This window comes from Chiloscyllium plagiosum, unplaced genomic scaffold, assembly GCF_037043375.1.
Source record: "Chiloscyllium plagiosum isolate Xiang-an unplaced genomic scaffold, Cpla_swu_hap1 HiC_scaffold_16, whole genome shotgun sequence".
Lineage (NCBI taxonomy): Eukaryota > Metazoa > Chordata > Chondrichthyes > Orectolobiformes > Hemiscylliidae > Chiloscyllium > Chiloscyllium plagiosum.
Genome location: NW_028270154.1, coordinates 75,060,708 through 75,349,065, shown reverse-complemented (window position 1 = coordinate 75,349,065; position 288,358 = coordinate 75,060,708). Strand labels below are relative to the sequence as shown.

At 43.2% G+C, this 288,358-nt stretch overlaps 1 protein-coding gene across 4 annotated transcripts; it reads right to left on the bottom strand.

Moving 5' to 3' along the window:
* Window positions 1-80,645: 80,645 nt before the first annotated feature.
* Window positions 80,646-258,154, bottom strand: LOC122556778 (F-box/WD repeat-containing protein 11). 4 transcript variants are annotated; one of them, XM_043703930.2, is made up of 14 exons: window positions 258,055-258,117; window positions 214,625-214,726; window positions 161,158-161,220; window positions 154,044-154,266; window positions 128,917-129,103; window positions 127,023-127,113; window positions 112,206-112,343; window positions 110,649-110,767; window positions 108,078-108,327; window positions 105,873-105,991; window positions 102,460-102,570; window positions 100,897-100,975; window positions 96,964-97,153; window positions 80,646-82,683 (listed from the first exon to the last, which is right to left on the bottom strand). In XM_043703930.2, the coding sequence occupies exons 1-13, from the start codon at window positions 258,097-258,099 to the stop codon at window positions 96,992-96,994; spliced, it is 1,689 nt and encodes a 562-aa protein (XP_043559865.1). In that variant the 5' UTR covers window positions 258,100-258,117; the 3' UTR covers window positions 80,646-82,683; window positions 96,964-96,991. The 4 variants fall into 4 exon arrangements, with proteins under 4 accessions (XP_043559865.1, XP_043559867.1, XP_087851592.1 ...); XM_043703932.2 differs by lacking the exon at window positions 214,625-214,726 and having other exon boundaries at window positions 258,055-258,154; XM_087995466.1 differs by lacking the exons at window positions 214,625-214,726; window positions 258,055-258,117 and adding an exon at window positions 249,815-249,871.
* Between the last annotated feature and the right edge of the window lie 30,204 nt (window positions 258,155-288,358).

Sequence of the window (288,358 nt, the reverse complement as noted above, 5' to 3'; positions counted from 1 at the left end):
TCAGTAAGGGTATTGTTTTATCTTAGTCTCCTATATCCACATCATGTCCTGTTACTATCAGTTCTGGTGTATCTCTGTGGATTTCCTTATATTACCTAACCTTGCCAGGTCATCCTGTTGTCCTACCTTTAAATATGAGTACACAGCATATCACTGTCCCAGTATCATTGCCTAGTCAAACTGTAATGATGTGGAAGTGCTGGTGTTGGACTGAGGTGGACAAAGTCAGAGGTCTTATGATTTCAAATAAACCTGTTGGACTATAATCTGGTGTTTTGCAACTTCTGACAGTCAAATTGCAGGCAACTTGCTTTAAGAATTAAATAACTCTCCTCCCTCTACTGTCTCCATCATCTTCCACTTCTCTCATCACCTGATGCACTTGTTCAGCTTTAACCTCTTCCCAAAGATGACATCTTTTCAGCATGTTCATGTGACATAACTGATTCTTATTCCTATGATCAGAAGTGTTTATCAGATAAGTCACTTTACTAAACTTCTAACTACTTTCTATGAACCACAGAATTTCACTTTCAGAGGTTCACCTTATAAGAACATCAATTTCAATAATGTATCTCCTGCACAAAATGTTCTAATCACAGAATATATGTCCATTCTTTCATGTTTGCTTGTGATGGTTCTAAGTGATTTTGAATTCCTTTATGTACCTCTGTGAGTCTCTACAAACATTGAGACATAACCTAACATTGAGGATTCGACATCCTGATTAAATAACTACTATTTAATCAATTTTATTGGCCCTCATATCTCGCAGCAATAGAGAAATTTGAATGACCCAATCCCAGTGGATTCATTTGGGGAGTCTCTGACAGGAAATAATAAGAAATGAAATCCTTTACCACAATCCTGCAGGTATTTGTGGCAGCACACTTGAATTATGTTTCTGAGAGTTTGATGGTATCTCTGCAGAGCTCCCTATCTTTTGGAATAATGTGCTATTGACTTCAATTATTTTATAGCCAAACTGCTAATTATGTCCTGGAAAACTTCTTATACAAAGTTATAAGTTTGGTCAAGGCATATCACAATTAGTGAGCCATAGAAAGTAAAAGAATTGAGTGACTTTTCCACTGCTATTATAGATGTAATTGTCTTTTGAGGAGTAACATTGGAAGTCTCATTGTCTTATCAATAATTATAATGATACACTAGTGACCTGCTTTTGCTTTAGGTAATGGTCTTGCACAATGTATTAATACTCGATAGGATCATTCCCCAAAAACTGGCCAATCTGATTACATACTGAGGTCTAATTACTGTTTTTTTATTCACTTGTGAGATGTGGTCATCACTAGCCATTGATTGTTCTTATCTACTGTTGAGAAGGTGGGGGCGACTGCCTTCTTGAAACAGTGCAGTCCATGTGCTGTAGGTTGACCCACAATTCCCTTAGAGAGGGAATTCCAAGATTCTGACCCAGTGACAGAATGGTGATATATTTCCATGTCAAAATGCTAAGTGGCTTGGAGGGAAACTTGCTTTTGGTGGCATTCCCATGCACCTGCAACCCTTGTCCTTCTAGATGAAAGTGGTCATGGATTTGGAAGGTGCTGTCTAAGGACCTTTCTGCAGTGCATCATGTAGATGGTACACACTGCTGCCACTGAGCATCGGTGGTGAAGGAAATGGATGTTTGTGGATGTGGTGCCAGTCAAGTGGGCTGCTTTGTCCTGGATAGTGTCAAGCTTCTTGAGTGTTGTTGGAGCTGCACCCATCTGTTACTAGCTGCAGTATACCCTAGCCTCTGACCTGCTCTTGTTGCCACTGTGTTTATGTGGTGAGTGCAGTTGAGTTTCTTGTCAATACTAACACCCAGAAAGTTGATAACTGGGGGATTCCCTGATGGTAACAGGACAGTGTTTAGATTGACACTTATTGGAGAAGATCATTGCCTGGCCATTTTTTTGGCATGAATGTTACTTTGCATTTGCTAACCCCAGCTTGGATGTTGTCCAGATCTTGTTGCATTTAGAGTTGTAGCGTCGTGGAGATGTACAGCACAGAAACAGACCCTTCGGTCCCACTCATCCATGCCGATCAGATATCCTAACCTAATCCAGAGCCACCTGCCAGCACTTGGCCCATATTCCTCCAAACCCTTCCTATTTATATACCCATCCAGATGCCTTTTAAATGTTGTAATTGTACCAGCCTCCACCACTTCCTCTGGCAGCTCATTCCATACACGCATCACCCACTGCACGAAAAAGTTGCCCCTTAGTTCCCTTTTAAAACTTTCTCCTCTCACCATAAACCTATGCCATTTGGTTTTGGACTCTGCTACCCTGGGGAAAAGGCCTCGGATATTTCACCTTATCTATGACCCTCATGATTTTATAAACCTCTATAAGGTCACTCCTCAGCCTCCGATGCTCTGGGAGAACAGCTCCAGTCGATTCAACCTCTCCCTATAGCTCAAATCCTCCAACCCTGGCAACATCCTTGTAAATCTTTTCTGAACCCTTTCAAGTTTCACAACATACTTTCTATAGCAGGGAGACCAGAATTGAATGTAGTATGCCATATGTGGCCTAACCAATGTCCTATACAGCCACAACATGACCTCCCAAATCTAATACTCAGTGCTTTGACCAATAAAGGAAAACATACCAAACGCCTTCTTCACTATGCTAACTACCTGCAACTCTACTTTCACGGAGTTATGAACCTGCACTCCAAGATCTCTTTGTTCAGCAACACCTCCCAAGATCTTACCAATCAGTCCCCTGATTTGTCTTTTCAAAAAGCAGCACCTCACATTTATCTGAATTAAACTCCATCTGCCACTCCTCAGCCCACTAGCCCATCTGGTCAAGGTCATTTTGTACTCTGAGGTAACCTTCTTTGCTGTCCACTACACCTCCAATTTTGGTATCATCTGCAAACTTACTAACCATACCTCTTATGTTCTCAAACAAATCATTTATATAAATGATGAAAAGCAGTGGACCCAGCACTGATCCCTGTGGCACACCACTGGTCACAGGTCTCCAGTCTGAGAAGCAACTTTCTGCCACCACCTTCTGTCTCCTACTTTCCAGCCAGTTCTGTAATGTAAATGGCTAGTTCGCCCTCTATTCCATGCGATCTAACCTTGCTAACCAGTCTACCATGAGGAACCTTGTCGAATACATTTGAACATGGACTGCTTCAGCATCTGAGGAGTTGTGAGTAGTGCTGAATGGTAGCTCTGTGGTTAGCACTGTTGACTCACAGCACCAGGGACCCAGGTTCAATTCCAGCCTTGGGCAGCAGTCTGTGTGGAGTTTGCATATTTGCCCTGTGTCTGTGCAGGTTTGCCTCTGGGTGCTCTGGTTTCCCCCCCAATCCAAAGATGTACAGGTTGGTTGAAGTGGCCATGCTAATTGCCCATAGTGTTCAGGGATGTGTAGATTAGGTGCATTGGTTGGGGGAAATTAGAATTAGAATCCCTACAGTGTGGAAACAGGCCCTTTAGCTGAACAAGTCCACACCGGCCCTGCAAAGAGTAACCTCACCCAGACCCATTCCCCCACCCTATATCTACCCCTGACTAATGCACATGCCTGAACATTGTGCACAATTCAGTCTGGTCAATTCAACCTAACCTGCACATCTTTGGATTGTGGGAGGAAACCGGAGCACCCGGAGGAAACCCACGCAGACATGGGGAGAATGTGCAAACTCCACACAGACAGTTGCCTGAGGCTGGAATCAAACCTGGGTCTCTGGCACTGTGAGGCAGCAGCGCTAACCACTGAGCCACTGTACCACCCTCTGTGTTGAGTAATAGAGTAGGGGAATGGGTTTGGGTGGGATACTCTTCAGAGGGTCAGTGTGGACTTGTTAGGCCAAATGGCCTGTTTCCACACTGTAGGATTCTACGATGTATAATTGTGCAATCATCAGCAAATATCCATCTTATAATGGATGGATGAGTATTTGAAGATGATTGGCCCTAGGACACTATCCTAAGGGACTCCTGCAGGGATGTCCTGGAATGGAAACGGCAGACCTCCAACAACCAAGACCACCTTCCTTTGTGCCAGGTATGACTCCAACCAGTGGAGAGTTTGTCCCCTGACACCCATTAACTCCAGTTTTGCTAGGGTTCCTTGATGAAGGAGGGGGAGGGATCTCATAGAGACTTATAAAATTCTAACAGGACTAGATGGGGTAGATGCAGGGAGGATGTTCCAGTGGTAGTTTGGATTGGATCATTTAGGACAAAGATGAGGAGACATTTCTTCACCCAAAGAGTGGTGAGCCTATGGAAGTCATTACCACAGGAAGGAGTTGATGCCAAAACATTGAATGTATTCAGGAGGCAGCTAGATATAGCACTTGGGGAGAATGGGATCAGAGGTTATGGGGAGAAAGTAGGATTAGGTTATTGAGTTGGATGATCAGCCATGATCATGATGAAAGGTGGAGCAGGTTTGAAGGGCCGAGTGGCCTCCTTCTGCTCCCAGCTTCTATGTTTCTATTACCACTGGAAGAGGCTGAGAAAGATCATCTACTCGGCACTTCTGGCTGAAGATTGCTGTGAATGCTTCAGCCTTACTTCCACATTGCTGTGTTAGGCTCTTTCATCAGAAGATGGGGATATTTGTGGAGCATCGTCCTCTGTTTAATTGTGCACCACCGTTGACGACTGGACATGTTTGTGAGATTGCTTAGCTTTTTCTATCATGTGCTACTTATGCTGTTTGGCACACAGGTAGTCCTGTTTGGTAGCTTCACCAGGAATGACATGCTGAGCCCTAATTACATGAGAAGGTTTACCTACCTCCAAACATGTATGACATGTACAGAACTGCACTCTATCCTTATAATCTGCTTTTGTGTTGTTGATTAAGGGATAAGTGTTCTTCAGGAGAATTCATCACCTCTTCCGTGAAGCAGCGCCTTGGGATCTAATACATCCACCTGGGAGGGCAGATGGAGCCTTGCATTGATGTGTCATGAGGACGTTGGCACCTCAGACAGTGTGGCACTCCCTCAGCACCGCACGGGACTGTCAGCCCTGGTTTTTGTAGTCAAATCCCTGATGTGAATCTTGAACCAATGACCTTACTTGGAGGTGACTGTGCTACAACTGAGCCGTAATGGAACACAATTAAATTTAATAGTGAAAACCAGCACCGTAAGCCCACTATCACTAATGAAAACCAATTAGGTATGATTAACACAATTGCAAACATATTTCTTTATATTCCTCTGTTCTGTAACTTATCTCAATCCACTCAGCTCCATGACTCCTTGGTAAGAAGCCCAAACCTCCAAATAGCACCCTTTCAGGCTGTGCTTATGAAAAGACTCCCTGATTTCACTCCTACGCAGGGAGAAAGTGTGGACTGTGGATGCTGCCTGACCTGCTGTACTGTCCCAGCAACACAATCTCGTCTCTTCACTCCTACACAGCCCAGCTGTAATTTGATGTTTTGAGATGGGCCTGTTGTTGGGATGTTATGCTTTGTCTCACGGTTCAGGTCTCTGGTTGTCTGCTCCATATTCCCAGGTTGTTCTATGTGATTGGGTGTACCTGGACTGCTCCCAACCCTGGACTCTTCCTGTCCACCACTCTTTTGACAAATGATTCCCAGGATCGGTCATAAAGCAACAGTGACGACAAACCCCAGCTACAGTCTTCACCTTGGTTCACTATGGTAACATGACCAAACTACATTTGTCACCTTGGACACACTGTTCCACACCAGGGGGCAACATAATGTAGCTACAATCATCAGCATGATAATGTAATCTAAGCTAATGTACCTCAGGTATAGTTGTCACCATGATAATATAGTCCAGATACAGTAATCAGCATGGTAATGTGCCTCAGTACAGTTATCACCATGATAATATACTCCAGATACAGTAATCAGCATGGTAATGTGCCCCAGTACAGTTATCATCATGATAATATACTCCAGAAAAAGTAATCAGCATGGTAATGTGCCCCAGTACAGTTATCACCATGATAATATACTCCAGATACAGTAATCAGCATGGTAATATGCCCCAGTACAGTAATCACCATGGGTAGTGGATCCTGGGTATGCACTCCCACCAACAGGAAAAAAAGGAATCAATTACACCGAAAATGAGTGTTTTTCAGAAAGCAGTGAAGTCCATCTGAGTAATTCCAGGTGCTGAACCATGGTGAGAAACACAGGCTCTGAACTTGATGTCAGCCTGTGATCCCAATGTCACCATCAGTCCCAGAGAAACAAAAAGGTTCAGTGTCACTCAAAACCACTTCACATTCTCTAAAAAGACAGGCCCAAGGCTAGTCCTGTCCAAGGTCAACAGCCAACAGTGAAGCAATGGCCAAGAGTAATAGACTGATTCCAAAGTCAAACTGCCTGTGAGAATATTAAAAAGAGCCAAGGTTTATTTTATCATAAAAACATTCACACTTCAGGTTGGAGTACACTTCACATTGTACCACTTGCACTGTTATGGTTTATTCTGAATACCCCTTTGTACTTTTGTCACCGTGGTGTATGGTTTTAATTTTTGTTCCTCTCTTTTTCATTTGTACTAGGCAGTTAAATAAATATTTAACCCATATCCTATAGTCCCCAGTAATGCTTGTTAAAACAGTTCAATGTTTCCTAATTTAAAATAATTTGTCATGGTATTCCCCTTGTTTGTGTTGATACATTAAGTATTTAGCCCGATTCAATTTGTACAAGTGTTTATGAGATTAATCATTCAGTTGAATTTGCGCCAAAAGAGCAGGAGTTATATTGCCAAGTTCAGCTTTTTCTTTCGGAGGTTAACAGAGGCTACCTACACATATTTTATTATGTGTGTGCTATCCCATACAATCCATGACATGAATTGGGTGTTTCTCTATTGATCTGTGGTGCACTCATCACTGAGTGGGAAACCAATCCATTCCAAAGTAGGGTTAGGTGAGGAGAATCCTCTCTTATACAGTAAGTTGTTGTGATCTAGGATGTTGGGCTGCCTGTGGAAACAGATTCGGTCATAACCTTAGGGCAGGTATTTGAAATTGAGAAGCTTGTAGGCCTATAGGGAAAGACAACTCTCTTTCAAAGAGCCAGCACACATGGCTGACTGACCTATATGATGCTCTGAAAACATTTATACAGTATCTTTCACAACTTAAAGATGGCCCAAAATATTTTGCAACTACTGAGGTTCTACTGCAATGTACATTGTAAAGAGTGTACACAAAGGTCTGCATGCATTATAGGGGTATATACAAGCGTGCATTACGAAGCATGTCTGTATGGTTGTATACATCACCGAGTACGAAGGATATATAGAATGGTGCATATGATCCATGAGTATAAACATGGGTGTGTAGTTGATTGATATACAGAGTTACAGAGGTACCTCAATTATCCAGCATTCGATTATCTGAATTTCGGATTATCCGAACAAGATCACAAGGTCCCGATGCTTGACTAAACTGTGTTATCCGCATTCACTTATCCAAACATTCGATTATCCGAACAAAATATACCCTGCTCGTGTCAGTCGGATAATCAAGATTCCTCTGTATACCCTCTGAAAATCCTCTGTAATATACATATCCTTACATATACCTTTGAAACATGCCTCCTTGGCTGACAGACCAGAACATCCATTAGGCAATGGAAACAGGTAGACCCCAGGGAAAATCTTACTTAAGCCATTGCTCTGTCTCTCTCTAATCTCTTCCTGAAATTACACCATGCCAATTGACACAACATAAAGAGGGTTCAACTGTTTCCATTTTCTGTTAATGACACTTAAAAGAGTCTGTACGGCTGACACTTTTAGTAACCAGTTGTAAAGAGAGTGAAAAGTGATGAATAAATTAATGTTTTTGTTAAAAGGTTTAATAACACCTCCTACTTTATCTCTATAAGAATCATTGGATCTACATAGAGTGTACAATGGGTGTGAATGGACATGGATACACCATGGTGTGGCATGGATAGCCTAAGGGCTCATGGGGACTGGATGGAGGGAACGAGGTGGAGGGGTCATGGGGAGTTTGTGGTTGCTGAGAGCATGCCAAGAGTGAGGATCTTTTTCATTAAGAATGGGACAAAGTCCCATAGCATGAGACAGGCCTTCCAACCAGCTCACCTCTGGCTATATCTGAACTATTCCCTGGGTCAGCTGGATTGCCTGCAGTTCCCATCACATACAGACCACAATGCAAATCCCCTGGAGGCAGGCTTGGCAACTTCCCTGCCTTCAGCTACCTACCACAAGGATGAACGTAATGCTACTCTGTTCAGATCTGGGCACCATTAAGGATGTGAAAGCATTTGAGAGGATGTAAGTAAAATTCATGAGGATGGTTCTAGGCATGAGTGCAGGGTCATAGTTCCTTGAAAGTGGAGTCGCAGGAAGTTAGAATAGCAGAGAAGGCGTTTGGTAAGCTCTCCTTGATTAAGTACGTAAGTTAGCTCGCTGAGCTAGAAGGTTTATTTTCATCACCATGACTAGGTAACATCATCAGTGAGAGTCTCCAGTGAAGCGCTTAATAAATAGAGAGGCAGGACATACCACTAGTGCTTCACCGGAGGCTCTCACTGACGATGTCACCTTATCACGGTAATGAAGCGTCTGAAACCAAACTTTCCAGCTCAGCAAGCTAACTTACATACTTTGCATCAAAATTGAGCTACAATCTTCTCAAAAATCACTTTCCTTTATTGGTCAGAGCATTGAGTCTCCGGGTTGGGAGGTCATGTTGTGGCTGTACAGGACGTTGGTTAGGCCACTTTTGGAATATTGTGTGCAATTCTGGTCTCCCTCCTATCGGAAGGATGTTATGAAACTTGAAAGGGTTCAGAAAAGATTTACAAGGATGTTGTCAGGGTTGGAGGATTTGAACTATAGGTAGAGGCTGAATAGGCTGAGGCAGTTTTCCCTGGAGCATCAGAGACGGAGGGGTGACCTTATAGAGGTTTATAAAATCATGAGGGGCATGGATAGGGTATATAGACAAAGTCTTTTCCCTGGGGTGGGGGAGTCCAGTACTAAAGGGCATAGGTTTAGGGTGAGAGGGGAAAGATATAAAAGAGACCTAAGGGGCAACGATTTCATGCAAAGGGTGGTGCATGTATGGAATAAGCTGCCAGAGGAAGTGATGGAGGCTAGTACAATTCAAACATTTAATGGATGGATAAATGAATAGGAAGGGTTTAGAGGGATATGGATCAAGTGCTGGCAAATGGGACCAGATTAGATTAGATATCTGGTCGGCATGGATAAGTTAGACTGTAGGGTCTGTTTCCGTGCTGTGCACCTCTATGACTGCATGAGGAACGTATGAAAATAAGAAAACTGACATTACTGGAGAAACTCAGTATGCATGGGGAGAGAAGCAGAGTTAACGTTTCCAGTCTGGAATGACCCTTCTTCAGAACTCACATGAAGATAGACTGGAAAAACTGCTCTCCTTCAACAAGAGATAGTTGACGAGAGGTTTGTTAGAGGTTTTCAAAATTATAAAAAAGCACGTTAAATAGGGGAAAATGTTGCTGGAAGGATCAAGAACTGAAGATAAATGATTTAAGGTAATGGGGGCAAGAGAAGCAATGATAACAAGAGGATAAACCCCACACAATGAGTGGTTAGGGTCTGGAATGTATTGTCTGCGAGTGTGGTTGAGGCAGGTTCACTCGAGTGGTTAAGGTCTGGCATGTGCTGTTTGAGTAGAGTGTTCCAGCTGTACCTCAACCAACATCACATAAGTAATACCGATTATCTGGCTGTCATCAGTTTGTGGGCACTTGCTGTGCATAAATGAGGTTTTTTTAATGTTGCTTGAACACCTATACTTCAGAGGATCCTCAGCATCTGAAAGGTACTTTCGCAGCATACAGAGGTCGGGTGAGGACTACAGCCTGTGAATGGGTTTGTTGTGGTCAAGCCACTTTCCCATTTTCTGTCATCACCCGCAGTCCTAGATTAGATTAGATTAGATTAGATTACTTTACAGTGTGGAAACAGGCCCTTCGGCCCAACAAGTCCACACCGCCCCGCCGAAGCGCAAACCACCCATATCCCTCCATTTACCCCTTACCTAACACTACGGGCAATTTAGCATGGCCAATTCACCTGACCTGCACATCTTTGGACTGTGGGAGGAAACCAGAGCACCCGGAGGAAACCCACGCAGACACGGGGAGAATGTGCAAACTCCACACAGTCAGTCGCCTGAGGCGGGAATTGAACCCGGGTCTCTGGCGCTGTGAGGCAGCAGTGCTAACCACTGTGCCACCGTGCCGTCCTGACCCCTGCCCTGTTCCCTCTCTCACCCATATCCTCGTACCCCTTTTCACCAAATTACAACCAGACCTAACACCTGAAAATGAAACAATTCCATCAGGAGAGCATTCTAGAAAATGTGGAACTGGAACTGAAACCACCGCCAAAGGAAGGAGATTTGAGAAGAGCTTTGAAGAATGGAAGAAGGGAGAGGGAGAGAGATGGAGCTTCCTGCGGGACTATAATTCCGGTCAGGTATGCAGTCGTCTCTGTGGGAAGTAGGAGTTTTGCTGGTTTTTTGAAACACCACAGTTTTGAAGCTCCTCGATAATCTTCTGTTCCTACAGCAGCCAATCTTGCCCACTGTTTCCACCACCCTCCCCTCTTCCAGTCATTCTCCAAATTCTTACCATCCTTCTACTAAAAACAACTCCCTAAAGTATTGTTAAACTTCCTCTAAACCATTTGTAGAATGATAGATTGGAAAAAGAGGCTATTTAGCCCATCATATCAATGCCAGCTCTGGGAAAGAGATATCCAATTTGCCCTCTCATCTGGAACCCTGTGAATCGCTCCTTTCCCAATGCACACCCAATTCTGTTGGGAGCGTTCCTGATCAATCTGCTTTCCCTTTCCAACAGCGTGTTCCAGTTTACAACAATCCATGAAAAAGAAAGGGCTCCCTGTCCACGAAGCTGATAAAGATGGCCGTCGGGAGCCATTTGCTTGTAGGGACCCAGTTAACGTGGGTCTCCCACACCCAGAATCTCAGCTGCTAGTCTGTGCCTGTGCATGTACAGGTGATGTCACATGGTCAAAAATGACCCTGAGATTCATATCCATCATCTAACAGGAATGCTGGGAAGGACTGAATCACAGATAAATCAGTCTCAAACATGGAGTCAGGTCTCAGGTCACACAATGGCCCAGCTTGTAGCCTCCCAGCCCTGCATTGACTGCACAGGAAGGCTGAGGATTTACCATTTCAAACTTAAGCTGAATTAAATCAACACTTTATTAAGGCACGTGGGGCATTAATGGCTGAGAAAGAACCAAGTTCCATTGAGCCATGCTGGTTGTTGCCAAGATGTAACAGTGGGATTGTCAACTAATCCCAAGTATCAGCTTTGAAAGTGTCATTTCCTGAAGCAATCACAACATTCACGGCTCTAGGGCTCTAATGTCACTCCCTGGAAAACTTCAACCCTTGTGATCAGAATATGTAATGTCACTCTGGAGCATCTGCACTGACAATGTGTGGGCAGCATCATCTTTATTCTTGACCGATGTTAATCTGCTTCTCCTCATTGCCCATAGTAGATGGTTCGATACCCACTGAAAAATGCCCACAATCTATTCAATCATGGCTCATCCTTCTCTATAACTCCCTCATGGTGAATTTTACATGGTGGCATATTGCTTGTGGTTCCGTCCCCCGGTCAGAGAAAGGCTGCCCACGAAACAATTGTAAAGCAGCTGAATCCAAGACCAGTCAAAGCAACTGCTGCTCCCCAGGAACCATTAGCCTCTCTGACTGGCTCTGCATATTCCAGCCACATCAGAACTTGCTTTTGAGAAGGCAAGAGAGCCACCAGGTCACCAGTAAGTTCAGGATCATTGAACGTGGAGGGATGGGGCACTCTTGAAAAGGGTCAGGAGAGGTGGGGAGTTGGTACTGGGGCTTTGGAGGCTGGGTGGAGGCACAAATAGGAGGACCATCCTGGGGCAGTGGGCACATACCCCAGATTAATGCAAAGCATTCCCTCAAATGTGATATCCCCCGTCCTGGAATTGGTGTGAAAGTGAAAAGCCCTCCTCTTGCCCATCGTCTGTTGCAATGGAGATACAATGGAGCCATGGTTGCCCCTTCATTGGGCAGTTATGAGCCCCAAACGGGCTGACGTAGGTTGAGTTACTCACTGTCTGCTCCTTTTATCATACCTTTCCACCAGCTGAACACTTCAATCAAACCTTCAAATTCAAAAGGAGAGTCAAGTAAAGCGACATGTCCCCATGACTTAACCCTTTCAGCTCTGTTCGCATTCTGACGAACCTGTGATTGAATATGGTGGCTGGGATGACAGCCCAGAGCAGAATGCAGTGTTCCAGCTAGGGTTGGAGCACAGTTACAGATGGATAGATGTATTGAAATCCCTTCACTCAGCCACTGCTCCTGCTTTATCTTGCAGAAAATAACCCAACTGGTCTTTTCTGGATCCAAAGTCTCATACCTCCCCAGATAACCATTTGCAAAATTCATTTGATCTCCCAATATTGCTCTGTACGTTCCTGCTCATACCATCATTACCTACTGTGGGGTAAATAGCTGTCTGTGCCTTCACATAATCCATTGGTAAATATTGAAAATGCTGGGGCTGTAGTACAAATCTCTAGAAGACAATGAACACAGAATTGATGTGGTGCAGAAGGAGGCCATTGGGTTCCATTGCCCTTCAAGTGAGTGCTGTTCCATAACATCAATCTCCTGCCTTTTCCCCATATTACTGCAAACTGTTTTGATCCAAATAATTATACAAGGTGCTCCTGAATGCCTCAAAATAGACAAGGTCTTTTCCCTGGGATGGGGGAGTTCAGAACTAGAGGGCATCGGTTTAGGGTGAGAAGGGAAAATTTAAAAGGAACCCAAAGGACAACTTGTTCACACAGAGGGTGGTTCATGAATCGAATGAGTTGCCAGATGAAGTAGTGGAGGCTGGTACAATTTCAACATTTAAAAGGTATCTGGATGGGTATATGAACAGGAAGGGTTTGGAGGGTAATGGACCACATGCAGGCAAATGGGACTAGGTTACGTTAGGATATCTGGTCGGCAGGGACAAGTTGAACCTAAGGGTCTGTTTCCGTGCCGTAAATTCAGATAAGAAAATTGGAAAAAGATGACAACAAAGCTATCATTGATTTTCATAAAAATACAACTGCTCACTAATATCCCTTCAGGATGGAAATCTGCCATCCTCATCTGGTCTGGCCTAATGTGACTCCAGTAATGTGGGAGACTCCGAAATGCCTTCTGAAATGGCCCACAAGCCAGTCAGCTGAAGGGAAACCAGGGATGGGCAATAAATAATGTCCTTGCCCATTCCTGTGAAAGAATTCTTTCAAAAACCCTGTCAATTTGAGTACATGCTCATGATTCCTGTTGTCAGATTGCTCCTTATCAACTAACTTCCGACCTGCAGCATGAAACTGTATCCAATGAGACAAACACAGAATGCTGGAGAAATTCAGCAGGAAATTCTTCAGAACAGTCACCATGGGCTTAGAAAGTTAACTCTGTTTCTCTCTCCACAGAGGCTGACGGATCTGATGAGTTTCTCCAGCATTCTCTACATTGGTTTCGCATTTCTAGCATCTGCAGTGTTTTGTTTTTATATCAATTCTATGAACTCACAGCCTTGTGAATAATTCTCTGTGTAAAACATTACCGAGTGTTTTCCATAAGTCTGCGTACACACATCTATACCCATCATATCGGTGACCTCCTGAACTGTTCAGTTTAATCAGAAGTGCCTTATCCAAGCTTGGATTAGCTTGAAATCACTCATTTACACGGATCCTAAGTTAAAAATTCACACAACACCAGGTTATAGTCCAGCAGGTTTATTTGGAAGCACCAGCTTTCAGAGTACTGCCCCTTCATCAGGTGGTTATCTTCACCAGGTAGCAGATCCTTAGCACTGCTTTCCCATAACAGTTATTAAACTGGAAATTCCCTGGTTCCCCTTTCCCATTTTTCTTTAAAAAATGGGGAAAAATGGGCAACCTTCCAATTCAGTCGTGAAATTCAACACAAAGTTTCAGATGATTATAACTGGTCTTTCTGCATTGACCTTGCACACTTGTAATTTTCTTGTGAAAAAGATAATGTCCTGGAGATTTATTTTCCTTCAGACTCATTACTTTCTCCACCACCAGTCTGAAACTTTTGAACTTAAATCCAACCAATTCCTCAGCTCATGGTATTTTTAGTTTCTCTCTGCTCATTGGTATTTTGTTCACTTCTTTGACTGTGAAAATGAATACAAACTACTCAAATATCATGTCTGTCATTTTCTTTTGATCACTGTGTCTGCTTAATGAGTCACATTTCCCTTAGCCACGCTCCTCCTCACAGTAGATTCAGAACACTTTTTACTGTTAGTCTGAAGTCTCCTGCAAAAACTATTTTGCCTAGCTGTTTTGCTCCTCAGAGTATTTTCTGGAGATCATTTGGTTATATTTCATTTGCCCTTGGATTCCCCGTTGTCTTTGGATTTTGTGAGTCTTTGCTTTTAACTTTTCCAACTCAATTGTTTTTGCTCAGAGTCCTTAATTAATGGAGGTTCAGGACAAATAAATCAGACAATTGCACAGATTAATACTGCACATTGTTAACGAGTTAAAATTAAATGTCAGAAAGACATTGGCAATAGGCAGTGATCCCAAGGGCGAAAGGTTCTGAGATGGTGTAAAAGAGAGCAGAGGACAGGAAGATAAAGATGGAAGAGGAGAGGGTGAGGGGGTGGAATTAATATATGCCAAGAGACAGACACCAGGCAGAGAAGGAGGGAGGATAAATCAGGGGCAGAGACAATGAAGGGAAAAGTACAAAGGGAGGAATGAGGGAGAGATGGGGTGGTGGGGTAGAGAGGAGGATAAAGAAGGGGGCTATATGAGAGACAGGGAAGATAGTGGCATTGGGATGAGAGAGGTGGGTGTGGGATATAGAGGGGCAGAATAGAGAGAGGGTTTGACAGCTGGAGGAGGAGAGAGGCATGAGGGACAATGACAGAGGGAAATAGAGACAGAAGAGAGGGATAAAGATGGCATCCAAAGACAACTGGGAGCATATTTAAATATCACATCAATGACGTCAGCGATTGTCATTCCAAGGTGAAGAAAGATGAGTGAACAGTGACAGGGATGAGGACTGGCAATTTAAGATTTTTGTTTTACTTTTCTCTGTCCAAGCCAAATTCAGCGAAATCTTTCCCAATATTAATTATTCCTAGTGCATGAATCGGGTGGGGAGGTGGGGAGGGGATTAAAACTTTCCCCACTTTGTTGGTGTCTTCACAACAACGCACAGGATTTGAGCAGGAGGCCATTCAGCCCTTCATGTTTATCCTCTCATTCTATCAGCCAGTGGTTGATCTATCCTTTGCCTCTAATTTGTCTAGGATGCAGGTCCCAAAGTGATAGACAAAAGCCGACGGATCTCGATTTTGGAATTTCCCGCCAGCTGTGAGGTGAGGGACTGAGTTGCAGGTTTCAGTTCTCCCTGTGTTTCAGCTCTACCCCACAGTAAAACAGGAAGTCCCGAATCTTTACACAGTGCCCTCTTCGCCCCTTCATCACAACAAATGTAAAATTGATTAGAAGAACCAAACACCCCCAATGAATCCATTGGTCTGTAAATGGTCACACGGCGATTTGAGTTTGCAGCGGATTGTATCAGAGCTGAGTGTCGATGTTGGTCAGCGCCAGGGACCCAAGTTCGATTCCAGCCTCAGGCAACTGTCTATGTGGAGTTTGCACATTCTCCAGGTGCTCCAGTTTCCTCCCACAATGCAAAGATGTGCAGGTTAGGTGAATTGGCCATGCTGAATTCCCATAGTGTTCAGGGATTTTTTAGGTTAAGTGCATTCGTCAGAGGAAATGTGCAGTAATAGAGTAGAGAAATGGATCTGGGTGGGATACTCTTAAGGACATAGATTCATAGAGAAATACAGCACAAAAACAGACCCTTTGGTCCAACTTGTCCATGCTGATCAGATATCCTACAAAAATATAGTACCATTTACTAGCATTTCCCCCATATCCCTCTTTGGGCCGAATGGCCTACTTCCACACTGTAGGGTTCTATGAAAGATTCAGGTAGAATAGGGAAAGCAGTAAAGGGAGCCTGTGTGAGTTTGATGTTGATGCAGTAGAGACGACCTTTATGCTTAGGCTCAACATGTTCACTCTGAAACACTTCTGAACACCAAACAGACTGAACTCACCATTCCTGAAATAGGGTCAAGATTAGCGTAGTGCTGGAAAAGCACAGCAGGTCAGGCAGCAACTGAGGAGCAGGAAAATCCGCATTTCAGGCCAAAGCCCTTCATCAGGATTTGGCCTGAAACATCGACACTCCTGCTCCTTGGATGCTGTCTGACCTGCTGTGCTTTTCCAGCACTACGCTAATCTTGACTCTAATCTCCAGCCTCTGCAGTACCCACTTTTGCCATTCCTGAAATAGGGAGTGGTCAATTGGAAGTCCTTTTCCTTAAATATAAGCATCAGCAAGTTTATTAGCAAGCGTGGGATCAAAATCTGTCAGAGGCTGCTTTCCATCCCTTTAAAAGACTCGGGTCTGGTGACGTGAACAGAATCAGCAGCAGATTGTATTAATTTCCCTTTTCAGGAGGGGGTGCGGCTGGGGGAGGGCTGAAATAACCTTCCATTCTCGACATCATGTGTCCTACACAGAGTATAACTTTCCATCCTTTTGTCAGTCGGTTAGCAGCCGATCACTCAATTGGACAGAGTTCAAATTCGATCTGTTTACCGAGGTCACGCGCACTGATAGTCCCACCTGTTCCTTTCAAACCCTGAAACTCCCGGTGGAATACTGCGAGGTTCACAACAAGTTAAACACATTCCAGACGCAGAGATTGAGGTCCACTAATGGGGGAGAGTCCATGATACTGACCCCGAGTTGCACAGACAGTGTAAAACCTAAAATGCAACAGGTACAGTAGAAACATAATAAATAGGAGAGTAGGCTATTCGGCCCATTGGGCGTACTCAAACATTCAATATGATCATCCAACTCAGTACCCTGCTTTCTCCCCATCCCCTTTAGCTCTGAGAAAGATATCTAACTCCTACTTGAAAACATTCAATGTTTTTACCTCAACTGGCAGAGAATTCCACAGGCTCACCACTCTCTGAGTGAAGCCATTTCTCCTCATCGCAGACCTAAATGGTCTACCCCTGTATCCTTTTGTGCAGTCTAAGGAGTATCCATAGTCTGTCGCCCTCTGGTTCTGGAATAGAAATCTGGTGAAACATAACGTGTTCCACAATGCACCCCTCCTCCCCTGAGCAGCTCGCTATTGGAGTGGGTCTTTGCTGCATTTACTGCTGCTTCCCCAGATCAGACACTCCCGGAGAGTGGGACTCCAAAGATCCCACTCAAAGCCCTGCTCGTATTGAGCAGGATACGTGCATCTTGTGAGCGTGGATGCTCATCCTCTCCCCTCATCCGCTCCACCATCAGCACATTGCCCATCCTCCCACTCCCCCGCTGCCTCCCCCCACTGGCTGTGCTCATTTCTGAAGGGCTTGACCACGTTAACAGCTGGTGTAAAGATGGTCACCGCTGTCAGATGAGACTCCACGTTGAGGTCTTTCCGGATGTTTCTCAGCCTGCAAACCACTCCAATTCTCCAGCACAAAAGGCAAAGATGTGAGAGACAGCCTGGGCGACCAGCAGCCCACATCCTCCCCAGGGGACGTGAACACGATAAAGGGCACCTTTCTGGGCCACCTCTTCCTCTCAAGGTCTTATTCCAGAAAGTCTGAAGCCCAGTCACATTTTAGGGTGGGCACGAAAGCAGTTAATACACCTCACACAGAATGCAACTCAAGCGTGGCATGTTCTTGTCTGGTGACTGTTGTTCCTCAGTTGCTCCCATCCTGGTGCCAACTGTCACCGAACCAATGATCTTCTGGGTCCACTGACTCTTTCAAGGGCAACTGTGCGATCTGCACATTCTGCAGAACCCTTTGGATCTCCAGAACCAGAGGAATCGCAGGAACATTCGCTCCGGTTGGATTTGGGGCTTCCTGGTTTGGCTGCGAGATTCAGGAGCTACCACCAAATTGTGTCCACTAGTGGCACCATTGGCATTGGCTTCAGATTGGACTCTTGCCCCACAGAGGCTGCATTCTACCTGCCACAGTCTGGAGCAGGCAGCTCGCCCATTTGTTGTCTCCAGGCCCGCTCTGGCCTCCAGCCTGGTCAGCACACCTACTCCTCGGCATCACAGCAAGTGTGACCCCAGTAGACAGTGGACAAAACGGGGTGGGGTGGGGCAAGGGTAGTGGGTCACAGATAAAGACCTAGCCCCTACTGCTGCAATCTACTTCCAGGACCTGAGTACAGCCTTAAGGAGATGGTGGGGTGTTGGGAATAGGACTGCACTTGCACCCCAGATTCTGGTTCATTTATACCCTCTGGGAAGGACTCCAGACCAACGCAACTCACTCTTAACTGCCCCCTGCAAAGGCTTAATGAGCCACGCAGTTCAAGGGGCAATTAGGGATAGAATCATAGAATCCCTACAGTGCAGAAAGAGGCCATTCAGCTCATTGAGAAGCATCCCATCCAGACCCAATCCCTGTAACCCCGTATTTGCCATCTTCCGGATGGGAACTACACCCACATTCCATGAAAGATTCTGTTTTAAAAATTACCTAAACCATCTAACCATTCAGGGGGTGCCTATTTATAATATCACTAGGTCTCTACCTTTAAAACCAATAGAAGAGGCAGTTTCAAAAGATCATAAAGCACTGAGACAGCCCCTTCAACCCATGTGACTGTACTATCCAATCAGAAGTGCTCTCCAATTAGTTCCACAGCCTTGTATTTGTTCCCTTCATTATCCTGCAACTTATTTCCTTTCCTAGTATTTATCCGGATGTGATTCGGAAGCTGCTGTTAAATCTGCTTCCACCGCCTTCTCAGTTAAACATCACACACCACCAGGTTATAGTCCAACAGGTTTATTTGGAAGCACACTAGCTTTCGGAGCGACGCTCCTTCATCAGGTAACAGTGTCCAGCCCAAGTCCAACACTAGTTCCTCCACAGCATGACCACCCTCTCAGGCAGTGCACTCCATGTCACACAGATTGATAAATATTTGATCTCGCAAAGAATTAAGGGATACCAGGAGAGTGCGGTTAAGTGGAGTTGAAATGGCCACCAGCCATGATTAAATGGCGGAGTGGACACGATGGGCCAAATGGCCTTACTTCCACTCCTATGTCTTACGTGTTACGATCTTAACCCTGCCCTGCTTCCTCACTGAGGGGAGTTTGAAATATCGAGTGGGGAGAGAAGGTAGACTTTGCCAAAACAACCTGATGTGCCAAGTCCAATACTGTAGCGAGAGTGTGGGGCGGGGGTGGTGGAGAGCTCAGCAGGATCGAAATACGACAGTGAGCACCAAGCCAGAGGCCAGGGCAGCCTTTCCGCGTGCCACACAGACTGCCTCACTCTACTAGGCTGGCATTTTCGAACCAAACTGGGCAGAGGGGGAGGCTGAGACAGCAATCCTCTGCTTGCTGACTTTGGGGAGGGGGGGACACGGGACAGTCACTTCTTTGGGACGTGGTGAATGGGGTTCAACGAACTCTCCGGGACATCTCTCTCTCCCTCCCCAATTGTGCCTGCTACAGCTTTGCCGGATTACCTTCACCCCGGAGCTGAAGCTCTGGAATTCCCTCTCTCTACCCCCGCCCCTCCCTTAAAGCACTTCCTAAAACCCCCCTCTTCGACCCAAACTTTGACCTTGTATGTGGTTTGGTATCCAATTTGGTTCGATGGCAGTGCTGCCTGGGATGCTTAATTGCGGCAAGGCAGCTACATAAATGCAAGGTGTTACTGTCAGCCCTTCTCTCAGAGGGAGAGATCGTAGAATCCCTACAGTGCGGAAACAGGTCATTTGGCCCAAGTCCACACCCACCCTCCGAACAGTATCCCACCCAGACACCCTCGCTTGCATTTCCTCTGACTAATGCACCCAGCCTACACATCCCTGAACTCTATAGGCAATTTCCCATGGCCAATTCACCTAACCTGCACATCTTTGGACTGTGGGAGTAAACCAGAGCACCTCGAGGAAACCCATGCAGACATGGGGAGAATGTCTGTGTGGAGTTTGCACAGTCACCTGAGGCTGGAATCAAACCCGGGTCCCTGGCGCTGTGAGGTAGCAGTGCTAACCACTGAGACACTGTGCAACCCCAATCAAGGTTGATATTTTGAGTGAAGTGGTGGAGGGAGCAGGAAGAGAAAGCCAGGTCCATTTCAGAAACAACTAAGTTCAGCAATGATGGGCAGAGGACAACAGATTGCCACGTTGAATGGAGAATGAAGATGGGCCTGAGGAGCTCCTGGATCTGACCCAGCAACCAGTCCAGGAGTTACGTGATCGAGCTGTCTTGACTCACTGGCCTTTTGTGTGGATACAGCAGCAGCACCTGGTGAAAGCTGGAGACAGTCTTGGCTGCTGCACTGAGGACAGACCCTTCACCAGGAAGGCACTGAAACCCTGCTCAGGCATTTCCAGGGTTATGTGTTTGCCTGGCGTTGTACACACTGCTGGGCTGCTTCAGAAATGGCTCCCACCTGAAGATGACGTTCTGACAGAGTTCAGAAGCAAGGAACAAGGGCCCAGAATAACAGGACCTGAGACAAGGCCCGAGGTCAGCATCACCGTAAGAAACAAACACATTCTCGTCTTCTCACCCTCAGCTGGGACCTTTAGCAGCTCCAAACGTTTCTCTGCTCTGTGAACGCGAGGACCGCGACTCCAATCCAATCCAATATACACACACACACACACACTCCCGCAGACAGGTTCACACACGCACATACACACACTACTGCAGACAGGTACATACACTCTCACACAGACACACACACAAACACACACACAAACACACACTCCCCAGACATGTACACACTCTCACACACACACACTCCCACAGACATGTACACACACTCACACACTCACACACAGACACACCCGCAGACATGTACACACACTGTCTCACAGACACACATACTCCCCCAGATATGTAAACACACACAAATACACACACACATACTCCCCCAGACACGTAATACATATACACAAACACACTCCCCCAGATATGTACACGTACATACATACACCCCCCCAGATGTCTACATACAAACACACACCCCCAGACACACACACATTCATTCCCCCAGACACGTACACACACTCACATACACATACTCTCCAATACACGTACATATTTACACAAACTTGCATACATCCAGACACGCAAACACACATATATGTATGTACGTATATATCATTTTTGGAAAAACACACATACACACATACACACACACAAACACAAACACACACTCCCCCAGACATGTACACACTCTCTCTCGCTCTCTCTCTCTCTCTCTCTCACATATATACAAACTCCCTCAGACAGGTATACACATTCTCTCTCACTCTCTCTCACACACTCTCTCACACACAGACACACACATACATATACAGACACACATACAGACACACAGACACACACACAGACACACACACAGACACACACACTCCCCAGATATGTACACACACACTCACTCTCTCTCACACACACATACACACACACTCCCCAAACATGTTCACACTCTCACACACACACTCCCCCAAACATGTACACACACTCACACACACTCCCCCAGACATGTACACACACTTTCACACACACACACTCCCGCAGACATGTACACACTCCCTCGCACACTCTCTCACACACAGGCACACATACACAGACACACACAGACACACACACACTCCCCCAGGTATGTATACAATCACACACACTCTCTCACACACACAAACACACTCCCCAGACATGTACACACTCACACACACACACACACTCTCTCACACACCCACTCCCCCAGACATGTACACACACTTTCATACACACAAACTCCTGCAGACATGCACACACACTCTCATACACTCTCACACACAGACACACATACGCACACATAGACACACATACAGACACACAATCCCGCAGACATGTATATACTCTCTCACACACCCTCTCACACACAGACACACATGCATAGACACACAGACACACACACACTCCCCCAGACATGTACACACAATCTCACACACACACACTCCCCCAGACATGTACACACACTTTCACACACACAGACACTCACACACACACCCACAGACACACATACACTCCCCCAGCTCTGTAAACACACACACTTACACACGCACATACTCCCCCAGACACGTACATACATATACACACACTCCCCCAGATACGTACACATACACTCACACATATACTCCCCAATACACGTACATACATATACACACACCCCCAGACATATACATGCAAACACACACCCCCAGACACACACACATTCACTCCCCCAGACACATACACACACTCACATACATATACTCCCCAATACTCGTATATATATACACACACAAACTTACATACATCCAGGCACGCAAACACACATATACATATGTATGTATGTATCATTGTTGGAAAAACACATCTGCTTCAATAACGTTCTTCAGGGAGGGACATCAACCATCCTCACCTGTTCTGGCCTCCTTGTGACTCCAGACACACAGCAATGTGGTTGATTCTCAACTGCCCTCTGAAATGACCTAGTAAGCCAATCAGTTGTAGCAATAAACTCTCAAAGAAATGAAACTAGATGGATCACCTGGCATCGATCTGCACACTGGAAAAGACAACAGCAGAAAAACAGCCCTGTTGACCCTGCAAAGTCCTCCTCACTAACATCTGGGGGTTAATGTCAAAATTGGGAGAGCTGTCTCACAGAGTAGTCAAGCAACAGCCTGACATTCCTGATGAAGGGCTTATGCCCGAAACGTCGATTTTCCTGCTCCTCGGATGCTGACTGACCTGCTGCGCTTTTCCAGCACCATACTTTTCAACTCTGGTCTCCAGCATCTGCAGTTCTCACTTTCTCCTAACAGCCTGACATAGTCATACTCACAAAATCATACCTTACAGACAATGTCTCAGACAACACGATCACCATCCCTGGATATGTCCTGCCTCACTGGCAGGACAGACCAGCAGAGGTGACAGCACACTGGGCTACAGTTGGGAGGGGGTTGCCCTGGGAATCTTCAACATTGACTCTGCACCCCATGCAGTCTCATTGCTTCAGGTTAAACATGGGCAAGGAAACCTCCTGCTGATTACCATGTACTGTCCTCCCCTAGCTGACGAATCAGTACTCCTCCATGTTGAACAACACTTAGAGGAAGGACTGAGGATGGTAAGGTCACAAGATGTACACTGGGTGACTCGGCAGCAGCATTACTGATCAAGCTGGTTTGGTCTAAAAGGACATAGCTGCTAGACTGGGTCAGTGGCAGAGGGTGAGGAAATCAACAAGAGGCAAAAATACACAAAACCTCATCCTTACCAATCTGTCAGCTGCAAATGTACCTGTCTATGACAGTATCAGTAGGAGTGACAGTCCTTGTAGAGGCAAAGTCCCGCCTTCACATTGAAAATAACCTCCCTCATGCTGTGTGGCACTATCACTGTACCACATGGGACAGATTTCACACAGGTCTAACAACTCAAGACTGGGCATCCATGAGGTGCTGTGGGCCATCAACAGCAGCAGAACTGTACTCCAACACAATCGGTACGGGATGGGACCATTCGCCACAGCAGGTTTGCCGTCGCCGATTAGCCACTGCCCTTTCACCGCCGAGGACGCTTAGCCACCGCCCATTGGCTACTGAAGACAATTCGTCACCGCAAGTGTTTGTAACTCATTTTTATATATAAACCAATAAAATAATATTTATTTTACCTTTTTTTTATCAATATGTAGTATGTGGTTGTATAAATTAAAGGGACTGAGAAGTATGAAAGAACAGGCGGGAAGGAAAACAATCAGTACATATATATATTTCCAGTGGCGAGTAGTCTCCAGAGGTCAAACGACCCCAGTGGAGAAACGCTGGTGGCAAACCGGCAGTGGCCAATCGGCGGCGGCGAATGTGCCGTGGTGAATCAACACCAACCCCAATCTGTAACCCCATGGCCTGGCATATCCCTCAATCAACCGTTACCATCAAGCCAGAAGATCAACCCTCGTTCAATGGAGCGTGCAGGAGGGCATGCTAGGAGACGTATCAGGCACACCTGAAGCTGAGGTGTCAACCTGGTGAAGCTACCAAACGGTACTACTTGCATACCAAACAGCACAAGCAGCAAGTGACAGACAGTGCTTAGCGATCCCAAACCAATGGATCAGATCTAAGCTCTGCAGTCTTGCCACATCCAGTTGTGAATGGTGGTGGACAATTAAAACAACTCACTGGAGGAAGAGGTTCCACAAATATTCCCGTCCTCAATGACGGAGGAGCCCAACACATCAGTGCGAAAGATAAGGCTGAAGCGTTCACAGCAATCTTCAACCAGAAGTGGCAAGTGGATGATCCATCTCAGCCTCCTCCAGTTGTCCCCAGCATCGCAGATACCAGTCTTCAGCCAATTCAATTCACTCCACTTGATATCAAGAAACAGTTGGGGACACTGGATACTGCAAGGGTAAGGGGCCCTGACAACATTCCGGCAATAGTACTGAATATTTGTGCTCCAGAACTTGCCGCTCCACTAGCCAAGCTGTTCCAGTGCAGTTACAACACTGGTATCCATCCAACGATGTGGAAACTTGCCCAGATAATCCTGTACACAAAAACTAGGACAAATCCAACCTGGCCAATTACCACCCAATCAGTCTACTCTCGATCATCAGTAACGTGATGGAAGGTGTCATGAACAGTGCTATCAAGCAGCACCTGCTCAGCAATAACCTGCTCAGTGACACTCAGTTTGGGTTCTGCCAGGGCCACTCAGCTCCTGATCTCATTACAGCCCTCATTCAAACCTGGACAAAAGAGCTGAATTCCAGAGGGGAGGTGACAGTGATAGCCCTTGACATCAAGGCTGCATTCGACCAAGTGTAGCATCTCAGAGCCCTAGCAAAACTGGAATCAATAGATATCAGGGGGCAAACTTTCCACTGGTTAGAGCCATACCTGACAGGAAAATGGTTGCGGTTGTTGGAGGTCAGTCATCTCAGTTCCAGGACTTCTCTGCAGGAGTTCCTCAGGGTAGTGTCCTAGGCCCAACCATCTTCAGCTGCTTCATCAATGAACATCCCTCCATCATAAGATCAGAAGTGAAGATGTTCACTGATGATTGCACAATGTTCAGCAACATTCGTGACTCCTCAGACACTGAAGCAGTTCGTGTTTAAATCCAAAAAGATCTAGACAATATCCAGGCTTGGGTTGACAAGTAGATAAAATGTGGTACTGGAAAATGCACAACAGGTCAGGCTGCATCCGCAGAACAGGAGAGTTGATGTTTTGGGCAGGGCCCGTCATCAGGACACAGCATCTACAGTTCTCACTATCTCCTTGGGCTGAGAAGTGGCAAGTAATATTCGTGCCACACAAATGCCAGGCTATGACCATCACCAATAAGAGACAATCTAACCACCACCCCTTGACATTCAATGGTGTTACCATCACTGAATTCCCCAGTATCATCATCCTGGGAGTTATCATTGATCAGAAACACAAATGGACTCACCACATAAACACTGTGGCTACAAGAGCAGCTCAGAGGTTAGGAATACTGCAGCGAGTAACTCACCTCCTGACTCCTCAAAGCCCACCCACCATCTACAAGGAGCAAGTCAGGAGTGTGATGTAATATTGCCCACTTGCCTGGATGAGTGCATCCCCAACAACACTCAAGATGCTTGGCACCATCCAGGACAAAGCAGCCTGCCTGCCTGGTACATCCACAAGCATCCTCTCCCTCCACTACCAAAGCTCAGTAGCAGCAGTGTGTACAATCTACAAGGTGCACCGCAGAAATTCACCAAAGATCCTCTGACAGCACCTTCCAAACCCACAACCACTTCCATCGAGAAAGTCAAGGGCAGCAGATACATGGGAACACTACCACCTGCAAGTTCCCCTCCAAGCCACTCACCATCCTGACTTGGAAATATATTGTTGTTCCTTCACTGTTGCTGAGTCAAAATCCTGGAATTCCCTCCCTAAGGACATTATGGGTCAATGGCAGGTGGACTGCAGTGGTTCAAGAAGGCAGCTCACCACCACCTTCTCAAGGGCAGCTAGGGACAGGCAATAAATGCTGGCCCAGCCAGCGATCCCACATCCCATGAAATGATAAATTTCACTTATCAGACCATAGGGTGGCTCTCTCATTAGAGAGAGAGAGAGACGACTGGTGGGGATTTAACCTGAGGGTCACCACACATCAGGCGAGGGGTGAGGTTGAGTAGGAAAGTCCTTCATGCTGGTGTATAAATATATAAAACACATATGCTGGGGGACAAGACGATTAAGTGACAGGCTAGACACTGACTAGGAGGCTGAGAATTGAGGATTTTTTTTTTGTTTTATTCATGCCAAGATTGTGGCCTTCGGCCCGATGTGAGGAGCTGCTGGTATTGGTGCTGGGTGTGGTGTAGTACAGACAGCGTGGTTAAGGTACTTGGTCTGACCCTGAGGGCTGAACAGAAGCACTACAGCAATGCAGTTACTGGCCAAGCGGCTGGGAGAGTCTGTAGAGTTACATGAATTCTTCACAAACCACAAAACTGCTTCACACGCTTCCTTTATCCAGTGGAGTCGAGTTGTGAAATATTTATATTTTTTGGAAATTTGACTTCCCGTGTGATTGCGCCAACCCTCACCACATCCACACCCTCCGAGTGAGCCAGACGGCGGGGTTGGGGGGGGTTCTACCAACAGAGAACCATTTCAATTTTTTCAAGAGAAAGATACCATCCAGACTTAATGACCATCCTGGACTAGACTAGACGACAGGAGTGGACAGGCCATCTGGAATGATAAATCCTTTTCGACCAGTCGGAATCCTGTATGAAATGGATCAACCTAATGGATTTACAAGGATGTTGCGAGGATTGGAGTGTTTGAGCTATAGGGAGAGGCTGAACAGGCTGGGGCTGTTTTCCCTAAACCGTCAGAGGCTGAGGGGTGACCTTATAGAGGTTTATAAAATCATGAGGGGCATGGATAGGATAAATGGACAAAGTCTTTTCCCTGGGGTGGGGCAGTCCAGAACTAAAGGGCATAGGTTTAGGGTGAGAGGGGAAAGGTATAAAAGGGACATAAGGGGCAACTTCTTCACACAGAGGGTGGGACGTGTATGGAATGAGCTGCCAGAGGAAGTGGTGGAGGCTGGTACAATTGCAACATTTAAAAGGCATCTGGTTGGGTATATGAATAGGAAGGGTTTGGAGGGATATGGGCCGGGTGCTGGCAGGTGGGACTAGATTGGTTTGGAATATCTGGTCAGCATGGATGCGTTATTCTGAAGAGTCTGTTTCCATGCTGTACATCTCTATAACTCTATGGTGGTCTGGTCAGATCTAAATTTGTACTTTTGGGGGATGTGATGTCAAAAACTATTTGTTTTGTTGGTCAGGAATCTGGCATCAGTAGTTTCCATAGGAATTGAAACATCTTACCTTATCTCGTTCTGTGTGCCCTAATATAAAATCCATACACGTTCCATGTTTATTATCACATGGTGTTACAGTTTGCGACCCCGGACTGGGAGCGTACTCCCCACTCAACTGGCCAATACAGAGTGCTGTGATCTGTACACCAACTCTAGACTCAGTGTCGATGTAAGTGACAGACATGAGCCCTGTATCTCCAGCATCAATCAGACAGTCTCATCCGGGACCTCACACCCATCAAGCAGTTTCCCAAAATCTTCTGCTGATGCTGCTGCACAGAGCCATTCCCACGGTCCAAATACAGGTCACCTTTCCGTTCCCACCATCATTCATTGCTCCTGTTCTCCACAATTCCCTGTCTGCACACAACCTGCCAAGCAACCCCCAACCGATTCCCAAACACCTCACTCCACCATCCAGCCCTCTCACAGCTCCACTCTCATTGGGAGCAAAGTCAAGCCAGCACTGGACAGATTCCTGATAACCCTCAACATGACGATTCTGATCATTCTCACTGACTTGCTGCATGTGAGAGAGTATGTGTATGTGAGTAAGTGTGTGTGTGTGTTTGTGTACATGTGTGTTCACCGGGGTAATCCAAAATCTTTCCTTTTTAGAACACAGATGCAGGTATAGGCCATAAAATATTTCTCCCCATCTCAGTCCTAAATGGCCTATCTTGTACCCTAAAGGATTGGCACGGTGGTTCAGTGGTTAGCACTGCTGCCTCACAGCACCTAGGATCTGGGTTTAATTACAGCCTTGGGTGATTGTCTGTGTGGAGTTTGCACATTCTCCCCAAGTCTGCATGAGTTTCTTCTGGGTGCTCTGGTTTCTTCCCACAGTCCAAAGATGTGCAAGTTAGGTGAATTGCCTATAGTGTTCAGGGATATGTTGGTTAGGTGCATTAGTCAGGGGTAAGTGTAGGCGGGTTACCCTTCAGAGGGTCAGTGTGGATTTGTTGGGCCAAATGGCCTTTTTTCCACACTGTAGGGATTCTATGACACACCAAAGCTGTGACCCTTGATTCTGGACATCCAAGTCATTGGGAACATCCTTCCTTCATTTACCCAATCCAGTCATATTAGAATTTTATAGGTTTCTATGAGATCTATCCTCGTTCTTCTAAAGTCCAGTGAATATAGCCCTAAATCAGCCTTGCCATCCCATGAATCAGTCTGGGAAACATTTATTACACCTGCACGCGTAGCCAGAACATTCTTCCTCAGATAAGGAGACTAAAACTTCAGACAGCAGTCCAAGTGTGGTCTCACCAAAGCTCTATACAAATTCAGCAAGGCATCCCTTTTCCTGCACTCAAATCTCCTCACTATGAAGGCCAACATATTATCTGCCTCCCTCACCAAATACTGCAACTGCATGCTAACTTTCACTGACTAGTATACAAAAATATCTGAGTCTCACTGTACCTCCCCCGTTTTTTTATATTTATCCCCATTCAGATAACCATTTGCCTTCCTGTTTTTGCCACCAAAGTGGAAAACTTCAGATTTATCTTGCATGCATTTGCCCATTCACTCAACTTGTCCAAATCACACTGAAGCATCTCTGTGTACTCCTCACAGTTCACTCTCTCACCCAGATTTGTGTCATCTGCAAACCTAGAGATACTACATCTAGCTCTTCCATCTAAATAATTAATATATAGCTGTGGTCCAAGCAATGATCCCTGTGGTAAAACATGGGTCATTGCATATCGCTCAGAAAATGACACCATTATTCCTGCTTTTTGTTTCCTGTTTGCCGAACAGTTCTCTATCCATGTCAGTACACTACCCCAGTTCCATTCACTTTAGGTTTACATGCTAATCTCTAATGTAAGAGCTTATCAATAGCCTTCTGAAAATCCAAGTAAACCATCCACCGGCTCACTGTATACCCAGTGATTCCCCCTATGGTTCCCCCTTGTCAAACCTATTGCTTACATCCTTGAAAAATATTCCACTGGATTTGTCAAGCAGGATTTCTCATTTGTAAATCCATGCTGACTCTGTCTAATCCTGTCAACTTTGGCACGGTCCTTCATGGTCAAGAAGGTAAGAGCCCATGGGATCTAAAGCAAGATCCCGTATTGGATCTAAGATCACTGACAGACAGGAAGCAGAGGGTGACAGTAGAGGGATGTTTCTGTGACAGGAAGTCTGTTTCAGTGGAGGTCCTCGGATGCTGCCTGACTGGCTGTGCTTTTCCAGCACCACTCTAATCTAGACCCCGAAGATCAAAGGGCAGCAGTGTTCATATCCACAGAAACCTGAAGGTAGCAGGGCAGGTCGATAAGGTAATTAAGAAAGCATATGGGATACCTGCTTTTATTTGCCAAAGCATAGAATACAAGAGCAGAGAGTTTATGCTGGAACTGTATAAAATGCTGGCTAGGCCACAACTAGACTATTATGTGCAGTTCTGTAAAGCACATTTGAGGAAGGATGTGATTAATTCAAGAGGGTGCAGAGGAGATTTATCAGGATGCTGTTGGGTTGGAGGTTCTGCTGCTATGATGCAAGATTGGATAGGCTGGGATGTTCTCCTTGGAACAATAGTGATTGAGAGGATTCTTGATAGAGGTGTGTACAATTATAAGGGCATAATTGAGTAGATAGGAAGGCACAGCTTCCATTAGAAGATGGATCAGTAACCATGGGGTGTAGACTTATGGTAAGAGGTAGAAGGCTAAGAGGAGAGTTGAGGAGTAGATTTTTCACTCAGTGATTGATGGGAGTCTGAAAGAGTGATTGCATCAGAAACTCTCATAGCATTTGAGTAACATTTCTCAGTCAGCTCCATTGACTAGACAGTTAGCTTATGATGCTAACAGCGTGGGTTCAATTCCTGCACAGGTCAAAATTATGATGCAGAACTCTCTTTCTCAATCTCCTCCCTTGTCTGAGGCATGGTGACCTTTCAGTTAAAGCATCGCCAGTTGTCTCTCTTAAATGAGACAGTAGCCCTATGGTCCTGATGAAGGGCTTATGCTTAAACTATTGATTTTCCTGCACCTCCGATGCTGCACGGCCTGCTGTGCTTTTCCAGCACCACACTCCCTCCTCAATGTTAATGTTTCCAAGGCTATGAGCCAAGAGCTGTATAATGGGACATGTGTGCTCAGATCCTGGTTGAGCAGCATGAACATGACAGGCCAAATTATCTCTTTTAATGTTGTAAATATCCAAGGAGTCTTTCTCCTGACTGAGTGAGTGTTCAGAATGAGGGCACAGAGTGACTGAGCTGAAAATGTGTTGCTGGAAAAGCGCAGCAGGTCAGGCAGCATCCAGGGAACAGGAGAATCGACGTTTCGGGCATAAGCCCTTCCTCAGGCTTATGCCCGAAACGTCGATTCTCCTGTTCCCTGGATGCTGCCTGACCTGCTGCGCTTTTCCAGCAACACATTTTCAGCTCTGATCTCCAGCATCTGCAGACCTCACTTACTCCACAGAGTGACTGTCGTGGCCTGTCTCCTAGTGGTGTGGTTTTTAATTGCCTCTTGTCAGCCCAGAGCCAGATGTTGTTCTGGGTGTAATGGAGTCAACCTGTTCCTTCAGCACCACAGTCTGTACCCTGCACAACTCCCTCCCCAGCAGCAAAGGACAGGACATGCAAGTCCTGGGCCTCCTCCACGGCCAAATCCAAGCCATCCAATACCTGGAGGAAGAACACCTCATCTTCCACCTTGGGACCCTGCAACCAAAAGGGATCAACATCGATGCCACCAGTATCCTAATCTCCCCTCCCCCACTTCATCCCAGATCCAACCCTCCAACTCAGCACCGCCCTCTTGGTCTGTCCTAACTGTCCATCTTCCTTCCCACCTATCTGCTCCACCCTTAGCTCTGACCTATCAACTTCACCTCCATCTTCATCTACCAATCGCATTCCCCCCCAGCCCTACCCCCTCCTCTTTATCTCTCAGCCCCTTTGGGCCACCCCCTCATTCTTGATGAAGAGTTTATGCCCAAAGCATTGATTCTGCTGCTCCTCGGATGCTGCCTGACCTGCTGTGCTTTTCCAGCACCACACTTTTTGACTCTGATCTCCAGCATCTGCAGTCCTCACTTTCTCCCAAGCAACAGGTTCAGCACATGGACTGCGTTGAAACGAGGAAATGGTCTATTTTCATCTTCTCAAGAGGAACATCCCCACTGCCCTTACTCCAATCCCCCATACCCCAGTGATGCCATTGTGGGAGGACGCGGTGGGGGTTATAAACGATTACGGGGATGATCAAGTGAAGTACAACAGCTGTAAGAAATATTTTGCTGCGATAAAGATCACCTTTGAAATGACCTATAAATAGTCAAAGTCTCCAGTCATGTTGGAAGCTCAGAATTACAATGAGCTCCCCATTTTGTTCTGATTATATGTCTCCCTCTAGTGATCTTCTGCCTCAAATTCTTGTAATTCCTTCTGTCTGTTGCTGTGTTAAAGGGTGATTTGTCTCAACGCTCAATGTTTTATCCTTTTCCCCGACTTGACAGACATTACAGCAGACACTGGTTTCTGCACCTGTTTTTAACACTGACCCTTTCTCTTTGCTTGGAAAAGGTTGGAATTAGTCAATTCGACAGTCCACAACATTCCTTCAGCATTTGTAACACATTACCTGCTTTAATTTTGAGACAGACGTTTACTGCCACCTTCAGAGAGAGATCAAGCATATATTTTGTCATCAGGCAAAGCAAGACACAGCCCTATAAAGATAGTTCATTCCTGATGAAGAACTTATGCCCAAAACGTTGATTATCCTGCTCCTCAGATGCTGCCTGACCCGCTGTGCTTTTCCAGCACTACTCTCTCGACTATACACGATAGAAGCTGATTAATGGTGAGTAACATTTACCACAACACACGAGGGAAATTGAGTTGAACCAGCTCCCCTGAACAATCAATAACATTACCATCTCTGACACCCCTCTGTCAAACCCTTGGATCTCTGACTGAAATTGACTAGCCATATAAATGTCTCAATGGCCAACAGAGAAGGTCAGAGGCTGGGAATTCAGAAGCAAGCGACTCACCTCCTATTTTCCCAGTGCCTCCCTGCCATATTCAATGTGTAACGTTCTCCAAGTCCCTGGATGAGCGCAACTCCAATAACCCTTAAAAAGTCCAACACAACCCCCGACAAAATAGCCCACACAGTTTCTGACTTCTATCGAGATTGAGATTTTCAGTGATTGAGTTGCTGAAGCTTCCTTTGACCATTGGCCTGCATGATGGCTCAGTGGTCAGGACTCCTGCCTCATGTGGCTAAGGTCTTAGGTTCAATTCCAGCCTTGGGTGACTGTGTGGAGTTTCCTTCGGGTGCTCTGGTTTCTTCCCACAGTCCAAAGATGTGCAGGTTGGGTAGAATGGGAAATGGGATAGGATAGGGGGGTGGATATGAATGGCACGTGCTTTGGAGGATTGCTGTGGACTTGATGGGTTAAAGAGCCTGCTCCCACACTATAGGGATTCTCCCAAGTCAGTGAATCCTTGTGCCAAGGGTTAAGCCTGTTTTATGGAGTCAGAAGCTTTTTTAACAGGGCATTTAAGATGTGCTGGCAACTTCAAATGTCATAATTAGGTGGTTTATGAATGGTTTAAATGAATTTTCCAAGCAAGTGATTGAGGAAAGGGAACAGCCTGTAAGATGTAATTTCTCGTGTAATACTCTGCTCTTCAGCACAGTCTGATCCTCTCCCACATTGAGGCCACTGACATTTACAAATATGGTGCAATTTATGAGAATCAAATGGCTTTTTTCCCAAACTTCACTCAACAAATCACCAGCTCAAATCAATCTCTCAAAGTACCAATGGCCAGTTGTAAGGAAAATCCAATATCCCAGAAAATGGTGTTCTGGTTGTAGACTAACTACCATAACTCTCTTTCTTAAAATACTGTTGTCTTTGAGGAAAGGAAACTGCCTTCCTCGCCTGGTCTGGCTTACAAGTGACTCCAGACCCACAGCAAAGTGGGTGACTCTGAATAGCCAACCGAGCCACTCAGTTGTTCAATCACTACAATGTCTCAAAAAAGAAATGAAACCAGTCAGACCACCTGGCATCAACCTAGGCACTTGAAAAAGAATAGCAGAAACAGCCCTGTCAACCATGCAAAGTCCTCCTCACTAACATCTAGGGGCTGTTGCTAAATCTGGGAGAGCTGTCTCACAGACTAGTCAAGCAACAGCCCAATATAGTCACACTCACAAAATCATACTTTACACACAATGTCCCAGACACCATCATCCCATCCCTGGGTTTGTCCTGTCCCAATACCAGGACATACCCAGCAGCTGAGGTGGCAGTACAGGGGGTATACAGTCGGAGGGAGTTGCCTGAGAATCTTCAACATTGACAATGGACCCCATGAAGTCTCATGACTTCAGGTTGAAATGGGCAAGGAAACCTCCTGCTGATTACCAAATACTGGCCTTGCTCGACTGATGAATCGGTTCTCCTCCATGTTGATAAACACTTGGAGGAAGCACTGAGGATGGCAATGGCACAAACTCTGGGCGGGGGATTTCAATGTCCACCATCAACAGTGACTCGGCAGCTGTACTACTGATTGAGCTGGCTGGGTCCTAAAGGACATCGCTGCGAGACTGGGTCTGCGGCAGGTGGCGAGGGAACCAACAAGAGAGAAAAACAGACTTGACTATCGGTCAGAGTAACCACCACATAGTCCTTGTAGAGATGGAGCCCCTCCTTCACATTGAGAATACCCTTCATCCATGCTAAATGGGACAGACTACGAACATATCTAGCAACCCAAGACTGGGCATCCATGAGGTGCTTGTGGGTCATCAACAGCAGCAGCATTGTACTCCAACACAATCTGTAACCACATGTCCCAGCATAACCCCCATTCAACCATTCCCACCAAGCCAGGGGATAAACCCGGATTTGATGGAGCGTGCAGGAGGGCATACCAGGAGAAGCACCAGGCACACCTGAAGCTGAGGTGTCAACCTGGTGAAGCGACCAAACGGTACTACTTGCATACCAAACAGCACAAGCACAAGTGACAGACAGTGCTTAGCGATTCCACAATCAATTAATCAGATCTGAGCTTTGCAGTCTTGCCACATCCAGTTGTGAATGGTGGTGGAAAACTAAACAACTCATTGGAGGAGGCGGCTCCACAAATAAACCTGTTCTCAATGATGGAGGAGCCCAACACATCAGTGCAAAAGATCAGGCTGATGGATCTGCAGCGATCTTCAGCCAGAAGTACAGAGTGGGTGATCCATCTCGGCCTCCTCCATTGGTCTCCAGCTTCACAGATACCAGTTGTCAGTCAATTCGATTCACTCCACATGATATCAATAATGTTTGTTGGCACTGGCTACTGAAAAGACTATGGGCTTGGACAACATTCCAGCAAAAGTATTGGAGATTGTTCTCCAGACGTTGCCGCTCCTCTAACCAAGCTGTTCCAGTACAGTTACAACCTGGCATCCAGCTGACAATGTGGAAAGTTGCCCAGGTATGTTCTTGAACAAAAAGCAGGACAAATCCAAGTGATGGAAGGTGTCATCAGCAGCACTATCTTGCAGCATCTGCTCAGCAATAAGCTGCTCAGTGATGCCCAGTTTGGGTTCCGCCAGGGCCACTCAGCTCCTGACCTTATCACAGCCTTGGTTCAAGCATACAGCGGAATTCCAGGGGTAAGAGCCCTTGACATCAAGGCCAGATTTGACCATGGGAACCCTAGCAAAAGTGGAGTCAAGCATCTCTCGGTCGTGCACTGTAAGTCCAGCCCATAATATTCACTCAGGAACAGGAAACCACGGTCTTCTGGTTCAGACGTAGGTGTAAAAGTGAAAAGATGAACAAAGATAAATTACTCTGCCAACTAAATTATTGTGTCTTTATCTTTAATTAAAACAACAAAAGACATTTGATCAAAACAATTTGAAAGCTGCCCAACAAAAACATGACATTTTAAAACACAACAACAAAACTTGCTTTGGCACAAAAAGACTGAATTAAAAATCCAACAATGTATTTTGTTGTATAAACATTGTGTTTCTCACCGACGATTGAAGATTTGTGATCTGATTGAGGTGTTGGAATGTTAAACGCTTTAATAAATGGCATCAAAAGAACAACAAAGAGGCAACTTATCACCACCTTTTCAAAACCAGTCAGGAAAAGGCAATAAATGCTGGCATAATTAGGGACACCCATATTCCCTGAATTAATTTTTAAAAACTCTATTCACACACACAGTATTGGTGTAGATTCAGTATCTAACCCTGTGCTGTACCTGTCCGGGAAGGGTTTAATGGGGACAGTGTAGAGGTAGCTTCATTCTGTATCTAATTCTTGTGCTGTCCCTGTCCAGGGAGTGTTTGATGGGGATAGTGTAGAGAGAACTTTATTCTGTATCTAACCCTGTGCTGCCCCTGTCCTGGGAGTGTTTGATGGGGACAGTGTAGCGGGAGATTTGCTCTGTAATGAGTCACTGTCCACCTGCTATTGTCAGTGCTAGTTAGTAACACTGGGTACCCTGTTGGTAAAGGCTTCCATTCCTCAGAACAAGCTTTCAAACAATTTGTTTTCGTTCTAAAACAGAGAATGGTGTTTGGGAGAGAGTGCAGTGGTGAAAGGAGGTTGGCGGAAAGAGTGAGAGCAGCTTGCACTGGGAAGCTGCCAAACTGCTGGAACACTGTGATACAGATAGATGTCTTTATGGGAGCTCTCCTATTTGCTTTGGGTTGACTTTCTGTGCCTGAGTCCCTGGTGGCAGGAGCATCGTGAGTAAAGGTCGGCCTGGCGTGTTCTACAGGTAACTACGAATGATATCATACCCAATGTAACATTTGCAAGCCTTGTAAAGCTGTCTTCTGAGATCGCTTAATGGGATTACAGCACTCGTTCGGAACTCACTGGGCCCCAGTGTCAGACCACAGCCAAGTGCAGGCCTCTCGAGGCTGACTGTCCTGAGAATACCCTGCTCTAGATTCATTGCTTCCTACTCAGTAGAGGATGAAGCAGAGACTGCTGGGGATCGAATTACTAGCAAATGTTCCAATCACACTGAATGCCTGCAATCCAACAAGCAAACATGCTGCTGAGGGAAGCAACAATTTTAGACAAGATAGCTCTGAGGCACATAGAGATTGCAGGAGAATAGCCCTAGACACCAAATGATTAACATCACTCAGCATCCACCTTGGATTGGAATGAATAACCAGTTTCAGCAGCATCACTGAGCTTGGCAGGGGGCTCTGAGGACAGGGAGGGGATTGTTCGGTGAGTCTTTGGAGAGATGGGAGATGAGGTTGAGGACTGCAGGAAGTTGGGAGTTAGGGAGACTTTGGGACAGAACATTTGTTGAAGGGATGCGGGAGTGAGGGAGCGGTGGGAGCGAGGGGGTGAAGGAGTGAGGTGGCAGTGAGAGTGTGGGGATGGTGAGAGTGAGAGTGAGAGGGTGGTGGGAGAGATGAGGTGTGGGAGTGAGGGACTGTGGGGGAGTCGGGGGTATGAGAGTGAGGGGATTTGGGAGTAAGGGGCTGCAGGTGTAGGTTGTAACATAGTTCTTGTGGGAATCTTCTTTCATTCCCTATCCTCATGACAGTGGCACAAACTCTGGGCGGGGGAGTCGAAGGGTCAATGGAGTCGAGGATGGAGTGAAGGTGCATGGCAGTGAAGGGGGGCATGAGAGTGAGGGGCTGGGGGTGTGAGGGGGGTATGAGAGTGAGGGGCTGTCGGAGTGAGGGGCTGTGGGACTTTAACTGTCATCTATCTGACTTGGAAATGTGAGAGTGACTGGGAAACCGGGGTCTTCTTCCACTGATGAGCTTAGCAGCAGGAGTTTGGATAGACTGTGGTCTTTCCTTATCACTCACTGGCTGGCTGGGACGAGACTGTCTGGGACTATGGTTAAGAACATCAGAAACAGGAACAGGAGTAGGCCATCGGGCCCCTTGAGGCTGCTCTGCCATTCAATAAGATCATGGCTAATCTGTTCATGGCCTCAGCTCCACTTACCTGCTCTCTCACCATTACCCTCACGTCTGGGACTGTCTGTGGCTGCCCGCGGCTGGGGCTGTGTGTGACTGTCTGGGACTGGGTCTGCTGGGGCTAGTCTGTGCTGTGAGAGGTCTTTGTAACTTTGTGATGGTCCTGTGCAGAATCATACAGATCATTCTGTAATTTCACATACACTCATTTCATCCCAAACAATATAGACAGTCAAGAGGGAGGAATTCACTCAGAGAAATCACATCGCAAGTGGAGATGTGAGAATTCCACGGTCCAGCATTTCAAAGGATGTGAAAGGTTTCTTAGGAAATGCAAATACTGTCAGGGTGATAATCCTCACTGCACACTTCTCAATTTACAGTCATGAGGATAGGGAATGAAAGAAGATTCCCACAAGAACTATGTTACAACCTACACCTGCAGTGACTGCTCCACTGCTTAAAATCATAGAATCCTTACAGTGTGGAAACAGGCCACTCAGCCCATCATGTCCACATTGACCCTCCAAAGACCACCCCACCCAGACCCACTCTAAAACCCTGCATTTCCCAATTACCCAGCCTGCAATCTTCTGGATAGCTTGGACAATTTAGCATGGCCAATTCAGCCAGCCTGCACATCTTTGGACTCTGAGAGGAAACTCACGCAGACACAAGGAGAATGTGCAAGCTCCACACAGACAGTCAGCTGAGGGTGGAATTTAACCCAGTTCCCATGCACTGTGAGACAGCAGTGGTAACCACTGAGCCACCTTGCCACCCATGTGCTTATGGACTGATGTTTAAAAGCAAAATATTGTAAATGTTGAAATAAAATGAAGCCTGACTGTATCAGTAGAGAAAGATACTGAGGAAATAACTCAAGTCAAGTTGCGGTTTTGGAGGGGGAAGATGACAAAGGGATGCTGCAAGGTAAAAGGAGATGACAAAGAAACACATACGGATACAAAGAGAAATCCCAAGGAATTGGGGGAGGCAATGACAGTGTCAGATTACCATTGGGGTCATCATCCTGAGGCCCAGGGTAATGATCTGATGCCACACTGGTGGAATTTAAATTCTATTCATTAATCTGAAATTGAAAACCAGTCTTAGGAGTGGTGACTCTAACTAACACTAATCGCGGTGAAAGCTCATCAGGTTGATGAACAATTTTTGGGGAAGGAAATCTGCCGGCCTTACCTGGTCTGGCCTACATGGGATACCAGTCCCACAGCAGTGTGGTTCCCTTTATACTGCCATCTGAATTAGCCCAGCAAACAATTCAGTTCAATGGTAATGGAGATGGACAACAAATGCTGACCTTACCAGTGACACCCACATGTACAGAATCAAGAGAAATATGGCAAATGGTGAGAGGACAAGTGGAGGAAGATGTGAATGCTCTCCACTTTCCTTATCACTCTCATGGGATGTGGGCATCACTGACTGGGCCAACATTTATTGCTTGTCCCTAGTTGCCTTTGAGAAGGTGATGGTGTTGAACTGCTTTCTTGAACTGCCGCAGTCTATGTGCTGTAGGTAGGTGGACTCAATGCCATTAGGGAGGAGTTCCAGGATTTTGATCCAACGATGAGTCTGCATGTGACTGTCCCACAATATTTGGACACATGAGGTAGGACGTCCCCCAAGCAAATGGAATTGGGAATGCAGGATTTCCTTTCTTTTATTTCCTTTCTGCTAATGCCCTCCCTCATCATGAAAGCTTTTGGATTCTGAACGCACTGCAGCTTGACAGACAAGTCATCATCCTTTCGGACAATTGGTAGCACACTCCCTCTGGCCATTAAAGTCAATGTTGCCTCATCTCATGGGGGTTTTCCAAGTGTTTTTGTAGCTTTTCTTCCTCCTTCCCTGGAATGTTGGCCATTTACGAGTTGAGGGAATAGGGGTAGACACCTTTCAGCCATCGGGACAATGTCCAATCCATCATTGTTGGTTTTCCAGAAATACGGCCAGATTTCTCATTTCAGGAACTGAAGGACATGAGCATTTGATCGAGAGTCCCTCTGATTGAACTCCCAGAATGGAGGGGAGGGAATTCCTGCAGTGCTCAGTTGTGTATCATTGATACACAGCCCCAGTCTCACACAGGCCTGTGGTGATAATTGCTCTTTATACGAGAACTTCTGTTGACTTGTTGTTGAAAACTCCCTCACTTCTCTGGTTTGCAGAAGGCTGAGCTGATCGCCTGCCATTTCATTGTCAATGGTGCCCTTTGAGAGATCTGGCTGCCAAGGTCAGGGGAAAGATCAACTCTTGCCAGAATCTCTCCTTCAACATACATGGGAGCTGGACTACATGAGCGACTAGCTCTCAGTTGAATTGAGAGTTTTGTTTTAGATTCATTGAAGGACAGACTGAATCTCTTGCAAGCAGAATTGAAGACATGAAACTCTGGTGCAGAGTGGTCAATGACACTGCAGCCATCCACGCTCTGTAGGCCATGTCTATCTCTGGTGATCACTTTAGACAAGGAGGCAACTAAGGTTAAAGAGATTTCCATCCAAGCTGACACAACAGGGCAGTTAGTCTTTGATGAGGTAAATAATCACTATCCTAATAGATTGTAAATAGGATGGGGACCACCACACAGCCTTGCTTGACACCAGTCCTGATTTTGAAAGTGTTTTTTGAGATCAGAAATTGGTTTAGCTCAGTTGGCTGAACCATTAGTTTGCAGAGCAATGTGATGCCAACAGTGTGGGTTCGGTTCCTTGGTTTGAGGTTGCCATGAAGGACTCTCTTTCCCAACCTCTTCCCTTACCTGAGATCTGGTGGCCCTCAGGTTAAGTCACCACCAGTTGCTTCTCTCTGCTATGGTCTGGTAAGTCTATGTCAACACAACAACAGTCTTTCTTCAGATGACTCACTCATGACTGTCCTCTAAAGGGGAGGCTAGCAATCCATTCAGATTGCGAGAATGAGGCATCTGATTTTAAGAATTTTATTCAGTCATCTTTCTGCAGTCAGCCGTGGGAACAGTGCAGCCTTGAACAACTCTCCCCAAGAACATTCAGAGAATGGATTAAAACTCCGTAATGTTGAAGAGTGAGGCCACACCTGGGATTACAGCAGTTACAATAGCTTCATCTCCAATTACCATTCAGGGAAATCCATTCCCCCTTACCCCAGAACAGAACGAGGTAATGACACACAGCACAGGAAATGGCACTGAGTGCAACTTACCCAAAGGAATGATCTGAGTTTACACTAGGTAATGTGATTTCCTCAGGAAACTAACCTTCCTTTTTGGGGAAAGAATTGTGTATGATCTGATTGATAAATAATTTCGGTACATATTTTAATCTGCTTATATACGAAGAACTACTTGAATATTGCATGTAGTTTTGGTCTTTTTATCTGAGAAAGGAAATGCTGTTTATGAAGGGACTGCAACAAAGGTTTCCCAGACTGATTCCTGGGATGACAGGACTGATACATGAAGGGAGACTGAATCAATTAGGACTATATTTACTGGAGTTTAGAAGATCGAAAGAGCATCTCATAGATACCTGTAAAATTCTAACACAATTGACAAGGTGAATGCAGAATGTTCCTGATGGGTCCAGAGCCAGCAGCCACATTCTAAAGACATGGGGTAGGCCATTTAGGACTGAGATAAGAAGAAAACTCTTTGCCCAGCCAGTGGTGAGCCCGTGGAATTCTTTGCCCCAGGAAGCAGCTGAGGCCTGAACATTACATGTTTTCAAGGAGAAGTTAGATGGCTAAAGGGATGAAAGTATACAAAGTAGCAAGTGGGAAAAGGGTCCTGTGTTCCATGATCAGCCATGATCGTGTTGAATGGCAAAACGAGCTCAAAGGGCTGATTTGTTGACTCCTGCTCCTACTTTCTATGTTTCTAAGTTTAATGTCCTACAATCACTGTCAAAATAATGCTAAAGGATAGGAATTCCAGGGAAGAGGCAAGTTGTGAAGCCTCTATAAAGCTACAACAAATCACAGAGAAAGCCAAAGTAAACCCAATACTCCCCTCCAGGGCAAGGAGCTGGATTACCTGGATGATCTGTCACGCTGCTGTAGGCTTTCCCTCCAGCAGGGTGTTTGTGCTTGATGATGGAAGTCTTGTGTTGGCTCCTGTAGCATAAAAACACGATGTGGGTAAAGTGGTATTGAAAGTTGCAACAGACGTTTATTACAGCTTCATACAGTCAGAGGCACTTCAGTATCTGGGTTATTCAGTTACAAACAGAGGCACACCCGCCAGAACGTAAAGTTTCAAATGGACCTGGTTAAGATGGATTCTGAGATCTTTATACCCTCAGGACATCTGCCACGATAAGATGATGGCATGTGTGTCTCTTAAAGATGCACTGCCTGCTAGCTGTGAGACATAGCACAACATTGGATGATTGCAAGCTCACTATCACAGAAGCGTTATGGCACAGGAGGCCATTCGGACCATTATGTCTGTGCCTGCTTTCCGAAAAAGCACCATGACATAGTTTGATTTCCCTATATTTTCCCGTTAATCCTGCACATTGTTTCAGGCGAATTGCCAAAGTCTTTACCCCAGGGTGGGGAGACCAAAACTAGAGGGCATAGATTTAAGGTGAGACAAGAAAGATTTTAAAAAGGACCTAAGGGGCAATGTTTTCAGGCAGACAGTGGTGCATGTATGAAACGAGCTGCCAGAGGAAGTGGTGTAGGCTGGTACAATTACAACATTTAAAAGGCATCTGGATGGGTATATGAATAGGAGGTCTTTAGAAGGATATGGGCTGAGTGCTGGCAAATGGGACTAGATTAGGTTAGGATATCTAGTCGACATGGATGAGTTGGACCGAAGGGTCTGTTTCCGTGCTGTACATCTCTATGAATCTATACTCATCCTGAATGCCTCCACCACATTTCCAGGCAGTGCATTCCATACTCTAACCACCTGCTGTTTGTTACATTAGCTTTGCTTCTTTTGCAGGACTCTTTAAATCTGTGCCCACTCGTTCTTGTTTCATTTCCCAAGCAGGGACGGTTTCTCCCTGTCTGCTCAATCTAGCCCATTCGTGATTTTGTAAAGCTTAATCAGATCTCCTCTCAATCTTCTTGTCAAGGGTAACAGTCCCAACTTTTTTCACCTATCCTCAGAGCTGAAGTTTCTGATTCCTGGAACCATTCTTGTAAAATACTTCTGCACTCTCTCCAACGCATTCACATTTTTCCTATAATGTAGTGCCCACAACTGTACGCAATACTCTGGCTGAGATTGAACAGCTGTCTTATGTCAGTTCAACATGGCCTTCTTGCTCTTGTACTCTATGCCTCCATGAATAAGTTCAAGGACACTGTATACTTTATTAACTGCTCTCTCCACTTGTTCTGCCACCTTCAATAATCTATGCACACATACACCTAGGTCCCTCTGCTCCATCAGAAATGTATCCTCCATCTTTCAGTGTTCTTCTAACTAAAATACATCAACCTCTCACTTCCCTGCATTGACCCTCATTTGCCACCTACCTGCCCACTCCGCCAACTTGTCAATGTCCTTTTGCTATTCCACACAGTCCTCCTCTCAGTTTCCAATTCTTTCAAGTTCTCTATTAGCAGCAATTGTGATTCCTGTATCCCTAAGTCCATCCCTCAACACAAGGAATTTTGGTATCTCCATTGAAAACTAACACCATTCCTACAAATTGGGCCTCCCGTAGCCATTCATATTTTCTTGCCCCAAAGGACTGTGTCTGCATTACTTGTAAAACCTCCCAGGTCTTGAGGAATTGGATCCCCTGTGCCTTTTTAACCCTTGCAGTGTGGCCTCTGCAAGTCTGTCAAGGTCAGGCTCCATATACACTTTGTTATCATGCAACATCCATGAAAAATGATACAAATTTACAATACGGAGGAAGGTCATTCAGCCTATCGTGCTTTTTCCAGCCATGAGAAAGAGCCATCCAGCCTAACATCACTTCCCAGTTCTTCCTTTGTAGCCATTTCAGTTGCAAAATTTCAAGTGAATATCCAAGTCTGTAAACATAGTGACAATTTCTGCCTCTAATGCCTCCCTGACACTACACTCCCCCACCCCACTTCTTTTGAGCAGTGAGCTCAAATCCTCAGCATCCTCTGAGTCACAACAGAACTCCTCAATTCCCCTGTAATCCTTCTACCAATTACTTTAAATCATCTCTGGAAACTTCCACTCTATCCTCTTTAGTACAATCACATCCTTCCTGCAATATAATGGTCAGGAGGCAACGCAGCTCTCCAGCTTTCAACTAACCAGAGTGCCATACAGCTCTAAGACATCTTCTCTGTTCTCATGTACCATTACAAAGGCAAGTATGCAATATATCTTTATACACCCCTTATCCTGCTACCTTCAGGGATCTGTGGACGTATATTCCACAAGCTCTCTGTTCCTCTGCCCATCTCAGTAATTTGCCTTGCCTCGTTCGCTGTCCCTGAAAGCATTACCTCCCATTTCTCTGGACTAGAATCCATCAGTCACTTATCTGTCCATGTGAATAGTCCACTGAAGACTTCCTGCAATTTACAGCTTCCTTCCTCATGATCAACCACCTGCAAGCTTTCAACTCAGACTCAACGTTCAATCATTGATATATATCACAATAGGTGATGGACCTGGTACTGAGCCATGTGGAACCCCACTAGAAACAGTCTTCCAGACACACACAAACAAAACACCCTTTCACCATTGTCCTTTACTTCCTGTCTTTGAGCCAATTTTGGATCCAGCTTGTCACTTTCTCATGGAAGTCATGGCCTTTTACATTTCTAACCAGTCTGCTAGACAGGACCTTGTGAGAAGCCTTGGTAAAATTCATACAGACTGCAGGAAATGCGCCAGCCCCAGAGCTTCCTCACCACCTCCAAACCAATCAAGTTAATCAGACATGACCTTCAAGTTACTAATCCACCCTGACCACCTTTGATGAATCTATATCTTCAGATCCATCCCATCTTTCAGAAAGCTTTCTAATGTTCTTCCCACAAAGAAGGTATTATTTGGTCTATCCATTTTTAAACAACACACACTCATTGCCATCTTCCTATACTTGCAATGAATTGAAAAATCATGGTCAATATCCTACTATTTCTTCCTTTGCTTTTCTTAACAAACCTTTCCCTAGTTCTGAGGATCTACATACTTTCAAAGCTAAACACTCCAGACTTCATCTTTTGCCAGTGTTATGATCACAGCTGTTGCTATTATCCAGATTCCTGATGAAAGGCTTATGCCTGAAATGCTCCTGCTCCTTGGATGCTGCCTGACCTGCTGTGCTTTTCCAGCACTACACTCTTGACTCTGATCCCCAGCATCTGCAGTCCTCACTTTCTCCCTGTTGTTACTATCTGACAAGTTCGATCCCAGAATAAAATCTGGCTTGATGGATCATGTTTTGTTCTTCACTAGTTTAACATGGTGGTCTCTCACTACACACTTTCACACACAAGGCTGCAGATTTGGTTTTAACAATAAAACAGAAGGTGATTGCACAAAATACAGCAAACCAGGCTATCTAAATTTAACAGAGTTTGGATCATTTCAAAACAAAATCTCATCTTAACCTAACCCTTAATTAAATCCAGGGATAATCCATACCTGTCAATTGCTTCTTTTCCATTCCAGTCCCATGAGTTGTGAGGTTTTTCCCTTGACCACTCACACTACTAACAGCTTGAATTTTGTAATAGCGTATAAAGTTCTAACCAAACACTACTGGTCTGGAAGTTCCATAAAATACACCTTTTTACAAGATTAATTTATCTCCTTTACTGCACTCAAAAGTTTTCTAGAAGACTCTACATTTCCTTAAGACTTTAGTCTGGTCTTCATTGAGCTTGTCTAAAAGTTCTTGAACTAATTTTCAAAAAAACATGTTCTTCCTAAATTCTGCTGCAACCAATGGCTTAATGATTACTTTTTTCGGTTATAATTCCCCTGAATACAAACATCCATTAACAGTCCCAAGCCATGTTCCCTGTCACACACACACGTCTAAAATCGTGATTCTGAAGAAACCGGCCGTGTTCAGTTTTAAACCTCTTCCCAAAATTAAACTGACACCCATATGCCACTAGTTAGAAATTCAAACTCTGAAAAAAGCGATATTAATATAATAAAGCACACCCCTTTAATCATAATATTATCCCATTTCACATTCCTCCTCCTCAACTATAATTTCGCATCATTCCCTTCTTTTATGAAGACAGGCATAATTTATTCAATTGAGACAATTTCCACATCTTCTACCTCTATGCGCAGGTTAATTTCTTGTTCTCAAATAGGCCCGACTCTCACGTTGCTATCACACTTCTCTTGATAGATTTATTGAACATATTTAAGCCTTACTCAATTTTACTTATCAATTTTTATTTTCACCTTTCCTTTGAATTCCTAATTTCCTTTTGAATTTCATCCCAGCACATTCTAAACTCCCAAGATTTACGACAGTACCAAGTGCTCCCTAACAGATGTAAACTTTGCCTTTTGACCCAATCCTACCCTGTCCTCCTGTTAACTGAAAGGGTTCATGCTTTTCTGGTTTTAGATGTTCCACAGTTTCTCTTTGTGGGGTCATATTTGTTCACAGCCCTTTCAATTGAGTCTGTGAATACCCCTGACTGCTCTGACACTGAAACACATGTTCTTGATTTTGTTTTTAATTAAGGCCAATTTCCCATGCTTCTCCTGGATGTTTCCTGGACATGAGCAAAATAGCAATTGAGATATCCTTCTGCAACAAGCTCTATCTGTGTGCAGTTGACTTAAATTACCTCTCAACTGGCACAATCTGTCCATACTCGATCATTTGGACCAACAATGTGATCTGGTAGAAGTGCTGTCCTTGATGGTACATTGCTTCAGTCGGAGTACCTCATTTGACCATAAATGGGGGTCACAGAAACCCCAGCCCCCACTCTTGTGTACATGTGATGCTGTATGACACATCTTCACTCAGACAGAATGAGACCTTTCTGTTCCATGTTGAAACTATTACACACGCTCACCACAACATACTTTCCAGCTCTTGACTTTCACCCCATTTTCCAACTCAGCAGCTGTGAATCCACTTGACCAAAATTCCCACATCAATTCAGGAATGATTACTTTACGCGTAAAATAACAGAGTTCTGATGATTTACAAATTTGTTTAACCTGATTGCCCATGACAAGTCCTAAAGAGGCTCACAAAATGTTCCCTAAATCATTATCACAAACTTGCTTTGACTTGCCTTTCCCAGTAGGATTGGCGGCTGGGCTCCTCCGAAAACATGGAGAGCCGATGGATTGCTGTGTGTGGAGTCATGCAGGGGAATCGGGAATTTTACACACCTGACCTATCCATGATGGAATTTTTACTACACAAAAGAAGGCCATTTGACCCATCATGTCCATATTGACTCCCAAAAGAGCTCCCCAGCTGGTTCCACTCTCCAATCCTATCTCCATCGCCCTCTAAGTTTGTCTCTTACAAATATATATTCTCTTTTGACACCACCTGTGGAATCTTCTTCCATCATTCTCCCAGGCAGTGTATTCCAAATCCTAACAACTCTGAGTAAAGGAGTTTGTCTTCATCTCACTCCAAACTCTCTTGCTGATAATCTTGAATATTGTGACCCTTAGTTACTGATATACCATCTTGCAGAAATGGATTATTCTTCCTTATCCTGTCAAAAGTGTTTATAATCTTTACAGGTCAATAAGATCACCTCTTAATCTTCTCTGCTTCCAATCTCTCTCATTTTTCCTTGTGTGTAAAAAACTTCACTCTAGGTATCATTGTGGTAAATCTCCTTTGAAGTCTATCCAGGGTTTTAACATCCATCCTTAAATAAAGTGCCCAGACCACAATACTCCAAATGTGGTCTGACTTATGATTTGTAGAGGTATAGTGTCAGTTCCTTGCCTTTATACTTTACGTGTCTATTTATAAATACAAGGATATTATAAGCTGTTACAACAACTGTCCCAATTAGCTTGGCCATCTTTCACACAATTATGCAGGTGAACCCCATGGTCCCTCTGCTCCTATAATCCTCTCAGAGTTGCACCATTGAGCCTGTATTGTCTCTCTGTATTTCTTCGACCAAACTGCATTACCTGGCATTCGTCCGCACTGAAATGCATCATCCAGGTGTCTGTCCATTGGCCATCGTGTCAGGGTCCCTCTGCAGTCATTCAGCATCATCCTCACAATCCACTATTCTCCCCAGCTAAGTATTATCTGCAAAAGCTTTTCTGACTGTACCTGGTATTTCCAGGCGGTCCCCCATTCAAGTATTGGCCAGGTCTGAGTCTGCCTAGCTTCTGAGATCAGACAAAATCAGGCATTTTTTTCTTCAGACTAGCATGACTGTAGGCTGGTGTCCTGGGAGAATTCTACAGTAATACTGGTGAGGAACACTGGAGAATGGGATGCTAATTGTATCCAGTGTCAGTAATAAGCACGCCCAAGTCAGGTTCAGCACAGTGTATCCCAGACCCAGAGCCAGAAGAATACTGACTCATCTTCCACTTCTCACATCGGTCATGGCCTTTCTGAATGAGATCACTAACTAGATGCCAATCGAGTCAATGCTTCACGCTCAGTAATGCCTCAAAAGTATTATCCTCATTCTCCTTGTTGAGTATCAAGACTCCCAATCTGTGTTCCCTCCTTCATTCTGAGAAGATTACATCCCTTCAGTGCTGTCCCCTCTCGCTCAGCCTACTATCTCCCTCACCCTACCAATAATCATTGTGCTCTCAACTGCATCAACCTTCAGTTTAGAAAATTCCTCCCCAAATCACTTTGCATCTTAATGTCACTCTCCTCCTTTAAATACTGCTTAAAAGTAACCTCTCTGCTCAAATCTCTGCTATCATGTTCAATTATAACTCAGTGATTTACCACCTCCGTTCAGAGATGACCACGTTGATGTGGCAAGGAGGTCACCTTTAGGCCAGTCTGGATAGGCACTGCAGATTCCTGCCTGTAGATTATGTCAATGTACAGTTTTTATTCATTCATTCATGGGATGTGGGTATCACTGGCTGGCCAGCATTTATTGCCGGTCACAAGTTGCCCTTGAGAAGGTGGTGGTGAGCTGCCTTCTTACATGGTTATAGCCTATACACTATAGTAAACCCACATTGGCCTTAAAGCAGGGAATTCTAAGATTTTGACCCCAGCGACACTGAAGGAACGGCAGTATATTTCCAGGTCAGGGTTGTGAGTGGCGTGAAAGGGAACTTGCAGATGGTGATGTTCCCAAACTCATTCGCCTGGTTGAGTGCCACCATTCCCAATTTCTGTTATCTGCTTCGTTCACAAAAGACTGCATCTCTTTAATGGCTGCCCTCTTGTTCAGCCCTCTATCTCTGTCATGCTCCTCCCGTTGGTGATGTGCGTATCTTTGCTGCCACCATCTTCTCCTTCGGTGATCTTCGGGGATGAAGTCTCTTTGAACTTCAGGTTTCTGAATTTTCTCCCCATTTAGAAAATAGTCTAAACCTCTATTCTACTGGAGTGCATGACCTCACACTTGCCCACATTGTATTCCATTTGCCACTTCTTTGCACAACTCCTAAACTGTCTAAACCTTTCTGCAGCCTCCCCAACTCCTCAATATTACTGACCCTCCACCTATCTCTGTATTATCTGCAAATTTAGTCAGGAGGCCCTCAGTTTCTTCTTCCAGATCATTAATGTTGGATAAGAAATCCTCAACACTGCTCACCATGTTGGATAAGGAACCCACAACACTGCTCACCATGTTGGATAAGGAACCCACAACACTGCTCACCATGTTGGATAAGGAACCCACAACACTGCTCACCATGTTGGATAAGGAATCCTCAACACTGCTCACCAAGTTGGATAAGGAATCCTCAGTGCTGCTCACCAAGTTGTAGAAGGAATCCTCAGTGCTGCTCACCAAGTTGTAGAAGGAATCCTCAACACTGCTCACCATGTTGTAGAAAGAATCCTCAATGCTGCTCACCATGTTGGATAAGGAAACCTCAACGCTGCTCACCAAGTTGTAGAAGGAATCCTCAACACTGCTCACCATGTTGTAGAAAGAATCCTCAATGCTGCTCACCATGTTGGATAAGGAAACCTCAACGCTGCTCACCATGTTTGATAAGGAATCCTCAACGCTGCTCACTATGTTTGATAAGGAATCCTCAATGCTGCTCACCATGTTGGATAAGGAATCCTCAATGCTGCTCACCATGTTGGGTAAGGAATCCTCAACACTGCTCACCATGTTGGATAAGGAATCCTCAACGCTGCTCACCATGTTGTAGAAGGAATTCTCAACGCTGCTCACCATGTTGGATACGGAATCCTCAACATTGCTCATCATGTTGTAGATGGAATCCTCAACACTGCTCACCATGTTATAGAAGGAATCCTCAATGCTGCTCATCATGTTGGATACGGAATCTTCAACACTGCTCACCATGTTATAGAAGGAATCATCAACACTGCTCACCATGTTGTATAATGAATCCAAAGAAGCCAAGCGAGTCCAAAGGTTAGTCAGAAGAAAGATTCACAACGAGAGAGGGAGGGAGAGAGAAAGAGAAACAATTGCAGAATTTGGAGCCAAAGAAGAATCTCTAGTCTCAAAGCAATTAAAATCAGGGGTGTTGAAGTCAGTTGAATGACTGGAGTTTACCCTTACCCTCGGAGAGTCCTTGGAGCGGCTTACAGAGTTAGGGAGGAACAAGGCAAAGAAGGCATTTCAAACCTGACAATGTTAAAATCTGGAAGTTGTTTGATGCAGAGATTATGTCGATCAACAAACCCATGGGGAAATTAATGAACAGATCCACTGCAAATAAAGATGCAGACAGCATTAAATTGGATGAACCCAAGTGTACACAGGGTAAAAGGTGGGAGAAAGTCAGGAGTGTGAGGCAACACAGGCATGAATGTGAGGATTTCAGCAATGGATCAGCTGAAACAGGGGCAGAGTCTGGCAATGATATGGAGCTGGAAATGGGTGGTCATTGTCATGGCTAGAGTATATTGTCTGAAACACATCTCAGGGTTAAGTAGAACATCCAGGTTACAAATAGACTGGTCTAATCTTGGAGTGCTGCCAATTGAGCGAGAGAAAGAGAGTGCAGATAGCTAGGGATCAGCAAATGATGACAAGGACTGCATAATATGATTTCAGTTTCCCAATATATAATCAGATTAAATGTCTGTTCATCCAATACTGGACATCAGTGAAATATTCTAATATACTGGACTGAGTAGAGGAATGGAGAGAGATGATGTTAAGGTAAAGGTGGGTATTGCAGTATATGTGTAGAGAGTGACACTGTGTTTTTGAGTGGTGCTGCCAAAGCGGTTACATGTCAGTGAGAAACTGGGGAGAGACAAGGAGGGATCTTCAGGGGAACAGGGCCAGAGCAGCAAGAGGAATCATCATTGCAAGGGAACCTCTGGTTCTCTGGAAAGATGAGAGTGGAACGAGGTGAGAGCAGTTACACCCAGTGTTTGGGAGAGTATTGAGCTGTGTTGAAAGTCATAGACAGGTTTGGTCAGAGAGTTATAAGGCTGGAAGAGGTTCAAGGGATGAGAGAGCTAAAGCCATCTAAAAGCAAGGATGAAAATATAAATTTTAATATCGATGTAAAATTACACAATAGCATCAGTGAACTAGAAAATTGCAAAGACCCAGGCAGAGGTGAGAATATTCAATAGCCTCTTAACATTTGCCATTTGAATTTCTTTGAGGTTTTAGCAGACATTGACCACAGAAAATTCAGGATATAACTTAAGGAGCAAGCTGACATGTATCTTTTTTGAAGCCTGAGCCTGTGTACCTTGAGCTTGATTTCCTAGAATAATTTAACACAACGCTTGGGAATATAAAGTGCCAGACAAACATCCCACCAGTATTTAATCTGATTCACTACCACGCAACTGTGCTGTATCTTTCAGGGTGGACATTGCTATAGAAGGTCGTCAGGCAGCACCAGCTGATATCTGGATTTAAATAAACAACATATAACATAATTGCTCTAAATGTGCACTACATTAGGGTTCTTGTAGTGCAGTGGTAGTGTCCCTACCTCTGAGCCAGGAAACCTGGGTTCAAGGAGAAAGTGAGGTCTGCAGATGCTGGAGATCAGAGCTGAAAATGTGTTGCTGGAAAAGCGCAGCAGGTCAGGCAGCATCCAGGGAACAGGAGAATCGACGTTTCGGGCATAAGCCTGAAGAAGGGCTTATGCCCGAAACGTCGATTCTCCTGTTCCTTGGATGCTGCCTGACCTGCTGCGCTTTTCCAGCAACACATTTTCAGCTCAACCTGGGTTCAAGGACCACCTGCTCCAGAGGTGTATGCTAGCACCTTAATTGCCTTATTATAGGATACTGAGGTACTTAGCTGAAAATGTGTTGCTGGAAAAGCGCAGCAGGTCAGGCAGCATCCAAGGAACAGGAGAATCGACGTTTCGGGCATAAGCTCTTCTTCCTGAAGAAGGGCTTATGCCCGAAACGTCGATTCTCCTGTTCCCTGGATGCTGCCTGACCTGCTGCGCTTTTCCAGCAACACATTTTCAGCTCTGATCTCCAGCATCTGCAGTCCTCACTTTCTCCTACTGAGGTACTTAGAAAGTTCACGGGGTAGATCATGCAGTGGAATGGATTAGTGTTACCAAAACTGTGATAAAGTTGTGCTGGCTGACCAGATCATGGGATAGGAAGCAAAGATGCAATAACGGTGACGAGGCACATGTCAGCCATGTTGGGATCGAATGGTGGGAAATACACTGTTACCCTCCATTCCACATGTCCTCACCCTCCCTCTTTCCACACACTCTGCCGCACGCCCTCACCCTGCCTCCCCGCGCCTTCACCCTCCCTCCGTCCCTCCCTCCACACGCCTTCACCATCCCACTCTCCCTCCACATGCCCTCACCCTCCCTTCCTCCCTCCCTCCCTCCACATGCCCAGCTGTGAAATCTCTTATTTTAAGCTGTGCTTCCTCGTTCCAGTCTCTTCCACACAAGGAGATATCTTCTCAGCTCCCATCCTGTCAGATCCCCTCAGAATTGCTTCAGTCAGATCACTCTCATTCTTCTAGACTGTAAGAGGTGGAAACTAACCTACTGAACCTTTCTTTGTGAGATGATCCCTTCGAACCTGGAATCATTTAGGTGACCCTTCCCTGAACTGCTTGCACTTCTCTCCTTCCACAAGTAACGAGACCAAACCAGTACACAGTACTCTAGATGAAGTCTAAGATGCTGTACAGCTGCAGCGAACTTCCCTAACGATACTCTTTGTGATAAGCACCAACATTTCATTTGCCTTCAACAACTTGCTGTAACTGTGCACTAACTTTTCTTTCAGTCATCTTCTAGACAAATACAGTGATTCCTCTCAATTTAAGTCAGATGCTGCTTTTCACTTTTTCCTGCCAAATTGGACATGTTCACTTTCTCCCATATTATATTCCACCTCCCAAACATCTGCCCACTCACTTAAACCGACCTACATTCCTTGGTAAGGTCCTTCATGTCCTGTTCACAATTTACTTCCCTACCGAGCATAGTGTCATCAGCAAATTTAGCAACTAATCATTTCATCCAAATCACTCTCCAGCTTTGTAAAAAGTAGATGCCCCAGCATAGATCCCTTTCTAACTCCATTAGTTACAGCTTGCCAACCAGGGAAAGAAAAAGATTATTTTAGCCCTACGCTGTGCTTCCTGATAGTTAATCAAGCCTTTACTTGCATCAATATTTTTAAAGCATAACTGGATAGATTCTGCACAAGCAAGAGGCTAAAGATTATTGGGGATGTATATGAATGAGGACTTGGGGTTGCAGTCAGATCAGCCAGGAACTTATTACATAGCACAGCAGGCTTGAACAGCCTGCAGTTGCTCCTTACTCATATGTAATAGATTACACCCAATGCCATCAGCTCTTATTTATATCATAAGCTCCGAGATGGCATCTTATTAAATGTCTTTTGGTAATTCAAGTACACCACATCGATAAATTCCCCTTTATCCACCTTATTACTTCCTGACAAAAAATTCTGATATCCTAGTCAAACACAATTTCTCTTTTTCTAAACCACACTGACTCTAATTATAATATCATTTATGAATGCCCTGCTATTTACCTCATTCATTTATAAATGACTTGGATGAGGATGTTATGGGGTGGTTAGTAAATTTGCAGATGACACTAAGGTTGGAGGTGTCACCGATAGTATAGAGGGCTACTGCAGGCTGCAGCATGACATAGACAGGATGTAGAGCTGGGCTGAGAAATGGCAGATGGAGTTCAATCTGGATAAATGCGAAGTGATGCATTTTGGAAGGTCAAACCTGAATGCTGAATATAGGATTAAAGACAGGATTCTTGGCAGTGTGGAGGAACAGAGGGCAAGTACATAGATCCCTCAAAGTTGCCACCCAAGTGGATAGGATCATTAAGAAAGCAGATGGTGTTTTGGCTTTCATTAACAGGGGGATCGAGTTTAAGAGCCGCGACGTTTTGCTGCAGCTCTACAAGTCCCTGGTGAGACCACACTTGGAATATTGTGTCCAGTTTTGGTTGCCCTCCTATGGGAAAGATACAGAGTCTTTGGAGAGGGTGCAAAGAAGGTTCACCAGGATGCTGCCTGGACTGGAGGTCTTACCTTATGAAGAAAGGTTGAATAAGCTTTTCTCTCGGGAGAGAAGGAGGAAGAGAGGAGACCTGATTGAGGTGTACAAAATAATGAGAGAAATAGATAGAGTCAATAGCCAAAGACTTTTCCCCAGGACAGAACTGACTGGCACGAGAAGTCATAGTTTGAAGATACTAGGAGGAAGGTCAGAGGTAGGTTCTTTACACAGAGAGTTGTGAATGCATGGAATGCGTTGCTAGTGGTGGTGGTGGAAGCAGAGTCATTGGGGACATTTAAGTGACTGCTGGACATGCACATGGATAGCAGTGAGTTGAGGAGTGCATAGGTTAAGTTACTATATTTGATATTAAGATTAAATCTTGGCACAACATCGTGGGCCAAAGGGCCAGTTCTGTGCTGTACTTTTCTGTGTTCTATAGTGGATTCTGGCATTTTCCAAAGGAAAGATATTAATTCAACTTGCCTATAGTTGCTTCCTTTCTGTATCCCTCCTTTCTTGAACACAGGTGCCACATTTACAACGTTCCAATCTGCTCACTCCTTCGCAGAATCTATGGAATTTTGGAAGCTTACAACCAATGCAGCCACTTCCTTTAAGACCCAGGATGCGGGCTAGGGGAAATGTGTACCAGATAAACATAGAATCACAAAGTATAAAGGAGGCCCTTCAGCCCATCAAGTCAGCACCACCTTGCTTTCATTGTTGCTTTAAGTTCCTCTCTCCCTCCTCCTTTTTGCTTTTTGATTTTCATGTCTCCTTGGCTGGTTTGTGTGCCTTCCACAAAATACCTGTTCAGTTCTTCTGCCAGGAGAATTGTTTCCTTGTTTCCTATTATTAATTCTCCATTCTCTCCCTGTAAGGGACTAACCCTTGCTTTAGTAACTTTTCTTCTTTTTAAATATTTGCAAAGAATTTTTTTTTAATATTGAAAGCCATAGAGTCATAGTTTTCTCTTGTACCCTAAATTTTTTCTCTTTTTTTAGTTATTCTTGGACAGTTTCTAAAATCTGCCCAATCTTCTGGCCTACCACTAACATTTGTTCCAAATACGCTCTATGAACTCATCTTGCAGGCTATCTTTCCCAATCTGATTCTCCTAGTCTAAATGACGATCTGAACTCACCTGTGGTCATTGCAGAATCTTTCCTACAAGCCCTCATTGTTTCTTCCTGTGTACTCTGTCCTACAGTTAAACTACTGTTAGGGGGCTATAGACTACTCTCAAAAATGACTTCTGATCTTGGCTACTGCAGTAAGGTAGCTCAGTGGTTAGCATTGCTGCCTCAGAGCACAAGAGACCCAGGGACCCAAGTATACACATTCTCCCTATGTCAGTGTGAATTTCCTCCAACAATCCAAAGATGTGCAGGTTAGGTGGATTAGCCATGCAGTGTGCAGGCTAGGTGGATATTGGGTAGGGTGCTCTTCAGAGGTCAGTGTAAACTTGATTGACTGAATGGCCTGCTTCAACAGTGTAGGGATTTCTATAATATCTTTACCCAAATAATTTTCCAATGGTCTCTCATTAGAGATGATTTAGTTTGCTGTCCTTCTAAAATGTCAAATATTGATGAATATTTAGATCCATCATTGGTCATCTTGCAACTATGTTTCTGAAATAGCTATCAGGTCATACATAAATATTCCTACTGAGGCTAGTGATTCAACTTTTTTGTTACGAATGCAGTGCACAGATACGGAGCCATTTTTTTGTATCATTCTTGCATCCCTCATGCTATTTGCTGATATGCCCTTGTGTTGTCATGCACTGTTCCATTCTGTCACACTCCGGTTGTTGTAACTGGTACCACAACCCTCTGCACTATTGCCTTGTCCTCTCCCTTGAACTTTCTTAATCTCCCATCGCTGTGAACCCTTCCCCTCTCACAATTTAAGATCTCCTCACCAGACTGGTCATCTGACTTGCTGGAACATTGGCCCCAGCATGGCTGAGATGAACCATTGCCAATTCACAGTTCCCACCTTTGCCAGTACTGGTACAGAGCAAAACCTATTTCTCTCACACTCCCCTTTGAGCAACGTACTCAACTCTCTTATCTTAGTGATCCAGCATCAATTTGCTTACAATAATTCTGAGATTATGACCATTGAGGTTATGGTTTCCAATTTAGTGCCCAATTGCTTGTAGTCCCTCTGCAGAACCTCTTTCCTTGTCTTATCTATGTTAATGACACCAGCATGCTATACTGTCCCCAACTACCATTACATTCCTATTTACTCCCTTGACTTGAATGGCTCTTTGCACCGTGGTACCATTGTCAGTTGTCTCATCCTCCCTGAATCCCCCGACTCCATCCCTACTCTCACCCACACAAGCTCCAAGAGTCTCAAACCTTTTGGACAATTACAAAACAGGAGGTTCCTCCACCACTACTTCCTTAATCCCCATTCCACCTTGACTCGCCTGTTCCTGTGGACCAAATCAGGTGACCCAATCATAAGGGGTATGACTGCTTCTGGAACAAAGTCTCCAGATCACTTACTCCCTCTCACTTGTCTGAAGCTTGAACTCACTATTCGGAGCCAAAGTTCCTCAAGCAGCAGGCCCTGCAGATGTGATTGCTGTTGATTAAGCTGGTGTTCAGGAGCTCTCTCACGTGCATGGCTTTAGAATTGAAATCCCTAGTGTGGAAACAGGTCCTTTGGCCAACAAGTCCACACCGACCCTCCAAAGAGTAACCCATCCAGAACCATTCCCTTACATTTCATCCCTGACTAACGCACCCAAGCTATGCATCCCTGAACACTATGGCCAATTCACCTGACCTGCAGATCTGTGGATTGTGGGAGGAAACTGAAGCACCCGGAGGAAATCCACACAGACACAGGGAGAATGTGCAAACTCCACACAGACAGTCACCTGAGGCTGGGATCGAACCCAGATCCCTGGTGCTGTGAGGCAGCAGCGCTAACCTCTGAGACACTGAGCCACCGTGCCACCCTCTGTTTGTGATCAGTAATTTGCTGGTTCCATAGATCCCTGGTTCTGATACTGGTGGGTCTAAACACTTCTGCCAACTCCAACCCGACCCCATCACCCAGCACATCTTCGCTTCCCCACCCCTCTGCCTTCCACAATGACCGTTCCCTTCGACAGTTCTTGGTTTGTGCCACTCTCCCCACCGAACACTACCCCCCTCACCCTGAAACTCTAGGTACCTTCCCCTGCAACCGGAAAAGATGCAAAACCTGCCAGTACACCAACCCCCCCCCACCTCCATCCATGGCCCTAAACAGTCCTTCCAGGTGAGACAGAAGTTCACCTGCCTCTCCTCCAACCTTGTGCTCCAGATGTGGTCTTCTCTACATTGGGGAGACCAAACGTAAACTCAGGGCACGTTTCGCCAAGCTTCTCAGCTTGGCCCACAAGGACCAACCTGATCTCCCAGTCACAGCCCCTTTCAATTCCATTCCCACTCCCTCTCCGACATGACCATCCTGAGCCTCCTGCATTGCCACAGTGGATCGGACTGTAAATTAGATGAACAACAATGTAGACAAGCAGGAGGCTGGAAGAACACAGCATGTTAGGCAGTATCAGGTGGCAAACAAACCAACGTTTCAAGTCTTAAGGAATGGAGGTGGGTGTAAGGGGAAGCATAGTGACTCAGTAGTTAGCACTGCTGCCTCATAGCACCAGGGACCCAGGTTCGATTCCAGCCTCAGGCAACTGTCTGTGTGGAGTTTGCACATTCTCTTTGTTCCTGCGTGGATTTGCTCCGGGTTCTCCAGTTACCTCCCACGGTGCAAAGATGTGAAGGTGAGGTGAATTGGCCATGCTAAATTACCCAGAGTGTTCAGGGAGGTGTAGGCTAGGTGCATTAGTCAGGGGAAATGTAAACATAATAGGGTGGGGGAATGGGGGGGTCTGGGTAGGATACTGTTCAGAGGGTTGGGCCAAATGGCCTGTATCCACACTGTAAGAATTCTATGAACACCTCATCTTCCACCTGGGCAGCCTACAGCCAGGAGGAGTCAATATTGAGTTCTCCAATTTCAAATAACCTCCCTTTCCAGCCCCTCCCCCTCCTTTCCATTTCTCTGACCAACCCTTCTGTACAGCTTGCAACCAGATTCATTCCTCCCATCAACCAACCAGGCCATACCCTCTATCTGTGTTCACCTATCCCTTCCTCACCACTCTGCCCCTCTTCTCCCCCTTTACCTACAAGCTCCCCTCACACTCAGCCCCTGTCCTGAAGAAGGATTGCTGCCTGGCTTGCTGTCTTCTTCCAGCCTCCTGCCTGTCTAGTTTGGATTCCATCATCTGTAGTTTTTTTTTATCTCTTACTAATTGTGTTTCTGGTGTTCCCTTTTGAGGTGAATTGGCTTCCTGACAGTTAAGAGTAGGTGTGAATGTATTTTGATTAAGTGGAATGTCTACTATCTCTGTGCATGAATATTGGTGGAGGTTGATCTGCTGAGACCCTGTTCAGACTGGGTTGAATGGGTTTGAGCCTGGCTGATTAGTCTTTCAGAGAGAATGTGGGATTTCAATTTTTGGGCTAAACAATTGTCCCAGGCAGCTATCTTTGTGTCTATGTCATTTTCCTAGAAGCTGCCTCTCTTGTTCTTTTACTTTTAGAAGTTATTTGAAAAGTCCAGGATTTTGGTTGAGTATTTCAGAATATGGGGATTTTTGCTCAATCCCACTCGTCACCTGCTCTGCCTTCTTTTAAATCATTGTGCTCCATTTAAATCATTAGGTTTATAAATAGGACTCAATGATTACCTGTAGATGTAGTAAGTTGATTAAATAGTTGTACTATAAACTTAATCACATATGTAGATCTCCCCAGCACCAGTTTAAATTATTGAACACATTCACAGAGGAAGCACTGAAAACTCACCAATCACTCACCTATTTATTCACCAAATCAATGCTTCCTGATTTCAGCTGTCAAGTCTTTCCGCTGGTCTTTCATTCCCTTTCTTAACCCACTCCTTTTCTTTAGAAGGCAAAAACAGTATCCTGCCTCTCACTGCTCCAAAATGGCTCACTCACCAAATTCCCAAACACACACATACAGTCTTGAGCTGCACTCAGTCATGAGCTGCTTATCTCAGGGCTTTTTTATTAAGAATTAGAACACCTACAGTGCGAAAACAGGCCCTTTGGCCCAGCAAGTCCACACCGACCCTCTGAAAAATATCCTACCCAGACCCATTCCCCTAGTATTCCACATTTACCCCGACTACTGCATGTCCCTGAACACTTTGGGCAATTTAGCACAGCCAATTCATCTAATCTGCACATCTTTTGGACTGTGGGAGGAAACCAGAGCACTCAGAGGAAACCCATGCAAACACGGGGAGAATGTGTAAACTCCACACAGTCGCCCGAGGCTGGAATCGAACCTTGGGTCCGAGGCAGCAGTGCTAACCATTGAATCTACATGAGTGTGTTAAACCAAATGAATAGAATAATACCTGGTCCCCTTAACTCACAGCAATGTAATTGTGAAGGGAAAGTGTAAATGTGCGCACATTTAATGATATCTGTACAAAGGGTTGCTGTATGATGAGGCATATTATCCTGTATTGATCGACATGAGCTGACAATATACCTCCCATCTGTGATCAGCTGCTCACTCACTGGAAAGACTGAGTGGAGGCCAGCTCCTCTCACATTCTGCACAGAAAATAGCCACTGAAAGGGTTGAATTATTGTCAGTTATTTAAAGGTTAAACTTTAATAGTAAAAGCAAACAGGAACAGATGTGTGAAGGCGGGCTCAGAGTGCAGGAGTTGCACCATCAGCAAAATCAAACGGGCCTTGAATGGAATATGGACAGTTCCTGTGAGAACTGTGTGCAAAGAGTTGATAATGTAAGACACCCAGAGAGGAAAGTGTAGGAATTGTAATGTGTACGCTGAAATATTTTGTATACAGCTTGGAGATGTGTATAAGGCAGCAGAGTTGGTTTTATACTTCAGTGATGAGACTAGCTCTCCTTAGATACGCAAGATATAAAATATTGTTCAATGGGATTTTCCTGAGTCCTCTAATCAATTTGTCCCGTGCTCTGACAAGACTTTGATTCTCATCTGTCTGACCTCTTGGCCACTAAGCATCAAGCAAGACTGAGCTCTGGTGAAGAACGTCCAAGCCCTTAGTTTCTCCATGTCCTATTTTCCAGCCACTGTGGCTCATGCACAGTTTAGAGTGACTGCTTGTCCAGCTTGGCTGAGCTGCAGGGTGACCCAATATTCCCAGCTGCAATGTTTGCTTTACTTTGGTGAGAGGCACGTTGGTTAGCCTGATGTCTCAGATCGGCTACAAAACATTCTGAAGGTGGATGGTGAACAACCAGCTGTCGTGGTGCATATAGGCATAAATGATATAGGTAAAAAACAGGATGAGGTCCAACAAGCAGAATTTAGGGAGTTAGAAGCCAAGTTAAAAGGTTGGTCCTCAGAGGTAGTAATCTCAGGATCGTTACCAGTGCCACATATTCGTCAGAGTAGAAATGAAAGAATAGCCAGGATGAATGAGTGACTTGAGAGTTTGTGCAGGAGGGAGGGATTTAGATTTTTGAGACATTGGGGTCGGTTCTGGGGGACGTGGGAATATTCGGATAGTCTACACCTGGGCAGGACTGGAACCAATATCCTAGGGGATGCTTTTGCTAACGCTGATAGAGAGGGTTTAAACTAATGTAGCAGGGGAATGGGAACCAAATAAGGAAGTTAGTGGACAGTAAGAAGGTAGTAACGAAAGCCTGTGAGGAACTAGATCATGAAGTCAGCATGACTAAGGGAAGAGTAGGCAGGGAGCAGATGATGAATGCAAAGTGACAGGTGGCCTGAGGTGCAATTATTTTAATGCGAGAAGTATAATAGGTAAGCCTGATGAATTTAGGGCTTGGATTAGTACCTGGGAAAATGATGTTATTGCTATTACTGAGAGCTGGTTGAGGGAAGGGCATGATTGTCAATTAAATATTCCAGGATATCAATGCTTCAGGCAGGATAGAAAGGGAGGTAAAAGTGGTGGAGTTGTATTACTGGTCAGAGAGGATATCAACTGTGCTGAAGGAGGGCACTATGGAGGACTCGAGCAGTGAGGCAGTATGGGAAAGGGTGCAGTAACAATGTTAGGGCTGCATACTGGCCTCCCAACAATGAGTGTGAGATAGCGGTACAAATATGTAAACAGATTATGGAAAGATGTTGGAGCAACAGGGTGGTGGTGATAGCAGATTTTAATTTTAGAAACCCTACAGTTTGGAAATAGACCCTTCAGCCCAACAAGTCAACACCAACCCTCGGAAGAGTAACCCACCCAGACCCATTCCCCTACCCCATTATCCTATATTTACCCCTGACTAATGCACCTAACCTACACATGCATGAACACTATGTGCAATTTAGCACGGCCAATTCACCCGTACCTGCACATCTTTGGACTGCGGGAGGAAAACGGAGCACCTGGAGCAAAACCACACAGACACAGGGAGAATGTGCAAACTCCACACAGACAGTTGCTGGAGGCTGGAATCAATCCCAGGTCCCTGGCGCCGTGAGGCAGCAGTGCTAACTGCTGAGCCACCATGTAATTTTCCCAACATTGACGGAGATTCAGTTCGTGTTAGAGGTCTAGATGGCACAGAATGTGTAAGGAGCATCCAGGAAGATTTTATAGAGCAGTATGTAAATAGTCCAACTTGGGATAGGTCCATACTGGACCTGATGTTGGAGAATGAGCCCAGCCAGGTGGTTGAAGCTTTTGTCGGGGATTATTTTGAGAACAGTGATCACAATTCCATAAGTTTTAGAATACTCATGGACAAAGACGAGAGTGGTCCTAAAGGAAGAGTGTTAAACTGGGGAAAGACCAGCTATAGCAAAATTCGGCAGGAGCTGGGGAACTTGGATTGGGAGCAGCTGTTTGAAGGTAAATACACAGTTGATATGTGAGAGACGTTTTAAAGACGGTTAATTAGAGTGCACGACAGACATGTCCCTGTGAAAATGAGGGATAAAAATTGCAGGATTAGGGAAGCATGGATGACAGGTGAAATTGTGAAAAAGGAAACATACATAAGGGTTAGGCAACTGAAAACAGAAGAAGCTTTGGAAGAGTATCGGGAAAGTAGGACCAAGCTGAAATGAGGAATTAAGAGGGCTAAAAGGAGTCATGAAATATCTTTAGCAAACAGGGTTAAGGAAATCTCAAAGCCTTTTATTCATATATAAGGAGCACAAGGGTAACTAGAGAAAGGGTTGGCCCAATCAAGGACAAAGAAGGAAAGTTATGTGTGAGGTCAAAGAAAATGGATGAGATTCTTATTGAGTACTTTGCATTGGTATTCACCGAGGGAAGGGATACGATGGTCATTGAGGTTAGGGTAGATGTTTGACTACTCTAGGTCAAGTCAGCATAAGGAGAGAGGAAGTGTTGGGTTTTCTAAAAGGCATTAAGGTAGACAACCCCAGGTCTGGATGGGATCTATCCCAGGTTACTGAGTGAAATGAGAGAGGAAATAGCTTAACAGATATCTTCACAGCATCCTTGAACACGGGTGAGGTCCTGGAGAACTGGAGAATTGCTAATGTTGTCCCTTTGTTTAAGAAGGGTAGCAGGGATAATCCAGGTAATTTAAACCAGCCTGACGTCAGTGATAAGGAAGTTGCTGGAGAAGATGCTGAGTGATATGGGCTTATCAGTGATAGGCAACATGGTTTTGTGCAGGGAAGGTCACGTCTTACCAATTTAATAGAATTCTTTGAGGAAGTGGCAAAGTTGATTGATGAGGGAAGAGCTGTAGTTGTCATATTCATGGACTTCAGTAAGGCGTTTGGTAAGGTTTCCCTTGGTAGGCTGATGGAGAAAGTGAAGTCGCATGGGGTCCAGGATGTACTAGTTGGATGGATAGAGAACTGGCTGGGCAGCAGCAGACAGAAAGTAGTAGTGGCAGGGAGTTTCTCAAGATGGAGAAATGTGACCAGTGGTGTTCCATAGGGATCAGTGTTGGGGCCACTGTTGTTTGTGATATACATAAATGATCTGGAGGAATGTGTAGGTGGTCTGATTAGCAAGTTTGCAGGTGACACTAAGATTGGTGGAATAGCAGATAGTGAAGCAGACTGTCAGAGAATGCAGCAGAATATAGGTAGGTTGGAGAGTTGGGTGGAGAAATGACAGGTGGAGTTCAATCCAGGCAAATATGAGGTGATGCATTTTGAAAGATCCAATTCAAGAGCAAACTATATGATAAATGGTAAAGCCCTGGGGAAAATTGATGTACAGAGACATCTGGGTGTTCAGGTCCATTGCACCCTGAAGGTGGCAACTCAAGTCAATAGAGTGGTCAAGAATGTATACAGCATGCTTTCCTTCATCGGATGGGGTATTGAGTACAAGGGTTGGCAGGTCATGTTACAGTTGTATAAGACTTTGGTTCAGACACATTTGGAATACTGCATTCAGTTCTGGTTGCCACATTACCAAAGGAGGTGGATGCTTTGGAGAGGGTGCAGGCGAGGTTCACCAGGATGTTGCCTGGTATGGAGGGTGTTAACGATGAGGAGAAGTTGAATAGATGAGGATTATTTTCATTAGAAAGATGGAGGTTGAGGGGAGACCTGATTGAGGTCTACAAAATCATGACAGGTATAGACAAGATGGATAGCAAGAAACCTTTTTCCCACTGGGGGGTTCAATTACTAAGGGTCATGAGTTCAAAGTGAGAGGGGAAAAGTTTAAGGGAGCCATGCGTGGGAAGTTCTTTACTTAGAGGGTGGTGGGTGCCGGAACACATTGCCAGCGGAGGTAGTAGAGGCGGGCACGATATCGTTATTTAAGATGTACCTAGACAGATACGTGAATGTGCAAAGAGCAGAGGGATACAGATCCTTAGAAAATAGGCGACAGGTTTAGGTAGAGGATCTGAATTGGCACAGACTTGGAAGGCTGAAGGGCCTGTTCCTGTGCTGTAATTTTCTTTGTTCTTCTTTCTACTGCTTCATAGCACCAAGGTTCTGGGTTCAATTCCAGCCTTGGGTGACTGGCTGAGTGGAGTTTGCACATTCTCCGTGTTTGCGTGGGATTCTGGTTTGCTAAATTGCCCTGTAGCATCAAGGGATGTGCAGACTTGGTGGATTAGCCAGGTTAAATATTGTTATGGGGTTGTTGTACAGAGGGTTGGTGCAGACTCAATAGGTCAAATGGCGTATATCTATACTTTGTAATTCTAGGACATTTCCCAGTTATGTAGCATTGCTTTGTGTGAAAGGATAGCCCCCAGAACAAATGGAATTACAGTCGCAGAGATCAAACTTTCAACTGCTAAGGAATGTGATCAATGTACTGAGAGAGGTCAGCCAGTCTGATGTTTCAGTTTACTTATCCACTTCTCAATGATTGTAATCTTTAAACTGGGGGCATTTCCATCCTGGCTGACAGTCCGTTACCATTGACTGAAGCCAGCCCAGCTTTGTCCCTCCACAGAGCCTGACTGTGTGGGTATGTGGTGAGCAGGGCTGCCTGCACCCCTTTCTCTGACAGACTTACACTGTCCTAACACCCTGACCTTTTAAAGGTTCCTATCCCTGTCTGCTTCACACTGACCCTTGTGAGAACGGGGAGAAAGTGAGGACTGCAGCTGCTGGAGATCAGAGTCAAAAAGTGTGCTGCTGGAAAAGCACAGCAGGTCAGGCAGCATCCAAGAAGCAGGAGAGATGACGGTCAGGAATGAAGAGCTTATGCTCAAAACATTGAATCTCCTGCTCCTCAGATGCTGTCTGACAGGCTGTGCTTTTCCAGCACCACACTTTTTGACAATGATGTCCAGTTGCCATGGCTGCAGGGCATGTGGGAGATTCTGAGTTTAAACCATTCAGTATCCAACCAGAGAGTTGGCTCTCTCTGCAGTCACCCAGTTCCTGTCCATTTGGGGATAGGGTCTGAAAAGGCACGGTATGCATGATGGGCTGATTGGCCTCCAGGATTACTCAAAGAGGAAGTCTTTTTTTTTGGTTCCCTGTGATAGTTATCGATTCAGAAGGTGGGGATGGGAGAAAAAAACAGCATTCTCAAATAGTTCATTAGCTGATTGTGCTACCTGTTGTTTTATAAAGCGAATGCACAGGGCTGATTTAGAGATCGGTTTGGAGATGTTAACTCAGAAACCCAATGCACAATCTGCAGATTCTGCCCCATGAGGGGGCAAGTGGTGCTCAGAGGGTGAGGCAGTGATTCCAGGTTTATGCAGTTCCTGCAGTGCTTCAACCTCAATGTGTCCCTGACAAAGTTTCTACATGTAATCAGTCCCTCTCCTGAATGACCCTTCTCGGCTCTGGTTGCTCACAAGACAGGTTCTCCCATAAGTCATCAGGCATTATTTGACCTCTTCAGGCAAGTTTTGAGGACATCCCTGAAGTATTCCCTACTGTCATCCTGTGAACCTCCTGATGAGACTCAGTTCAAAGTCAAGGAGTCTGGTGTTGGGGACACAACTACAGTTCCCACCGAGCAGGGGAGGTGGGTTAATATCTCGATGATGGGCATGTTGTTTTGGAAGGGGCCATAGCTGCCTTTTGTGCCTCTGGGTTCGGAAGATCTTAGGAAGTCACTGCCGGTGATGCTCTTCCAGTGTACTGAGGTGCCTGCTGATGGTTAATCACAGTTAGGAACACAGGGATCACTACTGCCCAGTAAACCGTGAACTTAGTCTCAGGTTGGAGATTCTTGTCCTTAAATAATCTCTTTCTCAGTTGGACAAAGACTGAGCTGGCATCATCTAACTCCCCAAAGCCTGTTCATCATCTAAAGGCACAAGTCAGGAGTGTGATGGAATACTCCCCACTTGCAGCTCCAATAACACTCAGAAAGCCTGCCACCATCCAGGACAAAGCAGCCTGCTTGTTTGGCACCACACCCACTTCCTGAACCACTGACACTCAGTAGCAGCAGTGTGTACCATCTACAAGATGCAATGTAGAAATTCACCAAACATCCTTGGACAGTACCTTCCAACCCCAGAACTACTTGCATCTAGAAGGATAAGGACAACAGTTATACGGAAACAGCACCAGCTGCACGATCCCCTCCAAGGTACTCACCATCCTGACTCTAAAAATATCACTATTCCTTCATTGTCGTGGGCCAAAAATCCTGGAATTCCCTCCTGCATGGCATTGTGGATATAACCTAGCAAATGGACTGGAGCAGTTCAAGAAGACAGCTCACCATCACCTTCTCAAGAGGAACAAGGGACAGGCATGGCGAGTGGTTCCCCATATCACATGAATTAATGAAAGCACGTTCAACTTATAGAAAACTCAACAGGAGCACTTTGCCAAATCTGGACACTACTCTTCAAATTGTGTGGCATTTGGAGGTGGTAGATTTACAAATAAGTTTTTTTTTTAAAAAGAGATCATTGTAGTTACATGGAGAGATTGCAGCCATAGATTTCAGGGAAGGGTCAGAAGGTTTGCACCCACAGGGTGTTAGGCGTAGTGAGGTGTTTCTGCAAGGCGAGTCCAGCCAGAAACCCTCATAACATTAAAGAATTATTTGGATGTGCACTGGTAATGGAAAATGGGATTAGAATAGTTAGGTTGTTGCTTTTCACCAGTGCAAACATGATGGGCCAAAAGATCTTTATCTGTGCTATAGATTTCTATGATTCTTAAGCTGTTGGTGGGACAGATCAGCCGAGTGTCCCATCAACACCACATCGACAGGATCTCCAACATTCATGTCTCATTGAAACATTTGGCCAATCAAAACCCAGCACTGTTCTCCAATTAGCTCATGAATGTGTCCATTATTGAATACCATTTCCTGTGTTTAACAAGTCAGAATCACACCCAGCAGCAGTTGCACTTTTGATTTAATCCAGTTAAACCCTGATAACTCAGGCTGACACCCAGTTCTACCACAGCAACCACAATCTAGAGGAACTGCGAAGGATAAAGTTCCAAGTGGGCTTCCCTGCCTATCCATTGCCCAGCCAAGGCAAAACATACCTGGGGACACGATGGTAGCCATGGTTGTGTCAGTAGTACTGCAGCCTCAGAGTGAGGTGGTTGTGGGTTCAAATCCTACTCATAGACATAATCCTCGGTGACAGAGGGAGTGTCGCACTGTCCTTTTCGATTATATATTAAACCGAGGGCAAGACCAGCCCTTTCAAAGTGGACAGAGAAGTCCATTGCTCAACTTGAATAATAGGAGAGTTACCCCTGATGTCCTCACCAATCGACAACTCCTCATCAACATTATTGAACCAGATCTTCTGGTCATTATCTAAATGTTGCTTGTGAGGTCTTGCTGTGTGTAAATTAACAACTGCATTCCTTCCATTACGTGAGGAGAAGGAACAGGAGTAGGGCATTCAGCACCTTGAGATATGCCATTTAATAAATCATATCTGATCTCATCATAGGCTCACCTCCACTTCAGACGTTCAGGTTACACTTCAGAAGTATCTCATTTTGCTGTAAAGTATATAGAGTTGCTTTGTCTAAATACAAGTTGCTCTTTCTTTGGCACTATGTAATAAACTGGGACTTGAGTTATAACTTGCTGGTCACAATTGCAATTCTTATGCCCTTATATAATTGTTTGCTCAGCTCAATTGATAATGCTGAATTGACTTTATTGATGAAGGGCTTATGCCTGAAACATCGACTCTCCTGCTCCTCAGATACTGCCTGACCTATCGTGCTTTTTCAGCACCACACAATTGATAATGCTCTGATCTCTGAGTCCAAGAGCAAGACCTCAACTCCTTCATGATCAGGCAGATGGAAAAGGGAGAGGATGATGAAGGACAAGAGGTGGAGTTAGCTATTAGTGGAACAGTCAACTCTGTTTATTTAATTAATATCTGTTCACTATTACACAGGTACCACTGTCAAATTTTTATTTGTTCGTTCACAGGGTGTGGGCAGTGTCTAGGCCAGCATTGATTGCTAATCTCTAATTGCCTAGAGGGCAGTTCAAGAGTCACATGCTCACTTTTTAAAAATAACAATCACCTGTACAGTTTCCAATCTAAAGGAACCTGTTCACCTACTTTCTTCGAGTCCTCGAAATGGAAACCAATGGGTTTATGGAGTTTGTCACTCCTTAGTGCCTTTCATTCCTCAACTGCTGATATTTCATTTACATTAGATTTGTCCAATCCTTGATTCAGTATCAGTCCCCTTAGAATTTCAGCACATTGTATGCAGTAATTACAGATCAATTAGCCTTTTCCAGAGTGCCATTTGCAATGTCACTTTTCTCGATTGCTCCTGATCTCTCACTTTTTCTGAGCATCATTGTGGAAATGTTTACGTTGATCCTGATATTCTTTGCAAGTTTCTTTTTGCAGCCTTTACTGCTTTGTTACTTTTTGCACTTCTGATTTGTCAAGGTTGTTGCAACTTTCATTTGTAAATGGTTCCCTCACCCCACACCCACCAGTTTACTGTTTCTCACCTCACTTATTATACAACGTTCTCTTCTCTGGCAAATAAAACTCTTTGCTCAACAGGGCTCCAAATCACCGTTTTTTTTTAATACTCCCTGCTGACGTTCTGTTGTTTTATTCACGAACATATTTGTCCTATTTACTGGAGATGACTCACTTAAATCTCAAATAGCTTTCACAGTATAATCTTAATTATCTGAACATCTATTTTGTAAACTGTTGAATACTGGCCTTTCACTCTTCAACTGTCCCACACTAAGTTCTAGCTTAACCTGACTTTCATTATGAATACGGCAGGAAACTCCAGAATAATCTGATGGCCCAGAGATGGACACCAACTAATACAGAAAGTAACCAAAAGGTGGTGAAAGGAATGCTGTCTTTGTATCAGAGAGAGAGAGGATGGGGTGGAACGTGTTAGGAAATCCTGATTTGATCCTGCCCCATCAAGTCAGATTCACCAGAACGATAAATCAAGGAACCGTAGATGCTAAAGAACTGAACCAAAAACAGAAATTACTGGTGAAACTCAGCCGTCTAGTAGCAGGAAGAGCAAAATTTACATTATGTATGGTGACTTATCAGAACTGTTAGCAGCTGGGAAAAAGTAGTATTGACGTTGAAAGTAGGTGAGGGTGGGAGAGGGGGGTGCACAGCGGGGGAAGTAAGTGGACACAAACTGCCCATGCTGGACTCTCAGACCCAGGACAGACCTTTGACAGATCCATGAGGGCACTGACCTGACCTGTGACTCTGCAGTGACCTGAGCACGACCCGAAATGGAATCGGCCCTGACACCTACTCGACTCAGGGAAGGTCCAACCAACTGATCAGAGATTGGCAGCACCACAACCCTAAGAAGGCTGAACAGGCCAAGGCCCGGCCCCCAGACCCTGTGGAGGCCCAGTCCGACCGATCCTGACTCACTAGCCTGTAGGAAAAGATGATTTGCTCCACCAACCCCTGGGACTGTCGAAGAACAGAAATTCCACCACTGCAACATGCCCATGAGGAGACCAGCCCAGGCCCGACCTACAACCTCGTGACCTTCTGTCCTGGGGGAGGCCTGACTCACTTAACTCAGAGCAGCAGACTCACACCGCCAACTCCTGGGACTGTCCAGATGCAGGAAATTTACAAGGAAATGGGGAAACGTTGAAGATGAAATTGATACAATGTGATTTCAATTCCCCTCCCTCTCCCTCTCCAGGATTCTCCTCACAAATGCCCAACATCAAAAACAAAATGGATGAAATTAGATCTAGACTTAACTACCAGAGGGAATGAAAAATCTGTTGTCTGCTCCATTCATCTGTGCCATTCATGTATGCACCCTACAAGCTGACGGGTTCTCCATACAATGCATGGTCCGCACGGCATCCTCGGGTAAGGCAAAGGGCAGTGTAGTTTGCTGGCAGCACGGTGGCACAGTGGTTAGCACTGCTGCCTCACAGCGCTAGAGACTCAGGTTCAATTCCTGCCTCAGGCAACTGTCTGCGTGGAGTTTGCACATTCTCCTGTGTCTGCATGGGTTTCCTCTGGGTGCTCCGGTTTCTTCCCACAGTCCAAAAATGTGCAGGTTAGGTGAATTGGCTATGCTAAATTGCCCATAGTGTTAGGTGAAGGGGTAAATGTAGGGGAATGGGTTTGGGTGGGTTGTTCTTCGGAGGGTCCGTGTGGATTTGTTAAGCTGAAGGGCCTGTTTCCACACTGTAAGCAATCTAACCTAATCTAATCTAAAAACATGGAGACAGAGCTGAGAAAGACAGTGGGGAGAGTGATATGTATGAAAGGGGCAGGTCAGGACAGAAGAAAAGCTGAATAAGTGTTAATAAGAGCTAATAATAGAAAAGAATGGGTGAGCTGTACTGAGGGCAATTCATATCATGTGATAAAATGCCTAGGAACAGGTGAGAATGAGTGACAGTGCTAAAAGCAGCCGCTGTCATAACATGATCGGATATAGGGTGAGTAACAACACATGGAAGAACGGAATCAGGCTCTGAAGTTATTGAATGCAATGTTGATTCCTAGAGGTTGCAGGGTCCCAATTGGAAAATGAGTTGTTTGTCTTTGAGCTTGCACTGAGGTTCACTGGAATACTGCAACAGGCCTATAAACAGACATGTTGGTGTGGGAACATGGTGGGGTTTGAAGCAGCAGACAACTGGAAGCTCGGGGTCACTTTTGCGGACAAAGCATTTAGTCTCCCCCAACATTGAGAAGACCCAGATTGTGAGCAGTGAATATAGTAGACTATATTGAGTAAACAGTGAGTAAACAGTGGGGGGAGGGGAAATGAGGAAACTGGAGAAATCTGAGTTCATCCCTTGTGGTTGGAGGGTTCCTAGGCGGAAGATGAGGCGCTCTTCCTCCAACCGTCATGTTGCTATGGTCTGGCGATGGAGGAGTCCAAGGACCTGCATGTCTTTGGTGGAGTGGGAGGGGGAGTTGAAGTGTTGAGCCACGGGGTGGTTGGGTTGGTTGGTCCGGGTGTCCCAGAGGTGTTCTCTGAAACGTTCCACAAGTAGGCGGCCTGTCTCCCCAATATAGAGGAGGCCACATCGGGTGCAGCGGATGCAGTAAATGATGTGTGTGGAGGTGCAGGCGAATTTGTGGCGGATATGGAAGCATCCCTTGGGGCCTTGGAGGGAAGTAAGGGGGGAGGTGTGGGCGCAAGTTTTGCATTTGTTGCGGTTGCAGGGGAAGGTGCCGGGAGTGGAGGTTGGATTGGTGGGGGGGTGTGGAACTGACGAGGGAGTCACGGAGGGAGTGGTCTTTTCGGAACGCTGATAGGTGAGGGGATGGAAATATATCCCTGGTGGTAGGGTCCGTTTGGAGGTGGCGGATGATACGCTGTACATGGAGGTTGGTGGGGTGGTAGGTGAGGACCAGTGGGGTTCTGTCCTGGTGGCAGTTGGAGGGGTGGGGCTCAAGGGCGGAGGAGCGTGAAGTGGAGGAGATGCGGTGGAGGGCATCGTCGACCACGTCTGGGGGGAAATTGCGGTCTTTGAAGAAGGAGGCCATCTGGGTTGTACGGTTTTGGAACTGGTCCTCCTGAGAGCAGATGCGGCGGAGATGAAGGAATTGGGAATATGGGATGGCGTTTTTACAGGGGGCAGGGTGGGAGGAGGTGTAGTCTAGGTAGCTGTGGGAGTCGGTCGGTTTATCGTAAATGTCCGTGTTGATTCGGTCGCCCGAGATAGCAATGGAAAGGTCTAGGAAGGGGAGGGAGGAGTCTGAGACGGTCCAGGTGAATTTGAGGTCGGAGTGGAAGGTGTTGGTAAAGTGGATGAATTGTTCAACCTCCTTGTGGGAGCACGAGGCAGCGCTGATACAGTCGTCGATGTACAAGAACACTCAGATCTTTCTGTACTGACCCTTTACCTAAATTGATTCAATTTAGGTAGTAATCTGCCTTCCTGTTCTTGCCACCAAAGTGGATAACCATACATTTATCCACATTAAACTGCATCTGCCATGCATCTGACCACTCACCTAACTTGTCCAGGTCACCCTGTAATCTCCTAACATCCTCATCACATTTCACCCTGTCACCCAGCTTAGTATCATCAGCAAATTTGCTAATGTTATTACTAATACCATCTTCTATATCATTAACATACTGCGGTACCCCACTGGTCTCTGCCTACCATTCCGAAACGGAGCCGTTTATCACTACTCTTTGTTTCCTATCAGCCAACCAACTTTCAATCCAAGTTAGTACTTTACCCCCAATACCATGCGCCCTAAGTTTGCTCACTAACCTCCTGTGTGGGACTTTACCAAAAGCTTTCTGAAAGTCCAGGTACACTACATCTACTGGATCTCCCTCGTCCATCTTCAGAGTTACATCCTCAAAAAATTCCAGAAGATTAGTCAAGCATGATTTCCCCTTCATAAATCCATGCTGACTCTGACCTATCCTGTTATTACTATTCAGATGTGTCGTAATTTCATCCTTTATAATAGACTCCAGCATCTTTCCCACCACTGAGGTCAGACGAACTGGTCTATAATTTCCTGCTTTCTCTCTTCCACCTTTCTTAAAAAGTGGTACATTAGCCACCCTCCAATCCGCAGGAACTGATCCCGAATCTATCGAACTCTGGAAAATAATCACCAACGCATCCACGATTTCTCGAGCCACCTCCTTCAGTACCCTGGATGTAGACCATCAGGCCCCGGGTACTTATCAACCTTCAGACCTAACAGTCTCTCCAACACCAATTCCTGGCAAATATAAATTCCCTTCAGTTTAGGTCCTTCAGCCACTGTCACCTCAGGGAGATTGCTTGTGTCTTCCCCAGTGAACACAGATCTGAAGTACCAATTCAATTCTTCTGCCATTTCTTTGTTCCCCGTAATATAGTCCCCTGTTTCTGTCTTCAAGGGCCCAATTTTAGTCTTAACCATTTTTTTGCCTTTCACATACCTAAAAAAAACTTTTACTATCCTCCTTTATATTATTGGCCAGTTTACCTCATTTTTTCTCTGCGTATTTCCTTCTTAGTAATCCTCTGTTGTTCTTTAAAAGCTTCCCAGTCCTCCGTTTTCCCAATTATCTTTGCTATGTTATACTTTTTCTTTTTTAACTTTATATGTTTCTTAACTTCCCTCGTCAGCCACGGCCGTCCATGCCTCCTCCTAGGATCTTTCTTCCTTTTTGGAATGAATGATCCTGCAACTTCTGCATTACACACAGAAATGTCCGTCATTGTTCCTCCACTGTCATCCCTTCTAAGGTATTGCACCATTGAACTTTGGCCAGCTCCTCTCTCATAGCTCCATAGTTCCCTTTATTCAACTGAAAAATTGTCACTTCCGATTGTACCCTCTCCCTCTCAAATTGCAGATTGAAGCTTATTGTATTATGGTCACTACTTCCCAATGGCTCCTTCACTTCGAGGTCCCTGACCAATTCTGGTTCATTGCACAATCCCAGATCCAGAATTGCCTTCTCCCTGGTCGGCTTCAGCATCAGCTGTTCTAAGAATCCATCTCAGAGGCACTCTACAAAGTCTCTTTCTTGAGTTCCAATACCATTCGGATTCTCCCAGTCTACCTGCATGTTGAAATCCCCCATAACAACCGTACTAACATCTTTGCGACAGGCCAATTTCAGCTCCTGATTTTACTTACATCCGACATCCAGACTACTGTTTGGGGGCCTGTAGATAACTCCCAAGAGGGTCTTTTTACCCTTAATATTTCTCAGTTCTATCCACACTGACTTTACATCCCCTGATTCTAGGTCCCCCCGCGCAAGGTACTGAATATCATCCCTTACCAGCATGGTCACCCCACCCCCTCTGCCCGTCAGTCTGTCCTTACGATAGCACGTGTAGCCTTGAATATTCATTTCCCAGGCCATGTCCACTTGAAGCCACGTCTCAGTTATCCCCACAATATCGTATCTGCCAATTTCCAAAAGAGCCTCAAGCTCATCCATCTTATTTCTAATGCTTCGTGCATTCAAGTATAGTATTTTTAATTTGTTACTGCCCTCACCCTTCCCATCAACTCCTATTTCACTCAACCTTACAGCATGGTCCCTTTCTGAGTTTTCTGCCTCATTGATACAGTTGTCTTTCTTGACTTCCCTTGTTCTAACTTTCCCTCCAATTTCCTTCTTAAACATCCAGTTTGTCCCCTCCCCCCCGCTACTTAGTTTAAACGTAGCTGTGTTGCAGTAGCAAACCTGCCTGCCAGAATGCTGGTCCCTAACCTATTAAGGTGCAAACCGTCTCTCTTATATAATTTATTCTTACCACAAAACATACCCCAGTGATCCAAGAATTTAAATCCTTGCTTCCTGCACCAGTTCCCCAGCCACACATTCAAGTCCATTATCTCCCTGTTTCTGGCCACACCAGCCCGAGGAACTGGAAGCAAACCGGAGATAACCACCTTGGACGCCCTGCTTTTCAGCCTTCTTCCTAGTTCTCCGAAGTCCCACTGTAGTATGTTCCTCCTCTTCTTCCCGACATCATTTGTGCCGACATGTTACCACCACCTCTGGCTCTTCACCTTCGTCCTTGAGGATTTCCTGCACTCTGTCTGTGATGTCTTTAACCCTGGCACCAGGAAGGTAACACACCATCCTTCAGTCCCGTCTACTGCCACAAAAACCCCGGTCAGTTCCTCTCACTATGGAGTCCCCTATTACCACGGCTCTGTGCGGTGTCCGACTCTTCCGCTCTGTCTCCACGCCAACTTTTGATTGACAGACCTGGCCGCCTCGCGGACTAGCAGTGTCATCTGTCTCTACTGTTTCCAAAAGGTGCCATGGGGGTGTGAGGAGATATTGGGAATGGACGAGGAGCGGACCAAAGTACCCCACAGAGAATGGTCTTTGCGGACTACTGACAAGGGAAGGGAGAGGACTGTGTGTAGAGTTGTGGCATCCCATTGAACGAAATGGAAATAACAGCTTATAATCCCTTGGATGCAGAGGCTTGTGGTTTGATGAGGACCAGAGAGACTGTATCATTGTTAAACCTGCTGAGTTTTGCAGTAACTCCTGTTTTTGATTCACCAGAATGATACCTGGATACCAAAGCATTAACGCCAGGGACAGGTTACACAAACTAGCATTGTACTGCATGGACATTTTAAAGTTAAGGGCCAATTTGATCAATGGTTTCAAGGCATAAAGAAGAATAGAAGAGTAGATAAACAGAAACCATGCCCCTAATTTGAGGAATCACTAAATTGGTGGGAGCATACATTTTTGTCATCTCAGGGCATTAACCCCTTCCCCAGATACTTTTTTTTGGAGAAAACGTTTCATTTTCAGACGAGTTTTTTAATTGCTTTTTTTAAATAGTATTTTTAATGCTGGTTATGGAAATAACTTATCAGACGAGCTTGCACTCTCATCTGAGGAATTCAAACTTCTAATAGAAGGTACATACTTCATTGTCATCTTCTGATCTCGACATCTGGGCATAATTTGTAAAAAAAAAAAACCGAAAAAACCGAATGACAGTGTGTGCCCAAAAGCGTTGAGTCGACGCTTCTTGCAATGCCTGAGGTGGAAGAGACACAGCTACCAGACGTAAGAATCACTGAATATACTCGTTTCGAGCTGAGAAGGGCCCAGAAATGCCGAGAATTGACGCATAAACACGTCTGTGGCTGTTTTTGAAATTATATATTTTGGACGAGTTTACTCGTCGCACTCTGAAAAAGATAAATTGTGTGAAGACGAGTTAACTCGTCTTTGCCGGGTAAGGGGTTAAGGTGGAGTAAAAGTGGGTAATTGTATATCAGCCATGATTATGCTGAATGACAGGTTTGGGGGGCTGATTGGCCATTCCAATCCCCAATGAAAAATGAGTTGATCCACAAACATTGGCAATAGGAGACAATACTTGGCTTATCCGGTTATTTCAGAACTGAGGGAGGAGTTAGGTAGAAAAATGGCTGCCAAGAATAGTACACGACTCAGCACTAGATATCAGCACTGTCATCTGTGTATCTCATGGGAACTTGCTGCTCTCCATATCATCCTAGTCCATTTTCACTGGAATGTGTACAGTATCTGGCTGAGACAGGACAGGATGGGGAGAGATGATAATCTGATTATTCAATAAAAGCCCAGTTGGCTGAATATTCATTACTTACTGACAGGCACGTTTTCCCTGAATGTATTGCACTGGGGTTGTGTGTTGGTGAGATGTGAACATTATCATGCGTCTCCTCTAGCAGAAGGAAATACTGTATTCTGTGTATCACAAAGAAGGTAGAGAGGGCTTTCAAGGAGGAAATTGCAGTGTGCTTAGTGCTCAGGCAGCTGAAGAGAGTGTCTCCAGTAGTGGAGCACTGATGCTCAGGGATCAGAAAACTTGATTTTGGAGGGATGCAGCACTGGCAGATCACTGTGGAGATTGAAAGGGGAAAAGCAATTGGAGAAGTCGTAGAGTAATACAGCATGGAAACAGGCCCTTTGGCCTGAACTGCTCAAGGCTGATTATCGTGCCCAGTCAGCTAGTTCCAATTGCCCGCAGGCTTATGCCCAAAACATAGACTCTCCTGCTCCTTGGATGCTGCCTGACCACTTTTTGAATCTGCCAAAGAAATTGGTTGGGACAGGTACAATAGCAACATTTAAAAGACATTTGGAGAGACAGATGGATGGGAAGGATTTTGAGGGATACAAACCAAATGCAGACACAATAGTCAGCCTCGAGCAGTTCAGGCGAAAGGGCATGTTTTTAACCCCAATTGGTTCAGGACAGGTTTAAGCTTCTATTAAAAATGGACTCATGGCATTGGTTCTGGATGACCCTGAAGTTTGTGAAGCGAAGCAATGGAGTTGGAATTTCTCACAGCTGCTGAAGACTGTGAAATGGACCCAGTGGGAGCTATTGATTGGTCCTCCTGACCCTCTGTCAGGCTGCTGAATTCTGAGAGTGTCTGATGAATCTGCAGAGTTGTTGGCCTCTAACTGCTGATAGATCAAGGTCCAACTCATCAGCCCATTACCCCCCGGACCAGATTCCCTAGCCAAATGAAGCTCACACTACAGCCAAGACCAGCTGAGTATGGATAGCAGCTTTTGGAACTGGCCGAATGCTGGGCCCCGCCACATTCCAACTTTCCAACTCAGCCTGGATTAACCGGAGTCCTTAAAAAATCTCAAAAACTCAAAGATATTTTAATAGACTGATGTTTTCACACAGGTAAACTGAAAAATTGTCAATGCCAATGACTGAAATTTAAAAGAAAGGGAAGTTGGAAATCTCAGTCAGCACCTAAAAGTGTCGAAATAAATTCAGTCAGGCTTGGACGAATCTAACTGCTGAAATGTTAACCTCTTTCATCCCATTCCTATTAGTTAGACAGCCACTTAGAAATGGATCAGATAATGAGGGAACAAGTTAATTGTTGTTTTAGGACCGTGAACTAGCTTACAGAGTATGAAATGTTTCTACTGAAACAATCAGCATGAACTCTCCACCACCCCCAGATCAGGTACAGCACAAGGTTAGTTACAGGTTTGTTTTTATTCAATCAGGGGATGCAGGAGCCATTGGTTGGGGCCAGATCATGCTTTCAGTTTAGCAAGACTTCCCTATTTTTAAACACCATGCCCTTTGAAATGAAAGCTAACAGTCCATTTATCTTCCAGACTACCCACTGAACTTGGATGCATTTTGCGATTCAATCATGCACAAGGATCCCCAAATCCCTTTGTGCAGTCTATTCCCACATAAATAATATTCTATTCCTTTATTCTTCCTGCCAAAAGTGCACAAACTCACATTTTCCTACCCTATATTCCACCTGCAAAGTTTTTGCCCATTAACTGAGTCTGCAGAAGAATATAGACAGGTTATCACACTCACTACTTACCTTACCACCTATTTTTGTGTCATCCACAAACTTGCTGCTAGTACATTCACTTCCTTCATCCAAGTCAGTAATACAGATTATAAATAATTGCGGCCCAATTCCTGTAGCACACCACTAGTTATAGGTTGCCATTATGAAAATGGCCCCCTTATACCAACTTACAGGGTTAGTTAGCTAACCTTGTAACCATGCCAATGTATTGCTCCCAACACCACAGGCTCTGTTAATAGCCTTGTGTAGTAATTTACTGAATGCCTACACGCTTCATTTACTGGTTCTCTTATCTATCCTGCTTGTTAGCTACTTCTTGAATGGCTGTAGCCCATTTGGTGAAGGCAAACCAAAAGCTCCCTCTGACAGTCCCAAAACATAATGACATCGCAATCTCAGGAAAGTGCTTAGATCAGCTCAAGATCTTCCATCTGGACTGTTTTAAGAAATGGACAAAACTCACCACTGTTCTCTACCCTCGAGTTCATTATTACTAGGGGAGTTTTACTCATTAACAGGAGAGCTGCCTCATTTGGCAGCTGAATCAATTCATTCCAATCACCAACGAAACATTACAGTGGAGGACCGCATAGGAATGGGGAAGATCAATTAGTCTCAAGTTCAAAAAGTCAGTTCACCACCACCTTCAAGAACGAAGGACGGGCAATAAATTGACGTCCACGTTCGATGAGTAAATAAAAGATACATATGCTCAAATTTTATTATAATTAACTTACCCGCACACATTTGTTTCGCAGAGGCAAGATTTTCCCGTTTGACAAACTCCTTTCATCATCATAAACACCTTCATAAAATCATCCTGTAACCACTGTCACACAAGGGAATCCAAATCAGATTTTTATGTATTATATTTTCTCTGTATTGCTGATAACTAAATGGAACACAATGAATAATTTATTTATTGTCACTTGTATTTTAGCAAATAATAGTGGATTGGCACAGTGGCTTAGCACTGCTGCCTCACAGCACCAGGATCCCAGGTTCGATTCCAGCCTTGGGGAACTGTGTGGGAGTTTGTACATTCTCCCCATGGATTTCCTCTGGATGTTCCGGTTACCCCCACAGTCCAAAGATGTGCAGGTCAGGTGAATTGGCCATGCTAAATTGCCCATTGTGCTAGGTGCATTAGTCAGAGGGAAATGGGTCTGGGTGGGTTACTCTTCAGAGGGTCAGTGTGGACGGTTGGGCCAGAAGGCCTGTTTTCATATTGTAGGGCATCTAATCTAATAAAGTAAAATACAATGAAAAGATTCAACAGATGCCACAATCTGGTGCCATTTTGAATAGTTTCTGAGGGGTGACCTTATAGAGGTTTATAAAATCATGAAGGGCATGGGTAGGATAAATAGACAAAGTCTTTTCCCTGGGATAGGGGAAGACAGAATTAGAGGGCATAGGTTTAGGGTGAGAGGGGAAAGAATATAAGAGAGACCTAAGGGGCAACGTTTTCACACAGAGGGTGGTGCATGAATGGAATGAGTTGCCAGAGGAGGCTGGTACAATTGCAACAATTAAAAGGCATCTGGACGGGTATATGAATAGGAACGGTTTGGAGGGATATGTGCCAGGTGTGACTAGATTAGGTTAGGATATCTGGTCTGCATGGATGAGTTGGACCAAAGGATCTGTTTCCGTGCTGTACATCTCTATGACTCTATAACAATAAGGATAAAAGATATAATTGAAAGAGTTCCGAACTCTGAGCTGGCTTAGTAACATCATTGGTGTTTCCAACTCTCCTCAACCTGCTGCCAGACCCACCAACATAGGAGTTGCAACTCGTTAGGTGCCATCTCTTCGCCACTGGAGTCACTGTGCCGCTACTGATGTCAGAACCTACACAGGCCCCACAACCAGGAGACGGCAGCAGAGCCGGGGACTCTTTTACACCAGGATTCCCTGCTCCAAGGCATACCATGCTGCCACCACAGCGGCTGCCTTGCCAACATCAGGAGTCCCGGTTCTGAGCCTACTGCAACCAGGAATCCCTAGCTCCCTGGCAGACCAAGCACTGCTACTGTCTTTCAAGAGTCCCACTCTGGCTGCAGTCCTCGGAGATGTTGCCTTGCTGGTGCTACCATCTTGAAAAGTCCACTGCCACCAATTGCTGGAGGGGCTTTGCTGCCGCCAGCCACAAATACAGGGAAGGTGGCCTTGCTGCCATTGCCACCTCCAGCCACCGTGAGGAGCCACATCCACCAATCCCCCTGAGCGCCAGGAGTTGCCATCAATCCAGGCATGGTCCACTATATTTACCACACTGACTAATCCACAGCAAAAGGCTCCAAAGAAAAGAAATTGAAAGAAATAAAAAAAGAATCAAATGGAAAGGCAAAAAAGAAATTAAAACAAGAAAGCATATGGAAGTGGAGGAGTTCCAGACAAGAGACTGCACGCAGTCCTGCTATTCTGCTGCCATGTTGAATCTGCGACAATACCTCAGAAGAGTTGCTTGCTTCTTCCTCAATGACACACACCATTTCTGTGCCCACGTTTGTCACCATGTGAGCCGAGTCTATGGTTTGAGAGAAGATCTGCAATAGGCTTCATATTTTGTAACTGAAGTAATTTATTAAGCACATTCCACGTTAAAAGCTTGAACTGATAAACAATTTTCTGTACATTTATAACAGTCTTTATGAACTGTCAAGACACACATACTTATTTCCACTGGAAAGTAGGCAGGGTTCAGAGGTTGCAAACATAATTACATGATATAATCATCGCATCCCAGCGCTTCCAGAGCATCAGTCGTACGGTCTCATAACAGGGTCCACAGCTGTGAGCAGTAAACATACTCGCAGAGTACAGCCAATGTCAAAACAGCTCCTTAATCCTCAGATCCTCGCATTCCTGCTACATGGTTCTGCAGCTGACAACTGAAAAAATTCCTTTGCAGTGACATACTGGGCACAGGACTTCAAAACAGGTCTTTAAATTAAAGCATTACAAAATATACACCTAAACATAAACAAGACACTATCTCTGTGTGACTGCACACCTTGTGTCTCAACCAGATAAAACACAAGCAGCTGCTCCTCTTTCTCAAAGGGAGAGATAGAGGAAATAAAACAGTACAGAATCTCAGCTTTGGCCATGACAATGTTATATCCTAGTTGCCAGTTTTCGATATACACAAACCATTGAGGCAATACTTACAGGTAACTGCTTGTGCAAAGATAATTACGTTAGTTGAGATGTCTTAAAACAAAGCTTTCACTTTTACAAAATGTGTGCTCCAGTAAATCATAACGTATGTTATTTTGAGGGCAATGGGAAAGAGGAGGAAATATTTTTAAATAATCTGAAGCTCGTCTTGCAGATGGGTTAAAATACAAGGAAGGATATGGAATATATACAAAAAGAAATTTAACAAATACTTGGGCTAAGAACTGCACCTTGGACTACTTGGAAAAGCAGGAGATGGGAAGAGAGAAACAAGAACAACTGGTTATTAAATAATTTTGAATTCAAAATTGACTTTTGAGTCACAAATTAAAATTTCAACAGGCCTATTACACTTTTAAAAAAGGGGAAATCTTTTAAAGAAGCAGAGTGGCAATGTTAATGAACTGGAAATAAAATGCATTTTACTTTAAATCACAGTCATGGCGTTGGTTCAAAAAGGGACTGGGACAGGGGCACAGCAATCTATGCATAAATACAAGCCTTTCACAGTTAGTGCAATATAGCCCTCCATTAGTTCAAGAACATTTGGGAAAAGGAAACAAAAATCCCATGAGAAGATTCAAATAGGTTACTATACAATCAACACACAATGTTATGTACAACTAGCTACATTCGACACAGCTCGAATTGCATGTAATCTTCATATATAAGCAGCTAACACTATTTACTGTTAGTTTATATATATATATATATATATATATATATATATAATATATTATTATATATATATGTAAAAAAGAAGCCCCCCTTTTCAAAAAGCTTACATTTTAGGAATTCATTTGATGCACTGTTTCCTTGTCAAGAACGTGCATCCATTTGTAATCCGAATGAGAGAGACAGAAAGACAACCAATGAGAGGCCTCTTCCGAAATTTTGACAAAACGATGCTTCCTAATACATATCGAAGCTTTGAGAAATTCAGCTCGTTGTCCTACAACAATATGGCACCAAAACAAAGAAACGAACGCCCAACAAATGACTTCTTCATCCCTTTTCCTCAGGGTAAAAGTGCAAAGCGATACTGAATGAGCCAAATCCTTTCCTCTCCAAGATTTGGCAGCATTGCCCATTTAGAAGAATCCATTTCTGAAACACTTAGCTTTGGGAACCAGAGACTGCTCTTCACTGTACAGGGCATTGCAGGTGGCCAGGCTCCTTAAATGCAAGTTCTACTGTAAATGTCATTTCAGAGTTCTCTGAGGAAAGGAAGTACAGGAACAAGGGGGAAAATAGTAAAGAAAGACAGAAGAGGGGAAGGTATGATGTACTATACGGATAGCTTGCTGGCTCTGATCTGTCCACGCCCACAGAAACCAGGTCACCACAACTAAACATGGCTCTTTGAGCATAGTCATCTTCAGGCTCTATGTCGCCAATATCCAGTAGTAATTCCAGCCCCTGTTGAGTAAAACAGAAATGCAGATTGTAAGAATTTGGGTTTGATTAGCCATCTCCTCTCTCAAAGCTTACTTCCCTTCCTCCGCAAAGGATAAAATCAAATTTGATATTCTAACACAACATTGAGCGAATGCAGCACTATCAGAGATGCCGTCACTCAGCTAAGTCAAGAAGTTGAGGTCCTGTCACCCTTTCAGGGGAAGTAGGGGTCTCCTGGCAGTATTGTGCAGTCCAGCAAGTGAGTTCTGATGCCCTGTTATATCAATCAGTCAGTGATGTATAGAAGTTATCTGGTTACTTTCACACTGCTGTTTGTTAGAGCTTGCATTGAACAAACCCCTTGTTTTTGCTACACTGCAACAATGACTATTCTTCAGAAAGTAATTTATTGGTTAGTAAACATTTTATAATGCCTTGAAGTTACTCTGCCATTTTACAACATTGCGGCTGCTCAATCTTAACTCTACATTCCCATGATATGCTTTCACCATCCATTTTTTTTTGCCAAGTATCTATCCACCTCTGCCTTCTAAATATTCAAGGACACTGCTGCCAGCACATTTTCATAATGAGTACTGCTCTCCTCCCCTTTTTAGGATCATAAAATCCCCACAATGTGTTAAGAGGCCATTCGGCCCATCAAGTCCGCAGCAACCCTTTGAAGAGCATCCCATTAGCCTACATTTATCCTGGCTAACTAACCTCACATGCACACCCCTGGACACTATGGGCAATTTAGCATGGCCAGCCCACCTAACCTGCACATCTTCAGGCTGTGGGAGGAAACCGAAGCATCTGGCAGAAGCCCCAGCAGACATGGGGAGAATGTGCAAATTCCACACAGCTGGCCAAGACTGGAATCCAATCTGGTTTTTATAATCGTCATCTCCTCAAAAATCCCACCCTTGATCCTACTGACCTCTATCACCAATCTCATCTTCCTTTCCAAAGTTGTCTGGGTGGGATGCTCTTCCCACAGCTCACAGGAAGATCAGAAAGGGAAAAAGGACAAAAACTACAAGAGGAGAGTCTCTGGTTGGGTGTGAGGGGAGATCAGAGAAGAAATAAAGTAAATTGCAGTGTCGGGAACTAGGGCAGAGGTGCCTACAGACAGCTATTGTGTAGTACAGAGGAACCTCAATTATCCAGCATTCGATTATCCAAATATTGGATTATCCAGCAAGGTCGCAAGGTGCCGATGCTTGGCTAAACTACGTTATCCGGCAATTGATTAACCGAATGGAATACTGCCCACCCGTGTCCTTCGGATAATCGAGGTTCAAAGTTTGTGAGAAGATTTGTAGCTCGGGTGCTCGTTGTTGTGGTTCTGTTCGCCGAGCTGGGAATTTGTGCTGCAGACGTTTCGTCCCCTGTCTAGGTGACATCCTCAGTGCTTAGGAGCCTCCTGTGAAGCGCTTCTGTGATCTTTCCTCCAGCATTTATAGTGGTTTGTCTCTGCCGCTTCCGGTTGTCAGTTCCAGCTGTCCGTTGCAGTGGTCGGTATATTGGGTCCAGGTCGATGTGCTTATTGATTGAATCGGTGGATGAGTGCCATGCCTCTAGGAATTCCTTGGCTGTTCTCTGTTTGGCTTGTCCTATAATAGTAGTACAAAATCCCATGCAAGGACTGCACAAAACACTACATAGGACAAACAGGAAGACAGCTAACAATCTGCATCCACGAACACCAACTAGCCACGAAATGACCCGACCAGCTATCCTTAGCAGATGACAAGCAACATGAGTTCGACTGGGACAACACTACTATTATAGGACATGCCAAACAGAGAACAGCCAGGGAATTCCTAGAGGCATGGCATCATCCACAGATTCAATCAATAAGCACATCGACCTGGACCCAATATACTGACCACTGCAACGGACAGCTGGAACTGACAACCAGAAGCGGCAGAGACAAACCACTATAAATGCCGGAGGAAACATCATAGAAGCGCTTCCCAGGAGGCTCCCAAGCACTGAGGATGTCACCTAGACAGGGGACGAAACATCTGCAACACAAATTCCCAGCTCGGCGAACAGAACCACAACAATCGAGGTTCCTCTGCATCGAGATAGAGGTGGTTTCAGCTTTATACAGAATGAAGCTTTGTGCTGATAGTCCTTTCAGACCATCAGCTTCATACTTTTGACTTACATTGTATAATCCAGAATCAATGTCTCATGTTTAAAGTTGGCATCTTTGCTTTCAAAGCCCTCCACAGCCTTGGCCACTGCCAATTCTAATCTCCAGTCAAACAACCCTGTTATCCCAGTGCTCCTAAAATCTGGTCCCCATTATTCTGATTTTAATTGCTTCCTCTTTTACTGATGGAACCACTACCATCCAAGCAACTGGACAGTATTCAATCATACTACTGACTTATGCATTGTAGGTAGTGCTCAGGCTTTATTGCAAAATTCCTTGTTTCTGACCTCATCTTGTAGCCACGGCATTTATATGGCTGAGTTCATCTTCTCCATCCCTACCAAAGGCTGGAAATGGTGGTTTCAGTGATGGTAATTCTATTGAATGTTGAAGGGAAATGGTGATGTTCTTTCTTGTTAGTGGTAGTTACAGCTTGCCCACTCTAGTAGCAAGAAACATGTGTGCCACACATCAGCCCGAGTGTTGCTGGGGTCTTAATGCATCTTGAATATTGTGCAATCAGTAAACTGATCTTATGATGGAGGGAAAGTCATTGATGAAGCAGCTGAAAATGGTTGGACCTCTGGCACTACCCTGGAACTCCTGCAGAAATACCGTGGAGTGAGATGACTAACCTCCGACAGCGACCACCGTCTTATGTGCCAGGTATGACTCCAACCAGCAGACAGTTCACCCCCTTGATTTGCCAAGACATTTTGATGCCATACTCTGTCAAATAGGGCCCTGATGTTAAGGGCTGTCACTCATACCATCCCACCCTCTCCCCACCCCCAGAATTCACACTATGCACCCAGCTGCTTCAAATAGTCACTATTAATGCATGAAGTTCATAAATGAGGCGTTCTCTTTGCAAGAGCCAAGATTTCTTTTTCAGGTCTCCTAATATGTCAGAAATGCCATTTTCCAAAATGCTGGCTTCCTAATTGATAACTTTGATGTTTAGGCCTTTTAACAGTTTCTGACCCAAATGGATGAGTATTAGTCTGACTGGGACCATTGAAACAGGAGCAAATGATACTTGTATGAGAATATCAAACTGCTCTCAAGGTTTTCTTTTAAAAAAAAATCATCTCAGAACTGAGTGAACAAAGAGCCTTTCTGTGAGCTGACAAATGAAACCCTGTGTAGTTTTACACCTTCACCATTCTCAAATACAGCTGCCACCAACACCGACATCCCTCATTCACAGCACTGGAAACTGTGCACAATACAAAACCACAAAATGTTACATCCTCTCCTCCAGGTGTATCTCTTTATAAATTCATGGTTTGAGAACTCCCTATTAGTTCAGCTGGCAAGTGTCTGACCTGGTAATGAACTGCAGAGAGTTAAAAAGACCCCCAAGCCCTTTTGCAGGACCACAGCCAGGACAGCAGTGGGGATGTCTCAGCCTGTTTGCTCATACTAGGAACACATGGGAAAAATGTAGAATTCGACCAAGTGTTCAGACATTCAGGAACTCCTGAAAATAGACAAACAGGATACCTCAATATTGTAAAACTTACACACATTCAGAATATCAGCTTCCATTCATAAGCATTAGCCCAACAACAAAGGGTGATAATAATTACATGCCAAAGTTCCAGCACCATACCAACAAATGCCCACTCGAAGCTTCAGTGCCCAATCCATGCTGACACTCCAGTGCAGCACAGAAGGAATGCTGCACAGTCACCAATACAGTCTTTCAGTGGAGATGATGAACAGAGGTTCTGACTGCATCCTCAGGTAAATGAGAAAGATCTGATTAAACTTTGTGGCCTCTTTGGCCAATGCTGTGGAAACAAATGATCCTGTCATTATCTTAATGCTTCTTATGAAAGCTTACAACTTGCCATATGGTTTCCACACTTCCTACATTATAATAGTGACTACAGTTCCAAAGTACTCCATTTGCTTTAATGCACTTTACGTTTGAAGAAACATTTGATTTTACGTCATGCTTTTCATGATGTCAGGACAACATAAAGCACATTAAAAGCTGTTAAATACTTATAAAGGGCAGTCATTGTTTTAGTGCAAGAAATAAATCAACTAACCTGTAAACATCAAGATCCCCAAGACTGCAGTTATGCTGACAAAGTTATTTTAGTGGATGTTGGCTGAAGGATAAATATCAGGCGGAACACTGGGGAATAACTCCCCCCTTCCTCCCTCTAGCTGTGTCATTGGAATCTCTTCTCTGCACCCGAGAAGCCAAATGGGGTCTTGGTTTATTTCCTCTTCCACACACAGCATGTCCTGACAGTGCGGCATACCCTCAGTTCTGTGCTGGAGTGTCATCTTAGATCATGTAGTCAAGTCTGTAAAGGGGATCTTGAGCCCACAATGCTCTGCCTCAGAGGGGAGTGTGCTACCACTAACTCTCACTTAGCAGTAGATGAAAAGACATCAAGATAAAATAAAGATTAAGTGGCTTCTTTGCTACCTTTCACCTACACAGTAGGGATGCCATTTTTTTGATCCAGTGATATTGCAAATCATCTAATATTCTGAACAGAGACTTCACTGCTATTTTCTGAAGCAAACCTGTGTAGATTCAGCTTCAGTTAACTGCCCTTGTCTCAAAAACTAAGATAGAGCCAACTGCACTCATTAACATGGCTCCAAGTGCAACTTTTGAGAGAAGAGGGCTTTGCAAAATCATGAAATCAGACAGAAATTATCCCCCCAGTAGAATTAACAAGTCTGTGGTAACACCGCAGACACAGCATGTACTATCTGCACACTGTTAGCAGACAAGCCCAACCCTCTCCTTCCCCACTAATGAATGCAACCGTTAAGTTTATGCCATAATGGCCAGACTGGCATTAGATCAGCTTTGAAGATGATGTGATGGAAAATGGAGTCATTTATTGCTGGCTATGAAATTCTACACTAAAAGATCAAAGTTAAGATGCAAGGTGGGATAAGAACTACATTTCTGTAGGCCTGTGATAAAATAATGCCGTTTACTATTATTTTTATTGGCCATGCTCTATTCTTTGAACTTATTTTTGGCTGGTAATTAATTGGGCAAGAATCCATCCCAACAGTCTGTACTCAAAAGGAAAGAAAATACTGTCCCAGTGTTTCAGCATAGACTTCAAAATAAATTGAAATTGATAAGGGATCAGATGAGTAACGTCTTCATTCCTGAAAATTGAACTACCCACTAAAACACCACAGGAATGGACTGAATCAGTCAGTATTGTGTTCCAAGGGATAATTCGCTGCAAAGAACGATCTTGTTTTAAACAGCACTGTGCTGTTTACTTGAACACAGCAGAAGATGTCATGCGGAGTTCATTTACATCCAGAAATCCACATTAAAAGAAAACACACTCCCTAGCAATGACAGGATGGCATGCCTCAGGTCAATGTGAATGGTAAATCTTCCTTAATCTTTGCACTTGCCACAAGCAGAAGATGGCTCAATTAGAGAACTTGTGTGGCTCAAATCTTTATATGAATGATTCAAAAGTTTCATTTCTTACAGACGTATGTTAATTTTGGAAGCGTAGCCAGATGAAGCCCCCCCCTTAAACAAGAAGGCTTACATTGTCTACATTGTGAGAGAAACTGTTATACCATCTTTCCAAAAATAGATAGGATGAATTTGAAATTGATTGCCCTGCTTGAAGCTTGGGTTTGGTGTGTCAGGAACATTCACATTTCATAAGTTGTGGTCGTCGGTTTCCAACTTGCCCCACAAGCACCAAACATGAAGCAACAGACAAAAAACCAACTTGCTACTGCAGACAGATGACCTGAAGACCATTAAATATCTCAAGTCATTGGCTTAGATCTTGAACTGAGGCTTATTATAAAGCAAAGGGAGCACATGGAAAACAGTAGTTAAGAAAAGTAATTTTAAAAGTAGTGAGAATGCAGTAGTTGGTTACAATGCAGGGCATCTCTGAAACCTTACAATGGATGGAGGTTCCATAACCAACTGCTGCTATCCAGCTATCTTCTCTGGGTAGCAAAAACTCCAGATGGGAGAAAATTACTGGAGGGTAGTGCCTTATCAGATGGCTTTACAAAAGATGATCTACAAAATTTTGCATTAGGCTTCAGGTTAGATTTCTGCATTGCCAAGCTCACTCCATGATAATGTGATGCGACTGGATCATCATCAGGCAGCATCTAGGGAACAGGAGAATCGACGTTTCGGGCATAAGCCCTTCTTCAGGAATCAGGAGGATTCAGGAGGAAAACCAGAAGAGAACACAAACAAGGAGAGTGAAACTTTGACCTAAGCAGTGACTCCATGAATGTGAGCTGGAGATGTGCTGCACAAGGCTGTCCCCTGTAACTTGAATGAATTGAAGTAATGTAGCCAACTTGAACTTATCATCTTTGACGAGTCTACTGGAGAATCTGATAACTACCTAGGAGATCCCACTAAACATTCTGGGGCTACAAATTAGAACATAGAGAATTTCTGTCAACCTCTTCCAGTTCCATAACCTGAGATCCTCGCATTTATCCAACATGAGCATTTTAGGCATCCCAGGAAGACTTGGGTTCAGCTGCCTCGGCACTAAGCTCTGATATTGCTACCCTAAACCTCTTCATCCTCAAAAGATAAAACCTAGCTCTTGAACTCACATTTGAGGCAATCTGCCACAATATCTCCTTATGTGGCTCAATATCCAATTTTAATTTGGTAACACTCCCATGAAGCACTCTGGGCAGGTTTACCATGTTTCAGGCGTTACAAAAGTGGAAGTAATCCTGTCACTGCAAAAGACAGACAGCCAACTGAAAACGCAATAGGTGTGCATGACCCTGCCCTCTTAATAGAACATGCAGTCTGCAGGAGTAAATTACTGTAGATGCTGGAATTTGTACTCAAAACATGAGCTTGCTCTCTCTCCATGGATGCTGTCTGACCTGCTGTGATCTTCAGTATTTGTTGTTTTCAGAACATGCAGTCTGCCTGAAATACTGTTGCAAAATATGCTGACATTTGGAATGAAGACCAAGTTGCTTGTGGGTTGAGTCTGTTACCATTAGAAATAGGCTCAGATGCCAGGTTGAAATTGATACTACAACACACTGCACTTGGAGAAACGAGTGAAGTTTGATTTGGTGTAGTTTTGAAGCTCAAGAATGTTTTGCTGCTCATTTTGCCCATGAAATGACAAGTGGGACAAATCTTCAGTGGAAGCAGTAACATTCCCAAACAATGGCAATGATAATGTGGTGCTTCAATGTCTATAATCCACTGCAAAGTTGGGAGGACTCATACTGATGACATCAGAGCAAATTAAAATATCAAAGGGAAAGGTCAGATACTGGAGAACAGCTTGTCCTTTTCCCTGATTTGCAGAATGTTGAATCAGCTTTGTCTAATGCCAGTGTGCAGGACATCAAGAATGAATAAAAGTAATTTTTTTCATTAAAAGGCACAATATGTTCTTGTACGGTCCTATGTCTACAGTGTATTGTTTTCATTGGAGGCACCACAAAATAAGAGTGTGATGATTTTGAACACGTACTGTACAAACAACTGCAAATGAGCAAAGCATCTGCAATAAAGATGTATTCTGCACTGAATGGTGTTGAATTGAACATCCACTACAGGCATGCAACCATATTTGCCCTCTATGACAGAGAAAAGCACAACCATATATCAATCTCCAAAACTCATCACAACCAATGGCTCTTCAATTTAGTCAGTGCAGTGTTCAAAACTACAATTTGGAGCATCAAATGAGCTAATGAACTTCATTAAATTCTGATCAATTACATTTCCTGAGGTTCATTGGTTTATTAACCAATTTAGTAGAAAAACAACTTGTAGTTGGAGAGATCAAAAGTCAAGACCCTTTATATCCTGCAAATCAGCCACACCTGTCTTCCCACATCATCTACACACATAAGTCAGATTCCATTCCTCTCCATATGTCTGCATGAGTGCAACTGCAAAAACACACACTGACACTATCCAGGATAAAGCTTGATTAGCACAACATCCACATTTACTCTCCTGACCTCAGTATCAGCAGCATGCACCATTTATAAGATGCACTGCAGAAAATCTCCAAACATCCTTCAACCGCACCTTCCTAATATATAACCACTTCCATCCAAAAGGATAAGGGCAGCAGACATGTGAATACCACAACCTGCAAGCTCCCCTCCAAGGCACACTCTATCCTGTCTTGGAAATATATTGCCATTCTGTAAGTGTCATTAGGTAAAAATCCTGAAATTCCTCCCTAATGGCATTGTGGGTCTACCTACAGCACATGGACTGCAGTGGTTCAACAGGCAGCTCACCACCATTTGCAGGGGTAAGTGGGACAGAGAGTAAATGCTCCCTCATCCAGCAAACTCACATCCTATGAATGAATTTAAAAAAGTGTTTTCCACGTTAAAGCACAGTTTAGGAGTGCCAGAGTAAAAGGTTAAAACAGCCAGGTTATCATATGGGAACAATTTTAATCAGGTTACAGCAATGAAAATGAATTCAACAGTAAAGAATGAAGAATTTGTTCCAGGCCAAAAGCTGTCAAAAATTATATTCCAAACTACATATTACTTTCTTTGACGGCTAAAGGCGAGCAGCAAATGCAGTCAGTAGTGCTGAGCTGTGACTGCTAAAATTGAAGTTTCACTTTCTATGAAAACGTTTTTTGACTGCAACCATAGCCCATATCAGTTTCTGCTGGAATGCAATGCACTGTACATATTACCACCCATATCTTTACCCAGATCAAGACTCATCTGACCAAAGAAAAAGCCATCAGTTCAACTTGCTCCACTGGAAGCATACATTTGACAGCTCATTTAGTAAGAGTGGCCTTGAAGTACAGAGCAAATTGAAGTATGTTGGATGTTAGTCAAGTGGGGAGCAATCAACCAGATTCCATTCCTCATCATTATCCAGCTAATGCTTCCTGGAAGTATCTGCAAGGAAACCAGACTCACCTACCCATTAACTTTCACAGTTTGCGCTCACAAAGAATGGTCAACTTTGACAGGCTCGCCAGGGCTTTTGGATCTGTATGCTAGCACTGATAATAGGAAGACTGACAAGCTTACATGCAAGATGGACAAGGAAACTTAGTGGATATATTATGTGGTCCTATGAAATGTGCTTGGCAAACTCCATGGCAGTTTACATATGAGCAACTACAAAAGTCTTTTGTGGAACAGTTCTAAATTCTATGATTGTAACTTTTGATTTCAAATCTGTTTTTAGTTTTGTCAATCACATAGAGGTACTACATTATAGCCAGGATTTAGGGACATGTTTGTCATCTAAAACAAGAGAGAAATTTTAAAATATCCTTTACACCAAAATTCAGCTTGATTTGTGGAGATAAGTGTTGACTTCTTTAAATGCTCATGTCCAATTAAACTGAAGTTGTTTTGATGTATTAATTTACAGGAGAAAGTGAGGACTGCAGATGCTGGAGATCAGAGCTGAAAATGTGTTGCTGGAAAAGCGCAGCGGGTCAGGCAGCATCCAAGGAACAGGAGAATCGACGTTGCGGGCATAAGAAGGCTTATGCCCGAAACGTCGATTCTCCTGTTCCTTGGATGCTGCCTGACCTGCTGCGCTTTTCCAGCAACACATTTTCAGCTATTAATTTACATCCCTTTACAATGCTGTATATGAACAGGTTTGTGGCAATATCTTGGAAAGTGGCTAGTGCTTTGCATGGAGATGTACTGGATTCAGTTGGCTTTAATAGTTATAGACAATAGACAATAGGTGCAGGAGTAGGCCATTCAGCCCTTCGAGCCTGCACCGCCATTCAATATAATCATGGCTGATCATTCCTAATCAGTATCCTGTTCCTGCCTTATCTCCATAACCCTTGATTCCACTATCTTTGAGAGCTCTATCCAACTCCTCCTTAAATGAATCCAGAGAGTGGGCCTCCACTGCCCTCTGGGGCAGAGCATTCCACACAGCCACCACTCTCTGGGTGAAGAAGTTTCTCCTGAGCTCTGTCCTAAATGGTCTACCCCGTATTTTTAAGCTGTGTCCTCTGGTTCGGCACTCACCCATCAGTGGAAATATGTTTCCTACTGCCAGAGTGTCCAATCCTTTCATAATCTTATACGTCTCAATCAGATCCCCTCTCAATCTTCGAAACTCAAGGGTATACAAGCCCAGTCGCTTCAGTCTTTCAGTATAAGGTAATCCTGCCATTCCAGGAATTGACCTCGTGAACCTACGCTGCAATCCCTCAATAGCCAGAATGTCTTTTCTCAAATTTGGAGACCAGAACTGCACACAGTACTCCAGGTGTGGTCTCACCAGGGCCCTGAACAGCTGCAGAAGCACCTCTTTGCTTCGATACTCAATTCCTCTTGTTATGAAGGCCAGCATGCTATTAGCCTTCTTCACTACCTGCTGTACCTGCATGCTTGCCTTCATTGACTGGTGTACAAGAACACCCAGATCTCTCTGTACTGCCCCTTTACATAAATTGATTCCATTGAGGTAGTAATCCACTAAAGTGGATAACCATACATTTATCCACATTAAACTGCATCTGCCATGCATCTGCCCACTCACCTAACTTGTCCAGGTCACCCTGTAATCTCCTAACATCCTCATCACTTTTCACCCTGCCACCCAGCTTTGTATCATCAGCAAATTTGCTAATGTTATTGCTGATACCATCTTCTATATCATTAACATATATTGTAAAAAGCTGTGGTTCCAGCACGGATCCCTGCGGTACCCCACTGGTCACTGCCTGCCATTCCGAAATGGAGCCGTTTATCACTACCCTTTGTTTCCTATTAGCCAACCAATTTTCAATCCAATCTAGTACTTTGCCCCCAATACCATGCACCCTAATTTTACTCACTAACCTCCTGTGTGGGATTTTATCAAAAGCTTTCTGAAAGTCCAGGTACACTACATCTACTGGATTTCCCTCGTCCAACTTCATAGTTACATCCTCAAAAAATTCCAGAAGATTAGTCAAGCATGATTTCCCCTTCATAAATGGAAATGTGTTGCTGGAGAAGCGCAGCAGGTCAGGCAGCATCTAGGGAACAGGAGAATCGACGTTTCGGGCATTAGCCCTTCTTCAGGCTAATGCCCGAAACGTCGATTCTCCTGTTCCCTAGATGCTGCCTGACCTGCTGCGCTTCTCCAGCAACACATTTCCATCTCTGATCTCCACCATCTGCAGACCTCATTTTCTCTTCCCCTTCATAAATCCATGCTGACTCTGTCCTATCCTGTTACTACTATCCAGATGTGCAGTAATTTCATCCTTTATAATAGACTCCAGCATCTTTCCCACCACTGAGGTCAGACTAACTGGTCTATAATTACCTGCTTTCTCTCGCCCACCTTTCTTAAAAAGTGGTATAACATTAGCCACCCTCCAATCCTCAGGAACCGACCCCGAATCTATTGAACTCTGGAAAAGTTCTTATATCCCATGTGAATAGAGAATGTTCCACAAACCCTTGGTCAAGTTGCAGTAGTATCCTTTCATTGCCAGGTCTTGCATTCACTTCCAGTGTGTGCCCCTACAGGATTGTAAGGCTATATTGAGAGGTCTGGTATGTACATCTATATACACTAAAACACAAGTCATTTCAGGCTGCTTATATTCCAGGCTGTTTCGGGCTTTTTCATAAGTTATTATTTTCAATACAGAAATCTGTAGAGGGGAGAGAAGGGACAAAATTCAGAGTGCCACTATTTGAAGTTTGGAGTTAGTAGACAAAGCAGTAACTGAGTAGACTGGCATGTTCTAAAGAAACAAAAAGTGAAAGAACACAACAGAAAGACACCGGACACATGAGCTGATACGAGGAACAGATTACTGAACTACAGCTAGGATATGTATCTTACTGTAAGAAAGTGTCTTAATTGCTAATCTGTAATAGAGGTCTCTGATCTCTGAGAATAAGGTTAACACATGTCATGGTGGCCTTCATGTGAATTTGAGAGATATCTGTCTAGTGAAGGTGTGGATGAAGACACAACCAGGACAATATAGCGTTCATCCGCTTTGGACCTGGACTGCCGGTCACCAGCATCGATGCAGATAGCACTCAAGAGCACGGGCAGGCCAGATCTGAGATTCAAGACCCAGAAGGTTCATTTGGTAGAACAGGAGCAGGGGGAGCGCTGTCAGAATGTGGTGTAGAAGGAGGAAGATCAGGTGATACAGGTACAGTTCTTTAGGGATGGTTTCACATTTACTTTGAAAATACAGCAAATTCTGGAGGAAAGAGCATACTGTTGGCTTGAGCACGTGACATTCGGTTTCACTTGGGCTGGAGAAATATTAATATTTTATGGTGACCCATTTCCCAAAACAGCTCTCTCCTGATAAAAGATTTTAAAGAAAGAAATAAAGCGCCAGCCTGGAAATACCAAATCATGTCAGGCATATAAGCAACAAGAAATACATTACCACTCGAGAACTATGCTCCATACGCTAAACTCCATCAATAAACACACCGACTTACATTCTATCTATCTTCCCTTGAAAAAAAGGACTGGAAATGACATCACCTACCTTAAGAAACCAAGACCTATAAATAGAGAGGCGGGACATACCACCAGCGCTTCACCAGAGACTGTCTCTGATGATGTTACCTAGTATGGTGACGAAACATCTGAAAACAAACCTTCAAGCGCAGCGAATTAACTTACAGACTTAACACTAAAACAGACTAAAAGGATAAAAATCCAATACAAAATGAACTTCGATTGTTTTCAAGGGCCGCCTCTCCATTTGACATTGAATTGACATCTCTTTCAGGAGGAGAGGACTGGCTGGCACAGAAAGAGGAAACGTTACAGTAATGTATAAGATTTTTATTTTTGCAGACTGGAGTTGAAGTGTGCTGTTGGGCAGAATAAAGAGCACCCACAATGAATCTGAGCCATGCTGCATTGACTAGATCCTGAAGTAGCTCCTAAAGTGTTTTGTTTAGTCTTGATTGGGCACAAAATATCATCTGAAATAAGTCACTAAAAGTCAGGATCTTTCTGCAGCACAGAGCTCATCAAAAACCCCAAAGGTGAAAATTTGGTTTCTGTCCTAGAATTATCTTATTTCAGCAATTCTGCATTTAAGTCATACCAGTAATTCATTAGGAACATGTACTTATGGTGTACAGCAGCCAAGCTCACCGGGAATGCAGCTGAACAACTTAGCCAAGCTGCGAGACCTTCTGCAGCTTCTGCTAATATGGGTGAGTTGATTTCAGGTCTCTGAAGAGGAGTTACACAGGTAGTCAATCATCCCTCAAAACTCAAGCAATGTATACTACTGGTTCATACTGCTTTGGGAACTTAGGGAAAGCTTATAGAATGCACTGCCTTCACTGGACAGTAAATGTAACCAAGACAGCTTCCTTTTTGGAACTCCAGGGCCTTTATTGAAACCTTAAAAGCTTTCTGACAAGATATATAGCAAACATGCTTGTAAAATCAGTGAGATCCAGAACACTCTAATTTCACTTGTATTGCTTGTCAGCATTTCTGTTTAAAGTTACTCTGCTGCAAGAAAAGCTCCAAGTTGTAATTGCACAAAGATCACAAGAGGCAGGAAGTAGAGATTTACTGCTGTGGATACACTCTTAGGGCAACTTCAAGCAGCAAGTATCCTGTACCATCCATCACTCTAATCACACAAGCTTACAATTGGTTAATCAACATCTCTCAACTGACGTTAATCTACTCATTCACACAGTAAACTAACCCCCATGTTACTCACTGTAATTCTATCAATGTTAATGAAAATTCTCTCACACCTATTGATCCATGCCTGCATTAACTCCTCTCCTATAGCACCCTATGTTACTGACTGTATGCTTACTGATGTGATTCCAACTCCCTCACTGTCACTGGGTAACTCCTTTTCCTCAGCAGCACCTTACCGACTGTACCTCTACCTGATGTAATTCCAGATCTCCCACTGTCATTTAGGAACTCCTCTAGCACTCAGCACTCTTACTAATATCGGCCAACTCCCTCACAGTGTTGCTCAGCAATCACTCTCCACGGTAGCCCGTACACAAACAGTGTCCGGTTACAGAGCAGTACTTGATGAAGTTGGGTTCTGGTCAGCAAAAAGAGGATGTTTGGTTAACATGGATTGGTTAAAATGTGAACTCAGCAGCACCTGCTCCAGGTAGTGGCCACGTATCCCGTTATCTGGAGATGTAAGTGTACGTCCTCGATGGAGAGCGTGTTTCATTCTGGTTACTTGATGGCACATTCAGGAAATCCCAGATCAGAATGGTATCATCATGGGAACTACTGATGATCTGAAACTCATCGAACTGTAGTCGAAATACCCGGCCAGAGTGCTCCTGCAAATCAAACATTGGGACAAAGACATGTGAACGTACAGTCGCTTTCACTATTGGAATCTAAAGAGATTTCTCTCATGCAGTATGTGCCTACTTAGGGATATTGTACTGGAACAAGACTATCTTCTACTTAACATGCAACTGATATTTTGCACTTGCTACAATATGGTTGACACTTAACTGTTGTCAAGGAATATGGAACAACTTTGTCAGTGAAATCCACACCTCATGAACAAATTAACAAACAAGAAACCTTTCAAAACATTTTTATGGTGAGAACATATAGCTGAAAACATGTATTGTTGATAAAAGGCACGTTTTGTCAAAGCATTTTCTCTTGAACTCATCGGGACATTAAATTTAAACTAAACCCAGCAGTTAACTGTCATCTGCATGAATGGATATGCTCTCCATGGCACGTCTCTTCCAGAGCTCACTTGCCAACCGAGCAAGCATTCTTCTCTCATACAATATAAATGTTGGTTTTCCCCTTAAATTGGTATTTCTTCAGAAAAGTACTGATGAAAGCAAGATGAAAACTTTGGAATTTTTTTTCAGCATACTCTAGGTCTGTACTACAGAATCACTATTTGATAATGTTATTTGATAATGTAATTTGATAACAATTATGTTGCCCACATGACCTGTTTAAGGGATATAGCCTGCAAGCCTCTGGAATTTTAAATCTTACTGCACAGAAGGTGACAATGCAGATACCTGAGCTTATCTAGTTTTGCCCCTCTCTCCTGTTCTTTCCCTATCACATTGCAAATTTTCCAACTTCAACTATCTATCCAATGCCCTTTTCAAGTTACTGCTCCATTACCCTTTCAAATGATGCACTCCAGATTATAACATCACTGTTCTAACAACACTCTGCACCAGATTCTTTTGCCCATCGCCACAAACTTGTTTCCTGTGATTATCAGATTAGCAATGACCTCACTGAATGGCAGAGCATGGGCTGAATGGTCTACTTCAGCTCCAAAAGCTTATGGTCTTATGATTAGTGAGAAGGGTGCAAACCAGTTTGAGGTTTCTGACAGACATAGTTCTCCTAATAGGCAAAAGTGATTACTGCAGATGCTGGAGATCAGAGTCAAGATTAGAGTGGTGCTGGAAAAGGTCCGATGAAGGGCTTTTGCCTGAAAGGTCGATTTTCCTGTTCCTCGGATGCTGCCTGACCTGCTGTGCTGTTCCAGCACCACTCTAATCTTGACATAGTTCTCCGAATGACAACCCCAAGCCTGATGTCTCCTCTGGATGGGTAAGTGGATGGGTAAGTGAATGGGCAATAGTTTAAAGGTCGAGGGGATTGGAGTCCTGATAAAAGGGCAGACAAAGTGACACAGTGGAGTAATATGTGAAACCTCTCTGCTCAAGCATACTTGCTCAAATAATGACATGCAGCCACAGCAACCCATGTTGTAGGCAAAAAAACAGTAAGCTTCAAAACTTCCTGCTGTGCTTTTCTTGAGTAATGATGGGTTATCTACATCTTTCCAAAGCTATAGAGACTTTGGCACAAAGCAGACTGCTGGCTGGAAGATGACAATCAATTTACTTAGAATGTTCCAACACTCAAGCAAGGGTTAGTCTTTAACCTGTCAACGTAGTTATAACATTGAGAAAAAAGCAATCATAACTTTCAGCAACTCTATTTTACAAAAAGATCATTGAAAACTGTAAGCTTTTGTTTACAACTCTGAACTGCACATCCACAAAAATAAATTATCTTGACGAGTGGTGGAAGAATGGACCACGGTTAAATGGTTACTAGACATTTCCCTTTTGCTGCTGGGTTTTGAGACTTAAATTGAGCCTACACTTAAGGAATGGAAACTGCTTTGCTCAGCATTGTGTGACAGCCTTGCATGACATAGGTAGTCAGTCAAAGCCGCGATAGACATGTATCTATCAGCTGAATTTATCTCTAATTCACACATTAAACAAACAATTTTGCTCTGAACTAATAGGATGGCTATAGATGCAGAGTCAAGTAGTATGGAGCTGAAAAAGACCTGATGAAGAGCTTATTCTCAAAACGACAACTCTTCTGCTCCTCAGATGCTGTCTGACCAGCTGTGCTTTTCCAGTACCACACTTTTTGACTCTGATCTCCAGCATCTGCAGTCCTCACTTTCTCCCAGCCAGAGATGCACCAAACTTGGTGCATTGGGGTACTAATCTATAACTGGATGGAGAGATATTGCTGGAGTAATGGAGAAGGACCTTTACACACATGTAACTTTATGATAACTTATTTGGATCAAGAATGGAGACACAAATGAACATGCAAAACTGTGGATTACTTATTATTTCTGTGACTTCCTTAACAACACAGCAAATTTAGAACACATAACAATACAGCGCAATACAGGCCCTTCGGCCTTCGATGTTATGCAGACTTGCAAAACTGATCTGAAGCCCATCTAACCAACTCTATTCCATTATCATATATTTAACCAATTACCACTTAAATGTTCTTAAAGTTGGTGAGTCTAATACTGCTGTAGACAGGGTATTCCACATTCTTACTACTCGGCGTAAATTTATACAGTGAATCCATAGAATTGCTACAGTGTGGAAACAGGCCCTTTGGCCCAACAATTCCACAATGACCCTCAGAAGAGTAACCCACCCGAGCCCATTCCCCTACCCTACTACTCTAAATTTTACCCCGACCAATGCACCTAACCTACACATCCCTGAACATTATGGGCAATGTGGTTTGGCTAATTCACCTATCCTGCACATCTTTGGATTGTGGAAGGAAACCGGGGCACCCGGAGGGAACCCACAGTCAGGCAGTAAAACATTAAAGTACAGCCAATCCTTGCATACCCTTGTAGACATTTGTTAGCAAAGATGGGCATTAGAAATGTGCATCTCCTAACATAAACAGAGTTTTAGTCTGCTCCTAGTCATAGGGGTGCAATTAACCCCCAGTTATTATCCAACACTTGTAGACAATGAATATGAATTAACAAGATAGACTTGAGTGTCCTCTTGTAGTGCACTGGTAGTGTCCCTGCCCTGGACCAGGGAGGCCCAGGTTTAACTTCCACCTGCTTAAGAGGTGTGTAATGACATTTCTGAATAGGTTGATTCGAGAAACAGGTTAATTAAAAAAAACTTGGAAAGTTCCAGGTTGTGCTCTCATTTCTGTGGTAATGACATTAAGATCACATAAGGTCAATACATTTAGATAAATTTATCTGGCAGCTTATTGGTCTCTTGCACTGCTTTTTGTTTTTGTTTGTAAACAGAATTCAAGTTTTCAAACAGCCTCACAGTGGTGGGGTTCAAACTCCAAATTCTCTGCTCCAGGTCTCTGGATTACGAGTTCAACATCATAAAGTACTGAACTACCTTATGTATAACTACACTGCAGAATTCTGCAGTTCTTGTTCACTGCCATTGAACAGGACACCAGTCAGCCCCTTTGTGCCAGACCAATTCATGAATCATCGATCCCAATGCCTCACTCTTTCCCGAAAGCCATGAAAATCTTTCTTTACCAAGTGTCTACTAACCCCTTTTTGAAAATTATTGTTGAAGTTGCTTCCATCACCCTTTTAGGCAGTGCATTCCAGATCACTATTTACTAAATCAAACAGACACAGTTCAATCACTCTATTAAAAATTACTTTCCATTTATGAGTCAACATAGACAGTTCAGTACACCCTTTCCCACTGAAGAAATACTGTTAGACTAGCAACACTGAAGTGCAGATACATACCACCAAAGTACGTAGACATAGTGTACTTGCAGGGGCTCGAGGATCAAGAGCAGCTTGCAAGTCCCATACTTTGATTTTGCTGGAGGGAGAAAGGAAGACAAACATATACATTTTCACGTAAAATTATTATTCAGCCTGGAAAACATTGAGCTATGAAGGGTAAATTTAAACCACAATGCACTGTGGATGGCAACATTTTAATCCAGAAAACTGTGCAGGCGCATACCTACTCTTTGTACACACATCACTGGTTAAATTTTACACAGTAGCAGGGCCTGTGTGTGATGAATGTTTGCCATTATTGTAGCACAACATTAAATGTCAGCCATGGTCCCATGAGTCAAAAGGTCACAGGTCGAATACTACTCCAGAAAATCTAGGCCGATGCTTTCAGAGGCATCAGAACTTGAAAGGAACAAGATCACAACACCCCTCTTAGGTGAGTGCAAAAGATCTCATTGCACCACTACATGAGCATCAGAGCAGTTCTCCTCAGACTTCTGGACAACATTTATCCCACAATCCATGGCACCAAAACAGGTTAGCTCATCATATAGATCACTGCAATCTGTATACAATTTCAACATGAAAGATGCTAAATAAAATTTTAAGTTCTTGTTTAAGAGTTTGGTTCTGGGAAGCTTCAAGGCATACGTTACAATGCAGAAGTCCTGAAAAAGATTATATAATAGTGGGTAAGGGTTTTAAAGGGCTGTGGAAACAGGGTCCACACATAAGGATTAGTTAATTGGTATACCTCTTCTGCACAATGTGGAGAGAATATTTTGAGATTTATGTGCAATTCATGTAAAAGTGATTCTCAGAGAAATAGAGAGTTATAAAACTCCATCATAAATCCTGTCTGCTTAACTCTTTGCCATCTTTTTGAGTATTTGAAATAGATAGTTAAAACTATACCAAACATGATACCAAATAATTAGGTTAGAAGTTAGGAAGAATTCCTTTTGCAAGGCAGTTAAACCCAATGACTTCAAACCCTGAATTAAAAGATTTCTTATTGGCATTGCAAATACAATTCCATATCATTTTTCAGAACTGCACAGATTTTATAGAAGAGGAGAGTAAGCCATGGATTAGAAGGAATTTGATTATATAAGCGGCAATGGAGGGCAATTTGCTAAAGTCTGCCCTTTGGTCTTTTTTGCCTTTCTCAACAGATTGAGACACCTGGGGAGAGAAGAGGAATGGTACACAAGCCTTCACTGTATCATAGCTTCCAGTTATCCTTCCTTGGGTCACTGCAGGCTGCCAATATCAGCAGATTGAGACCTTCATCTTTGGCTTTTATTCACAGAGACTGCAGCACTCTGTAGCTCCTGGCTCACATAATTCAAACATGTTAAGCCAGCAAAAAAACAGAAAGCCAAAGTTTGCAGAGGTGTTGTAGAGCAGGTAGGCAGGACCTGCATGGGTTTCCTGAGCCATTTTCCAATATTACAATATTTTAAGGTGGAGCCAGTACTGTAAGAGTTTTAGACATCCCAAAATAATGAGACACAATATAAATGCAAATCTTCAAATACTGTTCAGAGTTATACGCACCCATCGTAAGCTCCACTCACAATCCTCTTGTTGTCAAATCGAATGCATCGTACTAATTCCTCGTGGCCTTCTAAAACCCTCAGACAGGCACCACATTCTATGTCCCACAACCTGTAAGGAGGAGTGCCAACATGATAGACATTTGCTATATTCAGTTGATGCTTCAATTATATCAGTAAATGGATGTGCTCCTCTAAATACTAGTGTCATCGTAAGGTGAGAGGCGTCAGTCGTGGTGAAGAGAATTCTTCCCTGTTTGGGAATCACCTGTCCTCAGTACCTACCTCTCACCGAGTGATCTACAGGATATGTTCCCAACATCATATGACCCTCTCCACAATCATTAGTCTAGGCAGCCAGCTCATAGCAAGCATGACTTCCTACAGAGTCTGCTCAGTGATACCAGGACAGCAGCCAAGCTGTGAAAGACTCAAGCCATTTCACAAAAATAAAACTGGCATTTGTACAAGGTCAAACCTAATGGTAACCTTTCACATGAAAAAGTAAAGAACAGGATGAACAAATGAACCGTAAGTTCTCTTACTTACAGGTATCCATTTGTAGAGTTCTCTCTCATTTGGTGTAAATTTATGCCCATTAGGAACAAGAGGATTACCAGATTGGAAACAAAAGATCAAAGTCCATCTCATTCTCCTTTCACAATCTGACTAACTGCATGAGTCAGAGATGTACAGCATGGAAACAGACCCTACGGTCCAACCTGTCCATGCCAACCAGATATCCCAACCCAATCTAGTCCCACCGGCCAGCACCCAGCCCATTTCCCTCCAAACCCTTGCTATTCATATACCCACCCAAATGCCTCCTAAATGTTGCAAATGTACCAGCCTCCACCACATCCTCTGGCAGCTCATTCCATACATGTATCACCCTCTGCGTGAAACAGTTGCCCCTTAAGTCTCTTTTATATCTTTCCCCTCTCACCCTAAGCCTATGCCCTCTAGTTCTGGACTCCCCGATCCCAGGGAAAAGACTTTGTCTATTTATCCTATACATGCCCCTCAATTTTGTAAACTTCTATAAGGTCACCCCTCAGCCTCAGACACTCCAGAGAAAACAGCCCCACCCTGTTCAGCCTCTCCCTATAGCTCAAATCCTCCAACCCTGGCAGCATCCTTGTAAACCTTTTCTGAACCCTTTCAAGTTTCACAACATCTTTCTGATAGGAAGGAGACAAGAATTGCACGCAATATTCCAACAGTGGCCTAACCAATGTCCTGTACAGCCACAACATGACCTCCCAACTCCTGTACTCAATACTCTGACCAATAAAGGAAAGCATACCAAATGCCTTCTTCTACCTGCGACTCCACTTTCAAGGAGCTATGAACCTGCACTCCAAGGTCTCTTTGTTCAGCAACACTCCCTAGGACCTTACCATTAAGTGTGTAAGTCCTGCTAAGATTTGCTTTCCCAAACTGCAGCACCTCGCACTTATCTGAATTAAACTCCATCTGCCACTTCTCAGCCCATTGGCCCATCTGGTCCAGATCCTGTTGTAATCTGAGGTAACTCTCTTGGCTGTCCACTACACCTCCAATTTTGGTGTCATCTGCAAACTTACTAACTATACCTCTTATGCTTGCATCCAAATCATTTATGTAAATGACAAAAAGTGGAGCACCCAGCACCAATCCTCGTGGCACTCCAGTGGTCACAGGCCTCCAGTCTGAAAAACAACCCTCCACCACCACCATCTGTCTTCTACCTTTGAGCCAGTTCTGTATCCAAGTGGTTAGTTCTCCCTGTATTCCATGAGATCTAACCTTGCTAATCAGTCTTCCATGGGGAACCTTGTTGAACGCCTTACTGAAGTCCATATAATTAATTAGCCTGCGATCACTTGAACAGGATGTGAGGAAAACTTTAATGATGGGAAGTTTCAGGAATAGGAGGTCCAAAGACAATTGTTCTTCCCAATTACATTATACCTAACCACATCCCATTTTAAACTACTCAGTAAACAAAATGTTATTTTCTGAAAGAAATTTAATATGCATTGATTCATTCAGCTTTCACCATCTTCTTAGGGAATTGATTTTCAATTGAAAACTCATTTACTGAAATAACTTCTCTGCAAATTCAAATTACCTCTCAAAATCCAACCAAGGTCCTAGGAGATGGTGATTTGGTGATAATACCACTGGATTAGGAATCCGGAACTTTAGGCTAATATTTTGTGGACATGGGTCCAAGTTTCATCATGGCATTTAGTGAAAGTCGAATTCAGTAAAAAATAAAATACCAGGATTAAAGGCTATTCTAAAACCACATAACCACTGTTGAATGTCATTAAAGCCCATCTGGTTCACTAATGTCCGACAGAAGAGGAAATGTGTAATCCAGACCTGGTCTGATCTACATGCAACTTCACACCCACAGTAATGCAGCTGACGCTTAAATGGCCCAGCTAGATTAGTTGAAAAGCAATTAGGAATGCAATAATGCCTACATCTCATGAATAAATAAAATGTATATTTCTAATGTCTTAGATAAGCTGGGGCAAATCAACATAATCTACATTATTTTACTATGTTCAAAATTGCAATAAATTCTCGATGTGCTTTTTAAAACTATTTTCAAGCAACCTATTCAGACATGTATGATACACCCATCTGTCTTTAAGGTCTGGCTCAGATGGAGGGAAACTATCATCATGCCACGAAAACCTCTTATTTAAACTTCTCTCTGCTTTGGCATGCCCAATTTACAGAATCACACATGATCAAATCACTTGTCCTTCAAGCACAGTAATTCTCCAAGAACCCATTGAATATTCTCCACTGCTCTTGCTCACCATCCCTTGAGCACAGCTGTCACACTGGATTGTGCATGCTGAGTCAAAGTGGAACAGATTGAACAGAGGTTAAGGCTCTTGACGATTAACCAACAAACTGGTGTAGATGCCAGGGAGGGGACAGCAGTTGGCTTACCAATAACACCATTGTCAAAATTAACAGGCTGTCGACACTCAGTTTCTATGCTTGCAAATAAAACATGATCACTTCTAATAAGGCACCAGGGAATACAATGTAATCGCAGTACTAATTTCAGTGGACAGAAAGGATAGGCAGACTGAATTAGGTTCTTAAGTACTTGTTTTAACACAGTGCAGACCTACAAGAAACATAACATAATGGTAAATTAGTGTTATGGATGTTAGATCAAGTCTGTCTGAATAGAGTGGCAAGCACATTTGGTGCACGATAAATGGCTATATCTTCTGCAGTATAGTGACACATAGCAAGAGGATGCATTGTGGCCCACTTTGCCTCTGCCACCTCTTTAGGGGTTATCTAATTGGTTCCACAGCTCTGCTGCGTGCCTCAAGCCTTGTAATTGGTTAATCATTGCATATACACAGTCAGAGATTCAGCAGGTCAAGACTCTACCTGATGGTATTGTCAGAGGAACCACTGACAACCAGTCGGTCCCGATACTGAAGGCATGCTATTCCTCGCTTATGGCCATTCAGGGTACGCACAAATTCACAAGTGCTTGTGCTCCACACCTGCAAGGATAAACACAAAAGATGCATCATGCCCTGATAAAGGCAATGAAAAACAAAAAACAATCTCCACTTTCAGCCACAACCTCATAGGGACTCAAAACAATCTCCAGCTTCTGAAGATGAAGACAAATGGAGAAAACATATCACTATTCAGAAAAACAGCTTGCAAAAAGCACTGGCGAGGGCGAGCAAGCAAGCAAGAACGAACGCCCAGCAGAGGCCTCCAGTCCTCATCACAATCCAGTGACTCCTACTGGAAAGGTCTGGAGATTGCCAGTGACATCCTATACCATAAGACAATCTGCCAATACACTGCGCTATTTGTCAAAGTATAACCATTTGGGCACATGACAAAAGGCCAGTCACACAAAGTCATTTTATCAGAATCGTTATGGTGGAGGAGGGAGGCCATTCAGCCCCTATATCTGCACTGGCTCTGAGTACTAACTTGGTGTCAATCTCCTGTCTTCTTCCCTTAAATAATCATCCAAGTTCAGAGTTAAATAGAAAGAAACAACACCAATTAAACCTGCCTCAATCACACTTTCAGGAGGTGGAGAAATTGACTTTTTGAACGTAACCCTTCTTCAGTCCTGAAGAAAGCTTACACCTGAAATGTCAACTTCTCCACCACTTGATGCTGCCTGGCTTGCTGTGGTCTTCCAGCCTCTTGCCTGTCTATTTCAGATTCCAGCATCTGCACATTTTTGTGTCTCCATCATACTTCCAGGCAGTGTAGTCAGGACCCTGGCCACTAGCTGAGTGAAAATGCATGTTCTACCTCACATTTGCAGAGAATATCAGAACACTTGGGCAAAAGGGAAAGGAACACAGAAAACTAGAGAACTATGTCACAAAACCATGGAAAACTGGGGAGCTCACAGCATTAAGTATATAATGAATACTGAACACGTGATCAGAATCTAAATATCTTGCCACTTTAGAGCTCAAACATGAGAGATTAAGGAAAAACTGAAAACACAAAAATGATGATGCTGGAAGTTACCAACAGCTCATCAAGAATTAAAAAGGAAATATTTCAAGGAGAAAATTTTTTTTATTGCATCTTCGATTGAATGTTCACTACCTCCAGCACTTCAGTGCCTGGTCAGTGGCAGCAGTTGTGCACCATTGACAAGACATTGAAACCACTCACCAAATACATTCCAAGCCTGTGACCTCTGTCTCCCAAGTAACTTCTGACTGTTGCTGGCTCAAAACTTGAACTCTCTCCTAAACAACACTGTGGGTATACCTACACCATAAGGACTACAACAATTCAAGATGACACCTCACTGCCACCTTCTCAAGGGCAATTCAGGGTGGGCAACAATGACTGGTTTGGACAGCACTACTCACACCCTGTGAAAGAATAGTAGAAAGAAACAACTTGCTGCAGCAAATTGATCCAGTTGAGAAGTCTAAACTGCTAAATGGGTTTCCAGGGCAGGAAAGGATAGATTCAAGCGTCATGCGGCTCGGCCCCTGATCAGAGTTTGATTGATCAGGCAAGCATCAGACACATTGCTGTACAACCTAGAGTGGGTCGGAAGATTCAAATCTTGTCTTGCTAAATTAATGTCGACAAGGGCAATTTCAGAAGTCCTGGCAGCGTTTATGCGCACCAGGTCTGACAGTCCAAGAGAGAATATAATCAAAGAGAAACTTTGGGATAAAAATATAACATTATAAAATTATGATGATCCAGTCTTCCTTTCATGAAAGACTGCAGCTATTTAAAACATTAACATTAGTCATGCAGTTCCTTATACACAAAAGCAGTGATGCAGCAAACATGATATAGGAAACAAAAGCAAAAACTGCAGATGTTGGAAATTTGAAACAAGATCAAAAGGTGTGGAAACACAGGAAGTCAGGCCGAATTGCTGGAGGAAACAGTTGATGTAAAGGGTGTAGATCCTCTGCCTGTGCTAGAAAAAAAGAAGCCCATAAATTCTCCAAGCTGCCAGGGAATGGTGGAAACAGAGACAACAGAGCAGAGACTCTCATTCAGGAGAGATACAGGCACACAAGCGAGAATGAAATTGAGACAGGGTGGGGAGGATAAGAGAACATTTAAACTCACTTTAATAGTCCGGTCCCCTGATGCTGACACAATGTATTTGTCATCAAAGTCTACCACATTGACCGCTGCCCGATGGCCAACTAACACCCTCCTCAGAGTGATGTCAGTCGGCGAGGCCATGTCCCATACAGCTATAGATCTGTCCTTGGAACATGTGACCATCAGTCCATTACTGAAACGAAGATGCAACACTGCCTCATTGTGATGAATTAGTGTGTTCAAGACCTCTGCTGTATTAACATCCCAGACCCTAGGAAAGAAACAAATTCCGTTCGGTTACTGTCTCCAAATAATTTTACAATGGGCATATCCCATAACATTACTCTGGATGAAGAAAAGTCTAACTGCAAAAAATAAACATGAGAGGGCTTTTTCCTCTGCCCTGTAGAAAGTCCCTTCTGTTACAGTAGTGCAATGTTGCACGAAGAGAACCTGATCTGTTACACTGTTCATATCAATGGCTGGTTTTCATGTAGTAATCAAGTCCATAAGCATCCACAGTATGGTCTACCATAGAAGAGGCAGAGTCATCATATGTCGCAGTACATTTGCTCTAATTATTATTATTGATGGGGAATTGAACCGTGTGCACCAACTATTTCAATACCCTAGTCATAGGACCCTTGCTGTGGTTCAAATCCCACTCCAGGACTCTAGTTGCTCACTTTGGTGAATATCCTAGTGAAGTACTAGAGAAATGTTGCAGGGTTTGCCATCATTTGGATGAGATGCCAATTGCAAGAGCTCGGATGGACATAAAGCCTTTGCAAAGAAAAGGAGGAAGTTCTCCTGGCAGACTGGCTAACAGCAATTCTTGAACAAAAAACCCCAGAAATCAGAACCAGCAACAGAAATTGCCAGAAAGAAATTCAGCAGGTTAAGCAGTATAGTTAACCCTTCAGGTCCAGTGACCCTTCTTCAGAAATTCTGAAGGATCACTGGACTCAAAACATTAACTCTGCTTTCTCCCCACGGATGATACCAAACCTGCAGAGTTTTCCAAGCAGTTTGTTTTTGGCACGACTTCAACCTTCAGTTACAACAGTGCATCAACTGGTCATTCATTTCATTTGTTGCCTGGGAATCTTGGTGGGCAGAAGGAGGACACTACTCTTCATCTCACTCAGCTACGATCCTGGGGAGAGCTAAATGGCCACTTATAAAAGAGATGATAGTCAACCTGTGCTTCAGCAGGAACAAAGGGCTAAGGCACCCACCCTGAGGTGGTTGTAACAGTTCTCAAGGTGCTTTGGGAAAAAAAAGCAGCAGGGTTCAGGCTCTCAACCAACATGATGCAAACAAATTATTTGATTATTTATTTCAATCAACCATGATTATATATCTAAACTATGGGAAGATGGTGATGCAGCAGTAATGTTCCTAGACTAATACAGGGGACCTTGGCTAATTATTACTAGGGGGTTATGTGTTCAAATCCCACCAGGACAGCTGGTAGAATTTAAAGTCAATAAATAATCTGGCATTGAATGCCAGTCTCAGAAATGCCATCCATGAAACTCCGTAATTGTTATAAAAACCCATCCGGCTCATTACTGCTCTTCAGAGAAAAGAATTTGCCATCCTTATCCAGTTTGGCCTACAAGTAACTCAACACTCAAAGTAACATGGGTGATTCTTAATTGCTGTCTAAAATGGATGAGCAAACCATGAGCTTTAGGGCAATTAGAGACAGGTAACAAATGCCAGACATGCTAGTGACAAAAACATCCCTAGAAAAGAGATTTTTTAAAAATCGATCACAAAACATTTTGGAATACCCTGAAGTCATGCCTGGTCCAACAGGAGATAAATTCTGCCTCTCTCTTTTACAATTAAATAGTTTGTTGGGCGATGGCGAGAATGGGATAATAAAGGAGAAGCATTCACCGTTCGTGGACAGAACAACCTTTATTATCGGAATGAGACGGGCAGAGAGTATTTTGTTCACGTAACAGAGTTCGGATAATGGATCGTTCAGATAATGGATAGCGTTTTTACAGGACCTTGAGATCTTGTTCGGATAATCCAAAATTTGGATAATTGATGTTCGGATAATCGAGATTGTTCTGTAATCTCCTGATAGTTGATAAATCACCTCAGCATGTACAGGGAGCAAATATCGAAGTCAAATAGAGTCATAGAGATGTACAGCATGGAAACAGACCTTTCGGTCCAACCCTATTCATATACCCATCCAAATGCCTCTTAAATGTTACAATTGTACCAGTCTCCACCACATCCTCTGGCAGCTCATTCCAAACACGTATCACCCTCTGCGTGAAAAAGTTGCCCCTTAGGTCACTTTTATATCTTTCCCCTCTCACCCTAAACCTATGCCCTCTACCGCTGGACTCCCTGACCCCAGGAAAAAGACTGTGTCTATTTACCCTACCCATGTCCCTCATAATTTTGTAAACCTCTATAAAGTCACCCCTCAGCCTCTGACGATCCAGGGAAAACAGCCCCAGCCTGTTCAGCCTCCCCCTGTAGCTCAAATCCTCCAACCTTGGCAATATATTGCTAAATCCAGATAGTGCAGCCCTAATAGGCTGGTGTACTGCTGCACCTCACCTTACTGTAGAGTCTGAAGACCCAGTAACAATGACATGCTCATCATATTGAAGACACAGCACAGAGCCTGTGTGTCCAGTCAGTATCTTCAAACACTCCAGTGATTGTTTGTCCCAAATCTGTAGCAAATAAAACCAGACAAATCAAAACAGATCCTGGTTTCGATGTAAAAACCGTAAGAACTGTAGCTGAAGTTCTGAAGGGTCACCAGACCCGAAACATTAACTGATTTCTCTCCACAGATGCTGCCAGACCTGAAATGTTCCAGCAATTTCTGTTTTTGTTTCGGTTTTTGATTTTTTCTTTTCCCAATCCTTCTTGCCTTAACAGCAGCACAGAAACTGTTTCTATAGTCACTACTATGGGGAGAGAAAAATAATTATTGATCAAAATGTTTTAATGAAGCCATCTAAAATTGCATCAAACTGATCGTATCGGAGGTGAATCAGAGTTTAATATTGTCCTCATAATCCATCAGCTCCTCTGCTGACTGAAAGAATTGATTCCTGATTTAACTAATCCAAGCTAGGTTGCTGTAGTGTATTTCACAAGGGAAAGATTGACTATGGCCTGCTGTTCCTGATCACTGTCGAGCAACCCTTAAGCGTAGATTTGGGTTCCTCCTTGGTTTCCAGAGTCTCCCAGGAAGAAAAGCTAATCCTCTGGGAACTCTTGTGGGCAATCAGGGAGAAATATCACGGGGACATTTCAACCTGAACTGCTCTAAACAGTAGGTCCACACAAACCCAGGAGTCCCACACATAAGTTTAAAGATAAAGCTGAGGGCTGATGCACTTTGTGAACAAAGCATAAGAATCAGCATGTCATGAAATCAACAGCAGGATCGATTCAGCAGGTCTTGAAATGAAACTTTTCAAATTTGATAGAGTTGGAGATTGCAACTATTCTTTGGCATATATTTGTCAGCATAGCTCTATCTAGCATTCTTGTAAAGCTCCAAGTTAGAAGCTAACTTGTCCATCATAAAGCTGCTAATCCCTTCATAATAGAGCATATATCCCTCAATCCCATTCTAGAGACTCCTGCCTTGGTATAAAAGTTAACTTGGTAGAAGTGGGTACTGCAGAGGGTGGAGATTAGAGTCAAGATTAGAGTGGTGCTGGAAAAGCACAGCAGGTCAGGCAGCAGAGGAGCAGGAAAATTGACGTTTTAGGCAAAAGCCCTTCATCAGGAATGATTCAGTCAGTCAATTTTACAGTTCATATCAATTGGACTGATAATAAACGCAAATTCAACTACCTTGACAAAGCAGGCAGCTGAACATGGAGTGAGCAACTCAAGCGAGATTAAAATACTAGAAAAGGCTGAGTATTCATAGCAGTATTTTGCAGGGGAAATAAAAACATACTGAATATTAATATTTATACATAAAGTGCTGGAAAGACTCAGCAGGTCAGGCAGCATCTGCTAAGAAAGAAACAAGGCTACCGTTTCCAGTTCAACATAATTTTTCAGAACTGGCAATGTATGTGCTAGTTTTATTTGTAGAAGTTGCCATTTTGCCAGACAACAGAACACATTGATGAAAATACTCACTTTGATAGAGTTATCTCTCAGACCACTGATTATTTTCTCATCATCGTACTGCAGACAGTAAACTCCTTTGCTATTTTCTGACCGACACTGGATTCTCTGTAGGTTGTGCCTCCCACACCTCCAGTTCGATTCTATGGTCTGTGGGAAGACAAAGTGTGAACAAAGTCAGCACAAAGTGCCATGGACACATATTGTAAAAGCACTGGCTATCATGACAAAACTGGAGAAAACAGTGGCTGTCATGATTTATAATAGTTGGCAAGTTGGATTTAAAACAATCCATTCTTAGGTCTGGATAAATTAATTGCTTCACTGTCAATAATAACCTTACATACAACTGGACACATAATTACATTGGCAATTGAAGATATGCTCAAATCAGATATTCACCATTTGTGCCGATGCTGCTTCAGAAGTTCATTTTTTAAAGATCAAGACTAGCCGCTTGAAATGAGAAAGTGTGCTTAACAGATTGGAGAATAATTATTCTGGCTGCTTATCTATGGAAGTGAAAATTGGCAGGAAAAAGGCAGCGCCAAGATATTAACGCCCAACTTCACAAGTTGCAGGTTTCAAAAGCACAATCACACACATAAAAGTAATCCCATGGCACATCATAAACCTTGTTATTCCAGTTCAGACTTGTTTGGAGATCCGAAGTCTGAACCTGAAATTTGTACCACCCATCTTAATTTTATACCAAGGAGGTCTGAAAAAGTTTGCTTGATGCAATAGTTCGGTCTAACTTGTGCAAGAAATAAATATGTCCCCAAAAGGAGTTGTCTTTAAATCTTTGGTACATTCCTTCCTTCAATTATTACATTTTCAGCATCTTCTATCATCTTGCTCTTGAGAAGAAATCCATTAAATTTAGTCAGAATATTTTGGTCCAAAGGTGTGGAGGTTTATTCCTTTTAGAACAGACAATGAGAACCTTGCCTGAACTTCTTAATGCTTAACACCATAATGGGTTGGCAAGTATCATTTGGCTGCTATGTATACCCAATACCAAGAAAACAAGATCCTGCTCATGGGAGAAACAGCTTCATTGTGGAGAAGGATTATATTTTGCCACAAACAGAACAAGACAGATCAGAAGTGCCAAACTTTAATATCTGCATGTAGCTGAAGTTCTATGGATGGTGGCATTCTGTCACCTCAACTCACAACCACATTGTACCTGCAACTCAAAATTGCAGAGTTTTCAATAACGGCTGCATCTCTGATTGCATTGCTAAGCATTGCTCTTAGGAAAGCAATTCCCCACTCCCACCATATATTTCAGCAATGTTTCAACATGCCCCAATCATCAATTCCTCAACATCACAGGCAGTGGTAAGCAATTTGGGTTATCATGGTTTTAATTAGCACTAATCCAAAGTCCCCATTGTGGCCAGCTTCAACTTTGAAAGAGACAGAAAACAGATTGAAAGTGGGGCAGCTGGATGCTACTGACATGCTAGGCTTATTGGTTCATGGAAGCAGAACGATCCACACTGCACCCACCAAACAAATCACAACATGTCCATTGTAAGGGCCACAGTCTGCAGCAGTTTATGGAACAACTTGGCATTAATTTACCTTTGCCTTGAAGCTTAATATGACCCAGCTACCCAACACTACACATGCCAAAAATCTCAAAATCCAACATTAGATGTAATTTTATGAATAATTCTATACTTATTCCTATGCGAGTATTGCCAGCTGGACAGAAATTGTGCATGTAGGGTGAAACCACGACTATCAGGTGATGGAAAGAAAGCCAACTATGCCAAACTTTGTTTATGTTTGAAGTAAAATTAAATTCTACCCATTTTTGGCATCGAGTCAGGTCCCTCTTTTCCTGTTAAGTTGGACAGTGCCTCCCTTCTGACGCTTTCACTGGGAAAAGGGAGTATCTGTTCCTGGAGTGAGGGTCAGTACCGCACTGTCTCTATACACTGGGGACTGCGAGCGCCTGGCCCTGTGTGTCGGTCAGTACCACACTGTCTCTAACACTGGGGTCACTGATCACCTGGTCCTGGAGTAAGGGTCAGTACTACACTGTCTCTATACACTGGGGTCAGTGAGCACCTGGACCGATTGTGTCGGTCAGTGCCACACTGTCTCTATACACTGGAGACAGTGAGCGCCTGGTCCTGGAGTGGGGCTCAGTACTACACGGTCTCTACACAATGGGGACAGTGAGTGCCTGGTCCTGATGTGTCAGTCAAAACCACAATGTTTCTTATACACTGGGGACAGTGAGCGCCTGGTCCTGGGGTGACGCTCAGTACCACACAGTCTCTATACATTGGGGACAGTGAGGCTCAGTACTACACTGCCTCTATACACTGGGAACTGCGAGCGCCTGGCCCTGGAGTGAGGGTCAGTACCACACTGTCTCTATACACTGAGGTCATTGAGCACCTGGACCTATTCTGTCGGTCAGTACCATACTGCCTCTATACACTGGAGACAGTGAGCGCCTGGCCCTGGAGTGAGGCTCAGTACCACACGGTCTCTATACATTGGGGACAGTGAGGCTCAGTACTACACTGCCTCTATACGCTGGGGACAGTGAGCGCCTAGTCCTGATGTGTCAGTCAATACCACAATGTTCTCTACACACTGGGGACAGTGAGCACCTGGTTCTGGTCTATCAGCCAGCACCATAATGTTTCTATACACTGGGGAAAGGGAACATCTGGTCTTCGTATGTCAGCCAGTACACACTATTCATTGTGGGGAAAGGGAGTACCTGGTCTGTGTGTCATGACCACATCATATGGTCTATGTGCACTGAGTCATTAGCCAAATCTATGCAGTTAAAGTCTGGCCTCCTATAATTATTCCATGAAGCTCTGCCCCATAAACTGCATGTACAGTTGAGAAGTCAGTGTGCAAAGGTCTGTGCAAATCTAGCTTTGTTGTTGATCAAAACAAGAATATCATAAATAGGAGTAGACAATTTGACCCAGTGATTCTGTCCTACCATTCAATTGATCGACGTTTGAGTTTGGGCTTCAACCCTACTTTCCTGCTCTTTCCCATATCCCATGATGCTCAGAAACCAACAATTGGTCTTTCCTAGCCTCCCAGGTATTCAATGATGAGGCATGCAAAGCCCTCTGGCACAGAGATTTCCAGAGACTCGATCATCTGAGTGAAGAAATTTCTCTTCGTCCTAGTCTTAAATTTTAGACATTTGATCATGAAACTATGCCCCTGGTCCCAGGTTCCACAGGATGAGGAACCACAATCTTCAAGTTTGGTGCTGATGTGAGGAGGCTTTGAGGAATCAGTCAAGGTTGAAAATTTTTTAAGTCCACTCTTCCAATTCTAGGAGTACTGTGGCCACCTCTGCTGGTTCAGTCCGCCTGTGGGAGAGAACATATCTCGTGTTGTTGACAGAAGAGTCCAGGACATTTGTTGTAAGATGAATACAACTTTGTGCTTGAACAGTTTATATGACAGTTCTCCCACTTTCGGCTCAAACCCCTCAATGTTAGGATCCCCTCCCATTTATTCAACAAGTCCTTCGAGTCACAGAATCAATCGATCTTGTGGCCACTACTTTGGTGCCATACTACAGACAGCAGATTCTAGTGTCGAGCTTGATGCCGAACCATAGTATCCCTACAATGTGGAAGCAAGTCATTCAATCCATCAAATCTGCACCAACCCTCCAAAAAGCATCTTATGTAAACCCATCATTCTACCCCATTCCCATAACCCTGCATTTCCAATGATTAATCCACCAAGCCTGGACAGCCCTGGACACCATGGACAATTTTAGCAAGGTCAATCCACCTGCCCTGCACATATCTCCACTGTGGGAGGAGACCCATTAATACACAGAGACAATGTCTGTGTGGAGTCTGTACTGTCGCCAGAGGCTGGAATCGAACCCAGGTCCCTTGCGCGATGAGGCAACAATGCTAACTAATGAGCCACTGCCAGCCATTGGATGATTTGGTCAGTTGTCTGAACTGACTTTTTTTGTGGCAGTTTAATACAACTGAGTAGCTTGCCAGACCTTCTCCAAAGTCAGTTGTGAGCCAGTCATACTGGAGTCACATATTAGCCAGATTGGGCAAGGATGGTAGATTATCCTCCCTGAACTGAGCCCAATGGATTTATATAACAATTCAGTAGTTTCACAACCATCTTCAATAAGATCAGTTTTTCATGCGTAAAGTAATTGAATTCAAACACGCTCAGCCGCTATGGTGGGATTTAAAGTCTTGTCTCTGGAGTACCAGCCACTAAAGCTACCAATATAATAGCCCAATACTACTAATTTCCCTGAATGGGAAAGCAGCAAGAATGGACGGAGTGTAGAGCTAGTTAAAGAACCCGGAGAGGCAAGGTGATTTAAGGGTCTAAACAAAGATGAGAGCGTTTAAAACCAAACAAGAATTGATTTGGTGCAAACTCATACTGGAAGTAGTATTTTGAATGCAAGTTTATGGAAGACAATGGAAGGCTGGTAACAAGCAAACAATGAACATAGGGATGAGGGATAAGACGCCCAAAAGGAATACTAGTTCCTTACCCACTACAACACATTCCAAGGATTGAGACTGTTGAGTCTAATTATAGAATTTTACAGTAGAAGGCAGCCATTTGATCCATGATATTTCTACCGGCTGCTGAAAGAGCTACCCAGCTAATCTCCATAGCCTCCTAACTTCATCACTTTCAAACATATATACAGCTTTCCTTTGGAAGCGCATTCCAAATCCTAACAACTGAGTAAAAATATTTGTCCTCATCCCCCTCTTGCTGACAATCCTGAAATTGTTGGTATGTCAGTAACTAGGAGAATCAAGTGGAAACAGAACATCCTTCTTTACCTTGTCAAAATTGTTTATAATTTTGAACACCTCAGTAAGGTCACCTCAATCTTCTCTGATGTCACATACCGTGCAGAGTACAAAACACACTCATTCTCAAGAGATACATAATTAGCACATGATTACTGTTTGACAGAGGGATAATCTTCGCAGTTGCTACTTCCATTGTTAGTGAACCTAAAATCAAATTTCTGGACAGTAGACAGACCAACCATAAACCAGATAGTCCAGTGAAATCAGACAAATGACTACCCTTCCCCTCCCATTTATTCAACAAGTCCTTCGAGTCACAGAATCAATCGATCTTGTGGCCACTACTTTGGTGCCATACTACAGACAGCAGTATGTGATTGACTATTCTCCACTGGAAAATGAGCTTGGCACAGCCAAGATATTTTACAGTCTTACTGAAACAAAGCAAGATCTTCAAGGTGAGTTTGAATTAAGGACTGGTTCTTGGGCCAGTCAAATCATTTGCGATTTGGAATTGCAAGGAGAACAGCACGATCTAAAATGTACTGGGGATGGTAAATCAGTGAATGGAACTCAGTTCTCTGGGGTCCATGATATAAAATTGACTGCTCCAAGTAGCCATGGGTAGGCCATCACAAAGTCCCAGACTTAATTTCTGATCTAGATTCCAACGCCAGGACAGGAGCTCATATACAATGATTCAGTCTCATTTTAGAGTGCAGAAATGGGGAGAAAACGAGCAAAAAGCAAAACCAGCCAGGACTTTGTCATACTCCAGTCTATGACACTGAACAAGCTGATGGTCAAACTGATCAAGAATTGTAGTGATCAAATAGCTGATTCACAGTCACTGTCCATGTCTAGTTAGGAAGATACCTGAGGGTTGCTGCCTTCAAGCTTTGGCAAAGTCCAAATTTTCATATCAATGGGGGTGATCATTGGAAGAGTGTGAAAAACATTACTACAGACAAAAGAACAAAGAAAGAGAGAATGCAAACTGTAAATGTGAGGTGCATTAAAGGGACTGAGACCAGGGACAGCTCTTATCAAGGTGGAGGCGTTGCAAGCTCCTGACACATTTTACATTGTTCTGGCTGTAATCAACATGATGGTAATTCTGTGACAATGTAGTTTGCTTCTAGATTAACCCATGTTTAATTGGCATACATCAGTCAGGAATCTAAACATTTTATAATAAGCAATAATGTTGTTATTACGTATGATGCAATAACCTTCACTACAGATTAAAAAGGTGTGTGAAGTAGTCATGTGTTAAAAATGGTTGCGTGCTATAATTTGGTCAAAAATCATTTTGTTTACCAATTGCATACTCAAAGTGATGTACTGCAGATGTGAAACAAAGGCCATAGATAACATTGCAACTTTGAAGGGGTGCCCCATCCTGGCGATTTCTCAGGAAAAAAATTAGGAATTTGGGAAGCAGAATCAGTCAAGAACTTCCAATTGATGGCTCTTGAGATATCAGAAGAGTGAGCTATCAAATGTGATTGATGTAAAAGCCTTTGTAAATAAACAAAGAACAGTCAGATTATTAATCAAGAAAACTTTGTAAAATCATTAAACCTATCAGCTAATAACTCAATATACGTACAATCATGTTTTACAGGCTGCATTTACCTGCAAAGCTGTCAGGCACAGCACATCTAATGTAAGCCACCTCATTAAAGTGAGACAACTGCCCAACACACACACACACACAAAGGTATGAAAAAGACACTATGTAAACAATGAGGAAAAGGGCTTCAATTTCAACACTAATGCCACCCTCCCTGAACTCTTATCAACACCTTGTGACAGGTCAATGCAAAATACAATACTGTGGTTGCTGACGACCTGAAAGAAAAACAGTGGCGGAGAAACTCAGCAACTCTGGCATCTATGGAAAGTGAAACAGGTAACATTTTGAAGTCCTCTTTCAGATTCATTTTATTTTGTATGCTGTTACTAGAATAAATTGACTGAGAAAAACCTGCATCAGAACAAGAGCAAGTGGTCTAAGCGACCTTTAGCTCATCCCCACGTCATGAGCTGATATAACTATACCAGCAACCTTTTCTGAAAAATATCATAGTCCAAGCTGTCGGTTTGCTAGCTGTTCAGAGATTCAGACTGACAGTCTCTGACTGAGCCCCAGAGGCAGTTAAGAGTCTACATTTCACTTGAGTGTGGGGAAATCAATTTTACTATATTCAGCATGTTATTGATTGTGCTGTGCAGTAAAACGAAAAAAAAACAAAAACTTGCGTAAGTATCTGGTTTAGCAAATAGGTTTTTGTATCCCCATTTTCCTCATGCACCCAAAGCAGGCTGTTCCAAATACCACTGACTGTTCTTTGACCCCCCCCCCAATACACCTATTTTAAAAGAACTTGACAATAATAGCTTATTGAATGAATAACTTAGTTCCTGAACATAGGAGCTGATTTATCAGCAAACAGGGAGACGCAGGTGCACATTTCAATCTCATGACTGGATGTAATTCTATTTAGCCATCATTTGGTCTCAAGCATTGTAGGAAATTGCATAAAGTTTTGCGCAACCAAAAAAATCTCTCTGCACTGTAAATTAACAGTAATGGGAAGAAAGCCCGCATTTCACAAAGGAGGAGAGGCATTTTTTTCGTCAAGCTGAATTTAGATTGGCAAAGGAGAGAACACAGATGTTACAACAAAGAAATAACATTAGTTTAGGTTAAACGAATCAATCCTGGGTGGGCAGGATTGAAAGGGATGGATCAAAACCACTAAAACCTCAGACATCTTTCAAGATTCAGTTTTTTTTTTGCAACAAGTTTATTGCATACCCAAGGACTCAAAAGGTACAAAACATGCCTTGCAATATAGGCCCTGAACTCTTCCATTATTTAATCGTTCAGGAAGAGGAAACAAATACCTTTATTATCCTATCGTGCATAAACTATCCACAAACACTCACCATAAATACAAAGATTATAGACGTTTACCAATAATTTCATGTATTTAACAAAACCTTCAGCTCAATAAACTGGTGGTAAAAGCAGTTGTTACACTTCGCAGGACAGGAACTGTACATGAACAAGGTGCAAGAGTACAGCATTCATCCGCCCAGGACTGCTCCGCTATTCAATAAGTTCCTGGTTGATCTGACTGTAATCTCAATCTTACCTAAACTGGATCATCTTTCACTCCCTTGCTTGACAAGTTTCTATCCTCCTCTGCCTTGAAAATACTCAAAGGCTCTGCTTTCACCACTGTTTCAGGAAGAGAGCTTCAAAGACTTATGACCCTCAGAGGAAACAGATATGCTTCATCCCTGTTTTAAAAGGGCAATTCCTGATTTTTAAACAGTGACCTCCAGTTCTAAACTTTCCCAAAAGAGGAAACATCTTCTCCACATCTACCTCATCAAGACCCTTCAGGATCTTATCTTTCAATCAAATCACATCTCACTCTTTGAAATTCCAGCAAGTTTACCTAGCCTGCCTAACTTTCCCTTAATTCACAATTCCAGGTATTAGTAAACATTTAAGTAGGAAAACTAGTGACCACTTTTACAGACTCAAGTCAGATGTACAGCACGTGAAACATCTGAACATCAGCACATCTGAAACAGACCCTTCCAGTCTAACTTGTTTATACCAACCAGATATCCTAAATCAATCTAGTCTCATTTGCCAGCATGTGTTTCATATCCCTCGAAACCACCCCCCCCCCCCCCCCCCCATTCATATACCCATCTGGGTGCCTTCTAAATATTGTAATTGTATCAGCCTCCACCATTTCCTCTGGCGGCTCACTCCATACATGCACCACCCTGTGGGAAAAGGTTCCCCCTTAAATCCCTTTTAAATCGTTCCCCTCTCATTCTAATCCTATGGCCTCTAGTTTTGGACTCCCCCATCCCAAGGAAAAGACCTTGTCTATTTATTCTATCCATGTCCTCATGATTTCATAAACCTCTAAGTTCACCCCTTAGCCTCCGACACTCCAGGGAAAACAGCCCCAGCCTATTCAGCCTCTCCCTATAGCTCAATCCCTCCAACCCTGGCAACATTTTTGTAAATTTAGGGTGTAGGTTTGCTCGATGAGCTGTAGGTTTGATATCCAGATCTTTCATTACCTGGCTAGGCGACCTCCAAGTGAAGCGAAGCTGTAGTCTCCTGCTTTCTATTTACAGGTTTGTCCTGGATGGGGTTCCTGGGGTTTGTGGTGATGTCATTTCCTGTTCGTTTTCTGAGGGGTTGATAGATGGTATCTAGATCTGTGTGTTTGTTTATGGCATTGTGGTTGGAGTGCCAGGCCTCTAGGAATTCTCTGGCATGTCTTTGCTCAGCCTGTCCCAGGATAGATGTTTTGTCCCAGTCAAAATGGTGGTTTTTTTCATCTGTGTGTAAGGCTACGAGGGAGAGACGGTCGTGTCTTTTTGTGGCTAGCTGGTGTTCGTGTATCCTGGTGGCTAACTTTCTTCCCGTTTGTCCTACGTAGTGTTTGTGGCAGTCCTTGCATGGAATTTTGTAGATGACGTTGGTTTTGTCCATGGGTTGTACTGGGTCTTTTAAGTTTGTTAGTCTTTGTTTGAATGTGTTGGTGGGTTTGTGTGCTACTAGGATTCCAATGGGTCTTAGTAGTCTGGCTGTCATTTCTGAAACTTCTTTGATGTATGGTAAGGTGGTTAGGGTTTCTGGCTGTGTTTCGTCTGCTTGTTGTGGTTTGTTCTTGAGGAATCTGCGGACTGCATTTTTTGAGTATCCGTTCTTCTTGAATACGTTGTATAGGTGGTTCTCCTCTGTTTTCCAAAGTTCATCTGTGCTGCAGTGTGTGGTGGCTCGTTGGAATAGTGTTCTGATGCAGCTTTGTTTGTGTGTGTTGGGATGGTTGCTGGTGTAGTTAAGTATTTGGTCAGTGTTTGTTGGTTTTCATTACCTAGCCAGGTAATGAAAGATCTGGATATCAAACCTACAGCTCAGTGAGCAAACCTACACCCTAAACCTCAACCTGAGCTATAAACCTTCACAAACCTTGCAAAAATCTTTGTAAATCTTTTCTGAACCCTTTCAAGTTTCACAACATCCTTCCTATAACAAGGAGACCAGAATTAAATGCAGTATTCTAAAAGTAGCTTAACCAATATCCTGTAAAGCTAAAACATGACCTGCCAACTCCTATACTCAATGCACTGACCAATAAAAGCAAGGGTACAAAATGTCTTCCTCACTATCCTATCTACCTGCAACTCCACTGTCAAGGAACTATAAACCTGCATTCCAAGGTCTTTGTTCGGCAACACTCCTCAAGACCTTACCATTAAATACATTAGTCCTGCCCTAATTTGCCCTACCAAAATGTAGCACCTCACATTTATCTAAATTAAACCCCATTTGTCACTCCTTGGCCCACTGGCCCATCTGATCAAAATCCTGTTGTACTCGAGGTAACCTTTTTCACTGTCTACACCTTTTTTTTTATTATGTGCAAACCTACTAACCTTATCTCCTATATTCACATCCAAATCATTTGTAGGAGATAAAAATCAGTGGACCCAGCACCAATCCTTGCAGCACACCACTGGTCTCAAGCCTCCAGTCCAAAAAGCTACCCTTTACGACCACCTTCTCTCTTTTACATGGAGATACTGATTCCAAAGTGAAAAGTTTATACGCCTTAGCCTTCTGATAGGGTGCAACACTCAGAAGAAAAACAGACCACAGAGCATCAATACAGATTTGGGTTGAACCAAAGCACTGTGGGATCATGGAGCTGGATACCATTGCGGAGGCAAGAAAAGTAACCAACTAAGATTCAGCACTGTGGACAGATGGGAAAGGGCATAAATTGGTAATGTTTCAAAACAACAATTTGTCATCAATTTCAACCACCTCCGGTGAAGGGTTGCAGTAGTTTGTTTTTTTCTTAAAACATAAGTAATCCGTTCTCTATGACTCACAACTGCATAAAAATAACTTCACATACAATGAGCTACTCAAATGTAGTTACTGTTATAGAGGCAAATGTAAAATACAGCAAAATTCCACAAATAGCAATGAGTTGAATTACTATTTAATATACAGATGTGTGATTGTTGAAGGAAATGATACAAATAATACCATGGGATCGTTAACATGCTGCCTGATAGACAGTACCTCATTAAGTACAGTCCCAAAGCTTGAGCATCAGCCAGCAATTATATAATTGATTCCACAATGGTGGCCAATATACTGGGATAACTCCCATGATCGTCTGTCAATTTGTTTTGCTGATTTGAGTTGAGGGATAAATATTGAGCAGGACGATGGGAAGAATCCCCTTCTTCTATGAATTAGCACCGTGAGATCAATTACATAAACTGAGGAGGCAAGGATCATGTAACTGACAATACTCTGACAATGCAGTGCAACACACCCTCAGTACTAAAGGGTCAGCCTAGATTATGTGCTCAAGGCTATGGAGCTTCAGCAGAGATGACACCACTAATGCTTATTCAATCCGGCAAATACAGCATTGCCAGGCAGACAGACCACAATGCCTTCAAAGGTTGTAGATTCCTATACAGCTTCTGTAATGGATAGAAATAGTTTAATTGAAGAATAGATTTTAGTCCCGATAACACCACCCTAGCACACAGAGACACACCCACAGCTGGGCTTCAAAAATGTTTAAAGCAGCTGGAAAAATTGTATAATTTGCCTTTGAAAAGAAAAACATAGCTCTTTACGTAATACATTTTTCTTTTGAATGGATGGAATGTCTGTGCAGCAGCCAAAAAGACCATTGCTAATATTTCTGAACCACATCAAGAGTTTATAGGCTTATTCACATCATAAAAGATGTATTTTTCTTTACAAGGTGCGTCTTTAAGGACAAAATGTGTTCACTTACAGTTATGTGTATGGTGTAGCCAACTCATTATGACAGAACAATAAAGTCTACAACGGATTTCAGACAATGGCTGCGCTTTGAAATTAAAAAAAAATCAAGTCAATGACAAATGAAATGGAGCATTTTACGGGAATGCCTGTTATCAAACTTTTATGAATTGGAACCATCTCATGCACTGCTTGAAATCTCACCATTTAGTTTGCAATGAAGAATTTATGAAGATGACATTCAGCATTGATAGCACAAGTCTCTCCTCAGACATGCTAAATTATATTTAACTGAGTTTAGAGTAGATGAATCCCATTCCAGCACTGACAATACTGTCTCTGAACTAGTTCTCCGATACTGATGTTGATAGGTGCCAATGTGGGATCCATATACTGAATGAAGAATTTGGGATACCAGCGCAGGCAGGAAAACACTCAGCAGAGATACCAGGATGTCAGTGTAGGGTTGTGGATCGTGGAAATGGGCTTGAGTGGAGAGTTGCAGACATCAGTGTTGAGGATGAAAGAATGAGTGGAGAGAAGCAAATATCAGTGCTGGGTTCAGATATACTGAGTGAACAGTTGCAGAAATCAGTGATGATGCTGAAATACTGAGTGGAGTGTGGGGAATACCAGTACTGAGGTTGGATATACTTATTGAAGAGTCACAGATCAGTGCTCAATACCTATCATAGAGCATAAAAATGTATAGACTGGAAACAGACTCTTCGGTCCAACATGTCCATGCCGACCAGATATCCTAACCTAATTTAGTCCCATTGGCCAGCACTTGACCCATATCCCTCCAAACCCTTCCTATTTATATACCTACCCAGATGCCTTTGAAATACTGTAATTGTACCAGCCTCCACCACTTCCTCTGGCAGTTCATTCCATACACGCGCCACCCTCTGCGTGTAAACGTTGTCCCTTAGGTTCCTTTTATATCTTTCCCTCTCGCACTAAACCTATGCCCTCTAGTTTTGGACTCCCCCACCCTAGGGAAAAGACTTTGTCTATTTATCCTATCGATGACCCTCATGATTTTATAAACCTCTATAAAAGTCACCCCTCAGCCTCCGACACTTCAGGGGAAATGGTCCCAACCTATTTAATCTCTCCCTATAGCTCAAATCCTCCAAACCTGGCAACACCCTCTTAAATCTTTTCTGAACCCTTTCAAGTTTCACAACATCCTTCCGATAGGAAGGAGACTGGAATTGCACGCTATATTCCAAAAGTGGCCTAACCAACAGCCGCAACATGACCTCCCAACTTCTATGCTCAATGCTCAGACTAATAAAGGAAAGCTTTCCTATCTATCTGGAACTCTACTTTCAAGAAACTATGAACCTGCACTCCAAGGTCTCTTTCCTCAGTGCTGGACAAATATTGAGTGGAGAGTGGTAGATATCAGTGTAGAAGTTGAAGATACCGAGTAGAGAGCTGCAAAAATCAGTGATAGGAGATATCCTTAGTGGACAGTTACAGATGTCAGTGCTGAGGTTAGATATACAAAGTGAAGTGTCACAAATATCAGTAGCCATGTTTAATATACTCAGTTGACAGTCACAGACATCATTACTGGGGTTCGATATTGAGTGGAGTGTAGTGGAAATCAATACTGAGGTTCGATATACTGAGTGGGGAGACCCAGATAGCAGTGCTAGGGAGATTAACTGAGTGCAGATTCTGGATACCAGTGTGGAGGGAATATATAGTGTCTCGGCTTATTAATGGTGAAATGTTATTGGGCGATGAATCTTGAAGAACTGAAACATGGCTACATTGAGAAACTCAATAAGAATAGTTAAACTTGAAGATAATTCTAAACTGTGTGCATTATCAGCAAAAATGGAGCGTGTGTGCAATTAGAGAAGACCTAGGACAAAATGAGCTGGTGGGCTGGTACTGTGGCAAATTAAACTCATACAGACTAAGTATAGATAATAGATTTGAAAGAAAATGGGTGAGGGGAAATGCAAGGGGTACACTTCCTAATGAATACTGCTTGAACAACTTGGGAGAAGCTGAGAGAGATGCAATGGTGATCAGAATTGCATACCAGTGCAGTTCAGTAACTATGTAGCAGCTGTGAAGAACACTGAGGCACACAGCTCGATCAGCAGAGATTCAGTGCAAAGCATGGAGCTGAAGCTGAATAGATGGTCTGATCAATTGGATGGCACATCCAACTACGGTCATGTAGGCACAAGGGAAACTTTGAAAGCTGTACAGTGAAGGATGGCAAGGTTGACCCCTAGTGTTGAAGTTTAAGTTATGAAGTAAAGTTAGTAGAATCTGAACCCAGTTAGAATAATGTGTACAGTTTGGGTGTCCAATTTTAGGAAGAATGTTAAGGCCACAGAAATTCAGCCAGAAATGAAACCTTTGGGAACTCTTGTTGAGAACAGAACTGTAATTGCTTTGCAAAGATTACATTACATTGTGAAAAGATTTCCTTTTCTCACTCTAGGGACATTTTCAGCAGGTTTTTTGCATAAGAAAAATACATAAAAAGGTGCCACATCTTAATGAAAAATATTCTGCTTGGCAAAATGATTATTTTATCACATGGTGAAAGGTGTTGGTGACTTAATGCAACATTAGTTTGAACCAAATCAATCAAGAAGCTTAGTACACTGGAATCCCTGAGCTAAATAATCAACCTTTCAAAAGGAAGCCGCCTTATTTAAAGGAAACCAAAACGTGTATAGAAATGGATCAAGAGCTGGAAAACGAGATTAGGACAGACAGTTCTTTTTCACACAGCACAGAGATAATGAGCTGAATGGCCTCCTGCACCATAAATTTTCTGCTTTCCTATGTGTATAAACACAACATTACAATCACTTGGATGCATTGGTTATCTTAAGACTTTAGTGTCAAACACATTGTAATTCCTGCTGTACTATCGAAACAGCAATGTGCATTAGAAGTGATCAAACAATATTACAACCAAAGGAGTACTGGGGGCAGTGATAGAACAGAAGAGAACAGTGATACCTAAAGTTGCGTTACTAACAAACTAGGCAAATTTGGATTTGTAAAGCACTTCAAAATTTAGCAGCCTGTTGTAAATTAAATTGAAGAACAGAGAACATGACAACGAACTTCATGCGTGATTGGGTGGCTTGGACATACCTCTATATCCTGGATTATCTTTGGATATAACCCTCTGTAAAATGAATTTGGTGGACCATCCGCAGGCCTATTTTTAAACAGATATTGTTCCCTAGGAAGAAAGGGCAGAGACATGAGTAAACAGGGAAAAGACACTTAACGTCAGTCCTTCCACATTTTTTTTTAATTAAAGACTGCCTCATAATATTAGACTCTGTACATTGTTTCGTTGCTAATCACCACCTCAACTTCATTAAGGGACACAGGTATTGCAGTAGGCCAGTGAAGCACTCACACCTTTTCCATAGCTGATCTTTGGCCTAACTCCATATGCCTGCCTTGGCCCATATCCCTTAATACCTTTGTTAATGAACTTTTATCTCAGATTTAAAATTACCAAGTTATGTAGCATTCACTGCTATTTGTTGAAGAGCATTCCAAAACATCTCCCACACTTTTGATTACCGAAGTGCTTCCTAAACCTCTCCTGAATGGTCTGGTCCTAATTCGCAAACTTGCCCCCTAATTCTAGAATCTCCAACCAGTGCAAATAGTTTATCACCTCTGTCTTTTCCTGTTTTCCAATGCTTAATATATTTTCAAACTTAAGATGCATTTCTATATAGTAAAAGGAAAACAGTTAATTTGTTTCTATGGACAGAACAAATACCTTCTCAAATTTGGCAATCGCACATAAGCTGACAATATACAAATCAATTCACTGGCTCATTCATTAAGTTGGATCTATTCCCTTGAATATTTGTGGGAGTGTTACTCTCAGCTGGAAATGATGATAAAACAGGTAGGTCAATTTTCATGCCAGAGTTAATTTGAGGCTCGTAAGGAAACTAAAGAATTGTGGTGAGGATTCACAATTCGTGGAGGTAGGACACAGAGACAGTTAAGTGACAGTGCAGTATTGTTACAACAAAAATTAATTCCAAATTACTTATTTTTTAACAAGCTTGACAATGAGATGTGGACATCATGGCCTAGGCCAGCATTTGTTGCTCATTACTAATTGTCCCGAGAGCAGTAAAGAACAACCTACATCACGGTGGGTTTGGAGTCAAGTGCAGGCCAGGTAAGGATGGCAGATTTCCTTCCGGACACGGCCATGTTTTAATTTCAGAATGTTACTGAATTCAAATCCACGGTGGGATTCAAGCCCATGTCCCCAGAACATGAACCTGGGGCTCTGCATTACTCGACCAGTGATATTACCATGATGCTTTGACCTGACAATGTCATTAGGAAAATTCAAACAAAATGGATAATAAAGCTGAAGGTTGGCTAATGTGGTGCCACTACTTAAGTAAGGTGGCAAGGAAAAGCCAAGGAACTAAAGACAAGTGAGCCTGACATCAGTGGTGGGCAAGCTGCCGGAGGGAATCCTGAGGGAGAGTAATAAAATATGTATTTGAAAATACAAGGGCTGACTGGGGATAGTTAATATGGCTGTGTGTATGGGAAATGATGTCTCACTAACTTTGCACAAACTTTGAATTTAAAAGGGACCTAAGGGGAAACATTTTAAACACAGAAGGTGGAGTGTGGTTGGAATGTGCTGCCAGAGGAAGTGGTGGAGGCTCGTACAATTCTAGCATTTAAAAGGCATCTGGTTGGGTATATAGATAGGAAGGGTTTAGAGGGATATGGGCCAAGTGTTGGCAAATGGGACTAGATTAGGTCAGCATGGAAAAAAATGGACCGAAGGGTCTGTTTCCGAGCTGTACATCTCTATGACTCTAAGTCAACAAAGGAATAATCGGGCTGATGATCACAGGCTCTGTCAAAGAGCTGGGATAGATTTCATACCCAATGTAATGATTGTAGAGTTTCTCTTTATAGCTAGAGAGGCAGCTGGGATTGGTCTATTTTAATTTATGCACTGCATGTGATTAAAGTAACTCACCATCCCCTCCTCTCTGCGAGGCCTCGCCACAGCGGGTCTGTGCGCACCATCCGTTCAATCAGCTTTTTCCACAGCATTCCCTCACCAATAACCCGCTGCCATTCTTTACACACCACCTCAGCAGCACAGAGTGACTTGGCATCCAGGTAGGACAGGATGTTCTCTGCTATGTGATCCAATCCTTGGGCTACGGACATAAAAGAACACACTGATTAATAATCTATCCAACAGACTGCAGTTAGGGCATCACGTAGTAAACCTCTACGTAACTCAAGCTGTGAACTCTTTTAAAGATCATTGCATTTGTCCTTCGTCACCCCATCCCTAGTGGCTTTATGGGTGAATATGATGTGTGACATAACACCAAAGCACAGCAAACCTCCAAAGTTAATACTTGAACTGTGATCTACAATAGAAGCTCTGCCCCAAACATAGCGTAATTATTTATCTACTAAACAATTCAAAGGTTAATCACTTTTCACAGGGATAGCTTCCACACATACCATACATCCCTGCTAACTTATTTTTCCCCACAACACTACTAAAATACTTTGTCTTCAGTTTCCAAATCTGACATTCTCCTCTTTCTAGTTGCTTTTGTTTCAGACAGACCTGTGGCACTGTCCCAGAGGTTAGAACATAGAACATAGAAGAATACAGCGCAGTACAGGCCCTTCGGCCCTCGATGTTGCGCCGATCCAAGCCCACCTAACCTACACTAGCCCACTATCCTCCATATACCTATCCAATGCCCGCTTAAATGCCCATAATGAGGGAGACTCCACCACTGCTACTGGCAGGGCATTCCATGAACTCACGACTCGCTGAGTAAATAACCTACCCCTAACATCTGTCCTATACCTACCCCCCCTTAATTCAAAGCTATGCCCCCTTGTAATAGCTGACTCCATACGTGGAAAAAGATTCTCACTGTCGACCCTATCTAAACCCCTAATCATCTTGTACACCTCTATCAAGTCACCCCTAAACCTTCTTTTCTCCAATGAAAACAACCCCAAGTGCCTCAGCCTTTCCTCATACGATCTTTCTACCATACCAGGCAACATCCTGGTAAACCTCCTCTGCACCCGTTCCAGTGCCTCCACATCCTTCCTATAGTATGGCGACCAAAACTGCACACAATACTCCAGATGCGGCTGCACCAGAGTCTTATACAACAGAGTCTTAGGTTTTGTATATTTCATCAGTTGTCAAATTCTCATTCACATCAGTTCTCCTTTTAAATCAAGTTTGTATTTGAATGAATGTTCTCCCCCTGCAAGGTATCATACTTATTTCACTCACTCTTTAATAGAACACAGCCATTATTGAAAAGGCCAGCATTTATCATCCAACTCTGATTATCCTCAGGATAGTGATGGCAAATTGTCTTGTGGAACCACTGCAGTCCATTGGCGTAGATACATCAACAGTGCTGTTCAGATGGAGTTTCATAATTTTGACCACAGTGACAGTAAGAGAACAGTGATATAACACAGTCAGGATGATGTGTAGCTTGGATGGGAACTTGCAAGGGCAAGGCTCTTTGTTCTTCATTTGTGAGATGTGGGCATCGCTTGCTGGCCAGCATTTATTGTCTGTCCCTCGCTGCCCTTGAACAGAGTGGCTTGCCAGGCCATTTCAGAGGGCAGTTGAGAGTCAAGACATTGCTGTGGGTTGGGAGTCATGTGTAGACCAGACTAGGTGAGGAGGGCAGATTTCCTTTCTTGAAGGACATGAGTGAACTAGTTGGGTTTTTCCAATCAATCATCGCCAATGGTTACACGGTCATCAGTACATTCTTAATTCCAGATTTTTTTTTAATGAATTCAAATTCCAATATCAGTCATGGTGGGATTCAAACCGGTGTCCCAAGAATATTAGTTGAATTTCTGGATTAATATTCTAGCAGTCATAATACCACTAGGCCATTGCTTCCCTGCTCTTATTCCTCTCGGGCTTCTCTTAACCTGCTTGATAATGCAGCTTGAGAGTTGGGAAAATGTGTTCAAGTCTAGTCTTGACGACTTAGTGGTGCATCTTGTAGATGGTACACTTGCTCATATCTAGCAGGAACTAAATGAAATTTTCATTGTGGGGTTCCCCATTATGGCTAAAGAGAAAAATGGCTAAATCTAACAATCCACAAATTTAGAAATAAAATTCAACTGATCTATGGTGCCAGTGATTTGTTGTGCTATACATTCAATAGAAGTTCATCAACAGACTAATGTGGAATGAAACGTCTCGAGAAAGAAACACACCATATATGAGACACACACGAAAGGTGAACTGGTTCACTGAATCCTCCCTGCCCAGACACTGGGGGTATTCTGGACCTGTTCATTTCAAAATATTGCAGAAGGAAAGTCAGGTAGTCCTCATTGCACTTTAAAAGAGAAAGACATTAACGGGGTGACATCGTTTAATCTTTTAAGATCTGGTTCCTTGAAATGAATGTTTGTTTCAAAGTTTGTGTAGTTTTGCCCATCATTGCATGTCATGGAAACTCAGCAGAGCAGTAGACAGAGAGAGGAAAAACCTATGAAAGGTCAAAGTGAGAACCATCACTGAAAAGGCAAAGCAAAACACACCATGAAAAGGGCAAAGCAAGAATGAAACAGAGTAGAAAAGACAGAAGAGACAGACAGTGGAAAGGCAATGCAAGAAAGACACGTCATCTGACTGAATTTATGCAGTATTTCTGATATAGGTGGCAATTTACTTTCTAAGTTATTCCAGCTCAGGAGTACAGTGCTGCACAAGTACAGTAGAGTGTTTCAATTTGTACACAGGGTTTTCAGCTGTTTGTGTCACAGACCCAATCTCTTGCTTTAACATTGATTTCTAAGGAAAAGCCACGATTCAATCAATGTTTTTCAGGAATGCGACCTTATTAAGCACATCTGTACTATGTTTTCAATGTTGTTTCTAAACTCTCTTAATCGTAATTTCCCAATACTAACAAAAGCTCGGAGCAGATGATGATAATTTGGCTGTTAAGCCTGTTCCATCATTCAACAAGACCGGAAATTCCACCCATCTATCTTAAGTTTCCTGTCCCAACAGAAATCTACCTAATGGTCATACAAATGTTCAAAGACCCCACCTCCACCACCTTCTGCACAACCCTCAAAACATTTATTCTCCTGTCTTTTGTCAAATTCATTATAGCTTGGTGGATCTCGTCACAAACGCTTGTATAAACAATCTAAAAGTAGTCTTGCCTTTCCAAATTTGGTGGCACCTGGACTTGTACCCAATCAAGAGCAAACTGCCGATTTCACAGACAAGAGCAGTACTCCAAAAGTCAGTGAAGTGGACCTGGGTACATTTTAGTGGCAGGAAGTGGACTTACAAAAGCCTTGCAACATGTGTCAGAGGAACAGAAAAATCTCATGCGCAAATAATAAAGTTCCAATTGAGACAAATAAAATCAATTTTAAAAAAGCAAACCAAGCACTGGAGCTCATTTATATTCAGATGTACAGCACAGAAACAGACTCTTCGATCCAACTTATCCATGCTGACCAGATATCCTAACCTAATCTGGTCTCATTTGCCAACACTTGGCCCATATCGCTCTAAATCCTTCCTATTCATGTACCCATCCAGATGACGTTTAAATGTTTCTGGACGGGTGGAACCGAAAAGCAGGACCATTATATTAAATATTTATAGAACCTTGGTTTGACCACACATACAATTCCCGTATTTTAAAAATGGCAATCTGGAGAAAGTACAAAAACAAAGATTTACCAGAATTATGTCAGAACTGAGAGGATATATAGATATCAGGAATGATCAAGTAGGCTGGGGTCTTGCCTGCAGACAAGAGGAGAATGACATATGACCTGTTAAAGGCCTTTAAGATTATTAAAAATATTTAATCAGGCAGATGCAAAGGCCTTTCCACTTGCAAGGGAAAACAGAATTCAGGATCATAAATAGAAGGTGGTCATTATTTCATTCAATGAGGAATTCAAGAGAAGAAGGGATTAGAATGTGCAAGGAGTATCTGAAGTAAATAGCACTGGAAAGCTGGAGTTATCACAAAACGGGCTCATGTGGAGCATAACTACCAGCAGAGACCTGTTGAAATAAATGATGTGTTTCTTTCCTGTAACTACACCACAGAATAAAGTACATGTGCAGCTCACCCTGTAACCTACTTCACTTCAACACCATCAGCTGTTTTTTTTACTTTTTGCAATACAGTAGATCCAGTTAAATATGGACCAAACAAGTTGGAATTTTTCAAACAACTGCCTAATTATAGCCCAGTCTGCCATGAATACCCCTTATGTTTTGGAATAGTAAGATAGCATGCATAAACAAACAACTTAGATGTTAGCCATGGTTCAAAGCAGCACTCCTGCCAGAGGTTCAAATACACACCAGAGACAGGAACACATAATCTAGACTGGAATTCTATTTAGAATAGAGAGGTCGCTGTAACAATCAAAGTGCAGTCTTGTGGACAAGATATTAAACCGAGGTCCCAGCCCCCCTCAGACAGAAAAGATCTCTTAACACTCCATTGAAGGACAGAGTCAATCCAGTGTCCTAGATGAAAGCTATACAAATAGTACCTTGGAATTTTTTTGACAAAGTATAGTCATTATTTCATGATTTTAAGGGATCTTGATACAATTAAACTGGGTGCCATACTTCAGACATCAGAATAGACATTATGTTTAAAAAGTGTTTTATGGCGATAAAGCACTTTGGAACACAAGTGGGTTTTGAAAGCTGCAACATAAATGCAAGTCTTCTCTGTTGTGCTGTCATGCCAGCTCTGGCAAATTTCCTGCATTATAAATCTGGCTTGAACTTCCTTTAAAACTGGTGCAGTCAAAATTATCACTTTGTAGCACAGGCTTTATGTGCTAAACACTTTACAATCTTTGATATAATTAGCTTCAGATCCAGTGCTGTCACTGCCTGTTGGCAGCAAAGCGTTCTAAATAAATTTCACTTCAATAAAAACATTTCAATTATTTCAACACAAATTATTTCTGCAATTCCACCAGCAGTAACAGATCTGTCACCACCAGACATCCTATGCAGCACTCTTCAGGTATAAAGTAAATTTCTAAAGCTTGCTAGATTTTGTTTTGTAGGTCATATGGGGCACAACAGCAACCTATCCAAAGGGTCAATGGATGCAAAACATTAACTCTTTCTCGCTCTAGAGTTGGTGCCGGAAATGTTGAATTGCATTAGCACTTTGTTTTCATTTTAGAATTCCAGCATTTGCAGTGCTTTTGTTTCATATTATTCACTACGGGGTACTGATAGAAATCTAGTCAACAATGTCCAAGATAATCTCTTGGCCACGCCGAAGGTAGAGTTTTAACAAATCAATGTGGACACCAGGTATGCCACACTCACTTGCTGCTCAATCTCAGTTCGACCAGATTATCATTCCACCTTCTCTGGCTGCAGTGAGGGGAGGCTCTGCCCACTAAAAGGGGTTTCCGTTCAAGGGCATCACTTCGCCAACAGATGGGGGAATCATGCACAAAGTAACTAAGTCCTAGACACCACAATAAGTGCTGTTACACAAGCCTTACTGGCATCCACTAAGCCGTGAAGCAACTTCATTGAACAGGATAAATTCAGGGCCCAGTGGAGTAGACAAGACTATGGAACACCATCCACAGAAACGGATAGTTCTTGCTGTGACCAGAATAGTCAGAGGTATGATTGCTCATTCCCCAAGCATTAGCATCAAAGGGGTAAGCAGTTATATTCTTACAATCACTGGCAATGTATCCATCACTGTCACCTGACAATGTCTGGAAACCTGGTTTGTATCTAAACAGAATAGTTTGAGCTCAGTAAGATTGAGGCATTTAATAGAATAAAACATATTTTAAATAATTGAAGCATAATACAGCCACAGGCAGGATAGACCCAACTGAAAGGGCTTTCTCTAGCACTGGTCCCTGACTTCACGAAATTCTGGGGGATGTACTGCCCATCAAGAGTGGCTCAGTAACATAACTACCGACTGAACTGGACAAGTCCAGAGATCATAGCTGCTAGGCAGGGCTTTTAACTTTAATGCTGTCAGTCAATGGCGCAAGAGGAGAGGTGAGTGTTTGTCCTTGACATCATGGCTGCAACTAACTGAATGTGGTAGCACGGAATCTTGGCAAAATTGGAATCAATGGGAATCAGGGAAAAGCTCTCCAATGATTGGAGTCCTATCTAGGAAGATGGTTGCATTTGCACACGGTCAACCATCTCAGTCCCAGCATACTACTGCAAAGTTCCTCAGGGTAGTGTCTGCTCCATCAATGCCTTTCCCTTTATTATAAGATCAGATAAAGAAATGTTTCCAATAATTAGATTTTGCAATTATATTCATGGATTCTGGATGCGATATCTGGTTGACGTTCAGGCTTGGCTTGATAATTGAAAGTAACATTCATGCCCCCACACAATGGACAATGACCATCTCCAACAAAACAGAGTTTAATCAATCATTGCTCCTTGGCCATTACCATCATTGAAAGCTCCACTATCAGCATCCTGGAGGTCATCACTGACCAGATACTGAACTGAAATTGCCATAGAAATACTGTGGCTACAAAAGGTCAAAAACTAGGAATCCTGCAACAAATAACTCACATCTTGAATCCCCATTTCCTGTCCACCCATACAAGTCAAGACAAAACTGTGATGTAATACTCTGCATTATTTTTTAGATTGGTACAGCTCCAACACCTCTGAAAAATCTCAACACTATTCAGGACAAAGCAGTTAACTTGACCAAGAACCCTATGCACTGCCATCAACATTATTCCCTCCACCAGTATCACACCACGACAGCAACCTGTACCATCTACAAGATGTAGTGCTGCAACTTCCAAACCTGTAATCTTTATCAACTAGAAGGACAAATGTGCAGGAACATGGGCACCTCAAAATTACAGATCATTCTGACTTAGACATATCTCGTTGATTCCTTGTTGCTTTCAGATTTCCTATCCTACATTACAATGGGAAGACCTACACCACATGGGTTCTCCTACTTCGAGACAACAGCTCACCACAATACTCTAAAGGGAAAATTGAGAATTAGTGCCAAACGTGCCTGATGTTTTCAAATTGGATTGACGGATGGATAAGTGAACAAAGGAGTAGAACAAAAGGGTTTTCATTTAAAAAAAATTATGAAGCACAACAGAAAAGCATGTTCATTAAAATAGGATTGCACCCTCAGAAGGTAATGTTGCATTGCCAGAGCTGTGAAATTAAATTGTGATGCTGTCTGCCTTTTAAGTTTGATGCCAAAGGCCCCCTGGCACTTTTTGAACAGAGATGTTCCTCTGGACCCAGAGTCAAGAGTCCTCAGATAATCCACACATTAGAAACATATCAACAATTAGGTTGTTGATAACTAGGTATTATGTGAGCCTGCTGCTCACAGAGTAGCCTTATGTTACAGAAATGGGAAATGAGCTTCCTTTCAGCTGAGACACTACTCAGATACAGCTAATTTCAGCAATAAAAAGCAAGATACTTTTCCAAACATACTCTTATAATGCACTATATACTCTCACCTTGACTTTTGAACCAAACCTCCCATCTTAATTAACCTTGAAATACCAATGACAATCAGGATTGATTAAATTCTTGCACTCTCTAAACTTGAAGTGAGACCCACTCCAAAATAGTTAGAAAAAGACAGCTCAGTAAAGGAATGTACAACATAAGTTTAGTGGGAAGGTGCATCAGGGGCATTGTAATATTCCGATTACCATCTGTAGCAGGAATACCTTTATTCAGATATCAAATGCACATTCTCAAAGTTTAAAAAATAGTAAATTATGCTCAAATGGGGAGTAATATTTTATTTAAATTACTCCCTCAGTGCACATAGAAAAGGCATAGGGATCCAAATATATTTCAGTCAAATGCCCTTGCAGTTGAGTCAGACTAACTTCTCTGGCATGTACATAGAAAACCCAGCATGCAACATACCTTCCCCATGGTCTTGCAGGCTTTGATCAGAGCAGCTCCATGTAGAGCCAGCTCACCCAAGGAAACCACAGTACCAGCTGTGTATGTTGAGCGCACATCAGTATCATCAAATCACCCAAAAGCCCAGTGTCCTAGAAGTAAACATGGTGTTCAACTGGAATTCACTCATGTAAAAGACTGTACTTTCCGAGTCTGTTTCTTAATTTGCTCATGGGATATGGGCGTTGCTAAGCCAACATTTATTGCCCATCCGTAATTGCCCTGGAAGTGATGATGGTGGGGATGAGTTGCCATCTTAAACTGCAACAGCTCTTGGAGTTTAGGAACACCCTCAATGCTGCTAAGGAAGTGGGTTCCATGATAGCAACCTTTGGAACAAAGCTAAATTTTCAAAAATAATAAATTGTGAAATGGAAAGAAAACCAGAAACTAATTAATGAGCAAAGTTTCACCATTTTAAAATTAAAATTATCTGAAATTGTATCTAACTTTGAAAATGAAATTACTTAAACTCTAAATAATTATTAGTGTCCTTATTTTCCCCTTTACTCCATGAGATTAGACATACAAATATAGTACCAAAGTGAAATTCTACATTAGACTGGCTAGTGTATTATGAAATTAGACATTTACAAAACTTTATTTTTGTTCCTCAAGGATATGGAGTGATGTGAAGGCAGGTAAAGGGAGTTGAGGCACAGACTTGGCATTATCAAATAGAATGGCAGAATAGGTCTGAGGGGCTGAATGGTCAAATATATTTAACTCTCTTCTTGAACCAGTGCAGTCCATGTGATGAAGAGACATCGGTGTTGTTAGGTAAGGAGTCCAGAACATAAAAGTAGAAGCAATAAAAATGACCTTGTCATGAATTTCGTCTTCTCCTTTGAAGTGATAATTATATCTGAAGGGCTACCCTGAGGCATTTAAATCTTTCACACTAACCTCCCTCACCACTAGAATTTGATGCTTTTAACAAGGGCACTGGCACAGTACAATCACAGTACTCATGAAATCTTGAAACCACATCCCTTCATTAGTTGCTCTACCTGGAATGGCTTGCAGGCAAGGAATCCTAGTCTAAAAACTAGGATGAAATGTCAGCTTGAAGGGAGGAGGCGCAAAGAAGGGAGAAGGAGGGGTGATGCAAGCAAAGAGAAAGACCAAACAATTGATTTCATAGACAGGATCAATAACATCTTCAGCAGAGAACACTGTAGCAGCTGATAGCTTGAAGTAAGGGAGCGTATGATCTTCCGCAGCTGGCAATACTACCTTGTACCTCACCAATTATCCTTTCGTTACACTGCATTTGGTAGATTTAAGCCATTAATTTACTGAAATATCACAAATGCAATCTATGCAAAGTCCTTATTCATAATGTGCCCTCTACTCAAACTACTAAAACAGAATACAAATTATTCAATGTACTACGGACAGCAAGGGGTAACAAAGCATGAAAAATTACTAAGCAATCCATCGGCATCCAAAACACTTCAAAAAGGGCAAAAAGCTCAGGAGTAAATCAGATTAGGAGTGCGGTTTTCTCAGACACTCAGCATTAATAGGTCCCCTCAATTTTCACAAGGCCAATCTCAGAACAGAGTAACCCAAAATCTCAGTCTCAAAACCCACCCACCCCACAAACCCAGCATCATAACAGTGTGACCAGAAACCCCAAAATAAACCATACGCCAAGCTCAACATCAGAACAAGATGAAGAGAGATTCTCAGACTCACCCCAGACTCAACCCGCTCAACTTCCCCAGTGTGACCCGAGACCCCCCCCCCCAGACTCAACTCCACCCCAAATTCACCATTACAGCAAGACAACCAGACAGTCTCCAGAACCAACCTCACCCACTGAACCCCATACCTCAGCGCGAGAGCTTGGTGGCTTACTGAAACACAGATTCAATTCCCCCACTTGTCAAAAGCATTACAGAGTTGGGGCAACCCCAGCCCTAAAACCCAGCAGATTTATACTAGACACCCAAAAGAGTACAGCCAGATCCTAAAAGTTGAGATAATACATCAGAATAGTCTTTTAAATGTGCTCTAGTAAACACTGATTTACATTACTCTCTGCATACCCAATTTCATGAATTATCATATATTTAATCATTTAGTAGTTTGAAATTCTGAGCTCCACTTTTAAACAATACATCCTGTTAAAGGTCTTGGCAACCAGGCAATGAATAAATATGACCACTAGCCCACCCAACTGATAGGTATCTCAACACTTCCACATGTCCATTGGATTTCATTTAAGGTACAACAAACACAAGTATGTGTAACAATTTCTAACAGACCTTAATTATAAAGGGATTTAGTCAATCTCATGTCCATACATGCGAGGGTTCTTTAAAAAGTCAAAGCTTATGTTTCATGTTTAACTTTTCTCTTTCCTCTAGATCAAAATACTGATTTTTGTGTTGACATGAATCAAAGAATGATAAGAGCAAAAGAGGTTATTCAGCCTATCAGGTCCCTGCTGATTCTTTGGATGAACAACTCCATCAGTCTCTCTGTCTGCTCCCTGTAAACCCCTCATAATTCTGAGCATATCTATCAAATCACACCAGAGTTAAACTAACTAGTCTGTATACGCAGCCTCCTGGTATCATATCCTGCACCCAAGAACAATTAAGGAGATTAAGGATAAGGTCACATACAAGTTTGGCACTTACTTCCCTCAGGATCCTTCAATACGTTCAATTTGGTCCGGTCATTTTAGACTCATAAGTAGGAACAGGCCCCTGCGAGCCTGCTCTGCCATTCAATAGGATCACGGTTGATTCGACATTCCTCATGTGCACTTTGCTCCATTTTCTGTATTACCTATGATTCCCCACAGATCAAGAATCTATTTATCTCAGCCTTAAATATACACAAGAACTTTGCCCCCACAGCTTTCTGTGGCGAGTTCCAAAGACTCCAAACCCTCTGAAAAAAATTCCTCCTCATCTCAAGCTTAAATTGGCGCTACTTTATTCTGAGACTGTCCCCTTGGTCTTAGACTCAAACAGGAGAGGAAACATTGTCTCAGCGTTGACCCTGTCAAGTCCCTTAAGAATCCTATACATTTCAGTCAGATCACCTCGCATCCTTCTAAACCCCAGTGAATAGTCATAATCTATTTCACCTTTGTTGTTAAGACAATCCCTCCATACTGGGGACCCTGGTTAACTCCTCTAAACTGCCTCCAATGAAATAACAGCTTTCCTTAAATAAGGGGACCAAAATTAGGGGCGGCGTGGTGGCTCAGTGGTTAGCACTGCTGCCTCACAGCACCAGGGTCCCAGGTTTGATTCCAGCCTTGGGTGACTGTCTGTGTGGAGTTTACACATTCTCCCAGTGTCTGCACGGGTTTCCTCCGGGTGCTCCAGTTTCCTCCCACACTCCAAAGATGTGCAGGCTAGGTGAATTGGCCATGCTAAATTGCCCATAGTGTGAGGTGCATTAGTCAGAGGGAAATGGGTCTGGGTGGATTACTCTTCGGAGGGTCGGTGTGGACTGGTTGGGCCGAAGGACCTGTTTCCACACTGTAGGAAATCTAATCTAATCAAAAAATGCTCACATTGCTCTTATACTCTGACTCCCTTGATATAAGGACCAACATACCATTATGCCTTCCTAATTACCTGTTGAACCTGTTTGCTAGCTGTGTTTCATGCAGAAGCACCACATTCTGAAAATGCCCCCTCCCCCCTTAACCTAACTATCTTCCATCAACTTTAACCAATCCTCTATCCGTGCTAATATATTATCAACAACACTACGGGGCTCTTAAGTCGCTTTACGTGTGGTACCTTCATAAATGCTTTTTAGAAATCCAAATATATAATACATATTGGTTCCCCATTATCTATCCATTTTGTTATTTCAGCAAAGAATTCTAATATTTTTGTCAGGCATGATTGCTCTTTCTTAAAGACATGCTGATTCCGCTTGATAAAAGGAATATATTTTCAAAAATGCTGTAAACAGACTCAAACATTTTTCCAATGACAGATGTCAAGCTATCAGGTCTATAGTTTCCTGTTCTTTTTTACCTCCTCTCCTCAGTTAATTAAGTATGTCACAGGGAGTGTTTGCCAACTGACTGGGACTGATACAGAATCTAAAGAGTTTTGAAAGATTATCACCAGTGCATCAATTATCTCTGTAATACCCCCTTTAAATTCCAGAATGCAAGTGGAGTTGACAATTAACAGATCAGCTGTTGTCTCACTGGATGACAGTGCAGACTCAATGAGCTAAATTGCTTAGTCCTATTCCTATGCCTTGTGGTCTAACTCATCAGTTCCAGGGGGCTTGTCTGCCTTTAGTCCCATTAGTTTCCCTTGTACTTTTTCTTTAGTGATGGATATTGCAATTATTTCCTCATTTCTGTAGCGCCTTGATTATTTAGTACTGGAATGCTGTTAGTGTCCTTGACAGTGTTCTCTGTTCAGTCCCTTTTTCTGTGCCTACAGTTCATTAATCTTATTATACATCAAGAATCTAGACAGATATTCTGCAACACAGTTTAAACCTTACAGCATTCCTACTTCTGACCTCACAACACCTTGCAGTTTTTCTATTCTGATCTATATGCCTCTTGTGTATCATATTTGTCCTTTCCAATGCTACACCCTACTTACCAACCCTCGGCCAAGTTCAACAATAGCAGCATAATATACCACAAAGTCACAGCACTGACTCTATTGAAGGGGAGGTGATGGCAGAGCGATATTAATTGCAAGAATATTAATTCAGAGACCCAGGTAATGTTCTGGGGACACTGGTTAGAATCTGGCACATCGTGAAATGTGAATTCATTAAAAATCTGGAATCAAGGATCTAACGACGATCGTGACATCATCAATTGCCTGAAAAACCCATCTGTTTCACTAATTTAGATTACCTGGTCTGGCCTATATATGACTCCAGACCCACAGCAATGTGGATTACTCTTAACTACCCTCTGGGCAATTAAGGACAGGCAATGTATGCTAGCCTAGCCAGCGACACCACATCTTGTGAATGAATATATAAAGTACAACTCATCCAGCCTATACGGAAACCACTCCTTCTGATTTGAACCCAAACATTAAAAAGCTCTTCCTTCTACATTGGTTCTCTAGCCACAGGCATCTGTTCTAACTTCCTGTTTTTGTATTCACCAGTGTGGGGACCTGGGGGCGATCCAGAGATTACCAATGAAGCGCTTCTAGTACTCTCCTATCCAGCTACTTAAAATCAACTTGTAGGTCCACATCCTCCTTTTTATCTCTTTTGTTAGCACCGATATGGACCACGACCTCAATCCTACCCCTTTCAGTGTGCTATGAAGTGATAGTCCCAATCCGGGCACCAGTGGAGCAATACAACATTCAGGAACCAAATCTTCAGCTGTAACAATGCCAGTTTGGCCCTTTAAATATAAAATGCCCAATTACATTACATGGAAATTAGATGCCTTGAAATAAGTATAACAGCACTTAAATTGAGAAAAAAGTGCAAAATTTAAAAGCTCTCCAGCTGAAAAGGAGTTTGTGTACATTTTTCACTATAAAAGGGACACTACAGACATACAAAATTAATTATAATTTGATTTTATTTAGCTGACATGGTAATGACCTAAGCACTCTGCCACCTCTGAAGCTTTGAAATGCAAAATGTTTTGCAGCAGTGCAGAAAAACAGAAATTTTCCAGATTATTTTGAGGAACGTAACGGGAACCCATTAACTAAAACTCACTGACGGGGAACCTATGAGCATCAATGGTGTCATTTATTTGGTTGCCACTTTTATTGGTCAAATAAGGAGAAAATGTAGGAGTTAGAAGCTGGAGTAGACCTATCCTGGAGGGGAAAAGTATAAGTGGGCCGTGATTGTACCAGCAAAATTTCCCAAGGACATATCTATCATTGACTTTTATGTAAGTTACAACATCACAGAATACCTCAATAACTCCATCTACTGGCTGTAGAAATGGAGTTTCAAGCAAGGTGGGCCATTATTCACTCATTTAAATAATGCTGCAAATTAGGCTTTGAATCACGTCCAAACTAATCATCAGGATGAACCTCTCTGACATTGTTGCCTTCTTTTGCAGTATGAGTACAGTATCTGATGTCTTACCCAAATGACCATCTCTTGTAAGACACTTAGAAAATCACTGGTATTTAAATGGTAAGAGGCATCACAACCCAGGACGTGAGGCAGAAAATAAGTATGGCAATAATTTATCATTTCCCCTAACAGTGGTTATGCTACTAGAGACAGAGCATTAGCAAGAAGTAACAGGAGCTTGAAACAAAGGCAACGTTATACTCGCGGGAGATTTAAATCTTATAGACTGAACAAAGGAAATTGGCCAAGGTGGTGTGGAATAAGAGTCTGCAGAACACTTGCGTGACAATTGCCTAGAACACATTGAAAAACACAGACAACATATTTTAGATTTAGTTCAGTACATTGAGATGGGTTTAGTTTGTAATTTTGTTGTAAATGTTTCTCTTGGCGAGAGTGATCAAAATACATTTAAATTCCATTTCAAGTTTGAGTGTGACATACTCCAGTCACAAACAAGAAACCTAAACATAAACAAAAAAAAATTATATAGGTACGAGGTTGTTAAAGACGCTAACAGTTTCAGTAAGATTCATCTATGGCTTGCTCAAGAAGTTAAAGAGAGCATTAAAAGAAACAACTTATTTATAATATTGAGAAGAACAGTGAGAATCCTGAATTTTAGGAGAGCTTTAGATATCACCAGATAACCAGAACAAGGATAAAATGGGAAAAGTAGTGCAAGATGGCAAGGAACATAAAAATGGATTGTAAGGGTTTTTACATGTATATAAAAGGAGAGCAGTAAAAGTAACTGATGGTTCCCTTGGAGGCAGAGACAGGAGACATTATCACAGATGAGAAAATTGTGGAGACACTAACAAAGTGCTTTGTATCTGTTTTCAAATTGGAAGAAACAAGCTACAAAGCAGATATAGAATGCAACCTATATAAGAGGGAGAAATCGAAGATCATGAACAGGAGCAGAGAAAATGTACTAGAGAAAAAAACACAAGGCACTATAAGATTTCAATTTTGATCCCAGTAGCTAATGATGTACTTGTACAGGGAGGCGATCGAATACCTTGATGAAATTTGCCATGAGCAGTAACTCATTGATGGCTTGCTATTAAATCTTGCTAAGCGGGACTTATACACTTAATGGTAAGGTCCTGGGGAGTGTTGCTGAACAAAGAGACCTTGGAGTGCAGGTTCATAGTGCCTTGAAAGTAGAGTTGCAGGTAGATAGGATGGTGAAGGCAGCATTTAGTATGCTTTCCTTTATTGATTCAGAGCATTCAGTATAGGTGTTGGGAGGTCATGTTGCATTAGTTAGGCCACTTTTGGAATATTGCTTGCAATTCTGGTCTCCTTCCTGTTGGGAGGATGTTGTGAAATTTGAAAGGGTTCAACAAAGATTTACAAGGATGTTGCCAGGGTTGGAGGGTTTGAGCTATAGGATGAGGCTGAATAGGCTGGGGCTGTTTGCCCTGGAGCGTCGGAGGCTGAGGGGTGATGTTATAGAGGTTTATAAAATCATGAGGGGCATGGATAGGATAAACAGACAAGGTCTTTTCCCTGAGGTGTGGGGGAGTCAGAACTAGAGGGCATAGGTTTAGGATGAGAGGGGAAAGATATAAAAGAGACCTATGGGACAACTTTTTCACGCAGAGGGTGGTGTGTGCATGGAATGAGCTGCCAGAGGAAGTGGTGGAGGCTGGTACAATTTCAGCATTTAAAAGGCATCTGGATGGGTCTATGAATAAGAAGGGTTTACTGGGAAATGGGGCAAATGGGGCTAGATTAGGTTAGAATATCTGGTCGGCATGGACGAGTTAAACTGAAGGGTCTGTTTCCGTGCTGTACATCTCGATGACTCGAAGTCACAGCTCAGACATTAGCTGTACCACAATGAGAACTAACTATTAAAACAAATCTCTTACTGGGAACAAACAGAACTGAAGCAACGTGACCAAGCAAATACACAGAAACATTATTATTTCAACCACAAGAAACTCCTTTCTAATGTTAAGCCCTTTGCATACATTCTGCTGCCTGAAACCAGAGATACCCAAGATTTTGGTGGCAAAAGCCACACCCATAAAACAACACAATGCTATAATTCCCATTTATATTACATGAAAGTAGTTTGAGCTACTGATGTCAATAGAGGATAAAGACTTGCATTTATAGATGTGTTAAAGTGCTTTACAACCAATTCAGTACCTTTGAAATGTCATTTCTGTTGGAATGTAGGAAGCACATGCAGCCAACACAGCAAGCTCCCACAAAAGATAACTGGTTTTCTTGCTATGTTTATTGAGAGATCAAAATTTGAAAGGCACCAGGAAGAAATTTCTCTCCTCTGTGAAAAAGAATCACAGGATCTTTTACACCCACAGGCACCTAATGGTGTCCAGTTCCCAAATGCAAACCATTTGTGAATAGGATCAGCCTTGTCCAACCCCAAAAAATTCAATAACAGGACAAGCTGAGAAATAAAAATCAAATGTAAATAGAACCAAAGGCCTATGTTTTGAGGAGTAAAGTGAGTGCCATGGAAATGCAGGTTAGATATTCTTGCCTGAAGCTACTCACATTGACTGATGGCACTGCAGTGAAAATGCCACTCCATCCTTTGATGCAACCAGTCAAAGTCCAAGACAGCAAACAAAAATGCGATTAAGAATTCTTATTTCTACCTAGTACTCACTGTGAAGTGCCTAGCAACATCCATCAAGAAAATTAAATGGCCACAAATCAAGAAATGTCACAGATGAAATTGGAATAATTTTCTATTTCAACGACTTTACATTGACCTAAAGAGCTCCCAAACATTGACAGTGAATGTAGAGTAAAGCTCCTCGAATTTTACCTATTGAATTTAATGGCAACTATCAGGTGGTTTTGGGTTTTGAATCAAGGCCCACCTGAATACAAAAGGTTTTCATTTTGGAAATGGTCCATGCAGATAATTGTTACCTCTATTATCCAACAATCCTCAAAAAGCGATCCACTGCAGTCAGCACCATGTTTCTTCTTAAAGATACAGGCAGTGCTGAATGTAGCTTGAACAGCTTCTCTCGGCTATGCCACAGCTTGATCAAGATGGAAAGTTTGCAAGTCATAAAACATCTCTCGGAACAGGAAAAAGCAACTAGACAAATGTTCCCTTTATTGCAACAGATCAATTCCATTGTTTTTTCTCCCCCCCCCCCCCCCCCGCGCCCCCCCAGGAAATGCACCTAATGGCCTGCTTTCTTTGCCATTCATTCATTCTCAGGATGAGAGCTCACAGGCAAGGCTAACATTTATTGTTGTAACACTTCAGAGGGCAATTAAGAACTAACTATATTGGTGTGCATTCAACCAGAGTCACATATAGGCCAGACAGGAGGAAGGAAGGTTTCGCTCCTTGAAGGATATCAGTGAACCAGCTGGGTTTTATGACACTGTCACTTGTACCAATACTAGTTTTCATGATCAGATTTATCAATGTATTAATATTTTAAAAATTAATTCTAATATGCCAGAGGAATTTAAAACTACGTTCCTTGGATTATTGGAGGTGCTCTAAATTACTAGTAGTGCAACATTACCACTACCCTGCTATACATGGCCCTTTTTATGGCAGTCTTTGATCAACCCTGGGATGAAAAATCTCTGTTCAGCTTCAATGTACACTCCTAACTTACCAGTTTTTGATTGAAGCAATATAAAGGTTTTTTTAAAAACAAAAATATGCGCAGCCTGAAGAAAAGCCCTGTGAACACAGCAGTAGCAAGTCTTTTCCTTACCCAAGAAAACAGTTCACAATATTTCAGTTTATATATACAGGAAATGTAGTAATTTAAGAAATGTTCTATGGTTCTAAATGTTTCTCTAGTCCCACTCTTAATATTCAACATCAGAAATGTTTCCATTGATATAAAATATTTCACATGCGGATGCTTATTCTGGCTAGTCACCCGTTTTCCTTCGAGAATATTTGCTTAATGTCAATGCTCCAACACAGTGGAGTAAATATTCCATAAGCCCAAACGCATCAAGATGGTAAGTGTGCAGGCGCCGCCATTTGAGAACATAAGGCGGCTGCATGGCACCTTGCTTCATACCAAATGCTCAATCCAACATCTGTGGGGCCATCTGCTTGTCCATAATACTGCAGTCCTGGTTGACATGAGCTGAACCAAGGGGAGCTGAGGGAGGTTCAGGTCCATTTTGACCATTACATCAGCCTGACACAATGCTATGCCACTAACCAGCAAAGAAACGCTTAGTGATTCAAGAGTATCTATTTGGGGGAAAAAACTAGGGAAATGGGAGAAGGCTGGTTAAAGCAAGGGTTTGCATCACATACAATCAACTTGCCACATTGAAATCCAGGACATGATCATTTTTAATTCTGTTGACTGCGCCCTCTATAGACTAACTGCCTGAGCTACGATGCACTTTTATGATGTTCTAAAATATTTAATTTGTTTTCTTATGGGTGGGGAAGGGATAAAGCAGCCAGTTGAACCCAGATGTGGGTGTGCTACAATCAGCTCAAATGTGGCTTTCATTTGTTATTCCAGCCCTGTCCAGTCAAAGCAAGTAACTAGCCTCACACTACACTCCAAATGAAGTTAATTCAACAGAGCTCCTTGCAGAAGACAGGAATCCCATATGTTGTGGTGAATATTAAGCTGGAAGGTTCTGGAGATTCCATCGTGCATACCAGCTTAAGCCCAAGCCTAGTAATATCATTCCTTTCCATGGCAGGAGATGAATGAAAAATTTAAAAGGCTGGTTCAGGTTGAACTATCAGCTCATGCTGCCACCTTCTGGGTCTTTAGAAAAGTGCAGCCTCAACTGGACAAGCTCTCTGCTCATCGAGTCCACAATTCCAGTCAGTTGTCACTGGGACATAAACCAACAGGTGAGAGGTTTTCTTACAAAACGATGGTGAAGAAACATCCAGCAATACAATTAAGAAATGTGTTATCACAAAGTAGAATTGTGGCTAGAGGGAACATTGTGAACAGTACAAGTCCCATCTTCAGTGAGGATACACTCCATTGTGCTGGGTGACATTATCATTGTGCTAAAAGGATAGATATCAAACAAATCTAGCAGCTCAAAACAAGGCATCAGAAAAGTGTTGTGGGCATCAACAGCAGGGGCAGAATCGTACGAGGTTCCACATAAGAGATTAGTAAGGAAAATTAAAGTTCATGGCATCAGAAATAATGTATTGACATGGATAAAGAACAGATTGGCAGACAGGAAGCAGACAGTTGAAATAAACGTGTCCTCTTCAGAGTGGCAGGCAGTGACAAGTGGGATACCACATGGTTCAGTACAGGGACCTCAGCTGTTCACAATCAAACATTAATGATTTGGATGAAGGAACTGAATGCAATATCTCCAAATTTGCAGATGACACTAAGCTGGGTGGCAGTGCGTGCTGTGAGGAGGATGCTAAGAGGCTACAGGGTGACTTGGACAGACTGGCTGAGTGGGCAAATACCTGGCAAATGCAATATAATGTGGATAAATGTGAGGTTACCCACTTTGATCACAGATACCGGAAGACAGATTATTATCTGAATGGTGGTTGTTTAGGAAAAGATGGTGTAACAAGACCTGGGTGTCACAGTGGAATAGTCGCTGAAGGTTGCCATGCAGGTGCAGCAGGCAGCGAGGAAAGCTAATGGCATGCTGCCCTTCATAGCAAGAGGATTTGAGTATCGGAGTATGGATGTCTTGCTGCAGTTATACAGGACCTTGGTGATGCCACACCTTGATTATTGTGTGCAGCTTTGGTCTCAGTCTGAGGAAGGACATTCTTGCTGTTGAGGGAGTCCAGCGAAGGTTCACCAGACTGATTCCCTGATGGCAGGACTGACATACAAGGAAAGACTGGATCGAATGGGTTTGTATTGACTGAATTTTAGAAGAAGGAGGGGACATCTCAGAAACACAAAATCCTGATGGGACTGGACAGGCTAGATGCAAGAAGGTCCCCGATGTTGGGGAAATCGAGATCTAAGAGTCACCGTCTAAGAATTAGTCAAAGTCAAAAGCCATTCAGGACTGAGATGAGGGGACTTCTTCACTCGGAGACTTGTGAACCTGTGGAATTCTCTCCCACAGGAAGCTGTTAGGGCCAGTTCATTAGATATAGTAGAGAGAGAACTGGATGTGGACCCTTGCGGCTAAAGGGATCAAGGAGTATGGGGAGACTGTGGAAATGGGATACTGAGATTGCGTGATCAGCCATGATTGTATTGAACGACAGTGTTAGCTTGAAGGGCCAAATGGCCTACTGCTGCACCTATTTTCTATGTACTCCAGCACAATCTGGAATCTCTTGGTTAACCCTGGCTCAATGAAGTGCAGAGTGCATGCCACAAGCAGCATCAGGCATACCTAAAAAAATGAAGTGTCAATCTGGTAAAGCTACCAAACAACACTAAATATAAACTGAAAGAACTGTGAATGCTGTAAATCAGAAACAAAAATTGAAATTGCTGCAAACGCTTAGGTGAGCTTTGAGGAAGGGTCACTTGACCCAAAACATTAACTCCGATTTCTCTCCACAGATGCGGCCAGACATGCTGAGCTTTTCCAGCATATTTCATTTTTCAACAATTAAGCATCAGTATGCCAAACAGCATAGGCAGCAAAAGAGCTAAATGATTCAATAATTAACGGATCAGATGCAAGTTCTGCAGTCCTACCACATCCAGTCGTGAATGTGATGGGAGAATTAAACAATTCACTGGAAGAGGTGGCAGCACACATTATCCTCAATGGTGGGGGAATAGAGCACATCAGTATAAAAGAGGAGGCTGAAGCACTCTCAATAATCTTGAAGCCAGAAATAGAGTAGATGGCCCATCTCTGCCTCCTCCAGTGATTCCCCCAACATCATGGATACCAGTCTTCAAACCAATTCATTTCACTCCACCACATGATATCAAAGTAGTCGGAGGCAGTGGATATGGTGAGGCTATGCACCCTGATAACATTCTGGCCATAGTTTAAGACTCGTGCTTCAGACTTTGCCACACTGTCTAATCAAGATGTTCTTGCACAGACAACACCAGCATCTATCCTACAATGCACAAAAATGTCCAGATTTGTTCTGTACACAAACAGCAGGATGAATCCAACCCAACCAAATACCATCCCATCAGTTTATTCTCAATCATCAGGAAAGTGATGGATAGTGTCAGCAGTGACATCAAGCAGCACTTGCTTATTTGAAATTTGGTTTGGGTTCCACCAAACCACTCAGCTCTTGACCTCTTTATAACTAATTCAAATTTGGACACAAGAACTGAAGTCCAGAGGTGAGATGCGAGTGACTGTCTTGACACCAAAGCCACACTTGACAAAGTATGGCATCATCATGGAGCCACAAGCAAAGGTACAGTCAAAAAGAATCATTCCTAACTCATAGGAAAATGCTTGCATTTTTTTTTAAAGAAGTCAGTCACCTGAGTTCCAAGACATCTCAAGTGTTCCCTCAACCCAAACATCTTCTGTTGCTTCACAAATGATCTTCTCTCCATCATAAGGCAAGTAGTAAGGATGTTCACTGTTTAATGCACAATCTTCAGCACCATCCGTGACTCCTCAGACACTGAAGCAGTCAATGTTCAAATGCAGCAGGACCAGGACAATATCCAGGTTTGAACTAACAAGTGACAAGTAACATTTGCACCACAAAAGTGTCAGGCAATGACCATCGCCAATTAGAGACAACCTAACCACCACCCCTTGACCACCCAGTGTTACCATCACTGAATCTCCTGCTATCAACATCCTGAGGGGTACCATTGACCATAAACTCAACTGGACCCACCGTACAAATACAGTGCCTACAAGGGGCAGCACGGTGGCTCAGTGGTTAGCACTGATGTGGTATAGCATCAGAGACCCGGGTTCAATTCCGCTCTCAGGCGACTGTTTGTGTGGAGTTTGCACATTCTCCCTGTGTCTGAATGAGTTTCCTCCCACAGTCCAAAGATGTGCAGATTAGGTAGATTGGCCATGGGAAATGCAGGGTTACAAGGATAGGGTAGGGGCATGGGGCTGGGTGTGATGCTCTTCTGACGGTTGTGGACTTGATGGGCTGAATAGCCTGCTTCCGCACCATAAGGATTCCATGAAGAGCAGGTCACAGGCTAGGAATCTTGCAGAAAGTAACTCCACTTGGTTCCCCAAAGCCTGACCAGCTTCAAAAAGGCACAAATGAGGAAAGTGATAAATACTGTCCACTTGCCTGGATGAGTGCAGCTCCAATAAAACTCCAAAAGGAATGCAGTGGTTCAAGAACATATCGTACAACCAGCTTCTCAATGGCAATTAGGAATGAGCAATAAATACTGGCTGCCAGCAACACCCATGTCCCATGAATGAAAGTGTGTTACTGGCCTATAATAAATCAGTAGTTATTGTAGCCAGTAGAAACCATTTGAGGGGAAAAATAATAAGAATTACATGAAGAGCATGGTAGAACATGAAGAATTTTAGATGAACTGGAATTATATTTGTGACTGTCGAAACCAAAATTGTAAATGTCCTTTGACAGCACAAACTGTTAAAAGGTCACAACGCATGTTGTATGTGTGTTTTATCAGAAAAATGGTCAGACTTTCAGGAAGTTTACTATTTTATAACTCTGACCTTCCTTTGACACCAACATATCATTAGAACCACACACGGTCATGAAATGAAAAACTAGGAAACAAGGTGTTATGGTGTAGATATGGGTCTTTCATCTCTGGGAACTGGAGCCAATTCAAACTGAGGCTAATGGGAGGAACATCCCCTCACCCTGTTGACCACAAAGGCTGTATATGAAACAAGTCCTGGACAGAATTAGTCCACTTTCTTAGGCCGGACTGTATGGCACAAATCTTTCCCTGACCGTGAAATGGCCTAGGGACCAAGTTGAGGAAATGTCACTTCACTGGTGTGCTATAGAGGAACAGGCTTGAAAGTTTTGACCTGTGCTGTCTGGAACTGACCTGGCACTACTTGGAGTTGATAACGGATCTGCCATTTTTCTATTTCAGTGTTTATTTAAAATGACAGTTCTGACTTTAATAAGCTTTTAAAAAGAAAGTAATGTATAAACGTTTAAGCACTTTGCAATTGATGTGATGGTTGTCCAGAAAAGTGGCCCTGCAGTTCTGTTTCCAGACTACAGGGTTTAGTAGCATAATCCTAAAAGCAAAGTCTTCATCAAAATCATAAAATGCCAAAAGAAAGGCACTAATTGCTGGGTATTTTTATTATGATTCTGGAAGCTTTGTTCAGAGATGAAACAAACATCTTCCACAGCCAGCACAATAAGGAAGACTGCTCAATAATGACGTGCTAAAATTAAATCAGGCCCATAATTTCAGGGGTATCAAAGTTAAACCATTACAATGTACAATGTTAAAACCTGATATTAAACCATCAGTTAACCATAAATACCTTTAAGCAGCATTATTAAAGGAATGGTGGCGGTCTTGTGGTATTATCGATGGACTGGTAATTTAGAGACCCAGGAAATGTTCTGGGATTCTGGGCTCAAATTCTACCGTGGAATAAAAAAAATGGAAATTAAGAGTCTAATGATAACCATAAATCCATTCTTGATTGTCAGAAAAATCCATCTGCTTCAATAATGTCCTTGAATGAAGGAAACTGCCATCCTTACTGGTCTGGCCTACATGTGACTCCAGACCCACAGCAAAATGCTGACTCTCAATTGCCCTGTGGGCAATTAAGGATGAGCAATAAATGCTGGCCTAGCCAGCGACACCCACATCGCCATGAATAAAAAAAACAAATAAACAGTGAAATATTTCATAGAAAATACTTAGAAGCCTCACCACAAGTGGCCACTCAATCAAGATCAAAAACAAAATTGAAAAGGGAATTGGACAAGAATTTGAGAAGGAATTAAAAACAAGTAAAGGACAGTGAAATGATGGTGAATTATGATTTGGAGGTGCCAGTGTTGGACTGGAGCTGCCAAAATTAAGAATCACAACACCAAGTTATAGCCCAATAGGTTTATTTGGAAGCACTAGCTTTTGGAGCACTGCTGCAGCAGCACTCTGAAAACTAGTACTGCACTTCCAAATGAACCTGTTAGACTATAACCTGTTCTATGAATTTTTAATGGTGTTGAAATAGGCAGCTCAAATTGAAGGGCTCATACTAGCACACACTATATGCTGAGTGATGTTCTGAGCCCAATATTTAAGTATCACAAAATAAAAAAAAAGTTGCTTGTTAATGATATTCAGGCTTTCAAACCCAAAGCTTAGCTTCAACTAACCACTACTTCATTCACCTTATCTTCCAGCTGTCAATTTAATAAAAATGCTCGTCAAAAGCCATTATAAAAATTGGATTACCAAAGCGGGAGTCTTTAAGTAAGATTTTATCTATCTCAATCTTCTGATGCTTTGGGAATTTGTTTTTAAAATGAAGCTCACACATGCTTTAAAAACCAACGGTCAATTTCTCAAAATGTGACAAACTAGAATTTATTGCATATTAGCATAGTGTTATCCAAGTCACGTCAGAAGCACAGTGGATTGCTTGTACATTACAGGACACAACACATCCTGAAAGTTTTTCTTCTCTATCAACTTCTCACTTCTTGCTTTTACCAAATATTGCCACTGCTCTTCCACCAAATGTGGAAAAGTCTCCTTCATCTATCAGTGCCCTGAATGTATCAAGCAACATGTTCTTCCTGCAATATGTTTTTCAAATTCTTTCATCCCCGTATTCTTAAAATGATTAAGCTCATCTCCTTCATTCAACCTTTCCTCCAGTGACCCTCCTCACTGGAAACAATACATGTAATGCTGAGAGATCATTTCATAACATACTTTTCTAGTTAACGCTTTGTAAACCAAATTGTGCTCTAGGTTTTTGACCTTCATCTTGGTTTTTGAAGTTTCTATTTCTTTAAAAAGAGAAGACCATCAAAAGGCCACACCCAGGAAATCTCCCACCCAGCTCATGTACGATAGGGTTAAGCCTATCCCATGCACATTGTTGATTCCTACCTGGTAGAGCAGTGATGAAGTCCCGTTGCAACATTGGTTTCAGATAGGAGTTAATATGCCCATGCTGATAATGGCACATCCGGGATATCAGGTGCTCCACGAACTCCACCTGATCGGACTCAGACCACTGGTCAAAATATTTAATACACAAATCCTTCTCTTTCTCGTAGTTCCCAGAGGGTCGCTTTCTGGAGACGATCATAGAAGGGGGCCCATTAGTGATCTGGGTTTGGTAAAGCGGAAAAGGAAATAAAAGAAACAGAAATATTATAGATACTTGAATTCAAGTTAAGGCCAAATCAATAAAGACATGTCAATGCTAAACCATTTAAAACACTGCAGCAGACTTTCTGCACATAGCTGGGAAAGGTGGCCGGGGCAGAGAAAGAAGCAAGAAAGCAGCATTCAGATGTGTCAGAGCACACAGGCTTTTAGGAAATATTCTAGACATCTCAAGGACTGCTAAGCTCAATAAATCAGCAATTCTTTCTTTGCAAAACATTTACTTGCCAGAAAACATGCACAACACAAAAGACATCACAAATCAAGTAAGTGCAATATAGCCAAAGCAAACACGCTAAATTGTTTTTAAAATCAGTTTTGTAATCTTGGCCTACATAAGCTTTAAGCAAAAAAATTAAATCCTACCTACATTTATATTTGGTGCATTTGGTGCCTTATAGGTGTTAACTTAAGAAAAGAACACGACAGTAGCAAATCATCAAACAAGTCATCCTAAGTGAGGCAAAGACACCGACATGATATTGATTTGGTCATGTATCTCTCTCCATAGTGTTATACCGGGAATCTAGGTCAAGCAGCAGTAGAGGCAAGACCGCACAGTACAGAAAATTAGATTGAAATATCAGAATCAGACTCAGTCAGGACAACATTAATTATCTTACCTACTTCTGCACTTGAAAAAGCAAAACTTGCGTGGTGACTTCACAATATCCCAAACACTAAATTATGCACTCAGCTCTAGAGTGGGGCTAGCCAACGGCCCCGTGTTCTGATTATTGCCTGACTCCTTTTATAGATGTGCATTGTGGACAGTGAAGGAGTGCAGGATGATGGTCAAACAATGTTCTAATGGGGTTGTGCACGCTCATTGCGAATAACGTTCACAGGAGGAATTATCTGATTTCTCTTCCTCATGGAAGACGACTCCACCAAATTAAGGCCTTCAGAATAATAGGATGGGGGAAAAGAAATTTAATGACCAGAATCTGTTCCTTCATATTGAACAGTTTGACACAGTACAGTTGAATCAGCAAGGCACTGAGTCAGTGGAAGTTTAGAAGGTTGCCGGATATTCTTTGCATGCATAAAGATAGGAAGATTCAAATCGTATAGATACAGATGGCTATCAGGAACAGGGAGACCTCATCTCAAATATTAGAGGCAGACTTGCTCGCAAGCCAGGTAGGAGTGCAGGTTCCTGTACCACAGACCAATTTCTGCATCTCAATGCACTTTGTTTGCATCTGTGTCCTTTCATTAAGTGTTGCTTGAGGGATTGCTTGAGCAAAAAAGGTCTCCTGGTCTGAGTTGAAGCATTGGCTAAAAACATTTATGGAGGGATTGTACAAAATGTGATCTTTGAGAGGGGTACTTTTGCAATGAGTTGGGACATGATTTCAGTATTGGGTCTCCTCATTATCATTATGGAGATGGAGTTCATAGGGCCAGAGTCCATGTGGGTGTTTTTTTTTAGAGCAACCTGGTCGGTCCCTCAAAGCAGGAGGAGTATGGATAGGGTGACTACCAGGGTCTTTTTCCCGGGGTAAAACAGTCCAAAACTAGAGAGTATAGGTTTAAGGTGAGAGGGGCAAGATTTAAAAGGGACCTGAGGGGCAACTTTTTCCACACAAAGTGGTGCGTGAATGGAACAAGCTACCAGAGATGATAGTGAAGACAGGTACAATTACAACATTTAAAAGGCATCTGGATGGGTACATGAATAGGAGAGTTTAAGAGGAATATGGGCCAAACGCTGGCAAATGGGACTAGATCAGTTTAGGATATCTGATCGGCATGGACCAGTTGGACTGAAGGGTCTGTTTCTGTGCTGTACAACTATGCTATTTAGAAGTGAAAGCATGAAGCACTTTTCATGCATTGGATAACAGGAATCTGTAACTCCTAAAAGGTTGCTGATGATGGGCCAATTTGAGATCATGAAACTGATACAGACAATAGTTTGAAAGATGAGAGAGACTGAAAAGATTTAGAATAATGGAGTTAACGCACAGATCACCTGTGAATACTGAATAGGAACCGAACAATCTATTTCTGCTCCCTTGATCCCAGCACCAAGGCTATCTTATAGATTTTGGTGCAGTCTGTCCAGGTTCAAATTCTGAACAAAAACGGCCAGATTGCTCATGTTGAGATTATATGGGACCCCATACACCACCTATTACTGGTAGGTTCCTCCAGCCTGAAACCAAATTTTGCGATTTGTTGATAGAGGGCCAAACTACAAAGTGTACATTATCTTATACAACAAACACCTAATACCACTTGAACTAACAAAAAAAACCACTGGTGACCAGAGCAAATAGGTTTAGGCACAGTAGCTTCAGTGCTACAATTATGCTGGAGGCATCTATTGAGGCTGGAATGGAGACACCTCATCAGGTCAGATATATGCACAGCTTGGTCTGGATCTGGTCAGTTTGATGCAGTCAGAAGGTACCATGGAAGACTTCCACGCCCTGACATCACCACCCTTCATCTTCAGCACAGAAAGAAACAAAACTAAATGGAGAAAAAGAAACATTTTCTAAGTTTATGGAGAAGTTAGCAGCACCATGGACAGAAAGCAGGGCACAGTACACAATACTGTCAAATAAACAATGAGCAGGTTTTTTCACAGGACAAAACATATGAGTGGTTTCTGCCTCCTTCACAACAGTGGGCACATCACCTTTTGTCACTGTATCGAATTAGAGAGGCTGCCTTTTAACTAAGACCTGTCAAGTTTGAATCTGTATTAACATGGATGTGGGTAAGTTGCATGCTCCCTTATAGCCACGTCTAGTACCACTGGCTTCTCTCTACCTCATTTAAACAAAATTGGACAGCAGGTGCAATGCAAAGGAAATGACAAATCTGTGGTTGGTGCTTAACCCAAGATATCAAGCTTGTCCAAAGGAAAGAACAAAAGTCTAAACAGAAGCAAGAAAAAGTACTGCACGAAGCCCAAACAATGTTAAATTTGGGTCATTCTTTCATAACAAACTTGAAAAAGGTTAAGACCAAGGAAAAATTATTTGGTTTATTTTCAGCAGGGTTTTGCTGGTTAATACATAAACAAGAGTAGGCCACTTGGCCCTTAGATTCTTCTCCATCATTCAGTAAGATCATGGTTGATCTGACTAACCTCAACTCTGCATTCCTGCATATCCCTAATGATTTTTCATCCCCTTGGGAATCAAAATTCTATTTACCTCTACCTTAAAATTTGGAGATTCTGCACTACTACCTTTGAGGAAGGGAATTCCAAAGACTGTCAATTCTTAGCAAAACACAAAAGGGCTTAAATAGCAAACCTCAATTTTTAAACAATTAACCCTATTCTAAACTCTCCCAGAAGAAGAAACATCCATTCCACATCCACCTTGTCCAATCATTTCAGGGTTCTATATGTTTCAACTTAGCTCCCCTCCACAGGCTCTTCTAACCTCCAGAGGATATAGGCCTAGTCTACCTAGGCTTTCGTAAGGCAATCCGCTCATTCCTGACATCCTGTATTACCAATCCCTAGGTGCCCCTCAAAAGGTGGTGGTGAGCACACTGCAGAACCTCTGCAGCTCACGCAGTGGAGGCACGTCCAGAATGTTGCAAGGTAGAGAGTTTTCAGGTTTTGATCTACAGACCGGAATAATAGCAGGATGCTTCCAAGTTAGGGCTTGGAGTTACAATGTGTTTGCTGTCCTTATCCAAGTAAGTATTAGAAATCAGGGAGTTTGGTTGAGGCCGCTATCAAAAAAGCCACATTGCATTATCACACAGCCATTACCATATCTCAACTGCACATCGATGGACGTGGAGAAAAAAAGAGAGGGAAATGAGCTATGAACACAGATCCAATTTAATAAGCCGTGATATAGGATTGATAGCATTGACTGGAAATGCTTGATGAAAAAGTGGGACACAGCGTGCTATATTCTTTATTATCTTCATTCTGTACCTCTTTTGGGAGTCATAGAGATGTACAGCATGGTCCAACCCGTCCACGCCGACCAGATATCCCAACCCAATCTAGGCCCACCTGCCAGCACCCGGTCCATATCCCTCCAAACGCTTCCTATTCATATACCCATCCAAATGCCTCTTAAATGTTGCAATTGTACCAGCCTTCACCACATCCTCCGGCAGCTCATTCCATATACGTACCACCCTCTGCGTGAAAATGTTGCCCCTTAGCTCTCTGTTATATCTTTCCCCTCTCACCCTAAATCTATGCCCTCTAGTTCTGGACTCCCCGATCCCAAGGAAACGACTTTGCCTATTTATCCTATCCATGCCCCTCATAATTTTGTAAACCTCTATAAGGTCACCCCTCAGCCTCCGACGCTCCCGGGAAAACAGCCCCAGCCTGTTCAGCTTCTCCCTGTAGCTCAGATCCTCCAACCCTGGCAACATCCTTGTAAATCTTTTCTGACCCCTTTCAAGTTTCACATCTTTCCGATAGGAAGGAGACCAGAATTGCACGCAATATTCCAATAGTGGCCTAACCAATGTCCTGTACAGCTGCAACATGACCTCCTAACTCCTGTACTCAATACTCTGACCAATAAAGGAAAGCATACCAAAAGCCTTCTTCACTATCCTATCTACCTGCGACTCCACTTTCAAGGAGCTATGAACCTGCACTCCAAGGTCTCTTTGTTCAGCCACACTCCTTAGGACCTTACTATTAAGTGTGTAAGTCCCTGCTAAGATTTGCTTTCCCAAACTGCAGCACCTCGCATTTATCTGAATTAAACTCCATCTGCCACTTCTCAGCCCATTGGCCCATCTGGTCAAGATCCTGCTGTAATCTGAGGTAACCCTCTTCGCTGTCCACTACACCTCCAATTTTGGTGTCTTCTGCAAACTTACTAACTGTACCTCTTATGCTCGCATCCAAATCATTTATGTAAATGACCTATTGACAATGATAATGTAGAAGGAGCTTTACTCTGCATCACAGCCTGTCATTAACCTTTTCAGGTTATACTTGCCCTCTGCATATTCCAGGCTCTAGTTCCATATTTTCAGCAATTGGTTTCTTAATGTCAACATTCATCTCCATGCACAGAAAGTGTCAGGTTTTAACAAATTTATTTTGAAATTTCCAAACTGGCAGATGTGAATAAATTTTATTTGAATGGAGTTAAATCTACTCAAACGTAGATTTAGAAGCACTGAATTGCCACAGAATGGTGGACTATAGACACGAATGCAATTAGTTTGTGATGATTTTATAACAAATGTTTAAATGATCAAACTCCACACTGGTTTGAACATTTTACATTATTGAACTAAAGATATACAATGCTTCAATCAACTAGCATTACCGTGCTTAAATTCATGAGACCTAAAGCCTAAACTAAAACGAACAAAAGGGAACTGCTTAAAGGCAGCACTACTGATGTCCCCAAGCAGCAAAATGTTAGCCTCATTCAGTTAGGAATGAATTATTCCTATTAAGACCATAGGATATAAAAAATATTCATTTTGGATTGAGCCTATCAGCAGCTACTTTTCCAAGAATCTATTTTCAACACATCTCAGCCCACAAGCAATCTAACAAACTCTAACATGGAAAAGTAAACCTCAGCTCTAGTGATGGGCTTGTTTAATGTTCAGCCACCAATTTGCTATTAGCTTTGCACCCTGATCAGCAGCCACATGCCGGGTCTTGAACAGCATAAGGATGCAGTCAGCCAAGCTATGACCATGCTTCAATAATATCAGACCTCAGGCTTTCTCTACCTCTAGTAGGCTCTGGACTCTTCACATTGAATGAGGTGTTCAAATTTCTGCCTGTCAATAGATTTCAGCTTCGCACTGGGAAACAGAAAGCAGCCTGGTGCTATTTTCAGATTCCTTGGCCTTGTTCAGCACTTGCCAGACACACGGGCACAAACACATCCCCTTCTACAAGGACCGCCTTCTTGAAAACATTTCAAATTCAATTTCAGAATCCTTGTCCTTCATCTGCAAAACCCTACAGGTGCATGACCTCACCCACTCCCGATTTCTGCCACTTCCTTTGTCTCCATTGCCCTACCTTTCACTGGCTTATTCTCTCAGTACATGACAAACCCTAAACTTCTCTCTTCTAAACCTCTGCTCAAACACCATTCTTGGATTGTACCTTTGAAAACCATTACAAACCCTTCTCTCACCATCGCTTTGAACCCAGGTTGTCTCCATCAGAGCCACCTTGGATGATTTTACTGTGTTGAACAAGTGAGACCATACACCTGAACCCTTTACAAATCCACCTACTGATAAAATTGTACTAACTCTAATATACTTTTATATTGGGTGGTTTAGACAGCATCCTACCCCCAGCCAATATCCCACCCTAATATACAACTTCAATGATAGGCCAAATTTAGGAGGACAGAATTTCTCGCAACTTAGAGATGCCGGTGGGATTTCAGTATTGGTAGCGGTGTAAAATAGTCACAGAGCAAGAGTACAATTATAGATACTGTCCTAACTGGAGAAGCACCTTGAATTGTATAATTTGAAGGTGAAGCACTAATTGGCAAAAGCAAAGCCTGGAAATGGCCAGTGCTGTACAAGTGCAACTTACTTCTGATAAAATTGCACTTACGCTAGTACGTTTTAATGCTGGGTAGCTCTTGATCTGCATACTAACAAATCTAAACTGAAAACACTCAGCAAGTCAGGCAACATCTATGGAGGGAGAAACAGAGATAACATTTCAGGTCATTGACCGATCAGGCTAAATGAGTTTGACTGTAGAACTGATCTGTACATAAGCACCATCCATTTCCTACCACCCACAATTTAAACGCTCATTCAAGGGAAAGATTGCATGTCTCCTTGATGTGCTTTACACCTATTTTCTACAGACAATTTTTACCTGCCATACTGTATTCTTCTTTGGAGACTCATCTTCATTCTGATCCTCCATCCCCGATGTATTCTGTAATGCAGGAAACAATGTGTCACCAATGAAGACTTGCTCAGAGAAATATATTTTAAGTGCTTCTGAGAAATTGCAGACAATTCAGCATCCAACCCATCAATACAAAATTCATTGTGTGTTCAAAATCCAGATTATTTGCTTTTGGCATGGGAATGGGAGAGGGAAGACAAAATGATTACATGGAAAAGAGCCAGTATTATGCTATGAGGCTTGCTAATGACAAATTCGTAATGACTTACTAAATAATAATAAACAGTCATGATTTGGAATGCCAGTGTTGGACTGGGGTGTACAAAGTTAAAAATCATACAACACCAGGTTATAGTCCAACAGGTTTAATTGGAAGCACTAACGTTTGGAGTGCTGCTCCTTCATCAGGACAACCACCTGATAACAGAGCAGCGCCCGAAAGCTAGCGCTTCCAATTAAACCTGTTGGACTATAACCTGGTGTTGTGTGAATAATAAACAGGATAGATCCATCAGATTACAGGTTCAAAACAACAAAACTGGTTTGATGGTGAGAAATCTGTGGCCCATTACAGTCCACATTACAAGTCCAGGATTAGAATAAATGAGGACCCCTACATTATACAGCCAACTATACAGCGTGCCTGCACTATACTACTAACATAGCATTGAACACTATAATAGCTATAATCTGACTTGGGAGAGACAGACAAGAGTTATACAAGAAAAAATTCCAGCAAGGTAAATTCATAAAAGCAAACTCTCAAATGACTTCAAGGCATTCTCCAGAAGCGTCATGTGAGCAAGTTGAAGTTTTGAATGCTACCCTGGTCAACTTGCAAAGTATTTAGAAACATTCTTTCCTGTCATCTTTCTCAATGGCTAATGGAATTTGACAGAGTAACTCCAAACTGGTATGTCAGCTGTGACTCAGTCTGAACCACAAGACTCCACGTTCAACCCCTCCTCTCTCCATACCAGGCACTCATCAGAAAATTCAAGGATGACATTCCAGTGTAGGACCGAGGGAGTTGGTGTCACAGCTGTTAATTTTCAGATAAGCTCTTAAATTGAGGCCCTATCTGCACGTTTAAGTCTACGTAAAAGATCAACTATTTCTCAAAGTAGAGTTATCCATGGTGTCCAGACCAATATTTACCCATCAATCAACATCAGAAAAAAAATTATCTGGTCATTATCACATTAATATTTAAAAGGAGTTTGCTAAGTGCACATTGGTTCCTGCATTATTTACAATGACACCCATGATTACATTTCAGGAAGCTTCAGGAAGTATTTTGGGACATCCAGTAAGCATCAACTTAATCATAAATGGATGTCTTGTGGTTTAGAACTCCAAAAGAATTTTAGAACTTGGCTCGACTATGGGAATAGTCAAAGTGCCTTCACCCAACCAATTGGTCACATCTCAAGTTAAGAGTTTTTACATGGACACTTTTTTTTACATCCAACTCTTTCTCAAAAGGTTCCATTTCCAGAAGTCAATTTAACAACTTAAACAAGAACTGAAGTCACAACAAAATGACAACCCGGCATCAAGATAGAAACTTTAAGCCCAATCTTCACATGACTGATGGTTTCTACGTCATCCATGCTGAAGCAATTTTTCAATTTTTATCAGAGCGTTGGATTATTTTGGGTTATTCGTTCCCAGATTGGACATTGCAACATTGATCAGGATTTATTGTCCATGCCTAAATACCTGGAGAGAGTGGTGGGAACTGCCTTCTTGAAACGCTGCAGTCCTTCTGGTGTATGCATTAGAAAATAACTTTCAGGATGTTGACCCAGTAACACTAAAGAAACAGCCTCATATTTCCAAGTCATGATAGTACTGCCAGAGGATCTTTGGTGAATTATTGCAATGCATGTTGTAGATAGTACACACTGCTGTTACTGAGCGCCGGTGGTGGATAATTGTGGATATGGTGTCAAGTTGGCTGCTTTGGCTTGGATATTGTAAAGCTTCTTGAGAGCTGTTGGAGCTGCATACATCCAGCCAAGTAGGGAGTATTCCATCACACTCGTGACTTGTGCCTTGTAGATGGTGGACAGGTTTTGGAAGTCTCAATTTTCCTTTCTGATGAACTCAGGTAAACAGAAAACACTGACCAGGCTTCTGTACTTAATAAGAAACTTCTTATTCCAAAGAAATCAGTTCTTCCAACAGGTAAATGCAAGTATGGATCGCATAACTGCTATGTGAAAGTCTAACTCCTTATTAAACTGTTATCAATGCATACAGATAGACAGTCAAATAAACAAACATATTAGAGGCAGAAGGAAAAGTATTAGAAAAACAGTTCAATAGTACCAGTCCACAGAATTTGATGAATTGGCCCTTGTGTTTTTTTTCTAAGGTCTTCCTTCTGTTCTGATCTCCTTCATTCCTGAGTCTCAGTTATTTATTGAAAATACAGGGCACTCAGCACATGACTTGCAGAATCCTTCTAAAACTGGTTACAGGCAGCTGCTGGTGGGATAGAACAGCTATTTTCCAAGTTTTTGTTACTTCTGTGGAGAGACCTTGGATGCTCTGCAGTCTGGAGGGAACTCTCCCCGTATCATAAACACACAAGCTGTTCACCTGCCCAAGAGCCAGAATCAGCATCCAGAACTGAGCCCAATGGCATAAACCAAATCAGCAATCTGTCAATGGGCAAAGCTTGCTGTGCACATGCAGCACATACATACCCAGTGCAAGTCTGCCTGTGCAAGGACGGACACACTCCCCACGTGCAAGGATGGATGTGCTGACCTTAAAAGTGGGTCCAGAGGAGGTTTGCAAAACTGAGTACAGGAATGTGTGGCTTGTCATATGTGGAGCAGTTAATGAGTCTGCACTCAATGCAGTTTAGGTGGATATAATGGTGTTTGTGCGATTTCATTAAAACTTGCGGAATACTAAAAGCCTGGATAGAGTGGATGTTAAATGTTACCACTTGTAGAAGAGACTAGACCAGGGGACAGAGCCTCAAAACACTTTAGGACAGAGATGAGGAGGAATTTCTTCAGCCAGAGGGTAATGAATCTATGGAAGTCATTGAATGTCTTTAAGATAGAGATAAATAGATTTTTCATCATTAAGGAGATCAAGTGTTACAAGCAGGCAGGAGAATGGAGTTGAGAAACACATCAGTCATGATCAAATGGCAGAGCAAACTCAATGGGCCAAATGGCCTAATTCTGCTCCAACATCTTAGGGTGCCATCTTAGATCTCTTCCCCCACTGTTTGAACAAAGCAACTGTGTAAACACAACTCTCACCGAGTTCCAAAATCTTTCTATAGTCCTTCATCCAAAATAGTCCTTTTCCCATGTTGGTCCATCATCAACAGCAAAATAAAATATGTTGCCTTGACAAAACTGTTGCAGCTTTTGTAGATCGAGGGGCATGGTTAGTTCGGAGTTCAAATCTTCTGTATTAGTGCCAGAATGCTGGCAAGGCCATAGTCTTTGCAGTAGTCAGTGCCTTCAATCAATTCTTGTTATCGCACAGGGTGAATCAAAATGTCTGAAGATCGACATTGGTGATGCTGGAGACATCAGGAAACAACCAAGATGGATCAACCACTTGGCACTTCTGGTTGAAGATGGTTGCACATGCTTCACCTTTGCACCATCTGCTGTGCTCCACCATCACATAGATGGAGTTAAACACGTGCACATGGGATTAGCTCATTTTAGGAAATTTGGTCGGCATAGATGAATTGGCCTCAAGGGCAAGTTTCTATGCTGTACATACAACTCTATGACTTATGTACGATGCAGTTCTGTGGAGCTGAGATTTGATTTGTTGGTCGTAACATCACTTTGCTGTGTCACATGCTGCTTACATTGCTTTGCATTTAAACAGAGTGCATTGTAACTTCACCAGGTTAATCCTGACTTCAGGTGCTACTCCCGACATGCCTACCTTCTGGCACTCATCAATGACTCTTACAGAGTAATGAGAGTTTTGTCACTTTGTATTCTGAAAGGTAATGTAGCCTATAGTTCCTCAAGTTGTGTGTTACTGTCAGTTTTACCCACTGCATACCTTGTGAAACTCATGGCAGGATGGTGAAGGAGAAAACAAGTCACCCATTATTGCTCTATTTTGGATTTATTCAAAAAGTGAAATATTAAAAAGGTACAGCTCCAAAGTGCTGCAGTGTCAAGAAATGTCTATTTATGAATTTCTTTTTGAAATTAACCTGTTTGCATATATTTGACATGATAGGACTTGAACTCTGACCTTCTAGCAGAGTTATTTCATGTCTCAATATACATTCTTACTAATCAACTTGTTCAGATATGTTATAAATACTCTCTGGGGTTAGATTTGAACCCAGACTTCTGGCTCAAAGGCAGGAACTGTAGCACTGTGCTATAACGGTCTTTTAATGTCTCTTCATACATGCTCAGGCAAAAATCCAATTTTTAATTTATACAATTAAAATTCTGACTCTGTTGTCGATAATCTGTTTCTGTGTCACTGGTCAAAGAAGAAACATGAAGCCAAACACCGGTGAGAACATTCCTATCACACTTTAAATAACGCATGGTATCATTTTGACGTTCACCTGAGAGGGCAGATGGAAGACTCATCTAATGTTGCATCCTAACAGCAGTAGTTCCAACAATGCAGGACTCCTTCAGGACTTTAAACTGTATTTTCCGCTCAAGCCTCTGGTGTAGGAATTGAGTCCAGACTCCTGATACAGAGGGGAGACTGCAACCTGTTGAGTAACAGCTTATATCCTATGACCAACATTTATTCAATATGCTGGTGTCATGCTAAAGGGAGAAACCTCAATACAAGTGTGTGTAATATATACCCCAGAAGTTATCCTATGGTCCCTTTTCAGAGATAGTAGCCTGCGCGAGTATTTCTCTGACATAGCAACATGGTCTTGTTTGCCAGTGGCATTATAGCAATAAGTTACAAGTCAATCAGCCCAACAGGACTGTATTGGAGTGCATACTGCACACAAGACCATCACTACGTCATTGAATCTCTCTCATCCTTTCTCTGTGAGTCCATCCAAATTCAGTGAAAATGCATTGATGCTTTTCACTTCAACTGTGCCCTTTAGAGGTAAGTTTCACATTTTATCCATCGTGAGTAGTTTCTTCCGAATTCTCTACTCCTTAGAGACTATTTCGTATTCATAATAGTTCTGGTATCATCCAGAAGTGCAAGCATTTTCTCCATATCCACCACAAACACAGAATTTTAAGGACAAGGTCTACTGATCTTCTTTCCCAGAGGAAATAACCAAAACCTGGTCACCTTTTCTGACAGGCTTACCGGCTTATTTTATGCCCTTATTAACCCGATTTGCTACTTATGATTTCCATACCCCCTAGCTTCTCCACCCAATTTCATCATGTACTTTATTTTTCCTATCAAAATACAATATTTCAAACTTATCAACATTGGGCGTATAATTTAAAGATGACCTTCAATCCACAAGTTTACTCATGTTTTAATGAAGATAAAACAATTCTATCCAAAATCTCTGGACTGTGATGAGCAGTTTCAAGTCGTACATGGGCTTGGTGTGATCAATCTGGACCAATGATTTTACACTCTTTTCAAAAGGCAAAGCTTTGCTCCATCAGAAACTGATATTTCAGAACTTAACAGCACAATCATTCTTAAAGTCTGATTTGCTGTGTGCCGGCCTATAACAGTGCTCAGGTCCCTGTAACATGAGGCCCAAACTGTGCTTGCTCAGCATCAAACATATTACTTGCAGTACTGCCTTTATCCTCAGGATACTCGAGTATTGGAATACAGCACCAGGCACTGCTCTCGTACAGTGCATCTGCGCAATTACAACACACTAAAGCTTAAAATTCAACCTTTTCCCCAATGACTCTGGGGTAAATGCATCTCTTGCCAGCTCATACAGAAGGTCGAAAGATGGATAACCAGTCCATTATCTCAGTCAGGGCATTGTAACTGACCCAGGTCAAATAGGAGGAGTGGCGAATCATTTCAAAATACTAAATCTTGCACTGGTTAACCAACAGTCTCTGCTGGAAGATGAACTTACATGGATATCAGATGGGGAAAAGACTGGATTTACCAATTAATTCTCCATCATGATCAATATCTGTATAGGAACACAACACGCAGATGACCAAACTTAGATTCTGACTCACTCTGATTTTTGGAACAATGCCTCAGTAAGACTCTACATTTTTTTTTGTTGTGTGGGCAGGGGGCCCTTTGTAATTGCAATACTGGCAAAACAGTAAAACTTTCTTGATCTACACATCCGATTATGAACTGTAAACTTCAGTCAGTCAGTCATGGATCTGTTCAACAAAACAATTTGGGACAACATTTCAGTCAATGACCAATGCTACACAATCATATTTGCTGTCGCACAGAATGAGCTGAAGCACTAAAATAAGCAATTCCTTTCTACCCCAAAACGTCACAAATACTGGACTAAAAGAGAGCACTGTTAAAGCGTGTAGACAGGAAATAATACCTTAAATTCCCCCATTGGCTAAAAGATGAAGTCACCAGATTGTGTCATACAGGAAGTGCTTGTTAAGTACTATCTTGATCTATTTAGTTATTAGAGATAGAGACGTACAGCACGGAAACAGACCCTTTGGTCCAAATCGTCCATTCTGACCAGATAGCCCAACCTAATCTAGTCCCATACCCCTCCAAACCCTTCCTATTCATATACTCAACCAGATACCTTTTAAATGTTGCAATTGTACCAGCCTCCACCACTTCCTCTGGCAGCTCATTCCATACACGGACCACCCTCTGTGCGAAAACGTTGCCCCTTAGGTCTCTGTTATATCCTTCCCCTCTCACCCTAAACCTATGGCCTCTACTTCTGGACTCCCCCACCCCAGGGAAAAACCTTTGCCTATTTACCCTATCCATGCCCATGATTTTGTAAACCTCTATAAGGTCATCCCTCAGCCTCCGACGCTCCAGGGAAAATAGCCCCAGCCTATTCAATCTCTCCCTTTAGCTCAAATCCTCCAACCCTGGCAACATCCTTGTAGATCTTTTCTGAACCCTTTCAAGTTTCACAACATCTCTCCTACGCAATATTCCAACAATGACCTGACCAGTGTCCTGTACAGCAGCAACATGACCTCCCTACTCCTGACCTATAGAGGAAAGCATACCAAACTCCTCCTTCACTATCCTATCTACCTGCGATTCTACTTTCAAGGAGCTATGAACGTGCACTCCAAGGTCTCTAATTCAACAACACTCCCTAGAACCTTACTATTAAGTGCATAAGTCCTTCTAAGATTTTCTTTTCCAAAACACAGCACCTCACATTTATCTAAATTAAACTCCACCTGCCACTCCTCAGCCCATTGGCCCATCTGATCAAGATCCTATGGAATCTGAAGTAACCTTCTTTACTGTCCACTACACCTCCAATTTTGGTATCAGCAAACGTACTAACTATACCTCTTATGCTCACATCCAAATCATTTATATAAATGACGAAAAGTAGTGGACCCAGCACCGATCCTTGTGGCACTCCACTGGTCACAGGCCTCCAGTCTGAAAAACAACCCTCCACCACCACCCTCTTGTCTTCTACCTTTTGAGACAGTTCTGTACCCAAATGGCTAGTCACCTTGTATTGCATGAGATTCAACCTTGCTCACCAGTCTCCCGTAGGAACCTTGTCGAACGCCTTACTGAAATCCATATAGATCACATTTACCACTCCGCCCTCATCAACCTTCTTTGTTACTTCTTCAAAAAACTCAACCAAGATTGGGACACATGATTTCCCCCACACAAAGCCTTGTTGGCTATCCTTAATCAGTCCTTGCATTTCCAAATACATGTACATCCTGTCCCTCAAGATTCCCTCCAACAACTTGACCACCACCGTCAGGCTCACTGGTCTATAGTTCCCTGGCTTGTCCTTACCACCTTTTTAAAACAGTGGCACCACATTAGCCAACCTCCAGTCTTCTGGCACTTCACCTGTGACTGTCAATGATATAAATACTTCATTAAGAGACCCAGCAATCACTTCTCTAACTTCTCACAGAGTTCTAGGGTACACCTGCTCAGGTCCTGGGGATTTATCCACTTTTATGCATTTCAAGACATCCAGCACTATTTCCCTATAGTCTATATCTTCCATGTCCTTTTCCACAGTAAATACTAATGCAAAATACTCGTTTAGTATTTGCCCCATCTCCTGCGACTCCACAACAGAAATTCTCAAATTCAAGAAGTGAGCATGAAAATTGATAATAGAACTGTGTGCGCATTAGATTAGATTAGATTACATTACAATGTGGAAACAGGCCCTTCGGCCCAACAAGTCCACATCGACCCGCCGAAGCGTAACCCACCCATACCCCTACATTTACCCCTTACCTAACACTGCGGGCAATTTAGCATGGCCAATTCACCTAACCTGCACATCTTTGGACTGTGGGAGGAAACCGGAGCACCCGGAGCAAACCCACGCAGACACGGGGAGAACGTGCAAACTCCACACAGTCGCCTGAGGCGGGAATTGAACCTGGGTCTCTGGCGCTGTGAGGCAGCAGTGCTAACCACTGTGCCACCGTGCCGCCCTGAAGCCATACAGGCCCAAATGTCCAATGTTCAATTTGTACTCATTACCAGGTTAACAGAGCAGAATAACTGCAGATGGCTTGGCATTTTCCAACACCAGGGAAGTGAAGGACAGAGCTCTCCACTTCTAATCAAAACCCACTAGCCCCAACCAGAATTTGGTTTTCCATAGTTACTTTCAAAATTAGGAATTCACAGATTATCACCAGCAAATTATTTTATTGACATGTAATGTAATTTACAGGAAACGTAAAGAAAAAATGGCCAGTTTTTGCAAACCATGTTATCACAAACAACAATGTACTAGAAAAACTGTTTTAGTGGTATTAATTGAGGATAACTAGTGCCAGGACAGCCGAAGAGAGCTGCCCTGCTCTTCTACAGTATAAAGCCAGGGGACCACAGAATGCAGATGGACCATAACAATAGAGTACTCCTTCATACTCCACTGGAGTGTGTCAGCCTGGACCTTTGCACTGAAGCAGCCGGAGTGGGCCTTGGACATGTATCGAGGAGGGAGCACGACCTAGCAACCTACATATTCCTATGTGGGGGAAATTAGATGAGGAGATTTTTCCAATACAGCTAAGAGTAATACAGAGGAGGAAAAGATTCAGAGAATGCGTGTGAGACAGAGAGAGGCATGCATGCAAGCAGTCGGAGGTGCAGAAGCAAGGGGGAGTGAGAGAATATACGAGAGGAGTAATTGAAGAGAGAAAGGAGAAAGGGGAGAGAAAGAAGGAGCGAGGAGGAAATAGTGGGAGAGCAAAAATGAAGGAGTCAATAAAAATGAAACAGGAAGGAGAGAAAGAGGTGGAAGGGGTAAAAGAGGGAAGTGGAGTGGAGAAAAGGGGAGCATGGTCCAGATAGATCACCTGTGAAACAGATTTTGCATCATTAAACTGGTTGAACTTGCAAGTGCTAACTGCAAGGCTTCAGTAATCATCTTATGATACATAACCTTTTACTTCAGTTATCTTAAAAAAATTCAAAGAACCTGAATTCAGTTAATGAAACCCTCCATGAAAAGATGAGAGATTTGATTTTAACATTCAGCATCTATCAGTGATTCAAAACTGTGACAGAATAAGTTTCCATTGCAAACCATTCAGAATTTCAACACATTCTCCCATAACTATTGGAACTTCACAGCTATTCAGTCTTGAATTGATTAAGATTCTGCTTCAAAACGTAATTGAGCAATAGACCACTCAGTGCACACCCGCTAATCAATAACACTGCTTTCTGGCTGGTTTCTCTGCTCTTGGCACTGAAAAAGCTATTCCTATAAGCAACAAAGAGAAAATGAAAACTTGTCATGTCTTTCCAACATACATGTTGTAATTACTCACTACAATTCACCAGAAATTCAAAATAAATGATCAGCACCAGCTTTGCCACACTCATGGTTGAATGCCTTGAGCTACAAATTGAACGAGAAAAAAAGCTGAGTCAACATAGCAATGAGAAACCAGTACACTCAGTGCTGGAGGGAAGGCCAATGTCTGAGAGTTACTAATATATATTAGTAGTGTGCGCCTGAATATGATGGGACAATATATGTTCCAGACTAGTAACTAACCAGCCTTGTTACTTCCCAATGTATTATTTTATTTCTGGTTCATTCAATTATCTTTATAAAAAGAATGTTGAGCTGTAAACGAGTGCTTCAAACACGGCACTCTGCAGACAGCAGAGCTCAAATGATTCACATACGAGAACCAAATTTCATTCTAAAGATTTGTTTGAGGATTGGAGAAGCTTGCCATCTTATTCAACTTTTAAGACATAAGTTTGGAAAAGCATAGTTTGATTCAACATAAATCAGATGTGATTTGCGTGCAATTCTGGTCCCCCTACTATCGGAAAGATGTTATGAAACTTGAAAGGGTTCAGAAAAGATTTACAAAGGATGTTGCCAGGGTTGGAGGAATTGAGCTATAGGGAGAGGTTGAATAGGCTAGGGCTGTTTTCCCTGGAGCATCAGAGGCTGAGGGGTGACGTTATAGAGGTTCATAAAACTATGAAGAGCACGGGTAGGATAAACAGACAAAGTCTTTTTCCTGGGGTGGGGGAGTCCAGAACCCGAGGGAATAGGTTTAGGGTGAGAGGGGAAAGATGTAAGAGACCTCAGGGGCAACTTTTTCACACAGAAGGTGGTACGTGCATGGAATAAGCTGCCAGAGCAAGTGGTGGAGGCTGGTACAATTGCAACATTTAAAAGGCATCTGGATGGGTATATGAATAGGAAGGGTTTGGAGGGATATGGGCTGGGTGCTGGCAGGTGAGACTAGATTGGGTTGGGATATCTGGTCGGAATAGACAAGTTGGACCAAAGGGTCTGCTTCAGTGCTGTACATCTCTATGATTCTATAGTCAGCATGGCTTTGAAAGGGCAGGTCATGCCTCACAAGCCTTACTGAGTTCTTTAAGGATGTGACGAGACAAGTTGACAAAGGTCGAGCAGTAGATGTGGTGTATGTGGATTTCAGTAAAGCATTTGATAAGGCACGGAGTCAAAAAAAGTGTGGCGCTGGAAAAGCACAGCCGGGCAGGCAGCATCGGAGGAGCAACAGATTCAACGTTTCAAGCATAAGCACTCAGGTTCCCCACAGTAGGCTCATTCACAAAGTTAGAAGACATGGGATACAAGGAAATTTAGTTGTCTGGACACAGAAATAGCTGGCCAAAAGACAACAGTGAGTGGTAGTGGATGGAAAGTATTCCATATTGATGTCAGCGACCAGTGGTGTCCCACAGGGATTGGTTCTTGGGCCTCTGCTCTTCGTAGTTTTTATAAATGATTTGGATGAAAAAGTGGAAGGGTGGGTTAGTACGTTTGCCGATGACACAAAGGTCAGTGGCATTATAGATAGTGCCAAGGGCTGTTGCAGGCTACAACATGACATTGATAGGGTGCAGAGCTGGGCCGAGAAGTGGCAGATGGAGATTGCTTCCTTAAGTGACATTAGTGAAACAGGTGGGTTTTTTTTTTTAAAATGACAGTTGAGAACTGGCTATTGGGTAGCTTTTAATTCCAGATTTTAACTCATTCCAAATTTCACTACCTGCCGTATGGTATTCGAACCATATATTCAGGACATTAACCTGAATTCTGGATGACACGTTCAGTGACATTGCCACTATACTGCTGCCTCCCCAGGATCAAGCATCGATAGATATTACAGTTAAATACAAAGCATCATTCTGCCTCAATATGGTGTTATAGTTTTTCATTCTCCATACCAATCATCCAATGGCTTTTCTTTTTCCTTTGTACACACAAGCAATTCAATAAGACTGCACAAAATCAGCTCATACAGGACACTGAGCCAGTAGACAGGAATTCCAAGTCATGGAGATTGAATCGTGGCCTGTATATTGTATTGTTCATATACAAAATGTGCATGGCCTTTTACAGAAGGGTAACCAAGCAAAACAGCCAAAGGTGGAGCTAATAGAAGTGGTGACAAATCCTCAGTATCTTTCTGGAAATGTAATGCTGTATTCCTCTTTTTGTCACATCTTCAGCTCTCTAATCTGCCTGTACAGACAGTGAAAAGCTGAAAGCAGTGGAGTTCCACAAAGAGCTGAGGGCTCAGGTACACACCATTAAAATATCTTGAAAGGAACAAAAAGTAATCAAAATGTCAAAATGAATGCTGACAGTTATACCTAGAAGGATAGAATACAAAGGGGCAGAAATCCTCTCTCAGGCATGCAAGACCATCATTATTCTTAACTCAAAATGATGAGCAAAGATTCCAGTTACGCAACACTAAGCTGATCATAACATTATTGCACACTTGTGTTTCCTGGCTTCCTACTTCAATTATTAACGAACATCTCAGAGTCCCCACTTGTTTTTCTGCCCTGAATGTCCAACTCATACAACCTTGTCACAATTACGGGAGGGAAAAAATTAGTGCAATTCTTACAATGTGGTTTATGCTTGCATTCATTGTAAACTGGGGCATGTTTTTCAACCAAAAATGTTAACCTATGGCCACTGTGACACTGCTCTAGCCACATGCACGCAGTTTAGTAGAACCTTCTTCCAACCAAACTCATAACAGGGAAATGTCAGCTCACTTAAATGCTCCAATCATCCAATAATCCCAACAAAATTTAAATGCTTAATAATCAAGTCTCGTGTTTTTCACCTTGCTATTTGCACAAAAGGTTTATGCTCATATACACTGGTCATGTGAATGAGTATTGAGAAAACATGTCAATGACTAATTTTCTCATATCTTTTACAATACCCAAAGGAATATGGCACTTCTGAATTCCCAATTGGCTACATGCAGCTAGTGGCTAACATACTGAATTAGGCTGGTATAAATAAATGTAGTGTCACCTTCTGAAGCCTTGGTTAAACACCTGACAACTTTAAGAAACACTTCGTAAATCTGTTTACTTGTCGACTCAGTAAAGAAAAAATGATATGGTGATAACCAACTTGTATTGAGCCAAAATAGAAGCGTATTTAGAAAGGATCATTTTTTGAAAATCAATTTTTTTCTATCCACTTATGTTCTGAGCTAGCAGCTTTGGAAAGGAAGGTAGCTGGAGAATTCTAATGTTCTGGGTGTTATAACTGCAGATAAAAATCACTCCTATCTAGGAACAAGGGCAGGGCTTGTTGCCAGGTTTTCACTATGTCACTCAGAATAATTCAAGGTCACTGAACAGTTAATGTTAGTCAGTTTGTTGGAGCATTTGGAAGCAGAAGTACCTTCAGGATGCTAGTCAAACACATACTGGGAACAAAGAATGGAAGCTCCTTGCCAAAAAGGTATTGCTGCAGCAGATCCCAAATAGTTAGCCTTCATAAGTCCTAGTAGCAAGTAGGTACAGCTGAATGTTAGAGTTAGGATCAGGGAAAGCCCTGGGAGCTCAGAAGACATCATAGAACCATTTGTAGTTCATCACAATTAAAAATGGGGTTGAAGGAGGTGCAGATAAGAAGGATAGGAGCTTAGACAAGATTAAGGGCAAATACCAGCTCAGCAAAGCAAGCTACCTGCAGACAAGCTAGAACTGTGGTGATTAATTGCTGCAGCGCAATTTCCAGAGTCCTGGGATTGTTGCTTCCTGAAAAGGAGAGAGAACCATCACTATGGAAGCAATCACTGAGGCAGTCCATGACAGAATTGCTTTTGTGGAGCTTTAGATCTTCAAAGGCACTGGAATTCCTTGTCGTCAAGTTTTAATAGTATTCAGTGACTAAAAGTGACTAAAAGTGTAAATAATGCCTCGACATTTACTGAGAAACCTGTGGAGTTTGTCTTGACTGCATTTACAATTTGTTGTACTCTGTGCAGTGCTCCACCATGCTTCATCTGTTACCTACATCTACTTCATGCTCATTCTAAACACCAAAATATAAATTGTATGTAGTGTGGATTGCATTTACTGTTCCAAATTTACACAATTCTTTATCCAAAACAGTAGAATATTGTGGATTTACTCTTTTAGTAAACATTAGGTATTGCACATTTTGTCTATGTTAAAAATACTGGTTTTGAGGCAACTTTAGTGGTCTGTTCCAGGGTTGTGATATACAGCTGACTTTGGCACACATTTTTAATGTTTTTCTTCACCACGACACTACATTCATAATTAGATATCAAATATAAAGTAGTCCCATACAGAGCACAAGATATTGGCTCAATGAAGGCTACAGTTGATAAGTGGCATGTAACATAGCCACACAAAGCACATGAACGTATGTTCCACCTGCAGTCTGCACAACAGCTTAGAATCTTACTTCTGATTGTGAAGGGGGAACACATATTTTGAACTTGATTCTTGTCCCTTGCCAGTAATGCCTGTTGGACAGTCACACAGGGAAACCAGCAAATTAACACATTCCCACCCCGCCCCCACCCAAAGAGCAGGCTTAACTAGATTAGGACCTCAGACAGAGGAAACGAATCCACCAGAGCAAACAGTGGAAGGCAGCAAACCTAACAGAATTATCGCCCAGTAAAATAAAATCACAGCTTTCTTAAGAGAAGGCAAAATTAAGAAGGCAAACCCGACATAAGATCCAAACATCCTCCAAGAGAAAATGAGTGCACTTAATATGTTAACCACAAACTACAACTGGACAACTTTACCTGGCAATTCTTTCATGACAGAAAGCAGAAATCCCACTTAAGATTCAAGTGAACTTTTGATTTTGCTACAGTGTTCCATCAGGGACTCACTAACCTGGTTAACATTTACTTTAAAAAAAAGAGTAGAAATTATAAATAGGTACTAAAACAACTGAATGATTCGAAGCTAATATTTAATCTTGCAGTTCAAAATTAACTTTATAAACAAGAAACTACATTCAGTACAACATTCTTTACAAGTCATTATTAAGACTGTTCACACCAACTCATTCAAATAAATAAATATAAAGTTGCATCATTGTGAATTTGCTTTAGTTTATAAAAGATTCTGCACAGTCATGTGTACTACTTGTTTACATTTTAATATATGGTACTTAGATGGCAGCTAAGAGAAAAATTGAACATCCATGCCGCGTTGAATAGTTAACCAGTCTCTGGAACATCTTTTGTTCATTTGAATGAGGCAAAAAACGTTCCACATGACCTATTTATAACACTGGGCTCAGAAAAGTCTAAAGGATTGCATTTCTTGCACCTACCTCTGGAATAAATGATGCAAAATTGATATTGAAATATGTAAATATACTTAATGCAGTGGAAGCACTCAACCCTATCAGCTCATTTTAATAACACTTCAATGAATAAAAATTGCTCAGTTTTGGTTTGTTCTCCATTATCTTCTCCTATCCAAAAAAAGACATTTACCAGCCTTTTAGCCTGCTTTATTAGCTCATACAAATTGCCAGTTGCAATATAATTCCTATACACAGATCAGTAAAGGTTTTGAAACTCACTTCAAACTTCATAACTTAAACTCATTTAAGGAAGAACCACAATATTCTTCTGTAGGTGACAAAATTGGGCAAAAGTAGTCCTGGTAATCTGGCCTTTAAAGGTGCAGGAAAAGTTTTTTTTTTAAAAATCACTGATAGGTACAGTTTGCATTTGATTAGCAGGGGGTGGGGGTGGGTGGGGTGGAGTTTGGAATTACAGTGCTCAGTCCTACTGCCTTACTGGGAATCTGCCAGGAGTTCCTGTCAGCGATATTTCAGTTGGTGACATTCTTGCCTCTGACACAAAGATTGCGGACTCAATCTCACTTCAGAACTACAACACAAAAATAATCAAAATTGACAATCCATTGCAGTGTTAAAAGGAATGCTAAATTGTCAGAAGCCCTGTCTTTTCCAGGTCCTGTATGCCCCGCATGGCATTCCTTCCAAAGAAGAACAGCAGCGTTCTCACCATTGCCTTAGTCTATATTGTACCCCTTAGTCAACATAAAAACAGATTACCTGCTCATGAACACAGGACTGCTGATAGGAGTTTATACTATGCAAATTGGGGGCTGAGATTCTTACCTTATAGTAATTTTATTAGTTGTAAAATGCTTCAAATCGTCCTACAATCATGCAAGGTATGACATAGAAGCACATATTTCTATTTGGAAGACCTTCATGCCCAGAAGTGATTGGTGTACCCAATGGTCAATGAAGATACCTCGCCAGTTGAACAAATAATCACTGTTCTGAATTAAAGGATCAGCCAACAAACTAATTTATTTCTGTGCAGTCCACACAGGTGCTTGGAAAAGACGTTCCTCAAAAGGTCTGTGCATTCTTTGAGCATTACATCCCAAAAAATGTGGATCTGGACCTCGCCCTAGTTCCAAACTTCCAGCTCAGCACTGTCCCCATGACTTGTCCTACGTGCCTATCTCCTTTTCCATCTATCCACTCCACCATCTCCTCCCTGACCTATCACCTTCATCCCTTCCCCCACTCACCCATTGTACTTTATGCTACTTCCTCCCCACCCCCACCCTCCTCTAGCTTATCTCTCCACGCTTCAGGCTCACTGCCTTTATTCCTGATGAAGTGCTTTTGCCCAAACATCGATTTTGCTGCTCGTTGGATGCTGCCTGAACTGCTGTGCTCTTCCAGCACCACTGATCCAGAATCTGGTTTCCAGCATCTGCAGTCATTGTTTTTACCTGGCTGGACAGTTATCAACTTATCAGTTATCACACCATACTTGGATGCATATCAGCTTGTAGTATGTGCTTCAGCATGGAGCACGTAAAATATGGATTACTAAATATACATCAGAACGGAACAAACATTCATAGAAATTTGATAATTATCAATACAAAAGGACAGCAAAAAAAAAACTCTTCAGGTCTTTTCCTTTCTCCCCCTACCCAGAGGTCAAATTTGCTCATCTCCTCTGAGGCTGTTGTTGGGGTAGAATTTCCTGGGCTCAAAGCTGGTTTCTAGTTAGCTTACCGAAGTCATCAATCTTCATGTCCTAGTATGGGTTGTGTGTACAGGCAACATGATTGAGGATCAGTGCAGCTCATGACTGCGCACCTTTATAGAAGTTAGTGGAAGAACAGCTGGCACAGAATGGTACAGGACGTTATGGAATTTTCCTACTGATACCCTCATTCACTGAAGGAGCCCTACAATCAGAGATGCTATCTGTTGGGTGAGACACTAAACTAAATCAAGTTTGCCCTCTCAAGTGGATGTAAAAGATTAGGGGAGGAAAGCATCATGGCCAATATGTTTTTCAATCAGTACCACAGATTATCTATTGTTACATTGTTGCTTGTGGGAGCTTTACTGGTCGTCATGTTTCCTGTATTATAGAACAAACCAGAACATGCAGACTGACCTTTCACAACTACTGCTCTGGCGACATTTCAAAACCTACTTCACTGAACGTCAACAGAGACATATCTGGTGGTCATGAAAGGAGCTATCCAAATTCAATTCTTTTTGGCTCCCTTTAGTCCTCTTGCCCAGATATTATCTACAGCCTGGTTAAGATGAATTAATGCAGCGCAAACTACAGAGAAAACGTGGAACTTTCACAAGCTACAAGTCGGTGAAGTACCAGATTGTGCTTTTATCAACTGGGCATTCGAAGTAGTCATAAAATGTGAATACCAAATAGGTTACCATCTTGAATGGAATGCAAGAATACCACTAGCAAGAAGAAACATGTTCTGAAGGGACATATCAGAACATGTAAACTGCTTGACTGTTCAAAACAACAACATAACAATACTCGAACTGCAGCAGGATTCAACCAACTTTTAAACGACATGGAAATTTAAACATTGCTGAGGTGTAATTAGGACATTGAAAGTTGCAACTCTGTTCCACATACAGCAGTGTGAGATCAACTGTTCACACTAAAATGAATATTGACCATTTTTTAAAATCAACGGTATTAAAGAATTTGGGATAGCAGTGAGTAAATGGAGATTTATTGAAAATGAAATAGGCTCAGAGGCTAAACAGCCTCTTCTTCCTTCTCCAAGCACCTTCCTTAATCATGCATTGAAGAAATGTTTGATTCCTGAACATCTATGTACGTTCATTCACAGAGTAACATGACAGTACACTGTGATGCCATGTGAAGAGTTTTACCAGCAAAAGAAACCCTGCTCGACATCCTCCATCATCCTAAAGCACTTGCCTCCTTTAAGAGGCCCTTTCTGCAAGTGCAGAGAGTCACTTAAACCATTTGTCCACTCTTTACGTTGAGCACACAGCGAACATGAGCAAACTCTGAAGACTTCACTTTCCACCAGGGACAGTGATCAGGGGCACACACCCTCTCGGTTAGCACATCCTGCACTAAATCCAGCTAAAGCTAGCTAGTTAAACACAGAATCAAACCTCGGACTTTCTGGTCCATGTGGCTTAAGGAGACACTATATAATGCCTCCACACAAAAGGCCAGGACTTCAAAGTTAGATCAACTTGGAACAGAACAGCAAAGGGTTTCCATAGTGACCAAGGGGAAGATGAGAAACTTAAAATAATTTATAGATTACAGAAGACTTTACATCCTCAAGGGGTGAAGGAGAAGATGGACTGTTCACATTTTGTACATAATTTATGACAAGGATGTTGAAAACTATCAGGATATCGAACTCTTACAATAGGGACAAAAAGAATGGCTGAATACAAACCCCATAAAATTAAGAGATACATAGATCTCAACCTTATCTTTCTATTCTCTTCAAGTTCTCCTGAACAGTCACTGGGGTTCTTGACATATGTAATATCATTCCAAATGTTTGAGTTCTTCCATAAAAAAAACTTCCTGCAATTCATACAAAAAGAAAGTGATGCTTTGGCTAATTTGCAGCCCAGATTTTTCAACAAAGTGTGCCATCAACCCAATAGTTTTACATGATAAACAGACTTAACCAGTGAAGATCAGTCAACTAATCATTTCTGCAAAGACCACCATGCAGTGAGCTCCAAAGAGAAGCAGAGGCATTTAGGTAGCAAGTTTCAATATGGCACTATGCAAGACAGAGCTGTTTACATAGTAAAGAAGAAAAATCATGATTTGTGCTGAATGGCGATTTCTATGTTCAACTACAGATTCTCTTCGAAATAAACTTGGTACCACTACCCCTTCCCAAAGTACCAAGGTTTACTCAGTCAGGACTAGCTGGGAAGTAGCATCTAAATAAGGCATGTGTGTTTCTGAGCAGCAGCAAGTCTGTGTTCTCATTGGCACATTTGAGGATTCTATTATAGACTCCACCTACAACAGGAGGACAACAGCATCTAAGACCCCAAAATAGAAGTTGCTGGAAAAGCTGAGCAGATCTGAAAGCATCTGTGAAGAGAAATCAGAGTTAACGCTTCCAGTGACCCTTCTTCAGAGCTCGATCCAAAACATTAACTCTGATTTCCCTTCACAGATACTACCAGACCTAGAATCCCTACAGTGTGGAAACAGGCCATATGGCCAAACAAGTCCACACTGACCCTCTGTAGAGTAACCCACCAAAACCCATTCCGTACCCTATATTTACCCCTGACTAATGCATCTAACCTCCACATTCCTGAACACCATGGGCAATTTAGCAAGGCCAATTCACCTGACCTGCACATCTTTGGTTTGTGGGAGGAAACCAGAGCACCCAGAGCAAACCCACACAGACACAGGCTGAATGTGCAAACTACACACAGACAGTCACCAGAGGCTGGAATCAAACCTAGGTCCCTGGTGCTTGAGGCAGCAGTGCTAACCACTGAGACATTGTGCCACTCTGCTGAGCTTTTCCAGTAACTTCAAAAAACGGAAGTCCCACAGTTCCTTAAGTTGTTACTTAGCATCTAAGATTTTTCATTAAACAACACTGACGAGTCGAAGATAGCTCGAACATGTTTGAAAAAAGATTGCACAATTCTAGTTGCACAGAATCTACAGAATACAAACAGGCTAAGTGATTTACGTTGCAGAGACCACGATTCCACTAAATTACATATTCCCATCCTGCTCCCACATAACTTTATTCCTTTCTCCTCCCCCACTCCGGCACACATAAATCCTCCTCGTAAAACATTATTTTTGCCATTCCAATTCCAAGACTTTGTGATAGCAAAACTCCATCGGAAACAAGGAGTACGGAGGAATAGCGAAGCGAAGGAGGGTGGTACTTAACCAGATCAGAAAGCAGTAAATCACATGCAGCAGATTAGTCAATAGTCAATGCATTAAAGTTGGTGAAACCCCTCTGCCTCTTGAATGCTGAAAAGCATTCCATCAAAAGTGGGCAAAATTATATTCCTTGGAATTGGCTTCTGTATATTTCAAATCGATATTCTTCATAGTCATTAGTGTTTGGTGAACCATTGGCAGGGATTCAAACACTGTGTTCATCATAACTACATCATAGATGCCCAACCTCATATCTCCCCAAATGAAATCACCTTATACCCTTTTTCAACTCATAGCCTTCTCACCGTCCCCCTCCACAAAAGGGGCACCTTCAATCTTCTACTCTTACGATTCTCACCAAGGGTCACAACACAATGAGAATGAATTTGGGAAATCCCATCTACCGGAGAGAACATTTCAGCTGTACACTTTTCACCCCATGCCCAAAGGAGACCGCCAATCTTGACATACCAATCATACCAATAAAGCCTGAGGAAAAGACCGTGTTAAATTGCTGCACACCCAATTCTTCATGTTATGATGCACTTTAGCAATGTAGTAGGGGCGTGAAAGACATTATACTATGTCTTTTTCTTCTTGCCTCTTAAGGCTCCATCACCATTCAGCAAGTTACCTCCATAAATCCCTAGTCACTTGCCATTTTAATTCTCTGTCAAACCTCAGCATTATCCTCACAATCCGAAACTGTTCCAATAAAACTCAGCGCAAAGTCAAGGAACAGAACCCCAACTTCCGATTCTATTATAGACATTGATCTAAACTCAACAATGGGTTCAATAATCTCAGATCACAATCACTGCACACGTACTTCAGAATGCAGGTGGTGGTAATAATTCTGCCTTCCACTCAATCCAAGATTACGCCCTTTTTATAAGATATTTCTGGTTGTTGTGTTTTATTTTGGAAACTTGTTATGCTCAAATCAGCTGCCAAAATTCCTATGTTAAACAGTGATATGCCTTTTAAAACAAAGGAGTGTTTCAATGACGGCAAAACTCTTTTGAATAGCCTAAGAACACATGATAGAAGAGCAGGTAGCTGCTATTTGGCCCTTCAAGCCTGCTCTTCCACCTAGTATCATCAGATTCAATATGATTGTAGCCTGAATTCCATATTCATGTCTGTCGCACATAATGCTCAACTCATTTGTTGATCAAATAAATTTTCACTCAGCCATGAATATATTCAATCATTCAGCGTCCAATGTTCCCCAGGAAAAGAATCCTAAAGATAATGATCCTTAAAATAAATTTAAGGATCTGATTCTCAGTCTTGAATCAGAAACCTTTTATTTAAAATATATACTAACATGATAGCCCAATGGTTTTAAGGCTAGACTATTAATTCCAAGACCTCGCTAAGATACTGGGAAATGAGGTTCAAATCATACCATGGCAGAATTTGAATTCAATAAAAATTTGGAATAAAAGGTTTAATGATGGTCGATTGTCAGAAAAATCAATTTAGTTCACTGAAACTTCCTTTGGGAAGGAAACAGCCATCCTACCTGGTCCAGCCTACATGGGACTTCAGAACATGGTTGACTTGTAACTGCCCTCCAGACATTTGGGATTGGGTAATAAAACAAGGCTGAGCCAGTGATGTTCACATCCTCTGAACAAATAAAATAAACTTGCTCTACATTCTTGTAAAAGGGGAAACATCCTCCCAGTGTTCCAGGTTGAGGTTCTGGATGTAAGTTTGTTTGCTGAGCTGGAAGGTTCAAGGCCTATAAATTGAGAGGCAGGACATGCCACCAGCGCTTCAGCAAAGACGCTCACTGATGATGTTACCTAGTCATATTGACAAAACGTCTCAAAATAAACCTTTCAGCTCAGTGAGCTAACTTACATACTTATCATCAACCTGAGCTACAAATGTCCTCAAAAATCGCTAGTCACAGACTATCAATGACATAATTCGTTACCTGTTGGAATGGTGCTGGTGCAGGTGCAGTTTACATTCCAAACAACATGACATTACATTGATAAAATCCATCCAGTGTTACAAAAGGCACTACCAGTCTACAGAACTTACCAGTTTCCTTTTGGCAACAAATTGTGCATGTCAATGCAGCCCTCCAGCCCTCCAGGGCATCAGCTCACTTTCATCACCATGTTGAGTTTTTGATGATCAATACAGAAGAATCCTTTAGACGCATCTGGTTTTTGGTACCATCCTAATAGGTGAGCACCAATTACTACAATTTGTATCAATAATGATATTGCCCATCTACAACTTAAATCTCCTCTCTCACCTCAGCTACTCTCTCTGGACTCGATCCATAAGGGTCTTCTTGTATAGGTAACACATCCCCCAAATTAACAGCATGAACAGCCAAGTCTATTTTCCTAACCTACCCCCTCAAATTGATTTATAATTCTGCAATAATCTTCATTATTCACCTTGATAAATTTCTGGAAAATAAAACATGATCTATCTAATCTTTTACATTCTTCTGATTTTCCCATTCTGATTGTTGGAGGGCCAATTTTTGAATTTCTATTTCATTCTCCAATTCTTCTGATGTTTCTGTTCCACTCGAGTATTCTTTTCTTCTGTCTGGAGTACTCACTACATAAGACATCCAAGTTTCTTCTTGACTTCATAGATCCAATGAACCTTGCTTTTGATGGTTTATTGCCAAAATTCCAATGCATCTTGAAACTATGGGTAATAAACAGAAGACGCTATGTTTCAAGATGTTTGGAGTACAAGAGTAGGGAAGCCTTACTGTAACTGTACAAGGTTGTGGCAAGACCACATCTGGAGTACTCGCCGTGCTTTTGATTCCCTTATTTAAGAAAAGATATCCTTTCACTGGAGGCAGTTCAAAGAAGGTTCACTAAGATGATTCCTGGTACCGAGGGATTGCCTTCTGAAGAAAGGCTAAATAGATTGGAACCTCACTCACTGGAGATTAGGCGAATGAGAAAGACTCTCATATCAAACATGGAATTCTTTCAAGGATTTGACAGGTTAAATGCTGAGAGGATATTTCCCCCTCACGGGAGAGTTTAGGACCAGAGGATATAATCTCAGAATAACGGGGTGACAATTTAAGACTGAAAGACAAGGAGGAATTGCTTCTCTCAGAAGGTTGACATCTTTGGAAATCTTTGCACGGAGAGCTGTGGGGGCAGAATCATAGAGATGTACAGAGTCCTTGAATATATTTAAGGCCAAGATAGATAGATTCTTGATCAGGAGGGGAATCAAGGGTTTTGGGGAAAAAGTGGATGCGAGGATTGTCAGATTAGCCATGATCCTATTGAATGGAAAAACAGGCTCACAGGCTCAAGGGGTTGGACAGCCTATTCCTGATCCTATTTCGTTTGTTTTTTTATATTTATTCTCAAACTAATCACTTCTTTGAATATTTCAGACATAAAATTTGAGCCTTGAGCTGATTGTTTTACTTACTTAATTACTTAAAGAAATATTAAAACAAACTAGCTGCCCTACAACTTTTATTCCATTTTTACAGTGAAATACCCATTAAGATAGAAATTCCCATTTCTAATTAGGAGACCTACACAATCTCTTCAGACCCTGCTAAATCAGTACTTCAAAAGCTTATATTAGAATTAAAGGTGCAGGTTTAATTGAGGATTGTGGTTTCTCAACTAGCTGAAATATATTGCACGTCTGGCAAAATCTGACCACATTATTATGTAATCCTGGCCAATAAAAACATTTTATTGGAATAGTTTGTGTTTTCCTAATACCCAATATCACACTGGAGGTGTAGCGAATGCTGAGGCACTCAAAACTTAGTTACAATATTCAGATGGAACCTGATGGACCACTGCTCGTTCCTTAATGGCAGCTATTTAAGATGACGTGCATTTCCTCATTAAAACTGTCCCTTTCAAATAATAACTCAATATTTCAGATTGAATCCAGTGTATGTTTGAGAGACAGTGTGGGCGAGAAAGGGCGCGGGGGGGAGAAAGGGCGCGGGGGGGGGGGGGAGAAAGAGCGCGGGGGGGGGGGAGAAAGAGCGCGGGGGGGGGGGAGAAAGAGCGCGGGGGGGGGGGGAGAAAGAGTGCGGGGGGAGGGGAGAAAGAGCGCGGTGGGGGGGGAGAAAGAGCGCGGGGGCGGGGGGAGAAAGAGCGCGGGGGGGGGGAGAAGGGGCGCGGGGGGGGGGGGGGGAGAAGGGGCGCGGGGGGGGGGAGAAGGGGCGCGGGGGGGGGGGGAGAAGGGGAGCGGGGGGGGAGAAGGGGCGCGGGGGGGGGGGGGGGGAGAAGGGGCGCGGGGGGGGGGAGAAGGGGCGCGGGGGGGGGGGGAGAAGGGGAGCGGGGGGGGGGGGGAGAAGGGGCGGGGGGGGGGAGAAGGGGCGCGGGGGGGGGGAGAAGGGGCGCGGGGGGGGAGAGAAGGGGCGCGGGGGGGGAGAGAAGGGGCGCGGGGGGGGGGGGGGGAGAAGGGGAGCGGGGGGGGGGGGAGAAGGGGCGCGGGGGGGGGAGAGAAGGGGCGCGGGGGGGGGGGAGAAGGGGAGCGGGGGGGGGGAGAAGGGGCGCGGGGGGGGGAGAGAAGGGGCGCGGGGGGGGGGAGAGAAGGGGCGCGGGGGGGGGGGAGAAGGGGCGCGGGGGGGGGGGGGGAGAAGGGGCGCGGGGGGGGGGGGGGGGGGGAGAAGGGGCGCGGGGGGGGGGGGGAGAAAGAGCGCGGGGGGGGGGGGGGGGGGGGGGAGAAAGAGCGCGGCGGGGGGGGGAGAAAGAGCCCGGGGGAAGGAGAAAGAGCGCGGGGGGGGGGAGAAAGAGCGCGGGGGGGGGAGAAAGAGCGCGGGGGGGGGGAGAAAGAGCGCGGGGGGGGGAGAAAGAGCGCGGGGGGGGGGAGAAAGAGCGCGGGGGGGGGAGAAAGAGCGCGGGGGGGGGAGAAAGAGCGCGGGGGGGGGAGAAAGAGCGCGGGGGGGGGAGAAAGAGCGCGGGGGGGGAGAAAGAGCGCGGGGGGGGGAGAAAGAGCGCGGGGGGGGGAGAAAGAGCGCGGGGGGGGGAGAAAGAGCGCGGGGGGGGGAGAAAGAGCGCGGGGGGGGGAGAAAGAGCGCGGGGGGGGAGATAGAGCGCGGGGGGGGGGGGGGGGAGATAGAGCGCGGGGGGGGAGAAAGAGCGCGGGGGGGGAGATAGAGCGCGGGGGGGGGGGAGATAGAGCGCGGGGGGGGGGGGGGAGATAGAGCGCGGGGGGGGGGGGGAGATAGAGCGCGGGGGGGGGGGGGAGATAGAGCGCGGGGGGGGGGGGAGATAGAGCGCGGGGGGGGAGATAGAGCGCGGGGGGGGAGATAGAGCGCGGGGGGGGAGATAGAGCGCGGGGGGGGGAGATAGAGCGCGGGGGGGGAGATAGAGCGCGGGGGGGGGGGGAGATAGAGCGCGGGGGGGGGAGATAGAGCGCGGGGGGGGGAGATAGAGCGCGGGGGGGGGAGATAGAGCGCGGGGGGGGAGATAGAGCGCGGGGGGGGAGATAGAGCGCGGGGGGGGGAGATAGAGCGCGGGGGGGGGAGATAGAGCGCGGGGGGGGGAGATAGAGCGCGGGGGGGGGAGATAGAGCGCGGGGGGGGGAGATAGAGCGCGGGGGGGGGAGATAGAGCGCGGGGGGGGGAGATAGAGCGCGGGGGGGGGGAGATAGAGCGCGGGGGGGGGGAGATAGAGCGCGGGGGGGGAGATAGAGCGCGGGGGGGGGAGATAGAGCGCGGGGGGGGAGATAGAGCGCGGGGGGGGGAGATAGAGCGCGGGGGGGGGGAGATAGAGCGCGGGGGGGGGAGATAGAGCGAGGGGGGGGAGAAAGCGAAGGGGGGGGAGAAAGCGAGGGGGGGGAGAAAGCGAAGGGGGGGGAGAAAGCGAAGGGGGGGGAGAAAGCGAAGGGGGGGGAGAAAGCGAAGGGGGGGGAGAAAGCGAAGGGGGGGAGAAAGCGAAGGGGGGGAGAAAGCGAAGGGGGGGAGAAAGCGAAGGGGGGGAGAAAGCGAAGGGGGGGAGAAAGCGAAGGGGGGGAGAAAGCGAAGGGGGGGAGAAAGCGAAGGGGGGGAGAAAGCGAAGGGGGGGAGAAAGCGAAGGGGGGGAGAAAGCGAAGGGGGGGAGAAAGCGAAGGGGGGGGAGAAAGCGAAGGGGGGGAGAAAGCGAAGGGGGGGAGAAAGCGAAGGGGGGGAGAAAGCGAAGGGGGGGAGAAAGCGAAGGGGGGGAGAAAGCGAAGGGGGGGAGAAAGCGAAGGGGGGGAGAAAGCGAAGGGGGGGAGAAAGCGAAGGGGGGGAGAAAGCGAAGGGGGGGAGAGAAAGCGAAGGGGGGGAGAGAAAGCGAAGGGGGGGAGAGAAAGCGAAGGGGGGGAGAGAAAGCGAAGGGGGGGAGAGAAAGCGAAGGGGGGGAGAGAAAGCGAAGGGGGGGAGAGAAAGCGAGGGGGGGGGAGAGAAAGCGAGGGGGGGGAGAGAAAGCGAGGGGGGGGAGAGAAAGCGAGGGGGGGGAGAGAAAGCGAGGGGGGGGAGAAAGCGAGGGGGGGGGAGAAAGCGAGGGGGGGGAGAAAGCGAGGGGGGGGGAGAAAGCGAGGGGGGGGAGAAAGCGAGGGGGGGGGAGAAAGCGAAGGGGGGGGGAGAAAGCGATGGGGGGGGAGAAAGCGATGGGGGGGGAGAAAGCGATGGGGGGGAGGGAGGAAGGGAGAGAATGTATTGAGATGTTGAAATCCCCTCTTCTCAGTTCTCCTTCACAGCTCCGTTCCCTTCCTGCTCTGTGAATGGATAGAGCTGTGAGCTGATGGACCATGTGGACTCTCACAGCACCCTTTTCTCTTCCCTCTGCATCTTTTCCCTGGGGTGAGAGTGTCCAGAACCAGAGGGCATAGGTTAGGATGAGGGGGGAAACGATATAAAAGAGTCCTATGGGGCAACGTTTCCATGCTGAGGGTGGTGAGTGTGTAGAATGGACTGCCAGAGGAAGTGGTGGAGACTGGTACAATTACAACATTTAAAAGTCATCTAGATGGGTATAAGAATTGGAAGGGTTTGGAGTGATATGGGCCGGGTGCTGGCAGGTGGGACTACATTAGGTTGGGATATCTGGTTGGCATGGACGAGTTGGACCGAAGGATCGGTTTCCCTGCTGTACATCTCCATGACTATGACTCTGAGTCAGTCGTACAGTGCATCTCTTTCAATTCCAAACCAATTTGCTGCATTTCTATTTAAAAAGGATGGGCTAAACACATTAGCCACATTCTCTTTCATCCTTTTTGCGTGAAGCTTTCCTAAGTTGGATTCAACAACTGAATTTTCACATCTATTGTTTCACAAACTATTTTTCTTCCTGCGTAATTCTACTGACGTGCGAATTACAACAGTCAGGTGACAATTTAGGATGCTCCTCTCATAACATTTCTGTTTCTTTTACCTCCTCTGATTATTCCAACTTCCTTGGTAAGGCTAACATTTTTGAACACACCAGGTCATTTCCCAAAATAAAGTCAATTCCTTCAATAAATATTTGTTTCACTACTTCCGTTACAACTTCTCCATTTACAAAAATCAGTCTAACCCAACCCTCTTTAATGAGATTCTGAAGGATCACCTGACCCAAAACATTTAACTGATTTCTCTCCACAATGCTGCAAGACCTGCTGAGCATTTTCAGCAATTTATATTTTTGTTTCTGATTTACAGCATCTGCAGTTCTTTCTGCTTCTCCTTAATAATACTATAATGATGTGTAACTTGGTATATAATTCCAATTATTAGTTTCTCCTTCATTAACCCCTCTGGAAGACAATAGAATCATCAGACAGTATCACTGACTGACTAATTCCAGAATCAGTCAATAAGTTTATATTGATTTACATTCTTGATTCAAAGCATAAGAAAAAACCTCCAGTAGTTCAACTCACCTTGTCAACATATGAAAATTCATTTCCATGACTGTCCTGACCCATTTATCATTTCTTCATACATTTAAGGAAACATGTTATAGTACCACCAGTTTTAATACCCAATTCCTTTCCTGAAGTTGAGGATTCCTTAAGTATTCCTAATACTGTAATAGGTCTCCCATTCAAAGTCCAGCATGTGTTAAGTCCAACCTTACTACAATGAGGGTCAGTTAGCTGGTTTGTGATGGAGAGTGATGCCAAAAGCATGGGTTAATTTACCATACTGGCCGAGATCACTGAAGAATCGGCCTCCTCAACCTCACCCTTTCTCCGATGACCCTCAGGTTAGAGTCACCATCAGTTTACTCTCTCTAACAAGAGAGTAGCCAAATATCCACTGGGACGATAGTGACTTTACATTTTATCTTATTATAATGGAAGCATGTTGAATTCTTTACATTATTGATTTTAACCTCTCTCCTTTCTTACTGTGGTATCTTGTATTCCCTCTTTTTCATGGCTAACTTATGTTCTCCATGTTCGCCTCCATCTTCCCATCTTGCTTTCCTATTGATGTTTCTTAACTGTCACTATTTTACTATCTCCTCCATTTCCATTATCTTCTGTTTCTCTTGAAGTCATATTCTTTCTTTTCTAACTGTATCTCAGTTACTTCCAGTTGTGACATCCCAATTTTCTTTCTTCAAATTCAGAATGTTGAATGATCATTTCATCTAAAGATCCTGCTTCTATGTCCAATCTGCTAACTTTGTCTGGTTATCTTTTGAAGAGTCCAAACAATCTTCAAATTCCCATGCAATAAACTTCACCACAAAACTTTTATGTCCAGAACAACCACGTAGCTATTGCTTTAAGAAAGTAAGACACAGATCTCTCTTAAATATAGTGAATTCAAAACCCAAGAAGCACTTCAATTGATACAACCCTAGTTGATATTACTACTGAACAGGTCAGGTCCCAGAGTGAAACCTGGATTGTCAGGTCATAATTTATTTTTGTTTTAAAAATGTGGTCTTTCACTGAAATTAAAAATCACAACACCAGGTTATAGTAAAACAGGTTTATTTGGAAGTACAAGCTCTCAGAGCACTGTTCCTTCGCCAGATAGCTAACGGGACAGGATCATAGGACACAATTTATATTATGAGATCAAAGTGTCATACAACCGATGCGATAAAGCAAGCTTGTTCGTTTGTTAGATCTTGGCTGAAGATGAATGTATAAACAGTTGCTGTTGAAGAAGGCAGACAGTTTAGAACTTTGAGAAATAGTTTATCTCAATTTCAGGAGTTGGCTTTAAACTTCTGACTTTTGTTTGGTAAAACCCTGAAGGAGTTATTTGAAGCTGAGAAAACCCCTGCACAGTTATATAAAGACTCAAGACACTTGGATCGTTTACTATAAATCTTGTGTCCTATTATCCTGCCCCACTAGCTACCTGATGAAGGAGCAGTGTGCCTAAAGCCGGTGCTTCCAAATAAACCTGTTGGGACTGTAACCTGGGGTTGAGAGATTGTTACCTTTGCCCATCCCAGTCCAATACCAGCACCTCCACATCATGGATTCCACTGAAATGCAAGCATGCAATCCTACAGATTTGGTTTTAACAATAAATTGTAAAAAAGACAAAGAACATAAAATACAATAAGCTGAACACAAATATAACACAAAGTAAAGATGTCAAGCCACAAAGTAAAATACAATCACATTAATGCCAACAGCACTCTTTCACAGTATTCACACCAGAGAGAATCCCATCTCTCTCACATCTACATGACTTAATTGAAGTGTGCTCCAGTTAAGAATCTGATTACTTCTTCCTGGAGTCTTTATATAAGTGAGCTTAGATTTTCTTAGCTTCAAATAATCCCTTCAGCGTTTTAACCAATCAGAAGTCAGAAGTTTAAAACCAATTCCTACATTTGAGGTAAACTATTTCTTAAGAGTTCTAAACTATCTCCCTTCTTCAACAGCAACTATCTTATACATTTGTCTTCAGCCAAGATCTCTGCAAACAAACTATCAAACTTTATTCAAGCTGCACGTGGCTCCCAAGACAAAAAAAATCTGAAAGCTTCTATCAGAAACTTCATGCACTGCACTGTTTACTTGTGAAAAAAAATTCTCTCAATGTAAACAAATCGCTATTAACCTCAAAGAGTGTCTCAATTTTTTTTTAAAGACATCAACATGGCCATGGAATTATCTACACAATTCATAAACATTGAAAATAAAATCCAAATTCTAAATTAAATATTTTTTAAACATATATATATAAAATAACATGCCTTACATCACACTGGTGTTACATAGTTTTGGGTTTGCCTGGTGCTGTTCCTTATATGCTGTTGTGTACTCTTCATTGAACCAGGGCTTAATTTCCAGCTTACGGTAATAGTACTGCACCATGAGATGGCAGACTATGGTAGACAGTATTCTGTTGTCTCGTGTGTGACCAGTCTGGAGTTACTAATTCAGTTCAAAGCGGTTTTTTCTCATTTCATTGCAGTATTGCCACACAACATGGAGGGTTTTCCAAAGCGTGGGACTCTACAAGGACTGTGCAATGGTCATGCTTGCCAATACTATAATTGTCAGATGCATCTGTGACAAGTAAACTGCAGAGAAGATTAACTACATTTGTCCCTCTTTTTGGTTCCTTCACTATCTGCTGCAGGCCCAATTAGCAGTTACATCCTTTTTGACCCAATCATTCTTGGTGATAACCACGGAAGTCCCCCAACCACATTACATTCTCCACTTTCGCTACCCTTAGTGTTTCCACCAATTGCCGTTCAACAAGGAGTACTGATTCATCAGCTATGAGTGTGTACTTAGCAGACTCTCTTCCTTGCACATGTTTTACCTGCTGTCACCAGAATCATGGAATCTGAAGTCAATGAAGAGGGTTCTCAGGCTAACTACCTCTTGACTGTGTACCACAGTACTATCACCTCATGGTGTGCAGTGGCAATATCTGGGCCACAGTAATTCTTATGGAAATGTATCTTGCAGACAATGTCAGGCTGTTGCGCTGGAGCCAGACGTAGGACAGTCGTGAACTGAATAGGTTATTATGACAGTTGACAACAGTTGTCTAGATTAGAGCGGTGCTGGAAAAACACAGCAGGTCAGGCAGCATCCGAGTCGCAACAAAATTGACGTTTCGGGCAAAAAGTCCTTCGCCAGGATTGAAGGCAGGGAGCCTCTAGGGTGGAGAGATAAATGGGAGGGGGGTGGAGCTGGGGAGAAGATAGCAAAGAGTACAATGGTTGGATGGGGGTGGGGATGAAGGTGATAGGTCAGAGAGGAGGGTGGAGCGGATAGGTGGGAAGGAAGATTGGCAGGTAGGACCAGTCATGAGGATGATGCTGAGCTGGAAGGTTCGAACTGAGGTAAGGTGGGGGGAGGGGAAATGTGGAAACTGGTGAAGTCCGCATTGATGCCCTGGGGTTGAAGGGTTCTGAGGCAGAAGATGAAGTGTTCTTCCTCCAGGCGTCGGGTGGTGAGGGAGTGGCGGTGGAGGAGGCCCAGGACCTGTATGTCCTTGGCAGAATGGGAGGGGGAGTTGACATGTTGGGCTATGGGGCGGTGGCGTTGATTGGTGCGGGTGTCCCGGAGATGTTCCCTGAAGCGAGATCTTCCACCTCGGAACACTTCAAACCCATGGCATCAATGTGGACTTCACTAGTTTCCTCATTTCCCCCCACCTTACTCCAGTTCCAACTTTCCAGCTCAGCACCACCCTCATGACCGGTCCTACCTGCCAATCTTCCTTCCCACCTATCCGCTCCACCCCTTCACCTTCACCCCCATCCACCTATTGTCCTCTTTGCTACCTTCTCCCCAGCACCACCCCCCTCCCATTTACCTCTCTACCCTGGAGGTTCCCTGCCTTCCGTCCTGAAGGGCTTTTGCCCGAAACAATGATTTTCCTACTCCTTGGATGCTGCCTGATCTCCTGTGCTTTTTCAGCACCACTCTAATCTAGACTCTGATTTCCAGCATCTGGAGTCCTCACTTCTGCCTAGTTGACAACAGTTGTATGGTCACCATTAAGATAAATATTCTTTTCAATTCCACATTTATTAATTGATTGAAATTTCATCATCTGCCATGGTGGGATTGAAATCCAAGTCATCACAGCATTAAGACTCGAAATAATATTACAACTCTGTCTTTGCAATTGTAGACATCAGAAATCTACTTTCAAATCTCACAACCAAGTGTCAACATCAAACGTTCCAAAAGCACATGCAAGTGAGTAGAAAAGCTAATGCAAAATATGGTGCACGCTAGAAATCTGAAACAGAACAAATGCCAGAAATATCCCGATCTGGTAGCATCTATGGACAGAGTGTTAACTTTCAGGTTAATGGTCCTTCATAAGCACAGAACATTTCTTCCGGTGAAATTTGATTGATCTGAAATGTTAACTCTGCATCTATGTGCAGAAAATAATTCATCTATTCTGTGCCAATGGGATTAAAATCTCACTTTATACCAGCATCCCTGTTGCGCCATTGTTCTCACATTTCTCTTCCCCAACTGCTCTTCGCCTGGCCCCCCCCCCCCCCCCGCCTCACACAGCATGGTCTGGTTATGGTTACGTCTCCTACACCTTGAAGGGTTGTGCTCATTTGCATCTGGGTTTAACATCTGAATAGATAATTCCTGAAAAGTGACTCACTATTTTCATCTCCTTAATCTGGACTGATCTAAAATAAATTTAGAAAAATGAGTTAATTGACTGCATCATTAATTACTTCCTCTGAGCTTGCTGCACCCATCAGCTCCAGTCCACTGAAGCATTAGAATATTGTTTAATGCAATCTAATAGGCTTGCCAACCTGCTTTAATGACTATTATTCCGGTAGTGGCTGGGATGGCAAGCATGTATTAAGTACTGAAATGCAAGAAGCATTTCAGCATAGGCTGATCTCTCATCACCTGATATGGGACATGCCTCTCAGGCAATGTAATCACTCATATGATTTGATATGCATTTAATTTTTCACACAAAAAAACTCAATACCATCTGTCATAACAAGAAAACTTTCAGTCATGAACTAAACTAAAGTGAGACAGACTAAGTGACTTCACCCACAGTTTCCCTCCCCTTTGGTAGGCAACTTCATTAAGCGACCTGCTTCGACCAGTCTCAGAAGCTGGAGGGGCTGAGGCATTCAATATTACACAACTTGCAGACTGCACACTTACTACAGTATGGATTCAAAATAACTTCCGGATATCTCAAAGAACTTCAAAGCTAATAGAATACTTTGGCTGCAGAATCATAGGAACTCTATAGACAATTTGCGTCATCAACATCCCATTAACAGCAATAAGGTTTTAATGATAATGGTTGAAGGATAAATATTAGCCACATTACCAGGGAGAATTCCCCCTTCTCTTTATCAAATAGCACAATGTAATCTTTATCACAAGACAGGGAAGGAGATGTAATCTAGACATCTGAAATATGCAGCTTTAACAGCACAGCACTCCCTCAGCACTAAAGAGTACGTGTCAGGAGTTGGACTGGAACCTGCAAGCAGTGCTCCTCAGCGAAGGCACAGCTGACAAAAATTGAGCCCCCAATATATGAAGCTAGCACAATACAGAAAAAAAAAATTACCAGTTCTCATGGAGAGAAATTGAACCAGTCCAAGCCCACCGAAAGTTGTTTTAGACTTAATTATTTACATTGAATTCAGACAATAACAGTATTTTCTTCAGGCTAAGGCATGGTGTCAGATTTGCAATCTCCATTTAAGAAAGGTGAAGCCATAAAACATTCATACACCTGTTAGGTCACCCAAGGTCTTGAACCAGAGATCTGTTCCTGCCCAAAATTACAATTTATTCAGTTAACAAAAAGTAGACACCAAACCATGACTTGAATTTATTCTGGGCTGAACTCTTTTACATGCAATTCTGGCCTGATAAAGATTGAGAAGTTATGCTATAACAAATAGCCTCAGAGGACTACTGCGCCTTCTTACAACTGAGCAGATGGAGTATTTACAGGAAACCACAGAGAATCCTTAAGAAAAGACTCGCTTTTCCGAGAATGCATGCACAAATGTAGCAAAGCCACATGTGTGGAACAAAGTTTAATAGTAACTGGTGCATGTGTTTGGGACTGGGTTGTTGTGCCGTCGACAATGTCTGAGCCTTTGGCATGGTGTGCTAGCCTGAAATTAGCTACATTTCAAACCATCTTTAGTGTCAACCACCAGTGAAGGTTGGCAACATATTATCGTTACAAAGATTAGATTAGAATCCCTATAGTGTGGAAACAGGACCTTCGGCCCAACAAGTCCACAGCAACCACCCAAAGAGTAACCCACCCAGACCGATTCCCCTATCCTATATTTACCCCTGACTAATGCACCTAACACTATGGGAAATTTAGCGTGGCCAATTCACCTAACCTGCACATCTTTGGATTGTGGGAGGAAACCAAAACACCCGGAGGAAACCCACGCAGACACTGGGAGACTGTGGAGTTTGCACAATCACCCAAGGCTGGAATCGAACCCGGGTCCCTGGCGCTGTGAGACAGCAGCGCTAACCACTGAGCCACTGTGGCAGCCCCAGTGTATAAAGAAAGCCTTGTATTTATATTAATCCATTTCTAACCTCAGAATGCCACAAAGCACCTAGCAGCCAACTTTGTATTTTTGTCGGGTCAACACCATTGCAATGTTGGAACCATGGTGTCAGTTTGCAATATTCCACAAACAGCAATATGATGATAACCAAATAATCAATTTTAACACTTGTTGAGAGATAAGTATTTTCCTAGATGTTGAAGAGTAATCCCATCTTTTCTCCAAAATGAAGATGTTTACTGCCACCCAAGAGGGTAGAGGACCCCAGTTTAATTAATTAAATATAACTCTCCCTCAGTGCTGCAATGAAATGTTGGTAATGGAAAGGTTTTCAAGTCTTTGGAGTAGAACAGTTCAACACTGAGCTACTCCTGATGTAAGACTTATGCCAAATACTTTATGATGCAAATCATTATTAAACTCATTGTTACTGTGGGATCTGGCTACGTTCGCAGTGGCTGTGTTTTACTCATAAAGCAACAGTAAATGCACTTTATTATACCGCAAGAATTTTGGAAGACGATGAGTGTCTCAACAAATGTAAGCATTTCATTTGTATGATTTGCAATTCACCTTACATTGCTCACCACTATCTATAGCAGTGACAAAATAAGCCACTAACTGTTTATCTTCAAAATACACTCTCCAGTCATGACTGTAGTAATGACAACATTTTGCCCTACTGCAGATTCTGGGCTTTGATGATTTTCCACTAACTTTAGCTCTAAAAATTATACTCTGATCTCTGTTACTTCATTTCCTCACACAAGTGTATTCCTCACACCTTATTTAAAAAGAGCACATTGAATAATTTAAACTCAATTCTAGGTGGAAGAGTAACAGCTGACACTACAAACATTAGAGGACTTTTTTTTTTAAATCACAAAACTGACTAAAAAATTTCTTCTTTGAGGCCTTTATTAATTCAACAAGCTCAAACTAATGGACACAAAGTGTGGAAAAGCACAGCCGGTTGGGCAGCATCCAAGATGCAGGAGAATCGACGTTTCGAGCACAAGCCCTTTATCAGGAAGGAGCTCATTCCTGATGAAGGGCTTATGCTAGAAACGTTGATTCTCCTGCTCCTCGGATGCTGCCTGACCCTGTGGCTTTTCCAGCACCATACTCTTCGACTCTGATCTCATGTATCTGCAGTCCTCACTTTCTCCTATCTATGGACACAGCATGCTGCCAATGAGAATTATTTATATCACGTCTGGCCAGCATTTGCAGAAATCTACTATAAACTTTGCAATTATATTTCAACTCAACTTTAAATTACTTTGAAGTAATCTTTTAAGATATTCAGTCAATAAATTTACAATTACATGCATAAACCAGGGGATGGGGAAATACAGCAGATGACTTTCCACCATTTACTACAGGAAAATATCAAGTACACACATGGGAAAATGGACAAGACAAGGTCAGGGCAGACTGCAAAACCTCCTTGAGAGTCAGATATCTAAATGGTTACAGCACCTGGGCAACCATATCCAACATATTTTTTCAAACAGGATAAGGAAAATTAGACATGGAATGATAAGTAAAGAGGGAAAAATGCACATTCCCAAGGAGCTTGTTAAAATTGGAAACTGCATCAAGGAGTGGCAATGCCTCTATCCGCTTCCTACCCAAATCTCCACCGTTACATGCATCCCAATAAAGAACCCTCCACCTGCAAAATTGGGCTAATGTGCCTCAAGATAATTCTCCGTAAACCCCCCTGTACTGGCAGCCTGACCTCAAGCCATTTGACAAGATCAGAAACTGGCAACAGAAGCTCTCTGCTGGATTGTTTCGCAGGGGTGTGCAACTGAGCAGGTAATCACGGGTTCAATTACCAATCTCATATGGATTCACTGTCAAAACACAGTTAACCCATCTCCCACATCAAGGCAGGTGGAAAATCAGTCAGGATTCTTACTCCTTGGACAGAAGGCAAGTACAGGTGAAGTTAGACAGGTTTCTCACCAGCTACAAAAATGGCAACTTAAGGAATTTACAGAAGGCAGGAGGGCAACCAGTGTACCATACACCATAGTCAGACACTGCTTTCAGAACACAATAGGACTTTTTTGATAAGATGAACAAGGGCAGGACTTATATAGTTAATCGTGGGGCCCTGGATACTTAAGATTAGAATAGATTCCATACAGTATGCAAACAGGCCTTTCGTCCCCACAAGTCCACACCAACTATCCGAAGAGTAACCCACCCAGACACATTCCCTATCCTATATTTACCCTTGACTAATGCACCTAACACGATGGGCAAGTTAGCCGAGCCAATTCACCTGACCTGCACATCGTTGGATTGTGGGAGGAAACTGAAGCACCCAGAGGAAACCCATACAGACATGGTGAGAATGTGCAAACTCCATACAGATAGTCTTCCGAGGCTGGAATCAAACCTGGGTCCCTAACGCTGAGAGGCAGTAGTGCTGATTGCTGAGCCACTGTGCCACCCTACTTTTGTCAAACAGAAAGACTTAGGTGTTTAGATACATAGTGCTTTGAAAGTGCTGTCACAGGTAGACAGGTTAGTAAGGAAGACATTTAGTACGCTTGCCTTCATTGCTCAGACCAATGAGTACAAAAGTTGGGATGTCATGGTGCGGTTGTACAAGAAGTTGATGAGGTCACTTTTGGAGTACTGTGTACAGTCCTGGTCGTCCTGCTAGAAGAAGGATATTATTAAATTGGAAAGGGTGCAGAAAAGATTTATAACTATGTTACTGGGATGGGAGGGTTTGAGTTACAGAGAGGCGGGATAGACTGGGACTTTATTCAGTGGAGTATAAGAGTTTGAGGGGTGACGTTATAGAGATTTATAAAATCATGAGGGGCATAGAAAAGGTGAATAGCAAAAGGTTTTTTTTCCTCCTAGGGTAGGGGAGTTTAAAACTAGAGGGCATAATTTTAAGGCGAGAGGAGGAAGATTTAAAAGTGACCTGAGGGGTAACTTTTTCCACACATAGGTGGTTTGTATGTGGAATGAAATGCCAGAGGAAATGGTCGATGCGGATACAGTTACAATATTTAAAAGACAATTGGACAGGCATATGAACAGAAAGATTTAGAGGGATATGAGCCAAACACAGGCAAACAGAACTAGTTCAGTTTGGGAAACTTGGTCAGCATGGACAATATCGTAGGGTATGTTTCCATGCTGTATGACTCTATGACTGTCTCTCCTAACTTTTGCAAAACATTACTTATCGGTCAGACTTTGGGACATATACCATTGTGGGGCTCAAGAAATTCCTTCCTCCAGAACACCCAGCTCAGCCTCTCCAACATGTTACCCATATGCAGGAACCATGCATGAACCCACACACTGCAACTCAATAGAAATGGTCTACCGCATCAATTTGTGCTTCCTGAATGGAATGCAAACAGACAATGCTTAGTGGGAAACATGTTAGTGCTTATGTAGCAGATAAATTAAGTGGTCAACAAGGTGCCAAATTCAAGACAGCATGATTTCCAAAAAGGCATCATGTAACAGGGGGAGAAATTTCCAAGGAATTGTTGCTGAACAAATACCTTGGAGTTCAGGCTCTTTGTTTCGTGAATGTTGTCACAAAGCAAGTCCCTTTTTTTCCTAAAGGCTATTCCTTGGTTCAAGAAAACTCTGTCCTTGATTTTTTTCAGAGGGGCAATAAACCAGGGCAGAGTCCGATCAGTCTGGTTTGGTACAGAAATGAAAAGGATTTTGAGAGGCCTTTCGTTTATATGTAAACAGATGAGAATTCAGGCCAAAGTAGTCATGCTTTAGAAGTGACCACCTGTATAATGAAAAGGGGAGTGGTCAGCTCCCTAATTAGCTGAGCTGAGTGTGAGATGCTGGAAAAGCACAGCAGTTCAGGCAGCATCCGAGAAGGAAAATCAACGTTTCGGGTTGGAGCCCTTCATCAGCCTTTTCAGATGAAGGGCTCTGGTCCGAAACATCAATTTTCATACTCCTTGAATGCTACCTAACCTGCTGTGCTTTTCCAGCACCATACTCTCAATTATGATCTCCAGCATCTGCAGACCTCACTGTCTCTAGCTAGCTGAGCTAAACAGTTTTAGTTCAGTCCTGAACCGGCAAGTTCAACAGGGAGCTGTGTGGAAACGCTCTTTTCTGCCCTTCAACTTGTAAGCATATGTTCCATTTATACTGGTTTTTAAAGGGAGTTTGCTTATTGTGTATATTTGAAACAGCATCATTAAGTCTACTGGAGAGGTTGAGTTCTGTAGGGATTCTTTGTTCTGTTGTGTTTCATTGTGTAATTTTGCAAATAAATTTTTAGTCTGTTTTAAAATCTAGTAGTCAACCTAGCTAACTTACTCTGGGTAATTGTTACTGTACACTCACCAAAACAAATTGCAAATTTAGCTCTTGGGCTGCCTGCTTAAGAATGTTTTGAGTGGCCTGGCCTAGTCCATAACAATGTGGAGTTGCAGGTAGTTAGGATTGCGAAGAAAGCATTTGCTATGCTTGCCTTTATTGGTCAGTGCATTGTGTATAGGATTTGGGAGGTCATGTTGTGGCTGTACAGGGCATTGGTTAGGTCACTCTTGGAATAGTGTGTGCAATTCTGGTCTCCTTCCTTTCAGAAGACTGCTGCAAAGTGTCAGAGGGTTCAGAAAAGGTCTACAAGGATGTTGCCAGGATCGGAGGGTTTGAGCTACGGGGAGAGGCTGAATAGGCTGGAGTTATTTTCCATGGAGTGTCAGAGGCTGAGGGATGAACTTATAGAGGTTTATAAAATCATGAGGGGTATGGATAGGGTAAATAGACAAGGTCTGTACCTCAGTGGTAGAGTCCAAAACTAGAGAGTATAGGTTTAAGGCGAGGGGGGAAAATTTATAAAAGGGACTTAAACTGAGATTTTTTTATGCAAAGGGTGGTGCGTATATTGAATTAGCAGCCGGAGGAAGTGGAGGAGGCTAGTACAATTACAGCATTTAAAAGGCATCTGGATAGATATATGAACAGGAAGCGTTGAGAGAGATATGGGCCCAGTGCTGGCAAATGGGATTATATTTATATAGGATATCTAGTCAGCATGGACGAATTGGCCCGAAGGGTCTGCTGTACATTTCTATGACTCTAATTACCAATTTCTGAGTAAATATTTATAGCCTGCATTATTAATGCACAATAGAAGCAATTAACAGCTTCCAGCATATTGTACTTTCAAAACAACCTGATATTTAAACAATGAATTATCCCAAGTAAGTGGCAATTGTGTTCTTCCTCCGAAACTCTCCCTCTTTATGGGCATTTAAGCGGGCATTGGATAGGTATATGGAGGATAGTGGGTTAGTATAGGTTAGATGGGCTTGGATCGGCGCAACATCGAGGGCCAAAGGGCCTGTACTGCGCTGTATTCTTCTATGTTCTATGTTCTATGAAACTGTCCAAACCAAAAGTCAGGTGAGATCAAACTTTTGCGACAATGACTTCCAACTCAGTTATGATGCAACTGCAGCATTTTCAGAATCAGAATTAAACAGTTTAATAAGTGTCCAGTTTTAAAGGAAGAGACAAACTTGAAACAAAACGGTAGCAGTCTAACAGAATACAGTGGTCCAAATATCCAGGTCCAGTTTGCTCTAAAGTATCTAAAAAAATTTCAAGGGATATAACAATAAAACATTTATTGTTCACTTCTAATTGCCCTTCAATTGAACTGACTGCTCTCTATGCCATTTGAAAGTGCGCCAGTTTAGAATTAACAACGTTGCAGACTAGACTAGTTAAAGATATCAGATTTTCTTTCCTAAAGGACATTGCTGAACCAAACACTTTTCTTAAAATAAGCTAGTAATGGCTATAATCACCATTAGACAAGTTTAATTCAGATTTATTGACTAAATTCAAGCTCGATCAGCTGGCATGGTGGAAAGTGAACCCTTGTCACCACAGGATTATTCTGGGCATCTGAATTGTCCTTTAAGTTAGCAGATGTTAGATTGAAGACATTACTGTTGAAAGATCTTTGGGTAAGTTACTGCAGTGTAGCTTGTAAATGGTACATACTGATGCTAGCGCACAGTGATGGAGGGAGTGAATGTCTAAGGTGGTGGCTGGGGTGCCAATCAAATGGGCTGCTTTGTTCTGGTTGCCATTATACTCGAGTGTTGTGGAAACTGCAATTATCCAGCTGAGTAAAGCACATTCCATCAGACTCCTCACTTGTTCCTTGTAAAGGATAGAGAGGAATTTCAGAGAAGCTGATCACAAAGTCCCATCCTTTTAAGCAGCTCAAGTTTGGTTTTTGGTCAACAGGAACCTCCCTGTCAACAACACCCTTGATCATTAGCAAATTGATGCAAGGTAAAGTAATGGGGTGATAATTGATTGAATTGGATTAGTTACCTTTCTTATGGCCAGGACATGCCCAGGCAACCTTCCATTTGTTGAGCAGATGTCAATGGCATAACTATGTGGGAATTGCTTGGCGAGGTGCACTGATGTTTCTGAAGCACGAATCTTCAGCACTGCAACTGGGATATTGTCAAGAGCACAACATTTGCTATATCAGGAGTGATCACTATTCCTTGATGTAACAGTAAAATGAACTGACTAAAGAACAAGAACGAAAACAAAAGAGAAGTAAAGCACGCCAACAGGTCCTTTGACTCTCCTAGCCTGTACTAGTGTCCCGAAGCTAGTCCCTTTTTTTGCCAAAGGCTGTTACTTGGCTCAAGGAGGCTCTGTCTTTTTTTTTATAATAAAGAGGGGCAATAAACCGGGCCAGACTCTGATCAGTCTGGTTTGGTACAGAGATGAAAAGGATTTTGAGAAGCTTTTTATGTAAACCGATGAGAGCTCAGGCCAAAGTGGTCATGTTTTAGAAGTGACCTGTATAATTAAAGGGGAGTGATCAGCTCTTTAGCTGGTTGGAAGTTCAACAGGGAGGTGTGGAAACTCCCTCTTTTCTGCCCTTCAACGCCAACCTGTAAGCATGTGTTCCATTTATACTGGTTTTTAAAGGGAGTTTGCTTATTGGGACTGTTGTGTATATTCGGAACAGCATGATTAAGTCTAGTTTGGATAGACCGAGTAATGCTGGGGTTCTTTATTCTTTGTGTTTTATGGTGTAATTTTGTGAATATATATTTTGTCTGTTTTAAAATCTAGTAGTCAACCTAGCTATCTAACTCTGGTTAATTTTCACTGTACACTTACCGAAACAAATTGTGAAGTTGTGGTCTGGGGCTCCCTGCTTAATAATGTTTTGAGTGGTCTGGCCTAGGCCTAGTCCATAACACCAATCATCATGCCCTAAACAAAATTGAACAAACAAACAAACCTTCTGCCCTTATTCGGTCCATATCCCTCTCTTCCCTCCCTATTCACGTGCCTCTTAAATGTCACCAATGTGCCGGCTTCCATCATCTCTTCTGGCAGTGCTTTCCAGGTTCCTACCACATTCTGCATGAAAAACTTCCATTGCATATCCTCCTCTCATCGTGAACCTGTGCCTTCTTCTAATTGAAACTTCAACCCTGGGAAAAAGCCGCTGATTATCCACTCTATCTATGCCTCTCAATTTTGTAGATCTCTATCAGGTCATCTCTCAGCCACCGTCTTTCCAGTGAAAACAATTTTAGTCTTTTTGACCTTTTCCTCTTAGCCAATGCTCTGGTGAACATTCTCTGCACTTTCTCCAAAGCTTTCACGTCCTTCTGGTCTTGTGTGCAAAACTGCACACAATACTCCAAAATGTGGCCTAACGGGTTTTAATAGCGGCAACATGGTTTGCCAATTCTTGTACTGCATGACCCAGCCGATGAAGGCAAGCATGCCATATGCCTTCTTCGTCACTTTGGCCACCTGTGTTGCCACTTTTCGGGAACTGTGGGCCTGCACGCCCAGTCCATCTGTACGTTAATGTTCCTAATAGCTCTACCATTTACAGTATAATTCACATCTAAATTTGATTCTCCAAAATGCACCATCTTGTATTTGTCTTGATTAAACTCCATCTGCCATTTCTGTAGCCAAGTCACCCAAGACTGGCATCTGTGATGCTACAGACTAGTGGAGGAGACCAAGATTGTTCAATCCATCCAGCACTTCTGATGGACAATAGTTCCAAATGCTCCTGCCTCGCCTTTTGTATTCACAAACTGAGTTTCATTAAGGATAAGAATACCCATGGAGAGCCACCTCTTCCCATTTTTGCTCTTGTTCACCACTCCTAGCTAGATGTAACGCAGGTACAGGCTTTGTTTTGATCTGATCGTGTAACTTGACAGTTAAATGAATCCCTGTGCAGCCAATGTACTGCAAATCTTCAAGTTTGCTGTCTTCACTTTCTCCTTAACAACAAAGGTTCTCAACCCCTCCATATTTGCAAACTATTACATGTTTAACCTGCCTTCCCTCCCTAAAGTTCTTGAATGCATTTTTATTTACCAAATCTGTGCCCAAAACTATTGATCTGAGAGTCTGACTTTAGTTGTGGGAAAGTTATTGGAGGGGATTATAAAAGATAGGATTTATGGACATTTAGAGGGGCAAAATTGATTACGGTCAGTCAGCATGGTTTCATGTTTCATAGGGTCCTGGGTAGTGTTGTAGAACACAGGGGTAAAGGTACACAATTCTTTGAAGTTTATGTCACATAGAAAGGGAAGTTAAAAAGGTATTTGACATGCTTGCCTTTATTGCTCAGTCCTTTGAGTATAGGAGTTGGGACTTTTTTTGAGGTTGCACAGGACATCGGTGAGGGCTGTCTAGTTCTGGCCATCCAGTTGTAGAAAGGATATTATCAAGCTGGAGAGGCTTCAGAAGAAATTTACCACAATGTTGCCTGGTACAGAAGATTAGAGTTATAAAGAAAGGCTGGCTAGGCTAGGACTTTTTACACTGGAGCATAGGAGGTTAACAGGCAACCTGTTAGAAGTTTAGAAAAAATGAGAGGTATACATAGAGTTGTTGGTAGTTGCTTTTCTCCCCCAAGATGGGAAATTTCAAGACCCAGGAGGTACATTTAAGATCAGAGGAGAGAGATTTAAAAAAGACAAGGCAATTTTTTTTTTTTAAAAAACACACAGTGGTTCGTGCGTGGAATGAACTTCCTGAGGAGGTGGTGCATTTGGGTACAATTATAACATTTAAAAAACATTTGGGTGGATAGATGAATAGGAACGGTTTGGAGGGATATGGGACAGGAGCAGACAGTTGGGGCTAGATTAGTTTGGGTTTGTATTCGGCATGGCTGGTTAGACTGAGGGGGTCTACTTCTGTGCTGTATGACCCTATCTTTCCTACAATTCCATGTATGACACCTGCCATCAGATTAATGACCTTGCCACAGTATTGAAACAGCCCATGATGTCATTCCTGGCATTCTCTCTGAATGACAGTGATAAACTACCCCTCAGCATTCTCTACTTAGCAACATTGTTATGCAAACTCCTCCAATGCCATTCCTCAGTGAGCTTTGGTTCCTACTCATGCACTGTTATCTCTGAAATGCCCAAGAACCTAATTTCACTCCTCCCATCTATCCATCATTTTGGGAAAATGGGTGTCATTGGCTGGCCAGCATTTACTGCTCATCCCTAGTTGCCCCTTGGGGTGAAGGTAATGAGCGGTCTTCTTGAACTGCTGCAATCCATGTGTTATTAGTTGATCCACAATGCCTTTAAAGGAGGGAATTTTAGGATTTGGAACATGTTCCCTTTCCATGATAATATCCAAATATACAATATCAAGTTCGAAATCTCATTCTTCCAGCACTCCTGTACTTGGTGATTTTCACTGGCTCACGGTCTGATGACACTTCAATTTTAAAATCCTCACCCTCTATTGTCTCTGCACACTCCAATGCTGATAGCTTATGAATCCCCGATTTTAATTAGGCCATGACCTGCAACACAGCTGCTCAAGTAGATAGATGTTGGCTCTTTTACCATCTGCACAGGTCCGGACTGGCAGGACTCAGCTGGCTCAGTTAGACGTAGTGTTACTGAGCCATTACTATAGAGCCACTCTTACTACTGGACTTCGATATCCCTTCACCCTATACCCCAACCACCCATGCTCAGAGTACCTATCCTCAGGACTTCTGTGATTCTGGTGTTCAACATGGAGTATTAGTCCATCAGCTGAGGGAGAAATCAATTAGAGATAATCAAATTTCCTTGCCCAAGTTGACCTGATGCCAAGAAATTTCACAGTATGGAATCAGTGTTTTGAGAGTCTCCAGCATCACTCCCTCCTAACTCTATTTACTCTCATAAGCAGTCAATCAGGACATTAACTGAGTAGCATTGGTTGAAAGGTAGAATTCTAAGTGTTTTATTACATCTGTGGGTCCACTATTACCACAAGTCCCAGATATCTGGGAAGATAATTTTGCTGGGTTGACAAGGCTATTACCTTCTTTGTCACATCCAAATACACTGCCTAGGTCTATGCAGCATCGTTTCTTAGGTTTTATATTGATGTTCAGAGGATCGACACAACTGGGAGGTTGTGTTTGCCAATTCCAGAGCATAGAGTTAATCACACTGCTGATTCCCAACCAAGTGTAGTAGATTTATTTCCGTAATGGACTTTTGTGATCCAAATGAATATTTATGACAATCTCGTAGTTTCAAGGTCACCATAACGGTTAATGTTTATTTTCGCAAAGATTTTATTTAACTAGACAAATTCAAATTTGCCAGTTTCTGTCAAATTTGAATTAATCTCTCGTGTATCATCAGTCGAAGCCTCTAGATTCTGAGTCCAGGAATTTAAGCATTATGCTACCATGCCCTGTGATGATAATTGTACATTCAGCACTATTGGCAATTCCACAGATGTTGAAGCAGTCAAAGTTCAAATGCAGTAAGCCTGGACAATATCCAGGTTTGGACTGGCAAGTAGCAAAGTAACATTCATTCCACATAAGTGCCAAGCAATGACTATCTCCAATAAGAGAATCGAGCAATCTCCCTTTCACATTCAATGGCATTACCATCACTGAATTTCCTATCAAAATCTGGGAGTTACCACTGACCAGAAACTAAACTGGACAAGAATATGAAGATCCACATGCTCCAGAGGTGCTTACTAAAATCTCTGAACAGATCGATTATAAAGTGTCTATAAATACGGTGGCTTCAAAAACTGGTCAAAAGGTTAGAAAACCTGCCAATAAAACTCACCTCCTGACTCCTCAATACTGTCCACAATCTAAAAAGTACAAGCCAGGAGTGTGGTGGAATATTTTCCACTTGCCTTGGGAGTGCAACTCCAACACCACTCGAAGCTTGACAACATCAAAGACGAAGCAGCTTACTTGATTGCAAGCACACCCACAAACATTGACGCCCCATATCACCAATGCTCAGTAACAACAGTGTGCGCCATTGATGAGAAGCACTGCCAAAATTCACCAAAGCACAGCAAATTCCAAAACCCTCAAATCACTACAATCTAGAAGGACAAAGACAGCAGATACACGGGAACACCACCTAGCTCCTCACCATTCCAACTTGGAAATATTTCAACTTGGAAATATATCACCATTCCTTCAGCATCATTGTAACTTAGAAAAGACACTGCTGCTTAATCAACATTTATCACAAGCAAATTGCACAACTAAACAATCTAGTTAATGGCAGTGTTTCCACTGACTGGTTTGATCTGTGTACAACTACCAAGTAATTACACCAAGTCAAACATTTGCACCACCTTAAGGAACTGAAAGCAATATCTGAAAATGCTCGAACTTCACAGCACAACAAAAAAAAAGTACATATACCAGTGAGGTGAATCCAATACATTAGCAAACCTACCTTCCAGAAATGATCAAAGCAAGTTCCCTGCTGCTGATACAATACTATACAATTTATTCATGTATTTGAAACTGCTGAGGACCAGCAAGACAGAATATACCAGTCCTGTCCCAGTCTTTTCAACATATAATGGTTGTCTCATGTACAATCAGGTTAAGTACCAGAGGTAGGCACAGGCACTGAGCATCAACAATGTGCTGGGCTAGATGCTACACAGGTTTCTGATTAAAAAAACAAAAAAAATTTACAGCCCAGGAACAGGTCCTTCAGCCCTCCAAGCCCGAGCCGATCCAAATCTACTGTCTAAACCTGTCTCCCAATTCCTAAGCATCTGTAACCCTCTGCTCCCCACCTACTCATGCATCTGTCCAGATGCATCTTCAATGAATCTACCGTGCCTGCCTCTACCACCTCTGCTGGCAACGCATTGCAGACGCCCACCACCCTCTGTGTGAAGTACTTGCCGCGTGTATCCCCCTTAAACTTTCCACTTCTCACCTTGAAAGCGTGACCTCTCGTTATTGAATCGTTCACCCTGAGAAAAAGCTCGGCTGTATCCACCCTGTCTATACCCTTCATGATTTTGTAAACTTCAATCAAGTCCCCCTTCAATATTTTTTTTCCCAAATGAAAACAATCCTAACTTACTCAACGTCTCTTCATAGCTAGCACCTTCCGTGCCAGGCAACATCCTCGTAAACCTTCTCTGCACCCTCTCCAAAGCATCCACATCCTTTTGGTAATGTGGCGACCAGAACTGTACAGAGTATTCCAAATGCGGCCGAGCCATTGCCCTGTACAATGTTAACATCACTTGTCAGCTCTTATACTCAATACCCCACCCAATGAAGGCAAGCATACTATATGCTTTCTTGACCACTCTATCAATCTGGGAGAAAGTGAGGACTGCAGATGCTGGAGATCAGAGCTTAAAAATGTGCTGCTGGAAAAGTGCAGGTCAGGCAGCATCAAAAGAGCAGGAGAATTGACGATTCAGGCATAAGCCCTTCTTCAGGAATGAGGAGGGTGTGCCAAGCAGGCTAAGATAAAAGGTAGGGGGGAGGAACATGGGGGAGGGGCGTTGGGAATACGATAGGTGGAAGGAGGTTTAAGGTGAGGGTGATAGGCCGGAGAGGGGGTGGGGACGGAGAGGTCGGGAAGAAGATTGCAGGTCAAGAGGGCGGTGCTGAGTCCGAGGGTTGGGACTGAGAAAAGGTGGGGGGAGGGGAAGTGAGAAAGCTGGAGAAATCTGCATTCATCCCTTGTGGTTGGAGGGTTCCTAGGCGGAAGATGAAATGCTCTTCCTCCAGGCGTTTGGCAATGGAAGAGGCCAAGGACCTGCATGTCCTTGGCGAAGTGGGAGGGGGAATTAAAGAGTTCAACCACGGGGCGGTTGGGTTGGTTGATGCTGGTGTCCCAGAGGTGTTCTCTGAAACGTTCCGCAAGTAGGTGGGCCTGTCTCCCCAATGTATAGGAGGCTACATCGGGTGCAGCGGATGCAGTAAATGATGTGTGTGGAGATGCAGGTGAATTTATGTCAGATATGGAAGGATCCCTTGGGGCCTTGGAGGGAAGTGAGGGGGGAGGTGTGGGCGCAAGTTTTGCATTTCTTGCGGTTGCAGGGGAAGGTGCTGGGAGTGGGGGTTGGGTTTGGAGGTGGCGCCTAAGGGGACATTGCGGTCTTTGAAGAAGAAGTGGTTGACAATGCTTTCCACTGCATCTCCTCCACTTCCCGCCCCTCCAATCGCCACCAGGATAGAACCCCACTGGTCCTCACCTACCACCCCACCGACCTCCAATACATCGTATCATCCTTCGTCATTTCCGCCACCTCCAAACAGACCCCACCACCAAGGACATATTCCCCTCCCCAACCCTATCAGCGTTCTGGAAAGACCACTCTCTCTGCGACTCTCTCGTCAGATCCACACCCCCCACCAACCCAACCTCCACTCCCAGCACCTTCCCCTGCAACCACAAGAAATGCAAAACTTGCGCCCACACCTCCCCCCTCACTTCCCTTCAAGGCCCCAAAGGATCCTTCCATATCCGTCAGAAATTCACCTGCACCTCCACACACATCATTTACTGCATCCGCTGCACCCGATGTAGCCTCCTATACATTGGGAGACAGGCCGCCTACTTGTGAAACATTTCAGAGAACACCTCTGGGACACCCGCACCAACCAACCAAACCGCCCCGTGGCTGAACACTAACTCCCCCTCCCACTCCGCCAAGGACATGCAGGTTCTTGGCCTCCTCCATCGCCAGACCATTGCAACACGACGCCTGGAGGAAGAGCGCCTCATCTTCCGTCTCGGAACCGTCCAACCACAAGGGATGAATGGAGATTTCTCCAGCTTTCTCATTTACCCTCCCCCCACCTTTTCTCAGTCCCAACCCTCAGACTCAGCACCGCCTTCTTGACCTGCAATCTTCTTCCCGACCTCTCCGCCCCCACGCCCTCTCCGGCCTATCACCCTCACCTTAACCTCCTTCCACCTATCGTATTCCCAATGCCTCTCCCCCAAGTCTCTCCTCCCTACCTTTTATCTTAGCCTGCTTGGCACACCCTCCTCATTCCTGAAGAAGGGCTTATGCCCGAAACGTCGATTCTCCTGCTCCTTTGATGCTGCCTGACCCATTTTATCCACCTGTGCAGCAAGCTTCAGGGTATAATGGACCTGCACTCCCAGATCTCTCTGTTCATCAACTTTTCCCAAGGCTCTTTCATTCATTGTATAATTCGCTCTAGAATTAGACTTGCCTAAATGCATCACCTCACATTTGTCTGTACTGAACTCCATCTGCCACTTTTCCGCTCAACTCTCCAGTCTATCTATATCCTCCTGTATTCTTTGACAGTCCTTTATGCTTTCTGCTACACCAATCTTTGGGTCATCTGCAAACTTGCTGATCATACCAACAGTGCACTCTTCCAGATCATTTATGTATATCACAAACAACAGTGGCCCCAACACTGACCCCTGTGGAACACCACTGGTCACCTTTCTCCATTTCAAGAAACTCCCTTCAACTATTACTCTGTCTCCTGTTGCTCAACCAGTTCTTTATCCACCTAGCTAGAACACCATGCACACCACGTGACCTCACTTTCTCTATTAGTTTACTATGGGGAACCTTATCAAATGCCTTACTAAAGTTCACGTATATGACATCTACAGCCCTTCCTTCATCTATCAACCTGGTCATTTCCTCACAGAACTCTATTAAGTTGGTAAGGCACAATCTCCCCCGCACAAAATCATGCTGCCAATCACTGATAAGCCCATGGTAATCAGTAGCAGGAATGGCTGGTCAATTTTATGAGGAACAAAGGTCTGAACTGCTCTGAACAAAGGTCTGATTTCTGCAACCTTGTATCGCAGCAGACCTCCAATAGAGGTTTTTAAAATACAACCAAGCTGATTTTCCCCACCCAGACCGTGCATGAGTGAAACATCACTTAACTAAACCAATGGAATTACAAGGTGTAAAATAACATTGATTCTCACCTTAGAAGATTCTGAGCATCAGATCTTTCAAAAAGATAACAGTAAGCTGACATTACTAGATTCCTTATCTAGGTGCTACCAACCAAGCTTCTCATAAAAGCAGAAATTGTCACCAATAATCCATATTTCATTCGGGGTGTTCAAATCTAAGATCCCCAAGGGCCAGGAATGTCCTGGAAATGCCTAGAACTTTTTGCCACTGCTATTAGCAACCAAAGAGAAGAACAGAAGCCCTGCAGAGAGACATCAATGCTGTTTGAAGACCAACATTTTGGAGCTGCAAGAAAGAAGGCTATATGATTGGAACAGATAGATGGAAAAGCAGATGCTTGGGTGAAGCCCTCAAAAATAATGTCCAAGCAAAGTTGACAAGGTGAAATCAGGATTTGTGTGTGCCTTTTCAAGGGTTGAGGAAGAAGCGAGGTCAGAACCTACTGACTGAGCAAAGTGCATTTAATTCGAACGCCCAAGCAGACTCATCGCCACGTTTTTTTTAGATCTTTCACAATCTAAAACTTGAACTCTGCATCTACTGAACAGGAACTATGCTCTAGTGCATTCTACAATAATACATACTGATCAAAAAAAAAACAGAAGAGGCAAGAAATCACATCCTTAGATATAAGGAACTAAAACTCTGAAACGCATTATTCTCCCATGCATATTGCAATTTTCAAAGCATACACCCAACTCAAATGGAAACTCCAAAAGCCAGGTTTCCTTTTCTCATCCCACAACTCTCCCATGTGTCCACACCAAGTGGAAGATGATTACAAAGAACCCTCCAAACCCTGAGCATACATGCATGTGCAAGCCAAGTGAACCGAACACTATTTGATGGTGGAGAGTAATGAGACCAGTAACCATACTCTTTCTGCCAAAACATGCACTCACGCTCTTCAGCTGACGTTATTGTGCAGGAAGAGAGAGTATTTAGTCATGGCTCACTCACTCTCTATTTAGTTATTTCTTGACAAAATGGCCAGGACATTCAGGTCATTTCAAGTTCCCAAGTCAATTTGCTGATAGAACACACTGAGGCATGGCTCACTTAAGAAAACTGTGCAAGCCCACAACCTTAAGTTTCTAATCTTATTTTCAAAATTTAGGTACAAGACCTAGGCAGAAAGTCCAGTTAAGTACTGCAAGAGTACTGTACTGTCAGAGGTGTTCATCTTTTGAATAAGACATAAACTGAGGCCCTACCTTCTCAGGGTGGATGCAATAGATTCTAAGGCACTATTTGAAGAGCAGCAGGGAAATTCTTGTGTGTCCTGGTTAATATTTATTCATCAATAAAACAGGTTACTTGCTGTTTATGTAATCTTGCTGTGTGCAAACTGCCTGCTACATGACAGCAGTGACTGCTGCTGAAATTGCAAAAGGCCATTTATTTTCAGTATAAAAGCCAAATACAAGTTTTAGTTCAAGTACACACTTCCTTTTCCAGCTCAGCCATCAAATGGCTCCACGCGAGTGTTAGTGCAGTAGTCTGTTAATTGACAAACGACAAGTTAATTGATTAAACGCAAAAGTTGGCCAACTCCCAACTCATTTCAACTGGCCCGAAGACATTGGTTCCTAAAGGGGGTGCAACTCAGCAAACATTCCTGATCCTTAGAATTCTGTCAATTCAGGTTCTATACAACGCTGACCTAAGAATGCACATAAATGAGCTATATCAATTCTTCCAGGCAACAATTTAAGTCTAGCTGGCGCACACTACACAATTAACCCGAAAGCTACATGCCATCAAGCTATATAGCAAATGACATCAAAACATGCCACATGCAGACACATCTAATATTTAACATTCAATATTATTGTAGAACATGACAAATGTACATATTAGCACACACAAATACAAAGCTATACAGGCAAGAACCAAAAGGGATTTATCAAAATAAACTTAACCCTCTGAGTGCTGAACTTCATTTTAATGTTCAAGTGACAGAATGCCAAATCCAAATCGTCATCCATCCTTGGATTTTAGCCGAAGAGCTCTAGAGAATTTTCTTCTGGTCTTTCTTTCGCCTAATGCAATGGCCGAAGAAAGTGAAGCAATTCAAATCCCCAAGTGGTTAGGATCTTCATAGCTTTCTGTGGTATACTTGTCCTTGAAAGGAAAGGCTATTCTTGTTTCAGGAACTGAGACTCAGATGGCACCCAGACCTCTCTGGTTGATAACAGAACCCCTCCAAAACTACTCAACTACCTCCAAAGAAGGGTCGCTGGACATGAAATGCTAACTGGCTCTCCACAGATACTGCCAGACTTGCTGAATTTTCCCAGCAATTTGTTCTTGTCACTCCAGACACTTTCCCACCCCCAAAGCGTGCAAAACTGTTTCCCAGCTAAATTTGATAGAGAGGGAGGAGACGAGATCAGTTACACGGTTTCTGTCACAAACTGTAGATTACGACCTTACCCTTACAGCCATGATGTGGAGGTACCTGTTTTGGACTGGGGTGGACAAAGTCAAAAATCACAACACCAGGTTATAGTCCAACAGGGTTATTTGAAACCGCAAGCTAAGTCACAAATAGCAGCAAGGAGCCACCATGTGATTAGCATATAACCAGCCCAAGGCAACAAGACATGCAAAACATCTGGCAATACTTTCAGCCCCCTCCATCTACCTGGCCACTGCATGGGCAACGCCCATAGTCCCTGCCCCTGGCCCCCAGCTATTGGGGCATGAATGCCCACAGGCTGCAGCCCTCCCACTTCCCCAGACCCAACCACTGGACTGTCAAGTCCCACAGATTCCTCCCCAATTCCCGCCATAGGACCACTCATGCCCACAAGCCCCCTCCCACCCCTGCGGTCACGAGATTGGCAATGCCCAAAACTCCCCATACAACAGTCCCCTTGGGAAACGTGCGGACACACCCCTCCCCCAGCAACTGCCAAGGCAGCACCAAAAGCTCCATGATCCATGTCCAAATTTAAAATTCTTCCCTTGATGGCACCAAGCTAATGTTATATAGGCACAGGCAGCCTTAAGATACAATACCCAAATGGTGTTTCATCACGTGTGACTTTGGAAAACAGAAAGTCAACATTCAATTTGGCCAAAGATTGCAACATTTCTGAGCCCACACTCATACACTCACCTAGTGTACATACAGGCACACAGCAGAGGTGACAGAATGGTGATGCAGGGCTTCAGATGTTTCCAGCTTGTAGCCAAAAGGTATCTGAGGTTAACTAATGCAGCACAGGCTGGTGTGCCTTTCAATCTTTAAACAGACTGGTTCACCTAGACACAGGATCAATCCTTCCCTTCCACCCAGCCACTGTCCAACATCAGACAGACAGACTGTAACTAGAATGTGTCAGTACTCAGAGGGTTACAAATACACAGTCACAGAACCATAGCAAAAAAATAAAAACACAGTAAGTAAAGAAGATAAGGCACCTGGAGACATCTGACACTGGGCATGCTCTGCAGGCATCTCAGTGCGCACATGCTCTCTACCAGGTTGGAGCAGCCTAGCCACAAAGACCTGGGCACAGAACACTGCAGGATAACAAAAAGGAAGGAAGAGAAGCAGTTAGAAGCCAGACACGATCACATTGAAGTAGACAGCTTTATTTGTTAGTACTATAAGCACAAGACTTAGGTTGCATTAAGACAAGAAGTTGAAATGTAACAGCAACAAGCAATGACCCATATAAGTGGTTTCTTGAGAACTAAACGTGAACAGGTCAGCTGAGAAAAGTCAAGTCAAGCAAATTTATGCTGTAAAAAGGGCATTATACATAACAAGTGAATCCTTTTCTCAGAGACTGACTCTCCATCCCAAATTCCCCAATCTCCTTTCTCAAACTTCTCAATTCCACTTTCAAGATTTCACAATTGTTCCACACACACACATGGTTAAACAAGTAAAATCTGAAGTGATTTCTCTTCTCATTTCTATTTTTATCCAATAACCCCCTCAGTAATCATTTTATTTCAACTGAGGACTGCCCCAGAATGTCTATATATGGATGGCAGGCTTCGTATGTATGCTATCATCAGTACATATTGTAAGCGTCTGCACTTGTGCACATAGATAAATATACAGATGTACAATAAAGATGAACAAATAAAACTCTCATGATGAAGTCATGGAAATTCCTCTTCTAAAAACAGCTGCCACTACCTAAAAAGAAAACTGTCAGGTCTATCAATGGCCCAGTGAATAAATAAAACTCCTGCTGCAGCTATGATTAAATCACATACTCATATCCCACAGCTTGATCAAATCCAGTAACTGTCTGCAGCTGGGGTAGCACAGCCAACCTCAGTGCCTTATTTTTTAAATAACCTCCCCCAAAATAAAAGGCAGAAAGAGAGAGTGCACCTGAGAGCAGTAGTGTGCACAACAGAGCACTCAAATCTCTCCAAGGGAGAGCAGCTCTCAACAGTGTCTAGTTGGAAACGGCCATTGGAATACTTAACTAAAATTAGTGTGACATTTTAGGAATTCAAAAAAGCCATTTGATGCAAAAAGGCTGCCCTCTTTTTCACAGATTAGTCACTGAGCCCATTTGATATCAGGCATTCGATTTCAAGAACTTGAACACATCTTTTTATCACAATACCCAATGCTTCATGTACTATGAGAACCTGGCCTCAATTCTTCCTCTTTGTAATCCACTGCAGCCATTGATCACCCACTGTATAAAGTAGCTATCTCCTGACATCAAATCTAAACCATCTTATCACAACCCCAAACACAGCAGCTTTTCCAGCATGCCTGAACATAGTGCTGAATGCACACTCCCTCACATACTATAGTACTTTGTAGGATCTTGGAGAACAGTGATGTTGAAGGCTAGAGCACCACTGCTTAACAACTCAATCTCATCTCTTCATTGACATTGGCTCGAAGGACTGGGCAGCCAATGAATACGATTAAATAATAGTGCATAAAGTGCAGACTGACCAAAACGCTTTACCATGACTTTCGATTCTAGGTTTCTGAACAACTAATTTGACAATTGAAACCAGTATTGCATGCATTTTTTAAATCGCTACCTCAAGTAAATATTTCCCAGTGTCTCATCATACGTACAGTCAAATACTCTTCTACTGATGTTCTTCGTGCAAAATGAACAAAGCTACAGCACTGAACACTATAGCACTCCCAAATGCATGGAAGGTATGACAGATGAATGTGTGGCTAAAGAATTGGTGCAGGGAGCAGGAATTCATATTTTGAGATCATTGAAATCATCTCTGGGGCAGAGGCGATCTGTTCAAAAGGGATGGGTTGCAGCTAGAGGGGAACCGATATCTTGGCGGTCAGGTCTGCTAGTGATACAAGGGAGGATTTAAACTAGATTGGCAGGAGGAATAGGATTCTCATAAGCAGGGAGGCATGTCTGAGGCTGGAAAGAGATACAGTAATCAGAAATAGTAAGTTGAAGAGACAGGTCAGACAGGAATACGACTGGAAGCAAGGAATGCCTGTTGGATTAAACTGCATCTATTTCAATGCTGAGGGCTGACAGGTAAGACTGATGAACTTAGGGCATGGATAGGTACGGGGGACTGAGACATTACAGCCATTACAGAAACATGACTAAGTGAGGGACAGGACTGACAGTTTAATGTGCCAGGGTACAGGTGTTTTAGGCAGAACAGAGGTGGACAAAAGCAAAGAAGAGGAATCGTATTTTTGATTAAGGTATCACAGCAGTAGTCAGATGAAATGACTGAAGGATCATCCAGTGAGGCTTTGTGGGTGGAGCTAAAAAATAAGAAGGGATTGTACTATAGGCTCCCAAATAGTCAAAGATGAACAAGTATGCAAGGATATTGGAAGACTTTCAGGAGTAGTCATAGTAGGAGACTGCCATAGCATTAAGGGCTTATTTGGGTGTAATTTGTTAACTTGCCTGAAAGCACTTTCCTCAAGAAGTATAAAGGGGGCCCTACTCAGGAAGGGGCAAAACCTGACCTACTCTTGGGAAATAGGGCAGGACAGGTGACGGAGGTGACAGTGGGGGAGCACTTTGGGACTCGCGAACACAGTTCTATTAATTTCAAAATAGCTATGGATAGGGACAAAACTGAACAACAGGTTCAAGTTCAAATTGGGGTAAGGCAAATTTTGATGGAATTAGACAGGAGCTTGAAGAGGTTAGCTTGTCTGCAGGCAAAGGGACCTCTAGCATGTGTGAGGCCTTTAAACATGAGATAGGTAGAGTTCAAAGTCTATATGTTCCTGAGGGTGAAAGGCAAGTTTGGCAGGAATAGGGAATCCTAGATGACAAAAGATATTGAGGTTTTGACCAGAAAAAAGGAAGAGGCATGGTTCAGGTTCAGGCAGCTGTGATCAAGGGAATCCCTGGAAGTATATAGGGGACACAGGAGTTTACTGAAGGAGGAAATCAGGAGGGTGCACGGAGGGCACGAGAAAGCCTTGGCTGAGAAAATTAGGGTGAATCCAAAGAGGTTCTTTAAGTATATTAAAGAAAAAGAATAAGTAGAGAGAGAATAGGACCCCTCAAGGTAGACATGCATGTGTTGAACCACAGGAGATGAATGAGGTTCTCAATGAATATTTCTCCTCTGTGTTTATGGTGGATAAAGACATGAATGCTTGAGAACTTGGGAAAGTTAGTGATGATATATTGGGGACAGTCCATATCACAGTAGAGGTGCTGATGGACATATTTAGAATGTATGGAGGTGGATAAATCTTCTGGTCCTGACCAGATATATCCAAGAACACTGCAAGAAGCTCGAGAAGAAGCTCGGGCTGATATTTTTGCATCATCATTAGCCATGGGTGAGGTTCTGAAAATCCGGAGGGGAGCAAACATTGAGCCCTTATTCAAGGAGAGGTGCAATGAAAAACATGGGAACTATAGATCAGTAAGCCTAACAACTGTGGGGATAGGTCAATTGAGAAGACACAGAGACAAGATACACATGTATTTGGAAAGACAAGTTTTGATTTAGAGTAGTCAGCTTGGGAAATCATGCCTCACAAATTTGTTAGAGTTCTTCAATGAAGCGACTAGAAAGATTGACGAAAACAGGGTAGTAGTGGTAGTCTATATGGATTTCAGTAAGGCCTTTGATAAGGTTCCACATAGTAGGCTGCTCTGGAAGGTTAGATTGCATGGAATCCAGGGGACCTGGCAAATTCAATACACAAATGGCATCATGGTAGGAAGCAGAGGGTAATAGTGGAAGGATGCCTGTCAGACTAGAGGCCTGTGACTAATGGAGTGTTTCAGGGGTCGGTGCTGGGCCCATTGCTGCTTGTTATTTATATCAATGATTTGGATGAGAATGTGCAAAAGTATGATGAGCAAGTTTATAGGTGACACTAAAATAGGTGGTAGCGTGGACAGTCAGGAGGGTTACCCAAATTTGCAGAAGGACCTTGATCACCTAGGGAAATAGGCAGAGAAACAGCAAATAGAGTTTAGTATAGTTAAGTGTGAGGTCTTGCATTTTGGCAAGTCAAATCAAGGTAGGAGTTTCATGGTGAATGGTAGGGCCTTAAGGAATGTAGTGGAACAGAGGGACCTTGGAGTTCGGGTGCACGGTTCTCCGACAGTACAGTCACAGGTAGACAGGGCAGTGAAGGCAGCTTTTGGCACACTGGCCTTCATCAGTCAGGGCATTGAGTCTAAATGTTGGGAAGTTTTGTCGCAGTTGTGCAGGATGTTGGTGAGGTCATACTTGGAGTGTTGTGTTCAGTTTTGGTCACCTTGTTAGAGAAAGGATATTATTAAACTGGAAAAAGTGCAGAAGAAATTTACAAGGATGTTGCCAGGACTCAAGGTACTAAGTTATAGGGAGAGTTTGAACAAACTAGGATTTTCTTCTTTAGAGTGTGCAAGATCATGGGCGCATGGATAGGGTGAATGTACTCACATCTTTTTCCCAGGGTTGGAGATTCGAAGACTAAAGGGCATCAGTTTGAGGTTAGAGGGGAAAGAATAAAAGGGAACCTGAAGGACAACTTTTTTTTTATACACAGAGTGGTACACATATGGAATGAGCTGCCAGAAGTGATTGAGATGGGTACATTTACAACATTTTAAAGGCATTTGGACAAATACATGGATAAGAAAGGATTAGAAGGATCTGGGCCAAGTCCAAGGAAATGAGGTCAGGGTAGATGGGCATTTTGGTTGGCATGGACCAGTATGGGCCAAAGGGCCTATCTATTACATACATATTTGTCTAAAACTTCAGCAACACCCATTATGAGATAAGTGCCTTGTGACTGAGGCTCACGTTCATAAAGTCTTAACACGCCACTATCGTTAGCATAAATGCTCCAACGCTCTAGGCAACAAACAAAAACACAAAAATTTACAGTGACCTTGAGCAATTCTTTGCCCAAGTGTCAGCAGGTAAAGAAAATTATCTTTGTTAGGAATTTCAATACCAAAGTAGAGAAAAATACAAATCTATGGAAGGGTGCGATAGGCAAGAAAAGGGGAAAAGCTAACTCTAAAGGGGTCATGATTTGGAGATGCCAGCGTTGGACTGGGGTGTAACAAAGTTAAAAGTCACAACACCAGGTTATAGTCCAACAGGTTTAATTGGAAGCACACTAGCTTTCGGAGCGACGCTCCTTCATCAGGTGGTTGTGGAGGACAATTGTAAGGCACAATTTATAGCAAAAATTTACAGTGCGATAGAACTGAAATTGTACATTGAAAAATACCTTGACTGTTTGTTGAGTCTTTCATTTGTTCGAATACCATTGTAGTTTCACTTCTTTCATGTGTAAATCACAACTTTTTGTTTAAAAAGTTACATTCTCAGGTTAACTGTAACATTTGATGTTAGCCAGACAATATGTTGAAGGTATTAGACCCGTGTTATCTGTCTGTGCCATATTTAGCCGATTCTAATCTAAAAAGAGAGATAATGGAGTCTTACATGAATTCATGCAGTTTTTGAGCAAAGTACAATGTAGCTCTGCAAGTACAAATTCACCCACAAACGTATACGTATGTGTGCATGTGCGCGTGCGCATGCATGTGCCCGTCCATCTGTAGGAGTGTCTGTGTGTGTGTGTGTATACAGTGCAATGGTGGTAACCTATAATCTGACATGAACCCAAGGTCCCGGTTGAGGCCTTCCCTATGGGTACGGAACTTAGGGACAGGCAGCAGCGAAAAGTGGCCGAGCAGAGGCTGATAGCTAAGTCTGCCTTGGAGGATGGTCACCCGAAGGTCCAAGGTCGAATGTCCTGGACCGCTGAAGTGTTCCCCAACTGGGAGGGGACCCTCCTGTCTGTTGATTGTTGTGCAGTGCCCATTCATCTGTCGCCGTAGCCTTTGCTCAGTTTTCCCAATGTACCATGCCTCAGGACATCCTTACCTGCAACGTATAAGATAGACAACGTTGGCTGAGTCACATGAGTACCTGCCATGTACAAGGTGGGAGGTATCCACAAGTGTAATGGTGGTATCATTGTCCACACTCTGATAAGTCCTGCAGCACCTACCGTGACCGTGTTGTATGGAGTTGTCCTGAAAGCCAGGCAGCTTGCGACGAACAATGATCTGTTTGAGGTTTGGCGGTTGTTTAAAGGCAAGTAGTGGAGGTGTGGGGAAGGTCTTGGCGAGGTGCTCATCCTCATTGATAATGTGTTGCAGGTCACAAAGAACATGGCGTAGTTTTTCAGCTCCTGGGAAGTACTGGACAACAGAGGGTACCCTGTCGGTTGCAGCACATGTCTGTCTCCTGAGGTGGTCATTACGGTTCCTTGCTGTGGCAGGTCGGAACTGGCGGTTGATGAGTTGAGCATTGTACCCAGTTCTTATAAGGGCATCCCTGAGTACTTCCAGGTGCCTGTCACGTTCCTCCTCATCTGAACAGATCCAGTATACGCGTAGGGGTTGTCCATAGGGAATGGCTGTTTTAATATGTTTTGGGTGGAAACTGGAGAAGTGTAGCATTGTGAGGTTGTCTGTGGGTTTGCAGTAGAGTGTGGTGCTGAGAATGTAACTTTTTAAAAAAAGTTTTGTGATTTACACATGAAAGAAGTGAAACTATCATGAACAGATGAAAGACTCAACAAACAATCAAGGTACTTTTCAATGTATAATTTCAGTTACATTACACTGTAAACTTTTGCTATCAATTCTGTGTCTTACAATTGTGTCCTCCATAACCAACTGAAGAAGGAGCGGTGCTCCGAAAGCTAGTGTGCTTCCAATTAAACCTGTTGGACTATAACCTGGCATTGAGATTTTTAAACTCTAAAGGGTCCTCCTCCTGCTGAAATATGTAGAACATAACCAAAACCTAGTTTCCCCCAAAAAAAAGGGAAAATCATGATCTAAACACTGGCATCTGTTCAATTACATTGCACTCAAGCAAAAAAAATGTCCACCTCACCTGCAATGTGACAGACACTGCAGGACCAATCACCACCTTGCCTGATCTACTATCTCCATCTGCCTGGCCACAAAATAAATAGCTTGAGAAATATGTTTACAGCTGGTCAAACCTACAGTGCCTTTTACTCACACTAGCCCCATAATCATTTACACCTTTAGTGATCAGAAATCAGCCTCTTCTTTAAACATACTCCAAGACTGAGCTTCCACTGCCTTCAGAGGTAGAGTATTCCAAAGGCTCTCAACCCTTTGATGCTCCTGATTTACGACTCCCCAGCCAGGGGAAATGCCTTACCTGTATCTACCCGGTTTATCCCTTCAAGTACCTAATGTCACCTTTCATTCTTCAAAACCTCAGATTACAAGCCCAGTTCAGCCAATCTCCCTTCAGAGAACAGTCCTGTCATTTTGGGAAAAAGTCTGGTTAACCTTTGTTGCACAGCCTCTAGCAATAATCTCTTACCAGAGCTAAGATGATTGATGAGAGGAAGCCAAATGCAGACTTTGTCAAACTTCGCTGTATTCTAAAAACTTGCATTAGTTATAATTACAGTCGCTTTATAAGCATTTTCTTTTTAATTTTATACAATCCTTCACTTTCTTTGTCAACCACTGTTGACAGATTTTTGCGTTTTTGTACCTTGAAGGGATGTGTAGTTTAATGTGCTTTAGTTTGTGTAATACTGCTTAGTGGCTGTACATTGGCAATGTATTTTCAAGCCAGCTCAGCTAATTTGTGCCTCATACCTTCACACGTTCCCTTATTCAACTTTGACACCCTTGAGATTAAACTTCACTTTCAAATTGCAAAATTCCATCATATTGCAGTCACTCATTCATAAAAGATTCTTTTATAAGATTAATTAGCTCTTCTTCATTAAATAATACTAGATGTATATTGGCCTGTCCATTAGTTGGCTTCTCAACATACTGATCTAGAAAACCATCATCAGAACAATCCAGAAACTCATTCTCCACAGCTTTAGTATTCTGTTGGTCTACCCAGTATATACACAGATAGAAAGCACCCATGCATTGCACATGCTACAAGCTGGTCTCATCTCCTGATTAATACCACGTCCCATACTATTATTTGGTGGCATATAAGTAACTTCAACAAATATCTGTTGTGCTTTGCAATTTCTTACCTCCACCATCCAATTATTTCCATTAAAATAAAACAAAGTACTGCAGATGCTGGAAATCTAAAACAAAAACTGAAATTTCTGGATAAATTCAGCAGGTCTGGCAGCATCTATGCTGTCTCCACAGATTCCACATTTTGTTCTTCCTGAAGTCCTCCCTTTTAATACACCAATCACATCCCTTTAATTAGGGCAACCTTACCTGTTTTGCCTTTTTGTCTGTCCTTTCTAAACAAGGAATTTCCTTGAATATTCAGTTTCCAGTCTTGGTCAACACACAGTCACATTTCTAGAATGGAAATTATATCTGACTGGAAACTTGACCACACCAAGACAAAAGCAGGTTACGACAAAAGGGAACAGAGAAAGCATGCAACATGAAACACTTTACCTTCTTCCCTTCTGCTAAAGCAGATTTGCAATAACTCACTAACTTAATCCTAAGTGTCCCTGAATCAAGTTTTTGCTCGGCCATTTCAGAGGGAAGTTCAAAGTTAACCATATTACTGTGGGGTTGGAATCACATATAGGACAGACCAGATAAGAATGGTAGATTTCTTTTCCTAAAGGACAGAAGTGGTTCAGTGTGGAATGAACTTCCTGAGGAAATGGTGGATGTGGGTCTAATTACAACATTTAAAAGATATTTAGATAAATACATGAGTAGGAAAGATATGGAGGGATATGGGCCAGGAGCAGGCAGGTGGGACTAGTTTAGTTTGGGACTATGCTCAGCATTGACTGGTTAGACCAAAGGGTCTGTTTCCAGACTGTATGACTCTGTAAGTGAGCCAACTAGGTTTTTACAACAAGAGTTTTATTGTCACAATTAATGGGGCTTGTTTTATATGATATAATGAACTTAACTTCCTGCAGCAACTGTGGTAGGATTCCCTAGGGTATTAATCTGGATTACTAAACCAGTCACATTAACACTGCATCAACTCCCCAAATATTTGTCCATCTGTATTATTCTAGAATCCTAGAGTCCCTAACAGGCTATTTAGCCCATTAAGTCCACATCCGACCTTCTGAACAACATTCCGAACAACATTCCACTTAGACCACCCTACCCCTGTAATCCTGCACTTCCCATGGTTAATTCACCTAGCCTGCACATCGCTAGAAACTATGGGTAATTTAGCATAGCCAATTCACCTTACCTGCACACTTGTGGATGATAACAGAAAACTGGTACACCCAGAGGAAACCCTCACAGACATGGGGACAATGTGCAAACTCCACACAGATAACTGCCCAAGGCTGAAATTGAACCCAGGTTCCTGGCACTGAGAGGCAGCAGTGCTAATCACTGAGTCACCATGCCACACATCATGCAGAATCTCATCAAAAAACATTAAAACTGGCATGTACGCCTGCCTGTCCATAGAAAGCTTTATGGATTTTTATAGGTTACAGAGGCCAAGTGTAATCTTCAGGAGAACCAGCCCAGAGCATATGATGTAACTCAATCCCCATTTTAGGGTTACATTTTTCACCACGTTTTAATATTTCCATTACATGCAATATCTATAATAGAAATTGCTTACCTAGATTTGTCATGTTGTAACTACACCTTCCTTGCAATGGTAGCACTTCTACTGATTAGATCATGACTACAACACTTTATACAGATAAATTTTATTCTAAGTATGAACAATGGACTACCCTAAACAGTAATCAGACAAGTGCATAAAGGTTTGAGTATTTACATCAGTTTCACAAAACAATGTTTATATTTTGAGCTGCCATCTTCTCCTCATTGCCATCTCGTGTCTCAGCATGGTTAGATGGTAAGTTCATTGATATGCACCAAAAGCATATCAATGAAATAGCAGCTTGCCTGCAGAATATGGCACACCACAGGGTTATCAGTGCATCATTTAACACAGGCAACAGACATTGGGAGCTACTATAATTTGATCATCTTCACTTGTCCCAGCTTGATGCCATCAAACAAACAATCTTCCCCTCCCTTGTCCTGTCACCATTCAGCATGCCTCATTCACTCTACAGCATTGCAGTCCACTCCTCACTCACCTCTTAACAGCCTTCCCTTCCCTCTGCCACCTTTCAGGGCAAGTGCAGGAGAGGCAACATTTGTCCTTTCACCTCTTCTCTCAAAGTCCCCAGAAGCCAGATAGAACAGAACAGTTCAGCACAGCCCTTTGGCCCATGATGTAGAGTGTGGTGCTGGAAAAGCACAGGTCAGGCAGCATCCAAGGAGCAGGAGAATCAACACTTCAGGCATAAGCCCTTCATCAGGACCACACAATCAATTCTGATCTCCAGCATCTGCAGTCCTTTCTCCCATGATGTTCCACCTGCCCATGATCCACATGCCTCCATTCCTTCCTTCCTTATGTACTTATCTTAAAGCCCCTGAAATGCCTCAAAAATATTTACCTCCACCAACACTCATGATAGCACATTCTAGGCACCTACGGCTCTGTGTAAAGAACTTGCCCCTCATCCCCTTTGAGCCTTCCTCCTCACCTTAAATGCATGCCCTCTAGTATAGGCATTTCAACTCTGGGGAAAAGATTCGGACAGTCACCACTACCTTTTAAAATATATTCATTTGTGGGATGTGAGTGCCAGTGGCTGGCCAGCATTTGTTGTCCATCTCTAGTTGCCCTTGAGAAAGTGGTGGTGAGCTGCCTTCTTGGACTGCTACAGTCCACTTGCTGTGTATTGACCCACAATGCCATTAGGGAGGAAATTCCAGGATCTTGACCCAGTGACAGTGAAGGTACAGCGATATATTTCCAAATTAGGATAGTGAGTGGCTTGGAGGAGAGCTTGAAGGTTGTGGTGTTCCCATGTATCTGCTACCCTTGTCCTTCTAAACTGAAGTGGTCGTGGGTTTGGAAGGTGCTGTCAGAGGATCTTTGGTGAGTTTCTGCAGTCCATCTTGTAGACAGTACACACTGCTGCTACTGAATGTCAGTGGTGGAGGGAGTGAGCGCTTGTGGATGCAGTGCCAATCAAGCAGGCTGTTTTGTCTTGGATGGTGTCAAACGCCTTTAGTGTTGTTGAAGTTGCACTTGTCCACGCATGTGGGGTGTATTCCATCACACCCCTAACTTGCACCTTGTAGATGATAGACAGGGTTTGGGGAGTCTGGAGGTGAGTTACTCGCCACATAATCCCTAGCCTTTGACATTCTCTTGTAGACAGTGTTTATGTGGTGCATCCAGTTGAGTTTCTGCTCAATGATAACCCCCAGAATGTTGATAATGAGAAATTCATTGAAAGTCAAGGGGCGGTGGTTAGATAGTCTCTTATTGGTGATGGTCATAGCTCGGCATTTGTGTGGTGCGAATGTTACTTGCCACTTCTCAGCCCAAGCCCAGATATTGTTCAGATCTTGTTGCATTTGGACACGGACTGCTTAGTATCTGAGGAGTCACGAATGGTGCTGAACACAGAGCAATCATCGGTGAACAGCCCCACTTCTGACTTTATGATGGAGGGAAAGTCACTTATGAAGCAGTTGAAGATGGTTAGGACAAGGACATTATACTGAGGAATACCGGCAGAAATGTCCTGGAGCTAAGATGACTGACCTCCAAGAACCAAAACCATTTCCTTGAATGTCAGGTATGATTCCCACTGTCCTCGAGTTTGCCCCCTGATACCCATTGATTCCAGTTTGCAAAGGTTCCCTGATGTCACACTCAGTCAAATGCAGCCTTGATGTTAAGGGCTGTCAATTCTCACCTCACCGCTGGAATTCAGCTCTTTTGTCCATGTTTGAACCAAAGCTGTAATGAGGTTAGTAGCTGAGTGGACCTGGAGGAACTCAAACTGGGTGTCACTGAGCAGCTTACTGCTGAGCAGATGCTGCTCAACAGCACTGTTGATGACATCTTCCATTACTTATGCCTCTCATAATTTTAACAATTTGTATCATGTCTTCTCTCAGCCTCTGCTGCTCCAGAGAAAACAATCCTAGTTTGTCCAGCTTCTCCTTATAGCTCATATCCCTTAATCCAGGCAGCATCCTCTCCAAAGCCTCCATATTGTTCCTGTTGTGTGGCGACCAGAATTAAACACAACACTCTCAGTGCAACCTAAACAAACTTTTATAATGCTGCAACATCAGTTTCTGACTCATTATGGTCTGGAACCTGGGTAAGTTGCCATTTCCTGGAGATGACTGGGTGTCTTTGAAGTAGAGGCAGAAATAGGTGAGGCTGTGTGCTGGCAGTTTTCTTCTTGGGATGGGCAAAGGTTCTGGTTGGACGGAATGGGTTGATTGAAAATGGAGTTGGAGGCTGCATCCAATGTTTAAGCGAAGACTGGCTAAGTGACTGCTGGAGGAGTGCAGAGGTAAATGCTGCTGCTTACACAGAAGATGCCCAAAATATAACGTCAATATGGAAGAAGAGGAAACAATTGAATAGTCATTGGAACTCCAGGGGCTGGTTCTGATCTTGTCATCCTTTTTCTTGCTATGGTCTCAGTCTGCCATTGGTTCAATTCTCATTCTCTTTCTCACCTAGAATCACTAACATATTAGATCTATGCCCTGTCTGAGATCTGCGTTCCTGTTGATTTTGGCCTCTTATACATTTCTGATGTCCATCACCCCCTCAATTGAGTGTCTGTGCCTCAACTCTAAACTGTCTGCCCCGCCCTTTTTCTAAAAGAAAAGGCGTTCCTTGAAACTGCGATCTGAACCGAAGCTTTCCCTGTCCCTATTGATCTCATCTTTTTAGCTTGGTGATTTTGTTCTGGTATTGTTTGTTTGCACTTTTTAAAAAAAATATACCTTTGTTTAAAAGAAAACAACTGAAGTGCATGTGAAAATTTTCAGGTCTACCTGAAATGGCAGATAGAGATTAATGTAGATAAATATGAGGTGCTGCATTTTGGAAAAGCAAATCCGAGCAGGACTTACATACTTAATGGTAAAGTCCTAGGGAGCCTTGCCGAACAAAGAGATCCTGTAGTACAGGTTCATAGTTCTTTGAAAGTAGTGTCGTAGGTAGATAGGATCGTGAAGGCGGCATCTGATTAGATTTTTAGACTAGATTCCCCACAGTATGGAAACAGGCCCTTTGGCCCAACAAGTCCACACCGATCCTTCAAAGTGTAACACACCCAGACCCATTCCCCTACCCTATATTTACCCTGACTTGGCAAGTTAGCATGGACCATTCACCTGACCTGCACATTTTTTCCAATTGTGGGAGGAAACTGGAGCAGCTGGAGGAAACCCACGCAGATATGGGGAGAATGTGCAAACTCCACTCAGTCACCTAAGACGGGAATCAAACCCAGGTCCCTGGCACGGTGAGGCATCAATGCTAACCAATGAACCACCGTGCACAGAAGGTCAAGCAACAGAGGAGAAGGGGAGTCAACGATTCAGATCGGAACTTTTCATCAGGACCGGGGAGAGAGGAAGTGGGCTGTGAAATAAATGGAGGATGGAGCTTGGGGAAAGGTGTGCAGGATGGCGATAGGTGGATGCAGGTGGGAGATGACTGTGACTGAGTAGGAAGGGTGGAGCCGATGGGTGGGAAGGAAGTTGGACAAGTCGGATTAGGTTAAGGGCGCTAGGCAGACGGGGGTGCTCGACTTGGGATGAGGTGAGGGGTGGGGAAATTTGGAAGTTGGTGAATTCTATATTATGGCCGTATGGTTGTAAATCACCTGAGGTGGAACATGAGGTGTTCGGCCTCCAGTTTAAGTGTGGCCTTGTGGTGACAGTGGAAGAACCTCAGATGGGCATATCATCAGGGGAGTTGAAATGGATGTTGTGGTTCTGTTCGCCGAGCTGGGAATTTGTGTTGCAGATGTTTCGTCCCCTGTCTAAGTGACATGCTCAGTGCTTGGAGGCCTCCTGTGAAGCACTTCTGTGATGTTTCCTCCGGCATTTATAGTGGTTTGTCTCTGCCGCTTCCGGTTGTCAGTTCCAGCTGTCCACTGCAGTGGCCGGTATATCGGGTCCAGGTCGATGTGTTTGTTGATATAATCTGTGGATGTGTGCCATGCCTCTAGGAATTCCCTGGCTGTTCTCGGTTGGGCTTGTCCTATAATAGCTGGAAATGTGTTGCTGGAAAAGCGCAGCAGGTCAGGCAGCATCCAGGGAACAGGAGAATCGACGTTTCGGGCATAAGCCCTTCTTCACCTTTCCTGAAGAAGGGCTTATGCCCGAAACGTCGATTCTCCTGTTCCCTGGATGCTGCCTGACCTGCTGCGCTTTTCCAGCAACACATTTCCAGCTCTGATCTCCAGCATCTGCAGACCTCATTTTCTCCTCCTCGTCCTATAATAGTAGTGCTATCCCAGTTGAACTCATGTTGCTTGTCATCTGCATGTGTGGCTACTAAGGATAGCTGGTTGTGTCGTTTCGTGGCTAGTTGGTGTTCATGGATACGGATCATTAGCTGTCTTCCTGTTTGTCCTATGTAGTGTTTTGTGCAGTCCTTGCATGGGATTTTGTACACTACATTGGTTTTGCTCATGCTGGGTATCGGGTCCTTTGTCCTGGTGAGTTGTTGTCTGTGAGTGGCTGTTGGTTTGTGTGCTGTTATGAGTCCTAATGGTCGTAGTAGTCTGGCTGTCAGTTCAGAAATGTTCTTGATGTATGGTAACGTGGCTAGTCCTTTGGGTTGTGGCATGTCCTCATTCTGTTGTCTTTCCCTTAGGCATCTGTTGATGAAATTGCGAGGGTATCCGTTTTTGGCAAATACATTGTAGAGGTGTTTTTCTTCCTCTTTTTGCAGTTCTGGTGTACTGCAGTGTATTGTGGCCCTTTTGAACAGTGTCTTGATGCAACTTTTTTTGTGTTCGTTGGGGTGGTTGCTTTCGTAGTTCAGGACTTGGTCTGTGTGTGTGGCTTTCCTGTATACCTTTGTGGTGAATTCTCTGTTCGGTGTTCTCTGTACCATCACGTCTAGGAATGGGAGTTGGTTGTCCTTTTCTTCCTCTCTAGTGAATCGGATTCCTGTGAGTGTGGAGTTGATGATCCAGTGTGTGTTTTCTATTTCTGTGTTTTTAAATGATTACAAAGGTGTCATCTCCATATCTGACCCAGAGTTTGGGTTGAATTTGCGGTAAGACTGTTTGTTCTAATCTTTGCATTACAGCTTCTGCTATGAGTCCAGAGATGGGTGAGCCCATGGGTGTGCCGTTGATTTATTCATATATTTGGTGTGTTGTGAGGCACAGGTCCAGTAGTTCAAGTATGCAATCTTTGTTGATAGGTTCCCCATCTTGTCATCTGTTCTGTATGTCCAGCAGGTTGGCTATTGTTTCTCTGGCTAGGGTTTTGTTGATAGAGGTGAACAGTGCTGTGACATTGAATGAGACCATAGTTTGTTCCTTGTCTATGTGTATATTTCTGATGATGTCCAAGAATTCCTGTGTTGACTGTATAAAGTGTCTGCATCCGCTGATCAGTTGAAATGGATGGCAACCAGAAGATGGGGTTGATTTGAGTGAGTGGACCATAAATGTTCTCTGAACTGGTTTTCCAAGTTTGCGCTCGGTCACTCTGATGTAGAGGAGACCACAGTGTGAACAGTGAATGCAATAAATCCTGTTACAGGAAATGCATGTGGATCTCTGCTGGACTTGGAATGATTCTTGGGGCCTTGGACAGGTGAGCAGGGAGGTAAGGGGGCAGGTTTTGCATCTCCTGAGGCCAGAGGAGAACGTTCTAGGTGTGAAGGAGGGGTTCATGGGGAATGTAGACCGAACGAGGGAGTCACGGAACGAACAATCCCTGCAAAAAGTGGATAAGGTTTGTGGGGGGGGGGTCAGACTGCAGGTGGAAGTGGCAGAAAATGATGCGTTGGACTTGGAGATTAGTAGGGTGGCATATGACGACGAGGAGGATATTTCCTTGCTGTGGTTGGGGGATCTTTGTTTGAGGTCAAAGGTACGGGAACTGGAGGACATGCGGCTAGGATGTCCTGGAGTGGAATTGCTCATCTTGAAAGCAGATATGGCAGAGGCAAAGGAACAGGGAGTATGGGTTCACGGTTTTGCCAGGTGGGGTAGTCAAGGTATTTGTGGGAGTCCGTGGATTTGTCATAGATGTCGGTGCTCTAATGGTTGCCAGAAATGGAGACGGAGAAGTCTAGAAAGGGAAGTGTCAGAGATGGTCCAGGTGAATTTGAGGTCAGGGTGGAAGATGTGGGCCAAGTGGATGAATTGTTCAAGCTCCTTGCAGGAGCATGAGGTAGCGCCAATATAGCATTGATATGGTAGAGGAAAAGGTGGGGAATGGTACCAGTGTAACTGCAGGAGAGAGACTGTTCCATGTACTCTACGACGAGGCAGGCATAGCTTGGACCCATGCAGGTATCCATGGCTGACCCTCCACTTTTAGGAACTGAGAGGATTGAAAGGAAAAATTGTTAAATGTAAGGAGCAGTTCTACCAGGTGAATGAAAGCGTCAATGGAGGGAGATTGGTTGGGTCTGTGGGAGAGGAAGCGATGGACAGCCTTGAAGCCCTCTGCATGGAGGAATACAGGTGTAGAGATACTGGATGTTCACGATGAAGACGAGTTGTTGAGGGGGCAGAGAACTGAAACACTATAGTAGTCATTGATACAATCTCTAATTTATGAAGAAAGCTAATGCTTAAATGCAACACTGTCATTGAAAAAAATGCCATGTTTCTAGCAAGGCAATTTGGATTTTTCCATCCCAGTAACTTTCATTGGGCATGAAGTACTCATGGTCACACTACAACACTACTGAATTATTCAGATCTGGTCCAGCACTAGAGATAACAGTGCAGTGAAAGGGGAAAGTGGAATGCAATAACATATAGATTTCACAAGTGTTCAATGGTTCTATTAGCATTGCCTTATGTCACTGAGCCACACAGGGCAGGACTGTTTCAAGTTCAATTCCCAGTCTCGGCTGAGTTTCTTGATATCCATCAGTATGGTGTCGATGCATTGAAAAACTGGCCCATGCATCTTGAGGTTAGGAAAGGGAAATAAAATCAGCTATGATTCCTACCCCTCACCCATTGATGTCTGCGGAAACACAATGAACGTTACAATGATCCTAGCTAGTGTCTGTCTGCCTTATGATCTATATGGTAATTAACAAGGCTTATACAAACAGAACAGTTTACTGAAGGGAAGAGAAACAAAAAGATACGAAAGTAGTAAACCAATCTAATTTAAAACTACCCCTTCATATAGTGAGGAGTCGTCACAGAATGGTGGATGACATGGCCTCTTCTATTTAAAGACATCTATATGTGTTCACGATTATTTGCTTCCCACTAATTATCTAAGGATTTCTTACTGTCACTGAATGTACACTTACTCACTGGCAATACTACACTTTGAAAGGAAACAAGAACTGAGTTATTTCCATGGTATTCTGACAAGTTGAAAGTTGACTGAATCAAAGAAAAATTAGTTGCTTTTCTGAAGCAAACTAAACCAATGTTCTCAATAAGCTAAAGAACAAACAACCAAATAGATGTGGCTCAAACTAGGTTGATACACAAACAGTATGTGCACAGCAAGTGCCCAGCTCAGTACAGTACTGTTCTGGACTCTGTCACAGAAAGAAATTGATATCCTTTTCTCTCTCTATGAAAATTGATTATATAGCTACGTTCAAAATCTCGCTTGGGTTGCCATGGCCACTTAATAGATTAAGCACCAAAATGCACCATTACAGGGTGATGGCTTTAAGCAAAGTTCTCTGCTTTAATAATACTCTGAATTGGTATTTGAACCAGACATTTCCACACAGCAAGTTAAACCTTGTCACTGGGAAATACTGCAGAGGCATTTCAATAGACCCGCTTACATTACAAACAATGTCTTTTCTTAATTTCTGCTCTACCTTCATCCTCACCACTTGAGCCCCAGTTCTCCCACCCACCCTGCATCTCCACTCAAGCCACAAATTTCCAAGCCCCAACACTCTGGTTCCAGCTCTCCCCATTCCTGCAATCAAACGTCAAAACTCTGGTTGTCCACCTACCCTCCCCCAATCCTGTTACCGAGCATCACGATTGATTATAATGCCTCGCACTAGTTCTCTACCTGTTCATCCCATCCTTCAACTGTCACAATTGATATCCTTCAATTCTCTCTCATTCCAAAATGCCTTCATTCTGGCTCCAAATTCAATGGCTCACTGTTACTCAGGCCAGTAATGGCTAAATTGGAATGTGTCCAAAACTATATAATGCAAAACATTTATATAGTAATCAGAAAAATAAAAATTGCTTTTCAAAAACAAGAATATGATGATATAAAATACTTTCAACTCCTGGGGAAAAAAAATGTAAAAAATACACTATAAATGATTACTGTAGGTCAGTAACTTACCAGAATCCAAGAATCTTTTCAGATACCGTTTCTTGACATTTCAGTAATCTTTGCAGGAGACTGCGAGATCTCAGCTTTTAATCCACCTGACTGTTTGGTCAGGGAGGTGCCAGACTACAAGTCAAATAGCACCAGTAAACTGTTTGTACAAGAGAGAATTGCCCCTAAACTCTCACCATCTTGCATGCAAGCAGTTCAAAGTGGGCAATTTTTGAGCAATTTTTCAGGTTGTGAGGAAGAGCTGACATTTTTTGAGTCATAATTGGAAGCCAGGGCACATCATGTTAAATATAATGCATAACTGCGCCAAAAGAGAAGCAAAATCCTGACTGCTAATGTGGCTTTGCTCAATTCAGAAGGCAAAATGTCTCATCGCCCAAGTTAGGAAGTGGTTAAAAATACCAAACAGCGGAGGCTCAGACACTAATCTGATCTTTTAGTGGTTAAGTAGCTTGCTGACATTTACCATCAATTGTCACACCACAGGGCAGACAGTAGCCCCCACTGAGGAGTCAACAGCTTCCTCTTGAATGGAGTAAGGATGGTACTGATAGTGTGCCATAAATAAAACAAATGCAGATAATAAGATACAGATCCACATTACCTAAACATCTCTGAAGGTCAGGCTCACCTTTAACACATTTCCTGACTTAATTGGTAGGAAATGCTGGATGTAAAGTTACACCCATGCTGCAGTACTGCAGCTCCAGAGAATTGAGGACATCTCCCATTACTGTAAGCTGCTGGAGCTTGATCGATTGCCTCCAGAGGTCAGCTAAATTTTCCCAAGACCCTCCCCTGTCATCTTCTAAAGTGGTCCAAGGTTTATGCTCTTTATTTTATGTTTGTGTCTGATGACTACATGTGAGATGTTGCATGCAGCATGCATCTACACAGATCTGGGGGCAAGGTAATCCTGTTGGACCATTCACATAGTTCACCACAAGGAGCACCAAACTGATTCAAACAGCTCATAAGATACAATTAAATTGCTGGCACCAAGTCAGGTCAGCACAGTGCGAGTTTGCACCTCAAGTTGCACAAACAAACCAAATGCTCTAAAGTTGACAGCTGGTTGCAACAAAAGAGAGGGAATTGAAGGGGCATAGGGAACAGGAAGGGTAAACATGGTCAAGAAACAATATGAATATTCTATTCAGTCCGTGTCACACCATAATTTGTATGACTTATGGAATCAATTACACTGCCCCCTTGCCCAAATTCTTTACAGAATTGATGACAAAATCTCTTTAGAAGTCTCCAACTGCATCACTCAGCTTGTCCAACCCTGATATCTCAGCAGTGAATTCCTTTATGAGGCTGTACAGAAAATCAGTCACTTATGACACCTAAATCATCCAAGCTATAAACCAATTAAATAGCGGCTAGGAGAAAGTGATGACTACAGATGCTGGAGATCAGAATCAAAAAGTGTGGCACTGGAAAAGCACAGCCGGTCAGGCAGCATCCAAGGAGCAGGAAAGTTGATGTTTCGAGCATAAGCTCTTCATCAGGAATTTGGAGGCTGGGGTGGGGAAACAAGGGGGCTGAGAGATAAATGGGAGAGGGGTGGGGCTGGTGGGAAGCTAACTGGGAATGCAATATGCAGATGAAGGTGCGGGGTGATGTTGGTAGGTCAGAGTGGAGGGTGGAACTGTTCAAGAGGACGGTGCCGAGTTGGAGGATTGGGACTGGGATAGCATGGTGGGAGGGGAGATGAGGAAACTGGCGTAATTAACATTGATTCCTTGTGTTTGGAGGGTCCCAAGGCAGAAGATGAGGTGTTCTTCCTCCGATGGCTAATATTTGGCAGTGAAGGTGGCCCAGGACTTGCATGCCCTTGGTGGAGTGGGAACAGGAGTTGAAATGGGCTGCCAATGGACGTTAGAGTTGTTTAGTGCCTGTGTCCCGATTCCTCAGTTTCATCATATCTGCTCCTAGGAGGATCAATTCCACTCCAGAGCATCCTAGATGGACTCTTTCTTCAAGGATTATAATTTCCTCTCCCACGTGATCAACAATGCCCTCAGCGCATCTCCTCCACTTTCTGCACCTCCACCCTTGAACCCCACCCCTCCAATCATAACAAGGACAGAACCTCCCAGTCCACACCTTTAACCCCACCAATTCCAGATAAGACACATCATCCTCCGCCATTTCCGCCACCTACAGTCAGACCTCACCACCAGAGATATATTGCACTCGTTCTTAGCCATGTGAGGAAAGGGAGTTTCTGGTGAGAATCTCAGAGAGAGAATGTTTCTGAGTTTTGGTCAATATTCTTTGTTGCTAGGGATGATCTCAAAAGGTAGCTGGGAGCTCAGCACCTGCCACTTTCGCAAGGTTTGGGAAGATAAAAAAGGAGACAGGTTGAGTCCCCACCCTGAGTGGAAAGTACTGCATACAGATGCTGATCAAGTGTGGAATTAGGTTCAGCTGTGATGCACTTAAGGGTTGAGGCCATTGCCTGAACTCTCCAAGCAAGAGTAACCACTTAGCAAGTCTGCAAGTTATGCAGGCACAATAACATCTATCCATTGACTCTAACAGACTTCTTAGAACAAAAGGCTTTATCAACTATATTAATGAAGACCCAAAACAAGTCATTAAATAAATTTGCACCAGAGTTCAAAACTGCAGTTTAGTTTCTTCTTTCAAAAACTGAACACTATTTAGACTTTAAATATTGAACTGATCAGTTTTGGGGAAGAAATTTGCAACAAATTTATTTTACAGCTAATTTATTTTACATGTTTTGCATAGCCAATATACCAGGTATACCTTTACTTTTAAGCATACATCTTGACCTTTTGCCTCTAATCTTATTAAAATAGTTCGTCAGTACTCATTTGTCGTTTCAGTTTAAGTGCCAAATTGACAGGATTGAAGCTTTTCTGAACTTGCCAAGTGATTATCCGGCCGAATGAACAATCAGCAGATAAACTTTTCCTCAAGTTTTTCAGAAACAAAACAAGGTGACATGGTGCAGAACTAAAAGAATTTCAATCATAATTCAAGCAAACCTGAATGCTCACTATGTTTACAATGTTGAGGACCAAGCAAAATTCATAAATTCTGTTGCAAACCTGCAGCTTCCAGCGGGAAAGACTCATCGGTTCAAACTTGTTGAATAGATATGGCATTGTACCTCCATTTTGCCAGCAAGAGGGGCCAAAATAAAAGGCAGCCAAGTAAAATTAAACTGAACAAAAATAGAGGAAGGAAATAGAAGTGTGAAAGCCTGGAAAGTAAGCCTGTCGAGCAGCAGAAAAATACTGCACCAAAACAATTCAGTATAAAGAGATTCCAGTGACTCTCTAATACTTTAAAATTCATACATAATTTTCACCCCTTATCATAAACACTTAAACATGAGTAGGTCATGAACTCAGAATCCATCTTGCCATTCAATGAGATCTCAGCTAATTTATAACTCAATCCCAACTCCATTTTCCTGCCAGGATCTTTGTTAGTCTCAGATCTAAAAAACATTTTGTGACAGCAACCTCAAGTAGACCCGGCAACTCTCCAATAACCATTCTTCAGATGGACAGTGAAATTTTATTGTGGGTTAATGATGGTGAAACTTAATGTGCTTCTTACCAGATCCCCATCTACACTGCATTCGATGGACAGTAATGATGATTATCCTTCCCACTAAGCCAGTATAGCACTCCAGTTCAGAGTGAACATTGCACCTTCCTGTTATGTAAACATAATTTTCTTTAAAGAGTCCAAGCCATTTTGCCAAATGCTAAATTGTCAGCTTTGATCCTTCTGAGATCTTTAATATCAAAAATATATACTGCATAGAATGTATGAACTATCCCTATTTTACTCAACACAGAAGTTTATATGGTAGATATCACTGGCTGACCTGCCTGGTTCATGTACTTGCCTTTTAATAGACATCCAATGGTATTTTAAAAAAGAAAACAGCATAAGGATGTAGCCCTGAAGCCACAGTCAAATAGCATTCCACATAAGCCACTCAACCTGATTTTGAATGACACTTCATCTTCCCAGCTGGAAATTACCAGCTAAGAAGCACACATATATGTTCTGCCAGGGGACAAGATGATGCCTCGCTATACCAGTCAACAACACGATCACCAGCAAAAAACACTAATTTATAAATACGCTCTCAGCCAGACACTTCTCCCAATTTGCATCATCCTTTCATTATTTCACTCTTCTGTCTGCTTTTACTGCTCATTACTCCAGCTCTTACAGGTAGGATCATTGAAGGGAAGAGGTTTCAAACATCCCAAACAGACATTGCCAACTTCTCCATGTACTCAATGCCATCATCACACTCTACCAAGCTGACAGTTTGCAGCTCAGAAACAGGCCATTCAGCATAAAGTCTGTGCCAGTTGTTCACGCTCCACAAGGATCCTTTCACACTCCTTACTTCCTTTCTCCCTCAGACTTATAGACTGAAATGAATCTACAAGATCTGCCTCAAATACAGTGTTAAATATTCCACATTGTCATATTTTTAATGTAAAAGCAGGGATGCTCTTCTGAGGCTCTGGTCAGACCACATCTGGAGTATTGTGCGCAGTTTTGGGCCCAAAATCTTAAGGAGGATGTACTGGCCCTGTAGTGTATTCAGAGGAGGTTCACGAGAATGAGGCCAGGAATGAAAAGCTTAGCACATGAGGAACGTTTAAGGACTCTAGGTCTACACTTGACAGAGTTTAAAAGGATTGGCGGGGGGGGGGAAGAGACCTAATTGAAACATACAGAATACTGAATGGCCTGGATAGAGCGTACATTGGGAAGATGTTACCGTTAGACGAGAAACTAGGACCAGAGGGAACAGTCTTATAGTAAAGGGAAGACCTTTTAGAACAGAGGTAAGGCTAAACTTCTTCAGCCAGTGAGTGGTGAATCTATGAAAATCACTGCCACAAAAGGCTGTGGAGACTAAGTCAGAGTGTATTTAAGATTTAGACAGATAGGTTCTTGATTATCAAGGGGTTACAGGGAGAAGGCAGGAGAATGGCAATGAGAAACTTATCAGTCATGATTGAATGGAGGAGCAGACTCAATGGGCTGAATGGCCTAATTCCTGCTTCTATGCCTTATGGTCTTATACTGTGTAAAGTAGTCACTAAATAATTTTGTGCGCATATAGAATTATGCTAACAACTAATTTAGCTTGTCAGTAGGCTTGCAGCATGGCACACTGACATGCACTGGTATATTAAATGTGGAGATATTTTAATATACAAAGCTCTGCTCTTTGCAGGTAGGTTATGGACACAAACTACGTGTCTCAGAATCATGCAACATGAAAAGAGACACTTCAGTCCAGCTAGGCCACACTGACCATGTTCCCAAATTAAACTAGTTTCAATTGCCTGTGTTTGGCCCATATCACTCAAAACCATTCCTATTTATGTACTTACCCAAATGTCTTAAATGTTATAACAGTACCTTCACCCACCACCTCCTCTGGCAGTTCATTCCACACATGAACCACTGTGTAAAAAGGTTGCCCCTCATGTCCTTTTTAAATTTTTCTCCTGTCACCTCAAAAATATGCCCCCTTGTTTTGAACTCCCCCACCCTAAGGAAAAGACATTTTCCATTCACCTAATCTGTATCCATCATTATTTTATAAACCTCAGTGAGATCATCCCTCAACCACTTGCACACAAATTAAAAAAGTCCTAGCCTTTCCAGTCTATTTTTATATGCCAAACCCTTCATTCCCTGCAACATTCTGATAAATCTTTTTTGACTCTCTCCAGTTTAATAATATCTTTCCTATAATTGGCTTGATGGTAGGAGACAGAGGGTGGTGGAGGGTGGCTTTTTGGACTGGAAGCCTGACACCAGCAGTGTGCCTTAGTGATCAGTACTGGGTCCACTGTTTTCTATAATTTATATAAATGATTTTGATGAGAATACAGAAGGTATGGTTAGTAAATTTGCAGATGATACCAAAACTGATGCTGTAATGGACAAAGAAGATAGATTACAGCGGGACCTTGATCAGATAACCTGAGGAGTTTAATCTAGACACATTATGTTAGGGTAAAATCAGGGTAAGACTTATTTGCCTAATCAAGGCTACCTCAACGTTAGCTTTCATTAATGGTAAGGTCCCAGGGAATACTGCTGAACAAAGAGAGCTTGGAATGCAGGTTCATGGTTCCTTGAAAGTGGAGTCGCAGGTAGACAGGGTAGTGAAGGCAGTGTTTGGTCCTTTATTGGTCAATCCATTGACTATAGGAGTTTGAAAGTTACGTTGGGCTGCAAAGGACATTGTTTAGGCCACAGTTAGAATATTGCATCAATTCTGGTCTCCTTGCTATAGGAAGGACGCAGTCAAACTTGAAAGGGTTCGAGAATGTGTATCGGGTATAAACAGTTGGGGAAAAAAAAAAGACCAAGAACTCATGTCTCGGTGCACACAGACAATCGTTCTCTCTCTCCAGAGTCCGGAATAAAAGATGGAGGAGGTAGCATGACAGGTTCAGGAAAGATTCACAAGGATGTTGCCAAGGTTGGAGGGTTTGAGCTATAGGAAGAGGCTGAATAGGGTAGGGCCGTTTTCCCTGCAGCATCAGAGGCTTAGGGTTGACCTTATAGAGGTTTATAAAATCATGAGGGGCATGAATTCAGGTAAACAGACAAGATATTTTCCCCAGGGTGGGGGGAGTCCAAATGTAGAGGGCATAGGTTTAGGGTGGGAGGGGAAAGTTTTAAAAGGGACCCAAGGGGCAACCTTTCACGCAGAGGGTGATGCATGTGTGGAATGAACAGCCAAAGGAAGTGGTGGAGGCTGGTACAATTACAAAATTTAAAAGGCATCTAGATGGGTATATGAATAGGTAGGGTTTAGAGGGATTTGGGGCAAATGCTGGCAAATGGGACTAGATTAATTTAGGACATTTGGTCAACAGGGACGAGTTGGACTGAAGGGTCTGTTTCCATATTATACATCTCTATGACTCTAACAGGGCAACTAAAACTGCACACAGTACTCCAGAAGAGTCCACACCAAAGTCCTGTACAATGTCAACCTAATGTCCCGACTCATACTCAAAAGGAGCAATGAAGACATGCATGCTTTCATAACCACACTGTCCATCTGTGACACAAATATCAATGAATTATGTACCTGAGCCCCTAGGACACTCTGTTCTACAACACTGGCCAGGGCCCGATCATTAATTGTGTAAATTCTGCCCTTGTTTGTTTTACCAAAATTCAATACCTGACATTTATCCAAATTATACTCCCATCTGCTATGCCTCCGCCCATTGATGCAACTGATCAACATCTCTTGTAATCTTAGATTAACTTCTTCATTGTCCACTATACCAATATTGGTGTCATCAGCAAACTTACTAACCATGCCTCCTACATTCTCATCCAAATCGTTTGTATAAATGACAAGCAAAAGTAGACCTAGCACCAATCCCTGTGGAACACCTCTGGTCACAAGCCTGCAGTCCAAAAAACAACCCTCCACCACCGTCTCCTACCGTCAAGCCAATTTTGTATCCAATTGGCAAGTTTACCCAGATTCCCACTTGATCTAACTTTACTAATTAGTCTGCCATGTGGAAACTTGTCAAAGGCTTTACTGAAGTCCATATAAACAATATTATTGCTCTAACCTCAATCGTTTTTGTTACTTCATGAAAAAAACTCAGTTCGTGAGACACTCCACTCTAACAGGAACATATGTTAAGTTGTTTTTCTTGAGATTCTTACTCACTTGAAATGCAAAAGCCAAATTCTGTGAACAACCAAAATTTTATTAATCAAGCACAAGCTTTTGGAGGGATCCTTTAACACTCTTGCGAAGCTGTACCTGGAGACCCCTTTGAACAAAGGAAACAGTCCTTCCTTTATATAGTACAAGTGTTTTCACCTTCCAGTCAGTAACGCCCACATGACAACACTCAGCCATTCCCCCACAGTCATATGCCACTCAAGCCACAATGTAGTGATCATGTCATTTCCAAAGATAATGTAATGTAAATCAACCCTTAGTGACAAGATATGTTGCAAATTGTATTTTTAACCACAGGGTGCAGTCAGAATTTTAGTTGCAATATTCTTACTGATTCTGAATTGCAAAGGGATGGCATCGTGAATAGTAGGAGATGGCAATATAAATTTACTTCTGAATAACTAGGAAATGGCTGGAGTTGGGAATATAAATTCCTTACATTCTACCTGCAAGACAGAGACATCCCGCCCAAAGACATAGGCATACCACCTACCCCCGGGACACCCAATTTCCTGCAGGTCAGCAAAGCAAATTCACCCTTTAATATCTCATATACTGCTGCTGAACTCTCAATCACACTTTTGGAAACCTCCCACTTGTTAAGCATCCCACAATCAGTCTACTCAAATCAACTTTTTAAAAGTTGCTTCATACAATTAAAATTTGCCTTACTTCAATTAAGAACTTTAACTATTAAGGAAGGCTTATCCTTTTCCATAATTCTATTAAGTTTTAAAAGTGTTATGATCACTAGCCCCAAAGTGTTTCCTAAACACTTCAGTCACTTGCCTTGCCTTATTCCCCAAGAGAAGGTCAAGTTTGCTCTTTCTTTAGTAGGTATATCTACATATTAATAAATAAAATTTTCTTGAATACATTTAACAAATTCCTCACAATCCAACACTACGGCAATCCCAGTCAATGTTTGAAACTTAAAATCTCCTACTATTACAACTCTATTATTCTGACAAATATCTGAGGTCTATGTCAATATTTGTTCCTCAATTTCCCTTGGACAATTGTAGGGTCTATAGTACAAAACCATCAAGGTGATCATCCCTTTCTTATTTCTTCCCATATAGTTTTGCTGGACAATCCTTCAGAAATATCTGATTTAATTACAGCAGTAAGCTTTCCATAATGAAAAATACCACTCTTGCCTCCCTTTCCATCCTTCCTATGGCATCTAAATTCAATTCAAAATAGGTGATATCCATTATCTGGTTTATTTCACAGGGCAATGTCTTGACCAGAGCCAATTTACCCAATTTAAAACTTAAAAGCTTGACAGTTACTGCCAGCCATCTCATTCAATTGGTGCATTCTCAATGGCAACACTTCAACCAGAGACCAGCTGTCAGCCAATCCTGCACTCTCATACAGCACAAATGTTCATTTCCCCTTTAATATTGCATACTGGATTGTCCTGACAAAAACAAGACAAAAGGCTTTGCCAAAATGTCTCTCATGTGGGCAATTCTCAAATTAATTTACGACCAAGCAATGAAAGACATTTTCCCTGAATTCCATTTTGGATTTACCCGTATTTGTGACTCTTATTTTAGCCTCCGGTTTTTCCACTCCCAACAACTTGAGCTGAGTGCTGCAACCAGAATGACTAACAACTAGTTAATCACTAACAACTGGTTGTCACACTAGTTTAAAGTAGAATCCATGGCTTGTGGCCCTGACATGTGAGCTACACCAAACTTAAATCTGTCTCATTAATCACGCCTTGATGGGAATTACAACAATAGCTAGAAAGAGGTCATTGCAGCTGGTAAACATTCCTTGTATGCCAAAACTATTCAAAAAATCTGAATCATAATTCTTTAAGTTATTGTAGTTTTATACTCAAAACTACACCAGAGGGTGTGGTTCTCAGAATAAAACAGGGTGTGGTGAAATACTGGTAGTAACAAAAATGTCCTGGACCAATAATTCGGAGGCCTCAACTAATACTGCAGATACATGAGTCCAAATCCCAGGACAGATGGTCAAACTCAAATTTAATTCATTGACAAATTCACAATAAGAACAGTAATGATGATCATGGTATTAAAGTGGCACGGATATCCTTTGGGAAATAAAGTCTGCCACGCTTGCTCGGTCAGACCTACATTCACCTCCAGACCAACAATCCCCTGAAATGGCTTACCAAACCAATCAATTGTATCAAACCACTACAGAATAGCTGTTGATTAAAACTGTCTAAAATCTATCACAGCACCAGAGACCCGGGTGCAATTCCCACCTCAGGCAACTGTCTGTGTGGAGTTTGCACATTCTCCCCGTATCTGCGTGGGTTTCCACCGGGTGCTCTGGTTTCCTCCCATAGTCCAAAAAGAAATGTGCAAGCTAGGTGAATTGGCCATGCTAAATTGCCCAGTGTTAGGTGAAGGGGTAAATGTAGGGGAATGGGTCTGGGTGGGTTGCTCTTTGGAGGGTCGGTGTGGACTTGTTGGACCGAAGGGCCTGTTTCCACACTGTAAGTAATCTAATCTAATCACCCAGAATCAAATCTAAGAACTGGTAATTTAAAAAAGCTCACTTTACCCAATCGATGCAAAATCCTCTTCACACACAACTGGGAATTCTGCCAAAATTAGGAGAACTAATTAAATTAACTAACAGGACATTGTGGGTAGTTAGGGAGGACACCTAGCAGAAATATTTCTGCTTTCTACAAATGATGATGCCAGACTCCTGCATTGACAGGACTAATCTCAAAGGAACTCCAGCTCCATCAAAAGTTACTTCATTCGAGGCCAATTTCAGACTTCAAGCTCCAGCTGGGTTGGCTTAGCCAGCAGGGATTCAGATGACTCTGGAAAGGGTTTGCCAATGGCCATAAACGTGAAAATCCTATACCCAAAATGCATTGCTAACAAGTCAGATTCCTCACTCAAATGTCTCACATCGTTACTCTGTCATGAGCTGGACTTCCATAAGCTACTAGGCAGTTAGGGTCCTTCCTCGCATTCTCATCTGCCAGTGGAAATCTATGCATCTAATCTGCTCTACCACTTGTCCCACTGAAAACCGATCCCAAAATTCCAGGACATTCCTACTAAAGGTTTTGCCTTCACTCATTTATCTAGCACCCTTTCTTTTGTGTCAGACAATAACATTTGAGAGCAGACATGTGCCACAGCCATGACATAAATGTTTGTAAACACTCCTCAATGCACATAACTCTCTTACCCATCCGATAATAAGAAGAATCTTGTACAACAGTACAGTCAAGAGGTACATAATACATTCTAGTACAGAAACAATCTGAACATAAGGTATGAGGAGATCTCCAAATAGGAGTTCATATTGGCTGGTAATATGAAAGAAAACTCTTTATTTACAGTAAACGAACACTAATACAAAATTAAAGGTCGGGTCCATTAAACCATAAAGAAGATCTAGTGGAGTCAGTTTGCTCAACTCGGGTATAAAATGAGCTCTGCGCATCTGGCTTTACTAAAAATAATATTGTCAATGCTCAAGGAAAAGAGGTAGCATTATTAACATAGAATAGGATAAAAATACAGGATGCAGCGAAAAGGTTGGCAGTCCTCAAGGTCAAAAAGTTACCCAGATAGAATACGCTATTTTGCGGAGGAAAATAAAAAATGAAGCGCAAAATCTCTGACCATAATATTCAAATCCTCCTGAGATATGAGGGCTATGCCAGGAGAGTATTATCACTATCACTTCCATTTTAAAAAAGGAAAATAGAGGCAACTACAGGACAGCTGGACCATCTGCGGTGAAGAAACATGCTGATGATAATCTAGGACAAAATTAGTTAGCATTTGGAGAATTATGGGCCAATAAATGAAAGAATACATATATTTCTTAAAGGCAAATCATGTACAACTAACATGGTTGAGTACTTGGATGAAACAAGAATAGTTGATTTTTCAAACAGTGGGTAATAAATTATCACAGAACAAACTTGTTAATAGTTTAGGAGGCTGAGAGGCTGTGGAAACATGGGAGCACTGTTTAAGAATAAGAAAGGACAAGACAGTGGTGAACAGTTATTTCTCCAGAGAAAGCTCAGCACGCAAGATTGGTATTCAGATCACTGCCCTTTGGAACATGTAAATGTAAGAAACAAATCAAGTTTACAAATGGTACAAAATTTGGAAATGGCATAAACAATGAGTTGCAGGGGAAGGGTTCAGGAGGACGAAGAGTGGTGAACTAGGAATCACATAGAAGATGAAATTCAATACAGGCTAGTGTGGCTGGACAAATTTGCAAGCCTCTTGAAAAAGCACATGCATCCTTGGCAGTAGTACAGCCATCATATACAGAAATACACAGTTGTGCAAAACCTTTAGAAATCATTGGTCGTGCCTTAGCTGGAGTTGTATGTTCAGTCTGATCATCATACTTAAGGAAGGATGTCAAGCTGACTTGAAGAAAACAGTGAAGAGATAGACCAAAGTACCGAAACCAGAGTTATAGTTATATGGGGCAGACTGGAGAAGCTGAGGTTGTTATCCACAGAATATGTCAAGAAGAAACCGGATAGGGATATTCAAAATCATAAACAATTTTGAACTTACGATTTTATTCAAAACCAGCCTTTGTGATCTGGCATAAATTGTTTAAAAAGATTCTGGAAGCAGCATCATCGTCAAACAAAACTTGGATAAGTACATAAAAAGAAAAAGAATTGTCAGGCTACAGACAAAAAAAAACCGATTAACTGGCTATCTCTTTAAAGAACCAGCACAGATATGGTGGGCCAAATGGCCTCCTTATGCAACATTTTATTCTAATTAGAATATAACCTGCCTTTTGTTCACCACTTACTCTAATGGTATGGTATCCTGTTGGGGTACAGTTCCCCACCCATTCCACCTGCATGTGAAGTGGCCTTTCTTCATTTGAGCATCAGCACGCAATGTGACAATGAAGGACATCATGACCACACCTAATTCACTCTTTGCTCAATTCCAAAATGAAGGTTTTCCAGTCATACTGTGCAGAAAATGATCACTGAAGAAGTCTACTGAAGCATGTCACAGATCAGCTAATAGCCCAGAATGAACCAAGGTTTACCACAAGTAATGGGTGGAACCAACAAATAGTTTATCTTAATATATCATGTTGAAGCAGGATTGACAGTGACACACCAGCACAGCTGTGTTACAGTTATCTGGAACTGGAGACAACAGGGGGTTCTCTCTAGGTGGTCATAGAGATGTACAGCAAGGAAACAGACCCTTCAGTGCAACTCGTCCACGCTGAACAGATATCCCAACCCAAATCTAATCCCACCTGCCAGCACCTGGCCCATATCCCTCCAAACTCTTCCTATTAATATACCCATCCAGATGTCTTTTAAATGTCACAATTGTACCAGCCTCCACCACTTCCTCTGGCAGCTCATTCCATTCATGTACTTTTTCACCCTCTGTGTGAAAAAGTTGCCCCTTAGGTCTCTTTTGTATCTTTCCCCTCTCACCCTAAACCTATGCCCTCTACTTCTGGACTCTCCCCATCCAGACTTTATCTATTTATCTTATCCATGCCCCTCACGATTTTATAAACCTCTATAAAAGTCACCCCTCAGCCTCTGACACTCTAGGGAAAACAGCTCTTAAACTTGTCCTGATAGGTCATATCCTCCAACCTTGGCAACTTCCTTGTAAATTTTTCTGACCCATTTCAGGTTTCACAACATCCTTCCGATAGGAAAGAGACCAGAATTGCACACAATATTCCAAAAGTGGCCTAACCAATGTCGTGTACAGCTGCAACATGACCTCCCAACGCCTATACTCAATACTCTGACCAATTAAGGAAAGCATACCAAACGCCACCTTCACTATCCTATCTACCTACGAGTCCACTTTCAAGGAGCTATGAACCTGCACTCCGAGGTCTCTTTCTTCAGCAACACTCCCTAGGACCTTACCATTAAGTGTATAAGTCCTGCTAAGATTTGCTTTCCTAAAATGCACTATTTCAATGATTGACAGAGAGTCAGATGTACAGCACAGAAAATGACCCTTCAGTCCAACTCACCCAAGCCAACCAGTTATCCTAAATTAATCTAATCCCATTTGCCAGCACTTGGCCCTTATCTCTCTAAACCTCTCTTATTCATACACCATCCAGATGCCTTTTAAATGTTGTAATTTTACCAACCTCCACAACTTCCTCTGGCAGCTCATTCCATACACGCATCATCCTTTGGGTGAAAAAGGTGTACCTTTAGGCCCCTTTTATATCTTTCCCCTCTCATCTTAAACCTATGCTCTCTAGTTTTGGACTCCCCCACCCTAGAGAAAAGACCTTGTCTATTTACACCTCCAATTTTGGTGGCATCTGCAAACTTACTAACCATACCTCCTATGCTCACATCCAAATCATTTATATAAATGATGATAAGCAGTAGACCAAACATCGATCCTAGTGGCACACGAGTCACAGGCCTCCAGTCTGAAAAGCAACTCGCCAACATTACTCTCCATTTTCTACCTTCAACCAGTTCTGTATCTAAATGGCTAGCTCTTCCAGTATTCCATGTGGTCTAAACTTGCTAACCAGTCTACCATGAGAAACCTTGTCGAATGCATTACTGAAGTCCATATAGATCATGTCCACTGCTCTGCCCTCATCAATCTTAGATACTTCTTCAAAAAAACTCAACTGAGCTTGTGATATGCAATTTCTCATGCACAAAGCCATGTTGACTATCCTTAATCAGTCCTTACCCATCCAAATACATGCCAGGAGTCAAAATGTAAATATACTACAGTATCTGATCTCTGTTGCTTACTGCTTGTAGCGAGAAATACTAGGCTATATTATTCCACACAGTATAGAAGCTGTAAGGATATCAAAATTATATTACATGCAATTCATTCTCTCCAGACCTTATAGAGGTTTACAAAATTATGAGGGGCATGGATAGGATAAATAGACAACGTCTTTTCCCTGGGATCGGGGAGTCCAGAACTAGAGGGCATAGGTTTAGGGTGAGAGGGGAAAGATATAAAAGAGACCCAAGGGGCAACATTTTCACGCAGAGGGTGGTACTTGTATGGAATGAGCTGCCAGAGGATGTGGTGGAGGCTGGTACAATTGCAACATTTAAGAGGTATTTGGATAGGTATATGAATAGGAAGGGTTTGGAGGGATATGGGCCGTGTGCTGGCAGGTGGGCCTAGATTGGGTTGGGATATCTGGTCAGCATGGATAGGTTGAACCAAAGGGTCTGTTTGCATGCTGTACATCTCTATGACTTGGTATAGAATTTGCTAATGTCTTACAATGAACCCAAGGTCCTCTGAAATTTGGAAGAGGTGCAAGCCAGCATTGAGATGAGCAGTATCAGAAAGCAAACTGGTAATATAGTGATGGTCTGTATTTCCTACAAAGAAGGCATCCCCTACTACATTTCTTTTTAGAAACTGTCATTTCTGAAGCCTCTGTATCTTTGTATTTTAGATTTCAGTTTTCTCCTCAAGACTGGGCTTTAGTTACATTCATGTAAGCATGGGTATAAGAGTAATGGAAGATTACTCAACTGCACAGAATATTCAAACATGAACCAATCATTGCTGAGATGTGCTGGGGATGACAGCATACCAATCAGAAGAAAATAATTCAAGTTAATTCAAGTAGATTATGCTTCTGCACATTCTAGGGCAGACAGGTGGATTGTAGTTCTCAACACATTGCTCTGTCCGAGATCAGCTAACGAAATACAAAGCATCACCCAATCCTCTCATTTAAGTGGACTGACTCAGGATCAAATCAACTAATGGATCAACAAAACTTCAGGTCTCCCTCCATATCTAACAACTTGACAGCAATTGCATTCTGAATCCAATACCAGTAATTCAAACTCCAAAACGAGTATTTAATCTTGGCTGAGTACCAAAGCTCTGCATTGTCATTCACGTAATAAGACACTCAAGGCCATCATTTTGTTGGAACAGCCTAGCTTTATTTTTCAGAATCTGTCCTAGAAAATCCTTGGATAACTCTGAAGTCAATTAAATTGACCAATCTCTGTGTCATTTGCTAAATAGAAGATGATAGTGGCCTGCAACCCTTAAATTCTCAGTCTCTCCTCAGGGTAATGAGTTCTTAGCAGTGCCATGGCCAACATTCCTCTCTTAACCACTATCCCAAAGAGATATCATCTCACTGATATTTGACAGCCATTATTTGTAACAGAGTGGTTGCAACACTGCACTTCAAGGCTTCATTACACAAAGCACTTTGAGGTACTGAGACATATGAAAGCACGACAGAAAATGCAAGAACTATCCTGACTGCAGTGTCATCTTTACCCCTAATTCCATACGTGCCTTTCCTCTCGACATAACTGCTGAGAAACAGTTTGCATTCTCCCACTGCTCCTTTTCTTGCAAAATGAATTCAAAGTGCTTAGACAGGATGGTGACAGGGAGTAGGAATTTCTATCCTGTCATGCAAGTCTTGCCTTACAAGGAAACGACTGCAGATGTAGTAAACTGATATTACACAAAAAAACACTCTGTACAAGTGAAAGACATTTGTAAAACACCAACAATATTTCCAAGGTGAATCACAAGTGTGTGACGTGACTCCATAATGAAGGTGTGCAGCTGAATATTGGTACAGATATACACCACCCAAGGAGGAGCCGAGTATCAGGGACACTAGTTAAACCACTATGAAACTTAACTCCCTTCAGGTTTTTAAACAAAACCTTCCTCTTCTCACGCCCTGAAGGCATCGAATAGGATTGTTCCAGGATAATGAGACCTGGCTAAAAAAGTAACTGAACCACTCAGAGTAGGAAAGGCTCTTTATCAAATAAATGGCAGACTATCAGCATTGATGTTCCTAGACTATAGAGCATTAAAAAAAACTGTCAAAAACCTGAAGTAGCATGATTCAATGATGGATCCACCTTGACATGAGTTGCTTGACAGACTAGCATCATCTCTTGAATATACATTTTAAAAAGATAATACAGAAACACACACTTACCCATATGCACTATAAACCCTAGACAAACGTGGGTGGAAGAACAAGGAATGGGAGTAAACTTCAAATGATCGGATTCTAAAAAACAAAAGGTTTAGTTCAAATATGTTCTCTAGGTACATAAATGAACAAATCCATTGTGTGCTGCGATACCAAGTTTAAGCATAATGGAGTAATCATTTATTGTACTCGTTAGCCAGCACTTTGTGGGGAAAGTTCTAATTAGCTTATGGTAGAAAGGATGTGAAAGCATAGACTCAAGGATGATAACAGGGATAGGAAACAATGCTCATGAGATGCCATTTGAGATAATGAGACCAAGTCCTCTGGCGGAGAAGGCTAAAATACTTCATTTATTGGAACGTGCTTTAGGAAAGTAAATAGGAAAAGACTATTTCCTCCGGCTGGGGAGTTAACATCAAAGAGTCATTAATTTTAAATGGTCACTGGGGATAGAAGAGAGGAGTAAGGAGAAACTTTTACACAAGGAGGTTAGAATGTAGAATGGTTTGTCAAAATGGAGTACTTTAAATGGATAGCGCTTCCACTTTTAAGGAGTCATGACTGGGAGGTGCCAGTGCTGGACAAAGTTAAAAATCACACAACATCAGGTTATAGTCCAACAGGTTTATTTAGAAGCACTAGCTTTCAGAACGGCTCTTCCAAATAAACCTGTTGGACTATAACCTGGTGTGTGATTTTTAACTTTTGAGTGGGACACCAAAAATATTTGAAGTGAATGAATGTTGAGAACCATAGCGGAACAGCATAGGATTAGCAATGGATTAACCTTGAAAAGATCACATATAAACACAACAGGCCGAACAGCCATCTTTCTATGCTGTAAACGTTGTAGTTCTGTGGACAAGAATGACGACATATACACCTATACTTCTAGAAAGCTCAACACATTTGAATCAAACCTGGAAAATTCCAGGTCTCTTCAGCTCAACTGTACACCTTAATACCATACATGGAGATTGAAAGTTCAAAACGTTCATTGCAAAATGTAAAAGACTGTACCAGTAGAATTAATACAGTTGAATAATCAGTTAAAAATCGAATAGATTTCTCGTCTGTGTGCTGTGCTTGGTTTTAAACAGAGAGCAGGCAAACACTGCTTTTGGCAGGTGGTCGTTCAATCGACTTCATCTATATCAACTCTCCAAAATAACATCTCCTTAAGCCCCTTGCCATTACCGTTCTTCATACACTGATTAATTAATTTCCCAATTCCTTGTTCAAAGTTGTGACAAGTTATAGTAATTGCTTCTGACATAAATCTAAACAGAAAGAAGATTAACTTCTCTTTTGACAGAGATCATGAGTTGAACTTCCCCACATAAAGAATTGTATGATTTTTTTTCATGACTGGCTATCTGAAAGTGCTTCACAGCCAATGAAATACTCAGTGTTAAAACCAATGTTTCATTTTTGCATTCTAAACTGTAATAGAAAGGCCAGTTTAGCACAGTTGGCAGGATGGCTGATTTGTGATTTAGAATGACACCAATAGTGAGAGTTCAATTCCTGCACCAGTTCAAATTACCATGATGGGCTCCCCTTCTCAACTTCTCCTTCCGTCCAACGTGTAGTAACCCATAGGTTAAATCACCAATCAGCTCTTCCTAATGAGAGCACAGCCCCTAAGGTCTAATAAGACTATGGTGACTTACCCTTTTAGACTATATTTGGAGGTGCCTGTGTTGGACTGGTGTGGACAAAGTTAAAAATCACAACACCAGATCATAGCCCAACAAGTTTATCTGGAATCACTAACTTTCGAGACTAGTGCTTCCAAATAAACCTGTTGGACTGTAACCTGGTGTTGTGATTTTTAAGCTTTTAGACTACAGTGCATCAAGACTGAACAGATAAATGATTTGGAGATGCCAGTGTTGGACTGTGGCGTACAAAGTTAATAATCACAACACCAGGTTATAGTCCAACAGGTTTAATTGGAAGCACTAACTTTCGGAGCGCCGCTCCTTCATCAGGTCAGCACAACCACCTGATGAAGGAGCAGCGTTCCGAAAGCTAGTGCTTCCAATTAAACCTGTTGGACTATAACCTGGCGTTGAGAAATTTTTAACTTTGAACAGATAAATCAAGCCTAGCCACATGCTCATCACATGAAGAGGTTCTTTGATGCCAGTCTTTGAAGATGCTGGTTCACTCGTGGTAAGTTACATGGAGATCTACCAATCAAGTGTGGTAAATGTAGAACTTGAGAAGCAGGCCAAGCTCTCATCATTCTTTACTTCATTTTCCAACATGTCACCAAGCTAATTCCACAATCCCTCCATACCTGAGCCTTACCTCCAACTGCATCACTAAGTATTAAGATCTTCACCTGTCCTCTGGATACGTAAATCAATTTTGGTACCAAGCATTCACAATTTGACGTTTGGTTTATAAAATCCCATCCCATGATAGACCAAATGACTCTGCATTTGCACGGAAACACACAGGACAGGCTCCTAGGAATTTCCAACCAAAACTGGAACTTTAGAATCACAGAATCCCTACAGTATGGAAACAGGCCCTTCGGCCCAACAAGTCCATACCGAACCTCCGAAGAGTAACCCACCTAGATCCATTGCCCTACCCTATTATCCTATATTTACCCCTGACTAATACACCTAACCTACATATCCCTGAACACTATGGGCAATTTAGCAATTCACCTAACCTGCACATCTTTGGACTGTGGGAGGAAACCAGAGCACCTGGAGGAAATACACGCGCACATGTGAAGAATGTGCAAAGTCCACACAGACAGTCACCTGAGGTTGGAATCGAACCCAGGTCCCTGGCGCTGAGGCAGCAGTGCTAACCACTGGACCATCGTGACGGCCTTAAGCCTTTCCTTTCCCAGCAGCACAATGGGAGATGTGCACTTTTCATATCCATAAAACCATGGCGATAAACACCACATTCAACTAGTGCAAAAGACCAGGGAGCAGGGCTACAAACCAGATCCACAAGTACAACAAACCTTTTATTAACTGGCACCTATGGAACCAGGAGTGTGCCAATTGACCAAATATTCTGGATACTCAAGAGGTATGCCTCACCACAGTAAACCTGACCAAGCAAAGCGTCTAGACAGATTTTTTTGAGGGATGTGGCTATGTAAAAACATCAAACATACCTGCTAAAATGAATGCAAAAACACAGTAAGTAACAGAAGTGCAATGCCGTACACACATAATTGTTATACTTTATTTACAGCATAACTACTCACACATTATGGTAGAGTGCAGTATTTGAGGCATATACTTTTTGCCAGTTTATCAAGAGTGCTGATTATAACAAAGTTTATTGTATAGCAAAAGCAGCCTAAAGAATATCTGCACAAATCACTGGACTTCATTCTGCTACAATCCAATTCCTCACAGACAGAACTGTCAATAATTTACTCACCACAATCCAAAGATGTGTAGGTTAACCATGGTAAAAATGTGACTTTATGGAGATGGGGACAGGGGAGCTGAGTGTGATGCTGTTTGGACGTCAAATGGCTTCTTTCTGCACTGTAGGGATTCTATCATTCTAACAAACATTTACATAGGGACCACTACATCAGATACTTCTAAAACATTAATATCCTGTTCAAGTATAGTGACTTTGATCATGTAGAACACCAAGCAATTGCACACAAAATCCCACAAGTGGCAATATGGTCTGAACACTTGAAAACCTTCCCTGTTCGAATCATGCCAAGGGAGCTTTTGCATCCATCTGAAAAGATGGGTGAGACCATGGTTTTAATAGTGTCATCTAGGATGACACCTTTAACAGTTATGCACTGCAGTGTCAAAATGGATATGTTCAAATCTCTGGAGTGAGATTTCCATACATTGCCTTCTGACTCGTGGCAGAAAGCCCATATTGATTTACAAACTGCTTATGAAGCAACTGTGCAGATGGAAGCACAAGGACAGGTACAGCTGGCTGTTGTCAGCATACATATGAAAACCAATGCTGGGTTTTCTGTTGTCATTGCTACAGGGCAGCAAGTAAATGAGAAAAGGTATCGAAGAGACTCTCATAGCACTGACACTTCTCACATGCAAAATCCAGCCACGTGTGTCTTGTCTCCTCTTGTATGGTTTAAACCAGCAATTTGCTCAAGTTTCTAACTGTTCCTTTTATTATTTGTCTCCTTCTGTAGTGGTACCTTCTCAGTGCCATGAGCTGCATTTTTCTTTACTAAAAATTGCTGACACCTGCCAATCACAACCAACGATCAGACTGCTCACCATACCTTAGACGCTCACAGTTGAACTTACTGATGCCCTCACACACCGGGATAATTCCACAGACACACAACTCAAAATACTTAGTTGTTAAATTCAACTCCAGGTATCAACAGCTACCCATCAGAAACCAGTGGGTAGAAACCCTTTTCAATTCCTACCAACTTCTTGTACAGAGACAAAAGAGTAATTATACTGTCCAACATATCAGTCTAACTCCAACAAGCACCTAGGAGAAAGTGAGAACACCAGATGCTGGAGATCAGAGCTGAAAAATGTGTTGCTGGAAAAGCACAGCAGGTCAGGCAGCATCCAAGCAGCAGGAGAATCAACTTTTCAGGCATAAGCCCTTCTTCAGGAATGAGAAAGGTCTGCCAAGCAGGCTAAGATAAAAGGTAGGGAGGAGGGACTTAGGGGAGAGGCGTTGGGAATGCGATAGGTGGTAGGAGGTTAAGGTGAGGGTGATAGGCCGGAGAGGGGGTGGGGGCGGAGAGGTCGGGAAGAAGATTGCAGGTGCCGAGTCCGAGGGTTGGGACTGACATAATGTGTGTGTGGGGGGGGGGGGGGGGGGAATGGGGAAGCTGGAGAAATCGGCATTCATCCCTTGTGGTTGGAGGGTTCCTAGGCGGAAGATGAGGCGCCGTGTTGCCATGATCTGGCGATGGAGGAAGCCAAGGACCTGCATGTCCTTGGCGGAGTGGGAGGGGGAGTTAAAGTGCCTTCAACCTCATAGTCCCACAACCCTGCACCGCCCGTCTCTACCTCCTGCCCAAAACCCACAAACCTGACTGCCCCAGTCGACCCATTGTCTCAGCCTGCTCCTGCCCCACCGAACCCATCTCTGCAAACCTCGACACGGTCCTGTCCCCCTTAGTCCAAGAACTCCCCACCTACGTTCGGGACACCACCCATGCCCTCCACCTCCTCCAGGATTTTCGCTTCCCAGGGCCCCAACGCCTTATCTTCACCATGGACATCCAGTCCCTGTACACCTCCATCCCCCATCACGAAGGCCTCAAAGCCCTCCGCTTCTTCCTTTCCCACCGACCCAACCAGTACCCTTCCACTGACACCCTCCTTCGACTGACTGAACTGGTCCTCACTCTGAACAACTTCCTCTTTCCAATCCTCCCATTTCCTCCAAACCAAAGGAGTAGCCATGGGCACCTACATGGGCCCTAGCTATGCTTGCCTCTTCATCGGATATGTGGAACAGTCCATCTTCCTCAGCTACACTGGCACCACCCCCCACTTTTTCCTCCGCTACATCGACGACTGTATCGGCGCTACCTTGTGCTCCCAAGAGGTTGTTGAACAGTTCATCCACTTTACCAACACCTTCTACCCCGACCTCAAATTTACCTGGACCGTCTCAGACTCCTCCCTCCCCTTCCTAGACCTCTCCATTTCTATCTCGGGCGACCGACTCAACACGGACATTTACTATAAACTGACCAACTCCCACAAGATTACACCTCCTTCCACCCTGCCCCCTGTAAAAACGGCATCCCATATTCCCAATTCCTTCGCCTCCGCCGCATCTGCTCCCAGGAGGACCAATTCCAATACCGAACAACCCAGATGGCCTTCTTCTTTGAAGACCGCAATTTCCTCTCAGACGTGGTTGACAATGCTCTCCACCACATCTCCTCCGCCCTTGAACCCCACCCCTCCAATCGCCACCAGGACAGAACCCCACTGGTCCTCACCTACCACTCCACCAACCTCCATATACATCGTATCATCTGTCGTCATTTCTGCCACTTCCAAACAGACCCCACCACCAAGGATCTATTTCCCTCCCCTCCCCTATCAGCGTTCCGGAAAGACCACTCCCTCCGCGACTCCCTCGTCAGATCCACACCTCCCACCAACCCAACCTCCACTCCCGGCACATTCCCCTGCAACCGCAAGAAATGCAAAACCTGCGCCTTCACCTCCCCCCTCACTTCCATCCAAGGCCCCAAGGGATCCTTCCATATCCGTCAGAAATTCACCTGCACCTCCACACACATCATTTACTGCATCCGCTGTGGCCTCCTCTACATTAGGTAGACAGGCAGCCTACTTGCGGAACATTTCAGGGAACACCTCTGGGACACCCGCACCAACCAACCCAACCGCCCTGTGGCTGAACACTAACTCCCCCTCCCACTCCGCCAAGGACATGCAGGTCCTTGGCCTCCTCCATTGCCAGATCATGGCAACATGACGTCTGGAGGAAGCGCGCCTCATCTTCCGCTTAGGAACCCTCCAACCACAAGTGATGAATGGAGATTTCTCCAGCTTCCTCATTTCCCCTCCCCCCCAACCCAGTCCCAACCCTCGGACTCAGCACCGCCTTCTTGACCTGCAATCTTCTTCCCGACCTCTCCTCCCCCAACCCCTCTCCGGCCTATCACCCTCACCTTAACCTCCTACCATGTATCGCATTCCCAACGCCTCTCCCCCAAGTCCCTCCTCCCTACCTTTTATCTTAGCCTGCTCCAACAAGCACCTACACTGCAATCCATTTTGTATAGCTTAATATCAAACCTACTTATCCACAGGAAGACACAGGACAAGTGAGTCCCTTTTCAATGTAATCCTGTCAGTGTCTGCATATGAATAGCTTCTCACTTCTCTTGCACAAGCCCACCCATAACCAGCATTAAAAGAGCTCAGATCCTCACTAAACCAGGCAAAGTCAGCACTGGTTGTCACTTCAAACAAAAGTACAGAGTCCAAAATTATACAAGAGGCAAAATAAAAAAGGTTAGAAGCACTTCTATTTTGAAGTCGAGCAGTTACTTCAGAAATACAATGCCAGTCAATGAAATGTCTTGTTGACCCTCTGCATGTCTTCAAGGAGGACTGGATCACTTCCTAACTGGCGCAAAAATCAAATCATGGGTGGCAAGTGCAACACACCACCCCATTGATGTCCAAGGAATTGAGTCTTTCCCTCTCCGAGAGAAATGTTGAGCTTTCGATTATCCAGCCATACCAAAGTATAAGGCAGGTTAAACAGAACTATTATTGTTTCTCTGCCCATTACTGAGAAATACTCCCAACACAACACAACCTTAAAGTAACTGGTGAGTCTTGTTCAATATGAGAAAATCAGCACTGAGAATGGAAGATGAGACACTTACTCAAAGGTAAACTGCTTGCCCCAACAAACTCCAGCAAATCACCCCAAAACTGCCCCATTGCAAAATGTACCCATTCTGATTCTCTCAGCTAGTTTGCAAACCCACATTATGTGAAGTTGAGGTTACACAAAACTTCCATTGAAGCTGAACGCACAAAACATCCTAACCACAGCCCAATCGGGAACACTGAAACATACAGCCATTCCTGTACCACCCACGCCACTCTGCCCTGCGGTCTCATGGTGCTCACTTCCACCGTGGCAGTGAAGCTTCGAACAAAGTATCTTGCCCTCTTTCTGTACTCGAAGCCCCACTGAACATTCCTGCACTCCTTGCATCCGCCCACATTCTTGATGCCCAGAGCCACTGCCCTATCTCAAATCACAGATCCTCGCCTCAACTTCCAGAGAACCCTACTCCCGAACGCTCACTTAACCCCAGTCCCTTCTTTTACCCTTCATCTCCTGCCTGTTTCTCTAAGCCTCATCCTGTTCTCTAAACCCGACCCCACCCCCCACCCCCCCTTGACATGCTCCTGCCCATCTCCAATCCGCCTTTACCTCCAGCTCCCCCACACTTCTCCTTCTCCGGTATGTTTATCCTCCTCGCCCGCACCGACTGGATTCTGGGACGTGTTCCCTCCCGCACTTGGTGCTCAGAGCCGAAGGGAAGAACTGCAGCCAGAAGCGTTTCTGATGGGAACGCACTTGGCTCTCCGGCAGGATGTGCGGCCTGTGCCGGGGCCCCCGGCCGCGCCTGAGGCCGGCAGCACAGCCCACCGCCTTCCCAAGCCCAACCCGGCCCCGAGCTCCGCGGGTCTCGGCCCCGAGCTCCGGGACTCACTCACCATCAGCTCAATACTTTTGTCCTCGATCACCGCGTCCGCCTCCATCGTGAGCCACACACAAGGAGAACAGAGAGATCAAGCTTCAATCCCCCGCCCCCCCCACCTCGGAACAGGCCCAGTCCCAGTCCCAACCCACAGCCTGACGAAAAACGTCTGACGCAATCACGCCGCGCCCATTGATTTGTAACGTGATCCGCATCTGACATCACACGTTCCACGCGATGATACCAATACCCCTGTTCAATCGCCCCGCCTACTGACGGATTATCATGCCCCGCCCCACGCTGCACAACGCACGTCCAACCACGCCCTATCGCTAGCCTCGCCCACACAAGTAACCGCGCTCCCAAACACTAAACCACGCCCATGGCACTAACCGTGCCCACTCCACTAACCACGCCCATAGCACCAACGGTGCCCACTCCACTAACCACGCCCACTCCACTAACCACGCCCATAGCACCAACGGTGCCCACTCCACTAACCACGCCCACTCCACTAACCACGCCCATAGCACCAACGGTGCCCACTCCACTAACCACGCCCCACTCCACTATCCACGCCCACTCCACTAACCACGCCCCACTCCACTAACCACGCCCTCATCACCACACACGCCACTTCACCAACCGCGCCCACATTCACAATAAGGTCCCGCAACACTAACCACGCCCCACATTCCTAGCCCCGCCCACTAACCACGCCCCCATCACTCACTCGTCCACGCCCGGCCCCGCTCGCTCCCCACAGGGAGCCCCCTCTCCAATCCTGCTCATCAGTGAACGGTCCCACACGCGGCTATAGTCCGACAGCTGGATTTGGAATCACAAGCTTTCGAAGCGCTGCTTCTTCATCAGGTGGTCGTGGAGCAGAATTATAAAACATAGACTTTACAGCAACAGGATTGCAGTGTAACGGAATGTAATATTAAACAAATTTAGTTTCAGTCTTTCACCTTTTAGGATGACCATGTTAGCCTCGGTGTAATTCTCAGAACTTTTAAAGTAACATTCTCAAGGTAGTTTTAACAACAGATGTCAGCTCAGATCATGCATTGAAGGTGTTGCAGTTTTTGAGCAAAATGAAATGTGATTCTGCAAGTACAAATTCACCCCGTGTGTGTGTGTGTGTGCAGGGGAGACCAGGGTGCATGTGTGGGAGGAGTGTGTGTGGGCACATAAGAGAGAGCTTGTGTATGAGAAAGCATCTGGGTGTGTGGGTACAGTGCAGTTTCAAAGGGGGTCGGTGTTGGGAATGGGAAAGATGGCGGGGTTAGGAGGGTATGGGGATGTGATGGGAAAGGGTCTTCCTGGAGCTCAGAATGGGAATGGGGAAGACTTGGGAAGACAGCGGCGAGGAGTTGGGAAGATGAAGCGGAAGGGCAGGGGATGAGGACTGATGGGTATGTGGGATATAGGTAAAGTAGTGTCACTTCTGCAATCATATTTACTTATGCAAGGTAAATTAACTCACACCAGTGTGTAATTGTTTCAGCCAAGAGCTGAGTCAACAAGAATGGAAACTATGTGGAGGAAATACATAATTGTTTTTGTATTAGCTAAAATTGTATGCAAGAATGAAACGTGAATGCAAAATAATGGTAGATGTTACAGACAAATTGATAAGGTGCTGTGAATATGTAGGTTAAGCCAGATATGCTTGCACAAACAGTAGTTATAAGCATCTGTTTCCCACTTTTGCAGAAACACAGGAACAAACCCCAATTAAAAGGTCATAAGGATCAGTATGGTTGGGGAAAACACAGATGGAGGGAGTAGATAATGGTGAAGAAAGGATATACCTAACAATGGCCCACAGCGGGATGTGGTCAAACGGCCTTGTGAGGCCAGAAATAAGCATTTTGTCACAGACAAGGCCGGGTAAAGCAAGAGATTAACAGGATTAATGGGTGCCGGTCTTAGAGAAGTGGAAGATGTAAACAGAGGAGGAGGAATAGGAGGAAAGAATAGGAACCAAATTACATAAATATCGTGTACTAGTTGAATTCAGTGTGTGTGTAGACAGTGGGCATTACACCCTCTTGCAAGAGAAAAATAAATGACACTACTGATTCAGATCTTGTCTCGGACTGAAATTATTGAAGTGTGTGAGCTTTGTTTCTCACATTTGGGTGCCGTCCGGAATGTTCTTCCATCGCTGTGGGTAGAGGCTGGCCCTGGACACTGGGAAGACACGTCCCATTCCCGATTGAGAAGCGGTCTCGTGTCCCGGTTTGGTCCGCTCCCTTGGGTGACTGGTACGAATCCCACAAGAGAGACATCTGAATCAGACAGTGAAAGGAGGTTGATAGGAAATACGGCAAAAAGGGGCCAGGCAACTCTGTGCACAGACCAGGGTAAGAAAATTGACTTTTAAGTACTGCCTTGGTGGCTGGGATTGAGTTTTAGTAGTTAATAAGGGACTAACGAAGGAACTCAATATGGGCTGTGCCGTGCGTAAGGAAAAAGCCTCCAGGAGAACAAAAGAAGAAAAATGCAATGGAAATGGAGGCGGGGTCCCTTACAACATACCTCCAGAAAGTCCGTTGGGCAGGATGTTGTGGAATTGGAAAAATAATGCTTGTACAAGGGAAAAAGATGATTAAATATTGTTGTTTTGTATGGACTAAGAAATCCATTCTTCGTCCCGCTGTCTTCTGGCCAAAGCACAGGTCGGATGAAGACTGGGTTTGTAAATATTTGAATTTATATGTCAATGAAAAACAGCCTTACAGTCAGGAGGAATCAGATTATACTTCAAGTCGGAAGGGCTAATGGCTGAAGTGCTACTGCGGGTACACTTTGTAACTAAGTCATGGCCAGACATCCAGAAAAATATTCAGAAGATAGAGGGCTGAAGCAAGGAGCACCCAGAGGTGTTGTTGCGGGAAGCTCAAGAAGTGTCTGTGAGATATGGTGTGTGAGAGAGAGAGAACGAAAAGAGCTGTACAGCTGGTAGAAAGTTTAACCCTTTGTGTTTTGGTTTGAATGCACATTTGTCTGTTGGTGATTGAATGTTTGCACTTTATTCCCTGGAGATTGAGTTCCAGGACTGTTTTGAATCTGATTTTTATTATGGAAACTTAACATGATTTCTTTTAAGGTTAAGGATTCTACAGTGATTATGAAAATAAAATGATAATTCCTGTTCTTTTTACAGGTCATGACTGCCTTACTATCAGTTTCTAACTAATCTCTTTTATCCTTACATAAAAGTGATTTATAGAGGACAGTTGAAGTTTCAGTTCAACATTAGATGCTACTAAAAACAAAATCCTATGGTTAATATCTGTGACATTGTATTCAGCCATTGTTCATGCATTAGAAGTTTTTTTTTAACTTGAATAGACAAATTCTTTTAAGGCAGCTCCGATTATTTCACGACCTATAGTATTGTAATTAAGCAATGATTGGTCAGGACTACTTAAGAAAACTAATTTTGGATTTAAATTAAGGGACTAAAACTGGGTAATCACAGTGGATTTCAAAGTTGGGAACTGTATGCATTTTACATTTTAAATATTGAATAATGAATAAATGAATGTATAATATATAAATATATTTACAAGTTAGGAACAGGCTTTAAAGTTAGCCAAGCATAAATTGATGAATTGGTATTTGAAGTTATGGGGAGCAAGAAATATTGCAATATTTCCTTAAAAAAATTCTCAAGGTCTAAATAAAACATTAGGTGATGAAGAACGGCCATTAGGTTGCCCTAAGGCTGTTCAGTTGGTTAAATTGGGTCAGCAATTGATCTGGCAATGTAACATGAGAAATAGAAACAAAAGGCAAAAATAATGCTAGCCCATGGTTGATGAAATAATAAAGAAAAGGACAAAACTAAAAGGAGAAAGAAACCGGAATGGTCGGGGAGGAGATGTTAAGGGGTCTGGTGGACAGGAACAAGGATCGAAGTGGAAATCCCCACAGGCGGGATGTTATTACTGTGAAAGGACGGGTCACTTTAAGAGAGAGTGTCCAGATTTGAAAAAGGAAGTAAAGACAGTACCGTTTATGAACCTTGATGAAAAATAGAGGTGTCAGGAGTTCCTGCCCCCCGGGGACCCACCAGGAACCTTGATAAACTTAAAGGTGGGACTTTATAAAGAGGACGTAGTTTTCCTAGTCGGTACAGGGGCAGTAAGGTCATCCTTAAAATTTAAGCCCAAGGCAGGGGGAACGAAAGAGTTAATTGGATTATGGTGACAGTTTTGTGATGAGAGGCACGAAGAATCAGTTTTGCGCTCATGACAAAATACTGCCACCAAATTGGGACTGAATTAACTGCAAATGGTGCTATGAAATCTGATGAGGTTCTTAAAAATGAATGTGCTCGAGCAAAACAATTACAGAAACAGAATGAGAAAGCACAAGTGACTGGTAAACAAACAGAACTGCGCAATTACAGTTTTAAAAATGTTTTGGTCATTTGTTGCGTTTCCACCCTGAATTACAGATAATGATCTTTATATTTATATAATATATAATTAATAATTAATATTTATAATTAATCGATTGCGATAGCCGGAATCAATATTAATTGGCAGGATCCCTTCACGCAGTCTCAGTGACCTGTCATATTGACTCATGGTTAATTTAAAACATGACTGTAGTAATTCATTGTTAATTAAAGAATGGAAAGCTACATTACTGGCTGATGAGGTAATGAAAGAAGCAGCTCTGAATCTACAGGAAGCGGTGGTTTATTCCCTAATACCTACTGTCCCAGGTCCTCGGGAAGTTCCTATCTCTGGCCACTGCCAATCCCAGAAACTAAAGATTTGTTCTTAAAGAAGTATATTCTGGGCTTGTCCTCCTCTTTGTCTTTCCTCAGGAAACAGGGTTTATTGGCACAGACTTTGCTCCTTGAATTCGCTGTTCATCCGATCCGGCCAGGAGATTGCGTCTTAGTAAAATCATGGACATGCAGCCGGACTGGGAAGGGCCGTACCAGGCTCTTTTGACCACTGAAACGGTAATAAGGACGGCGGAGAAAGGCTGGACTCACTACACTTGGATAAAGGGCCAGTGGAATCTCCAGTTGAGAAAGAAGTGTGGACAGCCGAGTCAACGCAAGACCCTCTGAAACGCAGACTGAAGAGACTTTGAGTAACTGATTATACAGTGGCGACGTGAGCGCGGGATTATTTCTGTAGGATTGTATATTAAACCTTTTTGTGCTTCAGCACGTTTTTTTAGAATGCTGGGGATGTTTAGAGTTATGATGCTAGCCCTCTTAGTATCGGGATTTTGTCAAATATCATTTTCGTACGTGTTATTAACGGTTCCTGAGTGTGATAATCCACAAGTAATAGACGTTGATGCATGCAGCTTAGTAAATTGTGGGGATGTAGATAATCAGAGACAGTGCCGCAGCTCAGAGATACATCTTAAGTCCTATGGGGATGGCCTTGGGGATGGTACTTGGTATAATGGTCTCGTCACAGTACACCGGGCACCTTTCCGACCAGCTCGCGATTGTCCCGATAAAAAGTGTAACCCAATATACTTAACGATAAAGAAAACCACATGGCATGAAGCAATTCTGGGGGGGAGGAGGGGGGTGCACCTCTGAGATACAATTAAATGAAACATTTGGGATAGAAATGAAAGCAAACGGGAAGGATTTCTCAGGTTGTTGTTTTCAAATTAGTGTAGGACAGGGAAAACAGGCAGAACTACTGGATAATAAGGTACAATCTTTCACCCCTCCCGATGATCTTAAAGTAGTAAAAATTATAGAGGTAAAGGACTTGAAACAGACCATCGAAATAGAAATTGGGTACGGGGATGCAAATGCCTGGGTTAAATGGGTAACGTATACTGTAAAAAGTCTGAACAAGAGCAATTGCTATGCATGTGCCTCCGGTAGGCCAGTGGCCCAGGTGGTTCCCTTTCCGCGCGAGACAGGAAGGGCATGAAATGTATGATAGCCCTGTACCAGGATGAGGCTGCATGGAATGATAGGAACTGTGCCTCCCTATCTCTGATGTTCCCTCCCTTGGAGAAGAAAGACTTAAAAGCCCCCCTACGTTTTCAGCCGCAGTTGGAAATCACACGTCATGTGTGCATAGACGAGGTACGAATCGGTCTAGAGATTTGGGGGAGCTGAAATTACGTACAGACATTGAGAATGTCACCGAAACGGACAAGGGAGGGAACTACTCAGCACTAAAGATTCCCCGAGCGGATCTGTGGTGGTACTGTGGAGGCAAAATATTGAGACCCACCCTACCTCCAGATTGGAGAGGGATATGTGCAATTGTACAATTGGCAATTCCATTTACCCTGGCATTTGAGAAGGAAAAGATAAGAGAGAAAAAGGAAAGGGGTAAGAGATTACTGTTAGACACTTCTTTCAATGACAGGATTTATCTCAATTCTATAGGAGTCCCGGGGGGGGGGGGTACCTGATGAGTTCATGGCTTGTAACCTGATTGCAGCAGGCTTTGAGTCAGCTCTCTTCTGGTGGGTAACAATTAATAAAAATATAGATTAGATAAATTCCACTTTCTATAATCAACAGTGATTTATAAATTATACAAGAGATGCGGTTAAAGGAATTTCAGAACAACTTGATGCGACAAGTAGGATGGCATTGGAAAACAGAATGGCCCTTGATATGATTCTAGCGGAAAAAGGGTGTGTGTGTGTGTGATGTTAGGAGGAAGCTGTTGTACCTTTATTCCTAAAAACACTGCGCCTGATGGTTCAATCACTCGGGCCTTAAGGGGATTGACTACCTGAGCAGAGGAACTGGCTGAGAAGTCAGGAGTAGACACATCTCTCACAGGATGGCTTGAATCATGCTTTGAAAAATTGAAGGGGGTGATGGTTTCCATCCTTACTTGCCTGAGAGTAGTAGCAGGGGTATTGGAAGCCATTGGCTGTTATATCATGCCCTGTATATGAGGGCTAACCCAGAGACTGATTGTGACGACCTTAATGAAACAAATGCCCCTAAAGAGCATTCAGAGAGAAGGGCTCTACCTGTTAAACAATGAAGGAATAAGTGACCTCAGGGAGATTTCCAAAATAAATGAAATTTTGGGTAAAATGCTCGTCAATTTGGAAGTGACATCAGAAAAATGCAGAAGGTAACAAACGGTAATTAAAGAAAAAGGGGGAAATTGTGGGATATAGGTAAAGTAGTGTCACTTCTGCAATCATAATTACTTATACAAAGTAAATGAACTCACACCAGTGTATAATTGTTTCAGCCAAGAGCTGAGTCAACAAGAATGGAAACTATGTGGAGGAAATACATAATTGTTTTTGTATTAGCTAAAATTGTATGCAAGAATGAAACGTGACTGCAAAACAATGGTAGATGTTACAGACAAATAGATAAGGTGCAGTGAATATGTAGGTTAAGCCAGATATGCTTGCACAAACAGTAGTTATAAGCATCTGTTTCCCACTTTTGCAGAAACACAGGAACAAACCCCAATTAAAAGGTCATAAGGATCAGTATGGTTGGGGAAAACACAGATGGAGGGAGTAGATAATGGTGAAGAAAGGATATACCTAACAATGCCCTCAGCGGGATGTGGTCAAACGGCCTTGTGAGGCCAGAAATAAGCCTTTTGTCACAGACAAGGCCGGATAAGGCAAGAGATAAACAGGAGTAATGGGTGCCGGTCTTAGAGAAGTGGAAGATGTAAACAGAGGAGGAGCAATGGGAGGAAAGAATAGGAACCAAATTACATAAATATCGTGTACTAGTTGAATTCAGTGTGTGTGTGTCCCTGCCTTGTAGACAGTGGACATCGCACCCTCTTGGAAGAGTAAAATAAATGACACTACTGATTCAGATCTTGTCTCGGACTGAAATGATTGAAGTGTGTGAGCTTTGTTTCTCACAGGTAGATTTTTGTTGTGGTTAGCAATTGAGAAGGAATGGGGAAAGTTGTGAAATACATGAGAGAGTTGGAATAAGGACGCAATGGGGAAAGGTTTTTATGGGTTGGGAATAGGGAAGGGATGGGAAAAGATTGTTAAGCGATTGGGCACTTGATTTATTATGGTCACATTTACCAAGATACAGTGAGAAGTATTGTTTTGGGTGCTATCCAAACAAATCATTATCTTACATAAGTACATCAGAGTAATAAGAGCATAAGAACAAGGGGCAGGAGTAGGCCATCTGGCCCTTTCAGCCCGCTCCTCCATTCAATAAGATCATAGCTGATCTTTTCATGGCCTCAGCTCCATTTACACACTTTCTCACCAAAACCCCTAATTCATTTATTGTTCAAAAATAATCTATCTTAGCTGTAAAAACATTCACTTAAGTAGCATCAACCACTTCACTGGGCAGGGAATTCCATAGATTCACAGTCCTCACTATGAATAAACTCCTTCTCAATTCAGTCATAAATCTGGTCCCCCTAATATCCCAGTTTCACCTGCCAGTGGAAACATCCTCTCTGCTTCTATCTTATCTATTTCCTTTATAATCTTATATGTTTCTATAAGACCCCCCCATCATTCTACTAAATTCCAGTGAATATAATCCCAGTCTACTCAGTTTCTCCTCAACTCCAGAATTAACCTAATCCTCTGCACCCCCTCTACTGCCAATACATCCTTTCTCAAGTAAGGAGACTAAAATTGCACACAGTACGCCAGGTGTGGCCTCACCAGCACCCTAGACAGCTGCAAAAGAGCTTCCCTGCTTTTAAACTTAATCCTTTTAGCACTGAAGGACAAAATTCCATATTTCTTCCTAATTACCTTTTGTACCTGCAAACCAACCTTCTGTGATACAAGGACACCCAGGTCCCTCTGCATAGTTGCATGATGCAACTTTTTACCATTCAAGTAATAATCTTTTTTACTGTTATTCCTACCAAAATGGATGACTTCACATTTATTAACATTGTATTCCAGCTGCCAGAGCTTTGCCCACTCACTTAAAGTATCTACATTCCTCTGCAAAGTTTCATTGTCCTCTGCACACTTTGCTCTGCCACTTAGTGTCATCTGCTTGACACACTACACATGGTCCCCAACTCCAAATCATCAATGTAAATTGTGAAGAATCACAGTATCAACATTGATTTCTGAGGCACACCACTAGCTACTGATTGCCAACCAGAATAACACTCATCTATCCACAATCTTTGCTTCCTGTTAGTCAACCAATCCTCTATCCATGCTAATACTTTACCCATAACGCCATGCATTTTTATCTTATTCAGCAGCCTCTTGTGCGGCACCGTGTCAAAGGCCTTTTAGAAATCTACGTACATCACATCCACTGGGTCCCCATTGTCCACCTTGCTCATAATGTCTTCATAGAATTCCAAAAGATTAGTTAAGCATGACCTGCCCTTAATGAACCTGTACTGCATCTGCCCAACTAGCCAATTTCTATCCAGATCCCTTGCTATTTATAGAGTCATAGTGATGTACAGCATGCAAACAGACCCTTCGGTCCAACCCTTCCATGCCGACCAGATATCCCAACCCAATCTAGTCCCACCTGCCAGCACCCAACCCATATCCCTCCAAACCCTTCCTATTCATATACCCATCCAAATGCCTCTTAAATGTTGCAACTGTACCAGCCTCCACCACTTCCTCTGGCAGCTCATTCCATACACGTACCACCCTCTGCTTGAAAATGTTGCCCCTTAGGTCTCTTTTATATTTTTCCCCTCTCACCCTAAACCTATGCCCTCTAGTTCTGGACTCCCTGACCCCAGGGAAAGGACTTTGCCTATTTATTCTATCCATGCCCCTCATAATTTTGTAAACCGCTATAAGGTCATCTCTCAGCCTCCGACACTCCAGGGAAAACAGCCCCAGCCTGTTCAGCCTCTCCCTGTAGCTCAGATCCTCCAACCCTGGCAACATCCTTGTAAATCTTTTCTGAACCCTTTCAAGTTTCACAACATCTTTCCGATAAGAAGGAGACCAGAATTGCACGCAATATTCCAACAGTGGCCTAACCAACGTCCTGTACAGCTGTAACATGACCTCCCAACTCCTGTATTTCTTCCTTGAAAATAGGCTTATGCATCTTCCCTACTGCAGAAGTTATGGTAACCAGTCTATAATTCCCCATCTTTTTTCTATTGATCATTTTAAACAGTGATGTCACATCTGCTGTTTTCCAATCTGCTGGAACTACCCCAGAGTCCAGCAAGTTTTGGAAAGTTACCAAAATGCACTTGCTATTTCTCCCCTGCCATTTCTTTTAGTACCCTGGGATGCATTCCATCAGGGCCAGGAGACTTGTCTACCTTTAGCCCCATTAGCTTGCCCAAACTTCCCTCTTCCATGATAATGATTGTGTCCAGGTCCTCACCTACCTTTGTCTCTTTGTCAATTACTAGCATGTTATTTGTGTCCTCCACTGTGAAGACTGACACAAAATACCTATTCAATGCCTCGGTAATTTCATCATATCTCATGACTAAGCGCCCTTTCTCATCTTCTGAAGGACCAGTGTTTACTTTAGCCACTCTTTTTCATCAGAACAGAATGCAGAATATAGTATTACAGATACAGAGAAGGTGCAGGCAAAGATAAACTAATATATGAGAGGTCCATTAATAAGTCTGAAAACATTGGGGAAGAAACTGTTCTTGAATTTATTGGTCTGTGTTTTCAAATTTTTGTATCTTCTGCCCAATGGAAGAGGGTATTACCAGGGTGGGAGGGATCTTTGATTAGGTTAGCTGCTTTCCGGTGGTGCCAGGAAGTGCAGACAGGGTCAATGGAAGGAAGGCTGGTTTTCGTGGTGAACTTGGTTGCATTCACAACTCTATGCAATTTCTTCTGCTCTTGCTCAAAGCAGCTGTAATTCATCTGGGTAGGATGCTTTCTGTGGTGCATCTTTAAAAGTTGGTAACATTCTGGAGATGACAAATTTCTTTAGCCTCCTGAGGAAGTAGAGGCATTTCTTGACAAACAATGTGGAAAGGATGGGAGAGTTGGTGAAAAGATTGGAAATGGGGAAGGAATAGAAACAGATTGGTGAAAGTTGGGAATGGGAAAGGAATGGTTGGAAATGGCGATGGGTTGGTGAGGGGATAGAAATCAGGAGGGAATGGGGAGAGGTTGGTGAGGGCTTGGGAATAGGGATGGAAGAGGGAGAGGATGGGAATGGGATGGGGTGACTTTGAGGAAGGGTACTGCTAGGGGGAGTGATAGGGAGGAGTTGGTAAGGGCTTGGAAATGGGGAAGTGATATGGAGAGGTTGATGGGTTGGAAATGTAGAAAGGTTAGGCAGGGCTATTGAGATGTTGGGAATGGGGATAGGATGTGTAGAGTTGAAGGAAGGATTCACAATGGGGAACAGATCAGAGAGGTTGGGGAGGGGTTAGGAACAGAGGAGCAATAGAGGAATAAATTACTGAAGATGCTGGAATCTGTACTGAAAACAAATGCTGGAGATCGCCGAAGGTCAGACAGCATCCATGGAGAGTCTGATGAAGAGTCATGTAGACACAAAACATTAGCTTAGTCTCTTTATGGATGCTGTCTGACCTGCTGTGAACTCCAACATTTGTTGTTTTCAGAGCAATAGATAGAGTTTGATGAGGTGTTGGTAATTGGGATGGGAAGAGTTTGGTGAGCAGTCAGAAATGGGGAATGGATCAGGAGAGGTAGCTGAGCATAGGGAGACAATGGTAAGGTGTTGGGAATGGAGAAAGGATAGAGAGAGGTTGAAGAGAGGATGGTGAGTTGTAGGGAATGGGGAAAGTTACACAGAGTTTGGGAAGGCTTTTGCTTTGGGAATGGATGGGAAGAGTTTGGGGTGAGGTTTGAAGTAGTGAAGTAATTAGGAAGGTATGGGAAAGGCATTGTGCATTGGGAAAAGTTTAGAGGAGAGTATCATGAGGGGTTGGCAACAGGAAAGGGGGATGGAGTATTGGTAAGGGGTTCAGAATTGGGAAGGGTTGGATAGAATTTGATGAGGTGTTGGGAATTGGGAAGGGACAGGGAAAGATTGGTAAGAGATTAGAAATGGGAAAGAGATAGGTAGAGGTTAGTGAGGAGTTGGGAACGGTAAGAGGATAGGAAGAGGTAAGTGCAGTTTTAGGAGTTGGAACAGGATAGAGAGCGAGGTTTGGGAGGAGTTGATGAATTGGTAAGGGATATGGAGAGGCTGGTGATGGTTGGGAATGGAGAAAGGCAACTGAGACATTGGTGAGGTTTGGGAATCTGGGGTGAGGCTGCAGAGAGAAGGGTAAGTGAGGAGAGATGGGTCAGTGCTTGGGGGTGGGGAAGGAATGCTGAGAGGTTGGGAATGTGAAAGGGATTGGCAGTGTTTGGGGATGAGTTCATGAGGATTTGGGAATGGGATTAGGGCAGGTTGGAGAGAGTTTACTAAGAGGTTGCAAATGGGAACAGGCTGGGAAAGGTTGGTGGAGGGTTGGATTAAGGAGACACTGGGAATGGGATATGGTTTTGCAAAGGTTGCTGAGGGGGTGATGGGGAGAGTGTGGTGAGACCTTAAAAATGGGCAAGGAATTAGGAGGATTGGTGAGGTCCTGATGGGAAGAGGTTGAAGAGGAGTTGCTATGGGTTTTGAAATGAGGAGAGGTTGGTGTGAGGGTGGAAATGTGACAGAGATGAGGGGAGGTTGGTGTGGGATTGGGAATGTGGAAGGGATGCAGGGGAGGTCGGTGTGTGCCTGGGAATGGTGAGACTTTGGTGAGGGGTTTGAAATGGGGAAGGGAGAGTTTAAAGTGAGATTATTCCCTGGTTGAGAATGTGGCAGGCAAGAGGAGAGCATGGGGAGGGGCTGGGAGTGAAGATGAGATGGGGAAAGGTTTGAATGGATTGGGAATTGGGGATGGAGCGAGGTTAGGGATAGGTTGCTGTTGAATCCTAGAGGCTGCAGCATCCCCAAGTGGAAAACAGGATGTTATTCTTCGAGCTTGTGCTAAGGCTTGTTGGAGCACTGTGGCAGGCCCAAAACAGAAATGTTGCTGTGGGAACATGGTGGCGTGTTGAAGCGGCAGTTAACAGGAAGCTCAGTCACTTTTGCAGACCAGATGTAGGCGTTCTGCAAAGTGGCCACCCAGCCCGCATCTTCATCTTCCCAGTTTAGACGATAGACTAGAGAGTAGAATTGATCGAGTAAAGTGCAGATATATCGCTGCTTCACCTGGAAGTTATGTCAGGGACCTTGGAGAGGGAGAAAATAGGAGGAGGTAAATGAGTTGGCGTGACACCTTTTGCGATTGCGAGGAAGGATGTGGGAAGATGTTGGGACTGGAGGAGGAGTGGATCAGAGTGTCCCAGAGGGAAATATAATACTTACAAATCTGTGGATGATACGAAGCTAAAAGGGCCCGTGTGTCGTGAGAAAGATGTAAAATGATTTTAGGAGGATTTGCACAGACTTGTGAAGGGGCAAAAATTAGGCGACCAGATATCCCAACCCAATCTAGTCCCACCTGCCAGCACCCAACCCATATCCCTCCAAACCCTTCCTATTCATATACCCATCCAAATGCCTCTTAAATGTTGCAACTGTACCAGCCTCCACCACTTCCTCTGGCAGCTCATTCCATACACGTACCACCCTCTGCTTGAAAATGTTGCCCCTTAGGTCTCTTTTATGTTTTTCCCCTCTCACCCTAAACCTATGCCCTCTAGTTCTGGACTCCCTGACCCCAGGGAAAGGACTTTGCCTATTTATTCTATCCATGCCCCTCATAATTTTGTAAACCGCTATAAGGTCATCTCTCAGCCTCCGACACTCCAGGGAAAACAGCCCCAGCCTGTTCAGCCTCTCCCTGTAGCTCAGATCCTCCAACCCTGGCAACATCCTTGTAAATCTTTTCTGAACCCTTTCAAGTTTCACAACATCTTTCCGATAAGAAGGAGACCAGAATTGCACGCAATATTCCAACAGTGGCCTAACCAACGTCCTGTACAGCTGTAACATGACCTCCCAACTCCTGTATTTCTTCCTTGAAAATAGGCTTATGCATCTTCCCTACTGCAGAAGTTATGGTAACCAGTCTATAATTCCCCATCTTTTTTCTATTGATCATTTTAAACAGTGATGTCACATCTGCTGTTTTCCAATCTGCTGGAACTACCCCAGAGTCCAGCAAGTTTTGGAAAGTTACCAAATGCACTTGCTATTTCTCCCCTGCCATTTCTTTTAGTACCCTGGGATGCATTCCATCAGGGCCAGGAGACTTGTCTACCTTTAGCCCCATTAGCTTGCCCAAACTTCCCTCTTCCATGATAATGATTGTGTCCAGGTCCTCACCTACCTTTGTCTCTTTGTCAATTACTAGCATGTTATTTGTGTCCTCCACTGTGAAGACTGACACAAAATACCTATTCAATGCCTCGGTAATTTCATCATATCTCATGACTAAGCACCCTTTCTCATCTTCTGAAGGACCAGTGTTTACTTTAGCCACTCTTTTTCATCAGAACAGAATGCAGAATATAGTATTACAGATACAGAGAAGGTGCAGGCAAAGATAAACTAATATATGAGAGGTCCATTAATAAGTCTGAAAACATTGGGGAAGAAACTGTTCTTGAATTTATTGGTCTGTGTTTTCAAATTTTTGTATCTTCTGCCCAATGGAAGAGGGTATTACCAGGGTGGGAGGGATCTTTGATTAGGTTAGCTGCTTTCCGGTGGTGCCAGGAAGTGCAGACAGGGTCAATGGAAGGAAGGCTGGTTTTCGTGGTGAACTTGGTTACATTCACAACTCTATGCAATTTCTTCTGCTCTTGCTCAAAGCAGCTGTAATTCATCTGGGTAGGATGCTTTCTGTGGTGCATCTTTAAAAGTTGGTAACATTCTGGAGATGACAAATTTCTTTAGCCTCCTGAGGAAGTAGAGGCATTTCTTGACAAACAATGTGGAAAGGATGGGAGAGTTGGTGAAAAGATTGGAAATGGGGAAGGAATAGAAACAGATTGGTGAAAGTTGGGAATGGGAAAGGAATGGTTGGAAATGGCGATGGGTTGGTGAGGGGATAGAAATCAGGAGGGAATGAGGAGAGGTTGGTGAGGGCTTGGGAATAGGGATGGAAGAGGGAGAGGATGGGAATGGGATGGGGTGACGTTGAGGAAGGGTACTGCTAGGGGGAGTGATAGGGAGGAGTTGGTAAGGGCTTGGAAATGGGGAAGTGATATGGAGAGGTTGATGGGTTGGAAATGTAGAAAGGTTAGGCAGGGCTATTGAGATGTTGGGAATGGGGATAGGATGTGTAGAGTTGAAGGAAGGATTCACAATGGGGAACAGATCAGAGAGGTTGGGGAGGGGTTAGGAACAGAGGAGCAATAGAGGAATAAATTACTGAAGATGCTGGAATCTGTACTGAAAACAAATGCTGGAGATCGCCGAAGGTCAGACAGAATCCATGGAGAGTCTGATGAAGAGTCATGTAGACACAAAACATTAGCTTAGTCTCTTTATGGATGCTGTCTGACCTGCTGTGAACTCCAACATTTGTTGTTTTCAGAGCAATAGATAGAGTTTGATGAGGTGTTGGTAATTGGGATGGGAAGAGTTTGGTGAGCAGTCAGAAATGGGGAATGGATCAGGAGAGGTAGCTGAGCATAGGGAGACAATGGTAAGGTGTTGGGAATGGAGAAAGGATAGAGAGAGGTTGAAGAGAGGATGGTGAGTTGTAGGGAATGGGGAAAGTTACACAGAGTTTGGGAAGGCTTTTGCTTTGGGAATGGATGGGAAGAGTTTGGGGTGAGGTTTGAAGTAGTGAAGTAATTAGGAAGGTATGGGAAAGGCATTGTGCATTGGGAAAAGTTTAGAGGAGAGTATCATGAGGGGTTGGCAACAGGAAAGGGGGATGGAGTATTGGTAAGGGGTTCAGAATTGGGAAGGGTTGGATAGAATTTGACGAGGTGTTGGGAATTGGGAAGGGACAGGGAAAGATTGGTAAGAGATTAGAAATGGGAAAGAGATAGGTAGAGGTTAGTGAGGAGTTGGGAACGGTAAGAGGATAGGAAGAGGTAAGTGCAGTTTTAGGAGTTGGAACAGGATAGAGAGCGAGGTTTGGGAGGAGTTGATGAATTGGTAAGGGATATGGAGAGGCTGGTGATGGTTGGGAATGGAGAAAGGCAACTGAGACATTGGTGAGGTTTGGGAATCTGGGGTGAGGCTGCAGAGAGAAGGGTAAGTGAGGAGAGATGGGTCAGTGCTTGGGGGTGGGGAAGGAATGCTGAGAGGTTGGGAATGTGAAAGGGATTGGCAGTGTTTGGGGATGAGTTCATGAGGATTTGGGAATGGGATTAGGGCAGGTTGGAGAGAGTTTACTAAGAGGTTGCAAATGGGAACAGGCTGGGAAAGGTTGGTGGAGGGTTGGATTAAGGAGACACTGGGAATGGGATATGGTTTTGCAAAGGTTGCTGAGGGGGTGATGGGGAGAGTGTGGTGAGACCTTAAAAATGGGCAAGGAATTAGGAGGATTGGTGAGGTCCTGGTCATGAGGTCGTGATGGGAAGAGGTTGAAGAGGAGTTGCTATGGGTTTTGAAATGAGGAGAGGTTGGTGTGAGGGTGGAAATGTGACAGAGATGAGGGGAGGTTGGTGTGGGATTGGGAATGTGGAAGGGATGCAGGGGAGGTCGGTGTGTGCCTGGGAATGGTGAGACTTTGGTGAGGGGTTTGAAATGGGGAAGGGAGAGTTTAAAGTGAGATTATTCCCTGGTTGAGAATGTGGCAGGCAAGAGGAGAGCATGGGGAGGGGCTGGGAGTGAAGATGAGATGGGGAAAGGTTTGAATGGATTGGGAATTGGGGATGGAGCGAGGTTAGGGATAGGTTGCTGTTGAATCCTAGAGGCTGCAGCATCCCCAAGTGGAAAACAGGATGTTATTCTTCGAGCTTGTGCTAAGGCTTGTTGGAGCACTGTGGCAGGCCCAAAACAGAAATGTTGCTGTGGGAACATGGTGGCGTGTTGAAGCGGCAGTTAACAGGAAGCTCAGTCACTTTTGCAGACCAGATGTAGGCGTTCTGCAAAGTGGCCACCCAGCCCGCATCTTCATCTTCCCAGTTTAGACGATAGACTAGAGAGTAGAATTGATCGAGTAAAGTGCAGATATATCGCTGCTTCACCTGGAAGTTATGTCAGGGACCTTGGAGAGGGAGAAAATAGGAGGAGGTAAATGAGTTGGCGTGACACCTTTTGCGATTGCGAGGAAGGATGTGGGAAGATGTTGGGACTGGAGGAGGAGTGGATCAGAGTGTCCCAGAGGGAAATATAATACTTACAAATCTGTGGATGATATGAAGCTAAAAGGGCCCGTGTGTCGTGAGAAAGATGTAAAATGATTTTAGGAGGATTTGCACAGACTTGTGAAGGGGCAAAAATTAGGCAGATGGAATATAATGTTTAAAAAAAAGTAAGGTTATCCACGATGGTAAGAGAAACAATTGTACAGAGTATTTTTTAAATGGTTGGAAATTGTAGCTGTACAAAGGTCCCTAGGATCTTGTCAATAAGTCACTTAAGATTAAAATGCAAATGCAGCAAGCTGTCAGGAAGGCTAATGAATTGGTAGCCTTTAACGCAAGAGGGTTTGAGTGCTGGAGAAGTAAAATCTTGCTTCAATTGTATGAAAGTTTGGTTAGACCACACCTGGAGTACAGTGTGTAGTTTTGGTCTCCTTAGCTCAGGAAAGATATTATTGCCACAGAGGCAGTGCAACATCTGTTCATCAGACTCGTTCCCAGGATGGTAGGACTCTCCAAAGAAGGGAGATTGGATAAAATGGGTCTGTATTCTGTCGAGTTTTGAAGAATGAGAGGTGATTCCCTTCAAGAACAAGTATACCGTTTTGGATACTTGTGGGGGGGACGACTTACCAGGGGTAAGTAATGGGGCTCAGGCCTCTGGCACGGAGCCTGTCCCCGTTGCTCAGAAGGGAAGGGTGGAGAAGAGCAGAGCAATAGTAATTGGGGACTTGATAGTTCAGGGCACAGATAGGCGGTATTGTGGGGGCGAGAGAGACTCACGTTTGGTATGTTGCCTCCCAGGTGCAAGGGTACGTGATGTCTCTGATCGTGTTTTCCAGGTCCCTAAGGGAGAGGGGGAGCAGCCCGAAGTCGTGGTCCACATTGGCACCAATGACATAGGTAGGAGGAGGGCTGAGGATGTTAGGCAGGCTTTCAGGGAGCTAGGTTGGAAGCTCAGAGTTAGAACGAACAGAGAGTCACGTGATAGAGAGTCGAGGAATAGGGAGAGAGAACAGTTAAATGCGTGGCTACAGGGATGGTGCAGGAGGGAGGGATTCCGGTATCTGGATAACTGGGGTTCTTTCTGGGGAAGGTGGGACCTCTATAAACAGGATGGTCTACACCTGAACCTGAGGGGCACCAGTATCCTTGGCGGGAGGTTTGCTAGTGCTCTTGGCAGGGGGTTTAAACTAACTCTGCAGGGGCATGGGAACCTAGACTGTAGCTTTAGGGTGCAGGACCTGGAGTGTAGGGAGGTTAGGAACATGGCATCAATCTCAAAGTAGGGTGCCTGTAAACAGGAAAGTGGCTTGAAGTGTGTATACTTCAATGCAAGAAGTATACGAAATAAGGTAGGTGAACTTGCAGCGTGGGTTGGTACCTGGGACTTCGATGTTGTGGCTATTACGGAGACATGGGTAGAACAGGGACAGGATTGGCTGTTGCAGGTTCCAGGGTTTAAATGTTTTAGTAGGGTCAGAGGTGGGGGTAAAAGAGGGGGAGGTGTGGCATTGCTTGTCAAAGATCGTGTTACAGCGGTGGAAAGGACGATGGATGAAGACTCGCCATCTGAGGTAGTTTGGGCTGAGGTTAGGAATAGGAAAGGTGAGGTCACCCTGTTAGGAGTTTTCTACAGGCCTCCTAATAGTCCTAGAGACGTAGAAGAAAGGATTGCGAGGATGATTCAGGAGAAGAGTGAAAGTAATAGGGTGGTTGTTATGGGGGACTTTAACTTTCCTGATATTGATTGGGAAAGCTATAGCTCTAGTTCGTTAGATGGGTCGGTGTTTGTCCAATGTGTGCAGGAGGGTTTCCTGACACAATATGTAGATAGGCCAACAGGAGGTGAGGCCATACTGGATTTGGTTCTGGGTAACGAACCAGGCCAGGTGTTAGAATTAGAGGTAGGTGAGCACTTTGGGGACAGTGACCACAATTCGGTGACTTTTACTCTAGTGATGGAGAGGGATAAGTGTTCACTGCAGGGCAAGAGTTATAGCTGGGGGCAGGGAAATTATGATGCGGTGAGGCATGACTTAGGATGCGTGGCTTGGAAAAGTAGGCTTCAAGGCAAGGGCGTAATTGATATGTGGAGCTTGTTCAAGGAGCAACTATTGAGTGTCCTTGACAAGTATGTACCTGTCAGGCAGGGAGGAAAGGGTCGTGTGAGGGAGCCGTGGTTTAATAAGGAATTGGAATCCCTTGTTAAATGGAAGAGGGCGGCCTATGTAAAGATGAGGCGTGAAGGTTCAATTGGGGCGATTGAGAGTTATAAGGTAGCCAGGAAGGATCTGAAGAGAGAGCTAAGAGCAGCAAGGAGGGGACATGAAAGGTCCTTAGTTGGTAGGATTAGGGAAAACCCTAAGGCTTTCTATAGGTATGTCAGGAATAAAAGAACAACTAGGGTAGGAATAGGTCCAGTCAAGGATAGTAGTGGGAAGTTGCGTGTGGAGGCTGGGGAGACACTGAATGAATACTTTTCGTCAGTATTCACTCAGGAACAGGACATTGTTGCCAATGTGAATACTGAGTCACAATTAAGTAGAATGAATGGCTTTGAGGTATGTAGGGAAGAGGTGTTGGAAATTCTGGAAAGGGTGAAAATAGATAAGTCCCCTAGGCCTGATGGCATTTATCCTAGGATTCTCTGGGAAGCAAGGGAGGAGATTGCAGAGCCATTGGCCTTGATTTTTATGTCCTCGTTGTCTACAGGAGTAGTGCCAGAAGACTGGAGGCTAGCAAATGTGGTTCCCTTGTTCAAGAAGGGGAGTAGGGATAACCCTAGTAACTATAGGCCAGTGAGTCTCACTTCTGTTGTAGGCAAAGTCTTAGAGAGAATTGTAAGGGATAGGATTTATGAACATCTGGATAAGAATAATGTGATCAAGGATAGTCAGCATGGTTTTGTGAAGGGCAGGTCGTGCCTCACAAACCTTATTGAATTATTTGAGAAGGTGACTAAGGAGGTGGAAGAGGGGAAAGTGGTAGATGTGGTGTCTATGGATTTTAGTAAGGCGTTTGATAAGGTTCCCCATGGTAGGCTACTTCAAAAAATACGGAGGTATGACATTGAGGGTGAGTTGGAGGTTTGGATTAGAAATTGGCTGGCTGGAAGAAGACAAAGGGTAGTAGTTGATGGTAAAGGTTCATCTTGGAGTGCCGTTACTAGCAGTGTTCCGCAAGGATCTGTTTTGGGACCATTGCTGTTTGTCATTTTTATAAATGACCTGGAGGAGGGGCTAGAAGGTTGGGTGAGCAAGTTTGCGGATGATACGAAACTTGGAGGAGTTGTTGACAGTGAGGAAGGATGTGGCAGGTTACAGTGGGATATAGATAAGCTGCAGAACTGGGCAGAAAGGTGGCAAATGGAGTTCAATATAGCTAAGTGTGAGGTGATTAACTTTGGTAAGAGTAACAAAAAGATGGGGTACTGGGCTAATGGTCAGATACCTGGTAGTGTGGATGAGCAGAGGGATCTTGGTGTCCATGTACACAGATCTCTGAAAGTTGCCACCCAGGTAAATAGTGCGGTGAAGAAGGCATATGACATACTGGCTTTTATTGGTAGAGGAATTGAGTTCTGGAGTCCTGTGATCATGTTGCAGTTGTATAAGACTCTGGTGCGGCCGCATCTGGAGTATTATGTGCAGTTTTGGTCGCCATACTATAGGAAGGATGTGGAGGCACTGGAACGGGTGCAGAGGAGGTTTACCAGGATGTTACCTGGTATGGTAGGAAGATCGTATGAGGAAAGGCTGAGGCACTTGGGGTTGTTTTCATTGGAGAAAAGAAGGTTTGGGGTGACTTGATAGAGGTGTACAAGATGATTAGGGGTTTAGATAGGGTTGACCGTGAGAACCTTTTTCCACGTATGGAGTCAGCTATTACAAGGGGGCATAGCTTTAAATTAAGGGGTGGTAGGTATAGGACAGATGTTAGGGGTACATTCTTTACTCAGCGAGTCGTGAGTTCATGGAATGCCCTGCCAGTAGCAGTGGTGGAGTCTCCCTCTTTATGGGCATTTAAGCAGGCATTGGATAGGCATATGGAGGATAGTGGGCTAGTGTAGGTTAGGTGGGCTTGGATTGGCGCAACATCGAGGGCCAAAGGGCCTGTACTGCACTGTATGTTCTATGTTCTATTTCATTGAAACTTACAAAATACTTAAATGGACAGGTAAATGTTCCTCTAATGGTGCAGGCAGCACTATTTAAAAACAAAGGGGATGTCATGTAGGTCCAGGATGAGGAGAGATTTATTTTTACTTAAAGTGTAATAAACCTTTGGAATTCTGTAACACAGGGTGTGGAGGCTTAATCTTTGAGTCTGTTTAACATTAGATTGATAGATTTCCGATTACCAGCAGTCTATAGGGTTATGGGGATGGATGGGTTAAAGGCATTGAAGTGTTCATTCAGGTATGACCTTCTTGAATTCTACAGCAGGCTTCATGGAACTATAGAAATTATAATGGTCGAAGGTGGCTATTCAGCCCATTTTGTCCATAGCAACTCAAAGACACCCAGATGCCATTTCTAATCTGATCTTCCTGAATACAGTCCATAGCTCTGCAGTGTACAGCATTTAAGGTGCAGATCCAAGTACTTTTTTAAGAGTTTAGGGTCTCTGCCTCCACCATCAACTTAGGCAGCAAATTCCAATTTGGTTAAAAAAAATTTCCTTCACATTCCTCCTAATCTTTCTGCCACTTAGCTTGAACCTTTAACCCTGGTTTTTGAACAGTCCACCAAGGTAGTTTGTCTACTCTCTCTCTCAGTTTTGTATACCTCAATCAAATTTCATTCCTTCGCTTTTTTCATCCCTGGAAAACAATCCCAAACTCTCCAATCTCACCTTGTAGTGACAATTCGCCAGCTCTGGTAGCATTCTAATAAATTTTCTCTAAAGCAGTTATGTCCTTCTTGTGATGTAGTGACCAGAACTGCACACAGTTGTGGACTCACCAGCGTTTTATAGTTTCATTATAATAATCCCTACTTTTGTGCTCTATAGCTTTGTCAGTGAATAAGAGTATTCTATATGCCTTCTTTACAACCTAATTTATCTTTACTAATACCTCTAGAGACCACTTGCACACCAAGATCTCTCACTTCATCTACCACTCTCAGTATATTCCTGTTTACTGTATATTCCCTGTTATTGTTAAGTGCATTATCTCTCACTTATCAGAGTTGAACTCCATCTACTTTCCTGCCTACTCCACCAACCAATTATATCATTTTGGAGCTTACAGCTATTCTCTACACTAACCACTACACAGCCAATTGTGCCATCTGCAAATTTTCTAATTGCGCTCCCCATGTTCAAGTCCAAATTGTTAATGCATAAAACAATCAGCAAGGGTCCAAAAACTGAACCCTGTTGAATATTACTTGTAACAACTTTTTATTCACAAGGGCAGCTATGGATCATTATCCTTTAGTTATTAAGCCAACTTTGGAACTACTTTGACACATTACCCTATATGCTTTGGGCTTTTATTCTTTTGACCTGTGTGCCATGTGGAATCTCGTCAAATGTCTTACTAAAATCCATGTAGACAACATCCACTGTACTAGCCTCATCAATTTCACTTGTCATTTCCTCAAAGAATTCAACCAGTTTTGGAAGGCATGACCTTCCCCTAACAAAGCTATGGTGATTATGCCTTGCTATGTGACAGTTCATCCAATCCTTCAAGATTGATTCTAACAATTTGCCCAGTACCGAAATAAGACTAACTGACCTATAATCATTCACAGTTCCTTCGTACCTTTCTAAACAATGGAAATACCTTTGCATTCATCCGGTTCTCCTGCACCTCACCTATGTCTAGTGAAGATTGGAAATAATCCTCAGAGCATGTATTTCCACCCGGACCTCTTTCAACATCCAATGCAACAATCCATCTGGTCCTGGTAACTTATAGACTTAAGGTTTCAAACTCCTCTAACATTTCCTCTCTCATTATGACTATTTTATTCAATATTTCACAGTGCCCTCTTGGATTACTATATCCACATCATCCCCGTTCTTCTTGAATATGGAGACAGAAAAATCATTTAAAGTTCTTCCCATGTTCTCCGCATCTTCACACACAAGTTCCTTTCTTCATCGGTGACAGGTCCACGTTTCCCTTAACTATCCGTTTGTTCTTTTTATACTAGTAAAACATTTTTGGGTTTATCTTATCTCAGTTGCTTTTTTTTTAAACTGCCCTCTCTTTGATTTCCTTTTTTCTTTTTAAAACTTGCACTTTCCATACTCAGAGGGTATCCAGAGTGTGGATTTTTTGTGACTATCATAAACTTTCTTTTCCTGTTTAATCTTACCCTATGTTTTTGTAGAAGCCATGGGTGCCTAGATTTAGCAATACCATTCTTACTTTCAGAGGGGTCATTGCTCTGTGCCCTAAGGACCTTATGTTGTAGTACCTCTCACTGGTTTACCACAAATTGAACAGCAGTCCTGTTCAATTCACCTTAGCCAAATCACTTCTCAGTTTTATAAAATTTGCCTTTACCCAGTTCAAGACTTTTAGTTCTGATTTATCTGTATTGCCTTTACCCAGTTCAAGACTTTGAGTCCTGATTTATCTATATTTTTCTCCTTACTAGTACTAAATGTATCCAAATAGTGGTCATTATCCCCAAAATATTCAACCCTGTCACACTTGCCCACTGTCATTCCCCAAAGCTAAATTCAGAATTGTATCTCCTTAATGGACTGGTCACATATTGTTTAAAGAAAACTCCTGGTCACAGTACATGGAATTTACATTCCCAATGCCCGTATTTTGTTTGAAATCCAGTCGATATTGTGATAGTTAAGTCTCATATTATAAATGCCCTCCAACAGGCAGAAATTTGTCTACACTTTCTGTTCCCTTGATTATTTTGGGGTGTGTAGAAGAGCTCCGGCTAGAAACGTCGATTCTCCTGCTCCTCGGATGTTGCCCGACCTGCTGTGCTTTTCCAGCAACACACTCTCAACTCTGATCTCCAGCATCTGCAGACCTCACTGTCTCCCGGTCTGTAGTATAGTCCTAGTTGTGTGATTGAGCTCAAAAGAGGGAACCCTTCTCACAACTGTGATTAATTCCTCAATACTGATACCCTCATCCCAGAAAACTGTACATCAATGGATATTTAGCTGCCAGTTTTGCCCCTTTAGTCAGGTTTCTGATATAGCAACAGCATGCTGCCATACTGCACTTAGTCCATCTGCCTTGTTTATAATAGTCCTTGCATTGAAGTATAAACAGTTCAACCCTGTCAATTTCATTTGCTGAATGCATTTTATTTGTCTCTTTTGTCTTTTTGTCACTGGCTACATCACCAATGTTCTACCTCCTGTTTCTTGATTTGAATCTGACCCATCTAAGCTTACACGTTGGTTCTCATCCCCCTGCCATACTAGTTTAGAACCTCAGCAATAGGACTAGTAAAAGCCTCCGTGAGGATATTTGTCCCAGCTCTGCTCAGGTGCAACCTGTCAGGCTTGTAGAGGTCCCACCTTCCCTAGAAACAGTCCCAATGCCTCAAGAATCTAAACCTTTCCCCAGCTCCAACATTTCTCCAGCCTCGGAATTCATCTGATCGTATTCCTGCTTACACTGGGAGCAATCCAGAGATTATTTGTGACATTTTGTATTTTAATTTATCTCCTAACTTCCTATAATTAGCTGTCAGATCTTCATCCCTTAGGCACCAACATAGGTTAACAATGTGTAACATGACCACTAGCTGTTCTCCCTCCCACTTTAATATCCTGCAGCTGCTCTGTCACACCTCTAACCATTGCATCAGATATGGAGCATACCACTCCTTGGATTCACAACTGCAGTCACTGAAGTACCTGTCTGTACCCTTTGGTATTGAGTCCCCTGCCACTCATTTTCCTCCCCTTCTGTACAGCAGAGCTACCAGTGTTGCCATGAACTTGGTTGATCCTGCTTTCCCAGGTGTCTCCTACACTTCCTTCCTGAGACTTTTACTTTGTCTTTAGGTCATCCATTCCCTTTCTGCCTGGGCAATCCTCATCTGGGTGTGGCCACCTCATTATACATGCTATCTACAACATTCTCAGCATCACATATGCTTCACAGTGAGTCTACCCACAGCTCCAGCTCCAAAGATTGGTGAGCCAGTAGCTGCAGATGGACACGTCTTGCACACGCAGTCGACGACGGCCCTAACAGCATCACTTATTTACCACACTGCACAAGAGGAACACACCATGGGCTTGAGGTCTCCTGTCATGACAGGAAAACTGTAATACTCTGCTTCACTTACCAACTGGCTGTTTCCATTGATCATTTTATGAACTGCCCTGACTGAGACTGACTACCAGTCTTTCAGCTCCACACACTCATCTCGACCAACTCCTGGTTTTCACCAAACTTGAAAGCACTCTCATTTAGTCATGCAGCACTCAGTAAGTAGCACTGGGTTGACCTCCTTTGCATTGGCCCCAAAAGCAATACTTCTGAACTGGATCAAACCAGTTGTTCAGCTAACCAGCTTCAGTTGACTCAGCAAATTCCTGTTACATTTCTGGAACAAACTACAGTCAGGGGGTCCCTCCTGTCACACAGTAGTAGTGTCCCTACCCCTGATCCAGCTGGCCCAGGTTCAAGTCCTATTTGCTCCAGGTGTGTAATACCTCCAACCAAATAGAACAGCTTTTAGTTAAAAAACTAATTTAACATTGAAATCAGCCCTGAATTCAAGTTGAATTACCATATACATCTTTATATTCTGTTTTCGCCAAACCCCAAAGCACTCTCATTTAGCAAAGCAGCACTCAGTGCAGCCAACAGGCTGAATGGCTTGCTCCAGTTCCTATTATCATTCAATGAAGAAAGTTATTCCTCATTTCTTCTTTTATTGCCTTTCCCCTCCTGCACCATCTCACATGTAATCTGGATAGGAGCTGGCCATTCAACCACTCCATCATTCAATAGGATAACAATTCCTCTTTGAACACAATAACTGGACCACCCCTGTCCTACTTCTCACATGACTTCAAGTCAATCTCCACTCGTGCTCACTAGGTGGAGTAGGATTTGAACGTATAATCTATAGCTCAGTCATGATTTTACAGCACTGCTTGAACTTTAGCTAACTAAAGACACCAAAAAAATCAGTGAGCTGCAGGATCTGGCCCCAAATTGCCATTCCTCCACTGATGACTCACCTTCTCTGACAGAAAATAGCAGCCAAAACCTAGTTCGAGGTTTAACCTGGTGTATTTACTTCAAGCTTTGCTGATTTTCTATAAAACTCAAAGGTGCAAAGATAAATAAATGCAGCAATCAATAGGTGTAAAAGTAGTGCCATGATTTCTTGAATCGGTCAACTATTTAGCGAAAATCACAAACAAAAGCAGAAGTTGTAGGGCTGGCAGCATCTGTGAAGAGAAATCAAAGTTAACGTTTTGGATCCAGTGACCCTTCTTCTGTTTTTATTTAGCAATGTTCTTGCCTAATTTGTCAGTGAAACAGTACAAACAATAACACATATGGAGGCTGAGGGCAAGGACGAAGTGCAAACAATAGAGCTTTCCTCACTAAAACCAAAGTGATTAAAGGAGATTTAAAGTAATTGTTCCACAATGCATCACATTAGATTGATCGCAAAACTGAATCCATAGGATTACAGAGCTATGGAACTGTCAGAGGGACAGAAAGCAAAGAGCACTGTACACAATGGGGATCACTGCTCATTTGATGATCTATGACTTGGGTATAATTTCAATGTTCATGAATGATAAAACTCAACTGTATTAAATACTGAGGATAACAACAGACATTTGATGGGCAGAAATGGACAGACATGTAGCAGCTAAAATTAAATACAAGCCAGAAACACTGCCAACTGAGCAATTAAATAGCAAACGGACCATGGAGCATTGTGTCCAATTCTGCTTTGCTGAGAGCTGGAATTTATTTGACTTGTTTCAAAGATGCAGCGTTGGTTTTGTGGACAGACCAAAATTGTTGCAACTGCTCTTGCAGTAAAGAAAGTCAAAGACAAATGGTGTTTTAAACCATTAAAGTTGAGAGAACATAATGAGAATTTGTTTCTAATAGCTGAAGAGACAGGGAACTGATTCAAAATAACTAAAGACAGCACCAAGAAACTGTTGACATACAAAGAGAGATTAGCATAAAGTGGTCAAAACAAGCTCATAAGCAAACTTTACAAGGACTGAATAGTTTACGAAATGTATTGGTGAAACAACGAAGCACACAAGATAGCTTGAACAATCAGTGCAGATTCAATGCTGTCAATTAGTTTGTGTAATAAATGTGGGAAGAATGTTTCAATTTGCTCAACATACCAAAACCAAGGTCATAAATATATTGCAATTAATTAATTTACATTTGATGGTCGATGGAATGTAGGTGTTTGCTAGCTGGACCAACATTTATTGCCTGAGGTGGTGATGACCTGCCTTCTTGAACCTGCTGCAGTCCAAGTCCTATAGGAAGACCCACAATGCCCTTAAGAAAGAGTTCCAGGATTTTGACCCAGAGATACTGAAGGAATTTCTCCCCCACCGCCCACTCATCTGACATCAAGAGTTGGAATTTATTTCCATGTGGAAAGTCAAGTGTTTGCAAAGATTTGACTTAAATGTATTGGTAGAATCCATCTGGGAGAGCAGGGATCCAAGAGATATCAATCCCCATTTTAACTTAGATGCAATATTCTGGGGCATAAAGGCAAGCTGGAAGGTCCCATCACAACTCTGGATGACACTGAAGAAAATTCCAACTCCCCACCCTTCTTTACTTGTTGATTTGGTTCCTCTGTCCAAACCCAGCAGAACCTCTGTATAGATTGCAGGCAGGAGACAGATTTCAGTTGAAACACTACAGCTAAGAATCAACGGTTAGTGAGATGAGGGTGTTAAGACGGACCCGGAGGGTCCCGTCTTTGCGTGTTCTTTTGGAAGGAGAGACTCACACTGGCAACTATGATTAGACGCAGACAGCAGTTTATTCACAGAATCTTAACTGATACAACGAATCTACAAGCATGCATTCGTTGGAGAAGGCGTTCTGCCTTCCCGTTCAAAGTTGACACAATTATACTTCGCGCTGCCTGGAGTCCCCGGTCAGTTCGCCTTCCCCTTTGGTCCATTCGTCTGCGCGCGCTGGGGATCCGTCCTCCTATTGGCCGCATCGAAGTGCCTGTCCAGCTCCAGCTGTGCTTGACAATGGCTCAGCCATCCCTGGGAGCGGTTCCGATCCCGTATTCAATAGTCCATTGTGTCAAGGAATTACTATGCGTCTGACAGGCTAGCCATTTTCAATAGTTTTAGTTTAACTAAATTGTCAATTACACTTATCAACTTTAGACTTAAATAGAGCCATTCACACTCACTAGTTACAGGTTCCGATAGAGCAATTCACACTTGTCTAACAGTTACAGATTCCGATCAGTTTCTTTATGAATCCCGAGTTTCGATGGGGCAATTGATACTGGCTGGTATTTACAGGCTCCAAGATTTAATTAACATTATGCATATCCCTTACAAGCTCCAGCAGTCATGCAATCGCCTGCAGCAGCTCGCTTGGCTGTTGTTAACCATTTCAGGGCTGGAAGTGTCACCCTCCCTAGCCCTACATTAAACACCGCAGTGAAATCTCCCCAACATTCCCTCCCTTGGCCTCTACTGAGGCCACACCAACCCATGTAAACAGTAACGAACGTAAGAGGACCGGAAGGGGGAAAGTAAACTACATAGGGTGCCACGTCTGCTGTCCAAGAAAAGAAGTGCAAATGCCCATCCGCTACGGTGGTGTGTGGTTTGTCTCGTGTTTCCTTGTACAACAAACGAGAAGGTGTAAGGGCATACTGCCCGCAGTCAGGTATACGCCAGCGTCCGGAAACCCATTGGAACAGTGTACTGTGCCCCGGCCTTCCTGCCAGCCAGAATGGTTCACCGGCCTGCAGGCCCGTCCAGGCGTCTGATGTGTGTACTGCAGGCCATGTGGTCGGAGGCAATCTCCTCCCAGTGCACAGCGCAATTGCACCTGTGCCAGGCTGACCCGTGCCCGAGGAGAGCCTTCCGCCACTGGACAACCTCCAGTCAGTAACGGACAGCAACCTCCATCCAGGTGCCGCTGAGGACAGAGCCGGGCAGTGGCAACCCGGTCAAAACCCACATAGAGCCTCCGATTGCAGGGTAGTAGTTACTGGTGTGACCAGCAGTTGGATCCCGGGGCATACAGTACTTCTCGGCCCCTGACTGCAGCGTACAGTATAGGTTAAAGTGCTGCCAATGTAGGTGGGCAAAACTAACATGGAAGGGGTTTATTATATTCTTCGAACAGCAGACGCTACATTGAGGGAGAAGGAATAGTATTGGGTAGAAGTAGGGGAAAAACGAAAACATAAGCACACCTATTGGAGCCCCGTACCCTACGGAAATAGATGACCCTCAAATAGGCCTGTCACCGTGAGCAGTGTGAATTGCCGTACATTAATGATAGTCCCCCGTCTACGGGGAACGGACATGCGCGCAAACTGTAGCATCTGTATCTATCCAAGAGAGAAAAAATAATCATTATAAACCGCAAGCATCGAGAAAAAAATCATTATAAACCACAGGCACCATTAGACAAATCATTATAAACCGCAAGCATCGAGAGAAAAAATCATTATAAACCACAAGCATCGAAAAAAAAATCATTATAAACCACAAGCATCGAAAAAAAAAATCATTATAAACCACACGCATCGAGAAAAAAATCATTATAAACCACAAGCATCGAAAAAAAATCATTATAAACCACACGCATCGAGAAAAAAAATCATTATAAACCACAGGCACCATTAGACAAATCATTATAAACCGCAAGCATCGAGACAAGCAATCACCCCCACGCAGAGGCAATCCGGCTGTCAGCTGGGTCAGCTTTCTAGGATTCAAGTACTCGAATCAGCAGGAGATCCCCGCAGCCCGCCAGCTGTGTAAACATATTAAAGGCACTCGAAAAGTGATTACCTAGAACTCTAGCAATTTCACCACAGGCCGTTGGCTGTGTAAACATCAAGGGCCCTTTGAGGTAAAAGCTGGGTGAGTTTCCGATTGAAACG

Coding starts and splice junctions, on each gene's coding strand:
- LOC122556778 (XM_043703930.2), bottom strand. CDS start 258,099: ATGGAGGCGGACGCGGTGATCGAGGACAAAAGTATTGAGCTGATG. Junction 214,727..258,054: donor ACAAAAGTATTGAGCTGATG/GTGAGTGAGTCC, acceptor GTTATCCTGCAG/TGTTCTGTGCCCAGGTCTTT. Junction 161,221..214,624: donor CCAGTGTCAGATGTCTCCAG/GTGCCTTATCTT, acceptor CCTGCATTACAG/AATACATCGGGGATGGAGGA.